Source organism: Struthio camelus, chromosome 2 (assembly GCF_040807025.1).
Source record: "Struthio camelus isolate bStrCam1 chromosome 2, bStrCam1.hap1, whole genome shotgun sequence".
In the NCBI taxonomy this organism is placed as follows: domain Eukaryota; kingdom Metazoa; phylum Chordata; class Aves; order Struthioniformes; family Struthionidae; genus Struthio; species Struthio camelus.
In genome coordinates this window covers 105,951,462-106,239,819 of record NC_090943.1, presented here as the reverse complement: position 1 = coordinate 106,239,819, position 288,358 = coordinate 105,951,462, and the positions used below count along the sequence as shown (strand labels likewise).

The following is a 288,358-nucleotide window of genomic DNA, read 5'->3' as shown; positions in this document are numbered from 1 at the left end:
GATGAACCAGGCCGAGGTCTATCCAGGGACCCCAGTCAGTAGGAACAGGAGATAGGGCCAGACAGGACTGGCAATAAGGCTACAGCATGGGTCCAAGGTCTATGCCAGAGACAGGGCTGGAACAGGACTGGAGACAGGCACACCTACAGTGTAGCTCAGGCAGTGACTGGGTGCACAGGGATGAGCTGAAATGTAGGGTGTGGATGTGGGTCCCAGGTGAGACTAGTCAGGACCATTAAGGCCTATTGGTGCTGTCACAGAATCACAGAATCACAGAATCACAGAATGGTTGAGGTTGGAAGGGACCTCTGGAGATCATCTAGTCCGACTTCCCTGCTCAAGCAGGGTCCTCTAGAGCATATTTCCCAGGATCACATCCAGACAGGTTTTGAATATCTCCAGGGAAGGAGACTCCACTACCTCTCTGGGCAACCTGTTCCAATGCTCAGTCACCCTCACAGGAAAGAAGTTTTTTCTCAGGTTTAGGTGGAACTTCCTGTGGTTGAGTTTCTGCCCGTTGCCTCTTGTCCTGTTGCTGGGCACCACGGAGAAGAGGCTGGCCTCATCCTCTTGACACCCCCCCCTTCAGATACTTATACACGTTGATGAGATCGCCTCTCAATCTTCTCTTCTCCAGGCTGAACAGGCCCAGCTCTTGCAGTCTTTCTTCAGAGGAGAGATGCCCCAGTCCCCTAATCATCTTTGTAGCCCTGTCAGGGCACTGACACTAACTAATTTCCGTTCTGGGGCTTCCATAGCTGGTTGCATTTTTTGTATATTTATTACCTATCCTGTAATGCACTGATACAACTGTTTGTTATGGATCCAGGTAAGAAAGGCACTCAAACTCTGTAAGGTATTGATTAAAATGTCATTTATTGGAGATAACTAGAAAAGGAGAAAGGGAACAGCATAGGTAGTTTTAAGGTCCTTCAGATGCTGGGAACCTCAAGTTGTGCAGCATCAGACATACCTCTGGTCAGGGCATGGCACACTATGTAGATCACATCGGTGGAGAGGTTTGCTGGCATTGTGGTCTTTAGAGCTTTTATAGAATGCCTTTAGAAGTAAACTAACATTTCTACTGTCAAGAAAAGGATGTTTAACTGAAGACATGCTGTTTCACTTCAAGATAAAGACAAGGATATGCTTGTGGTGTAATCACCAGCTGCCAAGTGGAGACCAAATCCATTACGATTATCAGACTAAGTTTATCCTGTGGCCAAGTGACACGTGCAGCATAGGACATCATAATATAGTCCTGCACCTGCTCAGGTCAACTGTTACATGGATCACTAACTCCTCAATGTACAATAATCTTCCAGTTAGGACTACTATAAACCCTAACCCATGAACTTGACTTCCTGGCATGATCTTGGATCTGCCTCACCACTGCAGACTTGTTTGGCAGTCACTGCATTATGGCTGCCATCACTGAACCTGTCCTGACCTTGACTTGAAGCCTTGACTTTCTGCCTTAACCTCAGACCTGCACTCATCAGGTATGGCCAGTGACCACTGAACTCTTGATTGAGCCCAGTTATAATCATTGGTCCTGCTCTGCTTGCTTTGCCTGGGAACTGTAGTATTGCACCCTTTGTCGGTGAGGCCACTGTCCTGCCGAGCTGGCTGTAACCCAAGGTCCCAGGGCCCCTTCCTTTGTAGAGCAGACTTACCACTACTGTTCCCTGAAAATCCCCTCTGGTGCTCTCTTTTGAGTCACAGTAAACAGAAAACTGAAGCACTGACAAACCACTGTTCTGTGTTGAATACTTCTGGTGCTGATATGCAGCTTTCAGACTGGTTCAGCATGCTGTGCTTTTTCAAACATTTGGGAGCCCAAAACAGCTTTCCTCTAACAGTCCAAGAGGTGCTCTGGATGCTGTTTCTCTGACAACTATAAGTATAGCATACTATGTGCAAAGTCCTGTGACTTCAGCCATGGATTTGGTTTGGTTAAAAGAAGGTAGGCCTTTTGAGGAAGTCAGATATGCAAAGAAATGTGGAATGATCGCAGACAGACCAATTATGTTCCCAAAGGGTAGATTTGTTGGCTCCAACCCTGCTCCAAGTGGCATAGGAAGGAAGGACATGTTTAGGCCACAGAGCACCCTTGTCCTATGCATCACTGAAAAGAGTGATCATGTGTGTTAACACTGTTTTCATCCCACAGACCTCTAGTAATAATGAGTATCCAAAGCAGCACAGTAGGTAGAGAAAATGGAGCGTAGCAGATGGACAGACGACAATATCTTGACATACCAGTTTTGCTCATGCTGAAAGTGAACAAAAAAGACTATTGGACAATACCTGAACTCCATCCTTACTTTAAACTTTCACTGGATCTCAGAAAGCTCAGAAACAGCAGGTAGTTTTTGTTCCCTTTTGGCTTCCCTCATCCCTTTGTAACACCCTCCCTGCTGCTCTTTACAGTATTGCTTCCTACGTGGGGCACAGTCACTGCAGCAGATCCCTTATAGTAAGTCTTGCTGGCCCAGACCAGCAATGCACGGGCACAGTTCTGGGCCCAGCTATAGATACTGGGTTACAGATGTTATTAAACTTTGTTGAATCTGCACTTTTACCTGTCATTTTAACTTCTGGAGCAAGAGGAAATTTTCTCATCATTTCCTTCATAAACCATATAGCTCCATCCCTTCTACAATATTCTTCTATTCTGAGATTATTTTTTTATACAAAGTAGAGACTTGTCATTTAAAATGCCACTGGACTTTCACCCAAAAATATTTCTGTCTTCTCCCAAAATATTCCTAGATACAGTTTCCAAGTACAGTGCCACTAGTCTAGATTTTCAGCACATAGAACAGAACCATTTGCTAGCACAAAAATTAAAAAAAAAACAAAATTGATACCTATATTAAGCTACAAAACCTAATTTTCAACAGCTATCTATCTTTTGGAAAACTGATAAACACCATTTTGTATACCTAGTGACACCTAATGGGTTATTGTAAAACAGAAGTCAAATACATCTGTTTCACAGCAAGGACACTAGGTGGACCCTCTGCCTTGAAAACTTCTCTCATGTTTTAGGAAGCCATTTCTGCCTTTTTTTTTTCTCCATTTCCTTGCTTTAAAAAAAATTATCTAATGGAAGAAAGATTTAAAAATAGAATAGCAATTTTTTTCCTGTTATAATAAATACTCCCGTAATTAATGTTGATAGTTTTATTGTCATTGTACCTTGAAAGTGCAGAATGACAGGAAGGCTTATTTCTGTTTAATAGCAGTTTTAGGATTGCTTAATAACCTTACCCTCTTGCTCCTCAGGACAATATTTGACTAGTCTTGTCATTTTTCTGAGTTGTAGCAAAACTTTATTGACTGCTTTGGGCTATACGGGAAACACAAATATAACGTATGCAACAAGCCTTGAAATTTTATATTTCTTGAAATATATTTTTGCGTAAATATTTGTATTTACAATAGCTACTCCTTTATGACTGTTCTGAGATTTACAGTATTCACATAAGATATTTTAGTGGGTATGAAAACATGCCCCTTGGCTGTCAGCATCACCATCTTAAGTTATATTTAACGCTGATGTTGCAAATGTTTCAGGCAGCTCCAAAAACCTGCTTTCTTTAAAACTTCTGAAATTAAATATGGTAATATGTGGTTTTGCATGTGTATCCTAGCAGGAGGGACATATCTAATTCTGTTATTAACACTAATAAACTTTTTATTTGGACAAAATGTAACCTACTTTCCCTCTAAAGACTGTGAAATAACAAATAATGTCTCTAGAGGATTATCACTTCAATGGGCAATAAGAAAGATTTCTTCATATGAAAAGTTCACAGAATCACAGAATCACGGAACGGTTGAGGTTGGAAGGGACCTCTGGAGATTGTTGAGTCCAAGCCCCCTGCTCAAGCAGGGTCACCTAGAGCACATCATTGCCCAGGATCAAGTCCACATGGCTTTTGAATATCTCCAAGGAAGAAGACTCCACAACCTCCCTGGGCAACCTGTGCCAGTGCTCAGTCACCCTCACAGGAAAGAAGTTTTCCCTTACGTTCGGACAGAACTGCCTGTGTTTCAGCTTGCACCTGTTGCCTCTTGTCCTATCGCTGGGCACCACAAAGAAGAGTCTGGCCCCATCCTCTTGACACCCTCCCTTCAGATACTTGTACGCATTGATAAGATGCCCTGTGAGCCTTCTCCTCTCCAGGCTGAACAGGCCCAACTCTCTCAGCCTGTCCACATAGGAGAGATGCTCCAGTCCCTTCATCATCTTAGCAGCCCTTCGCTGGAGTCACTCCAGTAGCTCCATGCCTCTCTTGCATTGGGGAGCCCACAAGTGGACACTGCGCTCCAGAGGTGGCCTCACCAGGACGGAGTAGAGGGGGAGGAACACCTGCCTCCACCTACTGGCAATGTTCTCTGCCCATCTCTCCAGCCTGTTGAGGTCCCTCTGAATGGCAGCGTGGCCCTCTGGCATATCAGTCACTCCTCCCAGTGTTGTATCATCAGCAAACTTGCTGAGGGTGTACTCTGTCCCGTCATCCAGGTCACTGATGAACAAGGTGAACAGGACTGGGCCCAGTCTTGACGCCTGGGGGACGCTGCTAGCTACCAGCCTCCAACTAGACTCTGCACCACTGATCACAACCCTCTGAGCTCTGCCATTCAGCCAGTCCTCAATCCACCTCACTGTCTGCTCCTGCACTTCCTGACCTTGCCTATGAGGATGTGATAGGAGACAGCGTCAAAAGGCTTGCTGAAGTCCAGGTAGACAACATCCACTGCTCAGTTATGGGTATGAGTGAGCTGAAGCAGTTCAGCTTTTAAGACAAACATTTTTTTCTTGTTTTTAAAGTTATATGTCGTTTATGTATGACCTTGATACATTTACTGAAGACATCTGGAGGAAATTTTTGATACAAGGTATTGAGAGGAGGTGATGGTAAGAGCAAGATCTGTAGACTTTACCATGCTTAAATGCAAAAGTAAAAAAAAATCTTAAGATATTTCGTGACTTCATATATGGGTACATTACCATTTTGAAAATAGGATGTAGTCTAAATCACTTCTGTCCATAATCATTACTCACTATGTAGTATTCTTCAGGTTTTGTGATACGGTAAGCCAGAATAGGTAATGACATGTTTAGTTTGCAAAGCTTTTATTAGATAAATACAAGGACCACCAATTAACATTCAGGAAATCAATGATATGTCACTAGAATGAAGACAGGAATAATATCAGTTGGGAAGACATTGTATTTGAAAATGATTTATAAAGAAATGCTAGACTTCCTGTATGCACCCCCAGAATAAGAGACGCAGCCTTATAGTATGGGCAGCACAAAAAAGACCAACTGCCTTCCTTCCAGAAGAATGGTGTTCATAAGTTTAAAATGTAATCTGAAAGTTGTCCAGGTATCAATTCAAGGATGATTATTCAATGAGTTCATCAGAAAGATACCAGGATTATTCTGAAAGCTGTTTTTGTTTCACAGAACTCCCTTGGAGAAATCAGATTTCTCAGTACTGGGTTTTTTAGTAGCATTGGTGGAATTTCTCACAAAAATCAAAATGCAGTCCCTGTCTCCCAAGGTACTAAATAACAGTGGGAAATCTTGCTAAGCTGCCTCCTGAAATCCTCATTCAATACTGAATATAAGTACGGAATCCATTTTGTGTGAGCAGGTATGTACCTCTACCTAAAGATCTGAAAAGCTGTATGCTTCTTCAAGAGTATCTCCTCACTTCAGAACTTAAATGAAGACAACTTATATTAGAAGACAACTTAAAGGTGTGGGCTGCATAGTAGATAAGTTAAGGCTCAGGGTGACATTATGATGACAGAACACCCAGAAGCTACTCCTGAGCAGCTAGCAAGAAAGTAAGTAGAAAACATTGACATAGGAGCCGGTTAATAACCTGCACAGCAGAGTCTTACCCACAAGTATCCCCTCCAGGCTGGTGGTCTCCAAGCCCTTGGTTAAGGCACTGGCCATATGCATTAGTCAGCAAGATCCCACTGGGGAATGGGACATGCACAGACCGTGGCTTGCTATGTGAGGGACTCCCAAGGACTTGGGGTCCTGCCTGTACCTTGTTCCTGGAGTGAAAATCAGTTGGCTCCCTCCTGGCTAGTGGCGGGGGGCCACCATTCTCACCTCCTTGTTCACTCAGCCTTGGCTCAGCTCAAACCATCCTGAAAGCAGTATGGGAGAAGAAGGAGCAGACATGTTTGGTGCTGTCTCCTCATCTTTGGATGTGGCTTTGCTAGGGAGGCTTCTCAAATGGGCATTGTTTAGATCAGGCTTTCCACATGGAGAACACGTGGAGGGGATGAGGTCATGCTACCATACTACAGTAATGGGAGTCTCTTTCTGAGGGGAAGGAAATCATTATTTCCAGCTGTCTCTGTTTTTAAGGGGAAAAATATCTGCCGAAGAAGAGGATGCTGTTGGTTGGGTTGTGTCTGATCAAGAGGAGGAACGGGTGGTCGGCCCTAAACTCCGCAGACACAGGGGAGTGTTTGATCTCTCCCATAGCTCCTGCTGAGCCTGCCACCTCAGTGCCTGCTTCACTGACTTCCATGGATGCCTCGTGGACAGCCTCGGACATCTTCAGAGTCTCTGCTGCAGAGATGCCAGACAGATTGGCTGCTGGGCTGAACAGGTCGGTCATGCCCAAAGCCGTTAAGACCGATGTGAGATTATATTTTTCCTCGAGCTTCATGCGGGGGAGGTACACTTTCACTGTCTTCTTTTCCATCATATTGGGACTGGTCCATTTAGCCAGTTTTTCAAAGCTGATTGTGCTCTCCAGCTGCAGAGAGAGGCAGGGGAATGAAATCCCTCAGACAAGAATATGACTTCCTCCCACTGTTCATTTTTAACAAGGCTACTCATAAAAAAAAAGAAAGAACGGAGCAGTCCCCAATGTGCATTCCGTTGGCATCCTTCTTGCAGTTTACTGTTTACTTCTCCATTGCTGCCTATGTCACTGTCCCTTTATTTGCTTCCTCGCCCACCTGACACATCCCCTCCTGTCCAGCTAAACTAGTGTCTCATGTGGCACAGCACAGCAGTTTGAGTGGCTTGTTGACCATTGGTCAGATGGTGAAAGAGACTGCCAGCAAAGCAATGCAAATTTATCGGCAGTGGAGTACCAAGCAAATGCAAACACTTCCACGTCCGTAATAATGGTTTTAAACACAGTCCCAGTAACTTGCTGAAAGAGGAATAATGCATTATATAAAGTAGGCTGCATCATTTTTTCCTCTTTCTTGATTATAGTTATGTAATTTGACATCACCTTGGTGACTTCACTTCAAATCATTGGTATTGGAATTCTGATTCTGTTTGCTAGCTCCTTCAGAATCCCTGCATTCGCCCAAGAGTTTTGCACCGTTTTCCTCATTAAAAACTGAGGCAAAAGGTTCATTCAATTTTGCATGCGTCAATTTTTGCACACACTGCATGCATATGACTTTGCACTCTTGTCTCACAGCGGCCCCACTTTGCTCTTTTTTTCTTTACGGGGCAAAAACATTTTTGCTCTCAGCTTTCACTTACTTGGCAAAAAATAACTCCACCTGACTCAAAGCAGTTTTGATATTTCCTTTTACTGTCTTTACGGTTCTCACTGTCAGTCCTTGTATATTCATGGGCTCTTGCCAGCATTCCTTCTGTAATTGACATTCACCCCATTAGCCTCAAAGTTCTTTCTCTTTGTTTGACATGGGACTTACAAGTATCTTCTATGCATTTCATTTACATCTGGTGTTATCACTGAATTTTAGACCCTCTTAACTGATAGTGCTGCAGATCAGTTACTTTAGCTTGTTGAGTTTCATCGTTTCAAAGTGGAGAATCTTCTGTTGAAAACAGGATTTGGCTAACTTTCCATTTTATTCCTTAGCAAAGTAATCACAGAAGTATTTTGAAAGAAGTTCATTTATTGTATTTTATGTGGGGAAAAAAATCTATTAGCGATTCTTGCAAAGAACACCTGGTTCTCACCGGTATTAGTAACATTAGCTCCACAGTTAATAAGGGGGAAGGGTATGAAATTCCCTCTCAATGAAAAAAAAAATTCCACCCGTACCTCCATGCTCTTCTGCAGGGCTACAGCAGCGCTGCCCTGTGAAACCCACCTTTACGAGGTTGAGGCAAGGGGCTCCTCTAAGCAGCCCTTCTCTGCCTGAGCCCTGGTAACCCCTGGGAGGCTGTTGTGTATCCCAGCCCAGCCAGCACAGCCCTCTCGTGGGGAGCCTGGCTGAGAGCAGACCGCAAAAGGCCCAACGGCAACCAAGTCCCACTGAAGAGGTGCCTCCGCTGCTTCCCCTGCAAGGCCCTTACCTGCTCCAGGCTGGAGGCGTCCTCAGGCAACAGCACCAACATGCTCAGCTCTCCGCTGGCGTAAGGAAGCTCCAGAACTTTTATTTTCTCAGCAGCCACCTCTGCCATTTTGAACGTACCGTTCTGACACATCATTTGCACAGGTTTGCTTTCTTGCTGCAGAAACAGAAACGGGAGAAGTTGTGACCGGGGAGCAATGCTTTCTTTAGCCAGGCAAATGTACAAGCCCTTTAAACGGGGCTGGGCTTGTTTCTCAAGCAAGGCGCCTTTGAAGAAGAGATGCACCTCTGTGTTCCTCTCTTGCCTGCCGCTGTGGTCAGGAAGCCTGGACACAGCTGTTACAAACACTCCTTGGGCTAAACCCCAGGTGCTGACAGCAAGGGGCCCAGCTAATGCACCGGGGTGATGACCATGGCGAGACGTGTGTGTAACACCCAGCCTGCTGGCTGTGAGCATGGAGAACCTTGCCTCCTGGCTAGATGCTGTGTCCCATGTCCCCCTACCTCCATCACTCTGAAGAGCACTTCCTGAGTGTCTTCTTCCCTGAAGGCTTTCTTCCACATCCCTTTGAAGTAAACGGCATTTACAAGCAGCAGTACAGTACTGAGGTCAACAGAGCCTGGTTCAAGGAAGTCTTGGATCTGTCCTTTAAGAAAAAGCACCAGAGTAGTGTGTTGCAAGGTCTCCTTTGGCATGCACAAATGCTTGCAATGAATGGCGCGGGGGTGGAGGTTGAGGGCTGGGAGTTGTATTTGCTTTGTGAGTTTCCATAGGTTTACTCTTGCATTTTAGAGATCTATCGACATGCTATTGCATTAGTTGAATTCCTGCACTTCAAAGGACTGTACGTAGAAATCAGGTTCATAAGAATGATTTAATACAGAATGATTAAATCTGGGCATCTGACCAGACATTTCTGAAGGAAGACAGGCCAGTTCAAGGGAATAGTATATTTCAAGCTAGTGGCTAGAAGAAGATGTAGACAGTGAAGAAGGAACTGGAAATGGAAACAGGGATATAGATTTGCTATCTCCCACTATCCGTCTTTTTCACACTACACTCTTGTTTTTCCTCCCATCTTAGTGCGGATAAACTACCACAAGCTCCTGAATCATTCCTTTCCCCACATCAGCCTAGTTTATGCAGTACTTCCTGTCCTGGAAACCTATTTCTCACACATGCAGCACAAGCATGTAAAGTGATTCCAGTGTTTTAGAGCTGGGGGTAAGCCAGCATGAGTTATGCTCTCCAGTCACAAAGAACGTGTGCTGTGCATATCCTGTCACCTCTGCCTTTGCCAGATATATTCAAAAACCCAGTGTTACTGCCACATAGGTGCAAAAAACTCATGCATTTCCACAGGAAATATCCACTTATGGAGATGAGAGGAAGAAATTTATCCTTTAATTTTTAGTCATTTTAGAAGTTGTTCAAATACAGTGGCAAGAGAGAAATATATTCCAAAATCTTGTCTGACCTTACCGTTTGTCTGATTTGCCACCCAGGAATTAATGAGTTGTCTGGCTTGATCTGATGCTGTTTTGAAGTTGACCATTTCCAGACCTGCTCTGTACAGTTTCTTCACACATTTTAAGTATATCTGTAAAGATAGCAATTGTAGCCAGCAAAACAACTAGTCTTTAAAAACAACATGAAGGTGAAACAAAATGTTTATAAAAGGACTCTTAATTTGTGCAGTAATGCCAAGTTCACCCTGTTCTGTGTTGCTTACTTACTAGAGCAAACTGTTAAAGCTGGGCTAGAAAAATTATTCTGACTCCTGACATTTTCATATCTGACATTTTTATTACTTGACCCATTAAAAACGTATGTTCAAGATGTCAAAATATTTTCTTGAACAAAACCTGATCCAAAAACATTGTTTCAGGTCCATTAAAGAATGTTTTCTTATCATTATGTCTGCTCTTTCTTTTGAAATATTTTTCCTGATTAAATGTCAAGATAAGAAGTTGCTTTGTTTCAGAATATTTGTATGTTTTGTTTTGAAAATGTCAAATGAAAGATTTTGACACTTTCAAAAGCTGTGGTTGAGGGTAGGTTCTGAAGCCAAGAAATGAGCTGAAATCGAATTATTGCCTACAAAAAGAAAAAAAACTATTATGATGAAAAGGCTTTTCTTGGGGAGTGGGTGGGGAAAATACTATATTCCCAGATAATTTCATTGATTAACCCATTCATTTTTTGAATATCTTCATCTTTTTGCCTGGAATGGCTTTCCATTCAAGCTATTTTCAGGTGTGTGCTGAAAAAGCCTTGGAATTCTACCCCAGTGAGGAGTGTTTGGTTAACGCATCGCCTTCCTTAGGCAGTGCTCCTTGATTACAGGTTTCTACCAGGCTTAGCAAGAAATTACTGTGATGTACAACTCACCGGTAGGATTGGACGTGTCTTTTCAGCATAGAGTCTGTTGGCAATGTGGAGCGAATAATTGGCTGTTGGTGCAGTGATATCAGAGAGGAGTTCTTTAAACAGTATGTGGATGTTCACAGACTTGCCACACTGAGTTGTTGATGAGAAGATAAGAAAGTACACTGTGTTAGCTTATTTTACTAGGAAGAGAGCTACTTATAAGATACAAGTGAAGTGGGAAAACACACCCTGTTCAGAGATTTGCAAAACAACTATAGCCTTAAAGCTTCATAGAACAGATGATAAATATAAGCAACTAGCATGTGGTGACACTCTTTCTAGGTGATAACAAACAGAAAATCTCGCTGATGAATCAGAAGCTACATGGCTCAGGAGCAAGGTGTTAACTGAAGAAAAATTCAGATGTAAATGATTTAAATTGGTGAGTGTTTCTAGTCACAGAGTCTCTAGCTTCTTGCTTCTGTTTGCATTTTCATGGAAACTTTGTTCGGATGTTGCAGATGCGAAAAGAGTGCTAGGCAATAGGAGAGTTGATGAGCTTCTCACAAAATAATGGAAATTGGATGAATTGTCTAATACCCTAAGAATGTTATTCTAGGTGACACAGGCTAAGAGTAGCTAAGAAAAAGTCACACTGCCAATCATAGGCAGGGGCTGCGTTTTTTGAAAAGGAGAACTGTGTTGAACTGCTCCTTTCTAAATGATTATCAGCCACTAAAACTTCTAACTGTTGTTACCTTTAGCTTTCTCAAAAAAAAAAAAAACAAGTCTGTTTTCAGTTCAAGACCCACTTTACACTTGAGGATACCAAGGTGATGGAGACATGCCAGGGAGTGTGGTTTGTGCTGTCTTCACTGGGAGAGCAGGTGAACGTGGAGTGGAGCACATGCACGTGGAGTGGCTTTTTGATGAGTGCAGTTGCTGACCATCCCCTGAATTTTCTGGGGCCTTTTCTGCACAGCATCTTCCTGCCCCAATTTAGAGTCTCTTAGCTGCAGTCTGGCTGCTGCACCCTGGCTCCAGAGTCCCTTTCGTTAGCTGTTCCCCCAGCAACGCGCACAGATGTGCAAATGCATGTTTACCCAGGTAGGTATCGAGGTGCACAAAGCATCTGTCCCTGTCTTGCCACTTGTTCTGGTGCAGCAGGTGTAACCTGCCTTCTTTCTCCAGTTTTGGAACTAATTTGAGTTTTCCTCTTAAAGCTCTTTAACTGAGAATATTAGCAAAAGTGTGGGAAGGGGTTAGGCCTGCCTGAAGCACAGTCCAAACAACTCTGGTTTGTACTTTCAGGAAAAAAATTTGAAAGAGAAATAAATGTACCTTAGATTTCGGTGCCTTGAAGTGAATAGTTCCTCCAAGTCCTGCAATTTCATCGAAGTGAAGAACCTACAATTGAAAGCAGGAGTAGAATAACTTAAGTATGTGAAGACAACTGAGAATTAATGATGTTTGAATTGAAAATATTGTCTCAGCATAACCAGGTCTGATTAACACACAGATGAACTGAGAAATGGTATGTGAGCTTGAAATCACTTTTACTGCATGTGCTACTGAGAATTTAGGAATGCTTAGATCCCTGCTTACCAGTTACTTTTATTCAGTCTAGAAAGGTGTTACACCCACCCTGTATTCTGTTTATAACTGTGACTCTTGTTTTCTGAATGTTTCATTGCATATTACAAGTTGTCCATTGTATCTGGAAAGGATTGGGTCTGGGAAAGAACATAAGCTGAAGTAAGACACCTGCCTTAAACACATTCTTCAAGATTTCTTTTTATTAATGTAAACCAAAGGCTATTCTTTTCCTTCATGGTGAAAAGCAATGGTGAAATGTTCCGGATGCAAACCCCCTGGCTGTATTTCATTCTTCTTCTAGGCAAGTTTGAATTCAGTGACAAATGTGACTCTAGTTGACCTCTCAGGTGAAGAAAGTCCTGAAAACATTGGTGGATAATCGGTTGCTGTGGTACATAGGATCAAAAGGAGCTTGTATCATTTTATGTAAGTCACTTACCTTCTCCATCTGAGATTCGGTGTTGCCTCTTGCTCCCAGATAGACCATGGACAGGGCTGAAATGATGCTCAGGGGGGAGTAGAAGATGTTTTCATTGACGTGGTGGATTTTCAGCTCTTTGAACATATCAAAGCAAAATTCTGCATTTGCTGCACTGATGGAGCCCATTGTGAAATCAGTCTCGTCTAGAGTAAACAGAAATACGATTGTGTAGCGGTGATATGTAGCACTTACTGTACAAAATAATCTTAACAGCCAGAAACTGTTATCTGTGATGCTGAACCAAAGATGTCAAGCCTACAAATTCTGTGATCATAAGAAATATTACAACCTCTGACCCATTTCTCTGCAAATATGCCTGTTTTCCTTCAGCAAGATACTAGCTCATCATCAGAATATTATCTTGTATTTGCCTTTTAGGAAGTAGATAATTTCAGCCATGCTTCAGTATGATAAAAAACAGCACTGGATGGATGAGATTCCCTATGATATCCAGAGGATGTTTGAGACAATATAAACTTCATATTTCATTTCTCCTGTGGCTGCTATGGACCATGCTCTGGATCTTTCAAACATAGGTGATTTCATATATTCTTAGTGTGCTTGTTGCTGCTTTTTAGTATAAACAACCATGAATGTGGAGGTTACTTTCCTGTAATTTATAGGAATAATTGGAGTAAATTTCTCTGTAAATCTGGCTAGTTGCTTAGATGCTGAAATGTAGATTTGGCAATGTTGTTTGTTTGTTTGTTTGTTTGTTTGTTTCCCCTGTGTTCCTGTTTTGGTCATTTAATCTCTATTGAGGCTTTTTTTGCAAAGAAAAAATAAACAAGTGTTTATATCATAAATACAGGTTCTGGCAGTACAGCTTGTTGCAGTATAGAACCGAAACAGTTCAGTCAGGTGAATGTCCCACATATGCAAATGAATGTAGCACCTTGTGGGTATTCACTGAATCCTGCAGTCATGCACTCTCTTGAATCTGAGTCCAAATAAGCTTCATGCTGTTCTTTTATCTCTAAAATGACAGTTAAAAACAGAGTAATAGCATAGCCACGGTTTGGAGCAGATGTGTTCCTTTATGTGACCTGAGACGTGTCTGGCATTAATGACTGTGAAACTAGTCATTTATAGTGAACTGTGATATTGTTCCTCTCCTGTATTTTCTGGGGAGTTAGCTCAGAGAGATAGAAGCATTCTTTCTTTCCAAAAGAATTGTTAAAATGATGAAAGAACGATTTTAATATGACACCAGATTTTCAGTGCGGAAGAGGTAGGAAACTCAAAGCTATGGTAAGCAAAGACTCAAATTTTGCACATCTAAAGACATTTGACAGTCAAGTAGTATAAGATACATTGATAAAATGAGATAAAATTACTGTATATGCTGGGATTTCTACATATCTTTCTTAAATTTACCTTAACATTCTTAAAAATAATAATTCTTTTTTTCCATACTAAAGAATACAATGAATAAATAATTATAAATTGTATTTTACTTGTAGGAAGACTTACCCCACAAATTTCAAAGAGACAGGTAATAATCCAGCTTGCAAGCTGACCCTAAACAGGTTTTCTCAGCTCCTGTTGATATATATTGTACCATTTGGGACACTCCCTCTGTAAACCTTCAGGGAGTCATCCTTTTGAGTTACTACCCTTTGTTGTCGCCTTTTGATTTATTGCCCTTTGAACCATTGAGCAGAACAGCATTAGACTGGTACTTTATTTCCAGCAACTCAATCTTTATTTATTGAGATAACACCTAATGAAAAATTGAATGATTCAAGGTTTTACTCTGTCTTATAAGACTGTATCAAGACAAGTCTAGAGTTATGTTTAGAGCTGTTCTTTTGGATTCAAATAGTAATATGATTGAGCCTACAGGCAACTAGAACCAAGTGAATAATGAATGCAAAAGAGTGTGAGGAAAAAAAAAGTATTACAAAGATATTTAGTAAAATGTAATACTTTTTTTAATAGTATGCTTATTATAAACTGTAACCTAGCTGTAGCATCATGTCAAGTGATTTTCACAGTCATTCTATAAATCTTTAAATGTGAGGGTAGAATAAGATCATGTCATAGTACAGTGGTCTGAGAGTGAGCAAACATTTCTCACCACAGCCTGTCATTAATAAGCATCCACAACTATAGCTGAGGAAAGGGTAATCTTACATTACAGAGCAGCTGCAAGAAGACACATTAGACCTTGGCATTCAGATTATTAAGATTTTATTCTCTTCTTAGCTACTTCTCCTGTTCTCCCCTAAGAGGTACTATGAGTGAGAAGCACGCAAAACGTACTTTCACACAGTACTCCCACCAAGGCTGATGGGAAAAGTGGACATTGGGGTAATTGCTGAAAACTGATACGAATGCAACTCACTACAGTGTCTGTACAGTGAAAGAGGGGGAAGTGCCTCACAGACAGCAACAATTTGATATTGGAAAAATTATGCAGATCCAAGTAGAACTAGCTGCAGGACGGCCATTCTATTCAAAGGTTTTTGGAATGGGTTTTGTTTCACATAAAAACAAACCCAAAACTTTCTGTTTATTTTTGAAAAGCGAAATAGGACTGAAATGTATTTTGCCCAGTCAAAATGCAGAGCTATATTCCTGGAGTCTGAGGACTGAGGTGGCTTGTGGCCTGTACTTAACTGAAAGCACAGCCACAGGAACATCTATTTCTGCACCTAGGTAATACCAAAGGTTTTTACCTGAGATAGCACTCTATTAGGTATGAGCCAGAGGCTCTACAAACCTGGGGTGGGGGAGGAAATCTGAGGAGAAAACGTATTTTGCTAAAGCTTCATTTTGAAGAAAACATTCAAAGCATCAATGTTGAGATGAATTAGAGCGTGGAGGATGGGCATGTCAAAGGAAGAGATTTGAGGAATAGAGTCAGAGAGTATTTGCCACTTTGTAAACTCAGACTCTAGAGTTCAAAAATGGAATTTAACAAGCCAATAGAATTTAAAGAATGACTGAATGATTGAAAGCGAGCTTTTAATTTGCATTCTCCACAGGTCACAGCAACAAGGCTTGTCGTATATGCACAGGCCATTCTCATATATCTTCTATATCTAACTTTTTATTATGGCAGGTGAATAAACTGCAGAATCTGCCTGAAGCAGCATTCATGGTCTGTTAGACAATCATAATGTACAATATCAAATATAATTCAATTTTAAAAAGCTATTACTTTCTACTGAGCAATAAATAAACAAATCTGCCATCTGTAAAGGCCACAAAGATGAATAATAGAAATTGCAAGTCTGTACATATAAAGTCACAGAACATACAGCAGCGGTTACACTCTCTTGTAAAGGGGAAAGGGGCTACCTTATCCTTTGCAATGTGTTTTGTTCTGCTGAAATGCCTGAGTATATGTGCAAAGTCTGATGACCGGGGTGGCTTGCCGCTTGCCTGCTCAGAATGTGCTTTCTGCCTGAGGATGTTACAGCAGTCATGAGGACGAGGATGTTACAGCAGTCATGAGGACATGTACATCTAAAGACAATAAGTACCTTTCCTCACAGCTTGTCTAGTGTTCCTTATTCTGTGAGCTGGGCTGCTGTAGGTATTGACTTCTCTGTCCTATCAAGGCTTTCCTGTGGAAAGGCACAGATTTTGTGTGGAAAGAGCTTTACTGTGTCTTCTGTTACTCTCCTGTTTTCACATATTCTTATTAGAATTAGAGCTGCTGGTCAGGGTGCTACTTGACTTTGGGGCTTCCTTAAAAAGCTTCCCTGGTCACACATGCTATCTCTTCATGCGCTCTGGTTCAATGTGTTTTTTCCATGTGAGTATCTGTAGAGCAAGTACCTGAAGAACTCAACTGGCCCTTCACAGATGTTTTCACTTCTTTGACCAATATCCAAGATTTTCACAAGAAACATTGTGTTGCATCCTCTCATCTAGAGGAAGGCATGTAGGGGCTTCTGCTTTGTTGTCCCAGATGATATATTTGTCTTCTCTATACATTCCACGTTTCATGCCTCTGCAACAGCATGATCACCACAACAGTGGTCTAGGCAAATTAAATGCTTCTCCTGCAATTCATCAGCTGAGAGTGTAGTGCTGTAAAGCAAGACAAACAGGATAAGCTATGTCCCGTATCCTTGTTTGCACCAAGAAAGAGGTCAGTGAGGGCTCTGCTGCCCTCTTCTCTGCCAGGTATTTCATTGTGGAGCTGTTCCCAAACCAATTCATGATGTTTGCCATTCTTCCTCAATGTTGGCATAATCAAGGAGATGTTAAGCAGCAGAAAAAACAGCTCTTTCCACCAACATTCTTCAGTTACAGTTTTTACATTTCATTTCCTATGGTTGTTTAGCAATTGTCGTGCAGTGTTTGGGGGTAATGGCAGCTTATACTTTGGACCCGTTCGTGCCATGGCCTTTCTATCTGCATTATGCTTAGCAGAGGCTATTCTGACATGTCTCAAGGACCTTAAACAAACCAAGATGTGGCCAGAGATGTCAGATTTACAGGATGCCAGATGCTTTTTCCTCACTGATGGGATCTGTTGTGTTGGGGATGATCAGCTTTCCATGGTACATGCACATTCTGAGGAAGCTTGACATCGGTACTGGCGCTACCACTTCAAAGTCAACTAGCACCTTGCATTAAACCTCTCAGAGAGTCAGGGTGTCAGACTTGGGGCAGAATTAAGGTTAAGAGTGTCCCTTTCCCCTTGAGGGCTCCTAGTAGCTCATATGTCAATGTGTATTGTGTTTGCACAGCAACCTGAAGTAAGAGGAGGGTAAGCACATCAGCTGGTCACCTATGCCCCGATAGCTGGTTGGCTCTAGCAACACCTCAAACTAAAATCATAAAAACAACATTAAGTTGATATTTTTCTGCTGCACACCCTTGCCAAAAGAAAGTGAGAGGCTTGCACAGTTACCATTCCCCGAGTAGATGCAACTCACTCGCTGCAACTGTCATACTCATGATGCTCTCTTGCGAGCAGTACAGTTATTTGCCCAGGGTGAGTAGCTGTCTCACTGGCCATCGGTGCCAGCGGATTCTTAACAGCGGTAGCGATTCATCCCTTTAAAGTCTGCTTTTAACAAAAGTAGAGTGCTGCATTGTGTGAGACTCTGTCCGACTTTGTCTTGTGCTCACTGTGACAGTAACTCCTGATGTCAGTATACCTGTCAGATTGCCTGCACCAATAAGACAAGACACACTACTCACACTAACATGTTTCTAGGAAAAATTGTTTTCTTGTAGCAATTATAGTTTGAAGAAAATAAGCAGTGTTCTTCATATGAGGAAAAGGGTATTATTCTCAAAACTATTCTCCTGGCTTTTTTCAGTGAAGACCAAAAACTTTTCTTCCGCCCTTCTTGTCCAACAACTGCAAATGTTTTAAAGATATAATAGCAATTATGTTATTGATACATGATAAAACGGAGTTTGGAAGAGTTTAAAGGAGAGCAAAATATCAGAAAAAATGTGGAGAACTATCATCACCATAGAGGTTAGAGTACAGTCAAAAGGGGAATATTTAGACTGAGTGTTACTTGGTAATGAGACTGTGGAAAGTCACAGATAGGAAAATCTACACAGTGTGGAAATATTGGACAAATAATATTTGTCTTCTTTTGCTTTGTTTTTTGGCAGTGTACAAATATGTTTTGTTACTTGAAGGAAGGATAACTTCAAGAAGCTTGAGTGTCTTTGAAAACTCTGGTATAAGACAACCCTTCCCCAATGGTTACCTTCTCCCTAGCAGAAACTAATAGGAAAAGCAGGGTAAGTCATTGAAGGGATGGAATATTTTTCCTCCAAAAACAAATGTTTCATGTGTCTGTGGGTTTCAAACATCACCTGCTGACAGCTGGGTGGGCTCTCAACTGTGCTTTCCCCCACTTCCCCCACACCATCCAGCCCTAAAAGGAGCTGATTTAGGGAACTATGTCATCAGCAAATTAACGTTACCAAAAGGTTTCCTCTTGATTTAGGTCCGAGAGAACTGGTTCATCACCAAGTCAGGCAAGTGATAACACTGGCATAAGGGAGGCAGCAGAAATACATGGCCAAGAAGAAAGAGGGAGGCTATGGAGCAGCACCCTCTGCTTCAGTGGCATCAGATGGGCTCAGTCATGTTCTAAAACTCCATCCTTAATTCCCTGGTAGAATCAAGCACAAGAGAGAAGCGGGAGTTGAGGCTTGTGGTTTACCTATCCTAATGCTGAATTGTCCAGTATTTAAACTTTGCATGACGAATATTTAAAAATGGGAGGTAGGCTTCTGTGTCACTTAGATTCTTTTGAAAGGTTTACCACTATTTTTATTTATTATATTAGACTATTTCCCTGTCTGCTTAACTCTGCAGACTACTACATTTAACATTTAGTTTGCAATGGTTTTGTTACGATTATGAATAAATACAGGATTCCCATCCAAACAGCATTACCATCGATTTTTTTGAATTGTTTTTATGCTGATAAGAAGAAAAAAGTGTATATAAATTGCAGGACCAGGTAAGTTCCTTTGGAACAAGAAAATTACGGTTTATGGGGTACAAAGACAGGCACGGTTGTTTATTAGAAGAGAGAATGGCTGATCACAGCTTAAACTTTTACGTGGAAATTAAGTCTCTAATTTAGAGCCATCACACTGCGGGTCTTGTCATAAAAGAGCCTTCATTATTTTGAAATCCTGTTTTTGTTACATGGAAATTTATGTAAAAATTGGATAACTTTCTAGCACATATAACATTTCTCTCTCTCTCTCAGACACAGACACAGACACAGACACACAGACACACACACACACACACACACACAAAGGCAAATTAACTGACAATCTACTCTGCTTGAGAATGAGGGAAATTTCACCAGAAAAGTATTCTGCTTTCTCCAGTCTCTGAGAACAAAGTGAGAACACAGGCTCTTGAGAGCCTCATTTGAACTCCAACCGTAACTCCCAATCAATGGCTAAAGGAGTAAGATATTGCTACTCCTATACAAAGTGGCATTCCTTGAGACCAGTACTGCGGTTGGATAGATAAAGCTAAAAGAAACTTAATACCTAACTACTTATAGATATCCTTTTAATGCAGATCCCTCTCCTCGTATGTCCTCCACATGTGAGACTCTATCACCCACCTTTAGGGCACTGAAATCATAATTTGGTTGGAAAGTTTCTACATTGGAAAAGGGGAAAGCCAAGCACAAGATTTCTGTGCAGATGTCTCCAGAGACCCACAACTCTCTGACGAAGATCACATAGCGCTTTTTAAGGTAGAATCATTTTAGCCTGGCCTTCTGATTTATTGAGTTCCTCATCAGAGTGAAACACCCTAAAGTTTGTTAGAAAGGAAATAGTTACAGCTGTTTAGGTTTTGGTCTCCAATTTGGCCCTCATCATCTTTTCTTACAGGAAATTAACACATAAGGATAAACTAGCAAAAATGTGCTCCTCTTTTGCCCTCAGTACTGTGCCACTGGGGTTGTCAGCAGAAAGATCTAATTTCCAAAATAACCTCCAATTAAGGGGAGGAATATCTGCCAAAGAGGAGAATATTTTTGGTTGAATTGTGTCTAATGAAGAAGAGGAACAGGTGGTCAGCTTTGAACTCATAAGAAACTGGGTAACATAGAGGCATTGCAACAATCACTGTGACACCTGCTGCTTCAGTGCCCTTTTCATTAACTTCTACATATGATTTGTGGATGGCTTTTGACACAATTAGGACATCCTCTCTAGATATTCCTAATAAATCAGCTTCTCCCCAGTCAAAAACATTAATCATTCCCATTTCCTGGAGAGTTTTGTTGAGAATGTAACTTTCCTCTATCTTGAACTGGGGCAGGTACACACCTTCACCGAGCTGCTCCATTCTGCTAGTTTTTCATATGTGAAGGTGCTTTCAAGCTGTAAGAGGGTATCGGGCAGGGGTGAACAGGTCAATCAGAAAAAGATAAAAAGGTCACAAAGGTCCAGCTCTGAAGTATACAGGGATAGTGCAGCCCAGGTTCCATTTACACCAGAGCAGTTACAGTAGTTATCTGCAAGAGTCATTCCCATCTTGATGAAAGTAAAACACACTGGATTGATGACTTCTAGTTTAATTCAGGTGTCTTGAGCTCCATTTAATTCAGAGCAGCTTGAAAAAAAAGATGGGGAATTCACACAAATTATCTTTTATGTCATTCTTTTTCAGAAGGGATATTTTATCAAAAAAACCAAAATTTTGATAGCTTCAAATCAAAAGAGACTTCCATCATAATTCTGTATTTAGACTGATAAGTGACAAAATCATTGAGTCCTATCTGGCAATGATTAACAGGCTGCATTTTTTAATACTCTGATTTCTTTTTGTACGTAGTCCATTGCTGTCTATTTGCTGTATGACATAATCCACTCAAAGTGGACTTCACCATAAGAAGTGTCTTTTGGAAGTTGTTTCTACAGTTTGTGTGTGTATCTTTGTATACTTGCTTTAGGTTTTGTAATTACTGGGATTTTTTTTAATCATTTCAGAAACAAACAGAAAAAGATATATATGTAACTACTCTGAGAAAGTAGTACTCTTAGAGCTAATAAACGATACCATGATAATGGGAAGGAAAAGATGAAAGGTATAGTTTTTCCCAATTGTTTTCTGACCATGCTGGAGCAATGCTAACATATTGCTCTGTTTGCATTCCTTTACGTATGCAATTAGAGAAAAGAAAGGGTATTATCTGTTCTAGGCCGGTAAAGTCCTCACAGACAACTTCAGGAAGGAGAATGAACATGCTTAGTTCATTATTAAAGTATAGGAGCTCTAGCACTTTAATTTACAATTCCTCTATGACAGCCAATTTAAAATAACTTTCCTGAAACATCATCTGCACTGTCTTTCTCTCATTCTGCAACATATGAAAGAAGAAAATATGGAAATGATCACTGTAGTTCAGTTGGTTTCAATACAGGGATTAGATTTCAGTCCAGAAACCATTATTTATTCTAGCCATCAGTTTAATGTACTTGTAGCTCTTGTTTAATGTACTTGTAGCTCTTAGGCCTTCCTCTCTTTCAGTTGTAGTCCAAAAGAAGCTATCCAATTTAGAGTCATAAAACCTACTTTCGTATTTTCACTGGTGTCAGGTAACTTTACTTACAATTTCTTCACTACTTGCTTCTTTTTTTTGACATCTCCATTCAGGAAGGAAACTTATGAATGAATAGGTGTGAGAAAGTCCCTTGGGAAAAAAGATTAATTAAATATATTAAATGTGAAACAAATGATGTGAATGATGTATATGTTCTCCTGAGAAACTTTGTCTCTACCCCATATTCTTCTTTAGCACAAACATTGTCCTAGCGACAAATAGTAGCAAAAGATTAGATTCCTCTCAGGCCCAAAAGCAGAATATTTTTGCAACAGCTTTTTAGTTGCGAAATGTCTAATAAAATCAGTACATACACTCAGTGACTCTGATACAATCAGGATTTCAGCCACATAGGAGCCACATCTGATGTGAAGTGCTAGAGACAATTAAATATTTGGTTATTAAACTGGACAGCTGTTGCACCCTAATGTTCCGGTTAACGGATAGTGTTTTGACTTGCTGTTACAGAGGGGAGAGAAGCTCCCATCTGCTTTTAAAAGGAGAGAGACATCTAATTTTCATCCCACCAACTATTGCCCCTGCTGTACCTTGCTCAGTCTGAAATATGTTTCCTTGGTGTCTTCTTTCCTAAGTTCTACTGCCCACTTGCCTTTAAAGTATACAGCATTGATGAGCACAAGTACAGTGGAGGGATTAACAGACCCAGCAAGACACAGGCCTTTGATTTTACCTTTAAAAGTAATGAATTAAGATGAATTATTAATTTATTCAGACAATTAGCTGCATTTGACTGTTAATAATTTTCTATAAAGAAGTTTACACAGAGCTGTGAAAGCCAGGAGTTCAAAGCATTTTTGTACTTCTCTCTGCATTAACTTCCCATTGAGGAAAAAAATCACAGAATCACAGAATGGTTGAGGTTGGAAGGGACCTCTGGAGATCATCTAGTCCGACCTCCCTGCTCAGGCAGGGTCCTCTAGAGCATATTTCCCAGGATCGCATCCAGACGGGTTTTGAATATCCCCAGCGAAGGAGACTCCACAACCTCCCTGGGCAACCTGTTCCAGTGCTCTGTCACCCTCACAGGAAAGAAGTTTTTCCTCAGGTTCAGATGGAACTTCCCATGTAAGGAAGTACCCTTACAGTAAGTATTCAATATATAAATATCTTTCCACCTTTGGAAGAAAAAAAGCTGAGAACTAAAATTCAGGTGTAATATTCCTAAGTGACTCTGGTGCAAACCAAACAACCTGCATGCTTCTTACCTTTTGTCTCATTTTCCGTGCAGAATAATCTTGTCTCTGGTTTCTTCTTTAGCATTTTTAAAATCAACTGCCTCCAGTTCTGTTCCATAGAATTTCTTTATGGAATCCAAGTACTACTGGAGAGGAGAAAAAAGAAAAAGTTATCACAACAGGATAATTTTTATAGGATTGATAATTGCATAGCTTCAAGATAATTCCATATACTACATCAAAAACAATGAGTAAAAAAGGCATATGTAAAGAATCTTTTGCATTAACTCAAGTGAGCAGTTTTTAGAGAGAGATCATTTGAACAAAACATATTTGGAAGTATATTTTTCTGTATTTTCAAGCTGTATCGAACAGTAGAAATGTCTCATCACACTCGTCACAGGAAAAAATATCTAAGACTAAAAACTGGTGAATTTCTTTAAGCTTACATATCATTGCAACATTGCCTGTTCACCACTCACTCCTAAAATAAAAAAGGTTATCTTATTTTGGAAGAAATAACCAGAATGGGTAATATCATTATGACAGATAGATAGACAGATGTGTAGATTTATACAGTGTGAAACTTGTATTAAGTATAGAACTTTTCCAGGATGCTGGGCACATGGTTTTGCCTTTGAAAAACTCTCTTTACCTTGGAAGCAAAGTTTGGGAAGCAAAATAAAATCCTGACTTGAAAACAGAAAGATGGTTAAAACAGTGCTGCTACTAACAGTGCACTTATATATACTCTAAGTTTGATTTCCTGAGGAAGTGATTTGTATGCAATCACATTACCAGGACTGTCAGTGTTCCACAAAATAATTTTTGAGGTGATTAATTACATTTAAATTAGACTAAGTGATAAAGGTCTCAAAGATGCTACTTTCATCTAAGCCTTGTTTAAAAAGGCAAGCAGAAAGCAGAGAGAGACTAGGCTGTGACGGAAAGGTGGCAGAATGTTCAATCGTTTTATTGGAAACAAAGAATTAATTGAGGGTGAAAGAAGGCTTCTGCCAGTCACAGGGCCACCCCACTTTGTTCCTTAAACAGAAACCACACAGCAAGTGCCAGTTCTGTTAGACGCAGGGTACACGTGGCAAGGATATATTGACAATAATTAATGCTATAATAGTTTCTAGAATGCCCACGGCAAGCTGTTATTGTACATCAGTTTCTTTAATAAAAAGCTTTTAAGTCCTGGCTTCTCACTGCTCTGCTATTTCTGATGTCTATTTGCAAGACAATTGAAACGAAAGGCTCCCTGACCACAAGAACTGCGGTATTTAGTCCTTAGATAGCACATCCTGACTTTGCCTTCATATTTTCTGATGAAAGAAATTTTACTGATCTTAAAACTCCCAGCAGCTGTTAAAATACACACTATAGCTGCTTACCTGGAGGAACTGATAAGTAATTTCTCCAAATAGCCTATTGGCAATGCTGAGAGAACAACCTGTGCTGAGTTCACTGATTGCTGCTAACAATGCCTGGAACTGGGAGTGGATGCCTCCAGCTTCTTCACACTTCCAACAGGAAAACAGAAGTTTCTTAATAGGCTTGCTCTTTGCTATGCAAAGCTGGATCCAAGCGTGAATAGCAACCTCCCCATATATGAGAAGCCTGACTCCACCCAGTTGATACTAGCATTTCAGAGCACCATCTCTAACTCCCCCCTGTACTCGGTGTATAAGACTCCTCTTCAGATCCACAGTGGTGCACTCCCAAATGACATAGCATCCTACAGCGGTCGCTCTGCATGTGCTCTGGGTAAAAGTCTGCTGGCTTAGGGCCTGGGAGAAGCAAGCTCCAATACGCCTTTGGCACGCCCTGTAGATCTTTGCAGATGGCAATTTACACGCTTACCACCTTTGAGATCAATGCTGCTGTTTTGGTAGCAAACTGGTAATGAGAAGGCTTAGATTTGAAATGTGTGATTTCACAAGACTCCTTAAATAAATAATGAAAGAACAGTAATAAGCAGGTCTGAGAGTCTAGATAGAGAGGCTGCTCAGCCTCGCTGTGCTTTCCGATTAAGTGATGGTTTGCAGGGAAAAAGACTGACAAATCAGCAACTGTTGCTTCATCTCAGAGCTGCAACTGTCTTACCTTTTCAGAAGGATATCTGGTTCCTTGGCTTGTACTGTTCAAAATTTCACTGAAATGAAATACCTGCAATGTAAAAGTTGGGTGAATGCAACTGAGCATGGCAGTATCTTAAAGCTAAAACGAAGTATTGCAATCCTATCCCAGAACTCAGTGAAACACAGTAAGTAGGGAAACTATGGTTCTTTCTTTAGTCTGAGATCCCTTCAAATGGACATGAAGCTTTCACAGAGGTTGGACATGAATCTTTGAAATGTTTCTTCTTGAGAAAGAACACTTTGAGTATTCAGGGAAGGCAGAAGATCACATCAAACGGAACCACCACTTCTGAGCCTTGGACTGTTGAGTGATATATCCAAAACACTCTCCTCATTGAACAAGCAGACACTGTAATAGTTTAGTTTGAAATAGTTTGATATTGGGAATAGTGCAAGAGAGGGCATTTTTTTAAAAAAGGTTACATATAGGTACATACAGACCTTTGGGTGCCTAGGAACTATATTAGACTGTACTATGAGCCAAGAGAGCACCGTTCCCTTTATGGAGCAAAGAAAACCCATCTTCTCAATCTGTTTGAGTGTGTTGCCTCTGGCACCAAGGAGGACCATCCTAAAGGCAGCTGAGAGACTTAATGGGGAGAAGAAGATATTTTCATTTCTTTTTGTTTTACTCAGCTCTTTGAAAAAGTCCAGACATAACCTGGTATTGGCCGCTCTGAGAGAGCCCATTGAGATGCTGGTAAAGCCTAGATCAAGGGAAACAAAGACTTAGTCTCTAATCGGTACTTCCCCTGAGCCTAGGTGTCTTGACAGAGCTTAGTAAGGTCTCCTTGAGTTGTTTATCTGGATAGCTCAGCACATCACCTGGCTTGCTAGGTCTGAGATTTCACAGTGAACTTCAAATTGAAACAGTTCATCTGAAAATCATCTTCCTGAACGGCAAGAGAAATATATTGTCAGAAACAGCATTCTGAGTTTAGCTATTTCTTCAGAGCAAGCAGTAGTCATAGCTTTGTTACTTACTCCTAATCTGATCCTATCCCTGCCTGCTACTGCACAGTCCCGGCTCACTTTATGGCCTGAGCTTTCTTGTCTCAAGTCCTCTAGGCATAATGTTTAATTACACTCCTATACCATACCTCGCTCCATATATCTCTCTGTAAAAACTATATACATGTTAATCACTTTGCCTCAGATATTATATCAGATATTATATTAAGCATAGCTTCATGACACAGACTAAACATCTTAATGTAATCCAAACCATTGCACAGTATCTTGGAAAAAATCCTCCATTCTTCAAGATATGTTGTATACAGTAGCTCTGTGCTAAGCAGATGAGTACATCTCTAATGTACATATCAATCTTTAGGTGTTTCTTGATCATATCAAAAGTAATATAGAAGTTATAATTAAAGCTCAGGGAGATATCTACCATTCTCTTCAGGACTGATGATGTTGACTTGCCTGCTGAGCTTCACGTCAGGGCTCATGGAGCACTGGAATATAAAGCCATTGCCACTCCCAGTGGTAGCATTAACTTTCATTCATGATGATTCACAGTCCTGTCTGTTGCAAGCAGTTAGTATAATTAGGGGACCTTTTCTGGAATCTTGAATTTTTCCTTATCCCCAGGAATTGAGAAAGAAGTCATAATTTTAAAAGCCTACCCAGATATAAAATAATTCTACTTATTTATAAATCATCTAAAATTGCGAGAAATGAAGGCGTTCCCAGGCTTTTTTACCTTTAAGAAGAAATTCTGCAATCCTTGATCAATGTCACTATTAGAAATAACATCAGTGAATGCAAGGACATATGTTTTTCTAATAGAAATTAATTATTCTCCCTCCGCAGGTGGCTTTACACGGTAGCAAGGGAAAGAAAAAAATAAAATACAAAACATGAAAGTACCTATTTGACCAATAGCAACATGAGATAGTGGTTCCAGAGCAGAGTTGTGGTTGTTCCCTTTGTCTGTTACATTTCTGTGCTTCTGAAGACTGCTTTCATAAAGCTCTCTTCCAGGGAAGATACACGTTCACCTTTTCAACCGGAAATTGTGCACTTAAAGGAAAAGAACAATTTAGCTTTTTGTTGGATGTCCATCAACCTGGATATTTAGTGTCTTGCTTTGGTTTGCATGACATCCGGAAGTCCTGGAAGAATGGGCATAGACTGGCTGTGCCAGGTGTGTGCATTAGGTCTGCTGCAACTGAGCACTTTGCAGTGATGCCGTAGAGATTGAATTCATTCATACCAATCACACAGCGCATGCATATTAACTGTCATACACTGGGAATGCTATGCTACCCACAGAGGCACTACAGAGTTAGGGGCTCCCCATGCATCAGTTGCACTTCCTCAGGTTTTCCAAATGGAAATATGAGTGTTCTGTTCCTCTGTGGGAATTCCTGTTCTTTCCACTGTAAATGGGAAAGGCTTTTGTGTGGCATAAGGGGGCAACATACAGAGAAACTGTCCCTGTCCACATAATCTTCTTTCAAAGCCTAAGCCTTGCCTTCTACAAATGTGTTTACAGGAAACCTGGTTGTTTTGTCTGGGCAGGTTTTCCACAATACACTGCTGTATCAGCTAAGGTTAGCCCAGGACTTCTCACTCCTCCTTACTTTTATCAGTGATTCCGGAGAGATCTGGTCCTTACCTCATGCTGCTTCAGCAAGGCATAGGCAGCAATGACAGAGCAACCTAACTATAAGAAGCAGTGTGTTTCTTGGGTTATTCTCCAGAAAAAAAGGTCTTCCTTCATGTTTAAGTTGATATGGTGTGTGGGTGGGCAAATTTTTGTGTATGTGTGTGCATGCACAAGCACTTATAACATTATTTTGTAAGTACTTAGTTGTTACTACTAACATATACTTACATATCAACCCAATCAGATATAGGCTTCTCTGGTGTTTGGGAAGCTCTGGAGGCAGTTATACATCAGTTATAAAATATTCATTAATTCATTTTCTTTATGATTTGTATTTTCTCATCTCTTTTTCCTGGAGGAAATAGAAGCTAAGAACTCACTGTTTGTTCAAATCCTGAGGAGAAAAGCATTAGACCAGCACAGACTTTCCTAAATGTAGGTGGACATGGAGTCTTTTTTTACTTGCTTAAAATTGGGGCAAGAAAAGTTCCCAAAGAAGCCTTCTTAATTTCAGTTCAGAAAGTGGCTGCTCTCCACACAATCGCTTGAAAACTCAGTTCCAGAGCCTTCTCATCATGTTATAGCCTAAAGGAAACCTCAGAGCAGAATAGAGTAGATTCTGTTCCTTTTCTTGCAGTAATGGGTTTTCCCCTTCATTAGTATTTTTGGCACTAATCATAGCACAGTCAGAGAAGAAAAAGCTGTAGAATATAAGAATGGAAGGTATGCAAATAGGAGCAGCAAGGTATAACAGCACTAAGCCAAAATAATGTTTAGTCAGCTCCCAGAACAGAAGAAAGGAAATGTTTTTCAGGCAGTACATCACTACAATTATAGCTATCTTTCAAAAATGCCAGCAATTTTGTAGTGAATGGGAAATGACAGTCCTAGAGCACAATGAATTATGTGCTTTAGGGACAGATGTGTGTGCTAGAGCTGTAATTCCTCTGAAATTTCATTCTTCTGTTTATGAATTTGTCATGGCGAGGTCCAGGCTACCTAACGTACTAAAAGAGTGAAACACTCTATTGTTAGAGTTGCAAGAGGCTTCTGAAAATTCTCAATCCTTGTCTTTGTTAGTTTATAAAAACACGCTTGTTTGTTGTTGTTTATTATTTCTCTAGGTACTTCCATTTTTTTTTACCCTTTGAGTTACTCTCATCTTCAGATAGAACTTCCTGTGCTTCAGTTTGTGCCCGTTGTCTCTCAACCTACCTCTAGACACCACAGAGAAGAATCTGGCCCTATTCTCCCTATACGCTCCCTTCAGATACTCTTCTCAGTCTTCTCTTCTCCAGGCTGAACAGGCCCAGCTCTCTCAGCCTCTCTTCATAGGAGAGATGCTCCAGTCTCCTCATCATCTTCGTAGCCCTCTGCTGGACTCACTGCAGTAACTCCACGTCCCTCTTGTATTGGGGACCCCACAACTGGACACAGTACTCCAGAGGTGGCCTCACCAGGGCTGAGTAGAGGGGGAGGATCACCTCCCTCCACCTGCTGGCAACACTCTTCTTAATGCAGCCCAGGATCCCATTGGCCTTCTTGGCTACAAGGGCACACTGCTGGGTCATGCTCAACTTGTTATCTACTAGGACTCCTAGGTCCTTCTCCAGCAGAAGTAAAACAAAGAAGCACCTAATTAAATGACCTGATTTTTTCAGAGCAGCAAGGTGTCTAGGCTGCGATCTCCTACTATTAAAGTTACTAGAAGTTTTACAAGAGACTTCAGTGAAGACTAACTTTCACTCCACCACTCCATTTAGTGGAGATTTGTTTTACATGGACCATTTTCTGTCGGTGGTTATATTATAATTAATGAAATAGTTGGACTACCATTAATTCCCAGAAAGGAATACTTCTTGGTGTTCTTCAAGGCTCTTCCTTTGATACTTCCTGCTCTTCTAGGTTAGTAAAACGCAGCTTAGAGATAAGAAATTTGACAAAGATGAGAAGATAGAATCTAGACATGAGAGAACTATACAGAGGCACAGACAGTCTTTAAGTAAAGGACAAGAAATAAGGAGCTCAGATCTCTAACGAAAATCTGTTTTACACAAACAAAGCCTTCTAATAAGAAGGTTTGGGAAAGATCTCCTGCACTGTAAGGTTTGAGGGTGCAATACACATATACCTGCTGGGAAAGACAAAAATATAGTTCATCCTGCCTTTGGATAGAGCGATGGACTAGGACTTGCAGCATCCATGTCAGCCCTAATTTTCTGTGATTCTCTTTTTTTTTGCTCTTGGAATAATGCAAGGACTCACCACTGGGCAGAGGAAAATGAATAGGATTGAGGATGACCATAGTAGTCTCAGGAGACTATGTTTATTCCTTTCCAAGGATGAGCATCATAACAGTGGAGGATAAGTAAGAGGAGGCTTTTTCTGAAAGGTTACAAAGAACTGGTTGCTGAGATGAATTGTGTGGAAAGGCAGATAAAGATGAAAAAGCTCTGCAAGTAGAAAAGAAGTGGCAGACTTTGTTTCAGATGCTTAGAATACTCTTGAGAACATGCAGATTTCAATGATGGTCCTTTTAGCTCTGCTGATCAAATGTTTATCATGGTAAAGTTGTTTTCAGGCACTGAGGAGTGAGTCACCCACCAAGCTTCTTCTTACCCCTATGACTGCAAAGTTCCTCACATTTGTACATGACGGTAAATAGTTTCACGTCATTATGGGTCAAGAGCCTTCCTTCACCTGCAATTTTTGTTCAGCATTGTTTACTTGTTTGCAGTCATTTTGGCTTAAAGCGTCAGCTGTTTCCTTCACTCACAGGGACATTTCAGTTAGTGTTTCTGATGAGAATGAAGACTCTTGTATATGGTCTCTAAAGGGCAAGAAGCTGTTGGTGGGGTTGGGATGAGCACAAAAAGCCAGAATAAGGAACGAGATCCATTCAGTGATGTAAATTAGTAAGTACCGTCTCACAGCATAAAACAATCACTCATTCTGTACAGAACAGGCTATGAGTAGGTTCCTTGTGATTATTCTTTCCTGCAAGTGGAGCAACTGCATTAAGCCAAGACGGCTATAGTTGTCCCTTGGCTTTTTCCTCAGTTTTCAGCCATAGGCTTCCCTTTCTTTCACAGTGTCTTCAGGACACACCAGGTGAGCATAATCATGTTGTGCAATCAGGCGTCAATCTCAAGCCTGACAGAGAGTGCTTGTCACATTGCTTTCATCTTAAAAAATGTACATTCTGCTACCATCTGGAACTGCTAATTAAAAAGTATCTGATGAGTCTGAGGACTGCAGTGGATGAAGTGGCTCATATGAACACCATATGAGCAAAGTCTACTATTATGTACTGTGATTTGCAGGCCATATGGGCCAAGAACCTAGTGAATACCAGATATCACTTTCTGCATTGCAGTAATGTCTACTGACTTCCCAATACTGAACTTACTGGCAATGCAGTGTGAGAACTGATGGTTGTCAACTTTGCAAAGTTGTGGAGTTCTCCAGATTCAGTGGTTGCCTCATATTGGCCATTTAACTTGCAAAGGCAGAGGTGAGCTCAGTATTTCTTTTGTCCACCTGAAGTTCTTCCTGCACTAGAATTTTTTCCATGCTTTACTCTCTTTCCATGCTTTACTCTCCAGGGAGAGTTAGAGTCTATGCAAAGCAGGAGCCAGAAATTTTTCGCTTTGATTCACTCATCTTTGTCAACATCTGAAAAAAGCTCTAGCAATGTAGCCCATTCTGCCTGTTTTCACCTTCTCCGTTCACACCCTCTCTCACTTGCATGTGAGCTATGACAACACAAGAAATTTCAATTGTGAGGAAGGGTGCCTGCACGTGCCTTCTTAATTGGCATCACCAGGGAAAGGGATTATGGCCAGACACAGATCAATATCACTGGATGGTGATGCCTACTTTTACTGCCAACTGATCCAAACTTAGCGATTGATCTCATTTACAGTGTCACTGGATATCATTCCTCTGTGGCAATTTACATCATTTTATAGGCCAGGTCTTTTTACCTCAACAACAAATTCAACATATTAGAAAATTCCATGAGACAGAGAAAATGACAACTATTCTTCTCCTACCTGTAGCTCATTTATTTAAACTTCTATTCATCTCAGTGGATAGCTTTTCATATCAGATAACATTTTAGGGGGTGCAGTGATGAAGATATTACTAAAAGACTTTATATTTTTAAAAAGGGGGCTGGCTTTTCATATGAGTTAGTCACCAAAAAAAGAGAATAGAGTTTTTTGTTCGATGGAGCTGTTGTTAAAGGTCTTTCAAAATGCAGAAGACATTGATTTTCATTTTGAAATTTATTTCTACAAATGTAGTGACTGGTTACATGTTTTTTATGATTAAATTTATGCATGAATGAAAATGTTGCTGAGATAAAATACCACGTCTGACTTTCTGCTCTGGGGAATGCCTACACTGGCACTGCAGATGCCAGGAGAATAGGCTGTGGTACCCAACCACTGCTTCTCTAGAGCAGTGACAGGATTTTGGCATTCCAAACCAGGCAACAGTCAATAGTTGTCCTTTCAGTTGTCACAGTATATCAGCTTTTGTTACTTTCCTTACTGAAACCCAGATAATCCTTTGGCAACCCAGAAAATGATGAAATCCCAGAGCAAAAGTTTCATCTGAAACAAGTGTCATAATCTCAGTGTACTTAGGGTTCTTCAAGTGGCAGAAATGGAAATTATACATGTTTATTCACTTGAAACTTCTTATCACTTAAATATTTCTCCTTAGAATCCTCAAGCTTTTTTACTACCAAAGATGTTGCAGAACAATGGACATTCTCATCAAAAGCACTTATTGTTTCATCACTAATAGAGGTATAAGTAATGTCTTAGAGCAAGATGTATCTTCAAAGAATTTGGGAATACCACAACAATTTATACAATGCTCGTTAAAATGAAATTTGTTGATGATTTTCCTAACATTCTGTGAAACACAACACATTTGATACAGATTTATGCTCATTTTCACATTGTTCTTGGGTTTGAGTTGTAAAGGACAAAGGGCTACTTGGAAAGATTTTATATCCGAGACTTATGGCAAATTTTACATTCAGCCATCAGATATGTTCTACATGGTGTGCAATCCCCTTGTTCTGTGGCTCTGGTACCCAATCATAGAGACTACAATGGATGGGAAATGGTTTCAGAACAGAAGGAGCTGATAACAAAATCAGTTGTCCATATGGTGAATGAAGATTCCAAGAGTGACATGGATGGTGAAGGGATGAAAAATCTATTCCCACTAACAAATCTTGTAATAACTCTGAACAGATATAGTGAGCAAATCTCTGTTGTTCTTCTGCAACTTCGTGTAGCCATCACTTAGTTTTGGAAATCACAAAAATGTGTAACTGAAAGGGACCTTGAGATTGTCTAGGGCATCTGCTGCCTTAAGGCAGGATTAATGATACCTAGATCGTAGTTAATGGATGTTCCTTCAACCTATTTTAGAAGCTTCTAGACAAGGAGTTTCCAAACCTCTGTTATGTTTCAATGTTTTATCATCCCCAGACTTTTAGCTCATCCCTGTCCTAAATCATCCTGGCTGCAAATTAGAACAGTTACACCCACCTATCTTTAAACTTTGAGATATGCTGCTGGGCAAATCATGCAGATACCAATTAGGCAATTTATTCCTTACACAAAATGTGGTGTTTGGGAGTGTCTCACCAGCTGTAAAATGTAATTGCTGTAGATGTACTCATAATTAAGAACTTATCACTACACTAATCACACTACTCTTCTCAGTATGGGTATGTTAGCTCCTTCAACAAATTACGGACTTGGAAACTTGAAACAGCACTGCCCAGCCCTGTAGAGCATTGAATAGTTTTCTCAGTCCTGGGTGCTGAAGCTAATTGCTCTTCCTCATTCTCTTGACCATCTTCAAAGCATAATTTCCATAGCTGCCACACTATGCACTTGCTTGGTAGTCAATATATTAGTTGCATAGTAATTAGTTTGGGGAGACTCTTGCCAATCCTTACAGCTAGTAAAACCAGATGTATTGTGATCCAAAACGAAGTGTAAATGCTAGTCAATGTTGAGCTGATATCGTTAGCAACCAAATTGCTGACACCAAAATAAAACTTGAAAACAGCCTTTCCAAGCTGCCCAGCCCTGTGAGGAACTGACAGGTGCATGATTTGAAAATATGGGACCAAATTTTCGTTTAATGTAAATGAATGTAAATGCAAATGTAAAAGTAAAGTCATGCCGCTCCACGGGAGATATGAAATGAGAATTTGTTCCAGTGAAAGAAGACTCTTCTTCAGGCCACAGAATGATGTGGGTGTCCAAATGATATATTTTCCTTATCCTACCATGGAATCTGTGTAATATATCATTTAATCACTATGTGATTCAAATTCCCTGTCTTCTCGTGGGGTAATCAAGTACTACTGACTTTCCCTGAAAATATAGTTATTACTTCTCTCCACATTTCTGGTTTCTGAGTTGAACCTTTTTTTTGTAATTGATTAAGTTATTGCTTTCCTGTGAACCCAGATAAAAACTGCCAGTCTTTTCTTTTCTGGCCTATAAGCCACATACCTCACCTTGTGAATACCAAATACTTGTATCCCAGGTGGTTGCAAACATCCAAATATAATCTAATATGGAACATATGGCCAGTATCACTTACCAGGAGTCTTTCACAAAACAAGATATTTTTACTAAACAGAACAAGATAGCAGCGAAAAGATGACTTTAAAACAGTATGCTTCCATGAACCGTTATTTCATGATGAATAAACAAAGTAGGGGGAAGGCTCCATCTAGCCCTGCAGTTTTGGTCTTGCATCATTTTTGGAGGTGAACAGGAATGCCACTGATTGATAGTGCATAACGTCCAACAGCTATCGTATTTGGCCTTGGACATCCATGTGAAAACAATTCATATGTCTGGATTATTACTTTTAGTGAATATGCATGCTTGTCAAGCTTTAGAATATGTATGTTTTTAGGTCAGGAAGATGAAGTTTCATTTTGTTTCCTTACTTTTTCTACGCACACAGAAGTGTCTCATAGTGTTCCAGGCAACTCTTCTTCAAAGGCAGATATCTAACTACAGAATGCTGTCGAGGAGACATTAAGGACATCTGGGAAATCCTAACACACTACTTCCCCACAGCTATCTCTAGTTGTGGGCCAGTGGAACAATGTTCCCATGGCACAGCAGCACATGCAACCACTGCTGGTGTTGGTGGAAAGCAGGAAAGTGCCATTTGACTCTTTCGTACAAAGTAAACTTTACCACTAAGCCACAGTAGGTAGACAGGGGTTGGAATGTCTTTACATGCTTATGGGGTGACTTCAAAGCTCTCCAGAGGCTCTGTTACTGCCAGCACGCACTTTCGTTTGAGAAAGATGAAGGCTTACCGTTATGTATCTTTCTTTGCAGAGCTGCAGTTTCCTATATATTTAAGCAACTGGTTTTGGGATTTTTTTTTTCTTTGCTGTTTGGAATCCAGTTTCAGGATGTACTCATAACATTTTCTCTTTGTCTGCCTTTTTCCCACATGGAGAGGCATGCCTCTAAACTGAAACTTCACAGTGGCCCTCTTTTCTTCTTGACTTGCACAGGTGTCTGAGCAACTCAGCTGTAGACTCCAGGCTGACATTGATGTAATCTATTGTAACTCCCCTGGCACCAGTTTGCTGATACTAGCATAGTTTATAAATGCATAGTGTGTAAGTGCAGAAAAGTGCGTAGGTAGAAGAGATCAGAACTAGACCGCAGGAATTTAATTTTGCTGTACAGCTCCATTCGCTCTGTCCTGACTGTGACACTCAAGAATCAAGACCACGGGTTTCAAAACGTTGATGTTACTAATATTCACTTAAAGTTACATGTATTACAATACTTCATTCACCCCTCTTCAGATAGCAAATGAGCTTCTGCATGCAGAAGCAGACTAAGCAAACTGCACAAATCTACCTAGATAACAATTCTAATCACTGAAAATCAGTAAAGGCAGATTCAATGATTAAAGACCATTCCTGAAGTAGATTTTGACACGAAAAATATTCAACTCACTGTTCAGGTTGTATTTAAAAATATTCAACTCACTGTTCAGGTTGTATTATGAACTGCGAATACCAAGCAAGAAAACTAACTCAAACAGATTGCCACGTATTTGCTATTTTAAAATACTTCCTTTTAAATTTGCACATTTGTCACATTGTAGCTAATCCTTGGTACATATATTAGAGGACAATTGCATTAATATATTATGAAAATATTATTCATGAAATATGGTACTTTGAGGAGAGTTTCCATTACGAAAAAGCATTCCCCTTCGATGTCTCTGTGTCACTGAGTAAGGTAATTTCACACTCAAGTGAGAGCTGCAAAGGAGAGCTTATGTGAAAAGCAAGGGGCAAACGTAGTGACAGATCTCAGTGCCCAACAGCTGCGTGGCGAAAAAAAATATCAAAACATGAATACGGCCTGTGGGTTTTCACAGACACCTCTGCAGCAAAGAGAATCCCTTGTGGGTGGCTGTTAAGGCACTGGAGACGGGGTTGCTGGAGATATATGGGAGGGAAATTAGGAGTTTCAGCACAGAGCTTTCTCTGCGGTGAGACTAGATGGTTGGGGAGCAAGGCTGCAAATTCTGGAGACTGACCCTACGAATAGCATTTTCTGTATAGCCGAAGAGGGGAGATGTCATTTTGGACCTCTCATTTACAAAGTGCTTCATCAAACTAAGCGTTGCTTAAGAGTAGGTTTTTCTCAAAGATTTTATTTTCTGAAGGAATTTATGTCACTGTGGGTCTAATTTTTACAGAGGCAACAACATCCAGCCCGTGGAAAGTAAAAAAAAAGACATAACATTAAAAGATAGGAGCTTGGACTGCATGGCCAAGGAAGCATTTTATTTAAGAGGAGAAACAATATGGTGGCAGAATGCCTACTTTGTATTTCAGAGACACAAATATATATGTATCTGATGTGAGTTTCCACTTCAGTCTTTGACCATTCAAAGAAGAAGTTTATAAAAAAGGTTGTACCAAATCTTACCTTAACATGACCTCTGCTGCATGGAAGGAAAGATGCTGTATTTCAACTCTGTCACAGAGCGAAGGAACTTGGCTTGAACAAACTGGGTCCCCGCCCTGGCCAGACCTGTGCAGTGACTTCCCCTCCTGTCATGCTGTCAGGACCTCCCCTGCTCCCTGCAACCCTTGTCCAAACTTTATGTTGTTTAGCCTAAGAAGCGTTTCCTTTTTTTTTTTTTCTCTCCTCAAATTTTACAGCCGATTTCCCTTTGAAGTATTTAGCACTGATCAGGACTAGCACCATACTACCATCAACAGACCGAGGAGGAAACAGATCCTTTATTTTTCCCTTTAAAATAATAAGCAAAGGTAAATTATGGTTTTGTTTTGACCATTCATTGTAGATGATGCACTAATTCCATTACTTCCTCGCTTTGAAGAATCTGCTGTTCACAGCAAGAATTCATACTAAGCTTTTCCAGAAGAAAAGATCCCAGGAACTCAGCGTCATCTTCTGCCTCAAACTGATTTAACAGTATCAACAAGCAAAATAAATCAACCCATAACACTTTCAGTGTTGCTGGAATTAGGAAGAGAAAGAAATTCGGACACTAGCTTCTGAATTTTCGTAAATTCTGATACACATTCCCCCAAGCAGCCAGGCATAGGCTTTGTCTTTACCTTTGGTTTGCTTTTCCACCCAGAAATTCAATCTTTTTGCTGGATTCTTCAGCAGCATTACCAAAGTCAACTGCTTCCAGCTCTGCGTAGTATAGGGCCCTTTTGGAGGTAACACAGATGGGTACCACTACAGTCATCAAGCTGTCTTCTTACAGTTTCTTGTAGGGCAACAGCAGAGTGGATTAAGTGCAAGTCAGGAATTAAAGAGGAGGATACTCACATTCTATGGAGATCGTCTGCAGAGAAGTATTATATTTTGAAAGTGTCTCCTGTATCACTCAGCTCTTCCTTTCTCTGCCCATAACTGTACTGTTGGTGACTAAAAGTTCAAGAACGGAAATTAGAGATAATCTACCAAGGGGAAAAATACGGATCCAAATGCTGGAACCCACCTTTCAGGTCACAGTTCTGTGTTTGGATACTTGTTTCATTTTTATAGTGCTACATATGCACTGTGACTCTTTAGGAGAGATTTTCAGGGCATAGACAGGAGGCAAGCAACCAATTCCCAGGGTATCCAGGTATTCTGTGCCTTAAAGACCTTCCCTTTCGTTCAATTTTCAGGAATTTTCATTTTTCTGTCACTTCCCAGGTATTACTAAGAGCAAAATGTGCACGATGATTTAACAGGTTTCTCCAGTTCTGTTGACAGCTGCCCCCATGCATTTCAGTTCTCTTTACATTTTTAGAGGAAAAGCACTTCTGCTCTTCAGCAAAGAAAAGACAAAGCATTATAACCTCCCATAGTTCGCAGAAGCCATTTGTTTTTGCTGGTTGTCCTTTGAAGATAAATGCCTAATTGTAGTTCAACTTTCAAAATGATTGCTTTAAAAATTTCTGAAAATTCAAATGAATGATAGAAAAATACTACATGAAATGTAAAAAGTCACATTTTTCCTAGTCAGAATATTCTCATAGTGACTGGAAAACAACCACATAGATAATCAAATTATAACAGCCACGATTGCATTTTAATCATATGCTATATGTATATCATAGGTTTAAATGCTTGTGAGGAATTACACATACCTTTCTTTGAGCCTACCTTTGACTTTTGCTCCATTATTCTGTACTATTTTGCTAAACAAGTCCCTTGGATGAACATAATCATTCATATAATTAGATTTTTATGGGATATTTTCTTGTCGTTTCCAATTAACTTTTCTCCCTCTGCTGCATGGGCAAATATTATTTACACATGAGCTTGACCTCTGAAGTTTAGAAAAATTAGTCTAGCTTGGGAAGCTCTGCATAAGGTCATTATCATCAAGGTTAAATTCAGCTGGTCCTTGTTAGCTCTTCATAGATTGTCCTCTACCTCTTCTCCCTGCCCATCTCCCCAACCAGAGATAAAAGGAAAAAGGAAAAGTAGGTACTGGTTTGGGAGTAAATAACTACCTTGTGGAAAGCTAGCTTTTTCTGGAGAGCAGCTTTCTTCTCTTTGCTAGGAAAAGCATCTAAAGATCAGTTAATATGTGGAGAAAGGAGGGTGTTGAAAATCATGTTACTGATAGGGTTACCTAGGTTAACAGAAAAAGGGCTTAGGATTACATCTAGATTTTTAACACGTCTCCAATAGGAATATAGGATAATTCAGGGCAGTAGGGACACCTCGAAGTCACCCAGTCCAACCTCCTGTTCCTCCTGTTCAAAGCATGATTACATGTTATATATTTTGAATTAAGTTACTGGAGATGCCTTTGAAAAACTGCTGAGCAAGTAGGGTGCTACAGAGATTTCCCATAGCCACCACCAGTTTTATGATAGCTAGAGCTAAGAGATGCTGCTTGTCCTTTTTGGTGTCTAGTAGCTCAGAAGGCTACATTCACTTTCAGTTTTTTGAGCATACCAACCATCCTAAAAAAGTATATGCTCAGTTTTCTAGGTTGCTGAAGGCAAGTAGAATGATATCGGCTACCTGCATTCCAGAACAATGATACAAATTTCTGGAAATTTTGATTTGCTAATCCTATCTCCTTGTCTCTAGTATGTTGATAAAGCTCTATAAGTGGCCCTGGGCTAGACTTAGATCTGTAGCAGAGGCAATGTGACACTTGCTTTAAGCGTATTATAATTGGATCACTTCTAGCCAGTGGTTTTTTTCTACATTATTTCATCCATTTATCCATTAATTCTTTACTCTAGAACAGTTTCTAGTAATATTCCTGGTACAGCTGTCAGGCTTACTTATCTCTGCTTCCTCGGAGTTTTACCTTATGCATCTCAAATTAGGCTTCGCATTATCCCCGTCAGTTCTCTGGTGCTGAGGCAATCTGAAGACAGCTGACAGTTTACCAGTTTTGCCTTTCAGTTTCCTTCCAATCCTTGGACATATACAGTCTCCTCCTAGAGCCTTTGTATTTTTAATTTGTCTGTTTGTTCCGTGAACTCTTTTCACGATAACTCAGTTTAACGACTCAGATCCTCTGTTGACTGCCCCACACGCAGAAACTTCCCTCAGCTTTTCCACAAATAGTAGATGCAAAATACAGTAAAACTCATTTTCTGCTTTTAAATGCTCCTTCTGCCTCGATCTATTGATCTTTTGGGGGCTTCTTGTTCCTTTTGTGGTTGAAAAGAGGATTTTTTCTTAACTTTTATCTAGGTATTTATGACCTGCCACACTGGATTTTATATTTTGCTTGATACTCAGATTCATACTGTCTTCCTAACTGGGACATATGCTTAAGTGATTTCTGAAGAATGTCTCTATTTCCAACAATGCTCCTTATCTCTCTATTCAGTCAGGTAGACTTCCTTTAAGACTTTCTCAAGTCTTTTTTGAAAGTCTGTGTACTTTTGCTCCTAATGTCTAATATAGTGTCTTGAAAGAAACTCCATGGCAACTGTAAATATTTAGCAACCTCTTTTATACACTTCTTACACTTCATCATTGTTACAGGCCTAAATTTGAAATGGGAAGCTACAACTGTGGTACATCTTTTGTTCCCATAAATTGTCAAACTCCTACAGAATCTAAATCTGCGGTCACAGTTACGGGGTAACTCCTCAGCAATAACATTATGAATGCACATCTCCTCTGGAAGGTGTCCTGACTAGCTGCTCCATAATCTAGCATGGGACAGTCGAACAAGGAAGGTCTATTTGCAGCGCTCAGAAAGCTGTGAAGGGCCCAGACAGCTGCGTCCAGCTTTTAAAACCTCATAATCTTCACATCCAACTACCTCTTCTGCAAGTCGCATATGAACAGAGTCTTAAAATTTAACTTGGGCATCACCCTTCTAGTATGACATTTACACAGTTTATATGGGTCTAATTTAATCCTCTCACTACTGTGGTGTTCTCTGCCCTTTGAAGCCTCATTAATCTCCTTGTTTAGCTTCTTTAGCACCTTTTCACTGTCTCCCTTCCTTTTAGGTAATTTCACTTGTTAGAAATGAGCACACGCATGAGGGGTGTTTTAGCTTTTGTTTCTCTGACCGGGATGTCAGATCTGAGCTCTGTGATAGCCAGAACCACAGTGAACTTTTTATCTATAAGGTTTTATGGCATCTCGTATGCTACTTAGGACTAAATCAGAAATTGCACCTCTTCCTATGGGCTTCTTAACCTCGAAACAGTCAGTCTTCATTTCTAAGCACTTCAGTCTGCATATCACATCCTTCTGTGACATTGCCCTGTCCACGGGGTAGTTGAATTCTCCTCCTAGTGATGCAGCCTCTGCTCTTGCAGTCTGTCTGACCTTTCTCATCACACCACCATCAGTGTCTCCAAACTAGCTGGCTGGCTGGTTGCATAGGCCCATGTGGAGGCCATCTGTTTGTGGGATCCCACAGCTCTGCATTTTGAGTACGGTTCTGACCAGGGGCAGGGAAGGGGCCTTGAATGGGAAGCAGCTGGATTCTACCTGCCAGGTACCACAGTGGGCTGGGGGGTCCCCAGGGCCAGTGTCAGCAGGGGATCCTAGTGGTTGCAGGATAAGTCTTCACTGCCAGGGCCCCTCCTACCGTCTCATGAGGGAACAGAGCAGCCAGGGGCAGTTGGGGCAGCCCTAGCCCCAGGCATTGGGCACCACCATGGCAATGGGCCAAGGCCAGGCCAGGGGTTTGCCCATGGATTGGGGTCAGGTGGGGAATGGGGTGGGAGGGAGTTACAATGCAGCCAGGCAGGGGCAAGGTGCAGGTGTATGAGTTCACTCCTTTCCTCAAAAGAACCTAGCTGGAGGAAGAAGCACAGCGGTAACCGTGTCATTAAGCCTTTCTTGACAGTTATTTGACCAGTGAAGCCTTACTTTGTTGATGATGGTTTGGCCAAGCAGCAAAAACAAGTAATAGATGGTCTCACTGTCTGGTAACACTCTTTTAATTGAACTGCTGTTTTTGGCCACCTCAGCCCCTCCCATGTGATTTTGGTCAGTTGAGGTTTTAAATGAATATGTAAATGAATGTACATGTATACAAATGCATATTTTGACTTCAGGTACTAGGCTCAAGCCCATGGGGGTGAAAGACAGGACCACAGCGGGGGGTTTGGAGTTGCTGGGGCAGGTCAGTGAATGTATCTGAGCCTTGCTATTCACAAATAGGACACCCGTTCCTCTGGTTAGTTCCCTGCTGTAGAGAGAGAATAGGCTTGCAAAGGTATGGGACCTTGTTTGTGTAGATGGGGGCTGGCAAAGAGAGTCACTCCCTTCTGTAGAATAAACAAATCAGATCTGATTTTGAATTTGTCCAGCTAAAGCCAGAGTCATGGCTGAAATACAGTTCTGATGCAGTTTTCAGCTGCTGTCCATCCAGGCCTAAGCCCATTTCTACAGTCAGAGACACAGTTTTATCTGCTGTGTTAGGACCGGGATCTCCTTGTGGTGGCCAGGCCAGGCGTGCAGGAGGGTTAGATTCTGCTGCACATATTCCAGGGGGACTTTCTCATCGCAAACAAATGTTTCTAAAATGTCAAAAATCTATGTTGTATTGCCTTTTTTTTTCCCCCTTCACAGAATTAGTCGTCTTCCCATAGTTCAGGAGATGGTGGCTGAAGTAAAAACGCTGCTACTGTGTGTACTAGATATGGCCCAGCCATGGCCCTTGTGCTGCGCAGGGCACACCATACCGCTTTATGCCCCTGTGCTCTGACGGCACAGAAATGGCCCAGCCTACTCGGAGCTAGACACAGCATTTTATGACAAAAGTTCCTCATCTCTTTCACTTCTGGAACTGATTTGTTGCATAGTAAGTGCAGATTCATTCCCCTTCCTAACTTACAAAGTCTTCAGAAACTTTTAACTCCTGAAAATCAAAAGTGCTGAAAAACAGTATGCTGGGGACTTGAACTGTGCTCATTTCTGAAAAATGAGCCATATGAAGGGAAATTTTTCTCCTTGCGGTACTTGCCACTTCATCGTAGATATCCCTTCCTCTGTCTTTTCAGAAACTTTGTTGATATTTGAGGCTGCAGTGCTCAGAGCTTCACCAGGGAATGTAAATACTGCATGACTGCAGCTTTAAGTGGTAAAAGCATAGTTTAATAGGGAATCTGTGCTGTCGGCCTCCAGAATGGAAGCATGGACGCAGACTGCTTAAGTTTTACTGCGCCTTTAGATTAGTCAGCAAGAGTAGTTTGCTCATCTGACTCCTTTATAGTCCTACTCCTGTCTGTTCTTGCTCAGTCATCATTCGCCCTTATTTCCTAGACTTTCTTGCACAAAGGCTTTAAGGTACTCTATGATGCACCAACTATGGTAATCAAGAATGCAAGACGTTAGATTGCATTACATTCAATTATATGATTAGTGGCTAATACATATTTTCCTTTTCATGATTAACCAGCAAATTAACAGTTATGTTTCCTTGTCAGGCAGCGGCAAATTTATGTTTCTCTAGTTGTCCCACAAATGAAAAATCTTCCCAGGTTGCATTAAACTGTGATTACCATGATCTACACTGCCCTTTATAAAGGCCCTCTTCATTCTCCAGAGCCTGCAGAAAGTCTTGTCTTTATGAATGCATCTCAGCTCATTAAAATTCACCCAAACTGCTGCATACAAGGACAGTTTCTCATTTCAGGGCTATATTTTTCCACATCATTAACCAGATGCTTTAGACTGTTTACTACTTCCTGCGAATGAAATCAGTTGATTTATTCCTATATAAAAGGTGGTCTTATTTACTATGTGAATAAATATGCCTCTTCAGGAATGTGTGTTTTTCTGTCCTGTTCCTCCAGGCATGGTGCATATAAAATTCTCTTTGGAATATCTGAGAACACGGCAAGGTTGGTGGAGGATGGGTTTTAAAAAAAAAATGCAGAAAAACGCCTATAAAAAGAGGGCCCGCATCCTGCCCTTCTGCATACGTAATTAATGTTGTAATCAACTGCCTCTCTGGAGGTGTCTGTGAGGGCAGAATCCTGCCCTGTAGGTGATCAGTGGTTCCAGATCTGCAACACTCTTTGTTGTCCTGTGCTACAAAGCAATGAGTCTTCCACAGTCACCAGTAGTAGCTGTTTTTTCAAAATCCTGTTCCCAATTTGTTTCAGGGAAAATTCTAAATAAAAGAAAATTCTCAACATGACCATTTCAGTGAACAGCTTAGAAATATTGCCCTGGGGAAATACTCTCTCATAAGAAGCGCTGTCTCTGGTGATACCATCACTGAAAGAAGAATATCCTCTTTCTCTTGAACATTATACTAATGCTGGTGAGTTTGGTGACACTTAGGAACACACACGGAGAAATCTTATTGCAGAGTGGAAGAATGTGGTGCTGCTAGCACCTTGAGTGTTTGAATAAAATGCATTACCATAAGCTTCCTACACATCTTCCTGCATATTACTAGAGCTTTCTCTCTTCTTGGGCCCTCCAAGAGATAAAAGTAATGACAATTCTTTCTTCCATTTTTTTTAACTTCAAGGAGCTATTCTCTGCAGCATCTATAGTATTGTGTGTCTGAGGCATCTGGTACAACATGGCCTTTCCCGTAGAGAATATTCCTGCTTCTATTCTATTATCATACAAAACAATGCTACTAATAAAGACCTATCCTAAAAAAAAAAAAAAACAGGACTCATAAAAGGAATACATGACACTTTCCATCACACTTCCAATTTGTAAGATGACATTTACCTAGGTTTACATCTAAATAAATAAATAAAGCCAAAGCTGCTGCTAGCATAAAGTTTTTGTATAGCACAGAATAACACAAAGGCAGATCCCATATACATCACTGGAGGGAAAGTGGTACGGTTCTCAGTTCATATGTATATGAATATATTTGTATATTCATCTGTAAATAAGTATGTCTTGCTTGGCTGCAACTGTTGCTGTAGGAAAGGGAATTATCAAGGGCAGATCTTCACTGTGCAAAGGATTTGCCACAGCTGCAGAATGTAGATAAGCAAAAAGTGTCTCTTAAGCACCTTTCTGTCAACCAGGACCCAGCTGGCTATGAATCAAAAAATACAGGGCAGGGCTACTCTGTTTTTACTGGCAGTTACTGAAAACTGTCACAGATAGTTCTCCTCAGACAGCAGAGTACCAACCCCATCTTTTCAAGGCCAGCCAGGTGCTGTTCTGCGCCGCATGGCTGGGCTGGAAAACTGTAAGAGATACAGGAGCATATGTGGGACTTAAGGAAACAGAACGTTCTGGAAACTCAGCAAGGTTTAGGCAAAATTTACTCCTAGTGTCAATCCCAATCAAAATCTGCCTTTCAAGGAGCATTCAACTCATGGTTCTAGGCTAAAGTGTCTGCAGTGAATTACTCTGAAATACAGCTGGCTGTCAAAGGATTAAGAATGCATTGAAGAAAAAAAATGCTATTCCTGATTTTTATCCAAGTGTTTCTCACAATGCTACAAAATAGCCCTGATTTTAAGGTGAGCAGAGCTTGCCAGAGAAAAGAATAGTATTGGTGGGATTGTGCCTAATAAAGAATAAGAAAGGGTGGTCGGCCATAAACACCTCTGTGAGAGGAAGAGATCTCCTTACAATGACAGCTCCTGTAGCACCTGCTGCTATGGTGCCTTCCTCACTGACTTCCACATAGGTCTTGTGGAAAACTTTTGACAGAAAGAGAGTTTTTGAAAATGACATTGCAGAGAGATCAGCTTTTGATTCAAGGAAAACATCAGTCATCCCCATCTCTTGTAAGAATAATCTGAGGTCAAAGCTGCCTTCAAGCTTGAATCGAGGTAGGTACACATCCACTGCTTCCTCAGACATGCATTCAGAAGAGGTCCACAGCACTAACTTTTCATAGGTCATTGCCCTTTCAATCTAAAAGATGAAAAAAGAGCTTAAAATAGGTGGAGAGCTTTGAAAAGTTACAATCTTTATCCAGCTCTAATTGATTGGTTGTCTAACCAGCTTTCACGTTAGTTAAACCATTGTGCAAGATATACCGCCTTACCTGTTCCAGCCCACTGGTAGATCCACCAGCCATGTCATCTGGCAGCAGGAGAATCATACTCAGTGACTTCTGAGCATAAGGGAGTTCAAGGATCTGAGCACCAATCTCCTCAATGTAGCCAAATTTAAACTTGCCTTTCTGATACATCATCTGTACAGGTTTGCTCTCATTCTGTTTAAAAGAAAGCGACATATTCAGCTAAGCAATACAGCTCTTATATTTAAACTTCAGATATAATGCTGGCAGTCAGGGTTTGCAGTGGTTATTATTGTTAGACTTAACTTTTTTTTTATTTTGTTGTTTTTATTTATTTTGTTATCTGTAGTGACACAAAACATCAGCTTTGCCATGCAGAAATAAAGGGGATAATACTTTATCTGCCTAAGCAGCCACACACCTCTTCCCCCAGCCACGCAAACTGAAGTATGCAACACCTCAAATCAAGCAAAGGATGAAGATTATGACCTCTTAGCTTCTCCTCTCCCCCTCTTCTACTCTAGTCAATAAATTCTCCATTGACATGCAAAGGTATAAGCAGCAATAACCAGAAAATCAGTTTAAAATGGTGTAAGGGATCACCTACATTTATTGTAATACAAAGCCAGTGTGAAGCATTCAAAGTAAACATAATAACAAGAAAATTAAAGCTATTTGGTCTAGCTCCTGTTGCCTTTCTTTTTCAAGCGATCTCCATCACTGAAGCTACTGGATATGAACACTACCACTGAAAAGGAGATGAGTCTGGGACGTTGCACAGGCCAGCCTATATTAAGGATGAAGCAAAATGTTCACGCTATTCAGGAGAATGTAAACTTTTGGTAAAAGGGGAAGCAGGGCTATTTCTTTTTCAGTTCCATCAGTTTTATGGAGAGCTGTTACAGGTGTTCTGCAATAGCTCATTTGGAAACAGAGCTTCTGACTTATTTAAGTGCTGCTTTCCTGTTTTCTCACACCTTTCACTGAGTCCATGGCCTGTCTTCAGATTAGGTCATGAGCTCCTCAGCCTCCTATGTTTGGCAGTAAGCATGTTTTAAAAGTCAGCTGTCATATATTTCTCTTTAAGCTTCCTCTTTCTTCACAGAAGAGAAAGTATTGTTGCCATTGGTGAGTGCCTCTTCTTACAAGATCCCAGCCTATAACAATAATTACTCAACAGATGGCATTTCAACATACCATCTTACTGTAGTTTCAAGAAAGTATGTGAAGTATATTCCCTCTCAGTTTTTCTTCTTGCTATCATATATCAGACAGACTGTTACGACTAGAAGCAATATACAGGTGAAGAGTATAATCGTAGTCAGGTTTTTTTAGGTATGCTCTTCTCATTCTTCTTACCCTGTCTTTTTTTGTGATGAGGTTGTTTAAAGGCTGTTTAAAGGCTCCAGTTTCATTACAGACTTAATTGACTTCTAAATCCATGAAAGAAGAACTTTTGTAGACGACACATTTTCAGAGAAATTCCTCCTAGTACTGGTTAGCACCTGAAGAAAAATACATGCAGCTTCTCTCTGTCTCCTAGTTTCTCCTACTGCAGCAGTGCATTGAATGTTCTCAGCTATAGAGCATTTTCAACTTCCATATTATGACAAAGATATATTAAAAGCCATAAATATAATTAACAAACGTGACCATTTCTTACTAGTCAATTTAACAACAATTTAACTTTCGTGGCCTTTTTCTTCCTTTGATAAATGAAGAACACCTTTTCCCATACAAAACTCTGCAACTTAAGATCAGACCTAAATTTGTATCTTTTTTTCTTTTGCTATGGAAGAGAGCTAATAGAATATTGGCACAACATATAGAAAGAAGACAAAACTGAATGAAATGAAAGCAAATGTTCTTGACTCCCTTTTTTGATAACATCTGTTAGACTTAAATGACACACAGAACACTTGGGAGAATGTGCTTGTTAAAGATTTAACTTTGTAACCACATTGACAACACCTTAGTGAAACAATGAAGGTGATAGCCTTATGGCAGCAAAAAAGGGCTAAAAATTAAATATATTTAAAACAAACTTTCAATCTTTCATATACTGTAAATAAACCAAAATGTCCTGAGGCTATACTCCAACACCAATACGTTTTCAGTCATCAACGCAAAATTCTGAGTGGTTGCAACTTACGAGTCCTGTGCATTTTTTCAGTAAAGACTACGCTTTTCTGTGAAAACCTTCTATCTTTATCCAGTAGGAGAGACAGGTTAACTTCCCAGTGCACCCACGTCTTGTTCACAGGGCAGGTGAAATCCCTGGACGTTGTGCCTCTGTGTTATGCTTGCTGCAATGCTCACAGTATGTACAATAAATAATGTTAAGATTTATAGAATGGAGATGTACCTGATTCAGTCTAAAATCTCTCTCTACTGTATTTTTTTCCTCAAACTTGTGTTCCCAAGATGCTTTGAAGTAGATTACATTCACCAGCACTAGCACTGCACGTGAATCGATCACACCAGGAGCAAAGAGTTCCTTGATTTTACCTGAAGGAAAATTTCAGAAAACACAAGTATATGTAAGCTGTTCTTAAGATTCAGGATTGAATCTCAATTACCTGTCTTTAAGCCTAGTTGGGGGAAACTTAGAAATCCAATTCTTTGTTTACTCAAAGGACAGGGACAACATAGGCAACCAAATGGCAAATTCCTCTACCCTGCTACCAGTCTGGCAACAGCCTGTTTTAGATGTGAAGGTGGCATTGCTGAACTAGCCAGCTCTGGCTATCAGTGATGATACATACGTGCTGAGTTACATTCACCACTGGGGATGGAGCCAGCACCGTTAATCACATCCTTCTGTTTACATGAGGGCAGCTTTCAGTTCACACTGAGCACAGTGGTTAACAGGCTGTGAAGGTTTTGACTTTTATCACAGAGACTGAAGCAGGAGTTAACAGGTCCACAGGCCTTGTGCAGGTGCTCAGAGCAACAATAGCTCCTAGCACTGTGAGAGATAGCTCTTGAATCCTGAGCCCTCTTGCTGGGAGCCAGCTGGGTCTAGCAGCTCTTTCCCACACCAGTCACAGGCTGCTCTGTTAGCACAAGCATAAATTTGGTCAGGAGATTAAAGTCTTTAAAGTATACAAGAATGAATGCTCAGAAAGGGGAACAAATGGTTGCTTTTTACATCCTGGAATTTTTTTTGTTGAAGCAGTGGGAGAAGGCAAAGATAGTCTGGCTATGGTTTTCTTTTGTTTTGTTTTACCTTGTGTCTCACTTCCAACCCAAGAGTTAATTTTTTCTCTGGCTGTTTCAACAGCATTTTGAAAGTCAGCTATTTGCAGCATTGCTCCATATAGTTCCTTAGCGCACATTAAATATTGCTGAAAATTAAAGTAAAGATTATGAATTAGTCTGTTCTGCAAAACAGTTATTCCCTTTCAGAGAAATCAGTCACTCAGAACTATTTTGGAAATGATGAGGGTCTTATTGGCTGCTTAAGGTAGAATTTGGCATTGGAAATATCAGCTATCAGAAGTTTGTTCAGAGTCTTTGAAGAAGAGCTAATTACTCTATTGCATAAGGAAAAAAGTAAATAAAAAGAAAGCTACGAGAAAGTCTTTCCATGGAGAGCGGCATACTTGAGGCGCAGATAAAAATAAAAAAATAGAGAAGATGCAAGATGTGTTGTTAAGTACCCAAATCATTCAACAGAAATAACTGACAGCAAAGTGAAGGTGTGACTGGGAAGATATACATGCTAGGTAGTTTAGAGACAGTTCTGGTATTCAATAAGAAAGGAGTAAGAAGTTCAGCTCCGAAGTCCTACACAGGAAACCATGTAATAGCTCATATGCTAAGCACGCTCTAAGCGTCCTACTGCCCCAGCCATACCATTTGCAAGCCCATAAGTAGCTTACAGGCAGCTTGAGTAGGTCAGTTTTGGTTGCAGTCGCACCTCTTGCTGAGTGTAGGCATATGCCAAAAGAGGAAAGTCTCCTGCTCTGTCTTTGCTCTATAACCATTGCTATCCACAGTGGTTTGTTTTTAAACAAATGAATTGAAAGCTGACAGCCCTGTCAGGGAGACAGAGCTACAGGAAGAATCCCGAATGCTCCAAAACATACATAAGGGGGCAACAGCGAGGCTTGCAGTTACAAGGGAGCTGGAGGTCACAGCCACAGCAGTTACCAGATATGACTGACTTACCCGCCGGAATTCGAATTGCTGTTGCACAAACAGACTGTTGGCCAAGCTTAAAATATATCTTTTGTCAAGGTTTTGTAGTTGTAGAAGCAGCTCATGGAACGCTTCATGGTGAGCTCCCCCATCCATGCAGCACTATGAATGTTACAAGCACAAAAATTATAAAGTTTCCTCCATATAGCTTTGATTGTTGGTTTGCATCCTAGTTCAATTACATTTACTGATTTTTATATCCAGCTAGTCTAAGCTTCGTAGCCTGATCCTCCTTCAGGCAAGGGCCAAGTCCCCCCCAAAGTTGCCACCAAAGCTTCTCATGCTTTTTACCAGGCATTTCCCAATGGATTACAGATGGACTCTGCGTGTGTGAGCATGACTCCCTCCAGTGGCAGGCTCCAGTGGTGTACAACTCTGGTTACCGATCTTGCAGGAGAGAAAAGGTTCCTCTACCACTCATTACAAGGACATACCAATGAGAAGGAAGGCTGTCTTGCCTGGCTTTGTTCCAGCTCAGTTTCTGAGGCTGTGCTCTCAGCAGCAGATCCAAGGCTCGTTCTTTCTGTAGCTTTTCTCAAGTGAAGCACCTGCAGTTGAAGATGTCAGAGTATAGCGACTGTAAATGGGATAAAAGACTTTTTCTTATTTAAAAAATTTGATACACTGTCCTGGAAAAATAGCCAAGATCTTTAAAAGGCATTTTCTCAGCTTCAGTCAGACTAAAAAGTCAAACTTGAAAATATTCATATATTCATGCCCAAGTATACATTTATACGTTAGGGAAACAAGAATTTAGGTTTAATCTGCCAAAACACTACTCTCCACTAACTCAAGATGCTTACATTTGATTTGTATTTTTATTGCTATTTGATTTGTATTTTTATTGCTACAGTTCATTTAAATTTCAAAATGAAAAGTTGCCTCAGGCAAAGAGAAATAAATGTTTTGCTTTGAAAACATGAAAGTTGGCCTTCGGCAATAATTCTTAATCTTTGATTCAGATCAGTAAATGGATCAAAACCACAGCGCTTTTAATGAAAATCAGTCCTTGTTTCTAATGTGCAAAAGCTGTGCTGAATAATTTCCAACAGCTTCTCCATAACAATAACTTTGCAGCACACAGAGTATTAATCTCTTCGTTGGCAAGACTGGATGCCCATCACTTTCCTAAACTACACAAGAGTGTCTGGGAATCTCCTAAGGAAGTCGAGGCTGAGAGTAACCCAGTAGTCAGACTGTGCATGTGGCAATGTTACGATATCATGAATGAAGAGCTACCAGCACTTAGCCAGACTCACTGTGAGTGAATCTTATATTTTTTATTTCCCTAATAGAAAAATTGTTTCTCATCTTTTTTTTCTGGAGAGCTCTAGGACAACATATAGTGCAGAAATTTAAAAAGGTTACGGACAGGAAGAATAAGGCTGAGAGGACAGAGTATGGGACTGCAATGACCATTTCATGTGTGAACACTCTCGATCTGCAATGACTGCGAAGGTTTCCCAGCTACTGACAAGAACCTATACCTTAGGATTATTGGTCTTTCACCATTCATGAGAACATTAAAAAAATCATAGAAAGAAGAACTTGGACTAGTGTGCAACACAGGCCTTCTTTTCAGAGAGGTGGCTTTCTGTACCCCTCCCTGTCCCTGGGGTCTCCAGGAGCTCCGCTTGAGGCATTTTGACACCGGAATGTCATAAGGTGATAAATGAGCTAACACTTCCTGCTATCCAGATGCAAGGATTTCAGGTTTCTGCAACTCTACCCACTACCTACCCATACTTACAGGATTCTCATACCAATCATAAGAGAAAAACCTAATTTTCATTTTGAAATAAAATCTGACAGTTTGGTAGCAAGCTGGGGGAATGCCAGAATGCCCTGCGTATCACCTGCCATCACTCAGCTCTTGCTTCACATTCTTGTGTCTGAATGGAGGCATGAGGCAACTCATGCAAGCAGATGGCAAGGATCATAATGCAGCAAGATAAGCTTTAAAGGCAGCACCTGTTTATGTATTCACGCCTGTTTCCTACGACACTCTTGCACGCATGTTGTGCTGTGTTGCTCATCACTTGCCTTTAAGGGAACAGCAAGCTATATGGAGACTTTTCCACATGTTTCATTGATACTTACTTTTTCTATCTGAGCAGCACTGTTGTGCCTTGCACCCAACTGGATGAGAGCCAGGGCAATAGAGATGCTCGTCGGAGAGAAGACGATATTCGTGCCTTCTGTGTTTTTGTTGCACTCTTTATAAAGGTCAAGGCAAAACTCAGTAATTGGTCTAGAAATGGAGGCCATTGTAAAGCTGGCAGCTGGCTGGGAGCAAAAGAGAAAGAATAAGAGATGTAATGCAGCTCTTTGCCTAGCGAAGTCACACTCAGATTGTCCCACAATTGGTTGCTAAATTACATAAATTTGATAAATTCTGAGAGTTTAAAGAAGCCAGCCTTGTGCACATATCCGTAGTGCCATGCTCCATGGCGGGAGCAAGGATGCAGTGGGGTGTGGAAAAGGGATCCACACTCACACCATATGTTGACTTCCTCAGAAAGGACTATTCTTTTGTCTTACCCTATAGTGTTTCTTAGTTCTTCTGTATGACAGCAGTCATGGTATTGAAATCGGACAACTGTGGATTAACATTTTCCTTCTCCAGACTGCATCAGGACATGGTGGTTTGACATTTACAATTATAACAAATCTCTCCTCTTACAACAATGTATAATTAGTCACAGGATAACAGAAACTATGCAGGCATATAACCATGTCTGGTAACCAGAGCCCTGGTTTGAGGGATTCAAACGATGGATTTATAAATTAAAATCACATTCAATTAAATGTTTTTATATATGAAAAAGGGTCCTTAACAGCTGTGGAAACGGTACTACAAATAGAAACACGAGCAGTTTGCAATATCCTTTTTCTCTCCCCCTGAGTCTTCCAGGAGCCACAGATTCAGGCAAGATAAACAACTCTATTTCCTAGCAAAGCAGTATCTCAATAGCCCTGGAAAGAAGGCTATAGGTTCCTATTTGGTGATATGACAGCAAGATCTGTGTTACTGTTTTTTTACCATACTAGACATATCGCAGTTTGATACCTTTTCCATGGGTCATTTAAGTTAAATCCACTCTGTTAAAGACTGGTGTGAGACCAAGTTCCAGTTTAGTTCCTGCAAGTAGGAAGCCATCTAAAGGAAAGTTTTTAGAAAGTCCTTACCTGTCCTTTAGGGGAGGGATTACAAAGCTGTTATGTGGATACCACTGGGAGCACATGAGCTTTTCGGAGTTGTTATACCAGGAAAAAAAAAAAAAAATCACTTTCTTTGTCAAAAAAATGGTATCTTGAACAGCACTCCAAAAAAATGCCAGAGAAGCAAAGCGCACACTTTTGCCTGCTTGCTGACATTGAGAAAAACAGCTCTGGCCTGCGTGCTGAAATGATAATTTATTTAGGGGTAAATACATAGCCACAGCATGGAGAGAAAGCCCCTATGTCTCCCGCAGCACAGATCTGGCTGGATCTCGCTTTCAGCCCTCATGATGATAAGCTTCAGCCAGTTCCACAGCAGACTCCAAGAGCTGCTGTCAGCTGAAAGGATGAGTGAGCGCACAGCCAGGTCCCCATTCACACCGACCGCAGAAAGCTGTGGCACAACGGGCAACCTTTCTCAGCCCCTGTGCAGCCCTGTAGCTACAGCCCACCAGGCAATGTTATGTGAGGAGTCTGTGTCACCAGAAGGCAATGAGTGGGGAGAGGCTGGTGGGATCCAGTGGATCAAAGCCATATCCCAGGACTTTACATCAGCACAGCCCTTGTATGGCTGGCCGGTGTCCAGCAGCCCTTTTGAGGGGTTTAGAGCCAGTGAGGAGCTGATGGCCTTCCTGGGAAGGAGGCTGCCTGGCGTTGGGGACCCCCATCCCCTCCCAGCCAACGTTTCCTGCTGCCCCTACTCTTGCGCTGAGGCCCTGGATCTTCTACCACAGTCATGGAGCCCTCCCCTCACAGAGAGCCTGCCCTTCACAGTGTTAGAAAAGGGAGCTAATTTAGCTCTAGCCCAGCTTAGCACTAGTGCCTAAAGTAGATGAAGCCTGCAGGCCGCAGGACTGAATTGTAAATGAGCTTGAGAGACATTGCTGAGGATGTGACTGCAAAACCAGCTAGAACCAGCCCTCAAAGATACAGCACACAATAGACAGTGGTAACGGTTAACCTTCGGATAAGATAAAGCACTATGAAGCAAGAACATAGCAACCGTCCCGGGACGTAGACGTGAACCAATCAAAAGGAAAGAGATCATCGACTCAGTAAAGAAGATTGAAAGAGACTGTCGCTAGCAGGCAGGGAAATTTGACTATAAAGAGTATAATTACTGCAAAATTTCTTTGTTTGGGGTCCCTCCCTGGAGGCACCCAGCTCGAGCTCTTACTTTGCTGTACTGTCATTTGAATAATAATAACAACCTAGGGTCAAATTATTTCCATAACACACAGATTTTTCTTTACTCCAAGAGCTACTCACAATGGCCTATGTTTTCCTCAAAGATGCAGAGCACACGCTGCCTCTCGCTCAGCCATGAGCCAGACGTGAACTTTGTGTTTGCAACTGAGAGCAGGCACCAGGAGACATTACTGTGGCATAGCCAGTTGCTGTGGCTCAGCTGAGATACAGCAATTGTCTGTGCGAACCGTCTTAGCCTGCAGCAAGTGTCTGATAATTAATGGAAATGAACTCAGCACATAAGAAAGGAGACTTAGGCTAAGTCAGATTACCCCAACGGCTTAGAAGAGATGAAGAGTCAAGTTGGCGAATTATAAAGTGCCACATGTGGTGAATGCAGATGTTTCCTGTCATTTGACTGGCTTGAAGGGCACAGCAATAATTGCTGCTTGATCATCTTTCTAGCTGGTGATCTGTGGAAAGAACTTGTGATGCTGAAAGAAAAAGTTGGCATTTGTTTCATACTGAAGCATTTGTTTTACCCTGAAGTTCAGAAATACTTCATAGGAAGACCTAACATAAATGAGCAAAACAAAGGAGAAATACTCAAAAGGTACTTTGAACAAGTGAATTAAAGATGAGTTATGTCTCATTAAATCTGAAAACAGCTGTTCTAGAATAATAGCTCTGTTGCTCATGTCCCTGTATGAAACACTATTTTCATTTTCCTTTTATTAATGCAATCATATTACCACAATAAAAAGACATTGCATTAAATAATCATTTTTCTTTTCTTCCACCTTCATTAAGATTTACAATTTTCCATAATCTTCTGAAAACAAAACTCAGCACCACTTTAGTGCTGAAGTTTCTATTGCTCCACTTTCACAGCTTTTGAAAAATCTAAAAGGGATCTACGAAGATTGTTTACTGTGAATGTAGGTCATGAGGCATATTGTAGGTGTGTCCAGATCTCAGAATGAGTCAAGGAGAAAAAAAGAGTTAAGAAACTTCCTCAGCAAGGAGCAGGCACCTCCACCTCACCCTGCAGGGATAGACCTGACTGCCAGGGATTGAGGGAGTGCCTAGGACCTGAAACAGGTTTTAAAAGGGAGTGTCTGGAGCACAGAGGTGCCATGCCTTTAGAAAAAGTAGCAGACTGTCCCGAGTGACATCCAGGTGCAAACGTTGCAGCTGCAGCATTGCAGCCGACTCTACGCCTTTGTGAGTGTGAGTGTGAGTGTGAACTAGTTAGAGGGCTGCCTTAGAAATCCAAAGCTACAGTGGAAGGAAGGGAGGTGTGTGCTGGAGGAGGAACCTTCTTACTGGAGAGAGAAAGAATTAGTAAACTTTCTTAATCTAACTTTGGAGGCCACAAATTTATAAACAATTCTGTATCATAAAGGTGTGTGCATAGTCTGTGTAAGCATTCATCAGGGAGAATTTTGCTGTTCCTTTGCAGGCAGTGGAGTTTGGAGAACACCTAGATGCTAGAGAACAAATTGAAATATTAGTTTTAAAAGATCTTGGAGTGGAAACAACAGCAAATAAGATCAAAAGAAGTGTTTATGAAATGTCATAGGGGCCATTCTGCACGAGCCAAAATATTTGCATAGAACATTAGCAATAGTGCTGAGCCAGTAAGAAGGGCTATGGCATTATAGCTGTTGAAGTGAGATGCATCATAGTTCCATAGCTTTTAACGCAGTCTGGTGGGTGGAAATTGCTGGTGCTGGTATATGTGCAAAGAGGAAGAATGTACCCAGGAAAAGAGCTTCCTTCAGAAGAAACCACATACCAGAAACCTTGTAAAGGTGGCAAACTTATTCCATGGCTCAGTGAAACAGGGAACATTCCTCTTCTATAACTCCTCAAGTTCAGTTGTCTCTTTACAGTTTGTTTTAGGCTAGAGGTAGACGAAATTAAGGCAAAAACTGTGCTCAAAGCTATCATAAACAATAGGAGTAATAGATTATATTAGACAGTCAACAGAAGGAGGTAGTAAATAATATGCAGATCCTAGGAGAGCTGTAGCCTTGTTTTTGAATGTGATTTTGTATTTAATAAAAGGTAACACAAGAAGAAACCTGTTTTCTCTGGTGCCTCATGATAATTCACATCATTGCATAAGTTTTATGTATTCAGTCTGCCTCCTATCAAGGTGCTTGAATACACCCTTATTCTCATAAGCAAAGGAAGAGGGAACTGACGACGACATATGCTATCCTAGAAAATGAGCACGTGAAAATACAGTTTCCTCACATGAAAAATCTATGATGGATTGAAGTGACTTTTTTATTTTTCATGGCTATTCATACAAAAAGACATTTTCAAATGTGTCTATGCTCATTTAGAATAAAAAGGGAAAATGGCACAAAGGCAAAACATAATTTCCCACAACACAGAAGTTCTCATCATTTCCATGTGATATAAAACATTTCCAAAGTAACATATTTTAAATTAAAATTAAAATAAGTTAAAAAGTAATATATTTTGGTACAAAATAATTTGTCAAGGGAAATGTTTTCAAATTTATTTTCCAAAAACCTTAGCCTCTCAGGATGCCACTTTTACGACGGAAAGGGCTTTTCTGGCTGCTTTTTACTTTCTGCAACAATGCCTTCATGATGTATCTTTTCCACTTCTTTCTTGGACAGTTATTCCTGCATAAATAGCCAGGGTTGCACGTTGGCCTGTTCTGGGCTGTACAGTGGCAAGTTACTTGTTATGCCTCTGTGTAGTTGTATAGGCTTCTTAGCAGGCTTTAAGCATTGCTGTCAAATCCAAGAGCTGACATGTTGATAGCAAAGACTAGCTTCCCCTTTAGCACAACAAAATCTGAAGTATGCTCCACCTTCTCTATTTCATATAGTCAGTGCTTATGAGCATAAACAATCCCAGCAGCAGGGATTGGGATACAGGGGAAAATCCCAAGTATCCAGTCAAAAAATTGCAAGCCCTCTCTCCGGTCTAGTGAACATTTCAAGGGTTTTTTTTTTTTTTTCCTCCACTGTGAAAACCCGTTAAAGGCAAATTAACCTGTTATTTCCCACTTTTTAGGTGACTTTGCCTGTGGCATCGCACCATCACTTAATGTGAAGCCCACTTCTACCAGAGTGGGTAGGGATGCTCTGAAACAGCCTACCCTTCAGCCCTTCTGGAGGCACAGGCAGAAAAGCATCGGCTTTCTGGTATAAGCCACAGAGCTGATCTGTCCTGTGACAAATAGAGCTTTTGATACGGGCAGAGAGGCCCTGGGGAAATTTCAGATTCAAAAGTCTGTGAAGTTTAGGCATGTATCTTTAGATTCATAGCTGTGGGCATGTGTTCCTAAATTCCCATCCAAGTCCCACTGAAGACCAGCTCGCTTTGTGGTAGTTCTTAAGTCATCTAATTTTTAAACGTGGTTTTTGCTGCCTGCAGCCCATAAAATATCTCTGGCCCATCTGTAAACATGATGTTTCCTCTACCAACATGGGGACTCCTTTAGATCTGTCCAAAAAAATTACGAGTTATTTTTGAAAAAAGAATTGTTTACCTTTTCGCCTGAAGAGGTTAAATGAGGAGTACGACAGCTGAACTCCGGAGCACGTTCTCAGGAATACCGTATTATAAAAACCTCCCACTCTCTTGTGGGACTGTTCAGCCTCTAAGAAACTGTTGATGATAGCATTACGTTGTAATTTAATGCAAATGCCATCAACATGTAGTTTCCTGCAGAAGACAGGGGGAAACCTATACCCAGCAATAAGCTAAGAGCATTGCTCCCAAAGCTGCCCAACAAGTTTGGCAGGCTAAGTCTACTGACAACATCTCCTGCTTGTAATGCCAAGTTACCCTTACTCGGAAAACTGGGCTTTAATCCTGAAGATCCATGCCTGTGCTGCTGTATGTCGTGCCATTTGCGCTTCGTGGAGTTTGGCCTGGACACACAGGTGTGCAGGGTTCATCCCAAGATTCAGAGAGGCCTTGTTTGAAACTGAGCTTACTTGCAGTGGTACAGGAAATAAATCGGAGCACTTGAGTTTTTACGTTGCCTATAGCCATTTCTTTCTCTTGAGTAAGGAGTCAGCTTTATTTGTACAGAAGGATTTTAACTACAGAGGGAAAAAATATTTCCTTGAACTATAACAGGAATCCCCAGCCAGGGGGTATTCTTTTATACCTTTGGAATTAACAATAAAAGGAGACCAAGGTAGCTGATGACATAGGCTAGGCCCCCAACATGCAGTGTGATAGAGGTAAAGAGTTGAGAAGCATGGAGATGCACCCACACAGTATTTCAAGTCCCTAATCAGCACTACTGAGCTCACGTGCAACCATGGGTTATTGTAGCTGAACTCAGTGGTCGAGACCTCTTGGACTGTATTTGGCTTTGCAGCCTTGAAAAATTTCTTTCTTTTCTTACCTTCTTCTTTCTTCCTGTTAAGCATAAAACTGGCTTTGGAGTCACGGGATGCTTGTGGTACTGTTCATGGTGAAGAGAGAAAGGAGGAAAAAGAAAAAAGGTCTCCCAGCACCATCTTGCCCTTCCCACACTTCCCTTCCTGGTGCAATGCTGCAGCTGGCCCCACTCTGTCCTTTCGGCCCAACCCTCAGCAGCTTTGTTGTTCCCCTGCTTCCCTGCCAGCATCTCAGTCCAGTTGCCAAGGTTCCAGTGCCCGTCGAAAAAGAGAGATTCATAAGCAATGAAAAATACAATAATAAAATTAGCATTCTTGTTACCCCTTTTCCTTTCCTCACCTTTTGGCTCCCATTTTCCATTCATTTCTCTAGTGCTCTTTTTCTGTTTTTCCTTTCTGTGTATTTACATTGTGTTCCTCAATCTTCTTCATTCTGTCTTTTTATCTTGAATTTCTCCTGACTTGGTTTGCATTTTCTTTCTGCATTCCCATCTCTTTAGCTTCCATTTTTCATCCAGCGCTTTCTTTCTTTCTTCACACTGCCTTACCCCTTCCTCCTCCATGTATCTCCTCTTTTCCTGCCTTTATGAGTCCTAGCCTTTTTTTTCAGTGACAACCTAAATATTTTTGAGTAGCTCTTTCGGAACTTTCCTCCTTCTCCCAATCTCCATATTTTGTCTCTTTCAATGAGACAAAACAATGATCCTCCATTAATTTCTCTTATTCGATCTGTAAATATATTCTCTCAGAACTCCCTTTCCATCTGTATAAACACTTTATCTCAGGAAATGCCAATGTGTGTGCAAATTTTGTCTTTTCTAGGCCCTTAGGATGGTATGTGCAGAGTTCAAAACTACGCCGCTTTCCTAATGGGGCCAATTGGCTGTACAAAGCATTTTGCAAGTTTCAGAACCAACCTGGCTGTTCTCCATACACAATTCTTGCTGTTACAACACACTAAGATGTATCACTTCTGTTCTACAAAATGTTGGAAGCAGGAAATGGGCAATGACTGTGCGGTGAACAAATGATTACTTCACCAGACACATAAATCTGTAGTTTGCAATTGTCTACAAAAAACATATATAATTTTCTCCATCAGGCCAGGTGGAAGGCGAGGTGGAGCAGCTTGGCAATCTGAGCAGGCCATCAGCTGTGCTTGCCTTTTTCCATTGCAGGCACCACCTTTCAGCGTGTAAGGGTTCCTACTCACAAGCTCCCACATACTTTTTCCCATGTCCTCCCATGACAGTTCTTGCTCAAGGCCCAGAGGCTAGAATGGGTGGAACTGCAACAGTAGACTATAACAGCATTTCTCATACCATCAGGAAACTTACGGATACTTTTCCATCACATGCTTCAAGATTAATGGGTTTCATATTAGGACTTCTAAATTTCCACAGGACCGGAAGAGACTGAGCAGTGGAACTGGTACACCTGAGACCAATTTCTGAACAAAATGAGGATTACAGGACAGACTCCCTTTTTGGCTATGTGAAAGCAGATGAGTGTGATAAGCTGCTTCCAGGGACTCATGTGATGGATTATATTACAGCTCCACCTGCAGCTGCACCTTCTGGTCCACCATATTTGGCCCCCAGTTTATGTATTAGCTCATCTGGTTCCTTCCACACTTTTCTCCTTCAGAGCAGGTTGTAACATAAGCCTAACATCTTATCTGAACTCATTTACTAGGCCGTAGAGTATTAGACAGTGTAAGATAGCATTAGAATTATCTTTTACTCATTATAGTTAGTAGCTTAATAAAGCATGGTTAAATGTTAGACGGTCTAGGCCAGTCTGGGCTTCCCAATCAGAAATAAGAAATATTGGCAAAGTATACTGGCAGAGAGAAGAGGCAGAAGTGAAAGGTGAACCAGAACTTTCCAGGGCAAGCTGTTATGTTTATAAATGACCAACAAATAGGTTTGTTTGCCTTCTATAGGCTAAGATAGCCTCGTATCTGTAATTCTGCTTGCCTTGCGTTGGCTAGAATATCTTAAGTCAGGAGGCGAAAAAGATATGAGCCCCACCCTGAGGCAGTGTTAGTCTGCTTTCACGGAATAACCTTTCTTGGCAAAGGTATTGACAGGGAAGCCTCCTTGCTCACATGAAATTGTGTGGTTGTACTAAGTTCAGCATTTAAAAAGAGTATGAGCCTCATTGAATGGAGACTCACTTGTGAACTGGAATATTTTCAGACTCAGAAAAAATGAAGGGAGTGATGTCTCGGCTCTTCTCCTTCAGGAAATCTCATCCAGGTGGGAAAAAGAGCAATGGGGCCACCTGCCAGAGATTTCCAGAAGTCTAGCTTAATCTAGAATATTAGAAATAGGCCTGACATGGCCTGCTGTGTATCTGCAACTACTGGAACAAGAGTCTGTGCCCAAACACAAACAAAACTGTACAAGAGTACAAGAAACCAGTCCCCCCTGCCTAGAGAGTTACTGTTCAGCCATCAACCCCTTGTGTGATAGCCTGGCCCACCTGCTATAGGAGAACCACACTTGAAACCACAGTGATAACAGCTCCGACAGCTCTGACTCCAGCCTCCAAAACAGATTATCTAAGATGGGAGGATTTAAAACACTATCCAGTCACCTGTGTTCCACTGTGTTGAGTGAAGTTATATAGCTGTCACTTAAATTATTGAGCTGATAGAGATCTTCACAGGCAAATTCCTTGTTGGACAGGAAGGACTGCAAAATAATTGTTGTTTTTTGGATTCTTTTCATGCCCTGTATTCATGTAACAGAACAGCTGATGAATATCAGCTCAGATCCCTGGAGATCTGTAGGGACCCACCTCCCACTGGTTTTGGTGGTTAGCCCCCTCAGTACCTTCAAAGACATGGGCCAGTGCCTCCAGATAACCCTCTGATATTAAAACGTGTTAGAGCTCATTAAAGGCCCACACAGGGAAGAAAACTGGTAAGTCCACTTAATCATTGTGACTAAAGGCTACTTATGGTCTGGCAAGACCAAGAATAAAATCAGAATTCCTGCCTCCAAATTCATGCTAACCAGCATGCTGTGCTCCCTTCAGCACAGCAAAAATACCAGTGTTAAAAGAGAGGTATACGTGTTACAAACGGCACGTTCCCATTAAGAAATCTTTTTCCATTTTTTTTTTTCAGATCTGAAGCACTAAGAGCAATTCTCAAATAAAATCCCCCCCTTTTTTCTTGAGGATACTTAATTGAATTAACTTTATATTTTGCTAGTAGCATGGTCCTTACTGTGAACTACTATCATGTGACCCATAAGCTCAATCCAGACCGTGATTTAGTCTTATGTTTTGACTCTGTGGCCTAAGTGAGCCTGTTCAGTTCCATATAATCTACTGGAGGTCAAGAGTGAACGATATCAGACTGACACTGGTGGTATTGCAGACATTTGACACAGATTTTTATAGTGCTTTATTCTGAATAGTAATTAGGTAAACCAGTACTGAACATATGCAGCAGGCAGTCTTTAGATAGAAATGAAATCCAATTACTGTGATGTAAAATTTGGAGACTGGTAATTGCAATGTTAATCCCATCCAAATTGAGGCCGTGATTTCTTTCTCATACCTCAGACCTTAAGTAATTTTAGGAAACCTCCTTAATGCCCAATCCAAAATTAGAAATGACAGTCAACCCGTGCCTGAAAAGTGTTGCACTTCTAGTATTATGCCAAAGGCTTTCTACCCTAGAACTGCATAACTTTCTTTTTCTCAGGACAGATACAACAGGACTCTTCTCAGCTGCAGTGAACTGGTCCCCTCTTCCATGTTTGAAAGGGAATGAATGAAAAAATCCCACACAGAGAAATCAGACCCCCCCCACCCCAACCTATGAACTGATGTAGCTCACGCAGAAGAGCAATATGGCTGTACATTATGACAATAGTTGCTCTTGCCTCTTGCATCCACAGGTCTCAATGGTTCTGGTTCTACCCTGAATTGCTTAGCGGCACTGCAAAACTTAAGCGCTGTTTCATTGTGCATTAATAGGGGTCCATTGAGCACCCTGGACTGCCAGATTGTAGCCAGGTACACGGGAGGGCTGTAACACCACACGTCCACATTTTCCCCTTTTAGGCAACAGGAATCCGAGGGACAGTGGTTTGGCTATGGAACGTGGATGTCGCTCTCCCTACGGCTCTTCCTCCCAGAGTCCTTACCAGTTCCCAGTCTATCAAAAATGGGCTCTCAGTTCACTCTGCTTTGGGGGAAGAAGCGTCATAGAGGTACAAAATATACTTGCTGCTGAGGCTGCCATAATTCCTGGTAAAACATGATGTGTTCTGCATAGTGGGAATCCTTCAGCTTAAGAGAGTGAAACAAAAGGAGACAAACTAGTTCTGCTGCATATGTAGAGTACATTATATTACACAGCTGATACATGAACATGTCAGATTTCCTTTCAAAGGTGATAGTCAGGATGTCAAGCTTTACAGGAACATGCATCATCATAAATGTAATTGTGCTTTTTCATGATTATGTCCCACTTAAGGGGAACAGAATCTGCCTGAAAGAATCACGTTGCGAGTTTTGTTGTGCCTAAATAAGAAGATAAATGGATGGTCAGCTTTAAATTCATCTTTGTGTTGCAGAATCCTATATCCTGGTACCTCTAGGGACTCACCACCTTGTTCATTTACTTCCAGAGAGACTTTATGGATGATCTTGGACAAAACCACTCCTTTAGTCTCACACATTTCAGAAAAATCCGATGCACTCTCATTAAAGACGTTTGTCATCCCCAAGCTTTCCAGAAGTGGCTTTAGGTCATAATCGCCTTCTATGTTAAACTTTGGAAGGAACACATTCACTTTGGTGTTGGCCATCCTGCTGGGATTGGTCCACTCTAATAACGTCTCAGGGGTGAGTGCTTTTTCCAGCTGAAGTCACAAAGTATGGAAGGAAATTAATGGTCAGTTCAAGGAAAGAGGAAAACAAACAAACAAGCAAGCAAACTCCATTCCTGCAGTTTCCACTCCTGTCAACACCTCAAAAACAAAATCAAAAAGGCAACCTTTACTTTTTGAATTCACAGCTGCAGCATTCAAGTTTGAATTATGCTCTCAGTTACACGGATGTATGAATGATTAATTCATAGGATACAACCTCCTGGAGCAACCACATTGAATGTACATGCTTGGGCTAGTACCTTACAAGTTTATGTTGTGCAATCACCTCAACCACCACATGAAGGAATCTGAGAAAGACAGCCTTGACCCAGGTTACATATAGCTGAATGGTAGCTTCCAAAGTCTTGATTCCTGACCCTACTGAGTAACGAACCTACGGTTTTTGGAACAGAAGGACTCCAAATCCAGAGCCTGATCTTGATCAATCATGCAGCTGTTTAGACAAGTTTTAAAAACTGAGGAATGGGGCTATAGTACTTGGGGCCACGACAAACTGGTATGAAGGAAAGGCCAGTCCTGCATTTTAAAATCTGCATGGTCTGTTTGTGATGACATCACAAATATGACATCAGGAACAGAGAAGCAGAATGAGAAGGTAAATTCACTGGAAATTTACTTTTTGTTTCCTTCTAAATAACTTTCAAATAACAAAGATCTTCCATAAGTATTTTAAGTGAGCTGCTTCCAGAGGAAGCATCGTATCAAGTCTATTTTTTTTGCTCTCACCTGTTCCAAGCCAGTGGTTTCATCTTCGATCTCTTTGGGCAGCAGAATAAGCATGCTTATATGTTTATTAAGGCATGGAAGCTCAAGAATTGCAACTTTTAATTCCTTTACATAGCCCAGGCAAAAAGTAGCTTCAAGATTCATCATTTGCACCGGTTTAGTTTCAGTCTGCAAAACAGAGAAGAAATGATCTAGCGTCCCTTTTAATTCACAGCTAAAAGAGTAAGAGAGATAAGTTTGTAAGCTTGGGTGGGAATGGTATGTTGTGCTACTATCAGGAAATTTGTTGGCTTTTGTATGTAGTGAAACCAGCGTTAAGAGACCTTTCTAGAGTGACAGCTGTTGGCTCCTTACAAGAGTTGGTCTTCCAAGGAAGACTGGAACAGAATTCTACTTAATACAATAGCAACATGTCATGCCTTAGAAGAGAAATTTACCTAATATTGGTAGCCCTTCATATCTGTTTCACTGAGGGCCACAATCTATACTGTCTAAAGGGCATCATAATGTTAGTAAGTGTCAAGAACTGAGCTTATCTCAGCAGAGAAGGCCAAGCCGTTCAATATGAACAATTGACATTTTGGTTCAGGAGCCGAAACAGAACAGGAAAAAAATTCAAGCTTACCCAAAGCCAAATGTTTTTGTTTTTCATTAATGAAACAAAACAAAATAAAAACTCTTTATTTGATGGGGAGGATCAACAAATTGCTCTGTTCATCTGGAAAGTCCTTTTAAACCTCAAATTCGGTAGGAAAATGTGACTTCAGAAAAAAAATCTTGCAAAGTTTTCACTTAAAAATCACAGCGTTGACTTTATCGTTTTAACATGATAACATAACACCTTTTTAGCCGAAGTTGTTTGCTGCTTTGGTAATTTACTAGTTTTTTCAGTCAACCTGAGACTCCAACTTTTTTCATATGGATGTGTATGCATACATATATATATATAAATATATATATTCTTGGAGTGCAAATTCTTTATCTCAGAAATATTGCCCAGCTGTATATTTGGTTTAAAGCTGATTCTCTGGTCACTGTATTCATCGCTGGTCACAGTTTTGACAGAGTCCAAGAATGCCAGGGTAATAATAAACATCTCTCATTTTCTCTTGTTGGAATTTGTTTAGTTCAAAGTTAGATAACATTTATTTAAGTAGGAACAGTACTCTATTTTTCTCAAAACTTACCTTGTTGACTTTAAAAGGACATTCTTTGATTTCTGCCTCTGGGAACTTCTTCATCCAGTTTGTGACAAAATAAGCTGCATTAACTAGGAGGATTTGAGTCTGGTCATTTACATTTTCCTCATTCAAAATATTCTCCATTTTACCTGTGAAGAAATTTAACCCGGTTGTCAATACAGCAATACATTACCAATATATCATTTGCTTCAACTGAATACGGAACCACTATGCTGAATTAAAGCGTGTCCTGCACTTCACAGGTGGAAGATTTTCATGCTAAGGAAAAAAAAAAAAAAAAAAAATCAAAAAGAATCACTTACTCCCCTAATTGTAGTTTAATATTTGAAGTGGAAGTTGGGATCCAGATTGATCTGAATGACATTTTTTTTCCTTGATCTATGTAGCATCGAATCAAAAATGTGTCTACTGCTTTTGTTTAGTACCTTAAAGAAGTCACTGGATTTTCAGTGAAATTCAACAGGTGTGAGAAAGACATTTGTCATATGGAGAGCAAAACTTGAAGGGCAGTTCCAGATTAGCTGCTGCTCTCTTCTAGAATGATACATGAGAATAAAATAACCAGAATAACAGGTAATGTTGTTCTGAGTACAGTTCATAACCAAACAGTGTTATAGCATTCAAAGAGAGTATGGAATCAGTCTCCCTCCCCCACCCTGCTTTAGACCTATTCAAGCAAAGCCATTAAAAGAATTAAGAACACTGGGGAAGGAAGTTCTCCCTTCATGCATGGATGTGGCACAGACTGTATAGACAATGCAAGGTACTTCCACAAGGCCACCTGCACCAGCTTAGGAAGGACCAGACGTGACTCATGCACCTATATTTTCATATCTGTATCACGAGGGCAACAGACAGCAACCGACCCCAGAGCTACCTGTAAGCAGGCTGTAAATAAGCTCTCTTATGGGCACTGCATGTGCACATCAGCTGGGGTCAGACTTCTGTCCCCCACAGACTGGGCAAGCTGTGCCTGGGGACCGTCATGGTCACCGATGTGCATCTCTTGTGGCTCAACCTAGTAGTTAGTGGCTCAGCAGTAGTTTGAGGTAAACGTTCTCAGCCCAATTGGCATAGGAAGGCGTATCCAAAAAAGAAACACATGTCCACATGTGGCACCTCTGCTGGCAAAAACAGCAAAGCAGCTGAGGAATTAATAGCCCCAAATTCAGAATCTAGCAAATACCTGCCATTAGAATAAAATTTCTAAAGGAAATAGGACCTTAGCTCAATGTGCCAGTGTCAGATGTTTCTGAAGCTCCACAGCCAGGAGCTGTTGTTCTCCCACACTGGCCTGCTGAAGTAAAATGTAAACAACTTTCCACAAGGCTTATGCAAGCTCTCCCATTTCTGTCTTCAGCAAAGCTGCAGTAGTAAATTTAATGATTGCAAAACATGCTAACATTGCTAATCCTCATTAATCCAAATAACAGGTCTAGTCCCATTACTTTCATTAATATTTATTTATGAAAGCATTACCAAAGAGATGTTGTGAGGACAAAGATCTCCTTCTACAAAGGAGTAAAAAGTGTCTCCTATGTTAAACTGTTCTCACCATCAGTTAGCTCTGAAAGAGATTTGTTGATCTTCTGCCGGGTCTCCTCAGTTTTTTCTTTGAACTCCACTAATTCCAGTTCAGATGGGAAAGGCCTCTTTGTGGAATTGACAAAGTCCTGAAAGATAAAAGGAACCAAAGACATCCTTCACCACATGGTAGCTAGAGAGTTTGTTATTGTGGATGGCTATTAAATAACAGAAGGTGACAACCAGGCTGCATTCAGCAGATTGCTCACAAGACGATCTTCAGTCCAGTGGCTTCACATTGCTAGCTAAAGTAACATTGATATTGCAAGAGTGAGCATGTTACCACAGTTTGAAGGGATAAAGCAACCCTCAGTCGAAATCTGGTAAGAGAAAGGACTGTGAAACAGACTTTTTACATCATGTCTAGCCTCCCCATCCACTCTTTACAGCAGTGCAGCTGAGGAGTTTATTGCTGTAGATGGGTATTGACATTTGTTATAACAGATGCTGAACAGCAGGCAGTCTGATTACAGAAGTTTTTAAGCATGTTGTAAGTTTTCTGAAACACCACTTTTAGGCTGAAATTGTCCTTACTTGGGGCCCTAGAGAAAAAAATAAATAGTGTTCTTCAGTTATTTACCAGCTCTATAAGTTATAAGGCCAAGATTGTGCCTCCTTGCAGATGTTTACTGCACAAGCTGAATTTTTTTTTTTAATTACTTGGGTGTGTGAACTGGACACACACTCGCACCACCTTTTTTTCCACTCCTTTTCATTCATACTTACAATGCAAACACCTTGATGTGGCATAGAAGTAATATTGCACAGCCTGGGGACAAGCAGCAAGCTCATCCTTCTACAAACATTTATGGCAGCAGAGAAGACTGTTTTTTCATCATCTGAGTCTAGCCAAGTAATAGCCAAACTGAGATGCTTCATTTCAAAATAACGTTGAGATCTCACACCATAACCTGTCAACATGCTGACCAAGCAATTCATAGCACAAGACTTTTCTGCAGTACTTACTGTGGTAGGATTAAGAGACTTTTCTACAAAGAGCCGTTTGACCATTTTCAGTGCAAAGAAAGAGCTGAGTTTGGAAACATCTGCAGTTACTGTTTGGAACCCAAAAGAAACATCTTTGACATCTTGTAAATGGAGTACCTGTTAAGGAACACAGTAAAACGCTCAGCATCTTTTTTTTTTTTTTTTAAAAACATCTCTAACAACTTAACAATAAATAGTGCTTGTTTGTGACCAAAGCTGTGCTTTCTTGTATTTAAGGTAGCTCTTGCTCTTATCTATTACTCAAAAAGCATTTCTTTATTGACAGCCTCACATAAATCTAAAGATCCGATCCTACCAGGACTTTAACAAAATGTGTTTCCTTCCTGTGAGGAATCCACAGAAATCAATAGAGTTGTTCATGCTGGTAATGTAACTTAGTTGACTGAATCTCTGCAGTATGGAGTTATAATATTTTCAGCAATTTCACATTCCGAATCAAAAATGTGGAGTTTATGCCTGATAAATGTGGGTCCCAGTTAGTCTCCTCTTATAATTGAGCTGAAGCTTTAAAAATGCTTAACTGAGCATCATCATTACATGACATCATATGAAATTTCAGCAAAAACTTATCTGATAACTGTTTGCATGGACAGTCAAATTATGAGCTGGGAGCAGAGCTGCTGACCCACACATACCACATCCCAGCTGTCAGGAATTACCAGGCCAGTACTAGGAAGTTCTGGGATGACCTAAAACTTGCTGCATCAGAGAGGAAAAGTTCCTGCTGCTTTTGTTCACAAATAACCTTGTAAATAGGAATCAAATATCTATATATCAGGCACTAGCAACCTTCTTTTGCCTTCGTCCCCCAGTCCTGCTCTTTCTCCCTGAACACTTCATACCTTTGTAGACCCATTAAATTGCTGCGCTGCCTCAGCCTCCCCTCAGTGTCTTCCCCTCACCTTGCTCAGTAGGATCACAATGAAATCACCTCCCAAGTACACAGCAACAGCATATTCGTCACAGCCAAACTCCACAATCATTTTTTCCTCAGAAATAATTTTCTCAACTCATCTCCTCCTCCAGCTCTTTTATTTCTTACCACATTAAGGGCAGAAAGCTTTTCTGTCTGTAAATTACAGCTGGGGACAAAGTAGCTCCTCTACCTGGGAGAGCTTTTAGCACAACTTTGTTCAATGATATTCCACAGTAAGTGCCAGTCTCATTTCCTTTCTATCTAGAATTTAAAATGCAAACATACCAAGGAAAAGCTCAGAGAGAGGCAGAAACTAGAACACACATGGAAAACTGGAGAAAGAACATTTAAAACATAGCAAGTTCCTCCTTAGTATCTGTGGTCAGCACATTTTGTATACCATTTGAAAAATGTGAGCCATAAATGCATTTGTGTAACAGAACTCTATTTGTGGATTTGTATGTTAACTTATTATGGGAAGGTTCAAAGCAAATTGCAGACACAAGTGAAAATGAAATTAAGCACAGATTAACATTTTGAACTCTCCCACTAGAAGGCCAGTGCTTGAATTTTCAGAAAGCGAGGAGAGTGTAGGGTATCATTTAAATTAAGAAAAGGTTTAGATTTCTTTTTTTTTTTTTTTTTGAAAAAAACTATCCTGTTTGGAAAAATCTGTGATGCCTAGATCTTCTTGGATGTGTTTCTGCATAGCACTGTGAATAGCACAAGACTCGGTGTAATCTGTGGTACGAGTAGGGGCGTAGAAGGACGTGCTCTGGCATACCTTCACTGAATGAGGATGCAGAGGGAAGAACTCCTAAAGGAGGAAAAGTAAATTTGAATATATAGAATGTCCCTCAGATCCAGGTGATAATTAACATATATATACTGAATTTGATCCTCATTTCCCCTTTAGATAACTGCAAAAAAATGAGGGCACCCTCAGTGAGATTTAAAAAAACTATGTAAATTTTTTGCTCATACAGAGTCAGCAAAAGAGACAGCAAGGCAGCCTCTCTGCCCCACAGTGTAAACTTGCCGAAAAGATCACATTGTGACAGAGTGATGCCACACCATGGTGCTGTAAACCCCTCTAACACCACAAGCTGCTTGTAGGGAGGAACATGGCTCAAGTTGGGCACTCTTCTACTGCATTAGTCTTTTCTTCATTGCATCACAGGAGAAAGGAGAAACCTTAACAATAAGGCTGCCAAGAACACTTACTGCTGACAGATAATGGCAAAGTTACTTCTAATTCTATAAAGTTTAGGTCTTCTTGAACGTGAAAAACCATTATCCAACCCTGGTTGCTCAAAGGAGACAAGGCTTTCATGCAACTGTTGAGAACTTGGCCTAGCCCATGTCCCCTACCACCTTACACATGTTTTAGAAAGCTTTTTCTTTATGCCAGTGATTTTAAGCCTATTTTGGTATGTGGGGCCCTGAATCACAGAATGGTTGAGCTTGCAAGAGGGCCTCTGGAGATCTAGTGCAACACCCCTGCTCAAGCAGGGTCGCCTAGAGCACATTGCACAGGATCCCATCTACATGGCTTTTGAATACCTCCAAGGAAGAAGACTCCACAACCTCCCTGGGCAACCTGTGCCAGTGCTCAGTCACCCTCACAGGAAAGAAGTTTTTCCTCATGTTCAGATGGAACTGCCTATGTTTCAGTTTGTGCCCGTTGCCTCTCGTCCTATCGCCGGGCACCACAAAAGAGAGTCTGGCCCCATCCTCTTGACACCCTCCCTTCAGATACTTGTACGCATTGATAAGATGCCCTGGGAGCCTTCTCTTCTCCAGGCTGAACAGGCCCATCTCTCCCAGCCTGTCCTCATAAGAAATGCTCCAGTCCCTTCATCATCTTTGTAGTCCTTCGCTGGATACACTCCAGGAGCTCCATGCCTCTCTGAAGTGTGTTCTCTTGGGTCTTTCAGATATACGGTTTACAGTCCGGCATATAAGGAAACCACTGTTATACTGCTAGTTGCACCCAGTAGGGTACTAAAAAGAACAGATAATAAGACAGACACCTACAACAGCCATATGATTTTGCACACACAGAGCAGGATGCTGACAGCCCACCTGTTTCATTTGGTCTGCAGTGTCACCTTTTGTTGCTTTATATGCCAGAGCCAGAGAAGTTGAGGTACACAGCGGAGCAAAAATGATATTGGCTGTTTTGTCCTTTTCACACAGTTTTTTGAACATATCAACTGCAAAGGCAGTGTTTGCTAGTTGCAGAGCATCCATCGTCATCCTGAAACAGAATAGGAAAGAGGGATATGACTGACAGCATAATTCTAGCTCCTGCTGCAGTGGTGCCTGGGCAGAGCACTGATTTACTTACTGAAGAGGAAGGCTGGACACCAGTATGAGAACTGGGCAGCTTGAACCTACTGGGAGAGAAGACAAGACCCCAGCTGAGCCTGCTCAGGTTCAGAGCACACCAGCAGCTTCTGAGGACCAGGGAAGGTCTCATCCACATCCGAGCAAGGTAAGTGTGAGTGATTCAGTAAGATTCATCATCTTCAGTGACAGCTGGCAATGTCACATGTTACGTGGAGACAATATTACCAGAAGCATTTGAGGAAATCTGAACAGGTCAGGGTGACCCATGCATGTTGGGTCAAACTTGATCAAATGGGAATTTAATGTTTTGAATTGATACTCTTAATATATGCCAGACTATAAGGTTTTTTTGCTTATGCTCTGGGCTCCCCTGACACTCAGACGTCCCTTTAATATTCTCATATCTCTTGCTTCATGACTAATTGAGCGTGAAATTTTTAGCTTTGGCACATGTCCTTCCTTTAAGGCAGGATTCCCTATTCTCTTTAGTCTTGCTAGAATTCTGCATAAAGCTGTCTGATCCTGTTGAGACTGCTGTAGAAACTTAAGGTCTCCTAAGTAAATACTGCTGTATACCCACTCATTGCTTCCAATGTTTTAGCTGCAAATATTTTCCTAGCAGTTCCTAGTAACTGCAGTTGCCACAGGGCTGTTAGATTATCTATGAAGTTAGGAATGGAAAGGGTGGTGCCCAAGGGATCATTGTTGCAGTCCATGTTTTGGGAAAGCCAGGGAATATTTTCATCTTCCATATCACTTTCCTATGGGTCAAACTGCATTTTGGTTTAAGCACATTTGTGTAGATCCAAGCTAATGACAGAACAACAGAATTCAAGTCAATAGCATAAGTCTGATGTTAGACCAGCAAGCACACAGATGGTGATCTTTTTAGTATAGTGAATTTAATACTAATTTGCTCCCAACACCACGTGTTCCTAAAAGGGGACAATGTGTTAACATTTGCCTTAAACAGCTCCTTCAAAGCTAACAATAAACCAAAAATGAAATGGAAAAGACGAATACTGGGAAAAGCTTCAAAAGAGCCAAGATTTTTCACAGACCTTTAACGGTGTCTTCAGTATTTGCTCTCTCCAGGAAAATTAGCAAAACATTGGAATAATGTTTTTTGGAGGGGGTGATTTAAAGATGTGGGGTTTTTTTAATCTAAACACATGCCTATTTACACTTACATTTCAGGCTCTCGTACTGAAGATCTAGAGGTTTTTATTTTACTTTTCTTTTCATAGTAGAAGGAAAAGTTATTTCTCTAAAGCATTACACTGCTAAGAGATTTACTGAGCCTTTGAAAAACACCTTAAGAACAGGTGTTTCTCTCAAACGACTCACTATTTAAAACTGCAGTTGCAAAAATTTACTTACTCAGTTCATATCATTTGCATCCTAGCCAGAAGGAAACCTTTCTGGGTGGGAGGAGCAAAATATAGAAGACAGAAGAGGGAACCGTCTTCAGCAGGGTATCTTTCTTGACCATTTACTCTCACCCCTGTTTGGAAAAGGCATTTTTAATGGGAAAATTCTCCCATTTGAGTGCATGTGCCCTACTGCCTAGCTTAGCTGAACATGCAATATGAAGGTACAGAGAAGCTGTGGAGCAGTCCCTTTGAAGCTGTGGTACTGGACAGTAGTGACTTCCAAAATAATTATGGTATTTATACATTTTTATGGGAGAAACAGAATGGGTGCATATTTTGCCTCCAACAAAGGATAAAGAACTCCTATTTTGTAAAAAGTCCTCTCTAATCAAACAAGCCTTATGAGTAAATCAATGTCCTTAGTTTTATTGTAATTCACTTCTCTATATATTCTTAGATAAGCAGCTGGTTTATTTTAGTCTAAAAGATACTGCATAAGAGGTTACTGAAATGCACTGCACAATTAAATTAAGTAAAAACTATGTCCTGGCATAAAAATCAAGGCTTTTCAGATCCATGTTTGAAAAGGACACCTAACAGGCACTGCATTCTTGCAAAGCACTCTTTCATGGTATTAGCAACAAGCTATTTGCTAACAAACCCCCTCCCACTGCAAAAAAGTAACTCAGTTTGAGGAGGGAAAACATAAAATACGTATCACTGAAAAAAGTTATCACCATTTAAAAATATGAAGGAGGATGCTTCACAACATCTGGAGGTTTAACAAGAACCCTTGTATGTGTATTTTTTTTAAAAGTCAGAATGGCTGGACACGTCCATGTTCCAGTAATTTGAGAGCAGCTGCTTTGCAGAGAGATTATCCACAGGAGACTCCATTTTACAGTGTCAGTACACATCAGGCTGGTGCCAGACTGAGATTCAGAGAATTCCAGATATCTCGTGGAGTATAAAGCAGAGAACTAGATGCCACCGCAACACTGCGGCTATCTGTATCATTCCCACAGTCATACTTTTTCACACACAAGAGCAATTAACTGTTAAATACTCTATATAAACCACACTGCATAGGCTACCACCTTATTTTTCCCCATTAGCTCGGTGTCTGAAGAGTCATTGACATATGAACGCACAATATACGTGCATACTTCGTCTCCTCCCTCTCTTGCTCTCTCCGCTCACCTCAGCCAAAATTGGAACTTACAAATCTGGGGCAAGTACCAGCTTCCCAGGCACTTCGTACTAAGGAGTTGTTGGAAAAAAGGCCAAGGAATCAAGAAGAATTTGTCATTAGACATCTACAATCGTCACAAAGACTAAAACACGCAGAATCTCACAATGCAGAATGACAGAAAACCTTACTAGTGGTGTATATCATCATATTCTAGTGCTGGCTCGTCTAATATTATTCCCTCTAAGCTATCCATGCAATCATAATCTCTTGAAAACATTTCTTGTTCCACTCTGACTCTGAACTACATATACTAGGTTGCCATTCTACTAGTAATATTTTCAGTTACACTGGCAAATGGATCTACCATGATTTTAAGATGTGTATGTGTAAACTGTGTTTTGCTCTCTTGGGCTGCAAAAGATTGAGATGGAAATCAAATAGGAAATTCTGCAAAATCAAATAAAACTCCTCCTCCTTACGCCAGTGAAAAAGCTGAAACATGACTTAGAAACTCTTCCCTTCTGTCCTCACTAGTAACTCTGATATTGTTTATCTTGGCTTATATTCTCCAAAGTTTTAAAATTATTTTTCAGAAAGGAGTTTCCTTTACTTCAGCTGAAAATCCAAGGTGTCTTGTGGTGAACCTTTCATTCACTGTTTGTTCATCCAGTAACTGCTGATATTGTTGTAGCTTCTTTTGTGCTGACTGAAACTGGTTCTGGTAGTGGTAAAGCTCTCCATCCTTATAATGTCTTTCTTTCAGTACTACAATTGAAATAATGCAGATTCAGGGCATTTTGTTGGAGGAAAAAAAGCTCAGCTTCATCCTTATTCTTTAACACTGGTCTGGACAGCAAAGAATAATCTCTCTTCCACCATCTGGTCAGTCAGAGTTTTTAGGCCCCATTTATTAACGATGTATGATATTCAAAGGCTCATGACATTCATATTCTTGAAAAAAATTTACTGTATTAAATATTACAAAACCTTAAACCTCGTTAAAGCATTGAGAGTCTCAAGCCCTCAGAAACCATTAAAGCAAACCCCCATTAAGGGAGAGGGATTGAGACTCTCATTAAGTGGAAAGACCATTAGCTACCAATTAGCAGCTTTAGAAACCAGACAGGGCTCCTGAGTCAATAATCACAGGGAACCCTCAAGCAGGGAGGAGTCAGAAAGTTGAAAAAGAAATCTGAAAAAGGCCTGCTGCATGGATTCTTGCTGAGTCCCTCCTTTCCCAGGAAAGTAGTACGTCAGCATTTTGACAGTGCCCTGAGGCACTGTGGCATCTTGCAAGCACAGGTAGCCTGTGATCCACCCAGCTTTGCTTGAACCTGTGACTGGGCCAAGGCGTTATAGAAACACCTTCACATAATAGAGAGGCTAAAGAATTGGTTTAGGAAAACCAGATTTAAACTTGTTTATTGGTATAAGACACCATTTTTCCTTAGTCATTCTTGAATGCAATTAAAAAAAAAAACAAAAAGAAAAACAAAGGCTTTGTTTGTGTGTTTGTTCACTAAGAGAAGGGCTAAACATAGCTCATCCATTAAAACAGTAATTAGGAAAATCCAAGTGGAAATCTGAAAAATCAGGTTAGCTATATGGTAGGGAAAATCTGATGATGCAGAACAAGTTATTTATTCTATTTTTATCTAGGTTTAGCAGTCCTTCTGGGGGAACACATCGGTTGGAGGTAAAGCATGGAAAGCGTTGGCCAGCTGATGTCTAGGGTGTGCATTGGTTTTACAGCTTAGGAGCTGTGAGTGAAAGCACTGCAGTCACTTCAGATTAAACAAACTTTCCACTGAGAGGATAAATGATATGAAACCACCCATGCGCTTGTTTGACAAATGAGGCATTAATGTTCCATACTGACTCAAGCACAAGCACTTAACCTGCCCTCAGTTCTGTTCTTACTGGAAATATAAAAGAAAATAAAAAGGACACAACATATAAAGGAAATATGAAAATATAGGAAAATATAAATACAAGTAGGAAAAATAAATAAAACATAAAATAACTAAAAAATATAGATAGGAAATAGGGGGAAAAAAAGGAAGATATGAAGGACACAAAATATAAAGAAGATGGAAGAATTTTGTGATCTTTTTCTTCTACTTCTAAACAAATGGCAACTCTGAAAGGCAAAGTATCTGGTTACCTAACAAGGACACAATCTCCTCTGAATAGACATTTGTCTAAGGAACAGAAAACACCAGACTAGTATTTTACTTCTGTGGGATCAGTGAGTCTTATATGGTTGTGGAAAAAGCACTGTCAGCAATATAGCAGGGAAAGTCACTCCAGAAAGAAAAGAGAGAAACTAACTACCAGAACATGCTTTGTTGTACCTGAATAGCCAGTGATTTCTTCAAGTAAATGGTCACAATGAAAATAAATTGACAACTGGTAGACCTAAGTTCCTGCCCTTCACTTTTAAGCAGGTGACGATTAGTCTCTCCATTAAAGTCAAAGCAAGCAGAGCAGAGCATACACACCCGTACAGAAAATGAGAGGAGTAGTCCTCCATAACAAAGACTTCTAGAACAGCCTAAATCCTACTCAGACACATGGAGCACGTTCACAACATCATACACAGCCTGCTTTTTGTCATACAGGGCAAGCAATTTACAATAGACAACAGGAACTATAGAGATTTTTAATAATTCCTAATGTATTTACAATCTCAACTGCCAAAACCTATCCGACATTTGCAAATAATCTTTTTGGGGAAAGGAATGTAGCATGATAGACACAGCAATTCTACGATGGAACGAAAACGTTGTGTAAAACCATTTGGGAGGGCTTTTGTATGCCCTTCCATATGTAGAGAGGGCATACAAAACATATCTTTGCATACAAGTTTCTTTATCCCACTCCCTTTACACAAGTATGTTTCATAATGGAGCTTTGCTAACTATTTGTTAGGTAATAATTAAAGTATCAAGGGGAGAAAAAGAAGCTATACTTACTTTGAAGGCTACAATCCTGGCAAACGAATCAATGGAATCGGCACAGCACGAAGAACTAGCCACCTGTGGTGAAACTTTGCCCAGCAGAAGAATCTGTATGCTCGCCTGCTGCCTGACACCACTCCCACTTTCCCAATCTTAATTTGGGCACACACACACTCTCTCTCACTTTCTTCTTCTTCTTTTTTTTTTTTTTCCCTTCTCTTTTTTATTTTTGGCTTACTTGTTCTTCACAGCAGCTCCTACTTTGGAGGAGCAAAATGATTCACACCGGAGTTGTCCCTGCAAGCCCAGCTGCTGAACACAACATGCTCCAGCAAGAAATAGCAGCCTTTGTGTGTTGCCTTCAGCAAATGCGCTACAAAAGGCACCAGACAAAAAAGAATGAACACTCCAGAAGAGAAAGTCTAGGAGCAAATGGGCAATTAAAAGATCTTCTGAGCAAAACCAGTGCTCCAGGTTACATTAGAATCACGGCTGCTTGTAGAAAATCATAATTGTGAAAAAGGCAACCAGGAAGACAACTAACACGTGTAGGAGTGCATGGCTAGGCACTTTGCATTTGTATATGCATTAAGGCAGTGTATTACTTTGTAAGGAGTGTATGTACCCATTTGGTTGCCTTAGAAGCCCAAGGCCAGACTGGAGCTAAGGCTCAAGGAAAAGTATCTGCCCTTCTCGTTCCTCTAAAGAGAGCTTCCTCCAGCAGGAAGCCAGACTCTTCTACATGGGAGCAGACTTTCCCACTCAGTTTTCTGGCCCTCTGCTAGCTGTCCCCAGAAGTGTGAGGGGAACAAAAAACTATGGCTCCTCTCTTTAACCTCCAGAATGAGGAGCATGGGATCCCACAGGCCAGGACAAGCCATGGCTTCATGTCCTACTATCCACATTTCTACTGAGGAACATAAGGGGAGGAAGAAAAAGAGAGGAAGATGTGAAGATGCAGCCTGCCAGGCCTTTTTTTCATTTGAAAGACGTACACAGCCCTTAGCAAGGAAAAGGTGGCCTACCTCTGCTCCAAACCATTTCTCTTGTCAGCAAGTCTAGGTGCCTGCAGCAGGGATTAGCAACTACTTCCCGGGAGGCTAATGTACTTGTCTTATCCCCATGAGGAAATGGTGTGCTACACCACAGGTGCAGATTGGGTTCACACCTTAATAACCCCAGGTGGCCCTGGGTACTTCAAAACTACTAGAGTACTACAAAAAAGGTAAATACAAGATAACTGAGTTTGCTTTCAGGTTTGCAGTGCTGGCATGCTCAGCTGCCTAAAGGAAAGGGCTAGAAAACTGAAGAATGCCTTTCCACTGACATGGTGCATCCTTGGTGACAGTAGGAATTGCAGAGTTGTTATCCCCTTCTGGAACAGCATGCTCTTTTCTTATTTTGAATATAAATCAGTCCACAACATAGCTTCCTGATTTGATCCTACAAATGTTTCCTTCCAAAAGGCTCATCATAAAGTCAAAGCTATTTTAACTCCCCTGTGAGTTGGAGATCTCCTGTTCTGACATTATCTCAAAAGATAAGTTAGAGAATAAAAGGTAAAAACAGTGGGAATGTGATGTGGAATAGTTTGGTTATTAAAATCTGAAGCCTCATAATACAGACAAGTTACGAACAAAGCAATAGCTGAGCTTTTGTCCCCCTTTTCCAGCTCTCAAACATTTTCTGCTCTTCTATAGCCCAATGAAAAAATACAAACTAATACCTTCGTGGATATTAGGAGCCGGCAGTTACATATAAAATATATGTGTCTTCATCTATGAATCAGCAAGCTGGACATGCTTCATTGCGGAAGAGATGTGACCAGCCAGATGACTTTCCTGTTACTCAGCCAGCTTTCTGCCCTAGATCCCCTGGCTCTCCCTGCCACTCCCTCTGAACACCACCCAGGAACTTTGTTCCTGCACGTTGCCTGAAAGAAAACAGACTTCCTCCACTCAAGCTCAATTTGGAAAAAAAAGGGAAAAAAAAGGAATATTCCTGCTGCTTTATAGAGTGTCGTGAACTATTTCAGAGACTCAAAGTGTCTACTGCAGTCTTTTATATTTTTAATTCATTGATGCTCAGGGCATGTCTGATTGCAATTCATGCTATCATGCTTTGGAGAACACATTGGAAATCACCTAGAAATTGGACTAAATAATGAATAGAACAAACTGATGCATATATTTTATCCCACCCGCTCATAAAAGGTACAGTGTCTTTTAACCCGGTTGGAGCTTTCATAGAGAGCTCTGGGTCTTGTGAGGACGTCAATAATAGGAAGTCATTTGTACGCCTTTAGTTTGATTTAACAACCTTCCTTTTTAAAACAACTAGAAAAACTGAGAGTAAAATTGCAGCATCTTTAAATATGTAGACACAGCAGAAATTCTTGTATGCCTCATGTAACATGGGCCTAAGTTACTATTTAGCAATAGGAATAAACACAGTCAAAAATACTTTCCATTTTATTAACAGTAATAAAGATTATACTGACAGTTATAAACCACAAAATTCAATTTACAATTAAAATAACACCTACAATAAAAAAGTGTTATGGTTCCATTGAAACAGACACAAACTGAACAGTAACCAGCTATCCCTCTCTTTTTTCCCTTTCTTCCCGCAGCATTTGCATTGATATGCATAAAGGATGGTGTGACACAGCACCACAACAATTCAAAATGTATGTTGGCAGTTCAGTTTTCTTCAGATGCATCTACAGACGTAGAAGTACTGCTCACCAGTAATTACTTCTAACAACAGACAGGAAATTACTTTTTCATACTTACATGTGCTCACATTATTGTTTGGTTTTCCTGGTAAGACTGTTTGGGATTGGGGTATATGTTTTTTTGAAAAAAAATTGAAACAGACAGCCAAACCAACTTGCAACCAGAACAAAGCCTTTAACGGAGCAAACAGGAAGTGAATGATCCCTTGTGCTGGAATCAACTCGTTTACCATCTGACCATTTTCCCTAGACACTGCTCCCAAAGCTTAACACCTGGCATAATGCTTGGTGAAATATAAATAAATCAGCTTAATAAAAGACATAGACATGACAGACCATTTGGAAGAACCTGTGGAAATATCCTCCTAATATGACTAGGCAGCCAAAACACGAAGGAAAATCCATATATGCAAAAAATACAAAAAAACGCAACACATTAATCTGAAAGTTTATCTTTTTCTCCACTGTACAAATGACTAAGATCAACTTCAATACAACAAAAACAGAGAGACAGTGCTTTGAATTAATTACTTCCTGCTGAAGCGTCTGTGACCCACTGCTGTCAGGAAGAAGAAAGTTTGAACCCATTCCTGTGGACACAGATTTTTCAAGGTGCTGTCTCAGGGGGATACTGATAACATTCTTTTTCCTTTGTCAGTGGTGCGGGCATTACTGCAACAATCTCCTTTCGCCAGGCTGTAACTGCAAGTCAAAACAACCCACCGCTTGACCCAGAAAAAATGCAAGCAAACTCAGGTTTGTCACGTGTCCTCAGTCATTTTTCTTCCATTTAGTGAACTTTCAGATCTTTGCTTATCTTGAAGTTTTGGCAGCTTTAATGGACCAAAGCGCCTCTCTCTAGTATTACTTAGGTGACTGCAGTCACCTTCTTGAGACCATTTTACCACTGGAATATGGTTATTATTTGGGAATGCTTTCTCTACATATCCATAATTTACTGTTCTGATGATCTGGGGAGGACCTTGAATAGTGAGTTATTGGCAGGATAATAACCAATCAGTAAGTTCTGAACTGAGCATAGGAGTATTTTTTAGAATTATCAAGGACTCCATTGCCTAGCAAAAGAAAGCCTGCATGCTGAAAGGATTGCACCTGTAAATAGTTCGACATGGAAACTTTCAAGAGAGAGAAGATCACATTGGCACAAGGTAAATTAGCCAGAGTAACTTTCCTAAGAGGAGTAAAGGGACAAAGCAGTGCCTCAGAGACCAAACTAGTCTTAACACAGAGCTTGAGCAGTTTCTGGAAGGGATTACGATATGACTGTCCCAACATAGCAGACCTGGACTATGACACACAGCTTGCCTTCCAGGTCTGTGTTTGCATTATTCCCTTAAGTGTTTCCCTGTTATGTACAGAAGAAGGGGATGTGAGAATTGCAATTTTTTCCCCCTTTTTCTTTTATCCAGTGTCATCATCAGATGAGTCATTTTCTTCCATGATCCAAGCAGTTATGATGTGTCTGAGTGATTAATGTGGGTAAAGGTACACACCTTCCCTGAGTTATTTAGTGCAGTTTCACAGAACATCTGCATTTTAAAGAACAGAGCAGCTTGGAATCAATATTCACTGCAGATTTCACTAGAAATAGGCCTACCTCCACAGTGTGAATTTTTTTCAGTTGTGTATTTTGGGTGGAGAATGGAGAAAAGGCCTTTGTTTATCCTTTAAGGCAGCTAACAAGAGTTGTGAACATGTTGATTCTTGCTTCTGCAGTCGGCATTTGGCAGATCTGGTAAAGGCAACAAAATCACCATATGCTTTTTACGCTTTACTTGAAGGAACACACCCTGTGCATTCATCTCTGTATGATCAGTCAGTTTTAGAAGTTATATCTTGAACCAGTCTTGACTTCCAGATGTAAAATTTACAAATAATGAGCCAAATCCTCAGCTAATGTAAACTGACCAGCTCCCATGAAAGCAAGGGAGCTATTTCTATACTCAGCCGTTGGTATCACAACATTTCATAACATCAATGACCTGGGACCTTTAGACTTGCATCACAAAACATACACAAAATAAAATTATATTAGCCCATAATAGGAAACTATTATTGTGTATTTTACAAAACAAAGTGCTAGGAATTGATAATAGAATGTTTTCTTTTCTCTTTCCTAGTAAAATTTATGCAGGAGATAAGTAACCTACTGAGAAATAACCTTCTTCAATCCTTCTGACATCCAATGGTCCCATTAGAAGTTCTACTAGGAAACTTCAGAGGATACTAAATATATATTCCAGTAGGCTAATAAACTTCAGAATAACATTAACATTTATGTATCAGGAATAAGTGATCTGGAAAGTTGTAATTAGGTCTATAGGAACTTGTGGCATTGAAAATATCTATCCATCTATCTATTTAAGGTCAAGAGCCAAAGCCCCCTGGGAAGGTGGCTGCTGATTTCAGTGGGTTTTGGGTAAAATAGGGCAACAGAGTTGTCAGTGAGAAATGTATTAAATAATGTAGAGAAGGTGGTGTACATATAGTAGGCGTATAGGCAGCTGTGGTAAAATAATAGCCTGGTTCAAACAGCTTCCTGCTTAAGATGAAAATTATTCTCCTAAGAGCGGCTTGGATGAAGAGAAAGATAAATGATTTCTCTCTCCAGTTTCTGCTACTTTCCATGCAAGGTCTAATTAAAGGGCTTTGTGATTAATAAAGAGGGATCTAGGGGGGAAATGCTAGCCCAGAAATCTAGTGCAGACTAGATTGCAGTAAGTGCACAGACAGTCTACTACTCCTGGTACAGGAGAAGACACCTTGAATGGCCCTGTTTCCACCCACTCTCCCATAAGCTCAAGAACTGTGAGAGTTCTCCTGTATTTAAGGTCTTCTGCACTTCTGAAGTGGAAGACATGTTTAGACCCTTATTGTTTAAAATAATCAATTTAAAGGAAATGACAAGACAAAGTACCATTCAGAAGAAAAATGATTTGAAGGATTTGCAGTGTGGCCTAGTCCCATACCATTTCTCCTTCCCCCTTCAGCTCCTTATTCATTCAGAGTGCATGTCAGTAATATTGTGAACACTTCTCCCTACAATCACATAGGCAAAAAACACTTTGGATTTAACATCCAAAGTCTTCTGGAAGTGTGAGAGGTAGTGAGTCAGTTTTAGAACTTACCTGCATGGTGCAACACTTCATTTTGCAGCTCACTTCGGTTATTCTGTTCTATACTGCAATGGCAAGTTATTCCCCGTAATCTGTCTAGAGATATCTGGGCTTTTTTGTTTTGTTTTTTAATCTAATTGAATATGTTTGCTTCTTTGCTTCTTGCTGTCTAATGCCACAATTTAAATTTCTGATACTCTGACAACAGTAAAAACTACAGGCTTTCTTTTCCACAGGAGAGCAGATTCCCAGAAAGAAGATTTGGGTCAATTCACTGATTTGTGTCTTTTTAAGATCATGAGGCACAAGCCATAATAGTCAGCTAGTTTGAACCCTTACATGAGACAGACTGAAGAACACGATCTACCATTCCATAACTTCTGTTCGGATTGCAGCACATATTTTTGGAAAATTCAACAGTTGGTTAAGAAGACCCTCAGGTGATGAGAGCATCTACCATATCCTTAGTCGTTCCAAAATCTTACATGAAGGCAATGTGAAACAACCTAAAGTGCATTGTCCAAATCTGCATCTTTTTAAACTTGAAGAAATAGTGACTGCTGGACATTGTTTTCCTTTTTTTCATAATCAAATCAATCACTGAAGTGGATAGGGCTGTAAAACTGTTAAGTGTTGCAACTGTAAAGACATTTCAAAAAAAAAAAATGCTGCTACATCAAACTCAATGAAGCATAGCAAAAAACACCCTCCCTGAACTCATACCTGGATGAAGGAGTTGGCAGTTCTGACTGGCAAAGTTGGATATCTTAAATGAACATGAATCAACCAATATAGCCCTGAAGCCACATTTGCTCAGTCATGCACGCAACAGTGAAATCATCATTGAAGATGCTTTATTCCATTCAATGTCAATGAGTTAGTAAGATCTAATGTATGAAATGGTATGCAGAGAAGACGGACATGAAATTTTTATCCTTGGTAAAGGGACGGACTGGCAAAGTGAGCGTCCTTTTCTGGTTAGTTCATGGTGAGGAAAGGCTCAGGAATCCCCAAACATATGCTGCATAGGGCAAAAAATAGCCTTGAAGGCAATACAGGCAACGCTAAGGAAAATACTGTTTCAGATTTCATTTTTGTACCTGACAATTTCCACTTATATAACAGTAGAAAAAAAGCTTGAAATCCACTGTGCTAAATGCCCTTCAAAAACACACAGAAGTAGTGCACTATGTATTTTATTATTAAAAAAAAAAAAGAAGCTACACTGTTATTGCTGTGATTTTTTAAAAAAATGAAAAATGTCAAAAGGTCCCCTCACTAATATCTGCTATCATTTTTTCAGCTATTCTCCTGATGTGCTGAACTAATCTCACTGTGAAATGCAGGTACATAAATCTGGAGTCATTCCACTTCCTAGAATGAAGTCCCTTAGTCCTGAAGAGAACACATTTCATACACAAACACACACACACACATTAATACCCCTGAAGGCCAAATCTGTATTTCCCAAATCAAAATCATAACTCTGAAAGTTCCTGATTCCTGCATTTTGAAGAATTTTCATATTCTAAGTTTTCCGAAGTTAAAAATAAAACCATTCATGTATTAGTAGAATGTCAGTTACCATAACAGTTAAGAAATCCAGATAAGCTGTTTAGCTCAAAAGGTACAATTTTAAATTTCCCTTTCCAGAGAGGCACGACGAGATCCATTACTGTACTGCGCCGGAAATTATACTGCCATCATGCACCATAGACTTTGAATGCCTTCCCAGTGAAATAGACTAGCAAGAATAAAGTCTCTAAGCAGATTTCATCTTATCTTAAGCTAGAGTGTAAAAGTAGGAGGAGTAAGAGGAAATACTAATTTTTCAATGTCAATTTTGCAGAAATAGATGTTTCATCAAACGTTGATTTTTTGGCAGCATTTCCTCTTATAGACGGATTTGAATTATTCTTCTCTAAAGTTTATTTTATAACTGAATTCTTCTGAACAAACTGCATTCCTCTGACTCCTTTGTTCCCTGCTTGGATAAGCTTTGTCCCAGCTTCAAAGATCTTTATTATGTAACAGACAACTGTACTGGGGTGGTCATCAGCTGAAATGTGACTGTGGGGTAGCTGGTGCTTTGCCCAGGAAGGAACCACAGAAAATGGGACGGAGGCCAAAACCAGGAGGAATCCTGACCAGAGACAAGGCAGTGCCAGGACACCCAGAGCCCCAGGGTTTTCAGGCAGTGATATTGCCCTGCAGCCCTGACCCTGAGGCCACTCGGGTGCTCCAGGAGTGGTTTCAGAGGATGAGGCTGTCACAGGAAGGGAGCTCCCCATCTCTCCTGATGGCCCCTCCAAAACAGCCCCGGTTGCAGTGACCTCTGAGCTTCTTGAGCAGGTCAAGGAGCTCCCTGGAATGGCCCAGAAGTGCGAGACTTTGCCTTCCAGGGCAACACTGAAAGAAAAGAGCTTTCTCCCGGCAAAAGTTCCTCATAAATGCAAACTCTGCCACTCCATTATTTGGAAAGATAGGGAGAAAATTCCTGGAACAAAAAGAGCTTTCTTCAAATTACTCACTCTCCTGCTGCCATCACTCTCCACTACCTTCTCAGCCATTAACAAGGAAAAGTATGGGGAGGAAGCATAGTAGGAAGTGTTGATTTTAATGGGATATTTCAACTTAGCTCTTAGGATACAGAGAAGGAAAATGATCATACTAAGTGGACAAGCCTCAGAACAGAAATGCTGGACCAAGTCTTCTGACCATACACTTTGCTCCCACATCTTCAGTCCGGATACACCAGAGAACTGATCATGGAGCCTGGTATGTGCAAATACTCCTGCCACAGCACTAGACTTGTCTATCTTTCACAGCTATGAAAGTGTAAGCTACTACACTTTAGAAAATAGAAATGGAGATGTTGCCAGGGCTTTGGAGGGTGATTGAGGAGAAGCTCAGAAAAAGCCAGGAAGATGTATTATAGGGTTTAGACTGGGTTTAGACTAGATCTTGCAGATGTTGTTTTAATATCAATAATATATAAGTGAAATATATAATAAGTTTAATGCCTAGTTTTGAAAGGGTTATCTTAGATTCCCAGGGCTGCCCCTCTCTTGAATCCCATGGCCACTGCTGTCTATCCTGCTCCTAATTAAAGTGTCAACAGCACTCAGCACAGCTGTGTTGAGAGGCCCTGTCCAAAAGTCTCCATGCCTTTTAACACTCCTGGGTCATCAGAAAGGTGCCAAACCTATGTTGAACTGACTGACCTGGCCAAGGATGCCACAAATGGCATTCCGGCTACAGCACAAAATTCCTACAGACAGCATAGACACTACATAAGTTCCCTATATTGGCAGCACAGAGCTGGCATGTCCCCTCTGTCAAGAAATACTTGAAAGGAGCAAAAGGAAGGCAGAATGGCTGGGCAACAGAGTAAAGGAGCATCATCCCAGAAGCTGAAATTGTTTTCAAAGAAGAAAATAAAAAGGATCTAAAATGCTAGCAGGCTACATATAAAAACAATCAACAGTGACCAAGTAAGACCTTGTGGGACAATGAGCAAGAGGAATTTAAATCAAGAAGAAATCCTTCGGAGAAGTTAAAGAAATGCTGTTCATCTCTGCTCATTCTGAGAGGTTTCAGAGATGTTCCCATACCAAGACCATTCTCTGTTGGCAAATCTGTAGAGAATTTGTCTGAGGATAAAGAGGGGTTATGGAGCAACTATAGACCCAATGATAGTCAGCCAAGAGCAGTATGGGAACTCACAGGTGAAATACCTGAATTGCTAACTGTGGTGCGGAAAGGGTCTTCATACCTCAACCTCTGTCTCAGGTCAAAGCATCTACAGCGAGGTTATGTAGGGAGACAGACACAGGAGATAAGGCCAAAGGACTGACATGCCACTGTTGCTCTAATCCAAAGGGCCTAGAGGAGACAATGCTGATAACCTGGCCATAAGCAGGGAGAGGCCAGCACCCTTGTGTTTCTATGACTGGAAGAGTTACTGTGAGCCTGGTCCCCCCTTTCTGCCATGAACATCAAGAGAGATAGCATTGGTGATCTAACAGGCCCCACTCAGCCCCAGTGTCCCTGTGTCAGGGCCCCACGGGACCCCCAGCCCTGCCAGTCCCTGCCCACTCTCAGGCCTCCCTGACTCCCAGCCCTAGGCCCTAATTCAGCCCACCTCGGGGCTGTCAGTCCCAGCCTCATGATGCTGCAGTGGTGCCTGTTCCAGCCCCACCACAGCTCTGCCCCTACCCGGACGTGGGCCCCCCCGGCCTCCACCCCGACGAGCAGGTGACCACCCATCCTGGCCTGTCCCTGTCCTGGTCCCCACATCAGTGCTCAGCGACCAGGGCTGGGGCTCTCCTGACTGTCCCCAGCTGTCCTGCTCCCTTGCAGGCAGTGGGATGGGCCCTGGTGGTGAGGCCCGGACCTGCTGTCACTCAGAGCCTCCAGCCCACATGGTGCCCTGACATCCTGCTGCCAGAACTTCCGTGGTCTGTCCTGAACAAATTTCTGCCTCTCTTCCTCAGTGTTTAAACTGGAGATAATCCAAAAGTCGTGTCTACCACCTCTAAAAGCAAAAGTAGCTCCAAGTAGCTATAACTGTTTTCTAGAAACAGCTATTTTCTGAGCATTGTTCCCAGAGCTACAAATTCCCACAATCCCATCATCTGATCTTCGAGTTAAGGACGTAAATGTAGATCTATGATTGCCATGCCCTGGCCATGACCAAACTCTTACCTCACACCTGACAAAAGAGGAGTCATCCTATCCTGCTACGTGCTCCTGCCCCTTCCTCAGCTTCACCCCAGTACCCATGCAACTACAGGCTCTACTAACGCTAGAGGAGCAGAAGGTCGGCCCTATCAGCTGCCTCATCTTCAGCAAAGATGCACTGTTCTCCATGCTCTGTGCTCACACTTTGTCACTTGACACACTTCCCTCTGCTCTTTTTTTTCCTTCAGTTTTACTTCGAAAATGAAAAAAAAAAAAAGAATTTGAGAAAGGTGGGAATGGGCTGTTCCCCAGAAAACTACATGCCATCTCAGGCACCCTCCCCTGTCTCTGAACAGAGGCAGCTGCTGGTCATGCTCAGAGCACAGCCATCGAAGCAGGGAGATGGAGACAGAAGCAGTGCAAGCTGCAGGAAACCCAAGAAAACCAGCAGGGGCTCCTCTAGTGGAGGTATGGGCTGCCCCAAGGTAAGGAAAAGGCCAGAGGAGGCTCCGCGGGGCCCTTTGCCAAGCCCATCTTAGTTTCCCTGAAGCGCAGCATGAGCTGCTGCAGTTACGGTACTCAGGAAAAGGAACTTCTTGCAGAGCTTCAGCAGATTTCATGCCAAATCAAGGGGAAACGAGATTTCAAGTTTAGCCATAAACTCATGGTTCCCACCAGAAAAGAATGCAACGCTTGTGGCAACAGAAATAGGTTGTCCCAGCTTTATCCTTCCCAAATTGATGTGCAATTAAACAAACTGTGATGACATTTGACCACAAGGCGGCACTAATGACATTCAAGCAAGGTAAGAGTAGGGCATGAAATAAGGAGACTTGATAAACCATGATATAGCCACACTAGGTATAATAAAACAAGAAGCTCAACCCTGACATCCTTGTTTGGTTCTTATTTTAATGCAGAAAGGAGCGTACCTATGTAATGAGGAAGTATTTAAAAACAGAATGTTAGCCTATGTTTCAAGACTTTCAAAGACTATGCCAGAACAACCCAGAGACACACCTACTATACTATAACTGTAGTAGTTATAACTACTGCCATTTTTGTCACTAGAAGCTATACTATAACACAGCCTCATGTATGTGATCGCGGTAAATATTCCAACATTATTATTTTGATTCTGCTCCTAATTTTAAGCTGTAAGTGATTTCAGCGGAAAAGCAACATACTGGCTTTAAGAAAATGTGCCCTAAGGGCCAACTTTTGCATGCAGCCTCCTTGCTGTAAGCCAGTGATATTTTTTCTCTTCGGATGGGAAATAGATGTGAAAATGAAAGACAGTGGCACCCAAAACTGCAGAATCCTATTTGCATGCACTCTGCATGACTGCCCTGATGAAGTTTAGGTGCCTTTGAAATGATGCTTACCAAATACTGCCTAAATTACTGCCTAAAAGCCACAACTGCCTCTAGAGCATGTGTCCTATGTCCATAGGCTCTTCTTAAAGTGCTGGGAGTGGCCCAGAAAGTCTCTGCTTCTGCCACCCACTGCTGTCACTGCCACAGCTAGAACAGAAGGCAGCAAGTCAAAGCTGAAATGTTCTTGCTTTCAGAATAGGGTCATATTTTCTCTTGGTTGCTGCCACTGCTGCTGCTGCTGCTGCTGCTGCTGCTGAAGAAAGACATTTGAAGACCAAGGGCATGAAGAAAATGACCCCTAAGCTGTGCTGGAAAAACGGACACTAACATCCCAGGTCTTAGTATAAGATACATCAGGATTTTGGCACACTTCAAATGTTCTCTATAGTCTTATGTTCAATTCAGCATGTTAGTAAGAGAAAAAGAACATGCACTAATAACATACACTTTTCTGTTCTTGTTTACTAATATATTTCACAGGAAATTCTCTGATTTACTTTTCATTGTTCTATATGTGCATACTTACTAACCAGAAGGTAAGTTGAGACTTAGGACTACTTATGAAAGTGTGCATATAATAGAAGGAAGACTCCAGTTATTGTCCCTATGAGGCAAAAGGCCACAGCGTAATCTTTAGTTACCTCTTTAGCTTGGTCTGCTGCCTGGTGTTTTGGCCGCTGTGTGTTGCTCTGTACTAGGGCTTTGGTTTCCCATCGGTCAGCTCAAAGCTTGCAGGAGAAATGCGTGGAGAGGGTGGGTTAGGATCCACAGGAGGAACGTGGGAGAGGCATCTGTTGGAAACCAGATTCCATTCTTTCCTCAAAGTGGTGCTTCCATTTGTTCGTTAGTCTGAGACAACTGCCTCTGTTATCGTAGGTCAGCATTTTATTACTTGTGTCCAAATCAGGAATGACAGTAATGGGGAAGGAGAGTCAAAGGATCCTGAAGAAAAAGAAGCCACAGAATCAGCTTCAAGGTGGCTTTGAAGCTTCTCTTTCTTTAAAGAGAGGCAACTTGATCAAGTAGCTTGCCACATTTGGCCATCTAAATGTTATCAGTTTTTGTTGACTTGTCATGGTCCTTATTTGAAATGGCTCGATGAGTGTACGTTCTTCATGTTCAAAAACATAACTTTTAGGGATGTAGGGGTTTGTGTCCTATGAAATTGTTTACTGAGTTTGTTGAAGCCTGCCTGCACTCCAACATGATTCATGTTAAACTTGTAAAAGTTACCAGGAGAGGATTTCTCAAAGGCAAGATCCCTGTAACTGTAGCAATATCTGTACCCTTCCATGCGTTATAGTATTGCCAGGAGACCAGGGAAACAGGCATCCTACAAGCACTTAGTAGTAAACCTAGTAAAAGTGGGTTTCACAGTGCAGTGTTGCGATAGCCCAGCAGAACAGCATGTAGGTATGCAGGGATCTTCTTCAGGTACCAGAGACAGACCTGCTAGCAGGCATTTCTTCCTCTTGAGAGATTTTGCTTCCCAGAGATAAAGTATTTATGCTCAAAGAGCATAAATAACCAGAGGGACTGGTTCTTCTGTTTGAAGATCATCAATTGATTTGTTTTGCAAAACAGTCATTCTCCCAAAAGAGCTCGTGCTTTTTTAGAATCTGAATAGTTATTGTGCCAAAACTGACTTTGCCCCAGGCCTTAAAAAGGAAGAGGCTTACTGTGATGGAAAAAGAGTTAATGGCCCAAAGAGCAACAGAAATGCCTACTTCTGAGAGGGGGAAAAAATGTTAACATTCTCCATGTGCTTCAATCAGGGGACAGGATCGTCTCCCTCCTGAAATTCTAATAGCTTGAGCAAATTAAATCCTTGGTGTAATAGTAAGCTTTAGACCTACACTACTAAGAGAGGAATGGTACCACAGAACTGAAGAACAAAGGTGGCATACCGTATTTCAGAAAAGGGAGAAACCTCATCCAGAGGCTTCAGACCATTCCTCTGATGATCTCCAGAATCAGAATCCAGCTTCAGAACAGTTTCAAAAAAGAAAGAAAGACTCCTTGAAGACAGGAAGGTGAATGTGACCAAACAAAAGCTGATGTTAGCAAATATAAATTGTACTAAAGAAACCCAATAGCTCTCATCTGTAAACTGTCTTGCAAGATAAAGAAGCTGCTACACATGAAATCTTTGAGAAGAGCACTGAATGCTCTGCTAAGCAAGACAAGTTTATCTGGGGGATGAGGAGGAAAGGATGTGATGAGGAAAGCATTGAAAGAGATGACTATGAAGAAGATGGGAAAAGTACCCAGTGCTCAGAGTAAATGTTTTTACAGTACTTCTCTCCTGCATTCAAATCTTGTTGCCTTAGATAATGTTCTCTGACATGTGGTTGTTGAGTACCACAGTGGCTACAAGACTTTGTGCTATTCCTCATGGGCACAGGAGAGCACCACTGCTGTCCTCCCAAGTCACAGAAGCACAGAATGGCTGAGATTGGACAGGACCTCTGGAGATAATCTAGTCCAACATCCCTGCTCAGGCAGGGTCCTCTAGAGCACATTGCACAGGATCACGTCCAGGCGGGTTTTGAGTAACTCCAGGGAAGGAGACTCCACTACCTCTCTGGGCAACCTGTGCCAGTGCTCTGTCGCCCTCACAGGAAAGAAGTTTTTCCTCATGTTCAGACGGAACTGCCTGTGTTTCAGTTTGTGCCCGTTGCCTCTTGTCCTGTCCCTGGGCACCACGGAGAAGAGTCTGGCCTCATCCTCTGGACACCCTCCCTTCAGATACTTGTAGACATTAATCAGATCACCTCTCAGTCTTCTCTTCTCCAGGCTGAACAGGCCCAGCTCTCTCAGCCTCTCCACATATGAGAGATGCTCCAGTCCCCTCATCATCTTTGTAGCCCTCCGCTGGACTCTCTCCAGTAGTGCCATGTCTCTCTTGTACTGGGGAGCCCACAACTGGACACAGTACTCCAGGTGAGGCCTCACCAGGGCTGAGTAGAGGGGCAGGATCACCTCCCTCCACCTGCTGGCAACACTCTGCCTCATGCACCCCAGGATCCCCTTGGCCTTCTTGGCCACAAGGGCACACTGCTGCCTCATGCTTAACTTGTTGTCCGCCAGCACTCCCAGGTCCTTCTCTGCAGAGCTGCTTTCCAGCAGGTCAACCCCCAGCCTGTACTGGTGCATGGGGTTATTCTTCCCTAGGTGAAAGACCCTGCACTTGCCTTTGTTGAACTTCAGGAGGTTCCCCTCTACCCATCTCTCCAGCCTGTCCAGGTCCCTCTGAATGGCAACAGAGCCTTCTGGTGTGTCAGCCACTCCCCCCAGTTTAGTATCATCAGCAGACTTGCTGAGGGTGCGTTCTGTGCCTTCATCCAGGCCATTGATGAATACATTGCACAAGACTGGACCCAGTTCTAACCCCTGGGGGACACCACTAGCTACAGGCCTCCAACTAGACTCCATGCCACTGACCACAACCCTCTGAGCTCGGCCATCCAGCCAGTTCTCAATCCACCTCACCGTCTACTCATCCAACCCACACTTCCTGAGTTCCCCTATGAGGATGTGATGGGAGACAGTGTCAAAAGGCTTGCTGAAGTCCAGGTAGACAACATCCACTGTTCTCCTCTCATCTACCCAGCCAGTCATTCCATCAGAGAAGGCCATCAGCTTGGTCAAGCATGATTTCCCTTTGGTGACTACTCCTGATAACCTTCTTATCCTTCACATGCATGGAGATGGTATCCAGGATGAACTGTTCCATCACCTTTCCAGGGATGGAGGTGAGGCTGACAGGCCTGTATTTTCCTGGCTCCTCCTTCTTGCCCTCTTTGAAGACTGGGGTGACACTGGCTTTCTTCCAGTCCTCAGGCACCTCTCCTCTTCTCGATGGTCTTTCAAAGATGATAGAGAGTGGCCTAGCAATAGTATGCACCAGCTCCCTCAGCACTCATGGGTGTATCCCATCAGGCCCCATGGATTTGTGGAAATCACGTTTGCACAAAAGATCTCTAACCTGATCCTCCTCCACCAAGGGAGAGTCTTCCTTTCTCCAGCCTTCCTCTCTTGTCCCCAGGGTCTGGAATTCCTGAGGGCTGGCCGTAGCAGCAAAGACTGAAGCAAAGAAGGCATTCAGCAACTCTGCCTTCTCTGTATCCTTCGTTACCAGGGCACCCGTCCCATTCAGCAGCGGGCCCACATTTTCCCTAGTCTTCCTTTTGCTACTGATATATTTGAAGAAACCCTTCTTGTTGTCCTTGACATCCCTTGCCAGATTTAATTCCAAACGGGCCTTAGTCTTCCTTCTGACATCCCTGCATACTCTGACAACAAATCTGCATGCATTTTGCAAAATGCAAAATGCAAAATCTGATGAAAACCTTGTCATTCCACAAGACAAGAATATTTGACGTTAAGCAGTATGAAGAAATTTGATGTTAAGCCGTACGAAGAAATAGCAAATGTTTAAACTGGTTTCTTAAAAAAAGCCCTTCTTCCATACCCTGTTCGCACAGATCAGCACATGGCTTCTCTTTAGGATGCCCGCTTGTTTAGAAAACTGTTTTGAAGGTGCATTGACGTGATATGCACATTCTTCATTCCACAACATATTTCGTCTTGCGCTGCAGCTCTGCAGCTTAGGAAACTGTCCCATTAACATAAAACAGGAATCACCTCTCTGATTCAGCCGTTGGGCAGCTGACGTACAGCTACGCCCTTTCAAAGATTTGGAAAAATGACAGGTTTCGGCTTCAGTCTATACAATCCACATACACGTCATTCATTACTTATAGTGTAGTACTTTGTATTGTGATTGAGAAATTCAGGCTACTCTTCATATTTTTGACATTAACTGCTACCTGGGATACTTCAAACATGCTCACCAGCTGATTCATTCATGGGAAAACTGCACCCTTGTTTATGTGAAGAATGTGCATATTCATTAGCAGATAAACTATCTCTTTGCAGATATTGAGATCAGCCCTTCCTCAAGAAGTACTGCACTTGTTCACAAAGCTGAATTCCTCAGGACAAACAGTGCCTTTATTAATTACAGTGTCTAAAACAAAGCACATAGAAGTGATAGTGAACTATGATGAATTGTGCTAATAATATCCAATTGCACCACACTTTTGCTTTTTGCAGGTATGGAGCAAAATGTAATATTTATACAGGAACCTCACCACACCCTCTAGCAACTCAAAACATTTTAGGTACTGTTAGATTGTGTCAGCCAGAGTTGCTTGGCAAGGGAAGGCTTGCAAACGTCGTAGGAGAATGTACACAATAGACGGCTACCAGTCTTTTCTCAAAATAAAAGACACGTGTGTTCTCAACTAAACCTCTAAAGAGAAAAAAAATCTGAAGAACTAATCTCTTATGAACTTAAAAACTATTTCGTGGTGCAATATTTCAGGATAGTGCAAACTTACCCTACATAAAAATCTGTTATAACATAAAATAAAATCTGTTGTAAGCATTCTAGGTGAAGCATATAAAATACTGTTTTCTATTAGTTGCCAAGGAAGGTTAGGAAAAGCTCACAAGGTGATCTCAATTACAGTATGACAGAAGCATCAGGCAGAATAGAGTTCTCCGCACCACAGCATATTTTCTGTAATTACTCACTCAGCACTCTCTGTTCCTTCTGTGCCCCTGCCCCCCATTCAGTTTTGGTCGCTGTCAAGCGGACTGTTAAGAAATAATATTAAAATTTTAATCTTAAGTCACATAGAGGTTAAAAAAGAAGCTATGTCAGACCTCCAAAGAGATTCCAGTATCCTCAGATTGTAAAACTCTTCGCTCCACCCCTTTTTTTTCTTCTGAAGCCTTTATAAAGGTTTGGGGATATTTAAAATCCTTGCTTGTTTAAAATCTGCTGGCCTGTTCTGACTGAGCCAAAAGCATGAATAGAGTGCTGTACTGGCTGAACTAGAAATCCTTCTCTCTCAAGTAAATAAATAATGATTACACTGGTAAAAAAATATTTGAGATGCCAGGGAAACTGAACAGTTCTTTCTTTCAAACATCCTTTTTCTTTTGATCTACCTAGAATCTAGAATGTTTTTGAATTAAATCAGATTTCCAGGAAGGAATAAGTGTGTTTTGTTTTTATAAAGTCAAGAACTATCCAGAGTTGATAGCTAAAATAAGTTACTGATTAACATGAAAATCAGTCATGGAAAGTTGTATGCTAAAATAGTGTATGAAAGCAGAAGCTACTGTTTTTCTATGAGAGAAAGCCTTTCTCTCGAGATCCTCAAGAGTCTTTGAAGAGCACTTTGTAAATGTTCTGTATAGAAAGCAAGCACTTCACCTGCTCCTCAGTCTTGGTTCTAATAAACAGATCAATCAACAGTGTAAAAAAGCCACAACGACTTATACTGATTCTCACTGAAACTAGAGGAAAACAAAATGCATTTATATATAGCTGGGGTTTGGCCAGGACACTGTTATCCTTACTATTTGTCCTGCCCAAATGGAAACATGAATGACTACGGTGAACAAGACCACAAGTTTACCTCCCACAGGAAGGATACTACTAATACAAATACAAGTCCTCTAGTGTGCTTGCGTGTTAACTTAGTATAGAGTGGGAATGACTGCTACTGCGTCAGCAGTAGTGCCTCCTATGGAACTGTCTCCCCTCTGGGGGTGGTAACCTAACAGGATACTGAAAAAGGTTATCATTCCATCACATTGATTTAGCTCATTTGGGGCAAGTATAACTTTAGTTACCTTGTATGCTTTTCTAGCTAATGCCATGCCATGCTGTGCGGTGCCATGCCATGCCATGCCATGCCAGAGAAGTTAAAAAAGGCAACCTTAAAACCTTGTCCAAACACACAAGCCTCTTATTCAGTCTAATCCAGCACTTCTGTATGTACAGAACAGCCCAGACATTTCTTATGTAGCAACAAGCAGTATTACAAGTTAGCGGATTAAATGTGTCCCTGCTTTAAAACCAGCAAATTCACAGTAATTGCTCAAAGCGATGAAGTCAACCTGGTCTATCTCTCAGTTGTTCAACAAGAGGGCTAAATTTGCAAAGATGACGCAAACCATCATATAGGCTTTGGAAATCATTTACAGGCCAACATAAACAGATTATAACTTTCCAGGCTTAATGCAAGCAGTGAACACCTCTCCTACACTATGCTTCTCTGTGGAAAACTTAACAGATGCATCTAATCACAGCTCTCACTGAAACACGCTTTTTTGTGTAGCTACAATTTCAAAAGACCCGGGAGGCAGGAAAACACCATCCTATTAAATATGCATGGTTCTTCACAAGTAGGAAAGCAACTTCAGGAAAGCTTTTGGTCTCCAAGCTATATTGCTGCAGAAGGTATATCACTGGCAAGGGGTCCCATGCAGCTTCCCCCACCATGCGTTACACCAAATTTTGAGAATACCCCCAGGGTTCCTTCCTCAGCATAGGAGCTTCTGTGCCAGACACGGCCCTACAACATCACCCTTGTTAAAGAGATGTTCATAGACAGCAGAGCAGAAGAAACATCTCAGGAGGCAGTTCATATGGGGGACATAGAGACCTTGGAAGGAGTCTTGCTCAGCATCCAGGAGGCAGCACAGGAGAAATAAGCAGCTGCTATCCAGGTGTTCAAGATTATATTAACAACACAGCAGGGAGGTAAAGAATGAAATCAAGGGTAAGGATAAGATTACACAGGATTTGTAGTCAGAGGTGAGTAGAGACAGACAACAACAAGATGGACAATAGAGGAAGGGGGAGCATGGCCATGAGGAGGATCCAGGAAGAGGATGTTTCCTTAGCCAAGGCAAGAAGAAAAAGAGGATTTCTGATAGTATCATTTTCTGGAATGGCAAATAAGGAATATACCTGTGAGGTGTTACATAGGTCAAACAGCATCTCTCAGATCAGGGAGGGGAAAAAGAGGCAAGAGAAAAAAGAAGTCTAATTTAAAACTTATATCAGGTTTTAGTGAGGTTGCCAATGATGATAATGCAAAAGTCTGATGCCTGTTTCTCAGTTTTCACCATCTTCTAATGACAACATCTCCTTTGTTGTAAATTTTCTTAGAGTCATCCAAGATTAATAAAATCCATTTTGCTGAAACAGAAACCCACCTGGAGTGAAACATACTTTCTAAGTAGAAACCAAACAACAGAAGAAACACAAATAAGAAGTCACTATCCTGTCTCTCATTGTCTGGTCCTCAGAAATCATTTCTATTACAGCAATCATAAAATAAATAGATCAACCACTGCATCTTATTTTTAAATCCTCCAAATACCAAGACAAGTGTTATTTCAAGTAGTGTTGGTTCAAGTTGTTATTAGCCTGTTGCCACAAAAATGTTTACAGAAATATTTCTGCAGTCAGTTTTGTAAGGTTCTTGTATGGTATCATTCTCACCATCACTTCACATCCTACTCCTCTAAGATGATTCAGTTCTTCCATAGGGATGTGGCCTTTAGGGTAAAATAAATTGCACAGTCGTGAGTCATAAGAACCTCTGTAGAACTGGTCAGACACGCTATAAATTCAGCCTACCCTTCACGTAATCTGCAGAATCCTTGGAGACACAGAGCAGCAGTGTTACTCCCTGCACAAAACAAGGTACTGTAACTATTTCTAGAGATTATTTATTTCATATACTCTTGGATTACGTTGGTTCATTGATAAACGATAGAAAAAAAGGCAGCAGGGATTTGAACTGGCAACAACAAATGGTTGGAAACATATATTACTAAGATAGCACAGGATGATCTAGAAGTGAGAGGTCTTAAAAATATATACAAAAATCAATTTATTGTACAGAGTTCTGTAATTTCTAGAACTCACTAGCCAGCATGTATATCACAGCAGAGTAAGAAACACTCTGTTTTACTAAGTTAAGTAATTTCTTCCTATGTTCTTTAGTTCTTGTGTAAATCAGGTCAGTTCCTGCTTAGCAAGTTACTCAGGGCAAGAACAGTCTTTATTCTGTGGTCACCCTATACCAACCATAAGAGCTCTTGGTCCATGCCTAGGGCTCTCAGCTACCCCTGCAATGTGAAGGACAAATAGCAGCACTTGTAGTCTACTGAATATGGAAACCTTATCCTGCAGACAAACTGGGAAGCTACAGTCCGGGCTAGCACCATAGGACAGGGTTTCAGGAGGTTTTTGAAAGCCAAAAAGGGAATTCAGGTTACTTAGCATACAATAGCTGGGGCAGTGCTTACCCAGTGCATCAGAAGGTGTGTTTTCTCCTGTCCGAAAGGAATAGTTTGACTGTGTTTTTTCTCAGTGTATTTGCTCACTGTGATTATGAGCATCAAGAGGCTCTTGTACAAACTGGAGCATAAAAGTTGTCATAAAAGGCTATATTCGAGTATCCTCTAGTCCAGGCATCAGGGCCTAACATTATCAGCTGTCACTCCAAGATGCTGTAAAGGATGGTTGGAGGGAGCTTTTTCCCTAACCGAAATGATAGCTGGTGTCATCAGTGAATCAGGACAGGCTACCTTTTAGAAGACTTTATAATAGTCTCATATAGAATGAGGAAGATTAGCGATCTTCTTTCCAGACTTAAGTTCTTTTTGACTCTGTTACATTGTTTACATAGAATTTCACTGAATAGTTATGAATTACATGTTTTCTTTATTTAGTACAACAATGTTACCATCCTATTTCAATGAACTTTCATTTCTTCCTCCTGGTTGTCCCTTGCATGGGTATCTTCTTCCCAGGTAAACTTCTGCTCAGCCTAGACACACTCACACGCTATGAATAACAAACACAGTTGGCAAAAATGAGCAGCCTGCAGGCACAGACAAGTCAGAACACTTTCACTTAGTTCCTTGAGATCAGACAAGAAAACAGTGCAGACACAGTGCAGATTTTGCCTTTGGATTCCCTTGCATACATTACCAGCAAGTCTCAGTCATATAGGGGATTATTGTGCTGCACCGTCAACCTTCCGAAAGACAAAAGTTTTGAAAATACTTTTAGAAAGCCTATAAATCATGAAAGAAACTTCAGAAACTGAAGACAAACTTTGACACACAGAGCAATCACTATTAGTTGTCAGCTTACAATATCTATTCTTCCTTTCTGTGCAGGTTTGGAACAATGGAAGCTGTGAATACAGCAAGCACGAGATTTGCCCTCAACTTTTTCAAACACGAATGTCAGGAAAATGGTGACAAGAATATTTTGTTCTCCCCATTGAGTATTTCATCTGCCCTGGGCACTGTGTATTTGGGAGCCAAAGGTAACACTGCAGAACAGATGGCAAAGGTGAGTTTGGGCTCCAAAATGTAGTTTTCTGAAAGGGCTGATCTCTTGGAATAACATCTTCTAGGTAATAAATTTGCTATGATGGATCAAAGAAAAACTGTAAGAAGCAAAATTAATCTAATCGCAACTCTACAGTCATATATGCCAGTATCTATCTCACCCCTGATGTGCACTGCAGTGAAGTGACTAATTCCTCTTACCTATCAGAAGATATAGCCTATCATAGTTTACCTGCAGAGGCTCCCAACAAAGGGGAGACGTGGCAGTGGTGGCATTGCCTCCTTTTAAATTACACCAGAAGAAATAAGCAGTGCTTATACCAGAGCTCAGTAACTTGAGCAATCACCAGGGAGTGGGAGACCTGGATTCTCCCTCTACCCTGCCACAGAAAATTCTCATTTCCTTGGAGATGACCCCATGCAAAAACACTCCCCTCTGCAGCTCTTCTAGATGTTGCACTTTGCTAGCCTAAGTTAACATCCATGAGGTCAGAGTGGAAAAGCTGTCGGGGTGAAATTACAACTTCTTCTTCGAGGTATGTATTTTACAGGAAAAATCACCTACTGAAATGCCTAAACTAAGCCAAACCCTACTTGTGTAAATTTCATAGCTTCAACAGGTGGCAGAGAGAACAACCCCAATGCATAATGACCTAGCTCCTGTCCTAGGAGGAGAGGCTTATGAGTTTGGATCAGCTATGGCAGGAAGTTTTCCCACAACCTAAGGCAGTCATCTAACTAGTGAGCTATAGGACAAAAGAGGGCCAGTAGAGTTACAAATGGAGTAAAGATCTTCTGTTAGGAAGAAGGGAAAACAAATTAAAATAAGGCATAGGTCTTCTGGAGAATGTTCCAAGTTTTGAAGTCTGTTCTGAAAGACATACCCCTTGGTAGCCTGGGTAAGGTGCACATGCCTAGAGCAAGGGATTTAAGGCACACAGCTGTTCTCAGTGTTTTCCTGCCGGCTGATGTATAGTAGCTGTCCATTTAGATTGCTGTTTTGGTGGCTTCCACGTGGAGATAACTGGGTCTTCTCACATTTTACCTGGTCAGCCCAATGGCTAACTCAAAGCAGACTAATTCCTCTAGAAAGGCCAGGCATATAAGAGTTTTGACCTGCAATGCTCAGCTTAGTGCCCTTGAGCCATGTCGTGCACATGGGCCTAAAAGCCTAACCTAAGGTCCCAAGTTCGATCAGGAGGGGATGCAAGAATAAAATTTGAGTCTGACTTGAATCCTTTTCACCAGTTCCAAGACATCATTGCAATATTTTACTGAAAGAGCACATTTTCGATCATTGTATTTATTATTGCAATTTCCACTCTAGGTACTTCACTTTAACAAAGCTGAAGGAACCAGGAATGTCACTACAACCATGAAGGTGCAAGTCTATTCCAGAACAGAAGAGCATCTATCAAATCGATGTGCCTGTTTCCAGAAGGTATCTCACCAAGCCTAGTTACCAAGCTAAGGGAACCGTCACATTTTCTCTTGCTTTTATTTTCTTTCCACATTTGCATTTGACTAGGTTTACCTTCCTCAAAAGTAGTGTACACAATTAATTAGTACAGCATCCTGAGAGGCTTACAGTAATATCTTCACCTACTGCAATACTTGAGACATGCTTCCCCTTTTCAGGCAGAATTGCAAAATGTAACCTCAAATTTGCAGAATTTAAAATTTAATGTGACCATTCTCTGTCACTGAGTCTCTTGATCTTTTTCCTTTAGCTTTCAGGAGGGATCTCTTTTTTAATTATTACTGTTCAATAAAAAGCTATTTAACAACAAATTCTTTGTAACAGTCACCATCCCTGTCTCAAAGAGCTAATCACAAGACTAGAGCTGCCTCCCACGCATTGGATTGCAGTATCAAAAACTACAAAAAAGAGAACATTAACTTGTACAAGCTACCTATGCTTAATACATTTGAGAAATTAGTTTCCTTTCCAGTGAAAAAGTTAACAAAATAAACTGACATACTGTAATTTCCTGCGGTAGACCAGTTTCTTGCAGTAACTCAGAGAAATGAAAATTATATTCCTGAGATATTTCTTTTTTTAATTTCTTTAAAGATATCTATCTTTTATTAAAGTATACATAATTTAACTTAGCAGAAAAGTCTGGAAAAGCAAACTGCATTCCTCTGAGTAAATAAAGGCAGTTTTTTCTCGTTGACAGTCCCACTAAGATGGTGTCAAGCTCTTCTCCCTGCTCCTTACCACCGTTCTTATTCTTTATGGGAGTGAGCCATTCCCTACAATCTGCCCGCACAGCCCCAGTGGCAGGGAGTTCTGATGAACAGGAACTTGGCTTTGCATCCCACTGCCAAATCCTACAGTGAAAAAACTTTCTGGGGGGTCTATGTCAACAATCCATTTACACTGCACAAACAGAAGAGGGATTGCTCTTCATAGGTAATGCTTGTCTGAATCCTAAGAACTACAGAGCTCTGCCCAGTCGAGCAAAGGGACCATTCTAACTGTTTAGAAACTTCACATCTCTCTGTCCATTGCCTCTGATTGTGAAGTAACGACGAGATTAATACAGCACAGATCTAAATTTTTAGTTTACTAAGTGACAGCTTAATTTCCTTGAGCTGGTTTGAGAGTTTGAGTCTACATTCATTTAATCCTGTTACTTCCTCTGCAATATAAAGAATCTTCAAAATCAGAAAATAAAATTAAGAGTAAGATGTTGACATTTAGGGGCAAACTTTCAATGTAACATATTCAACTTTCATAAATGTTACAAGTCACACAGCTAAATCTTCATGTATTGTGAAACAATTACATTCTCTCACTCTCTGGATAGAGTTATTTTTGCAGTTGACCTTTAGAAACCCTGAACTGTTTTACCAAGTTCAGGCTCTTACCACTTGTGTTCTGAGGCTCATAGCGAGCCTATGCTGTGTCTACAAATTTTAATATTTTCAAATGATACTTTTAATAGCTGTCAGGTTTAGAACACCTCCTGTGCTGCAATACAAGTAATAGATCACCTGAACATCAATACTTTACAAGGAGCTGAATGAGGGAAGAAATTAGAAATTTTGAACTATTTTACACAGCAAATGAATAACATTTTTCCCCTTTTCTTCAAGACAGAAACTGACAAATTAAGTAATATCCATACTGGATTTAAAGTGCTTAACTTTGAAATCAACCAACCAACTAAGAATTACCTGCTTAGAAGTTTCAACCAGTTATACGGAGAAAAAACACTGCCTTTCAGTAAGGTAGGTAAGCCATCCGGGTAACACAATGCCATTCAAATTTTATTATCAGTCTGTGACAACATACCATAAAAGGCATGCATTTAAATATTGTCATTACACCTGCAAACTGTTTTGTTATTCTTAACATAAATATTTTCTAGGGGAGTCTTCCTGAGTCTTCAGACACTAAAATTTTACTTGTACGGGACGTGTATCTAATTTCAGTGAGATTTCTAAGTTTGCAGATATGATTGACTGAAAACACTTTAGTAGTTCCTACTGCATACTTTGTCCCTTTAACAAAATGCTGTGCTTGTAGTCCATATCATATGTATGATGGATTCTCTCTACTTGGCTATGGTTATTTATTGACATTCATATTGGCAGGCAATAAACATAAAGCAGGCATCTCTCTTACCCTGCAGGAATACTTACAGTTAGCTAAGAAATACTACAACGCAGAGCCAATATCAGTTGACTTTGTGGGAACAGCAAATGAAATTGTAAGAGAGATCAACTCCAAGGTTGAACAGGAGACTGAAGGTAAGCTTTGGGGCCCAAGGCAGGCAAATAATGCACTTCAAAAAGGTACATTAAAGCCATTTTCCTGAAGTATTCATCCACTGACAAGCCCTCATTAAAACTAGTGCCTTTCATTTGAACGTGGGAGGAATACGGCTTACTCCTCTTTATCAGTCAAGGTCACCCCAGAATCCAGCCCAATGTATTTGTGGATAATCTGAACCTAGAAGCATGCTATACCAACACTTACAATTTCCCTGGCTTATAGCCGCAGAAACTAGACCAACATTTACTCTAAAACAGTAAAGCTGCACAAATGTGTAAATGTCATTCTGTTTTCTATAGGTAAAATACAAAATCTGCTGCCTCCTGGATCCATTGATTCACTCACCAGGCTAGTCCTGGTAAACACACTCTACTTCAAAGGAAATTGGGCAACGAAGTTTCAGGCTGAAGCTACCAGGCAAAGGCCTTTCAGAGTAAATACGGTATGGGAATGTACCGCCATATATCCTACACTGGAGATGGCAAAAATAGAATAAAATGAGGGAGAGAAAGTCCTGTCAGTCTTTATATCCACACAGCATGAAAGTTATTTCCTTTAAAGCACAGGGTACATTTTCCTCACTATCTTCAGTAAAAAGACTGCACACACATACTAGCATGGGAGCCACAAGTAAAATTGTGAGCAACTGTCTCAAACAAACTTCCAGTCTCCTCTCAAGGTGAGGAAAACACAGATAGGAATGCAACTGTATGAAGTAGTTCTGTATATTTTCGTTTTTAACCATAAAACAAATCAGAGTAGAATACAGCTTCCTATAAATAGGTGTCAATTTAGACAGCACAGACATCCTAGCCTCCAACTGCCCTTCCAGAAAACCAACGGTCGTCTGTAGATCCTGTGTCCCATCTCTTGGAGCCATGAGGCTGCCTTGGACACACTGGACAATTTGTATAGTAAATAGAGTAAAGCTCCACTGTGCTATTTTAACTCAGTCCTTTACTGTTCAGTAAGAGTACAAATGGCAAACATTTCATTTTATTTTTTGCAGAGTACAACTAAATCAGTGCCAATGATGTTCCTAAGTGATAAATTTAATTGGTGCTACATTGAATCAGTCCAGGCCAACATTCTCGAACTCCCATATGTCCATAATGATTTCAGCATGTTTATTCTGCTACCAAGTGACATCACTGGCCTACAAAAGGTAAAGCAACTGAAAACTAAGTTCATGTGAAAAACAAGAATGTCATTTTTACTTATTTTTTGCACATCTGAGGTAAAAGAGCAGGCTGCAGCCTTGTTTTTAGGAAGGAGGGTACTGATCAGGCTCAAGGAAAAGGAAATCCCAAACCCAGTCTAACATTTTGTGAACTTGAACCTCTTGAAACCTGGACTAGACTTTTAGCTCTAGCAGCTGGCACTTTTACATTTCCTAACGTTGATCACTCCTGGAAACACGTATCCCAGACCCCACAAAGGCAGGTCTGCCTGGTGGGGATTGTGCGGCAAATGTGAAAGAAAGCTAGCCCTGGTGAGATTCACTGTGTCTACCCAGATATGATTTTATTCTAAAAGAAAAGTGCAAACTGGACAGCCTCCATTACTTTCCAGAGTGCCCAAAGCTAATGTATATGGATTCCACCATCTTCTGTATGAAGGGACTGATCCTGCAAACTTTAATAAATCATGTATCTCATGTACATTAATAAGTGTTCTGCAGAAAAAAGCTCTGTTCAGTCAACTCTAAGATGTAGGGAGGACAGAAGTGTCAACAGCAAAATCAGCCATAGTGTTGCTATATGCCACTGCTGTTACTGTACTGCAAATACTTAGCCCTGAAAGTACAGCTGTATTCTCTGAAAATTATTGAGAAGAGTTCAAACACTGCATTTACCTATCATAGAGCAATATACTCCTTTCTGGTAAAAATGATCTCCAAAGTTGTCTTTCACTGCTGTTTTTTGTATTTTTAGAGCAGCTTGAAAAGTTCTCTGTTTAAGAGAAGAGAAGAAATAGACCCTAGGGCTCGGGTTTTTGTATACTCTGTAATTTTCTGATTCTGTTTTTAACTAACTGCAGCTGGAAGGAGAATTGACTCTTGAAAATTTGTCTCAATGGACCAGCCCAGAATTAATGGAGAAAACAAAAATGGAGGTTTATCTGCCCAGGTTCACGTTGGAAGAGAAATACGACCTCAAATCTACTTTGAGCAGGATGGGGATAGAAGATGCCTTCATTGAAGGACGAGCTGATTTCACAGGGATGTCAGAGAACGAGGGTCTAGTTTTGTCACAAGTTTTTCACAAGTGTTATGTGGAGGTCAATGAAGAAGGCACAGAAGCGGCAGCTGCCAGTTCAGGAGTTTTGGCATCACGAAGTCTTGGTGCTACTGTTATTTTTGCAGCAGATCGCCCTTTCCTTTTCTTTATCAGGCACAACAAGACCAAGTGTATCCTCTTCTTGGGAAGGTTCTGCTCCCCCTAGCAACTCAACTATTATCAGACAGGCCCTTGCAACAGCAGCAATACACAAAATACACACCACAAAGAGTATCTAAATAGTTTGGACTCTTTTTCTGTACCTTTGATACATTTTTGTATGTTAGAAGAGAGCATGTATTAAAAATAACCTGGAATTCAAGTCTTCAGCTCCTTTTCCTGGTCAAAGAACCTGAAAATTGTAATAATAAACTGTACACACCAAACTATGCACTGAAGGACGCTGATGCCTCTTTGTAGAGCTTTCAGAATCAGAACTGCCACAATGCAGAAAGACTAGGCTTAGTTCCCAACTAAGCCTAGGAAATAGGAATAATTCCTTCCTACAGAACACTGCTATGTCTCCATTGGTTTCAACCCAGCAAACTTGTCATCTGGCCACCTCACCCACACTCTTGTTAGATTTATACCAACTTCACAGACAGACACAGCTAGTAACAAAATAACCTGCAATTTCCTCATGTTCCTGATTCTGATGTTTCTTTCTCACATACAACGGGCTAATACATGTACTCTCTAATCTCTCCATCCCACAGCAACTGGTAAACACTGAACAATAGATTAGAATTGGAGAGGGAATAAAAAAACACACGTGCATTGAAACTCCCTCCTTTGTATAATAACCTTTCATTCATTCAGTGCAGTTGCCAGCCTAGCATTGTGTTGCTTTACTTTCATTTTGCTTCCCCCCTTATTTCACTGCTTTGAAGAAAGATCAAACTGGAGAATCAGGGCTATAACACTAATTGCCCAAGTGCCTTCTAGAAGATGTCATACCAATCATCTCCTATGCATTCACCCTTGCCACAGCTCTGCCTCCAAAGGAGGAGAGCTTTTTAGTCCTGCATTTTTGTAGGGGATGCTCCTAGCTTTCTGATTTCAGAAAAAAGGCCAAAGGATTAGGTCTGCTATAGGAGTTGCATGCATCTCACTAGAAACATTCCTTCTTGGAAAGGCAGGACTCCCTTTCCCTGTCAGAGAGGAGACTGCTGACTGTCAATAAGTCCTTTCTGTTTTCTTCCATGTGACCAACTGTGTTCACAGTCCCTTCTGGCTCTCTTCCCAAATGACAAGGAGCATAGGAGAAGCGCAGTGAAGCTCTTGCTTTATTATATCCTCAGACAACCTCATCAGTACCTCCTCCCTTCTGTCTCAGCTGTGAAACAGGACACGGGATCCTTGTATACTCAGGTGTAATCCTGACATGTCCTGCTTCACCTAATGCAATGGCCTCATGTCCTTCCATGCCTCTCAAGCATTTTCTGATGTTCCTCAGAAATAAAGACACAAAAACCATGGCTGGGGGGCCAAGGAGGAAAAAAATCTTGATTACATACATCCAAACTCATTCACAGGCCTTTAAAGTCAATAGAAACGTCTGCCACCTTTCCTCTTTCCTTAAACTCTTTTAAGAGTGGTTGCAAACATGACAGAGTTAACCTCCTCTTGGTGGTGTCAGATCAGTAATGTGGAGCAATGGCCACAAAGCTTGGGGGTCAGCTGGACATTAAGGAACAATGTTCCCCCAGGGTGGGTAGCACAACACTGGAGCAGGTTGTCCAGAAAGACTGTGGAATCTCCACCCTTGGAATTTTTCAAGACTCAGCTAAACAAAGCTGTGGCTGACCTTATCTACTGAATTCAAGCAGGAGGTTGGCCCCTGGAGGTCCCTTTTAACCAACAAGTCTATGATTCTTTCTCTTGTTCCTCTGTTGTCAAATACTACACCCATTCTGCCTTTCCACCTCACCTTTTCATCCTCTCTAGCATCCTTGCATCTCAGCTAGCAAATGGAGTTAGCTTGCTTGCTCTCAACATACTTTTTTGGGACTTGGAGTCTTTTTGGCTTGTGTTTTACCACTGCTTAACTATTCAGCAGACCTTTCTCCTATCCCACTTTCTTGATGACTTCACTCATCTTACTAAAACCACTGCTTGTTCAATTTCTGCCATTTCTTCATTGCCTTACACAACACTGATTTCTGCCACTTTTCAGAAGACTTGGCCCACTCTTTTCCTGTAATCAGGTTCGCAGCAAGGTCCTTAGCACACAGCACAGCATTTACTTCCCTTCTTCCACTTCCCCTCCTCTGTCCCCAGGTTCTTACAACTTTTGCCCCTGCCTTCTTCTTCTCCTGTCACCCAACTGCAGCCCCCGTCTCTTCTGAGATAGTAGCAAGGACAAGCACTGGGCCATGCTGGAACCCTCCCAGTGAGGCTGTTTTAGTCCTTGCCCTTCCTCATTGCATGCAAGTACAGTGCAGCAGCTCAGTGTTTCGCGTTGTTTCTCTGAGTATTTCCCATCATGGCTGCAATGAGATTTCTTTACCAGCAGATTGGCTGTGCAAGCATTACCCTGAATGCTCCCTCCTGTCCCTGCTTCTGCTTCTAACAGTCTTCAATTTTAAGCTGGACTCTTAGACTCTAATTCAACCACTGGGCTCTTCCTGTTTCACACTTGTGCCTCATGTAGAACTAAGGAGTCACAGCCATGCAAAGCTGGAGAATCAATCAGGCCTACATTATTCGCTTATGTCTATAAACCAAAATCATGTGTTCTAATTCTGTGACTTTTTCATTGGATTCATTTATTTTAAACAACAAACTAGCTGTCTCCACAATACCATAAGACCTTCAGGATGGATGAACCATTTTACTATCCTAGAAGTGGACTACTGTGGTGTTACAATAAAGATGAGGTTATAATTCAAATTGTCCTTTTGAAATGTCTAAGACTAAAAAGTGACCAGCAGGTCACCAGAGAGGGTAAGCTTGCATAAGATCTTTTCAGAATTTGCTAAAGATGAGCTTTGGGTAGGCGGGAACAGCCTGGATGTAGGGGAAAAGAAAAGGGAGGTGCAAGCTGTACCATATTTCTAAATGTATTCATTGCTTAACACAGACACAGGACCTGACTAAGGACAAGTCTTCTGTCTCGTTGGATCAGAGGTAAATATTTAAATCAATTTAAGTAACTTTCCTGATGCTTGTATAAAGTGATCTGTGACTTACATGGCTGCATAGGTAAATTATAATATATCAGTGTTGTTACAGTGAAATTGCTGTTCTTGCCTCACATTTTTCTGATGTCAGCCCTTAGGGAAAATGAACCTGTGAGACTAAGTAAAACTGCTAGTTCAGGGCAGAATTATCAGAGGAAGAAACATTTTTTTGGGGTAGTAACTGCTGTACTAATTAAAATCTTAATTTGATAAAGGAGTCATACACTCCAGGTGAAGCAAGGCCCTTTTCATTCTGCAAAGGCACAGCACTGCCAATTATCAAGTCAGGGACTCAGAGGGGTATTCATTGAAGGGAATTTCCATCCTGAGGCCCTTTTGGTCATATTCTCCATGGAAAGGAATCAATGATGTGGTACAGATTTGGGTACCCATTGACAGCACACTGCCAGAAAAATTGTAATGATTTTGGCAACCAAACGTGACAAATACACACAGGCTTTCAGAGATCTCCTAGCAATTTCTGCAGCTCCATTCCATGGATATCAATCTTTGTGTACCAAAGAATAACAATAACAACAACAACAATAACAATAATAATAATAATAATAAACATTTTCTGGTCTCCGTAGCAAACAGCAGAATCATGACATGAGGCAGATCCTACTGAGCAGATATCTTAAAGAAATTCAGAATACTCACAACCTCAAGGAATCTGCCTATTTCTGAAAAAAATAAAATTGCCAGAACATAAAGAAGAGGTTGTAGTTAAATACCACTAATAAAACTCTAGCTCTCTAAAAGCAAACAGTATCTTTGCCATACACAGTACTAGATGGAACGGCCAAGGAAAACACAAGAGCCTAAGAATTATGCCTAATTACGTTTTTAGAATCAGTGCCCAATTCTATACAGATCCAAAATGAGGTAGTGGGAAATTCAGACATTCTGCCCTGCCATGTACTAAGACTGCAGAGATATTTAAATTCCCCTGGGAACATTATTTGGAGAAATCATTAGTTAAGGAAGAAATAGAAGAAAATATGTAGCTTAGGAATCTGCATATTATTGAAAACCACAGGCAGAAAGAAACTCAAAGAAAACTGCAGCCGTATGTAGGAGGACCCATCTACAGTTATAAGGAGATATCAGGTAGATAACAAAAACCTAAAGAAATTGCTGATCCTAACATGTGGCAAACAGTATCTTTGTGGAAGAGAAAACACACAGCTAGGCTATTAGCTTTAGTGGCAGTATACTGCACATGTAACATTTCTCACTGGTATGCACTGCATCCTCCATTTTAAACAGTCAAGCAGTACAACTCTGTCTGTTGCCTCTTTCCAGGCTGTAGCAATGGAGCTGCTCTCAGCACCAGTTGGCAACTTTACAGTTGATCTTTTCAACAAGTTGAATGAGACGAATAAGGGCAAAAACATTTTCTTTTCTCCTTGGAGCATCTCATCTGCTCTGGCCATGATGTACCTGGGTGCAAAAGGTAACACAGCAACGGAGATGGCAGAGGTAGGTTTCTCTGTAAAGCATGTACCCTGACACAATACCTGGCTGCAAAATCTACTGTGTTAAATAGAAAAAAACTTACAACCACAGTGACAAGAAAAAAAGGCAGACCAGAGAATGTAACAAGTGAACGGCAAATTTTATTTATTTCATACCAAGTGCCACCTTCCTTCAGTAGGAGAACATGTCCTGTGGGTATCACACACTCTTGAGTTTCTCTGAACCTGACTTTTTCAAAATGATTCTACATCTTCTAATTTATCCTATGACTCTGCCACAGATGGGATGTTCCCTTTGAGAAAGGGACTCCCAAGTAGCAAGCAGCTGATGTCAGCAGCTCCTGACTCAATTAGCAAGAAGCCTGCAGATCCCAGCACCATCTCCTGCACGCTCTCTCCCTCCCTGGCAAGGATGCATCTTTCTATCTTGATTTACACTTTCCTAAACACCTCCCTGACAATCCAGCAGGAAAATAGGAATGGTATACTTCCCAAGGGCTCTGGTCTCTCTACAGTCCTCGACCCAATCCCTCCTTTAATGTTGCACTGCCACAGACACACTGCAGGAAGATGCAAAGCGAAGGAATCAGGACTTCAGCTGGGAGATCTCAAGATCAGAAGTGCACATGACTACATAACTGACACCCAGACAGTTAACAGCTAAGAAGCAGTTTTCCCAGCTGGCTAGACTCTTGTGCTTCCCATCAGGAAAAAGTTGAGCTGGCACATTTCAACTGCCAGCAATCAACCAGTGGCCCATAATCAGCTGAAGAAGTACTTGTCAACCCAAACTTTCCTACCAGACAGCTTCAGACATTGTATCTATCTGCCTAAGAAAACCACACTACAGCAGATCAAAGCACCTGGACAAAAGTAGCTGTGGTGCTCAGTACCGCCCAGCACTCCCCTCTGCATCACCACACTCCTGTTCAGAAGCCTTTGTACATTTGCCCTGGGGAGAACCATTTCGGTTTGCATACATGCATTGCTATTACTGAGAGCAACAGCTATGGAAGGGAGTTCAGCCTTGCAGCACGCAGACAATAGTGCTGCATTTAATCAGCCGCTTAAGCAAAAACTAGCACAGTGATTTATCATAAGGAGCAAAACAAGACAGAGACAACACTAAAGGCCCCCTTGATCCCCGTTTGGCTTTAGAGCATACAAGTTCTTTTATGCCAGTTTTATGCCAGTTTCTCACCTTTACCCAAATCTGTACCACTCTGCTTGCAGGTTCTTCATTTCACGCAAGCTGCAGGAGCTGAAGACTCTTCTTCTGTGGCCAGACCTTCTCGGGGAAGACCAAAGAGAAGAAAAATGGTATCTATTAGAGTTCAAATCCCAAGAGAAACAATCTGTGGGATGAGAATGCCCAGATATAGCTTTAGGAGTCCAGTATTTCTTGTCTGCATCACTCTCTATATTTAAAGTACAAAATCCAACATCACAACAAGTTCAAGTTCAGTTCTCCTCACTCACCAAAACTCAATGAACATGTGATAATCAGGAAGGTTTGCTATATGGAAAATCCGTTAATCCAGGGATAAACAGAGCCCTGCAAACTGCAGTGATGGTAGACTTGGAAAATTAAAAAGTAAGAGAGAGGAATCCAACTCCTCCCTCATCTGCTTCACTTAGCATGTTTTGAAAATTTCATGCAAAAATACAATCGCCAAATGTATGGAATGGTTTCTCTTTCTAAGGATCCTGAGCACAAGCAAGCTGAAGACATCCATTCTAGCTTCAAAGAGCTCCTGGCTGCCATCAACAAACCTAGAAATACCTACTCACTGAAAAGTGCCAACCGAATCTACGTGGAAAAAACCTACCCATTACTGCCTGTAAGTTGAACAGTTTTATCATAGAGAGGAGCAAAAAAAGTTGCAAAAAGTATTTCTCATTTTAATTACTTGTCATTAATAGAAGCTCTCCCTGAATACAGCTTTGCCCTGCAAATGAAGAGCTCTGGATTCCAGTGATAAAGTTCACTGGAAAATACCAGGTGGACGGCCCACAGTATTTAAGGATGCATTCCTCTTTAATTGCAATGTAGGAATTCCTTTTAATGCAATTTAGCTTTATTATTGGAACCCTCAATATATACGACTGTAAATGAGACATGAAAATAAGCACATCCATTGGATGTGCACAGTCTTCTTCCCTTTTCCAAATGAATGTTGGAACAAGGGCAGGGAATTTTCTGTTATTGTGTTATTTCTTAACTGTCACCTCACAGTCCAGTGCAGAGTGAAATATTAAATCCTGCAGTTCTCCACGCCATGGGAGGCCCAGGAGCTAAGAACTTCCCTCTGGGACAGAAAAATACAGTATAGTAAAGAACTTTTTTTTGTATAACATTTTTCAGAGCTACTCACAGCTTAGTAAGAACTACTACCATGCAGAGGCACGGAAGGTTAACTTTATGACAGCATCAGAACAAGCCAGAAAGGAAATCAACACCTGGATTGAAAAACAAACTGAGGGTAAGCTGAGCTCAACCCCAGCGTCTTTTCTCTCCTATTAACTCAGCCTGCTGTTTCTTTTGGGCAGGTGGCCTTGTTTCCACAAGCGCTAATGCTGCAGCCAGGTCCTGCAGGAGCGGATGATGTAAATTGGGCAGATGGGCAGTAGGAGGAGAGAGAAAGAGCAGTGCTTGAACAGCATCACATACCTGATCCAGAACTCAGTGACTTCCCTATCAACTTTACTGAGGTCTGCATCAGCTGCCCCTCAGACAGGACTGTCACCTCGGCACTGCGCCCATGTACCACAGGCATAGCTGAAAGGGGGGAGAAACACCTCAGGCTATCAGCTTGGGTTCTCATACTCCAAGGGATATGGGAATACCTATCCAACCATACCATCCTACATTGGTGAGAGGTGCAGACCTCCTTTCATGAGGCATAAGCAGCTGGCAGACGGACTATCTACCTTTCTTCTTCCAGCTGGTTGCTATGAAGGTGTGATATTTTTTCAGAAAGGAGTCAATTCCTGTCAGCCAGCCAGAAGGACTGGACAGGAGTTGAACTGAGGGAAAGCCCAACTGAAACATGCCATGCACTGAGATATATATACATACACTGAGATAAAACCTAACTCTTCTGATTCCAAAAGGCAAAATCAAATCTTTGTTGAACCCACATGATGTGACAAGCTTCACCAAGTTGGTCCTGGTAAATGCTATTTACTTCAAGGCAGACTGGGAAGAGAAATTTCAAGCAAGAGACACAGATCTGCAACCCTTCCGACTGAGCAAGGTAAGCTCCTCTGACATCCTCCTTATAGCCTGGTGACAGCAGACACTGCTGAAATCTTTCTATTTCATAAGTCCCTTAGTTATCCCCGTGGTAACTAGACTCTCTACGAAAAGCTGGTTACTATAAAATGTGTCAGTGGTCAGCTCACCAGTAACCTTTACGCAACTACATGAAAGCATGACTTGTGACTGCTGGTCACTAAATACTCATACATTTTAGAAAATACATTAAGATGCTGCTCAGGTAAATGTTAACCAGCTCCAGATAACAGCTACAGTTTCCAAAAGCACTAGAGTGACTTCAAACCTTTTTTGTAAAATGGTGCTAGAAGGGCTAGATTGTAAAAATAAGATTTTGGGAGTCCAGGCTCCATGGACAGTCAAAGATACTTCAGGAACAACATGCGATGTCATAGTTGAGGATGATACTCAGGCTTCTGTACGGCACAGCCTGGCTAAGCATGAACATACCTTCTCAAATACAACTGTAACAGGGTATCCCTGAATGTCTGGGAGAGATTAGTAGAAATATTCATGTCACGTATTCAGCAGAGATGTAAATGAATTCACACCAAAAGAACTTTGTACCTTTTCCACCAACTGAAATTTCTGCCTTCTGAATAGCACATATACATTGGCTGCTTAAATGAATGAAGGGAAGGAGATACTAAGAGATGTTATATACTCCTGCAAAGGTGACTACTTACCAGAAAATATCCCTCATCATGAGCTCCTTTGCAGACATTAGTGTTATCTTCTACCAAGAACTGTGAGGTACAGAGCAATCAGACAGTCACTTTTTATTGCCAGAGAAAGAGGGCCACAAAAAAACTGTGCAAAAATCTCTCATCTTCTTAAACCATAGCTGGTTTTCTGCCATAGTGTTCAAAGGTTATATACAATACCCGCTCCATCCTTCTAATCCTTGCAGACTTTTCTAACTCTCTTCTTCCCTCCTCTGTGGGTTGCTGTGCACACTCTGGGAAGAAAGGAAAATCAGGCTGTTCAGGTCATAGCAAACTGGTCTGGAACAAATGCCAAAATAAGCAATATTGCTCAAGAAAAGCTTTAGAAAAAAAATGATAAACCACTATTATAAAAGCTGTTTCCAAGAGTTTCCTCTCTCTATTGCCATGAGTCATCTTCATCCTTCACTTAAATGAATGATTTCTTACTCCTTCTAAGTCAATAAATAAATACTTCACAGAACAAAACCAAGCCTGTGAAGATGATGTATATGAGACAAGCATTTCCAGTTCTCATCATGGAAGCAATGAATTTCAAAATGATTGAGTTGCCATATGAGACACACGAACTCAGTATGTTCATCCTCCTCCCCGATGACATCAAAGACAGCACTACAGGTCTTGAACAGGTAAATATATATATATAAAAAACTATCTCTTTGCTACATCCTAGACAAATTCCATATTTCTTCAGATGATGCATTACCACATATAACATTGTAAATACTTAAACTGAAAGATGCATCTTCAGCATACATATACCTTCTGGTGGGTAGGATGAGGACTAGCAAATGCAGCTGACTCATTTTCCCAGCCAAACAGTACAGTGTTATAGGGTTAGCATCAGCACCACATTTTGCTCACATATTAACAGTGTCCAAAACTGAAAGTTATTTTCCACAGCCAGGAGTAGAACTGTGTCTGAATTTTCATGAAATTTTTTGTCCGATGCCAGGTGTGTTGTAAGAACAGAGAAACAGAAAAGAAGAGGGTGAGATGAAGAAGGAAAATCCTTGCAGGAATAATATAGGTGGTTTGACTACAGATATATCCTGTTGGCTTGATGAAATTTTGTCAGTATTAAAAGAAAAAAAGAAAGAGAGACTGGAGACCATATCTCCCCTCCTCTTAGCTGTGCATTTTAATCTTCTCCACTAGCTGAATTAATTTCCTTTAAAACCTACCTAATCTTGTCCTTGACATCCCAAGAAGGTTTGCCTACATTGTATACCCTTAGTTTGGTAACGGAAGACTCTCAGGACTGTGCATAATCAGATGCTTAGCTCTTCAACAGCCCAGTGCTTGCCCAATACTACATGAACAGCAAAAGATGAATGTCCCTTCTCTGAATATTCAGGAGAGACAGTACAGCACAAGTAGTCAGAGCCTCTTCCTGAGATAATGTGTGTGGAATAGACACCTCTTCTCTCTGGCAGGGAATTCTGTTCACCACCTCTTTCTGATACTGTTTGCTTCCAAACACATACACTTGCTGTCTCAGAAACGAGGATTTTGTGAGACTGCACTTGCTACAACAGTAAGATCTGCCATTGTAGTTACCAAAATTGCAAGGTCGCTAAATTCTTGGATCTATCATGTCAAGCATACCATTCATTGCTCTCCTCCATTTGATATGAGCTGAACCCTGGTGGCACAGTGCCCAGGATGGAGAGTTGCAGTGACAGATCTTGCTGGAAGCAGCTTGTTTCAGAATTGCCAAGAAAATAAGTGGAATATTAACAGCTGGTTCTATGGAACTGGATCAAACCACCTGCCACACATCCGGGAATCTCCCAGCAACTTTGTTCACATTTGGAGAAAAGAAACGTTCTCACTCAAGACTGAATTAAAAGAGAGGGTCTGGCAGCTCAGGGGTGTAAAGTGCCTTGTCTTTCTTTTGCAATGAACACGGCAGAGGTGCTGCTCAAAACCTTGCACCAGTAAGTCTCGGGTGCTTGTTGCAAACCCCGCATGTGATCATCTGTAACGCCAATTTATATTTCATGCTTTCATTTAAGTGTTAAATTCTTCTTCTATTTTTTCTTTCTTTGCAATTATTAAATCTCTCGTTTTTCTTAAACCGTAGCTGGAAAGAGAACTGACGTATGAGAAGCTGTCTGAATGGTGTGATTCCAAGAAGATGACAAAAACTACTGTGGATCTGCACCTGCCTAAGTTCAAAGTGGAGGAGAAATATGACCTCCAAAATACTTTGATCGACTTGGGAATGAAAAGTGCCTTCAGCGGTAATGCTGATTTCAGTGGAATCACTGAGAGGCGTAATGTGCCGATCTCCAAAATTATTCACAAGTCTTTTGTTGCAGTTGATGAGAAAGGCACTGAGGCAGCAGCTGTTACGGTAAACACAGGAATGACAAGTCCAGGTCCCGTGGAGGCTCTGAAATTTAAGGCTGACCATCCTTTCCACTTCTTCATCAGACACAACAAATCCAAGACCATCCTCTTTTTTGGCAGATTCTGCTCCCCCCCATAATGAGTTATTGCTTACTCCAATATAGCATGCAAATTTCACTGTCCTATGAGAGAATCTGAACTGCAGCCTTAAAAGCTCAGCCTTAAATCTTGTAGCCATAAGTACTGAAAATATGCATCCTTATGTCTTTGCCCCCCTTGTATGGCAGTACCTAGAGATGACCCTATGCCTCAAAAGCTGTCACTGTATTGACCCTTCCCACTGTTCTAATGAGATGGTCCTTCACAGAAGCAGAGTGCAGAATTTTGCTCTCTTGCATCAGATGTGCTCTTCTGACTGGCTGTTTGAGAGTGAGGTGGAGGCATAAAGGCTCTGCACACAAGCCATTAGCTAGCCTCAGGTCTGCAACTGACTTAAGGGAGGCACAGTCCATCCTCTTAAATCTCCCAGAGAGGAGAAAATCCCAGAAAGGAAAAAAACTTACAGAAATCCATATGCTCTCTTTTCTTCAATGGGAAAGTGTATTTGCAATACAATTCTGTTTCCTTATGTTCCTTTCAAATTTAAAGTCTGTTGGAAATTACTAAAATTTAATACAAACCCAGAATCATCTCAAAATGTCATCTATCTCCCTCTGACTCCCCCATATACACAGATACATGGCATTCATTCTCTGCTGCCCTTGCAGCTTCATGCGAAATTGAGGCAGCAAGGGGAAAATGATCAGGCCATAATGTTCACGTGCTGACTTCTGATTACCTTGAAAGAGTCACTATACTGGTACGACCTCACAAGTAATGGTTCATCTCTGTCTGATGCACAGCTACTTGTCATCATGAACTGCTAAGAATGTTTTCGGGTTTTTTTTTGAGAGGTGGTACAGACCCCTCACACCCATTTTGTCCTCATTTCCCTAATCTGTATAGGTTAAGGTTGCTAAGAGTTCCAGTGAGCAACATTGCTAGGAAATCTACCAGCAAAATGCTTTCTTGCTAACCCTTACAGATATGCATTCTAAAATCCCAGTATATAAATCTGCTGCTTCCTTTCAATTTAACCTAAGTATACCCGTTTCCTGGCTAGTATCTGCACATTTCCCTTTCTACCTGTATCAGTGTTCAATGCAAGCCTTGTAATTTAGGAGTGCATCTCAGCAAAGACAGTCATAGCGTTGGCAGGAACACCAGTGGGATTTGGACCGATGCTTTATTTCATAATTTTGCTGTGATCTGCATTCAATAAAATAAATGAACTTTGAAGTTGTGTTTGTCCTATTCAAGACACCACCTTACCTGGTTCTCTTAGGGTATCCTGTAAGCTGCATGGTTGATGCAAGTTTCCATTCCTGCCTTTCCAAAGCAAGAGCCAAATCACCCCAACCGGCAAGGAGCCAAGGCACTCTAACACACCACTGCCTTGTTTCCATCAGACTCCAAACCACATTAAAAATATTGTTATTCCACATGATATCTTAGACATTTACTGAACATACCAATTAAATTATACTCTGTGATGAGCAAGTTTTTGCTCACTGAGTCAAGGCATTTGAACTTTTCTTTCCCTGTAAGCATTCAATAAGCCATTTTGAACCAGTGCTTATTGCACTACTGGCCTCCCTGGGAGCTACTCAGAAGGCTTATTTTCCTGCCATAACACATTAAAAATACAAAGTCTGACCAGAGCCTATAGTCCAGAAGAGTGCCTTGCAACAAACCCTTTTCCTCCTGTACAATAATGAACAAGAAATGCTGTATAGGCAACATCAGTCCTTTGACTCTTCCACTGACTTAAGTTCCTGATACAGGTGAGAGAGGAGCCAATGAGGAGAGGTACTCTGCTGGACCTCACACTTACAAACAAGGAAGGGCTGGTTGGAGATGTGAAGGATGGGGGCAACCTTGGCTGCAGTGACCATGAGATGGTGGAGTTCAGGAACTTGTGAGGAGGGAGCAGGGCAAAAAAGCAAGATAACAACCCTGGACTTCAGGAAACCTTCTTCAGGGACCTTCTTATAAAAATCCCATGGTATAGGGTCCTAGAAGGAAGAGAGGTCCAGGACAGCTGGTTGATGTTTAAGGATCATTTCCTTCAAGCTCCAGAACGATCCATCCCAATGAGCAAGAAGTTGAGAAAAGGGTGCAGGAGACCTGCATGGATGAACAAGGAACTCCTGGCAAAACTCCAAACAGAAGAAGGAAGTGTACAGAAGGTGGAAGTAGGGACAGGTAACCTGGGAGGAATATAAGGATGTTTTCCAAGTCTGCAGGGACGGAGTTAGGAAGGCCAAGGCCTATCTGGAGTAGGATCTGATCTGATGAGCAGGCTGAAGAGGATCCTGCCCCAGCGTGATGTACAAGTAGGTGCCAAGCAGTGATCAGCTGTGGCATTACTGCCTGCCTGGCGGCTGAGTATGTCCTGGCCTCCCATGGCCAACAGTCCTGTGGAGGGTCTATTGGCTGATCTGTCCCTTGATTTGGGAGGAGTTGCTGAGCTGGAGTGGCAAAGGCTGTGAGCCAGAGCACAGCCTCGGTGGCTGGTTCTGTGCAGCTTGGGATTATATTTGGAAATAGCAGGGTCCGCTGTGGCTATTTATGCATGTGCTCAAAGGCAAGGGTGCAGGGAAGAGGCTAAGGCCCGTTTGGAGTTTTATCTGGCAAGGGATGTCAAGGACAACAAGAAGGGTTTCTTCATATACATCAGTAGCCAAACGAAGACTAGGGAAAATGTGAGCCCGCTGCTGAATGGGATGGGTGCCCTGGTAACGAAGGATACAGAGAAGGTAGAGTTACCAAATGCCTTCTTTGCTTCAGTCTTTACTGCTACGGCCAGCCCTCAGGAATTCCAGACCCTGGAGATCAGGGAGAACATCTGCAGAAAGGAAGACTTTCCTTTACTTGAGGAGGATCGGGTTAGAGATCATTCGGGTAAAGTGGACATCTACAAGTTCATGAGCCCTGATGGGATTCACCCATGAGTGCTGAGGGAGCTGGCGGATGTCATTGCAAGCCCACTCGCCATCACCTTTGAGAAATTCATGGAGATCAGGAGAGGTGCCTGAAGACTGGAAGAAAGCCATTGTAAGTCCTACTCACTACAGAGCAGTCAGCCTCACCTCCATCCCTGGAAAGGTGATGGAACAGTTCATCCTGGATACCATCTCCATGCATGTGAAGGATAAGAAGGTTATCAGGAGTAGTCACCAAAGGGAAATCATGCTTGACCAAGCTGATGGCCTTCTCTGATGGAATGACTGGCTGGGTAGATGAGAGGAGAACAGTGGATGTTGTCTACCTGGACTTCAGCAAGCCTTTTGACACTGTCTCCCATCACATCCTCATAGGGGAACTCAGGAAGTGTGGGTTGGATGAGTGGACGGTGAGGTAGATTGAGAACTGGCTGGATGGCCGAGCTCAGAGGGTTGTGGTCAGTGGCATGGAGTCTAGTTGGAGGCCTGTAGCTAGTGGTGTCCCCCAGGGGTTAGAACTGGGTCCAGTCTTGTTCAATGTATTCATCAATGGCCTGGATGAAGGCACAGAACGCACCCTCAGCAAGTCTGCTGATGATACTAAACTGGGGGGAGTGGCTGACACACCAGAAGGCTCTGTTGCCATTCAGAGGGACCTGGACAGGCTGGAGAGATGGGTAGAGGGGAACCTCCTGAAGTTCAACAAAGGCAAGTGCAGGGTCTTTCACCTAGGGAAGAATAACCCCATGCACCAGTACAGGTTGGGGGTTGACCTGCTGGAAAGCAGCTCTGCAGAGAAGGACCTGGGAGTGCTGGTGGACAACAAGTTAAGCATGAGGCAGCAGTGTGCCCTTGTGGCCAAGAAGGCCAAGGGGATCCTGGGGTGCATGAGGCAGAGTGTTGCCAGCAGGTGGAGGGAGGTGATCCTGCCCCTCTACTCAGCCCTGGTGAGGCCTCACCTGGAGTACTGTGTCCAGTTGTGGGCTCCCCAGTACAAGAGAGACATGGCACTACTGGAGAGAGTCCAGCGGAGGGCTACAAAGATGATGAGGGGACTGGAGCATCTCTCATATGTGGAGAGGCTGAGAGAGCTGGGCCTGTTCAGCCTGGAGAAGAGAAGACTGAGAGGTGATCTGATTAATGTCTACAAGTATCTGAAGGGAGGGTGTCCAGAGGATGAGGCCAGACTCTTCTCCGTGGTGCCCAGGGACAGGACAAGAGGCAACGGGCACAAACTGAAACACAGGCAGTTCCGTCTGAACATGAGGAAAAACTTCTTTCCTGTGAGGGCGACAGAGCACTGGCACAGGTTGCCCAGAGAGGTAGTGGAGTCTCCTTCCCTGGAGTTACTCAAAACCCGCCTGGACGTGATCCTGTGCAATGTGCTCTAGAGGACCCTGCCTGAGCAGGGATGTTGGACTAGATTATCTCCAGAGGTCCTGTCCAATCTCAGCCATTCTGTGCTTCTGTGACTTGGGAGGACAGCAGTGGTGCTCTCCTGTGCCCATGAGGAATAGCACAAAGTCTTGTAGCCACTGTGGTACTCAACAACCACATGTCAGAGAACATTATCTAAGGCAACAAGATTTGAATGCAGGAGAGAAGTACTGTAAAAACATTTACTCTGAGCAAAATTTCATCTAAAGTTACAGTTCCCTGTCCATCTCAGCCAAAGGTATTCCATTTGGAAATATATCTCCACCCAACAAAGTATACCTGCCTCTTCCTCCCTATACAAAATGCTGCTTCTAAAACCAGTGCCCTACCTTGCCTGTAATTTTCAACTCAGAATTCAGCTGTCTGTTATCCAGAACCCAGATGGTGCAGTGCAGCTTGGTGTTATTGACTCAGCTTTATTAAGAAAATTGTTGTTAAGGTGTGGAAAAGCACAGAAGCTAAGGCCATGGAAAATAAGAAAAGTAAAAATAAAAACAGAAGTTTTTGTCAGGATGGAATAGTCAGAATAGCAAGGATTCAAAGGGGAAAATATGCAAGAAGATATAAACCTTAATTTAAAAAAAAAAAAAAAATCAAGACTTGGAATGCAGCAACAAGCAACATTAAGGCTCAGTCTGCTCCAGGGAGCAAAAAAGACTTTTCCACTTGAGTCATGTCTGCCTGGGCAGCAGAGACTCTTTAGGGTTGCAAGCATATTAATTCTTAGCCCTGTTACATGTTAGCCCTAGCTCTCTGCTGTGTGTATTAGCCAACAATGACAGAAAATCTGTAATGCTACAAAGGAATACCTCTCAGGCCATCTGAGAAATGACTGCATAGCATCAGCCAGCTGGTGAGGTGCAGTGGGTCAAACAGGCTGGCCTTGGTATCGAGCTGGTTCTGGTCTCATTTGTGCTTGGGAGAAGCCACAAAAGAGCACACTTTGCAGTATAACACATATTAGGGCTGTGGGGGCAAAGGGTCAGGAGGAGGAAGTGAAAAGAGCCAATCCAAGGGAATACTCTCTATAGCTCATCTACTGAGAGCACCACTGGAAGCTGCTTCATTTGTGTCTCCCTGTAGTATTTTCACAGAAACCAGGATCAGGGTCTCAACTCAGGCTAACCTTACCTCCACTTCCCACACTTGTGAAGGGCCTTTGAGATCTGGAGGGTGTATCTGCCAGTGCTGGAAGATAAGAAAAGTTATAAGCCTTTCAGTTTCCATTATTTCAGAATGGTTTAATCCTGCTGGTTTGCAATGCCACACTGGATACAGCAAGGGAGGCAGTCCTGGGGACATGAATCCCCAGTGCAGCATGTTCACTGTGCTTGCTATGGTTGTTGCAGGAGGCCTGGATGCTCCTGGAGGTGACAGGCTGGCCAGCTACAGGCTGGGATGGAAGAAGTAAAGAGGAGACAGGTCTGGGGCAGGGCAGCTCCGACAACAAGCAAGGTCCTGGTGTTCCAGTGCTTTACTCAGCAAGGCCTCTCCCAAGCGCTGTCCTTTCTCTACTGTCTGCCACAAACTCTGCATTGATACTTTTGAAAGACATCTCCATTTTATTCTTCCATACTGAGGATAACGCTATCTAATTACTTTTCTAAAATACTCCAGGGTAGCCAGCTCATAGGTTCTACATGACAGCGTTTCCAAATAGCTTCTTCCAAGAAGCCCTGGGTTTGTTCTGCAAAATCCAAACTTATAACCCTAGTTCCACAGACCCCTTCCTGAGAGGCTCCGGGACTTAAAATACTAAAGAAAGATGCACCTGACAAGCAGAAATGGCAGACACAGAACACAATAATAAAGACAAGGAACTTTACAGTGCTGTCGTATAGTCAGTATCCAAGAGAAGGACACAGAAAGAAAAAAAGAAAGAAAAAAACCTGCTTCAGAACTAAAATGAAAATTCATCAGTATTTTAAGGTCTTATTTTTCCATCAGTAACAGACACAAGAAAATGACTTAAATGTTACTTATACTCCAACCTTGTCAGGTTCTATTGCAATAGATGTGATATTTGCTCTCATTTTCTTCCTGTGGGACATACATGAATAGGATTTCTTGTAGAGTAAACAATGTAATAAGATCTAGTCTAGCACTGATCTAAACTAACATTGAGCCAACTAATTTTTCACTGTGCTGCTTTTTAACCAGGTGCAACTGAAAGAGAACTGATCTTCAAGAAAAGCTCAAATGGCCCACTCAAACTACAGAGTAAACTGAGTACTGGTGCAGGGGTAAAAGAATCAAACAGCCAGAGAGATACAACTTCATATCGATGCCAAAAAGGATGGGGATAGGGATAGCTTCAAAGAAGGCCAAAAATGACTTCATCAGGACATCAGCATAAAATGATACAGGTTTATCACATGACTTTTTATGACTGTTTGTCAAAGCTCAGTGCACCTAGAGCCAACAGGTAAGGTGTTTTTGATGCCATGAAACCTTGTTTCTATCATTCTGTTTGCAGCAAGTCACCATTTCTTCTCCTCCATCTGGCACAGGAAAACCAAGAGTATCTTTTCTTTGGCAGATTTGCTCCCTTTTGAAACCCAGCCAGTCTTACTAAACAGGATCTTGCAGCAGCTGGAATATACCACAAAGAGTATCTACACAATTTGGGTACCCTTTCTTCATTTCCTGTATTTTTGGCCAATCTTTGCAACTTGCGGTATAGTAATTTTCATCACTAACCATTTTATTCTTCTCCTATTAATTTAGCTAAAGAACAGATAACAGTAGCTTCAGATATGTAGCGGAAACATTTCTTAAGCACACTTACCCGATGCTGTTACACATTTAGTGTAACACTTGTCTAATATAATACTGAAGCAAGAAAACAAGATAGATATTCTAGGCACAGAAAATGCACCTACTTAGAAACAGAAAATGTGAAAAAGAGGTACATATAGCATTCTTGAAACCTCATGTGCTATATGTACCAGTTAGATTCAAAGTGAATATGTGCACAAAAATATAATTCCAGGTCAAAAATGCGCTTGTACTCTTGACACTGGTGCTTTTTCCTTAGATGTTGACTGCATGCCAGTGAGTGGTTTACTCTGCATGCACCCTATCAGCGGGCAGAGGCCACTCAGAAGTAATTACGTATAAGAGAAAAGATACAAAATGATTGCAGAGGATATTTATTAATGCTGTTTAATCTAAGTCCCAAGGATAAAAGCAGAAGAAAACAATAGAATTGCTAGTTACTCTGGTTTAAAGAAAAGCATTTGTTAACACACAACTGTATTGTATTACACTTTTGCTGGTCTCTAATTTTAATGCATTCTGCTGTTGCAAGTCTCTAGTCTAATAGAGTAGAAAATTCCAGTAGAATAAATTATTTCAAGCAGAATTTAAAAGCAGTTTTGCAACTTTTGGTGGATGATCCTAATTCCCTCAATTGAGAACAGAGAAACAATAAACTGGGTACAGTGTTGGGCCTAGAGGTACCTAAAACACCTTCACCTTCAGAATTTCTCCTAGGATCAGTGATTTCTTAAAACAACATCCACCAATCCAAATGAGTCAAGTGTTCATTTACATTTCATCATTTCTTTTAGATGACTGTATAAGGACCTTCTGAGCTTCAAATAAGATCTGCTTTTTGAAGAAAAGAGCATAAATGTAATATATCATTAAAAAGGGCTTTAAGTGTGTGACCTATAGGCCACAAGGATTTAAATGAACACTTCCCTCTGAATCCCACCACAGGATGAATGAGAGTAACAGCCTATTTCAATACTCCTTTTCAGCCATATCTTGGAGATTACTTCCTACCCATTTCTGAGAAAGAAAAGAAAAGAAAAGAAAAGAAAAGAAAAGAAAAGAAAAGAAAAGAAAAGAAAAGAAAAGAAAAGAAAAGAAAAGAAAAGAAAAGAAAAGAAAAGAAAAGAAAAGAAAAGAAAAGAAAAGAGGAAGAATAAAGTTTTCAAATTACTTTGACATGCCCCTTGTCAATGCAGTATGGCTGAATTTTTTTCTGCAAGTTCCACATTTTCCCAGGCCAAACATCAAGGGTTTGGAGAAGGATATACTGCCCTTTATGTTTCAGGACACACACCAGCTAACACTGGCCTTGAACTGAGGAGTGCACGCTCTCTCTCTCTCTTTATTCATCTTGTAGTTTCTGCCCTAAAAGCCATACAGCAGGTCAGCAACCTACTTATGCTCTGCAGTGTAAGTTCTGAAAACAGGCGTTGGAGAGCAGAAGTAGGAATAAGTGAGGGAGCAAGCACATTAATATGAGGAGAGGATGTAGAGGGAGGTGCAAAAAGGGAGGTGCAAATAGTTCTGTATTTCCAAAAGTATTCATTGCTTCACAGATGGCCACAGACTCTGACTGAGGAAACATCTTAATTCTTTCTTCTCTCAGGATTTCAGGTAGAGTGAATATCCACATCAAAATGACTAGCTTTATTTTGAAAGTTTTAAAAATTCATATAAGTCCTTTGGAAATGAGCAGTTTAATGATGGTATAAATAGCATGCAGGGGAAGAAAGCGTTCATTATTTATTCAGTATAAAAGCTAGTCCTTGGGAAAACAGTGTGCCAAGGCACAGTGATCAGAACGCAAGCCCAGGCTGGGCAAGATTTGAACAGCCCGAGAGGGCTCAAAGTTTCAACTCTTAACTGTAGGAAGGGTGCTTTAATCACCAGGCTACCAGTTGACTTAGGATCAGAGGACTAACTATAGATTGTAGGAGAGAGCAATTTCCACCTCCTCCTGTTGATGCTGAAACTGAATGCACAAGAGAGCATGACTCTGGAGTGCAGTGTTTTGGACAGTCAGCATCAGGTAAATTGGTTCAAGTTTCTGCTTTATTTAATATCAAATGACTACTGGATAAGGCATCTAGACTTTTCCTTTCCTGGATGAGTGATGTGGCCAGTAGACTGGAGAACCTCACGCACGTGTGCACTCAAATTCTCAACCCTGAGAAATGTTTGATTTCTGCATGCAGATTCGATTCGGGTACTCTCTGGGAATAACAGAGATGCTGGTTTGAAATTCTTCAGATAAAAACATCCAGCTCCACCCTGTTCCTTCTGGGCAGCCCCAAGGCTGCTAGGGAATTTCTAACTGATCAGGTTCTCTAGGAACAAAGGCAAGAGACAGCTGGTTTACAGATCCAAAAACTGCTTAAGTATGAGCTATGCTGCAGGTCACTCACCTCTGAAGTGTTCCTGAAAATACTTCAAAGTAGCTTTTGAGTCCCTGGAAACTCTGAAATCAAAACTTGAGACCAGAGACTCCAGGTTTCTCTAAAACTGTGGCAGCTGAGTCTTGAGAACTGCAGTTTAAGATTTAAGCATGTAAATTGAGGGTGAAGAAGGATTTAGAAGTCCAGTTGCTTTTGGTGTTCTAACACTTAAAGACCTTCACCCGATGTAACCTTGCTTTGAATTTAGTACATGTTTTAGTACTTCTTATACCAGTAGACAGAAGACAATAGAAGCTTCAGAAATTGTCCAAGTACTTTTCAACAGTACTAAATTCACCAAAAATATGCTAGCGAGAAGCACAGTTCTGTTCTGAATCCCTGTACGAAAATCATTTCAATCCTGGCGTTTGGTTTTTGATTTGTTTTATTTCGGTCCTGTAAAAATATTTAGAAAAAGAAGCAGAAAGAATATGGGAAAACTGCAGGTTTAGATAAGCCAGCAAGTAACCACTGCTGTTACTGTTTAAAAGAATTCTGAGAGGCTGCATGTAAGATACAAGAGTTTACCTGAAAAAGAATTAACAAATCCAGTTACAGCTACCAAATGTGGGTCTACTTACACAAAGAACACACAAAAAACCAAAGTAGCCTTCAAGATACATGTGATGAATTCATCATGCTTCTTTCAGCAGAAAATAGAATAGTAAGGAGAATACAATGGTTGGAGAAAAAAAAAGCTCAAGGCATCACAGTGAGAAATGATTTTGACTTAGAATCAAAGAACAATTCTATGAAACTTAAGTAAATGTTTTTTTAAAATCAGTTTGGTCTGTGAAAACTTTTCTAGCTAAAATAGTGTGTATCTGACGAAGAATAAGTAGGAAAAAAAAAAGAGCTGAAACAAGAATATAAACTTTGAGGAATGATAGGGAAGGGAGAAATAATGCAGACCGTATTCGGCCTCTGTGCAGTATTTTGCCCATTACAGAGACACCACTACATTGTATTTCAGAGGGTGCAGGTAACCTCCCAGTAGCAATTTGGGGATGGGGAACTGTTTTTTTTTTTTTTCCCCACAAGTGAAGAAGAAAAGAGTCATTATCTCTCTCTGACATCAGTTTTTCTCAGGCTGTAACAATGGAGTCCCTCTCAGCAGCAACTGGCAGCTTCACTCTGGACCTTTACAAAAAGCTGAATGAAACTTCCAAGGGCAAAAACATTTTCTTTTCGCCTTGGAGTATTGCAACTGCTCTTGCCATGGTCTATCTAGGTGCAAAAGGCAACACTGCAACCCAGATGGCTGAGGTAAGCTCTGAAATTAGCAGTATATCACCTTACAGCTAGTTCCCACATAAATTGCATTATCCTTCTGCCTGTGCCTAAACAGAAAGGAACAACATGGGAGAAGAGTCATGCCATACTGTCAGGTACAGGAAATAACCCTCTTCCTGCTGTTTACAGCCCTACAGGTCACTGTTCTTTCATGTTATTCCCAATGATCCCCCTGCTCCACTACCACCCCTATATTTAGCTTACACTTATAAACCCCAGAGCAATGCAAGCAGTCTGCCAGAGAGAAGTTACTCTTGTCAAAGCCTACAGCAGATCTTGTTGAGAACTGTACCTTCTGTTTTAATTGCCCTTTGATCAGAATAATTCACCGGATGTAGGGCTCAAAAAGTGATAAAGGGACGACTTTATTAACAGAATTAGTATGGATCTCAGATACCCTAGATAAAGGGAAGACAGATAGTATCACTGCTTGCAGACCCCAGCTGGTTCTAGAAGCAGTATATCTATTTTCTCACACTATATACCAAGATTAGAAAGTTTTCCTGGATCCAAGCTTAGTTGCACAGGCCAGTACTGATACCTCTACTTGTGTTATAGCTGGCGCACAAATAAGATAATCCTCCCATGAATAATGGAGACAGACTAGTACTGAAAATGAGAGTTCCTTTATGCCCACTTTTGCAGAACTTTCCAGTTTTGTACTCTTTCAGAACACATGCATTTACCTAAAACACATTAAAAATTGTAGTTTTATATAAATATTCCAGTAGTAAACGTTCAAACAGCATTATGCTGTTTGCTGTGCTTGGTCATGATCTGAAAAAAAATGTCCATGCACCTAAGCATGGACTGACCATACATCTAAATAATTTCACTCTGGAACCATAACACTGATCTGTTGTTAGGCTGTAAATGTGACTAGAATCTGTATAATAACCATGCAGTTATAAAGCATAAATCAAGAGTAAGGTCTTGTCTTCAATAGCTGTAACAGACTGGTGACATGACTGGTACATTATTCTAAGCACGTAACCAATATAATTACAACACCTTGGCTCACATTTATCGTCAGAAAAACAAATTGTCTTTATGAACATTTATCATCTGCACAGGTTCTTCATTTTCATCAGATTGCAAGAGAAGAAGGTTCTTCTGAGGTGACAAGGCCTTCTCGAGGGAGACCAAAGAAAAGGAAGATGGTATTTTTTTGCAACAAAAGACTCAGAGAAACAAATCTCTGAGAACAAAAGCTCAACAATTACTGCTTTACCCTTAAAACATTTGCTTGCTTTCAGTCTACTTGTACGTCTTACTTCAGTAAGAACTATATATAGAAAGAGTGAACAAGTAGATACACTACAAAACTCATGAACTCTGACCTTCAAAGGCAGAACACAGGCACTAACTGACCCTAACGTTGTGTTACTTGGTTTTAGCTGGTCTGTGTCAATAATGAAGAAGTAACATGCTTAAGACCGCTCTTTCTCTTTTATCTGCTTTATTATTTTTTTTTGCAGCAACCCTTGCATTGACACCTGCTCAGCCTGACTCCAGTCCTACCAAAAAAGTCCCTCCCACCTTTCTCATGGATGAACCAAATTCCCCCTTAAGCTAACACATCCTGATTCACCACTGTCCATCAGCTCCCCAAAGACTTGTCACCTGGAGGAACTGCCCAGACGTTTTTCTTCAGATGAACTCCCTAAGCACCCAAAGGCTTGTAAACTCAAACAAGCCAGGTTTCTTTCACACAGAAACTTCAAGAAAGCTCAAAGAAACTACATCAGACAGACTAGAAATAAAAAGGCAGATTATATCATTCTCCCCCTGGATGGAGGGGGATGAATCTTGACAAATGATTCAAGATGAATCACTACTTCCACATGAACTTAGCAAGTCACTGGCTTTTAGGCAGAAGAGTCTGCCTAATCAGGTCCTTCAGACATTTCTCTCTTTTTATCTCTGAAGTCTGTTCCTTGTTCCTCTCAGCTCACTCTTTCCAACCTCACATGAACTACAAGCTCCCAGCTATTCTTCATGCCTTCTCCTTCCTGCCATACCCTTCCATGTCTGGTACCCTTAGCCTCTTCTGAGCTCATTCTGTTGCTTCCCAGGTAAGACACAAATTCCCTCCTACTTTGAAAGAAGTCCACCTGACCGGATTAATCTTCCTAGAGGGATATAACTTACAGGCAGAATAAGCAAAATCAAGCATATCATCTATCACAATTGCTTTATTCTAAATCCCAGGTGCCCCTAGCCTCAGCTCTCTCAAATCAGGACCTCTCCCATCCACTTGCAAAACCCAGCCTCTGCAATCCTGCATCCTCTGACTACCAAATTCTTTTCTGCATGGCCTTACCAGCAGCCCACTCCTTAGTATGAGTGAGAAACGATCAGAAGAAGGAATGCTGCCTGACCAACCTTAGGACAAGTCACTGTAAGTCAGCAGCACGTTTTCTCAGTGTCTCACAGGTGCAGCACAGTACACGTCACGGAGTAGGAGACTGCACCCGCATAGCTAGTGGGGAACAGCTGACAGATGGTAGCTTATTCCTCTGTCAGTGAGGCAACAGTTGGCAACGGCTGGCAATTAAACCCCCTAAAACCATCAGCATGTTCATCCAGGACAAGTTCCCTCCAAAATCCAAACAGCAACAGCAAAATTCATGTGAGACAGAGAAAATCTGAATAGCTGGAAGTCTATGCCCTGGTATTAGTGATTTGTCAGAAATGGGCATCTCCTCAAAAGCTGCAAGACTGTCTCAGCGGATCCTTGTGAAACTGAAAATTAAGCCTGATCATGAATGAAATGACAAGTTCCAACTTTCTGGGTGCACCATCAGCTGATGTCCCCAAAGGCCTCCGCAGCACTGCAAAAACAGAACATCTCTTCACAAAGAGAAAACTGTTTTGTCCAGTTATACATAGTGCCGCAAATGTGCAACATACTAAAAAAGAGCTCCATTTTAATTACAATAACCTAAGACATTTTAAATAATTCCAAAAGTTCATTACTTTAGACAGAAAAACTATTTTCCCATATTAATTGCTGTCTCTTCAAAGGATCCTGAGCGCAAACAAGCTAAAGACATCCACTCTGGATTCAAAGAGCTCCTGGCTGCCATCAACAAACCCAGAAACACCTATTTGCTGAGAAGTGCCAACCGACTGTATGAGGAAATGACCTACCCATTACTGCCTGTGAGTTCAACATTTTTACTTAAGCATATTTTGAGATAAAGAGAGATTATCAAAAGAGCTGTCAAAATTTTCCAAATGATAGCACTGTGGTTTTAGTGAGAACATTCGGACAGCCATCCTGAGCTATCCTTACACAGACAACAGGTCCATCTGTCCCCAACAGCAGGCAATAGCAGACGTTTAGAAAGCATATGGGAATAAGGCACATTGCATAGTGACGCTTCTCCAGAATCTGCTCTGGTCACCAAGTGATTTTTAACTCAGTGACTTCCTGTGCCAGAAGAAGATCTATATTATAAATACAAATAAATAGATAGATAAATAAATAAATAAATAAATAAAATATATATAAATTATATAAATATTATATAATTATATAAATTAAATATAATTATATATAATTATGTATTATATATAATTATATAAATATTATATAAATATATATAAATATTGCTTTATTTAATAGCTCTTCATGAGCTTTTCTTCTGTGAATTTTGCTGGCTTGACTTCTAGATTTACTGCAGCCTTTAGCACCCAAGAGTTCCTGAGCTGAACAAACTGTACAAAGCTCCTGTTTCTCTTGAACCTGCCACCTGCTGGCATCATTATTGGTTCATTTTTCCTCTAATGGAAGCTTCTCCATTTTTGTGCTCATCCTTGTCCCCTTGTCCTTGATAAAGATGTCTCTTTATCTTTTATACTCTATCATTGCTGAGATGGGGAGACCAGAGCTGCACAAGAATTCAAACTATGGGAGCACAGAGCTTTGCAGAGTGGAATACTGATACTGTCTCTTGTGTTCCCTATTTCTTTACTTACAATGTCTAAAACTAGATTTGCATTTTTTTTCATGCAACTGTCTATTATAGTTTCAAGATCTCATTCCTAAACACTAATATACCCTATATACATTCACCCTTTTATGGGATCATTTATAAATGTTGTAATATTTGTATTTCATTATAAATATTTATATTTCTATTTTATAGTCTGAATATTGTAGCACAGATTCCAGCAGAGATCCTTGTGCACCTTCAGTGGTAATGTCACTTCGCTGTGAACACTATTTCCTCCTATCTGTGGTTTCCAGTCTTTTAAACAAATGAGCACTTTTTCCATAGTCCCATGGATGCTTAGCTTCTTCAAAAACCTTTGGTGAGCGGTCTTACCAAATGCCTTTTGGTAATCTAGATACACTGCATTGGCTGAACCCATATGCTTCCTGACACTTTTTAAAAAATTCCAACAGATTGGTGATGTAAGACTGCCTATTATAAAAGTGCTGCTGAACCCCCTCCAATATGCCATGTTGATCCACAGGCCCTCTAAACCTGTTCTATTCGTTTGCTCAGTAAACTTATAAGTCTGTAATTCCCTGTGTCTTTGAAATCTTTTTTAAAAATGTCATCATACAAATCACCTTCCAGTTTCCTGGAAGGTGGTTATAACCGAGACAGTACCATTCTTTCATCTTTGAGTTCATTTAGATCTCCAGAGTGATTACTAATTAGTCCTGGCAAATGCTTATGCTCATTTCCTCCATAATCTCTTGTATGCATCTCTGAGACCGATCTAGAGAATTTCCCACCGAGAACCTCTATGAACTCTTTCACAGAAGACAGTAATGCAAAATTTAATTCAACTTTTTTCCGATAACTTTATCTTACATCACATTCTTTTTATACCTGACCCTCTATTGTCCTCACAAACTCTTTGCAGCTTCATTGACTCTAATCCAATCTAAATACCTTGTTTCAACTTTATATTAGACTATTCTTTTCTCTTGTACAGGACTCTACCTCAAAAAAACAGAAAAAAGTACTCTGACATTATCAAAAGGATCATTTTGAGAAATCCAAAACAAACTTTTGAGGAATGTTTGTGTCATGAGATATTTCAAAATTACAGTTTTGCATTTTGAATTTCTAACACACAAAACTTTGAAGTATCAGTCTCCATAAGGCACAAATTCTGAATTTTGTTCAGTCCTTACTTCATATTTATACTTCATATTTAGCATAGAATATATAAGACCTTAAGTGCAGTTTAATTCCAAATGAATTTTATCTTTTTCAATTATGTATTAGTAGATTGTATAATCTGATGAAGTGATCCTTTCTACCATTTTTGTAACCTAAATTTCAATAAATAAGCACACATTTTCCAATTCTATCTTTCAGAAATTCTTACAGCTCGTTACAAGGTATTATAAAGCAAAGCCACAAGTGGTAAACTTCAAGACAGATGCAGAACAAGCCAGAAAGCAGATCAATTCCTGGGTTGAAAATGAAACTGAGAGTAAGTTAAGTAGCACTCTGATGGCTTTTTTCTTCTCTCACTTCCACATCATTTGCTTTTCTACATATATTGCTTTTGCAGCCTCGGATTCATAATAGAGGGAAACTCAGGGGACCTGATGAGCAAAGTGCAGTTAAATAGCTTGAAGAACGCCTCCTTCCAAGCCTAACTTCTGCTCCTTACAAGGTCCTTCCATCAATTCTTCATGTCATGGCCTCTACTGAATTATTTCTGTTCAGAGGGAAGTAGAAGTAGATACGGAATGGCTCCACACTGATTAACGAGGGTTTTACTTCCATGTTCACCAGCTACTTGCAATCACTTTCACAGAACTTGCAATCAATTCCAACGCACCCACTTTATCCACTTTCCAGTGCATCCTCTACTACCAAAATTGCTATAAATTAAAAAATTTAAAACCAATTCTAAAAATACCTCAAAGGCCATTTTGAGAAAAGCATACAGGAAGACAAATCTCCCAAGTGCAAACACTTTTGCTGGCTAATGAGGCACAATCAAAATTGTCCAGTTACATGTCACAAAAATCCTATTTGTCTGATTTTGAAGGAAAAATTCAGGACCTGCTGCCTACAGGATCTCTTGATTCTAACACTGTATTGGTCTTGGTAAATGCCGTTTATTTCAAAGGAAACTGGGAAAACAAATTTATGGAGGAAAATACTTCTGAAAGACTCTTCAGATTGAGCAAGGTAAATTCCTTCAAATTGTTTATCAAGGAAGAGCAAGAAGCTTCCAAATGTTTCATCCACATTTCATATGCCATTGCAACACTAGTGGTAGCTGGACACACAGCATAAACTCAACTAGAACAGCAATTGTGAAAATAAGACAGCATTATCTTATTTATGTGAATATATGACAACAGGATTTTAACTTTACCATTAACTCTTTGATACTAAAATACTTGAAAACACCCTGGTTAAGTAGCTTAAGGACAAAATTTCTGTAAAAGAACAAATTCCCATTTTCAAAAGTGACTAAGTTGCTTTTGAGAGCGCTGCTTAGGCACCTGAGTCTCTTTTATGCTTCTGAGGCACTCATTCCATAATCTGAGCTCAAGCAAACTGCACCAACTGTTCTTTCCCAACGTAGTCTTGGTGTTGTGTAAAACCTCAGATGGAATTTTCATTAGGGTTGGTCATTTTAGTCAGGTGCGTGAGGATGACGCATGCAGCGTACACTGAGGGCACATGACTGAGCTAACAGGATTTAAATCCACTGTGCACTAACAATACACAGTAGCTGACTGCATGCATTAGATTGTGTCAAAGGTAAGTAAAATGATTTCTCAACAGAAACATATATCTTGTTTGACATAGATTACAAGTACAAACACCTTTTGTATATCAGGGGACGTGAAGCACCTGGGCTGATACTGCAATTGTGCATCTGAAACCTACTGCATTACTTAGCAGTTTTAGGATCCATATGCTAAACAGTTCACAGATAGGGTTTAAATCACAGGTTTAACTGATAGCAAACCCCGTAATCAAACGAACCTTCACACTCAAATATAACAGTGAAAGGATATAGTGGACATATTAGTAAAAGCTCTGTGAACATATACAGCGTAGGAGTTTAAAAGACTATTAGGCAATCCAAGCCCATAAGAAAACCCTCAGTCACTGGAGGGAGTGGAAAAGCCAGCACAGGTCACAGAAAACATGGTTCAGAGACCAAGCAAGACAATCACTACTGCCTAGGAGTATAAATCATACAAAAGCATTGATGGCATACAGGGGAAGAAAGTCAACATTTTTCTCCTGACCAACACTCTCACTACCAAAAGAAACTTTGGGGGAAAAAATGAAACATACATAATGGTTATTTGCTTATCAAAGCTAACTCTTTTATTTTAGAATGAGAATTGTGTTACATGTGATTCAGTTAGCATGCGTATAGCCTATGTGTCTATGCTGCCTTTTTGTAAAAGATCTCAGTGACGTTGAAATCCCTGTAGACTCAATACTGCCCGAAGGAAAGGGCACTGGAATAGCCTGCAGATGATGCTGCGTCTTTTGTTTACAAATTGTTGCTGTCAGTTCAGTCAAACACGTAATCTTTGTCATTCTTTTTAAGGCATGAAGTAGTGCTATTTGTTTAATTGTTTATATTTGAACTGTTTCACAGACCAAGACTAAACCAGTACAGATGATGTTTCTGAGAGGGACATTTTTGATGCTGCATGTAACAACCTTAAAATTCAAAATCATTGAGCTGCCATATGTGAAAAATGAACTCAGCATGTTCGTTCTCCTACCAGATGACATCAGTGATAACACTACTGGTCTGGAGCTGGTAAAACTGACCTACTGTTGCATCATATACAACATTAAGAGACAGTAACAAACATAGACAGAAAGAATGAGGAAGCACAAGCTTCAAAATCATGGGTGAAGCAGTTTTGATGCGCGCATACTTTGTCAACTATACTACCACAACTTCTTAGCCTAGAATTCAGAGCATTTGGTAATGATGAAAACATAATATTCTACTTGGAGGTATACCTAAAAAAACAGTCCGAACTGCTGTCTTAGCCTAATTTGTGTCCTCTTTTCTATGGCCAGAGTAACACAACAAACAAAGCAGGGACCAAATCTGAATCCCCAGCCCCTACAGTCAATCTTCTGAGAGCTGTATTAATTCATTTCTATGTCATCTGAAATCTAGATTTGCACCTGACGTTTTGGGGCGAGGTTTCTCAAACGTTGCTAACTACCCTGACCCAGAATGTGTACAAGGTCCACTCACGACCATGCCAAGATCAGTTTCAGAAGCTAAACGTATCAGGACAAATATCCTTTTGTTTGTACCTGAGATCCATGCATTCCACTTATTTACCACCTCTCTCCCATGTACAAACACATCGGGCTCCTGCTAATGTCGGTGAGTCACATTTTAAAAAAACAATACTCTTCATGCTAGAAACTACAATAAATTGTTCTGAGGCTTCGGGCCTATACTTCACCACCTTTAAGGAAATAAACAGAACCATGAGGCACTCAGAACTCTGCAGGACCCTGTCCTATGAACATAGAGCACATCCCAGCAGTACCCACAGCTGGAAGCTGAGCTTTGGTCTGTGCATGTCTTGTCTTTGTCCTTTTCATTCCAACTGTTTTCTTTCTCAACTCATTGTAGCTGGAAAGAGAGCTGACCTATGAGAAACTGGTTGAATGGACCAGACCAGTCCATATGATAAAAGCTGAAGTGGAACTGTACCTGCCCAAGTTGAAGCTGGAAGAGAATTATGACCTTAAGTCTACTTTGAGCAGCATGGGAATACGAGATGCTTTTAACCCAGCTCAGGCTGATTTCACAGGGATATCAATGAAGAAGGATCTTTTCATCTCAGAAGTTTTTCACAAAGCTTTTGTGGAGGTCAATGAGGAAGGTACTGAGGCAGCAGCTGCCACCGCAGGCGTCCTGGTGACGAGAACAAATGCAGCGACCGCAACGTTTAAAGCCGACCACCCTTTTCTCTTCTTCATCAGACATAACAAATCCCAAACCATCCTCTTCTTTGGCAGACTCTGCTCACCCTAGGCAGAGTTACTCCCTGCCCTGCAGAGCAGGGGATGCTTGCTTGCAAGCTGAGAGAATACCAAAGCCTGAAGCTCCCCCTGCAGCTGGGAGGGACACAGATCCGCTCCCCATCACACGGCACACCGCAGGGCCTGCAGCACAGCTTTGCCTGTCCTCCTCTCCTGCCCTGAGGGGACAATCCTCCACTGCAGCACCTGAGGGACTGCAAAATGCCTTGCATTGACAGGGTAGTCCTGGCTAGTATTTGGGTCAGGCCATCATCAGGCTTCCTTCCATAGCTCTCTCCCCTATCCCCTAACCCCTATGGCCATTTCTGTCCTTTCCTTTCACAGCAATATGCTAACAGAGGCCCTTCCTCACCCTCATGACTGGAGCCCACCATTCTACTACTTACTACTTACTTACTACTTACTACTACCCCACCTCAGGCCCAACTCCTGTTTAGTGCTTTATTAGCTTCGTGCATTACACCTACTGGCACACCTTCTAAGCCAGGGTGACAACCCTACAGCTACCGTGTCCTGCTTAAAAAGCCGTGATGCAAGACTGAATCAGCTCCGCATTTCACATCAATTAGCTTCACATTTATTTTTACAGATTCCTTTTATACAGATTATATATGGATGGATGCGTGTATGTATGCATATGCACTTCTATTAGGTCTATTTACCTCCCTCGGAGCCTCAAGCACACGCGGACAGCCCAGACCCGTGAGGCTCCGCCATGGCAGAAGCCTCCAGGTGGCCCCAGCCTCCAGCTAGCAACAGCTCGTCCGTGTTCGCCACAAAACCCCTTCAAAACGAATAAATAAACAGACAGATAGATAAATACAATCCCTCGCGCCCTGCTGCTTTTTCCAGACAGCTCTGCCAGGGAGCCGGGGGGGAGGGCTGAGGTGGCTAACTACCTCCGGCGGCGAGGCCAGGCCAGGCCGGCCGAGGCAGGACGCTGGGGGCTGCGGCGCCCCGCGGCGGTTAACGGCCGTTCTGCCGCCCCAGGCCGGGGCGCGGCTGCGGCAGCCTCGCCTGACGGGCAGGCCCGGCTCCGGCTCCGGCTGCGGCACCGCTCCGCGTCGGTGGGCGGCCCCGGGCTCCGCCAGGCTTCCGGGGGAAGGAAGGGAGGGAAGGAGACAGACAGGGAGGCAGGGACGGAGGGCCCCGCCGCCCGGAGCAGGGGAGCGCGGCGCCCGGCAGGGTGAGTGTGGGCAGCGGCTCCGCCGGTCTGAAATTTTCGCCTTCCTCGGGAAGCTGCGTTTGGTTTGGAGAGAGCCGAGGCAGGGAGGGGTTTCTTTCTCTCTTTCTTTCTTTTTTTCATTTCTGTCCTGCAGTTGTTTCTTTTTCCAGCTGGCGTTGCACTGGAGGCGTAGGGAACGCTTTTCTGCGCTTCCTGCGTCACTCCTTCCTGCATTACGAATAAATCTGAATATTACCGTGTTTATTGTGCTGTCCCCTATCTAATTCCAGCATGGGGGCCGAGGAGGGCCCTTTTTCTCCAGCCTACCCCCTGAGGGGCACCTCACCCTGAGGACATGGCTGCTTGGGCTGGCCTTGCTGGGAAAGAGGCACGTCTGCCTCAAGCCTCCTGCCTTCTCCCCCAGCCCTGAAAATCGCAGGGAGCAAGAGGTAGCGATGGTGGGGAATAGCAGAGTGCCATCCTCCCCAGTTGCACACCAGCTCTTCCTGGAGAGACGCCATGTGGGACGCCGCGGCTGTCGGGTTACCTGTCGGCTGCTGGCTGCGAGGGCCGGAGGCACCTGAATCCGCAGCCTGATGCCGTTCAGCACAGGAAAGGAGTTGTAGGTGCTCAGGAAGATGGGTGAAGCCAGGGTGGTCGTCAGTGATCTAATTCTGTAAATGTTTGGTTCCTATCGCACCTAACTTCAAATTCTAAACAAAGCTCCTCTCCTTCGGAGAAGTTCGTTTAGTGCTAAGTGACTGCAGGCCGAGGAGGCCTGCACAGCAGACCCTTAGGACACTGCTTTCCCTGTGGAGTCAGATGCTACCAGCAGATCATCAGCATGTGTCTCCCCTCCGGCTGTGTTGAAATGGTGGGACCTGGGGCTCTTCTGAGGCAACGGAGTTATGGTGGGGAGACATCCATGCGTGCCAGCTGCTAATCCACATCACAGTTTCTCAGGGAGGCGTATTGGGGGGTGTGGGTCAGAGGAGAGCTGCAGGTTGTTCTGGCCTGATCCTTCCATGGCGAAACCAATAACTGGAGAGATGTCACAGCATATATCCTCTATTTAATCTAGATATAGCCTTTGGAAGGTCCTGTTTTTTCAGAACAGCCTTTCTCTCCATAAAGTCTGTTCTAAAGCATAAGTGTCCACTGCTAAGAATATATGCATCAAATTAATAGTGATATGAGCACGCAGGGTCAGGTCATCCAGAAACGTCTGCTCAAGTGCCTTGCCAGTGACCTGCAGAGCCCCCAGAGAAACGGGAGTGAGGAACAAGATGCTGCAGGCCGAATAGTTTATCTTGCCTCTTGTTCGCAGCTTTACCTCTGATCTCCAAGGGTATTGTGTCAAAAAATGTAAAATCAACTGACAAATATGGGCATATATTACAGGGGAAGTGGGTTGTTGTTCCAAAAAAATGTGGTCATTCTGCATCTTCTCCATAACCACTTTGAGGATTAAGGTGTCAATAGTTACGTTAATATTACTGAGTTGCAGAGAAAATGGGGATTCCCACTCCTATTCTTGTGTCTCAGTTGTTGAAATGTTACATACAGTTTGGTTAAATGCACTGATTGTCACGCAGACAAAAACTAAGTCGTGCCCTTTGTTCTATAAATTCTTATTTGTCATGGAGGCCCTACAAAAACTTCCTAAATAATACTTCTCAGTGCTCTCACTAATGCTGTGTTGTCAGTCAAAAGTCCTTATTGCTAGTGGCCTGACAGGGATCAGGACAGTAGGAAAATTCTGCTGTTCAGGATAGCTACAGTGAAACTGAAAACGCTAACTGCCTCCTGGTTATGCTGAACAGTACTGTGTTGTTCTAGACAGAACTGGAGGATTGTTTCCATCTAAGTTTTCTTTTTTGGAGTTCTAGGAGAAGAGAAACGTAAGTTGTTGCCTGTATAGTCTATAGCAAAGCTGTTAGCAAGAATTTTTCATAGGTGGAAAATCACGCATGCAAAAACTTGTTCTTTCCACCCATTTGTTTGAGATAATGTGTCAGTACTATGAATTAGGTGTTAGGTTTGTATTTTGTAGCACGAGGCACTGCCCTAAGGAAGAAAAAAACATAGAAACCTTCACTGTTGACTGACATCTTAAGAGTGTTTGGTGATACATGAGCATTTAAGTCAACATTTTAACGTGTATAGCTCCAGTTATAGGCGTGTGGTCTGTAACCTCGCGTTAGCCACCTACCCAGCTGATGTATGTAGAGTATGACAGTCTTTGAGTTAGGCATATTGAAGCATGCATGTACCATAACGTTCTGTCTTTTGTGGTGCATGTTTCTGTGTTGTAGGCAATAAAATGCAACTTGAAACGGACTTTGATTTCTCTCTTTTTACTGCAACAGGAAATTAGAATAATCTGGTTGCCAGGATGACTAAACAATAACCTTTTTCTTTTTTTAATCTTATAGATCGGTGCATTCTGCTGACTTCTGCCAGACACACTGTTAGATATAAAACACAGTCTGCATACTTAAAAGTAAGCTAAAGATAATACTGAAGATAAACAGACTTAGAGAAGGTAAGAATTTATAGTTCTGCCATTCTGACGCTTAACTTCTGGCTCCTGTTTTCCTCTAATGGCAAATAATCGTCCTACAGAAGTCAGAGGAAACTTTTTTTATTTAAACAGACTCTAAACAAAATATGCACTGCTATATATGATCACCTCAAAAGATGTAATAAATTTACCCACTGAAAAGCCTAATGAGACCAATGGGAACTGCTATCTCTGTTACAAGTATGGTACTGCAATACAGAAACAAAGAGAAAATCCATTAAAAAACCCCTTAAGTGCCTAATATAGTATTCAAGATGTTTGTTTCACCAAATCGGTTTTTCCCAGGGACGAGATAATTTTCCAGCCTAATCATGACATAGACTGCATAGTTTACACTGGGAAATATAAAGACAAAAATAATTTGAAGTGAAGTAAATTTGAGGCATTGTTGCTTTGTATTTTATCTCCCAGGTTCTGAACCATGGATAGCCTCAATGCAGCAAATACCACTTTTGCACTCAGCCTCTTAAGAAAGCTATGTGAAAACAACAGCACGCAGAACCTATTCTTTTCTCCTTTCAGTATTTCTTCTGCTCTGTCTATGATTTTACTGGGTTCGAAAGGTAACACTGAAGTCCAGATAGCAAAGGTATGTCTAAATCAAGTGTATCAAATTTGACATGAACATATGAACCACAAATCTGTCTTACCGAGTCTGTGACCTGCACTTATGCTAAATTGTCACCATCATTTTGGCCTCAGTGAGCGGAGGTCTTCTTTAGTACGTACTTAGGCAGTACCTTTTATTTTTTAATTACTATCTGTTTGTGTAGGAGGAGCTTTCTTCAGTATGCAATTAAGAGGTTCTTGGTGGTTGTTTTATTTTGTTTGTTTTGTATGTGAGACAGAGGTCTTCCTTTTGAATCTTAGTAAGAGATACTGGAGTGGGGCGGCAGGGGTAGGTTTTGTGTTTGTGTAGCTAGAGATGGATCTCCAGCTACAAAAAATATTTTATTCCACTGTCTTCCTTGGGAATAATATCAGACTACATTTTGAAAATATAGCCAGGCACCTTTGAAAAAATAAAAAATCACCCTGTAAATGTGTCATGTCCGACACCCCAAAATTTGAAGAAATCAAGAAAAAATCACCAGTCACTTGTTTAGTATTTGCCTCTGTTTTCACAAACCCGAATTTTAACGTGTGAGCACTTGCAACATCTGGAAGAAAGAAGTGGTATAGGGCTAAAAGCACAGCTCTGAAGTCCCAGTGGGTACCTGAACAAAGATGCAGAACAGGGCAAAGCTGGATGGTCAATGAAAAGTAAAATTTATCATATAAGTATGTAAGCAAGTTACCAAAAGTAGAGTTAGTGAGTGCAATGAACAGTGTGCCAGTGGTTTATCAGTAGGATCTGCCCACGTGCACACTCAAACCCCTCAGTAACTGCAGTACGGCTTATCCCACGTTCACTGAGGGACTACTCAGCTCCCCCTTCTTAGCATGAAGAGCTTTCCCCTAGATCGTAATTTGGAGTAGATCATTTTTACATTTACATTTGTAGCAATGGTAGCAGTGATCATGAAGAATGAGATGGGAGCTGAGACGTTGTTTTGATGGGGGTTTAACTCCTTGCCTCTGTTAACACTAGTCACAGTAGCCTATTTTTTCCTCTTATCATTTGAAGGGCTAGATCCATCCTTGTTTCCATCTAAGGTATTGAATAAAATCCTTTGATGCTACTACAAACAATATGAAATCATCTGAAGTTCTATTTGGTTTTTAAATTAAGGTTTTCTGGTTTCTGGGTATTAAAACAGTTCTGCTAGGTTTTCTAGGGTGGGGATTATAAACCCCTAGTTCTGCAGCAAAAACCGTATGCAGCATTAAGGAAAAGGCAAGATGGGTCTAAACTTAGAATTCTCAAGAGGCTGGATGGATTTCTTAGGCAGGTATTGCTTAGATTTAACTTGTCCTTTGTTCACAAAGCATCGTTCTCTGCATTGTGATCTTAAAGCATTATATGTATTAGTGGGCAGGAACATTCACTTGTTTTCTGATAGTGTCTTGTTCAAAATGTGCACTGCACAGTTCTCGAATGTTGTGGTATTCATATCATGACATTCTTTTGCAACAATTACAATTTATTTTACTTTAACCAACCATCTGAGTTGGTTAAAGTATGTCACCTTATTACGCGTCACTTTATTTGAATCTTGCATATGAATATAAGGATTCTCATTAAATATTTAGGATTGATATGCAGCTAAGAAAATCCGCTCTACTCTATTGGTGTCAATCTAGAATAACTCCTTGGACTTCTGTGGAATCATTTCGGATTTAAATCTGTATAGAAGAAGCAGCACTAGGCTAGTAAAATGTTGATGCAGAAGTTGGATCAGGATAAGCCAAATACCCCAGATACTTATCTTGGTTGCTGCAGATTTCATTTCATTGAGCTGAGTGAAATAATCCTCTGAGAATTTCAAACGCTCGTTTATGCACACCCTTCTCATAAATCAAATCTTTAGACAAATATAAGTCTAATGTTTTCTTTGACTGCTAGGGCAGTCCAGTGTCGTGTAAGCAGTGAAACACTGCCTAAATTGTAGTTTGCACTCAGAGAAGCCTTCTCAGATTGTCATCATACACTAAAGTATTTCTTTCTTTCCTTCAATTTTAATATAACTCAAGTGGAGGCTCTAATATTAATGAGCAAGAATGCTGTATCTGTTTCAACATTCATTTATTTCATAAATGTTTTCATATAATGAAAATACCGCCCTTTCACGTAAAGATTTCAAGTCAAACAATAGGCATCTGTGCTTGTGAACATTTTCCTGGTAGAACTTATGCCAAGTGTTGTATTACTAGGTTCCTTAAATCATTTTACTGCTTCAATAAAATAGGGATGGGAGAGCACAATGATTAAGGCAATACAAAAAAAGGCCACTGACAGATAGATAGAATTGAACATGCACCTCATTTAGGAACAGAAATAACAGCAGAGTTCTGTTGTCATAGCTAATTGAAGGCATTACATAAAACGTTGCTTTCAGCTCTGAGAAATGGGCTGTAAAAAGGGCTATTGTTACCACAGAAGAAAATGAAAATTGCACATTGGTTGACATTTTTTTTAACTTACCCCAATAGCAAATACCACTTGCATATTTTTCTGTTTATGCAATTGACAGCATTTAATGCATGATCAGTCATTTTTCGTCTTGTGTGTGCCGCCCCTTTCTGCAAAATGAAAGAGGTGGATAAACATACATTTTGTTTTCATTTATATCTATGAAGGTGGCTGGATTTTATCCAAAGCAAGTATGGTGAATGATATTATTAAATTTATTTTATAAATACAGTAGTTCTTTATGCTGATAGTTTCATTACAGGTTCTCCAAAATTATATTTTTAATTGTATATCCCTAATGCCTAGGTAGATTGAGGGAAGCTATATACCGCTGACCCTTCTGCACCCTAACTTATTACTCATACAACATCTGACTCTGTATGCCTCATGTGTAACTTGCATGATAAGCTCCAGATGGGCAGCCTGATGAAAAATCTGCAGTCTGCCATGGCTTGCTCTGGGTATTCAAGTCAGTTTTTGATCTCAAAACTGGTAAAAAGAATTGTGCTCAAGCAAGTGTTTCAGAGAAGGCCTGAACTCTGCTGAGGATGTTTTTCTTGCTACAGGTGCTTTCTTTGAGCAAAGCTCAGGATGCTCACAATGGGTATCAGTCACTTCTTTCTGAAATTAACAGTCCAAATACCAAGTATGTGCTCAGAACTGCTAACCGGCTGTACGGAGAAAAGACTTTTGAGTTTCTTTCAGTAAGTAATCATTACATTTGCGGGGTTTTGAAGTATAAAATACTCGCTCCCATTCCCTTTGAGAGCAGAGAAAGGCATTGGAGTTTACTTCACAGGTTCTTTCTAAACTGAGACCTACGAACCCGAAAGACTGTACTCAAAAGGACAGTACGTGAATTTGGCTGAGAAGCTCTTGTTTGATAGCCCCATGATGGTGCAAAGCACTATAAAATCTGTCAGACTAAATCTTCATGAGCGACACGTTTTTTGGCTATGGGCCAACTATTTGACATCTCTCTCTCTTCACTTGATCATGTGTTAGTATGGGGAAAAAAAAGAGAATTGTTATTGCTGTCCAGCATAAGCAGTATTTTGTAGTTTGTCTTTTCTCTGTCATCCAGAGAACATAATGAAAGGGGTACGTGATTTTTAATATTTTCCTTATCAGAAGATATAAATAAGAATAATGGTTATTGTGTCATGCCTGTTCCTTTAGCCATTTCCCTAGAAATACACCTATGGGTTTAATTTTTATTTTTTGGGGAGTGATGAAATCGTGTAGGAGTTTATGTCTAAGAAGTCTTGTAATGTATTTTTCACTCTGATGCAGTCCTGTTACTCTTCCTAATTCACAGTCTTTTTGTGAAAAAATGCTGTTAATTAGCACCACTCAAGAGTTTCATTTCTCTGCTGGATTGGAATTGCGAAGATTAAACACTAAAACTTTACATCTGTATAATGAAGATCTAAATATATGAAATTGGAGAGAAGATACGCTTTTTCTCTATATGAAAAATCACTGTTTCACCTCTGAACTAAAAGAGTTTACAGTTAGTCTCGGAGTTTTAACAACTAAGTTTATGTAGAAACAGGTTTACAACATTGAATGTTCTCTGACTGCGGCCAAAAGAACCCCAAACATATAATCTCTCAATTCAGTTCTGTTTGACTCTCTAGCGCTGCACTAGCCAAACCAGTTGTTTGGCTTAGTTACCTAAAAATGGAAGACAGGTTGTAGTTTGCTTAGTTGATTTTTTAATAAGGTAATAGGAAGGTGTCAGACAAAACTTTAAAGGCGCTACTTGAAGCTGGGGGAAGAGAGGAGGCAGATTTTCTCAGTGTATTTTAAGGATTGTCTGTGACTGAACATGAGTAAAAAAAAATATATTGCTGAAATTCTGTTCTTAATGTTCGTGGTAGTCATTTACAGAATCCAGTGAGAAATTCTATCACGCTGGACTAGAACAAACTGACTTTGTGCATTCTTCAGAGGATTCCAGAAAAAGAATAAATGATTGGGTAGAAGAAAAGACTGAAGGTAAGTGTTCTGCAGAGCTTTGTCTTGCATTTGAAGGCAGTCAAGGCTTGGATAAACTGCTGTCTGAAGATAAAATATTTTTGTGTTTTTAAAAAATCCTTAGCTCTCACTATCAGACTGATATTATCTATCGCGTATCAATTACAGAGTAGATACTATAGTTTTAATAATTAGATATATGCCTAGCTGCTAAAATTTGTTTTCCTTCAAATGTATCTTAAAGGTAAAATTCAGAACCTATTGGCCGAGGGAATTATTAATTCAATGTCCAGACTTGTGTTGGTGAATGCCATCTATTTCAAAGGCAACTGGGAGAGCCAGTTCAACAAAGAGAAGACAGTGGAAAGGCCATTTAAAATTAACAAGGTATGATATGCTGCAATGCTGACAGTACAATGTTACAATGAACTCCAAAGAAATCGTATATTCACACGGGGTTACCATAGGTAGGTTGCGTGGACTTACTTCTAATATGAACATCCTCTTTGTTTATTTTTTGTTAAATGTTTCACATACTTTCAAAAAATTTTATTTTCAGAATTACGTATTTCTTTTATTCTGCTTCTTTTTTCTTACTACCCTTATTTTCTGTGTTTGAGAGAGGTAGTCCTATACCCAGTTACAGAATTTAAAACTTCTGAAGAGAACATTGCTAAATAAAGCTGTCACACTATTTATGAGAGTCCACAAGGTGCTGGCACAAGAAATAATTACAAATCATTATAAATCATGGCCTGTAGTACAACATGTCTGCGTACAGAACTCCCTCAGACCTGAAAATATTTACAAGGTCTGATCCTTTCTCTGTGTTGTTTTACACAGCTGAAAAGTGGGCACAGCAGTCACAATGCACAACTTCATCAAGGCTTTAAGGGCTGTCAGAGTCCAGTACTCTCTGACGACGATGTTTTAGATATTCCACGCATACGGAGTGTGCAATGTTTAATGTGCAAGTTTATTTTGAGGGAGTTTGATGTTACACGGCATTTTTGATTTAGCAGAGTGATAAAGCAATATTCTGAAATCACAATACAAGTGTATCCACTTAGCAAAATATAGCAATTGCAATATACGGTTCAATCAATACCAATGTGTTTGCCGTTACCGGTCTCTATAATATGCTCACTGTCACGACGCTGGGCATCCCCATTTGCCGGGAAGGAATACATGGGTTGAAGCCAGCTTAAGCCCGTTGCTCTCTCTGAAATTCCTTTGTTAGTTGTTGAGGTTTTATACTCTCTGTTGGACTGAGCCATGTGTACACTTCCCCCTTCTTGGTCTGGCAAATCTCAGGGAAACCTTCATATTCTTGTGAACAACTCAGGAAGAAACGTTTACATCAGGTCCAACTCATGGATTTGGCTGCTTATCTAAAACAAAGGTTACCCTCCAGTCCCCTTGGTGTTGAGATAAAGTCGGTTCTCTGTGCAACAGCAAGGATTAATGAGCTGCATCCTACACTGTCCTTGAGCTTCATGGGGTACCTTGCCCTCTGAGCCTTCTCCCATTGTAGGGGTTATTGGTCGGTCACAAGGGCTTACTTTCTTGTCGAAAATCTGGGATTACTAATTCTTTTCTCACATGAGTGGCAAGTCAAGAACGACTTCACAGAAGTCAGTGAACTTGACTATTTCAGCATAGAACTATTTCAGCATAAGAACAGGATTGTTCCTGTAGGCTGTACGCAGAAAGGAACTCTCTAACATGTTCAGCATCTTCTGAATGAAACAGCCTTCTTCAGTGAAAAGGCTTTTTCACTGCATTTCTACCATGGAACTGATGCAAATTAAGTGGGGATTAACCTCTTCTTCTTCAAAGACATCAGTACTAGTCTTTCTCTCTTTTGGAAGTACATCCATGTATTCTGGAAAACTTAGCCACTATGATCAGTAGGTCAGGGCTGCTTCTTGGAGATTACCCCAAACTCTGGGTATATTGCCAGATGTCATTGAAAAGAACTAGTAATGTGACTCCTTCATGAATTCACCTGCTTTAAACAAACACTGCAAAACTGAAACCATCATACCCACCTTAAACCATCCCTCCCTCAGTTGGGAAACACATACAAGAATGCCGAAAGGTACTAATACCACTTTTCAAATAGGGAATTTTATTGCTTACCCCATACTATATACTGCAGTACTTCAGAAACTACCAGACTGACTTGGTGCCTGGCATCTTGCCCTCTCACGGTTGAGATATACTTTGAAAAAGCTAGAAGAGTTGCAAAAGCATTTCTGGGATATTTTCTGTGAGCATTGTTTCAGTGGGCCTTACGTTACTTTTTCTTTTTTTTATAACTTATTGCTTGGTAATCTCATCAAGGTTATGGAGGTAAAAAAGCAGTGGAACCCTTAAATGAACTGGAGGAAAGCAGTGAAGTAAATAATAGTAACTGATGCTCCGTGCGAAAAAGGAAGACGACAGCGGAGAACAAAATTGAGAAGAAAAATCTCTCCCTTCCCTACTGTCCTTGTGGTTTTTAAGGACTCAGAATAGTGTGCTCACTTTTTTGGCATTTTTAGTGGCATGTTAAAATATTTTAATTCCTTTATATTATAGCATATAGAGCCACATAAAAATGAAAATATCTAAATTGAAATTATTTCGTATTCATACAAAGCAAGGAAGACAGGTTGTGCTTCTCAGCAGCTCTGTTACAAGGAATGCTAGCTCTTAGCATAAAAGCATGTTCTTGCCTCTTTACAGACATTTCACAGATACTTCCACGTTAACAATTTAAATTAACAAATTTAATTAACAAATTAAATCCCAAGGATCCTTACTTCTTATCTCTTGCTTTACTAAAAGCAGTGGCAAGGCTGTACCCCACAGTGTGTTCTAGTTCTCTGTACATTCAGATTTTAAAAAGCTCTGAGTAACTGGATGCCCATCTCTTATTTTAAGACCAGCACACTAGCTCGGTATTAACTGTTGGCATCACTTTATTTTTAGAATGAGAGCAAACCTGTGCAGATGATGTTCAATAAAGATAATTTTAACATGAGCTATATCGGGGACTTCCAGACCAAAATCCTTGAGCTCCCTTATGTCGATAATGAACTCAGCATGATCATCCTGCTCCCCGATGCCATCCAGGATGGATCCACTGGCCTGGAAAGTGTAAGTCGTTAAACTAAATGCAAAGATAGTTCGTATTGTGCCAGAGAAGAGTTTGATATTGCGTATAGACCTGCAAGTTCAATTCCAGATTTGTTGTGTCACTGGTACACAGTACTGGATGCAATGTCCTATACCTCCCAGTGCCCAAAGTGATTGGCATGCCTTGTGTCACTGCTGGTCAAGCTGTGTGCTGTCCCTTACCCGGAGAGAGACTCTGGAAGAAGGCTTAACCTTCAATGGGAGTAGGGTCAGCTGCAGTTAAGGTGAAGGCGTAGTGTGGTGCCCACCAAATGAGCAGGGGTTCTGGGACACTCTTAGGAAGTCTGTATAGGAAGTCCTTGACCCATATATGTTCCTTTCTCAACAGCTGCAAGGTTGTCTCTGGCCCACCACCTGGAAACAGGCTCACAGGAAGCTCTGGGGTCTCTTGTATTTTGAAGATAGCCAACCAAGGAATTCATTAATTAGTTTCTCCAACATTGGCTGCAAAGGGTATTGGGAGCAGACCTTTTCCTCAGGCTTTTTCAACCTGAAGGAGAGTCTTTTATTTAAGAGACAGAAGAGCTAGGTTCAGTTTCTTTGGGACTTTGAAAACAAGGATTAGTTCTCCTGCTTCTTGGTTTCCCATATGTAAAATAGAGTTGTTACAATCTAACATGTTTTATAAAGTAAACTTTACAAGGAAGGGACAGATCCTTTTTGTATCTGTCACAAACAGCATATGGGCCCCCGAAACTGGGGCCACAAGCTCTAGTACCAGGTAAAACTTGTACTTTTGGCTTGAGAGCCTCTCAATTTTGGGGAAAAAAATACATGCACACACTGTTTTAAATACATACAGTAATCACCACTTTTGGCTATGTAAATCTGCAACTGTCTTCTTATTTGAATGACATAACTTTTGGTTTTTGATGTTTTGGGTTTTTTTAGCTGGAAAGAGAACTTACATATGAGAAGCTGATGGAGTGGATTAATCCTGAGATGATGGACTACACAGAGGTGAAGGTGTCTTTACCCAGATTTAAACTGGAAGAAAATTATGACCTGAAACCTATTCTGAGCAGCATGGGAATGCCTGATGCGTTTGACTTGATGAAGGCAGACTTCTCCGGAATCTCGTCTGGCAACGAGCTGGTGCTCTCTGAAGTGGTTCACAAGTCCTTTGTAGAAGTCAATGAAGAAGGCACTGAAGCAGCAGCTGCCACGGCAGGAGTGATGATGCTGCGCTGTGCAATGATTGTTCCAGAATTTACTGCTGATCATCCGTTCCTCTTCTTCATCCGGCACAATAAAACTTCTAGCATTTTGTTCTGTGGCAGATTTTGCTCTCCCTAAAAAGAAGGCGTCTTGGCAGAAGAGCCACTATTACTCCAATAAGTTTATGTTCCTTTACAATAGGATTGCTCTTTTGCACTTACTGCTTTTTTTCAACAGTGCCTGAATCCACTTCTGTGGTCTTCATCTCAGGTTTGAATAGAATAACAGAGCCACTTAGAAATCTATAGCAACTGCCATTTAAAACAACCCTTTTATCCAGTGTGCTTAAATACAGTTTTCTCTAACTCCCTGAAGGCAAAAAAAAACAACCCACTTGCTCAGTGAATACTTCTGTGTGTGCTTGTGGTTGCTACTGCACTTCACTTTTTCTGACCACCAGACAGTGAGTCAGAGGGTGACATCTCATAGAAAAGGAAGAAATTAATTTCATTTCTGATTAAGTTGGAGCTCATTTCCCACCCTCACTCCCTTTTTCTTCCAATTCCAGTCAGTCTTTCTTTTTTTTTCCCCAGACAGGTCCATTTAATGTTGAATACATTCCCTGGAGATGAAGGGAGGGTTTGGCAGCCTGTAATGCATGTTACTAGGCATCCTAATTAGACAGATTTTATGGATGATGACCAGGCAAGTGCTTAGTCAAGAGGGGGAATAAAAGTACGACCCTGTAACAAATGTCTTTATGCATTTTCATAGGGCCAGGATCAAAGTTTTATCACCAGCTGGCACCAAGGTTTATTAGCTACTGTACATCAGAGTCCTCTCATGGTGTAGAACAGATATTTCTGTCATAATATAAAAAGTATTTCATGTAATAAAAAGCATGTGGGGCCTATGCAATATTTAAATGACAAACCTTTTTTTTTGGTAGCTCTATCTTTTTTCCTATTCATATTTTGTTAAATGTGCTTAGTAAATAATACCAAAGATATGGCTGAAATAAATGAATTTCCAAATACAGTGATTTGTTTTAGCTGTTTCTTTTCCTGAAATAATAAAAGAACTATGATTCAAAAGAATCATGAGTGCAGTGGGAATCCTATTTCTTTTCCATCTATAAATTGTGCAATTTTTTTTTCAGCTGTAGTGTGAAGAAAACTATTCTGGATGGATGGCATAGCTTCCCTGTAGATGGTTAAGAATTCATTGTTTAATGTGGAATTTCCTGAATACAGTAAAATCCAGGAATTTACTTGGATTGTCTTGAAGTTTGGAGTAGGCCTTATCCTAAAGAACCTGTAGAGCAAGGAGGTCCTAAGATAAGCATTGGTTTCTGGGCAGGATTCTAAGGCTGCATGTGTTTTTGTGCACAACTCCAAACCAAATCAGGGCTCCCTATCCAAATAGTGCTACATTGCCCTACTCTTAACTCATGACAGTGCACAGTAGTTCAGCTATCTCCTAGGGAAAGAAAATTGAAGCATTATTTTGGGGGGGGGAGGGGAACCTTAGCCAGCAGGATGCATGAGGATGCATGTCACATGCTTAAGCTAAACAGTTTGTCCTGCATGCTCAAAGACAGAATGGGCGAGATTGCATTTTACTAAACAGTAGCCTTTAAAGCAGAGTGGCTTTCTGGGTGCGATGCGTTCTGACTGGCCAAATCAAGCGGAGGTGAAGGAAAAAAAATCAAGTTAAAAAGAAAAAAAAAAAGCCTCTTCCTTGTTTCTTTCTCTACCTTTTAGGTAAAAAGAAAGTAAAAACAACAGCAAGCTAAAAGTTGAGTTTAATAGGCCTGATAAGGCAGGGAGAAGTGAGCTATGCTAGGCGCCCACAGCGAGCTTCCCATTGGACCAAAAAAAAAATGCCTTTTGTCATTTGCGCGCTGGGATTTTTTATTTTATTTTTCGGTTAGTCCCACTCCCGAGGCCAGCTGCGCCCTTCGCGCCGGCGAGCGGGGATACCCAAGCCTTCCCTTCCGCGGCGAGCGCCTTCGTCGCGCCCGGGCCCGGGCCAGCGGCGGCGAAGAGCCGCCCGCGCACCGCCGCGCCCCTTCGCGCGCTCCCCGCCCGGGCCAATACCCCGGCGGTGCAGCGCGGCGGGGTGCGGCGTTGCCCTCCCCTCTCCCCGCCCCGGGGCGGCCCCGGCGGCACAGCGGGACTTTCCGCACCGCACCGGGCAGGTAGGGTGCAGGCGGCTGCGCTGGGGCTCCGCGGGGCGGGAGGGGAGCGCGCAGGGGGCCCCTTCCGGGTGATTTCTACGGGAATAGGCCGGTAGCGGGGTGAAAAGGTCCCCCTCCCCCCCCCCCCCCCGCATTGCCTCCCCGCCGCGGCCGTGTCTGCGCGGCCGCTGCTCGGGCAGCCGGAGGGCGAGGGGGTATAAAGCGCTGCATGTCAGCAAAACGCCTAGGAATTGCGTATGTGTGTGTGTAAGTGTAAAACAATGCTTTTTGTTGTAAAGCGTGTCTCTTCTAGCAGGGAGCTAGATAAAGGATAGTTGCAAAGATAGTGGCATTTTATCTGTCAGGCAGCTGACTCGGATAATGTTTTAGATGATTGCCTGTGGAAAGGCTGTACCAGCAATAACGAGGTTCCAGTATGACCTCCGTGTGGCTGAGTGGTAATGATGCTACTGGGGTGCCCCTCTGATTTCTCAAGGCAGATGCACAAGGTGCCAGTGTCTAAAATGAAACTTTGCAAAGAAACAGCCACATCTGAAAGTCACACTGCAAGCAAGCAGAGAGAAGCATCTTAGCTGGGCAGGCAGGAAGATTTTACAGTATAGACCAGTACTGGCTGAATGGCAGAGTTTAGAGGGTCATGCTCGGTGGTGCAAAGTCTAGTTGGAGGCCTGTAACTAGCAGTGTCCCCCAGGCGTCAAGACTGGGTCCAGTCCTGTTCACCTTGTTCATCAGTGACCTGGATGACGGGACAGAGTGTACCCTCAGCAAGTTTGCTGATGATACAGCAATGGGAGGAGTAGCTAATACGCCAGAGAGCCACGCTGCCATTCAGAGGGACCTGGACAGGCTGGAGAGATGGGTAGAGGGCCACCTTATGAACTTCAATAAAGGGAAGTGCAGAGGCCAGCACCTAGGGAGGAATAACCCCCTGCACCAGTACTGACCCTCCCCCTCTACTCGGCCCTGATGAGGTCACCTCTGGAGTACTGTGTCCAGTTCTGGGCTCCCCAGTGCAAGAGAGACATGGAGCTGCTTCAGTGAGTACAGTGAAGGGCTACAAAGATGGTGAAGGGACTGGAGCATCTCTCACGAGGAAAGGCTGAGAGAGCTGGGCCTGTTCAGCGTGGAGAAGAGAAGGCTCGGGGGGATCTGATCAATGCGTACAAGTATCTGAAGGGAGGGTGTCAAGAGGATGGGGCCAGACTCTTCTCCGTGGTGCCTAGTGATAGGATGAGAGGCAACGGGCAGAAACTGAAACATAGGCAGTTCCATCTGAACATGAGGAAAAACTTCTTTCCTGTGAGGGCGACTGAGCACTGGCACAGGTTGCCCAGAGAGGTAGTGGAGTCTCCTTCCCTGGAGCTGTTCCAAAGCCGTCTGGACATGATCCTAGGCAATGTGCTCTAGAGGACCCTGCCTGAGCAGGGATGTTGGACTAGATGATCTCCAGAGGCCCCTTGCAAGTTCAACCATTCTGCGCTTCTGTGATACTGTTGCCAGCCTTTGTGTAGATTTTTGCAGTGCAAACTCAGCCCTCACACCTTCTACTCCAGTTTCAAATGCCTAGTAGGGAGGCTCTCACCGACATGAATCCGTGCTCTGGTTGTGCCCTGTCAACCCCGAAGCTTCACCTGGTCTGCATTTCACTTGTGCTTTCACTAGCAGTTACGTTGGCTTCAGTTAATCCAAAACCCAGGCTCTCTGTCCATACACTTAGGATTTACACACAATCCTGTTAAGATTCACATATTTTTTGACACTGGTAAAGATAAGTGTTCACTTAAGCCTTTGGCGGGATTGGCATCTTAATGTGGCATGGTTTGTTCATTGAAGGCAGGCAACTTGCCAAAAGGTATGTACTTCTCCCTTATTAGCTAGCAGTTACTATGGATATCCTCCATATAGGATTTATGTGAAAGAATGGGAACCAAACTGCATGATTGAGCTGTCTTTGAGTATGTTGGATTTGTGGAATTGAAAGGTTAATTTACAATCCTGCCAGTACACACGCTTCCAATTTCAAGGTGGAAGGCAAGGAATTTTTTGAAATAATGTCTTTAAAGTTAGTGTGACTGGGACTGCACTACTTTTTTGAAGAAGAAGATGATGCATTGACAGCAAAATTCTTGCTATTCCTGTACTTAGATGCACATTTTATAAATCCCATCTTTACTCTGTGACTCACAAAGCGTTGGATTTTGTAGTGTTTCCTGGATTACTTACTGAATGTTTTATTTTTCAGTTGAAACCATGGAAAACTTGAGTAATGCAAACAGCAGATTTGCACTCAGTCTGTTCAGGAGAGTTAATGAGACCAACCCAACAGGAAATGTTTTCTTCTCTCCTGCCAGTATTTCTGCTGCTCTGGCAATGGTCCTTCTAGGGGCCAAAGGTAATACAGAGGCCCAGGTGCTGAAGGTTAGCAAAAAGTTTTCTCTTTCATTAAAATCGTAAGTTTTAGAAGAGGGAAAATGAAAGAATGGCAAAATATGACAAGATTTTCTCATGCTCACTGAGTCTTCCTTGATCTATTTTCTGCCACTATCTTCTGCCTGCTCTGCTTCAAAGCCCTCTTTCCATCTTTGCCATGGCCCTTGTTTCTCATTTAATTTCACTAATTAATTGGTGAAGTATTTCACTAATTAGTCAGCCTCAATTTAAACTGACCAGAGTTTCTAGCAGCAAGGCCTTATTAGTTTTCATGAGACATTTCCATAAAGAACTGTTGTTTTGTAAATGCAGGTTTAGTAATGGTACACTTCTTACAAAATACACTTTAATAAATACAAAAGCAATAATAAAATCTTATATTTAAAGTATGATAACTGTGATAATACATGATGATGTTATCTTAGTGCTAGGCCCCAGGTTTTGGTAAATGATGGGAATGCATCCTTGATATAGGAAAGCATTCATATTTAGGATACATATAAACGTGCTCTTAAGTTCTTGGAGAGGTAGCCATAATGATAACATCAGATATATGTCAAATATGTGTCTTTAATACACTCTTTATATTGCCTGTTATATGGATCTGCTTTGATGAGGTAGTTGTCATTGTCAGGACCTTTGGATATCTAAGACTGCAGTAAGAAGTAGGCGCTCAAGTATCTTTGAGGAGCTGAGCCCACATGCCTATTCTTACCATAGTCTTATGTTAGCCAGGCATAGTTTGCATAAATGGTTTAACATGTTCACTTTTGTGAATGGTTTTGCTGTGAACTCAGTTCATCAGCCCTTCCACGTTCAACAGCCTGCTTGAAATCTGGAGCAAATAGCATCTGTATTTTAAATTAGTTTTTTTTAAGAGTCGAGGATTTCACAGCACTGATTACAAAATGCAAAAATGGTGTACAGGAGTGTGCTAATTTCCTCTGAGGCCTCCTGCACAAGAGGAGCTCAGTCACTACTGCTTTTTGTTATTTTAAGCTGCTGCCCACCAGTGTGAAGGAGCATATGAGAATTCTGGTTGCAGTGATCGTGATGTATTTGTCTATGATTAATTTCACCTTTGTATTTTGGACTTTAGGAGGAACTGTTTTATACTATTACTCAGTGCTGTGCTTACTGAATAGGACAATAAAATTATTTTCTCATTACTTATACAAACAGACTTTGCACACATATTCCAAACTGACAGCCCCACCCAGGATCGACCTACTGAGAGTAGAAATAATACAAAAAGAGCTTTGAAAAGATGTGCATTTCAACACAATGATCTTCAGTAATGCATGTTCTCATACCATAATGCTTTACTTAGGAAAGCTTAGCTAATTGAGGAGGCAGTGGCTGATAGCTGTCAAGGGCTGTTTGCAGTCATACAGAAATTTGTTTCTGTGGTTATAATCCTCTTGCGGAGTGCTTCAGTGCTCAACTATTCATATGTACAACACAGCTTCAGTGTAGGCAGTAAGACCTGACCCAAAACAGTGAAATAAAATGAGGACTTTTCCTTTGTGTTCTGTGCGTGTTCGACAGCAGTCATCCATGCTGAGAAATGTGATTTAAATTTGAATGCAGATGTCCCTGCCTTGGTTTTGTCTTCTCTGTCAATGAAGTCTGATAGCTTTCATAGTCGTGTCTATAATCCTTGGCTAGCCAGCTTGCCTCTGGGAAAGACGGTACTGGTAAAGAGAAACTGCAGCAATGGATTTAATTTTAAGATTATGCAGGTGTATATGAACGCAGTTATGTTTTCATTAAATCATAAAAGACAACTGTGTTAGGCTATTTTAGGAGCACATCTTCCTTGAGTGGTCACATAATCCCTATATAAGGTTTCATTATATGTTCTAAAGAGCAAAAACAGAGGTTCTCTTGGGCCAAAGGGAGAAGCAAGAAAGCTGAGATGTCCTTATAGCATCGCTTGTCTTTTCAGTTTCCCACCTGGGAACGAATCCTAGTGCCCAATGGTCCATGGAGGGGAGGCATGCAGGCACCACTCAGATAGGACTCTTTGGAGTATAATCAATGGCTTCAGCTGTGACTAAATATAAAGCAGTAGCTTAATACAAGTGACTGACACAGGCAACCTAACACTACAAAAGAATTTATTCCTTCGCAGACTTACTGAAATCTTTAAGCAGCTTCCAGCCTCTTTTTTTCTTTTCCATTTTCAACCTAGCTACCTGACTGTCCAGATACATGCTACAGCTATACTGTACATTCTTTCAAGACTGGATTAGCAGCAGCTGATTCATTTCATTTATTTCAGACACTTCATTTTGACAAGGTCGAAGATATTCATTCAAGATTTCAGACTCTGACTACAGATATTAACCAAAGTGATGCTCCCTATCTCTTACGGCTTGCCAGTCGGCTCTTTGGAGAGAAGTCCTACAGCTTTTTGCCAGTATGTTTATGCAGAATGTAATTGTGTGGTTGAACCCTGTAGGAAGTTTTGAAACTCAGTCATCAGTTTCTTTCCTATCTCCAGAATGCACCATGGCAAAAACAACCCCACTAGAACAGGTCTAAATGTAAAACTTAACAACTTTTGGCTTTACTTTCGTAAGCAGTGCGACTCACGTGTTACTGATTTATTAAAAATGCATTTGCAACCATTTGAATATTTATAAAGTAAAAATATTTCTAGGCATATTTGTAAATGTTACCGGGCAGTTGACAAAAGTGTTACATATGTGCATAAGCATGCCCACACCTGTGGACACCTGTACATCTTACCTAAAGGATATTACTCAGCAGAATGCATTTTCTTCACTTGTTCAGTTCTGCAGCTCTTGGGCTCAAGAGAATAAGCGGTTGCCTCGGTTCTTAGCTGAAAATAATTATCATAATATCCCACTCCTTCAATGTCTGCTCAGAGTCTATTGCCAGCAGCTTTTAATGATTTCCTTTGGTAGGCTGCCACATTCCGTAGATATTTATGAAAACATCCTATTTATTAGGGAGGGAATACCGAACATGTCTAAACAGCATGTCCCTTCACGAGTGAATTATACCTTTGTGTGAAGAGCACTCCCAAGGCAAGGCTGCTGTTTATATCCCTCTTCAGCACCTTCTGGGAGCTGTGCGGTGCACAGCCTGTGCTTCAGCCTGCTTCACCACAGTGACCGACTGAAATGCCTGTAATAAGCACCGTGTTGCAGGTAAGCGTGGCAGATGCACTAGGAGGCTTGCTCTGATATGAATGAAAAACAGACAGTAGGTAGGGCCCCACCTCTGAGTAGGGGATAAACTGTTTGACCTGGACGTTACCTGCATCATAAAGAGGTGTTTTCTTATCTCCACGCAATGAAAGCTATTCCTTATCGTTCCAAAATCTAGGATTTCCTGACTAATACTCGGAAATTATATGGAGCTGATTTGGCCACAGTTGATTTTGTTCAGGCTTATGATGAAGCCCGAAAGGAAATTAACCAGTGGGTAGAGAAGAAAACCGAAGGTAAGCTGTTAAGGTTAATGAAGTAACTGACAGTGTTTCATGGCTTGGGAGCAGGAATAGGTTTTATTTTCTGCTGCCTTTAGAGCAATTTCATTTTGCCCTGGGATATTCAGTTGCTTGACTGACACAACGAGAGAGTACCTAAGCAAGGCATTTAAACAGTCACATAGGTTTAAAGATATTTCCATTTTTGTGCATTAAGGCCAATAAATGCAGAACAGCTGTCTAAACATAGGTTTATACTCTTGAGTTGGGGAATTTGTTTTAGATAGTTTGATCAATACTGTATATATAATTTCTAAATCCAATGATCCTAAATTTAAGTATTCTCTACTTCTTGCGTCGTTGCTTGCAAAAAAATTTGACCGTCAAGTGATGTGCCAGTGCTCCTGCAGCTTGGATCCCACTGGGTTGTTTTGAGCTCGATAGCAAGAACCAAATCACCAGAGACTGAGAATTACATGTGACAGTTGAAGCTGAAAATATTGCACTTTCATCAGATTACTGTATATCCAAAGTTATAGTAGTGTGTACTATTAAAAAATGTGGTAAGGTAAAAAGACTGGTCCTGGAATGTACAGTTTTTATTAGCGGGCTGGAGTTTTATATCTGTAGTATTTCTGTGGCATCAGGGATGTTTTATATGTAGCCAACAAAAAGATTTTGTTGTGACATGTTTTCCCCTCTCCCTCTCAAGGTAAAGTCCCTAATCTGCTGTCTGAAGGCTCAGTTAATAACATGACCAGGCTTGTACTGGTGAATGCTATTTATTTCAAAGGGAACTGGGTAAAGAAGTTTAAAGAAGCCAGTACCGTTGACATGCCGTTTTGGTTAAATAAGGTAAAATGGATACATCTTGGTAGTGTGTATCTAACAGAAACATCAAATAATATGGGTCTTGAAGCTTTATGAACCGATAAGATTTAAAAAACAAATATAAAAGGAAATACTTTCATGAATATTTTCAGTTCAGCTGAAAGAGTTTTTGTATGGATTTTAGTATGCTTCTGTATTCGGCAAGCTCTTAATTCTCTCGGTGTTTATTGGAATCGCATCAGGAATGCTTCTCATGCATAGGCTAGGAACCTGACTATGCCCCACAGAGTTTATCTGTCCATGGGCTTCTATAAACTGAGTCTGTTTGCGATGCCACTTTAGCAAGCGATTAGACATTTTGGTTGAGCACTGTTTTCTTGTTCTATATTCCACTTATGGCAACAGCTTTACAAGGTACTTGTCATCTACTGTGTACAAGGTACACTGTCATCTACTTTATGCTGAACAGAGTTTATCTTCATTGACTTTAACACACTCCCTGGTCATTTTTGCTGGTAGAGTAATATAAAGGCACAGCAAGTCAAAGAAATTCTGTCGCAGTTTCTGCAGTGACTGTGCTAGAGAAGCCAAAGGAGAACCAAACATAATAAATCAGCATTTATATATCATTTTGCCTTCAAAAAAGCTATTAACATGCAGTCAGAAGTCTGATGAAGAGGGTCGTATAATTGTCTGATATAATGAGGGAAGGGGGATTGCAAGATTCATTTTAATCCTAGTTATTAGCAACATACATAAAGACTTGATTTTTAACTTAGCTGTTTTCTTTCACTTCTCAAAATTATTATTTTTCTTAACTGTTATTTTTCTACCTTTTGACCACCTAGAATGAAAGAAAGACAGTGAAAATGATGTATCAGAAAGAGAAATTTCATTTTGGATACATCTCTGAAATGAAGACCCGTATTTTAGAGCTGCCCTACGATGGACAAGAACTTAGTATGATCATCTTATTACCCGATCACATTGAAGATGACTCTACTGGGCTGCAGGAGGTGACCTTTCTAAGCTAATGCAGTTATTTAATAGATAAGCTCTGCCATTCAAAATTAAAGCCTTGGTGAAACCTATGGTCTCAGAGCCCCATATCTAGCAAGCATATTTTTAGATAATGCTCCACTAACATTGCCATAAAGAATATATGCATGCAATGCATCAGGAGAGGTTGTGTTCTGGTTTTGTAGCTTGCATTCACTGGTGTTTGGCTTGCAGGACAGAGTCATGAGGGAGATAACAAAAAGGAAGTTAACTATGAGACTTAACTTGCCTCCTTTTTTAATGACAGAACTTTCCTTTCGTGAACTTTGAAAATCTTATTTTCTTAGCCTTAAAGTAGTGAGACTGTTTACCATTAAATGACCAGGAACACATCAGCTTCTTTGAGATCTCTGATAATTACTTTTGTTATTGGCTTTTAATTATGTAGTTCCATTTAGTTAGATGAAACAGTAGGAATGACTGTTTTTAGTTGCTATCAGTGCATGTTATTCCCTTCTCTACGCTGCAGGAGGAAGTAAACATCTGTGTTGGGTAAACGCCGCACTGATTTCATTAATGTTAATAGTGTTCATTTGATCTACATGGTACTAGTAATGATATGGGTATGGTCATTTTTGTATAGATGCTTTGTAGTTGAATAGCGCTCTGTAAAGCGTTTCAAATGTTACTGGAATTTAAGTATCTCTACACTAGTGATATTTGATGATCTCTGTGCTTGTTAATTCTAGCTGGAAAAGCAGCTCACCTTTGAGAAGCTCCAGGAATGGACACATCCACAGCATCTGTATTTCACTGATGTTAATGTGCATTTGCCGAAATTTAAGCTAGAAGAAAGCTATGACCTTAAATCAGATTTATCTGCTATGGGCTTGTTAGATGTATTTGACAGTGGCAAGGCTGACTTGTCGGGAATGTCAGGGGCACGTGACCTCTTTCTGTCTAAAATTGTCCACAAGGCTTTTGTAGAAGTGAATGAGGAAGGCACAGAAGCTGCAGCTGCCACTGCTGGCATTGCTATGCTCTGCATGGTTATGGAAGAGGATTTCAATGCTGATCATCCTTTCCTTTTCTTTATCCGCCACAACCCAACACAAAGCATACTTTTTCTTGGCAGATACACTTCTCCATAGAAGAGAACCTATTATCTGTAGCCCAGTTCCTGCTGCGATCAATGAAAGCTTTGCTCCTAAATAAGTTGGATTTTGATGTAGAAATTTAATGCTCCTGTCGCTGAGTTTTTAGTAACTTTCACCGAGATTCTGCAGTTCCCATTAAAACAAACCCAGAGAAATTGATGAGTATTTTTTTTTTCTTGGGATTCTGTGCCCTGTTCTTACAGAGCATCTTTAATCACTAGGAAAATCTTAACCTTAGGCAGAAGAAATCTTCTTTTGAAATTGGACTAGAAGTTGAAATACTTCTGGACATTTAAGACATGGCATCACCCCATGTCTTCTTGCACAGAACACTCTGTTTACTATTCAGGCTGACAGCCCTATGTCAGTCACCGCTGACTGATCCAGTCAATCATTGTGCATGTGTGTTAGGATGTACTTGCGAAGCTATTCCTCCCTAAAGCCTTGCTCCTGGAAGATATTTCAATAAAATACTTCTTGGCACCAAAAGGCATGCTCCTGAACAGCTGAGTTTGCCTAGTTCTCTCTTGGAATAGAAGGTCAGATAGCATTTGTTTAGAGACATCTATTATTAGAGAAAGGATTAAGCTATTTAAACAGAAGTAACCCCTTCCAGTAATGAGCTAGAAAACTTATAACATTGCTCTTGAATGAGGAGAAGGGTAGGACATGAATAGTATCTTTCGGGGACATCTTTAAAGAGAGTTTTAAAATTTATAGTTTGGTACTAGTTTAGTTGCTGAAAATGTGTGAAAATGTTGGCAAGGCTCAGAAGGTGGCAGAGGTTTTAGGTGTCTTTAGCTTCCTTTCTGCAAGTTCAGAGGTTTTAACATGGCCTAGATTGCTTGCCAGAACCAGTGTGATCCTCCTAAAACATTATGGCTTCCCGGCAGACGGCTGTATGTAATCTTCAGCAGCTACCTGATGCGTCACTGCCTGTATAAGCATGCCACGTTTACTGAGCTCCGACTTCCACTACCTCTCTATATGCTAACAGTGCCTTACACCAGGGAGCCGCTGTGACTGTGTACTGTTAATGTTCTGTGCTTATTTCTGGTCATTATATGCCCGTGTCATCTATATCCTGGCTTTCGTTCCTAATGTTTACCTGTACAGCCTCAGTTCTGAGTTGGGCACAGTCATTTATTTAATTGTGAACTGTGTAATAATCTTGTCTTTAAGCTACAAATAAAGACTTTTTTGTAAACCTGTGTTTAAAACAAGGACGTGTTTGCACACACTCGAGTATTTCGGAGTACAAAAAGAACCATTTACCTTAAAGGCTAGTGCCAAAGGAAGACATGGGCTCAGTAGGCATGATGAGCTGTATGCAGTTCAGAATAAGTGGGATTACAGAAAAACTCCTGGCTTAGGGGAACAGATTATGGGGTCTGAACAGATTTCTGCTGTGAACCATCAGCTTCCCCTGTAAATGTAGCAACTCCATCTGCTAGCATTCAAAGGGAACAGGGGGAGAATAACAGCTTATATTAAATGACTTAAGCATGTGGTCCTTACATTAGTAAATGTGTTTCAGTGCGTTACTGATACCTCAGTTTCAAAGGCTCCAGTCAATTTGTGAAGGAGCGTATTGCAGGGTGCGGGTGTGAGTATAACCTTTTCTGTGCTGAATGATTTGAAAAGCCAACGCATTGTGAATAAGTCTTTGGAGATTTGCAGGCTAGATTACCACAGAGCCTTGTGTCAAAAATTGGAACTATTTGTTCTAGGTTTCTGAGTCTTCACCTTCAGCCTTTTGGCAAAAATGTCTGTTGACAGTGACTTTTTTTGATTAAGTAAGGATTAAGAACTGTGCGGTATACATCCTTACCTTTATATACTTAAACTCAGTCAACACTTGAAAGATGTATCATGTCCCAAGTTTGTTAGGGGTGTAACCACTTTACCAGGCCATCAGAAGAAATCTAAAGCTACACTGCTGTGTACCTTTACATAACTATAACTTTCCTCCTCACTGCAAACAAAAAGTAGAGTTGCACTTTTTTAGCTGTACTAAGGTAAGTGAAGTAGTACCTCTTTCCCAGGTTTTAAGATCCAAAATACAAAACTGAACTCTATCAGATTACTGAAGTAATTTGATAAATACCACAGCTTTGAACTATTATGTGAGGTTTTATGAGGGGGCTCACGTCTTTATTACTTTCAGTTATTTGTAATTGAAAATTAAATTGAAATGAATAATTTTGCTTTCTACGGACAGAATAAGAGATAAGAATTTCAATAAAGTCAGTACTACTTTCTTCAAATTCAACCATTTTTTGAAAAGCTAGCAAACTTATTGCTGAGTTATCCTCTCCCATATTGCAGGTCTCACAGTAATGTAATAGTGAGTGTTTTTCCTTAATACTTTTTTCCTGTGCTCCTGTCAAAACAAGTGATGAGGACTGATTGTAACAGGAAACTGGAATGCCAACTATATTCACAGATAATGTTTAAAAAATAAAATACTGCTTAAAATAGCTTTTACAAAGGACATTATTTTTAGAACTACTAAATGACCACAGGTCTCACCAAGGACAAAGCTTGATAATTTTCAGTATGAGATGTTTTAATTGAGAAGCAAGGATGAAATTATAACTTTAATGAGTTAAAGATACAACATGGAAGATGAGAGGATGTCATCTCAGAAATCTGAATATAAAATTAGGAACCTAACTTTGCTCTTAGTTAGTAGCAGTCACACACCTGCATACACAATATACAAAAATACTTTACATATACAAAATATTTTATTTATATTAATTTAGATGATTGTAACATTAAAGAGAAATACAGTCAGTCTAACTGCAGTTAATTTCCTAGTAGGGAACTGGTAAGTACAGGACAATGAACTTCTCTATCCCAAACCAAGCTGCAGTGAGGGCAAGGGCTCAACATGAATTTCTTCCACTGGAAGACACAATTACTGAAGGTGGAATTCAGTCTCTGTTTTGGCCTCTCTTAAGCAGACCTTGTTTTATAATAATCAAAAATTCAGAGCAATATATGCTCACCTTGAGATGCTGAGTAAGCCAGACTTTGTATTGCTGCTTGTACATCATAACCCTTTGATGACATCATTAATATAATTTAAAAAAAAGCTCTGCCATTTGGATGCTGTCTGAATCATATAATTTAAGAAGTTGCCCTTCCTACAAAGTAAACATTGCATCCTGGATAAGGAGGACAGTTACTTTAAGTCATCCTAGAGAGAAATTTACATGGATCAGTTAACTCTCAGCATCTTTAATATTAGGATACTTACTTTCACTATTAAATGTTCCTATGTATTTATATATGACCCAAAATATGTGACAATACAGTATATTCTAGCCATTAAGTGAGCTTCAAAAGGCAAAGCCCAGGCACTTAAAAGCAGAAGAAAAGAAATATACTTTTTTTTTTTGTTTAATTTCATTTGTTTATCTTGTGAATTTTGGAGCAATCGCACCAGGAGCTTGGCTTCTGCTTTTGGAAAGCAGCATTACCAACTCTAAGCAGCGACTTTACACCTCATCCTGAGAGGAAATGGACATTTTTGCCTGCGGTCTGTTACAGAGGGACAGGAAATGGCGCAAAGTGAAATGACAATTTGTGACTGCACCTGCTCCTGAAGAACTTGTTTATAGAGCACAGAGTTCTCCGAACAGCGCAGGTGACCCTCTTTAGAGGGAATATAAGAGGTACACATCACGGGGAGAGAGAGAGAGCTGAGAGAAGCTTACAGTGTAGGACCCTTGCTAATTACCATAGGGAGGAAGGGAAAAAGATAAATAATAGTTTGCTTGGAAAAAGGCCACAAGGCATGGTGACTTTGAAATATTAACTTGCTGTTGCCAGTATTTTAGTAGTTCACTAGACAGCACGGCTGGTTTTCCTGTGCTGCGGAGCACAATGGAGCATAGCCTCTTTTCATGCAGGACTGACAGAGAAGCCCGCTGGAAGAAGGAATGAAAAAGCACCACTGTACATTTTGGCAAGCTGTGTTGCCCTCTAAAGGCGAGTACAGGCTGCTTACATCTACTGCAGCTCTGGAAAAGATGCTGTGACTAACTCTGCTCTGAAATAGGGGCATGAGAGGAGATATAGAGAATTTCCAAGGAAAAGGAGGAGTAAGGGAAGGAGACTGAATACAAGGCATCCTATCTAGCATACACGGTAATCTCATTCCACAAGGCAGAAAATAAGTGTGCATCCACCTCATTTAACAGATGAGCTATTGGCTTGACTGTTGGCAATATCCTCTGGTCTAGACCACGTGTGTGTTCTGTGTATTAGCCACCCCCCCCCCCATGAGCACTTAGTAAAAATGCTTTGGATCTTGTTCCGTCATGTAGCAGCAGCTACAGAAAACTGAAGAGAAAGAAATGGAGCATATATTTTCCTGCTTGTTTATTGCGATAGGTGCTTTCTGTCCTATTTGTCTTTCCACTGCTACACTAAACAAGGCTGCAGCTTTCTTCCTCTTCGTTGGAACCATTGGAGGACAACAGTTGCATTGCCAGGAAACCTACAGAGCACAGACCTCCTGCGTGGCCTTCTGGCAGTGGGAAGGTGAAAGACCAGGGTCCGCTGAAGAGTTCATTTACACAATGAACGAACTTGACTTAGGTTCCTCCCACTGCCCCACTGTCACCCAGACTATTTTTGCCACTGGGAAATTATTGATGAAGACTCCATAGTCAGGTCAGCAGGTGCTGGTTTTGGTTTGTGGGGAAAAAAGGGAAACAGTATAAAGCACCACGGGAAACTCACTATATATGTAGAAAAAAGTAATTCTGACGAATACAGGAAGAGTTTGATCAAACCTCCTCCTCTTCTTCCATATCAAATAAACAATATACAACTTATGGAAATCCAGGACTCAGTCTCACCCCATGCTACACCTCTTAATCCCCGCTCTCACAGGCCGAGCTCATCTCAGAGGTGTGCTAGGGGATCGGGGAGGGAAAACCCATCATGGCTATTCTGCTTCAGTCCTGAAAGGGCTACTTTGCAGAGACCTGCACCAAAGCACCCATCCCAATTCTCTGATTTCAGCCTTGTGGTGCTACTATCGCAGTGGTCCTAGCTGTTTGGATTATTCTGATTCAATGTTTCAGGGGTGTCTCCTCACCCCATTGCTCCTCAGTGTAGATTCAGCTATATTCTGCAAATGGGAGTTCTGTACCTCTAGCTCCATCCTTTCCCTGTGTTCCTTCACACAGCACTCAAAAACACCCAAGTGAGCACAAAATAAGACTTTTTGCTGAAATCTATATGCTGTGAAAACTTAGCCTAACCTGGACTTGTACAGAATCAAAGTCCATTAAACTTTCAGGATGACCTTACCATGACCGCATCTTGCCTAATTACTCCATATGCCTTTCAGAAGACTTGGAAAATAAAAATATTAATCTAATTAATTACCACACTAATTCAGGCAACAAGCAAGCTCCAAAGAAAGAACAAAAATAAGTGAATTACAGACTAAAAAGAACACCATGCAGTTTATGTAAATGAAGATGGTCAAAGGACCTGATTGTCTTTAGGAAGATGCTCAGCTCAAAGCTTTCACAAACCAGCTATATTATCAGCTTCTTGGCCTCATCAGATGCCATGGAGGGATACCAAGCCCTCTATCAGTTGTGTAACCCTTTGTTAAGACATGGCTGCTGGTGGGCAAAACCCCTGGTGACATGTGTCTGACCCAGAAGAAAATAGTTGTGACATATTTTACAGCTGGACTACCTTGGTAGTACCAAGCTCTTGTGATATTTTTAAAAGTTAACATTACCGAAAGTAAAATTTTGAAATGTCTCACTAGTAACTCTAAACCTATGTACACATTTTGCTGATATTCTTCATCCCTAAATCCCCTGCCTAGCCTTCCCCATAAGCATGTACCAGGAATGCCCTCTGCTAGCCCTCTGCTATCAAATAGCAGCACCTATTGTCCTCCAAAGATTAGCCCGTAACAGCAAAATAAATGTACGTTTTTGGTACTGTCTTCAATGACCATTAGTAAGTAAATCTTGAGTTAAATCGGTCTTGAAAAAATAATCATAACCCACTAACGAAGCCAATATATCCTCTGTTTTAGGCAATGACTTCTCATATGCACTCAACAGATGTAAATGGTAATAATTAAGCCCTCTCAGATATAGTAAGCCTTACTTCTTGCATAAGTGTTAATCATTCACCACAGTCTGACAGATGACTATCTTGCATATCATTCCAGAGCGCTATGAATAGTGATTTCCTGACTATCACTGTATCATGAAAGGTTCTGGAAAAGTTTTACAAACTGTCAGAAATTCTTCCCCTTCAAGTACAATCTTTAGTTTCATACATTTTATGATTCCCTGAAGATCCTCATTGCTTTTTTTTTTTTTTTTTTTCTCAGAATGTTTTTTCCTGTTCGGTTAATCTTTATTATGGGATAGACATCATAATTATTCACTAAAAAAAGAAAAGGACACAGGCATGTTAAGGTTTCACCCATCTCAGCTATTTTTTACTAGGTAACACACAACTCTCCTGCTACACAGCTGAAAGGCTTAACATACACCATTTACAGTTATGGTACTTCCTCTGAAATACCAGGAATGAAGATTTATCCTTCATGTGCATTTAACAGAACTGTCTCCTGCAACTTCTATTATTGCATAACTCTTTATATAGGTACAGGAAAGATAATCCCTACCCTACATCTCCAACCCCACACATCCATTTAAATCATACCTTATCTATTAATAAAGTTCACTTCGTTTATTACCTTCACTGTGTATCTGACTTGAACATTTTTTTCTGCCATTCTTAGAGTTTGCACTTTGATCTATGTATAAGCATAGCCCCACCATCAATAGGGAAATATAGAAAGCAGAGCCCTCACCCTCTTTCCTTATCATCACATCATAATAAAATTGTACTTGCGTTATCATGTCACATGTTGCAGTTGGAGGTGTGAGGCTGTAGATGGTGAAGAGACTCACGCTCTGCATAGGGCTATGGGCTGACGTTGCCTCCTTTCAAACAACAGAAAGCGAGACTGCCAGGTCAGGGAAAGCTATCAGCGTAACTCTGTATAGAGAATGCACAAATGCTCAGAGGCAAGATGGGGGAGAAAGTAGCGTGGACTGAGTATTTAAAGGAAAACCAAAGCCTACACAGACTACAGCAGAAAAAATAGCATTTGCTTGAACCACAACTCATATTATGTACTGAAAATGCTTAAGTATCATCCCCAGATTGTCTTTGACTTGAAAACCAATATATTTGTTGCACAGATTATACAGCTCTGTTGCAGTTCCTGGACACCTCCAGTTCTTGCTTCTACCGATACAGTAATTCCTAGTCTGCAATCAAGGGGCCAAGCAGCTGCAGTCAATAACTGCTTTTAATTACTTTGTTCTACCTGCAGGCTTTTTTAGCACATCATTTCTACTCTCTCCAAACAGCAGCATACCTTAGTTTTCATTTCACCCGCATGCCCAGAAATACCAACTTCCTTCCTCTGCACCCTCCCAGTAGGAAAGAGAGAGGACCATCACAGGAGCACTGAGAACACAGGAGAGACTGCTACCATTTTCAATTTTGCTACAGCCTGCAACAACTCAGGAGATAGTGCAGAGAAAGCAATCTGTGAAGAGCTAGACTGGCTATAGCCTGTACAGCCACAGACTTTCTTGGCTGACAGATACCCTATCAGCCAAATTCTAGCAAGTCTTGCCAAGCGCAAAAAAAACGGAGGAGTCTCTTCAGGTCCGCTTCCAAAACATCAAGAAGCTGCTTCAGAGCACAGGGTACTACACCTTCTGATGGAGAAGGTTCAGAGCTACATGTGGGACAAAGCACATCGAGTACTGCTCTGCAACACTTCTATGCAACTTTTACTACAACACCTGGAACACAATTTGTCATAACAAGCAGAGTTTGATCAAGTTTTAAACAACTGAATGACGACCTTAAAATAGAAGATTCCTGTCAGCTACAGGCAAGAAACTTCAGTCTGGAGTTTCAATTGGGTAAAACTTGATAATAAGTTCAGTTTGAGCCTTATCAAGTACTAGCAAAGTTAAGAAAACCCAGTGATGTTTTCTCTTTCTTAATAGAAGCAGCCAAGAATGGGAAAATACCTCAGATTGCATTAGCCAAACACTTCTAACTGCCAGTTGCATCCAAGTGAAGCACACCAACATCTCATATACCTGTAAGACAAAAATTGTCTTTAAGCTTACCAGCCAATGATTCTGATCTGGTTTGCAAGCTGGGGTCAGCTATCATGGTCCCTTTAAAGAAATACTTGCATCAATTCCCTGTGTCTAAAGAATTAAAATGAATGTTGGTTGAATGAGTAATTTTGCCAAGAATATTCTAGATGAATATAAACCATGCTTTCTCCTCTGTTTCAGTCTTTCTACAGAGCTTTAAAGGGCACAAAGTAGTACCACAGAAGTAGCTCTTACTCTGCTAAATAAACCTACTGCAACAAACAGTGGTGCTCACCTGAGGAAGGAGAACACACAGAAAGGTTTAAACAATCTGACTCAAAACCTCCAACAGCACACAGTGTCACGCAGTGGGTTTAATTTCTGAAACATTTAAAAGTTACACTGGGATTCTTGGCTTAAATCCTACATTTTTTCATGGAGGGGAACTTATTAAGCCTATCAAGCTGGGAGGACACACAAAAATCACATGCAACCAAAATGATTTGCAATACAGATGCCCTTTAGACAAGAGAAGACAATAATCAAAAAGTCTCATAACATACATACCTAAAACACTTCAAGATTTGATCTCATCACATTTTACAAACTAAGCTGTATCAGGATAGGAAACCTTGACATCTGTCAGGTAACCAGTATAGGCCTGATGCTGCAGGTATATTGGGTATTTAGCAACTAACTCCTGAGTAATTACTGAGCAAATTTAGCTGTAATTGCACTGTGCTACTGTGTAGGTAATAATTCTCAGCCAAGACAAGACACACATCCCAATTAGTTGTGGCCAGATTATTCCATAGCACTTTGACAAATGTAGACCGTTGTCCCAGTGGCTATTCACCATTTCAGTACTGACATTTTTTTAGCTAATTATCTGCTGTAATGCTAGCTGAACATGGTCTTCTGCTACCCAACTGCTAGATAGCACAGTCATATGCTGTTTTAGCAATCACTAGCTTTCCAACACTAAAACATTGCACGCTTATGAAACATTGCACCCTTATGGAAGGGTGGGAGGAGGAATTAGCGTTTAAATGAAGGAATGTTGTCGACATCAGGGCCAGTGCCATGTTTCACCTACTGAAATGTTCAGTCAACAGCAATCTTGGATGTGGATATGCTTTCAGAAGGAAGAGGAAGCCAAATTCTTTGTTATAACAGCAGGAAGTCAGTTTGTACCTCTCAGCTTTCTGATTCAAAGCTAAAAGAACTGCGGTTGCACAACTCGAAATATTGTCTCTTTTCCAAAAGCACTTCCCAAAATGTCATCATATGATAAAAATTTTAAGTGACAGAACTTCAAAAACTAACATAATTCAGCCATTTTCATGACTGCTCTACTTCCAAAATCATTTAAACTTGTTGTGTAAAGTAGGGATGATAAAATTAAAGGAACCTCAAACTTCCAAAACCACACTGCTGTCATAAGAATATTTAAACAAATGCATAGACACTGCTTTCCACAACTTATTGGTTTAATAAACATTGTTGTACAAAAGTAGTCTCTGGAACATTGTATAAGCAAGTATTACATTGTAATTACATTTTGTTTACCATATTTTAGCTGGGGGGCAATTTACCCTTTTTCTGGAAAATACACATTCTCAAAATCTCAAATAGATACCGATTTTAAAAAGCAGCAGGACAATATTCCTTGTCTCACAGAAAGAGCTAGAAATGTATATTTTTTCTCTGGTTCATCTGAACTAGAGGGTGACACTATTGTGCTGATAAAGCTTACTTCTGCATTTCTACATTGCACAGCTGTAATTATTTACGAAACACTTCAGGAACAGCAATGGTACAACCAGAAGGATAAGACAGTGTCTCAAAGGCTCAGTGGTTTAATACTTTTCAACCCCAGAGATACGCGGCTGAAACTAGAAGGCAAATTTTTGTCCCAGTACAAACATATGCGTCAAAATCAAAAAAATTCAGACCAAGGCTATCACGTTTTTCGTTCCTTGAAGAAGTTTGTTCCTTTCAAGTCTTCTGGCAGATAGTCCTGCTCTACAGGTTCCTTGTACATGGGGTTGTATTTATAGCCTTTACCATAGCCCAAGTTCTTCATGAGCTTTGTTGGGGCATTTCTCAGGTGCAGTGGAACAGGCGGGAGGGGCCCCGTGTGCATTCTCAGGCATTCTTTGACATTGCTGTATGCCCTGTATACCTCTATGGACTTTGGTGCTCTGGCAAAATAGACTACACATTGTGCAAGAATTACCTGGAAACCAGAAAAATAAAAATGTTAAATGACTTCTTTCAATTTCTTTTGGAAAAGGACTGCTGTCCAGATTGTTTGTGTAGGACAGCATGACTGGGCCCATGTTTTTAACTGACTTCCATCTGCTACTACAATAGGAATATTATAATTTAACAACAACACTGTTCTTTGTGATTTTGGCTCCTAGAGAAGAATGGCTAATTCAGAACATCAGAATATATGATTTTAATTATAACAGAAAGAAAACAAGACCAGCAGAACAAAATGAAGTTAGTTAAAATATCAACTTTAACAGTAAATATGCACTGAAGTGTATTTTAAACTACAGCATCTATCTTAAGAGCTATGATGTTCTGTTACTAGCCAGAGAAATGGTGCACTGAATGAATAATTAAGTTTGCCTTGTCTTTCCGATCTCTGTTTCTTTTTATAATTACAACTACATTTTGCAATTAACAGAGCTCTCAAACCAGTGAATGAATGGAATGGAACCTTTACCTCACATTCTGGCATTCCAATAAAGTGACAACCTTGATAAGCAGCAACTGCTTGACTTAAAGCCAAAGGATCTGCCAGCCCTACACAAAGGAATTAGATGAAAGCAAATTAAAGTCAGTTTGCTTTAGTCACCATCTAGCTTTTTTTTCTTCCTGTAAGATGGAAGGTTATCCATGCACATTTCAAAGTAGCTTTTTCAGATGGTGGAACTTCAGGTATGATATTTTTTAGTGCACAAGATGCACTCCCTCCGTCCGCAATCTTCTTCCTCTGCCCCCCTCCCCCCCAAAAAGAAGTCTAAAATTCAGGTATGATTTACAGACTGAATCTGTTGCCACATGGTGGCAGCCTGAGCAGTAGCAGGTGGTATGAAATTCATTTACTTTTTTGGAAAGGGAAATACTGTTATACAGATATAGCTTCCCCAGATCTAACAACTCTTCAGCCACCATATCCCTGCTAAAATTCTTGCTGCATCTATTAGTTTAGATAAGTCTAGTCACTCAAGATGCCTTACAATTAGGTAATCTATCAAGTTCAGACTATCAAGCCTGAAGTTTGCAAGGCAGGGTAGGTGGTGCACTTCATTATTTTGTTTCTGTTGCACCCATAGCAGATTTTTTTTCCAAACACCTGCCTCTGGAAAGCAGAAACCTGAGGCAGATCTTAATTCACCATAATATTCCAGCATAAATTACTGCAAATACCTACCAATATCTTCACTTGCAAACCTCACCAGCCTCCTTGCCACATAGAGTGGATCCTCACCACCTTCAAGCATTCGAGCAAGCCAGTAAAGGGAAGCATTTTCATCTGAACCTCTCATAGACTTATGCAAGGCAGAGATGCAATTGTAATGTTCTTCTCCTGTTTAGGAAGGAGGTGGGTAGAGATACACAGTAAACAGATTTAAAGGAACAGAATATTCTTTACTAGATCATAGTAAATAAACATAACCAGCTTTTTCAAGTTCTTCTCATGCATACATGACCATGGCATTCATGACTATCTTCAATACCGTCATATTTTGCCATGTGAATCGTTTCACTAAATACATAAGCATAACAGAGCAACATCAGATGAAAAGGAGGGTGGTTTCTTTTTAAATGCGCAAGGCAAAGAATTTGTTTTTTTGATACTATAATGACCTTTCCTTGAAGAAAAAAAATAAAAGAGACATCTTAAGCAATTAGGAAGGAGACCCTACATAAATGTATTCTAACTGACAAAGAAGAAGGTATGAGCACATATAAACCAGTCAGAAGGCAGCACTGCATAAAGAATTATCCACTTTGCTGTGGATTTACAATGATATCATATTATACATTCTGGAAGAAACAGAATCACATCATACAACCATTGCAACCTCCTATGAAATGGTGGGTTCTGTTGCGGACATTGGAATTGCTAGCAGAGTAATGAAAACTGTAAGCAGCTTAAACAAAAAAGCAGAGAAAACAAAACAAAAAAACCCCAATGACCTGAAGTGCAGGACTGCTAAATACAGCGATGAGAGGACCAAATAATTTACAAGGAAATTTTTTTAACGTTACAGTTTAATATAAGATTAAATATGGACTCCAAGGAGAAACAATATCACTCCACAGATCTTTCAGGGCTACAGCTAAAAATAGAGGGGCAAAATAAAGAATACTGACTGAGAGCCTTCCTACTTGCAAATTTTCTTCACGCAGCTGGCTGCATTTCTTTTATTCAGTCTTGTAAGAATACTTTGCTGGCATATTGTTTTTAAGCTTTTCATACAATCTGCTTTTTTATTTTTTGAAGTGCTTGGCATTCCTTGGCTCACAGCTAGCTGTGTACTATAAAGGCAACTGGCTGCATACACAACCATCTGTTAGATTTCTCTTCCTCTGACAGCCAAAAGGATTTACAGCTCTAGGGCTGTGTCAGAACACGCTATTGTCATTTGCGGGCTCTGCATAAAAAAAAGCCATGCACATGAGTTTGAAAACCAAAGCCCCCAAACGGCTGCAACTGCTCCTTTGAAAGTCAGTAAGACTTTCATCCTCCAGGTCAGAAACTGGGCCCATCTTCCTCTGTTATGGTTAACACTGCAGTGCGATTCTGCGGGAACTCCAAGTGTGGGCTTCTGGAATATGCAGCCTGAAGACAGCTATTTTTAATTGAACTCCACACAAAGAGCCCCGCAGTATGCAGTCATTATCACGCCAACATAAAGAGCATGTCTGCGCTCTGTCATAACACTTGGGTTCGCAGCAATAAACCCAAGCAGCTGAACTCACATCATCCTCTTGAAAGAGGCGTCTCTCTTGGTCTCTTAAAAGTAAAGAAGATGGCCTTTAAATATCTTGACAGGCTGCACTTGCCCAGCTTTTTTTGGCTGAAATGCTTTTATACACTGTTTGGGCTACTGGAACATGTCATTCTTGGAACCAGCTGGATAGGCAGAAGGAAGCCAGTAGATAGGCTAGGTCTAGAGATGCATATCTGAAGAGTATTTCAGATATGGCTTAGAAAAGGAAAAGACTTATCCCTTTATTCCCCTCCTCACAAAGTCAGTGTGGGTGACTGAGTCATCTATACAATAACAGTAGTTATACAATAGGCTTGGTCTTCAAGAAAAATGTGGAATTGTACTTAAAATGAGTTTCAATTACAGGAAAAGAATACAGCTACATGTATCTGACAAAAGGCTTTTGTTTCTTTTTTAAATATATAGTTTTGATATTTTATCAGTCAGGTGCCTGAAACTGTTAAAAAAAAAAAAATTTCGATAACTCTTCTATTTAGACCTTTGTTTATTAACTCTGTCTCTCAGGCGGGTTAGCCCAAGTACAGATTTTGGCCTTAAGAATTTAGTTTAGAGTAAGTGATCTATCATTGTTCTGCATCCTGGATGCCTCCTGAAATCAAAACTTTGAAGAGTTTCTGGAATCAAAATACATTTGTTCTATCAGGTTCCCACATAAGCAAATATCTTTCCTAAGAGAAACAAGATACTTCGCAAGGGGCTTGGTGGTGGCTAGGATTTTCTAAAGTGTCTAACAGATATCGATACATAAATCTTGTTGACTCTCAGTTTTGTGCCCTTAAATCTCTTAACAAAGAATTTCCCTGCTGATTTATCTAAGGAGATGGTAGTTTATCTAAAGCCTTATTTGTAATAGACAAGGAAAAGGCCTCATTCACTGACTGCAGTTTATGTCTGGACTTGTTAAGCAATGCGCAAAAGTAAAACAGCAGTCCCTATCTCCCATTATTTTCTGTCTGTCTTAGTCAAAGATAAACATCAACTGCTCCTGGATAAAGACTAGAAGAAAGCCTTGGAAGAAAGACTAGAGCAACAACAGCATGGGTAAAAAAGCATCTCTCTCAGGCTCTGCAGAACACAATGAAGGTGACATACAAACACTATGAAACGAGACATGTTTTCTCTCCTCCTCTGTGTAAGAGGAAGGAACAGCCATCTCAAGGTGTTTCCACTTTATAGAAGTAATAACTCTTTCTTCAGTTTAATATATTCACAGCCTTTAACAGCCAAAGCTACACTACCACATAAATGACAAGACAAAACCTTGCAATTATTCTGATATTTATCCTTGCTATTTGCTGCTAAAACAGCGTTAAGCCTAAGCCACAATACGTAACAGGAAGAGGAGATGACACAACTCTGTCTTAAAAATCCATTGTCCATCTGTTGCATGTCCAAAGGATTGTCCAATCCTTTGTCCATCTGTTGTTAACATTAATTGAATTCAGTCGCTACAACATTTTCTCTGGAAATCACAACAAAAAACCCCCCTGTAATTAAAAGCTAGAATATAATTTAAAAATGTATTTTCACTCACACTGTGAGGGCTGCAGGCTGCCTCTGACAGTAAAGTCTCACTAGAGCTGTTTCTCTCTCCTATCAGTTAACATGCACAGATTTTCTGTGCAAAGATCTTTCTTGGGCACATGTGCCCAAGATCAACACCACTGCCTCATGACTGGATTATGAGTAATTTTCCTCCTAGACTACTTGGTAAAAGTGCACAGAAGAACATCGCACTACTTACCTTTGTTAAATTTTGCCCAAGCTGAGTAAAAATAGATAACAAAGTAAAATCAGAACTCTGTATTTACACAGCTCTGACTGAACACTACTTATCTGGTGCTTGCTAAGCGAACACACTACACTCAAAAGTATGCTGCTGCTCTCATGGTTAGACAGCATCATATCCCTTCATCTTGTGAGGTAGAACCACTTTATTGGAGCATTGTGGATTCTATCACAAAGAACTGTTTTACAAAAAGTCTTAGTTAAAACACGCTACAAAATATTTTAATGTATACAGCAGGCTCTATCCAGAAGCACTTAATACATAAAGCACCACTAGCTATCTCTAACATGGACAGAAGCAGTCAACTAGGACACCGGTTACCCTCCAGAAGAAAGACATTTTGTAAAGTGATGTATGCAGACAACCTACTACTGTGGCCATATTTACCACCAGGCTCTTTGGCATTCATACATTCCAGAAAAACAACTCTCCCCTCTAACACTCATTTCTGAAAAAGTCTGACAAAAAAACTTACCCAAAGCTCAAACGATTTCTGTCACAGAGAAGGGGCAGAGCAAGTGCTACCTAGACTGGACGCAAGCCTCAAGAACAGGCACTCTGTGACACCTCTAACTGAGGGAACAGGCAGAGGAGATACAGAAGCAACAGCCACAAAAAGAGTCCTGCATGTCACGTACCACAAGGCGAGAGCAAACACACAAGGGAGCTGACAAAAAAATTACAAAGCACAAGCAAGTCACGCTCAGTAAACTGGTCAGGTTTTCCCCTTCCTCCTCCCTTTTCTGCCACATACCCCATACAACTTTTCTCCTCCTTCCCCTCGCCTATCCTCTGCTTCCTGACTGCCACCATATCAGTATGTGCCTAGCTGACCTTTTCTGAACAATTAGCCATCATTTTCTTTTTGTAATAAGAAGGCTGAAGAGACGCATACACATATGTTATAAATAACCTCTAGAAATCTCTCATCACAGGTTTTGAGTAGTGACAGTTAATCAAGCATATCAAATATAGTGAAAAATAAAAATGAATCCGTCCTCCAGATATTGCTTGCCATAATCATTGGACACTAAAATGCACAGTGATGCAAGCATTGCTGAAGAACTAGCACACACAATCAAGGGGACTCTCCTAATCCCTAATACTCAATTTCTACTTTTTAACCCTAACTTAAAAAGCTATAATGGCCAACTTCTGTGATGTCTAAATTGCCAAGTAACAAATTTAGTAGGAGTGGGTATCACATGAGGAATCCTTAAATGCATTTAGATGTGACCTGCCCTAAGCAAGCTACAAAATTCTTTGCCTTAAAAAGCAACTCTAAAAATAAAGCAAACCGCTCAGGTTTTCAAATAAGATATTACTGTGAATGTGAGCACTTCCAAGACTTTCAAAGGGATAGCAGTGCAATGGAAGATTTCCAACCCTCCAAAAATAAACCTCCTCCTCTCCAAACTACCTCTTCTTCTTCACCATGTAATCCCTCAGATCTTAATACTCGAACGACCTTAAAGAACAAATAGTTTCACCATGCAACCTTCTCTACATGAACCTGCACCTCTTAAGTGGTGAGCAGGAATCCTGCTCGGAAGGAGGTTTTAGGTCAGACTCCTTGGTGTCTACCCTCTTTGTTCTACCATGGAACCAACACCTTGGAAGCTACCAGGTGGACACATGGTGGTGGGAACCTTAGTGCAGAACTACAAACTATTACAGTTTAGAACCACCGCTGTACTCTAAAGGGAAAGTAATTTTTAGGTCAACATTTCAGTACAACCACTGCTTCATCACAGCAACTGGTATGAAAAAGAGAAAAGAAATATAAAGTACTTCAGAATGCTGCATCTCAAAAAGTGGTTTTATCTGGCAGAACAATATATATATATTTTTTAACAGCTACAGTCCTCAGAAGGAGCTGGCATCTTATTTTACTGTCCTCTAAACTTCAGTTTTTGATGCCTGGTAAGTGAGAGACCTTCTCTCAGACTCTTCTGTCAGTCACAGGATTCCCATTTTCCTCCAGGGATCCTTCTGATAAGGGAAGCAGGTTCCTTCAGCTGCAGGAGAGCAGGCAAACAGAAGATCACGTCTGGAAAGATGCAAGTAGAAGGCATGACAGTGGCTATGCGGGGCTCTGCTTCCATCTCTTACCTCACGTATACCTGTAGGCTCTAGACCTTACCCTGTCTTTTACCATCATGTCCCAGTGTTTCCCTGAAATGAGTGGGAAAGAGGGGAGAGAAATCCCTTCATGTACAAATATTTCCTAACTCTTCCTGAGCACCTTCAGCAGGGCTTTGTGTATCAACACTTCTTAAGAGACAAATCCTGACATATGTGTAGATGTTCTCTCGCTGAAGAGACCTACTGGCCTGCCGCTTAGAACCCCACATGGACTTCAGAACAAACAAATCAACTTTAACATACACATAGAAAATAGGAAGGCACTACTGGAGAAAATGGCACTCCTGCAGAGAGTGCAGCGGAGGGCTACAAAGGTGATTAGAGGGCTGGAGCACCTCTCCTATGAAGAAAGACTGCAAGAGCTGGGCCTGTTCAGCCTGGAGAAGAGAAGATTGAGAGGCGATCTCATCAACGTGTACAAGTATCTGAAGGGGGAGCCTCAAGAGGATGAGGCCAGCCTCTTCTCCGTGGTGCCCAGCGACAGGACAAGAGGCAACGGGCAGAAACTCAACCACAGGAAGTTCCACCTAAACCTGAGAAAAAACTTCTTCACTGTGAGGGTGACTGAGCATTGGAACAGGTTGCCCAGAGAGGTGGTGGAGTCTCCTTCGCTGGAGATATTCAAAATCCGTCTGGATGTGATCCTGGGAAATATGCTCTAGGTGACCCTGCTTGAGCAGGGAGGTTGGACTAGATGATCTCCAGAGGTCCCTTCCAACCTAAACGATTCTGTGATTCTGTGAAGCACGCTCCGTAGCACAAAACCAAGTATGTAAAAGTCACACCTTGATCTGCCCAACAAAATTAAAAAAAAAAAAAATCATACAATTCTGATTAACTGAAATCATTTGGCAAACCGGAGTACTTTTGCATGACTACTGCAAATCAGCCAACTGACTGCCAAAGCTGACCAAGCTTCTAAATCCCGTCTTCCATTCTCAATTTACATGGCTTTTGCTGGGCTACAGAGGCCGGAAGGGTTTCTTGTAGCTGATTTGGTCCTCCTTTGCCAGGTTTTCCTCCTCGGGGGCTGGAATTTATGCAAAGTATTTGGCAAGCCAAGCTTAAGTCTGATAACACTGTGCATGGAAGAAAGGTTAAACTGAGGGAACCCATCTTGACTCTCAGTTCTCAAGATAAATTTGCAGTCCTGACACTGAGGAAGAAAGGCAACAGATCCTATTTGATTCGACCTACGGAAAGGAAATTCCCCACGGACTTTTATGCATGTACATAAACTGATACAATGATAGAAAATTCTAAGCCCTCTTCCCAGTTAAAAAACATTTTTAAGACCATTGTTTAAACATTTAAACAACAACTGGAAAGGGAAAGAAAATACTTGCACAGAATTAAATCATTTCCCCAGTTCCTACTCTGTGGCACAGTATCTGTTGTCAGGCACTCACCTGCTCGGTCATAGAGTATATGAGATCGTTGTAGTCCTTCCTTTACATGCTCTTCTGTTATCAGAACTCCATCTGCAGAACAACCTTTGGTAATCCCTGCTGCTAATCTGGCCTGAACTGCTAACTGAAGTCCATTCAATCCAGTCCTTGCATCACCATCACAAAGGTAGGCCAGGGTACTCAGAGCCTTCTTCTCTATGTACACGGGGAATCTGCAATAAAATAATCCCACAGTGTTATCCCACATCACACTCCTTTCATTGTGGCCGGAGGTTACATTTCTTTGCAAAGCTTGCTGAGAGGCAGCTTGGTTTTTGTTCTTAACTCATTCTGTCATTTTTTGGTATTGCAGAGCCTTGGAGAACACTACGTGACTTAACCCCTCCTCTTCCTGCCCAATGCATGTTAAATACAATGGCATATGTAAAAGATGGGGTAAGAGCTCTCATCTATTTCCATACTTCCTTGTTTTTTCTTGAGATTGCCCGGTCTCATTAAGTTCAGTAGAAAGCGGGATTAGGCTTTTGACAAAAGCCCAATTCTGGCACAGTTAGTTGAACATCACAAGGTTTTACTCTGCCAGCATTTCATAGCTAGCACTTAAAATTCCCTGGCTAAAAGACAATGAAAAGGTAGGAAGCTATCCAAATGCACAAGACAATAGTGAGGTACAAGGCAATTAACACCAGTTCTTAAACTAACTGCTACTGCCAGAGAGAGACGTTATTAGACATCCTTTTAAAAACAACAACTAAAGTACTATTCACATTGTAAAGCACATACACATCCTACACCCTTTTCTGAAATTGTAACAGGTATTAAGATTTAGTCACTGGGATACCAAAAAACAACAACAACAAAAAAAAAAACCTGGAGCCCAAAGAAAAGGTATCCCAGGGCATGGAAGTCACGATTCTTCTCATATACTGCTTTAAGAGTGCCAAGACCACACAAATCCATCATAATAAAAAGGCCAAACTCCTGTAAGCCCACACTATAAATGAACAAGACAGGAAGAGTTGAGAGATGCAGCAAAAGGTGAGATCTCATAGCAGGTTTATGGCAAAGCTGGGAAAGCAACTCAAGTCCTCCAGCTCTTTCTCCAGGTTTTCATTCACTGGGCTGCAGTACTCACTGACAGGGTGTATGGGCAAACCGATTCTGCTCTACATACTCCATATACATACTCTTGAGGATTTGACTCTCAAACTTTAATTATGGGTAAGGTTGACGTTTGCCGTCAGAGGATACAACTGATTTGTTTTGAAAACAGAAGCTAGTGGAGCTAAAGCATGCTAAAAATAATGGCCCTAACTTCCAGTAACAAGATTTAAAATCAACAGTGACATGTATCATCTGGGGATTGCCGCACAGAGCTTGGAGAGAGAGGCAGTTTCTTATGGAGCACCAAATAACTGGGAATTCACCTACATCACTGCACTTCAGTTACTGGAAAGATTTATTACTGTTATTATCAGTGGTACACACAGAAGCAATGCCAAGGTTCCCAGATGCACAAATCCACTGATGTTCAATATTTGGCCTGGTTCTTTATGAGGTTATGAAAAATGTCTTTGTTAACTGTACAACAGCTACAAGCAGTTCTGCAACTACAGGTACATGAGCAGCCCTAAACTTCCCCTCTTATTCCATACCAGTCAGTAGTAGTGAGAAAGGCAACTTTAGCTGCTGGTAACTTTTTCTCTCTACTCCTGTAATACTAAATGCTCACTGTGCAAGCCTAAGCAGGAAGAACTCTCTGCAAAGAGGTAAACTTAATCTACTTCCCTCCTCTATGAACACCTTCCTCCCTGCAAACAGACTTTGCATTCATCACACAAAAGAAAAAGACATTGGAGGCTGCAGAAACCTCAGCCAGGCAGTATTTGAGTCCTCTCATGTCCACCTGCGAGAGGGCCACAGCTTGCAGAGCTGCAATCTTATTCTACATCACTGCAAAAGTAAAAGTAGACAAATGCCCTCTAGGGCCATAAACCATGCTGGAGAGAGTAGGCAGCAGGAACCACATATCCTGTAGGAAAACTAAGTTTCTTAATCTATCTACACACAACCCACCTTGTATTTTTTTTATTTCCATCTCTACTTCTCATGCAATCATTAAAGTTACTGGAAAAAAAAGATCACATACACGCTCAGTCACTCCAAGATAACTGCACTTTCTCCAAGATGCTTCAAATACCTTCTTGGCATTTGAATGGGGAAGCAGCAGGCTACAATAACACAGTGCCTTTATTCAGTCAAGTATCTCATACATCAATTTCCCTGAAAATCAAGGAGCAACGTTCACCCATCAGTGCTACAGATGGGCACAGGGTTTTGCTATATGCACTGAAGCAAGCCAGCAAGTGTCTCATTACCTGCAAAGAAAGGAAAGGCTATTTTTAAAAATCCACCAGGCACTACACACAGACATCCTGCTGCTAATACGTCAATCGACAAGGAATAAAAACAAACATGCTGCACACTAAGCAAACAAACACTTCGCATATACCAGCAGGGTAGATTAGAGAGAAGGTTTCACATGAGAGTCCTGCAAGGACTAAGCTCTTTGCCTGCAGTTTGCAAACAAGAATAGCAAGCACTTCAAGCTTCCCCAGGCTGATACTGAAAGGCTACAACTGCACTCAGTGCCTGAAGGTGGAGGGGAAGCACCAAGAGCACTCAAGGGCAGTAAGAGAATTTAGTACTTTTGTAAGAAGCTAAGAACAGTCTATCCCAAACACAGCTTAGGTTAGGAGGAGCCCTATTACCATTTAATTGCTACATAAAAATCAGCATAAGAAAGCTGAGTTAGAATTCTGTCTCTTCAGATTCCCTCTAAGACTGTAAGTGCTCTATCGCCCCAACACAAGCAATTTCTATTACATGAATTAAAGCAAAAACCCACAAGGAAGTACTGAAAATCTGGTTACAAGCAAAGCTGTCATCCAATTCCATGATGAAATCCAAGTTCCAACATATTGATAGCGAAAATTCCACTCCAAACAATATATTTTATATTAGGCTGATCTAGTCCACATCTAGCGTCACATACAGGACAAGAATGAATGAAAAAATTGCCACATAGGAGCAAGCTGCCTACCCTATATATTAAAGACAGTCAAAGACTTGAAATAATCTAGTGCGTCTCTATTCTAGAATCTCAGTTCCCTTTACACTTAGTATTTCAAAACAAAAATATTTTACACTCGCACTAACCAATTTCAGTTAATTTTTTTGAAGAATTAAAATTGAAAATTCAAATTGTTGATGAGTTAATTTCACTAGGCAAGAGCCTGATTTCAAATCAGTATGACAGTTATTTCAATATCGTAGCTTCCAAAAGACACTTGCTTTATTTTATATTTTTAATCCGATCCCACCCTGAGAAGCTCAGATCCCCTACACTCCTTCACTTTACCCCAACTTCCACACACCATGGAACTGCAAGACAGAATGACTCCCACGCTTTCTGACCTCTTTACAAGCTCCTCATCATCTTGCAGATGGGCAATCTCGTATTTTTTCCACTCCTCAAATTTAACACAGAGCACGCGCTGGATGCCAACGCTCAATGTTGGTACCTTGCAACTGACGATACTTAGAGACAAAAATATAAACAAGCCAATAGGGATGCCCCAGGATCTATCATTCACTGAGCTGAAGATGATATACTTACATAGTGGAAAACTACCACTACAGGATAATAAATCCTCTTCCCCGTTCCCCCTTACCTCTTTATCCTCAAGACAGTTTGTGCCAAGTACCAACGTGAAACATAGCATGAACCACCCATAAAACCTGTACATTACCACTAGGTTTGATCCAATGACAAGAGAGTGTAAGCAACACCAGACAGCAGATATAACAAAGTCCAAGTAAGCAGAACGTATATGACGAAAAGTTTAAAAATAATTGAGCATAACATAAGATAAAGTAGCCCACTGCTTCTTTCGCATATAAATCAGTACTTTCTTACATCCTCAGTGCAATTTTTCTCACTATATTCACTCCTCGACAGAATGCAACAGCTTACAGGCAAATATAAGTCTTCATTTGAAATACTGTAACAAGTAGCATTGCCTACTGCATTACCTACTGTCTTATAGCACTGCTACTGAGTATGTCCTCTCATTCCAGCAACCCTATAACCAGCAAGGAAACTGGATGAATGTTTCAATAAGAAGGAAACCATTTCCTACAATGGTATCAAACACTCAAGACCAAAAGGTCAACGGTAAACACTGTGATTTCCAAACCAGTGAATTCAAAACCCCATAGTACTTGCAACACAGACAGGAACAAGCTGACTCGTGTGGTGTCCCTGTCTTTCCAGGACTTGTGACAGGAACTTGACAGACAGGAACTTGTGTTCCTGTCTTTCCAACAGGAAACTGGGGATCCTTCATTTCACTCAGCTGTGTGCCTCCTCTGTTATCTAACTCCAAATACATTAATCCAACATCCAGTCTACTGTCTGACTTCAATTAGAGATACTATTCTGAGAGCAGCATTTACATGATAAAAAGCAAAAGGCAAAAAATTGAAAAAAAGAATTTAGTTTCTTCCATCAATGACACAGTACAAGTGTAGCACATCAGTGTATGGCAGGAACATACTGTGATGCTAGTGAGACAGCAGTTGTCTAAATAGAAGAAAACACCAGTAAAATTTCAGCAAAATAAAATGTCTTCACTCTTGACTTCTCCTTATTACTCCTCCTCTTCATGAGCATATGCTTCTTTCATATTCCCCCCTTTCAGCTTATTTTACTTTTAGCCTATCTCTGCCTAAAGAAATGCAGTAACTGCAATACAAAATGATAAAGTAGCTTTATGAATTTGATAACATGACAAAGAAGAAGATATCGAACTAGGTAATGCCTCCTGCTAGCTCTACTGCAGCTTCACAGCAAGAAAAGGCTCTGCAGCAGCCTCAGTGGGATGAGGAGGAGCCGGATGACGGATGAGGAGGAGCCGGATGATGTAACACTATTAGAAACCTGCAGCAATGGTGGAAGCGAAACAGGAAAGAGCCACCAAAAAAACTTAACAAAACAGATTCTGGTAGAGCATGCCTTCCTTTTGATTATTGCTGCATGTGCATGCAGAGTACAGAAGATGAAAAACAGTGCGCCACTCAGCAATAGCTATGGTCCTGCTCAGCACAGAACTTTCCTGTAGAAACTAAAGGGAGATTTGCACTCGCAGCAGACTCACTCCTCAGAGTAAAAGTAGGCACCAACGAGAATCATCATCATCATCATCTTCAAATTCTCATCTAGGTCAGACATCACGTCAGACAAGTTACATCATACCAAGCCTGTCTGAGGCCAAGAGGCCAAGCAGTACATGTAGAATTTCATACTGCACTTCTGTGGTTTGAAAAGGGAGGCTCATTCCTTAAAGAAATGAAATCTTAATTCAACATGCACATCTCTTTTGCCTTCTGGCTAGCTCTCTCCATCACTTCCAACGTGGGCATGTCACATCAGTGCAGACATACTGCCTTCGAGCTCCTTTTCCAACTCTGTAACAAAGGTGACCAACTACCAACAGTAATTGCTGACATACTTTTATTTAGTCCTCAGGACTGTCACCTGCCTGCATCTAACGCTAGCTCTTTTTGACAGAGGTAGGAGGTAAAGAGGGAGAAAAGAGACGCAGTAGGCAGAGAAGAAAAAGAAAAGCAGAACAGGTATGGACAGTCAAGCAAGAACAAGCAATTAACACAGAGAACAAAAATTAAACCACAGGTAAGGGGCAGGATGGCTAAAGAACCCAGCATCAACAGCAACAGTATGTATCGACTACAAACCAGGATCATACAGTGGCAGGAAACACAAGAAAGGCTAAACACACAACTGCAGTAAACAGTCTTAAACCCTGAATTCTTCTTTTTGTTTTAAAATATTTGGCTCCTGTGTTAGTCACTAGTGTGAGGCACTCTCTCTCTTCGCGGATAGACTTCTGAAACTGTGCTAGTCTGACAGTCTGCCTGCCAGGCTTCTTTCAGTTTGATTAAGCACCACACTGTGCTGTTTAAATCATCCATAGCTAACGGAAGGTTACAGATAACGATTGTCTGGTGAAACCCAAACCCAAACAACTGCAGCTGAAACTATGGCCTTGTACTTTAATCCCATACAGAAAGGAAAGTCTCAAAACCGCAGCCGGGGTGTAGCCGCAACCACAGCTGTCCCGCTACATTAATGCTGACATGCAGTACTGCCTTCTCTTCTACAACTCACATCACTGCAATATGTAAAAGCTACAAGAGGTTAAAGCAATATGAGCATGATATAAAAAAAGGGGGGAGGGGAAAGGCAAGAGCTGCTATTCCCTGCCCTGACCTCTATATCCTGGCTAGGAATTCTGAGTACTCACATTCTGTGATAAATAAAAGGTAGCCGTAGGCAGTGCACTTTAGCTTTATTTCATAAAGAGTGCCAGCCTAATTATCATCATGGCAAAAACCCAAACTACTAGTAGTATGCAGAGGCACCAACATGAAGTTATATAACTATAACTTGCATCACAGTAGCACAGTACTATGTATTATTCTCATTTGCTAGCTAGCCACTTCGTAAGTGAGACAACATTCCTTAAGGACAAATCAGGACTTCAATTTTCAATAAAACTCTATTTGGTTTGGACAACAAGAAGCGGAGAAAAACAAAATCTACCTTAAACTTAACTATTAACTTCTCACAGAAAAACATTCCCCCTTGCCAAGCATACCATAAAACATACCATAGCACTCAATTCCGGAGCTAAGGAAAAGCAGTAACCTTCTGATCTTATTAAAAAAAAAAAAAAAAAAGATTCAGTAAACAGTAACCTTTTGTCAGGCGCTTCCAAAATAATTTATAGGGGATACCCCATCCACCACTTAATTGTAATGTGATGCTTTTTACAACCAGTAAGAAAAAGTAATGCACATTAGGACATGATAAGAACCCAGTTACAGGCTTCCACAGCAAATCCGCAGCAGCAGAATGGATTTAAATATCCTGGGGGTGAGTCAGGAGCTGCAGATCCAAGTATAAAACTCGCTACTAATCCAGATGGTAAGATTATTTTTTGGATGGAGAGCCAGGGCTTTGGATTCTTTCTCTCCCCACCATCCCCTCCCCACCATATGCTGCTACTACTTTTCTTTACTATCAGAAGCGGCTAGGGTTTCTCTTCCCACCCTTAACTTCATTCTCTTCCTGGCAGGCAGTCAATTCCTCGGGTTGTGTGCATTAACATGCTGCAGCCCATAAAGTACTCACTCTGAGCTCTTGCTGTTGCTGCCAGTCTCGGGGCTGTTGTGCTGTTCATCTTGGCCCAGAACTTGGATCCCTAAGGACCTGACGGCCCGCATCAGAATTGCTTCCATTGCCTCAACTGAGAGTTTCTCCAGAACGATAACCCGGCACCGGCTCAGAAGAGCAGAATTGACTTGGAAGGAAGGGTTTTCTGTGGTTGCTCCAATCAGCGTCACAGTTCCACACTCAACGTGAGGAAGGAAAGTGTCCTGAATATGGGAGGGAAGCAGAAAAAGCTGATCTCAATCGATGACAACCTGAAACATCCTATGTGAGTAGGCTATCTGGCATTTTCCTAATACATTTTTCATGTGTTTTTTAAGTCTTTGGGCTCCCTGTTGATATGACAAATAACCTCACTGACAAGGCAGCTCATCTGCTCAGCTAAATGATTTAACTTCATGCATGCAACACATCACGGGCTGTTTACCTTGATAACCCATGCCTGCACCAAGAATAACCCTACCTGTTGAAAAGGAACATTGTTAAAAAACTGCAAATGTTTAGCTTATTTATTTGACTTTTTTGTTTGGCCAGCAAAACATACCATGAAAAACGCATTATCAAATCCACAAATAATGAAGCTAGTTTCTAACTGCTTTTTGAACCAAGCATTAGGGCTATAATTCTCTACATAATTCTATCGGATGGCTCAGAAAACTATGGGAAGATTGGAATACGGTTCCATAGAATTTAATAAAAATTGTCACCTCTGGTACAGAATTTAAGCTTTCCAGGCTATGATTAAAGAAAACAATACCTAGGAAAGAAAAAAAGGAAAAAAAAAAACCCAAGTGATCGCTGCAGTCAAAAGTACCATGTTATGCCTTATTTTTCCTTTGCCAGCAGAAACAAGAGGGTAACATTAAAACAAAAACAAAAGCCCTAAGCACCTCTACCTTCCAGACTTCTGATTAACGGGAATGCATAATGCTAACCCCAGGGTAGAGGCTGAAATGAAGATATCTATGGGAAACATGACTAAGGTGACTTTGGAGAAGTAAAATTTCAGTAAAATGTCATATAAAGCCCTGCATGTAAGTCTTCTTCAGTATAGCTCAGCCTTTTACTTAAATCTTTGATGCCCGGAAATTAGTTATGGAATTACATTTCTAAGTCTCTCCCTAATTTGGTTACTAAAAACATTAAAATTAAAAACAAAAGCCCAAAGTAGGCTATCATGTTAAGGAGAAGAGGTGAATTTTACGGGAAGTGCTGACAAAGGATTATTCAAAAAAGTGACATAGTACAACACCTGTTGAGATTTATTGAAACGATGGATCTCATCAATAAAGAGGATAGTTTTTCTCTTGAAGAGTCTTTTTTCATTCTGGGCTTGGCTGATGACATCTCGAACATCATTTGTCTTGGCACTTGTGGCTGACAGCGTCACAAACCTCGTGCCGTTCTTTTTGCTGCTGCTGGCTATGATGTGCGCCAGGGTAGTCTGAAACAGCAGTAAGAGCTGGCTTTGTAAGAATCATTTTGGACACAGAACGTACTCACATGAAGGAAATCTGTAAAGAATAAAGCTATATTCTGGACAAAGAAATAATGCTGACAGTTTAGAGAACAGGGTGTTAGGGAAATTGCTCATGCTATTCATGTGTCAATCATGCTATTCTAGCACATAGAAGACTTAAAAACTCTCTGCTAGGGGCACCTAGTAGAAATCCGGTGTTGCATTTCTAAGGACTGCCCTTGAAGTACCAGACCTACTCAGTCTTAATACTGAAAAGGCAAGCAATAATGACAGCCGTTTCCTTTACTGCTGAAGGAAAACTCTTTCCCAGATATGCTGATGCCACAGAGGACAGGCTGACTGCAATCAGGCACTGAGCAATCATTTTGTACAGTATCTTAGAGGATAAAGAGCTGGACTATTCTGAGATACCTGCAGAAGAGTTTATAGTGCAATTACATTTAAGAAACAAGAAGCTACCTAAGTGTTGTTCAACAAAGCTTTTGCTATTTCCACAGCACATAAAAATGAAATTAATCAAAAAGCAGTTGTCTACAAAAGCACGAGAATTTTAGTGCTGAAATAAAAAAGTAGCTCCTTTGCATTTGTTGACTAAGTAGCCAACAGTATTCAAAATCTCGCCAAGAGAACAAGCAAGCAGCTGACTGAACAAACTGTTAGCTGGTTTTAGTGAGCAGTTATCTTCCTCTTCTTCCCCTGTACACAATTCCTTCATATCACAATTTATTTATAGGGAATTTCACTGCACCAAGTAAAGCACAGAAGCAACGTCCACTACTGTCTCATACACAGATTCACTAAACCGGAATACACCTTACAGGCATAATTTTCACACCTTCCTTCACTCCCAACAGTAAAAGCAGGTGTATCTGCATGCCCCAAGCACAGTAAATCTCTATTCGAAAGTAGTGCAAGGAAAAAAAGGGTCACTGTTCCGTCAGCTTGACTTCTTCCATTAAAGAAGGATCCCAAGGAATCTGAAGACATGAGTGCCTCAGCAGCTGAGCGGGAGGACAGGTGCCGACAAGCTCCAAAACTAGAAGCTCCAGAAGATATTCCAAGTATTGAAGTTAATGCAGCAGGTGCTCCAAACTTGATCCTCTTGCAGGGAGACTGAGGAAACAACCACCTACTAGAACCCTATCAGTGGTGTTGGCAAGACCTTGTCCACTCCCCTAACAGCAGTGTTCTGTCTCTTGACGAATCTCCTCGTCCCTGAGATGGCAACCAGTCCAAGAGAGGAGGAAGAAGGTGAAAAGGGAGGATATATTCTTCTTTATTCTCTCTTCAGTTTCAGTAACAGCTTCCAAATTGACTTTAGAACAGGTCTCATTTCATGTCCTGACATGAGACTCACATCTCATGTCAGATCCCATCTCACCCCAGGAGCTCAAAACACCAACCATTTCCCTCCTTGGAACGCTGTAGAAGACAAGACTGGAAAGACACTCAGCAAAGTGCTCACAACGATGCCTACACAAAATAGCAAGATCTGGGACACAAACAAAAAAAAAAAGTGACAGATGTATCTCTGAAATTAAGCTAATAAAATGAAACCCAATTTGGTACTTCTCTACAAAAGCGACTTGGTACAGAACATACCTTTGGAGGATGTTGGATGCCTTAAAGCTACTGAAAGCGTGGAAACCCTCAACATACCGAGTCTGAAGGTGCAAAAAGAAAACTATACCTTTCCTTTCTTTAAAAGTAGCAGAAGAGGGAAGGAAAAAAAAAAAAAAATCAAGTGGCTCTTCTTCTAGGAGCTCCACTTAGTTCATACTGCATCCTGGCCCTCATTTGCCAGGTTCCACAGATGAAGAGACTTGTTATATTTAGTATAAGAATATGGTTAAATCAGGGCATTAGGAAGACTGCAGGGTAGATCACTGTTTTTCTGCCTTCAGGCAGAATATTTTTTTAATCAATCAGCACACCCTGTAGTGAAAACTGAGATTCAAAACTACTGGTTTTGCAAGAAATAAAAATATTATTTAAGAAAATTATCTTTGCCAAAAAGAGCTAGAATTTTTCTGTCAGTCAGCTCGGGCATTCAATCTTCAGCTAGAGAACTTTGCTGTTAAAAATGATCAGAGAGGAATTATTTTTAAACACATAGATGGGAAGCTGTGATTTGTCTACTTAGTTCAGGAAAAAAATACAAAGAAATCTGTTTGAAAATTAGAATAAGAATCTACTGGAAACCTGCTACACAGTTCTCAGGCAACATATGTGGACACCTCCTTCATCCTGCCAACCCTTGGGTCAACAAAGGTCATCATAAACCAATGCTCAAGGCACACAGGCGTGTTCTTAGCTTCTTCCTTCTATCCTGCACAATGAATCTTCCAGCAAGCCAAACTGTCCATCACATACCAGTCAAGCTTCCTCTGTAAGGTTATTATTTCCCATGAGCTCAATTTTTCATTTATGTTTTTTTTCACACAGCGTCTCTAGCAAAAGTATACATCATGTTACACTCTTTTTCCCTCTTTACTACTAACAAGCTGCAATGAAGCTACGAAACATATCTCAGTGGAGACATAGCAGAAGCATAACGGTCTAAGAAGGAAAACACTAGCCCAGACAAACTGGAAAAAGCATGCTAAACCTCTACTGTTTGTCACTAAGTTAAATGACAACGTATTTGGGGAATAAGAAGAAATTTTTAAGTCCAATATGGAATAAGGTAAAAGAAAACACATTGAATGTCCTTCATTATCTGAAATAAATTTAAGTTTGATTTTTATAGTAGAAAAACTCTTAAAAATTAGTTACACTACAGTTCCTATTTAATATGAACAAATATTTCCATATCAGAACATGCATAACATGTAGCAAGAGGAAATCTAAGCTCCTGATAGTACACAGGTGCTTCTTCTTCAGATCAATTTTTTTTCCTAAGGGGGAGGAGGGAAAGCATTCTTCCCCACAAATTAAGTGGCATTTCTTTTGGTGAGAACAGGAGTGATCCCGCAATCTGTCCTTTTGTTAAATTCACTGAAAGTTACACCTTACAAAGCTCAAAGTATAGTACCCTTGCTCGCTCCAGAAGTCATTCTGAGTTCTCTTCCATTATGCCAGCAAACTGTCTGAACTCGCACCTATCATCTCAAGTTTTATGTGGAAAATTGCAGTACCTTATCAAACTTATCTGTTTAGCCAGGCTAAAGAAGTGCCATATCCACTAAGAAACCTGTGGAGAACGCATTCACCATTAATCAGTAATGAATAATACTTTCAACTTGAGCCTGTGGTCACTTATTTACAGCTCTATTACACGTACAATAAGCACTTAACTACTGAAGCTCTTCTTCACTGTCCTGGAATTTTCTTCATGTCAACTCAAATAAAAATTCTCTTTTCCAAATACTGCAGTAAACCAAGATTTACCAACCAACCAACCACCAACCAAGCCACCCCCAACAACTACGTGACTGGTTCTTCCAAGCTTTGGTACCAGCTATGGATGAAATAAAAGTAACCCAGAGCTGAGCACAACTATCACTGTTGGAGCAGATGCACCAACCAAATCTGCTGTTTCAGTCTGTAAGATGCCATTGCCAGGAGTTAAGGATTTTCTGTATATCTACAAATTTTCTTGATTTAGCTTCTCTGTGAATGTATCCTGTTTCCCTATTCTCCCTGCTGCCACCAATCAATGCAGTCCCACGTTCAGGGCAAGAAAACAGTTAAGAAGCACGTAGAAATTAAGCCTGCTCTATCAATGCATTAGGTAGGTTAGGCAGACCTTGTTTAGGGATTCGCCTATGATTAGTTGTTCACAGCATCTTTTTCTATTCATTCCTAATTTGCTTAATTTTAGTAAAACAACTGTGTCAGTCAGAGAAGATAATTGCATTATCTTCACAGTCTCTCAGGCCACATCTATACTGTCTTCAGTAGTGCTGCAGGTGACCTCCTGCAAGGTGTGCAGAATAGCTCACCTCATTCCTTCCAGGCTCACGCTTCTCATGAAGAGCTCACGTTCATACTGTGCATTAATAGGAGCACATCATGGTGTAAGAGTTCTCTCTCACACCTTGATGAGCCCTTCCAACGTGCATGCTAATCCTAATGAGTTTGGATGGGTATAAGGCCTGCTAGGACGTCTTTGGATGACCGGAGTACATCTGGAACAGATCATCTCTGCACTAGGATATAGACTACAGCATTGATTGTACCCCAACAGGAATAATCTAGCTGACAACGAGGCTTCCCCAACAGGGTTTTTTTACTTTGTTTGTTCCAGAGCAAACCCCAGCATGAATTAACACATATGAAGCAGGGATGAGAGGAAGTCTGAGAGTCTGGTACAAAACAGGAAACGAGCTCAACAGGTTAGCCATAGCCACAGACTTGCAGGGTTTTGAATCATATTATCAGAGTTCTGAAATGCATCCTGCTTTTTTCTGCTGACCTCTACCTTGATTTCCCACGTACTTTTGCCTCGTCCTTTGTTCTGGCCATGATTTCTCTATCTTTGCTTATATGGTGTTGTCATCAGCAGCCTCTTCTCACCCTCAGTCCCCCTTTTGAGTGCAGTAGGAGACAGGCTACACTGTGGATGATGAGAAGTCAGGAACGGCTATGCTATTTCACAGCCCCGAGCGAGATACCATGAGCGCCAGTGTCCTGGGATGCCAGCCAAGGGATGCCGCTAAAAAAGCTGCGCCTATCCTAGCCAACCCATAAGCACTAGTAGCTATACTGCTGAGCTGACCCCATGTACCACAGTGTCACAGGAGACACAGGCAATGAGTCAGGCTGTGCCTAAAGGAAACTGGCAGGGTAGCAGATGAACAGGGTTCGGGGCGCTGACTATAAAGATAATGCAATCAAAAGTGGCAACAGTTGGCACTTCTATAAGGGCACATGCTATTCTTACTCATCTTGTTTGGTTCCTCAAACTGCAAATAGCCCATAGCGAGACTACTGGAGGAGTAAGATGTCATTCAGTGTGAACAACAGTAACAGCATGTGTTTTACAGCACTTCCAGAATGCAAGTCAGACCAAGCATAAACAGAGGCAAGGTCATTGTACAATGTTTACTGAAATGGAGCTGTGCCTCCTTTTGCTGGATGCAAATTTTTCCATATATTCCAAACGCTTTACAAATACAATGGGCAACGCCAGTTTTGTTTTCCCAGGGCATCCCATTGCATTATTCCTAACTGAGGATGGCGTAAGTGAAAGCACGCACATTTTGTATTTGAAGATTTCTCCCAAGTGATTGCAATGATGACCCCATTTTTTAAAAATTATTCTCAACTTTCACTCTACACTACTGTAAAAGACAATACACATTTTCATTTAAAAACCTCATAGGAAGCAATTGAAAGAACTGGTTATTTCAACTGGCTTCAAATCAGGCCCCAAGGAGCATGAACGACAGAAGATGAAATATACCCAAGTAACCAAAGAAGCATGTAGGCAATCATTTAAACTAGCAAAATGAAAAGGCTGGAGGGAAGGGACGATACACACATAAAGATAAAAATATGTGTATAACTTAAGCAATTGTAATATACTTGCCAGCTTTGTTCCAATGTCTTGCGGCAGAGCTCTGAATAAAAACAAAGAAATACAAACAAGAAACACAAAGAAATACAATAGACTCCTAAAAATTAAACATAAACTCAATGGAAGATAATGGAAACTTCAAGGACAACTTGTTGTTTGATGTTTTGCATTCATATCAACCTCGCCTACTTTATCTCAGCACTAGATTGCATACATAGATCTAAGGAAAACACAGATAAACGTTCTTTGTCCCACCTTTTACAAGGAGTGGGCTACATACACTGTCTGCACACTTTTTCTTGTTAAATGGCACATGCAAGACAGAATGTCTACCATATTTAAATACAGAATATTCAGACTGATAAAGCTTAAACTGTATCTGTGGCAGCAAGATTATTCTGTGCTCAAGTTACTCCGTGTTCTGCTGCTAACTCTTTACTAAAATTGGTGCCCCATGGCAGTCAAGCAAAAATCTAAATCCCTGTATTAAAGGGTCATAACTCACAGTACGGCTTACTCAGATTACACTGCGATTCATATAGCATAGTTAAAAATTTGCATAGTCAGGATGAATAAGCCAACCGTCCTTAAGTTGATAACCATGGCATCTCTTTGAGGCAGTGTTTCATCTTATGCCTTGTGTCTGGTCAGCTTCTTAAAAGCAGAATAGATGTCCTTGTGCTCAACACTTACTGGTGCCAATAGTAAAAACAGAAATAAAGAGTCAAAGCAAGTTCATCTAAAGTTTTTTCGGCTTTGTAAGACATTAGGATGACCAATTAATGCACAAAGATCTTTCTCTCTTAAAATAAGAAGGCTAAGTACACAAGAAAACTTAGAAGAAGAACACTCACAACAGAAGTATCCTGATTTTCTCTTTTCAGTTTGGATTACGCTTCCTTGACAATTCAAGTGCAGCTGGGGCTGAATTCAGCTTGGTCAGAATAGTACAACACACATACTTTTCTACTCAGGTATCTGGCTTTGCTACTTTCACAGCTAAGATTCCCCAAAAGTATTCTTGACCTACAATTTAAAATATTGCCTTTATAGCACACCTTAGTCGACAAGATTATTTTCTTCTTGCTCAGAAAAACTGCCTGTGGAACTGCCGCTTCTGTTAGAAGTCCGGATTGATACGCAATTCATAAATTCATTTTAAACTAGCCCTAGAAGACTTACTCAGTCTCCATTATTTTTCACTTACTCCTGCTCTATCCTTTAAAAAAGAAACATCAGTTAGTGTGTTATTTGGCTGTAGAAATCGAAGAAAGCATAGGTGGGCTGCAGTAACTAGACTCCTACAGACATGGGTAGCAGGAGCATAAAGAAGTTTAAGGAGTCTACATGACCACCTTACACAGCATTTCTGAATTTAGACCACCATATCTAATCATATTCCAACTTCAGCACCCACTCTCCCATTTAGGGCTATTTTCTTTGATGGGCGGAGCTCAGCATGCAGCCTTGTTATATTTGAAGCTAGACAATGTGCAGTTGTCTATTAATGTTTTTCCGCTGAAAAAGACTGTGCTTAATGGAAAAGGGGTTTGCTTTAGTCCAACCGATTCCTGAGGGAGCGAGCAATTTTTTTTTCTCCTTCACAAGATCTTTTTGGCTTCAAATGTTAATGTAGGTGGTTCTTCACATAAAAAGAGAAAGAGATCTCCTCTCTGCCCATTTCCCAACTGTTTCAGGTCAGCTCTCCATGAAATGTTTTCTTAGACGTGTTATGTAAGCACATCCCAAATAATAAGTGAAAGAGTCAGGCAGACCACTACAGACTTCTTTTTCCATTTCCAGTAGGAGGACTATTTTGCTTTGCATTTTAAATCTGAAAGGGCAGGAATTTAATAAAAATACACAAGGAGAGAACTTTCAGCCACTCAACTGAGATACACAGCACCTTCTATAGGGAAGAAGGCTTGAGTTGAAACTACATTCTAGCACTATCCTACAAATATTAATAAGCATAGGTAGAGGAAAAAGTTCAACTTTCTGAAGTAGGAGTTTGTGTTTCATTTCAGCATTTTCTGACTCAGCCAGACATGGATGGTTATGATACTTCGAATACATCAAGAGTTACCTGACAGAGTGTAGCCTCAACATTATTTGTTGAGATGAGCTATCCAACAGCCTAAAATGTGGAGAAAGAAAACATGATACATGGAATTTTAAACTGTTCCCAGATGGAAAGCGTGATGGGGGTGAAACGCATAGTCTTTAGGAAAGTCGGATGATCGATCAGCAACAGAACTTAAATCCAGTGAGAAGCAGGCTTACTAAATAAAATTCCACTTAAAAGTATATGGATGAGGAAGACAGGTCATGAGAAAGCAGAGTGAAAGCTGCATCGTTACAGGCATGAAATCAATCACCCAGCATTCAAAGATACCGTTAGCACCACAGACGTTTCCAAAAGACCTGAGACATAATAGTAAGCTGCCATAAGCTCACAAAAAAGCTTTTCCATAGCCTTGTTCAAAAAAGGAGAGTTCATCAGAACAAAAAGCCCACCAAATTCAGTTCTCATTTCCTGAGACTTTAGATTGGATGTGGCCTTCGCTTTGTTATTACTATGTTCGTAATAGCATTCCTTCTTGAAGACTAAAGGCCTTCAAGAGGAAGCAGACACTGTTGACACAGATAACAACAAACCGAAGACAGAATGACAGGTAACAATCCCCAGACATGTTACTTATTTAATAAATGGCCTGCCCCACTACTTAACAAGTTATTTGTTACAGAAATTAGTTTCCCCTCTCCCTGGCCATCTTATATCTACCAATCCCCCCTCCATTGACAAATTTTCAGAAATAACCTCCTTTACCTCATCTCCTCTGTTTTACTGACATTACTTTATTATTTTATAGAAAGTAGCAATTTTGTAAATTCACCGACTGTTTCTTTTCGTGTCCCGGTTACGTAGGCGAAACTATTTGTCACAGCATTGCTAACAGCATTCATCTATCCATCATTTCCCTAGCTGTTCCTTATTAATTGTGGTTAAAATAAAATAAATAAATTCAAATATCATGCATACATAGACCCCCTTCCTCCTGAAACGAATATGCTAAGAGAAAGGTGCCCCTCTGTCCTCAACTTCTCTGCTAGAATTAATTCATTAGTCATTATCTTCCCTATTCGAAATTTCCCACATATGCCCTAATGCATATACCTACATATAAGCAAAACTTAAGAGCTGTACACACCTTTGGGTTAGCAGATAATTATGTATTTTGTTTGCTTAGCTTTTAATTTAAACAAACAAAAAAATGGACTACAGGGAAAAATGACCGCAGTAAGCTGCAGTCTTTGAGCTGTCGCTTCTGAACATTTTTGGAGGCGTTCATCTGGTCCTTGAGCCTCCACAGCTCCTTCACTGCTGTGCTATAATTACAGTGCCTTTTGGGATTCACCAGATTCTGCCTCTTGTTTTGCCGCTTTTAAGATACCAGAGCCTTTTAGAAAGAACAGCAGTGAGAATGTGTAACTAGAAGGACTGATTCGTGGGGTTTAGTTTGTTTCTCTGTTAAGGTGGATGGATATTTAAGTATACCTAGGGGGAATTTTAGCTCCCTTTCACACCAAGGCCTCTTGTGCCAGGGGCTAGATATAGTGGGCTAAGGCAAACCCTGTACCCGCAAGCTACGTTCTACCGAGCTCCCACTATATCACTCCATTTTCTAGACGGTTTTACAGGTGCTATTTTGTGACTGCTTTTAAACTTCTCGGGTTTTGTGTTTACTAATGACTCTGCAGTTTACAAAAGCAGGCCTATTCCCTGAAATCAAAAGGGGCCTATGTAACCAAAGTGCAAGCTGGGGGGGGGAGTGGCAGTCACTTATATTTTATTGCAGACACGTTGCGTTTTTGTTTTCTAAAAGATGACGAGCGGACAGCCGTCAACATAAAGGCATTATTACGGAAGAAGCCAAGAAGATAGATAGGGAAGGGGGGGAAAAAAAAAAAAGAAACCTGCAAATCCAGAAAAATAAAGAGCTCATCCACCTCGAAAGCCGTGCTTTGGCTGGAGGCGGGGAAGGGACGAGCTCGCCTGCTCCTCGCCGTGCCCCAGCCCCCGGCGGCAGCCACGGGCGCCACTCACCTTGCCGCAGCCCGGTGGCCCCCAGAGGATGAGGGAGGGGATTTCGTGGGCCTCCAGCAGGGACCGCAGCAGGGTCTGCGCTCCCAGCACCCGCTCCTGCCCCACGTAGTCCCCCAGCGTGTCCGGCCGCAGCTTGTCGGCCAGCGGCTTCCCCTCCAGCTTCTGCGCGATGCTCCCGCCGCTCGGCCCGGCCCGGCGGCCCGCGGCCCGCTCGCCTCCTCCGTCCCCCGGCTCCGCCGCGGCCTCCCGCCCCGCCCCGCGCCTCCCGCCGCCGGCTCCCGGGCTCGGCCCCGCGGCGCCGGCCCCGCGGCCCTTGTGGAAGAGGGAGAAGACGGGGGCAGCGGCCGGGCAGGCCTCCTCCTCCTCCTGCTGCTCGCCCGCCGCCGCCTCCTCCTCCTCGCTGGCCTGCAGGCCGGCGGCCAGGCGCATCCTCTTGCAGGGGGGCGGCCACTCCCGCTCCGCCTCGCCCTCCCCGGCCTGCAAGCACCGGTCCAGGTGCGAGTTGATGTGCGCGCCCGGCAGCTCCCGCAGGCACACGGGGCACTGCACCAGCGGCTCCGCCGCGGCGTCCTCCATCGCCTCCCGCCGCCGCTGCGAGGGCAACGGCGCGGCCGCGGCAGGAAGCGAGGCCGCCGGCGCCCGCAGCCCTTCGGGAGCTGTAGTCCGCCCCGGCCTCCCCAACCCCCCGGCGGAGCGGGCGCCGCTCTCCCTCCTCGCTGCTGCAGGGCAGCGAGCGGTGCTGGCTTCACAGGGGGAGAGGGGGCATTGTGCCTTGTGCCGCCAAATGGAGCCCAACTCCCCGCCTGGGTGCCCTCAGCGTCCCCCCCGCCCTGCGGAGTGGGGCGGGAAGGCCGCCGTGAGCGGGGGCAAACATGGCGCCGGGAGAGCCGCCAGCGGCGTCGGCCTCGGCCTGTGCCTCTGCTGCCCGGCGGTGGGGCAGGCTCCTCGGCGGGGTAGGCCCCTCGGCGAGGGGGCAGCCCCCGGCTAGGGAGATGGCAGCCGGCCGCCCCTTGTCAAGGGATGGGAGATGCCAGGCCGGAAAGCAGGCGTGTTACTCGAGCAGGTCAAAAACTGACAGTAACACGGGAGTGGAAAAATAGTCGCTGGTTCTTCTTCTGGTGTCTCGCTCGATGTGCTGCACGCCGTTTGGAAGCGAAAGAATCCTTCGAAGCCTTCTGGCGATTCCTGTTTAAAAAGATGGCTCTTTGGAAGGGATTAATTCATGGAGGGCACACTGGGAGAGCTGCTCCAGATGCAAGAGTGGCGTCTCTCCACACAGGGCACGCTTTGTACATGCGACTGGCCCCGCTGGGACCCCGGGACTGTCCACATACGTATCTCTTTATAAGACCCCACACCTCACGTCTTTCTCTTTTCTTTTTATCTCGATTATTTTCCTGTGTCATCGTGTACATTTTTGACCCCTAGAAGATAGCCATTTTCCTTTCATCTTCTAGCTTTGTCTTCTTTCTCTATCTCAACATAAGAGGAAAAACCTTTTGCTTCTGAGTTAGGCAGTACCTCCATGGTTTCCTTTGCTGTGATTCCACAGCAACGTAGGCTTTCACAGCTGTTTTTTTTTTTTTTCCTTTTGTACGTTTTCAGCCAGCGCACTGCATGATTGCATGAGAGGCAGAGCTGACTCAGTCAGATTGTACAGCCGGGCATGGGAAACGGCTGTGAAAAGAGTAAGGCCACAGCGACCCTCTTTAGATTGTTTGAAGTGTTGCAAAGTTGCTTCCTCTTCACAACGGTTAAACCAGAATCTGTGTCTGTGGGGTTTATCTGGTCATTTATTGAAATATGTGAAAAACTCCTTTTTAATTGAAGAGATACAAATAAATTCTTTTTTTAAAAGAAAATATTTCTCTTGTGTTACACAGAATGCAGCGCAGATTTGTATTTTATAGAAAAGCATAGTCAGCAGTATAATTAGCATCCTCATTGGCCAGCTGAATCTGACCCACTGGTAATTCTTTCCACGTTACGTTTTGTTTTCTTTCTTAAATTATATATTTAGATTTAATTATATACTATTACATAACAGTTCCCAGCTTGTAAGTTTCAGGTCAGTCTAGAGTCAAGATGTGCTATGCCTGGATCTGTGACGGCAGCAAGCGTGGCCACAATGTAATAGCACCTGTCTTCGTGCTTAAATTTTGAAAATGGCTCATTTGCAAATGGCCAATTGTTGAGAAGAAATTTTTTATTTCAACTCGGGATGGAAGTTGGTGGACTTGGTTTTGAGCAACGTACTTTATGGACTGAAGAGATTATGATCCAAAAACAGAGTGTGGAAGAAAATGGTTGTTTGTGGATTTTTCTGTTTTCCTGATGCCTGTTTGTCTGCCTAGTTCTAGTTCTGAACAGTTCTAAATACGTTTACCTTGTTGTTTACATTTTTATTGTGCACATATAACTTGTGCAGACATACTGGTAGGATTGTATATGTATCCCTTTTGCATATGACTAAGCGAGTTTCTGTGTTTCCATGACATACCTGTGGTTTCGGAGTATGTAACTGTGAAGATGTGATCCATGAAGCGTGCTATTTTGATTGAAGTGAAAGGTTGGCTTTCTGAGGAAGATCCAAGATAAAGCATTTCCCAGGCGTTCAGGGGCGTAAATTAGGCAGGGAAGTTTCACTCTTCTTTTGGGGAAAGAGTGCTCACAACACAATTGAATTTGTTTTTTTCTTTTTAATGAAGTGGGAGACTATGCCTTGTATGCCTTGTGCTACTAGGCCTTGTATTACTCAGTGATGCATGACCAGGAGGGGATTGCTTTCCTGGGGCTGTAGAGGATTTCACTGTGTGCACCACAAAAACTATCTGTAGTTGAGCTTATTGTTTCAAGGAAATACTAAGGTAATAATGGGAGGGAGGGCAAAAACATTTGAACTAAATCCTAGTCTCTGCTTGGTAACTGAGCACAGTAATGCCTTCAGGCTTGCCATCCCATTAATATTTTCCCAGCTAACTCACCCATCGGTCAGCCTGACAGAACAACATGCCCTTTCAATAGGACATGTCATTCTCCTTAGATGGATGGCTACATTTGGTGATCATACCCTAGAGAACGATGTGCTCTTTGAAGAAGTATGGAGGGCCTGAATCAACTTTCCCTTGTTGAAGTCATGTCAAGCCAGAAGTGGTCTTCACAGCCAGGTAGCTCTAAAACACTTTATGGGCTTTGAGTAACTGGAGACATGGAGGCAGAGGGAGGGAATCTGGAAACCTCGACTAATTTTTCTAACAACTTTGAAATGTGTTCCATCATCCCTTCATATGGACTAGGTCAAAGGCTCTATAAAACAGCTCGAGGGTTATACTGAGTTCTTATATTATGTCTCCTGCAATTGTTTGTTTGCTTAACAAAACTGGAACCCCTTGCCATGAGGATGTGGAGAGGAAAAAACTCTAAAAAAGCCCTTTCTCCTGGAAGGCAGAGAAAGGGATGTCAGAGCCATGAGAGCTAGTAATGGAGGCTGGAAGGAGAAGACCTGCCATTTTTACATACTAAGTGTGAGACTCGTGCGCCTGATGAATGTCTCGCAGTCACACGCTGGTGTCCCTGCATCACACAGACGAGCAGGGTGGCTCTAGAATGTCTCTCACGCTCTGAGCCCTCGCATGCCCGTGGATCTGTGAGGGGCTGACACATGGTGGCAAAAAGAAGAAAGGCTGTGAATGTGTGCTCTAGTAGGCAGTGTTTGTACAGCTTCACGGGACCCTGATGCTCCAGGTGCCTGGAAAACTGGCTCATTTGTAAGCTGCAGCCTTGCACTATAGGTCCTTTGCTGTCCTGTGACTTATAAATACGACCATTAGCATGCCACCTGCTGTATCACATGCGATATCATGTGGCATGTAACATCTGGGACGAGCCTGGAGGTCTAAGTGTGGGCAGTGCAAAATCAGTTGAGGTAAGTTTAATCTGTTGCATCTGCACAGATATGGGGTTAAAATACAATGAAGAGTGTTTTCTATTAGAGGGTAATCAGGTGAAAATAACTTATTTGATTGGGTTTCTGGTTGTATGCTGAAAGCTGTTTCTCTGTGCTGCTAATGACTGTAAAGTTGTGTATGCATTCCTAGTTATACCATATAGTTTATAGTATTTATGCAAGTTAAAACAATAAACCATGAGCTGTGTAATGAGGTTGACCAGATTCAGCTTTCCTGAGCTAAAGCGGTAGCTAGCACAGTACTTTTGTAGCTCGTTTTCCAGTACGGTGAAGCAAGGGTTGCAATAATAATAGTGAAAACATTTTCCCCTTGTATTTCCTGGGCCTACGCTGAGTGTCCTCCCTTTGCTTGCTAAGCGAAATTTTAGAATAGTTTCTCCTACTCTTTCAAAATTAATTGTGCAAAAGGACATATTTTCCATATGTAACCAAGTAATATTTAGGGGAAGAAATGACTGCGCTGGAATAAAAGCTCTTCTACAGAGAATTAATTAAAACCAGTAACCAGAGACCAGCTTGACCTGCAATAGCTTTCTAGACAATATTACTTTTAGACAAGCCTTGGTGATCTTACAATATGTAAGTACTGAAAACAGCGAGGGCCTACAGCAGGAAAGAGCCTAGCTGAAGAATGTGCTCTTATACAGCATTTAGCAGAGGGGCTGAGATGATGTTCATTTTGGCAATCATCTGTTTACATGGTATAGGATAATGGAAAGAGAAGGACTGTGTTAAACCACTTTAATTACTAAAATTTCAGTGGACTTAGTAACAGGGTACTCAAATGACTCAAATGTCACTTGCTGAAATGGCAACAGAGAGAAAACACATCTGAGCAATGTGGAACCACTGAAGTGGTTAAAAAGTGGGTAATGATCCATCAGCAAGGAAGGTCTCCCAGCAACAGTGATATATTGATTTGTTAGAGCTAAATAGTTGTTACGAACAACTCAAATTACATCAGTCTTGTAGACCATTTGAATTATCTAGAGTTAAACATAGACAAATGGGTTGAGTGCCATCTGTTAACAGCTAGTGCTGTTAACTCTGTATTTGCATATTTATTCAGAATATATAAAGAGGTACTTAAAAACTGCAACAGTGACAGTTTTCTAAACTAAAATGCATGAATAACATTGATGCTTCTTATTTATCTGTCTTTTGTACAGACAAGAAAAAGGAGAAGTCAGAAGTTACGAGTGTTCGCTGGTTTACGAATCTAAGATGGAGAGGAAAAAAGACAGTAACTTAACTGAGCACAGTATGAAGCTAATTAAGATTAACAGGCTGGAAGAAATCAATGCACGATACAACAGTAACAGGCTGGAAAAAACAGCCTTTTTTCAGAGCGTGGAAAAAGTGGAGAGGACTAGAAGCTTTCAGGAAGACAAATTCAGTGAATCAAATGCTGGAACAGAAGATGAAGAGGTAACTAGCTAACTGTATAGTTAATGTTGTCTTCCCACAAGCACTCCCCTTTTCTTCTTTCAGCAAGTTAGAGAGTTTACTATGTTCATCTGCCAATGTAGTTGAACTTTGCGTTATTATCCGTGCAAATGTACTGCAGCTGTGAGAGAGGTCAACGTATTTTAATCTTTTGGATTCATAGAAGCAAGCACGTCTTTATTCTGGAGTTTATTTACAGCTGGCCTTATATTCAGAAGTTCTAAAGAAGTTGCGTGGTTCTGTATCTGTTAAAAATCAATAGTTAAATATGGATTTCACGGGTTTCATATTTTGAAAGCATTGGTCCTATCTAACAGCACTGAACTTAGTGGGGACTGCCTGAATCCAATGAATAGAGCAGATTTCCCCGAGGGACTAAGGCAGCTTTATGCTTTGCCGTCCATTAATACCGCCTGGTGCAGGGCACAGTTCCACACTATGTGCCATGCTTGCCTGGCTGAGCAGTTGTACTGTGTAGCTCTGTGCTGCATCTGTCACCAGTGGGAATGGCATTGGGTGCCATAGTATGTGGTCCCTGGCAGGAAAATGACTCTGTATTCAACCGAAGTGTGTTTAGAAATAGCAAAGCATTTCCTAATATTATGCTTTTTCAAAGGGAAAGTCTAGAGGAGCCACTATTTGTCATTTAGACAAGAACTGAAGAAAAGTGTGTGCAGCAATGCAATCAGAAATTAATCTTACAGATCAGTTTCTAAAAAGGCTTGAAGAAAAACTTGTGCTGTGGCTGTTGTCTGTGCTGATACAGTAGAGAAGATTTTCAAGTATACTGGATATTTTCGTATTCAGATGATACCCTGAAGCATTGGTGTAAAGTAAATTTCATGATGTTTTGATCTGTATTCAAAAGAGTTCAAGGAGTTGAATTTTTGATTATGTATTTCTTAATTTGTTGGGTCATTTTTGTACAAAATTCTTCCAGTCTTTGTAAACTGCCACAGTTCTTACTCTTTTGGAGAAAGAAAATGAGCTGTATATTAAAACAAACCAAAGCAAACAAGACACAGTCTCATTTAGTGCTGCAGTGAAAATGAGAGTTAAAAAATATTTGGGGTGTTCAAGGTTGTTACAGGCTCTTTTAAGTCAGGTTTCTTTCAGTGTAAAAAATAACAACTTGTCCAGGTAAGAAAATAAAAACTAGGATCACTGCTGTATATGTAGCTCTTCATATTCCTTTGAATCTTGTGTCTTTAAGGGAAGGAAAAAGGAATTAAGCCTGAATCTTCATTCATAGCTACCAGAGCTGCTTTGCCTATCTTAACTTTCTTAGTCTGATGACAAATTGCAGATAGTAGCTGGGGTGGTACAAGATTTTTTTTGCATTTTTGGTGCAAAAAATCCCTAACCCATTGCCTTGATGTTTGCTTCTTCTGTCCGGTGATTGGAATTGGCTCTTTGTTAGGAGTGCTGTACGAAAAGGCAGGAAGAGTTTGGAGGTACGCTAGAAAAGATGTAAGCGGATACAGACTTAGAATAGGAACAGCTAGTTGGTAAGCTAGAGAAGTAGATTTCTGTATTCCCATTTTAGCTGATCATTCTCCTGGAGACAAAGCTTGAAAGGTGAAAGGCAGTCTAACTGAACTCTGGTAACATACCAGAAGATCACTGGAGTGAAGTTCTAGATGCATAAGCATTAGCTATGTTTCTTTTACACTCGCAAGCTTAGAAGTTAATTGCAAAGCTTACCTTTCATACAAAATTTTCAGGCATGTCTCAGTGAGATAGAATACTGGCTAGGGCCCTAGCTGTCAGTGCTGGTGGAAAGGAAAACCGACACTGTACTGTGATAGGTCTGCTTGCCTGACAAAAAGTTTTATTATACTGATTGGGGAAGGGAGGAAAGAAAATTGTGCTGGCAGGAAATACAGTAAACTTTGCTCAGGTGTGTGTATTTACATACGTATCTTGTGGGCATTTGCACATAATTTCTGTGGATCAAGTCCTGCTAACTTTGAAAGCAATGACAAAACATCCATTCACTTCAATGGGTATGGGTTATAACTCAAAGAGACCATCCAGCACAGGGTGGTCAAAGGGTGTGCTTCGTTGAAGAAATTAATGCTCTCTGAGGCAAATTAGTTACAATTACAGAAGACAATGACTTTCCTTCCCAAAACAACTATTTTTCTAGATTTTTCTTCCTAAAATAAGCTAACACAATTTTCATCTTTCAGTGCATTGTATTCTTGCAAAACCAAAAACCTAATCTAAAAAAAAGACTCTCCAGAACCATTAAAACACAGCTATGGAAAGCAAACCCACCAACTGTTGACCATCAGTCATATATAATAACTTTAAGGTATAGTGTATGTCTAGGTATCGTCAAGAAGCTGTGGTGTTGCAGTCCTCCAGATGGTACTCTTTGCCACGCTAGCTCCCCACCAGGACCATTTACCGTTGGAGAAGATGAATCAAAATAACTCATCAGAAAACTGCTCTTTATCCCGATTTACATGTTTTTTATTTAGAATGTCCTGTTGCCTCGCATTTGCACAGTTAGTGGCATATGTGTCTATATCTCAGCTAGGTTCTGTCTTCAGGAACAAACACGAAGTTTCACTTCAGGTGATACATTCGTAAGTGAAAGGCATTTTGTTTTACAGAAACAGTTTCTATGTCTGAGAATAGATGAAAAAAAATCCAGGTCTGTTCTTGATCCGTTGCACTGCATAGCCATACCAAGTGGTTGTGCTGGTTGAAGGGACAGGAGGGCACAGAGTAGGAACAAGCAGCTGTGAGAAGGCGAGACCACATCTTTTGGCAGCAACACCAGCTTATATGAATGAAAATTGATTGTGAAACTACTGCACAATTTACCCAGCTGCATCAACTCCCTAGCTAGATGGCTCAGCCAAAGCTATGTTGTCTTTGTGAACAAACCTGCAGTTTATTCCTTCTGGCTCTTATCTGGTTAATGATGGGTGGTTAACGATGGATGTGGGAACGGAGTTCAAATTGTTCAATTTTAAATCACCATCCAAAATGAGGGCACCAATCCTCCCTCCCTAATGACAGAACAGTTTAAATGCTGTAGAATTGTTTTCTTTAGGGTTAATGCAGCTTGGGTCTTTTCTATTAATGATGTTCTACTGAAGCTGCTAGTCTTGTATTTCGAAAGTTCATAACAATAAAGCCACCCATGGTGGATAATAATTAAATAACCACTTTGTTTAGGAAAGCAGTATTAAATAAACATTTGATGAAAGCTAAACCTGGTCTTAAGCCATGCTTCAAAGCTTTCTAAACTCTGGCATACAACTCAGGGGAACTGATTTGAAAGTCAAGGCCTCTCCGCAAAGGTAATACTGCTACTCTTAAAGTGCTCGCAATCTAGAGAGCTACAACTACGACTGCAGTTCTTGTGATTGAAGCTGTTACTAGTCCACAGTCTAACTGTAGGTTTTCTTATCATTTGCATATACAAGGCTTGGCCACTGTCTTGATTTGCCATCCATCTCCCTTGCTTATTTGCTATTCGGTGCCAGTACAGTGTTCATTTGGGCAATATGCTATGACAGTAGAGGTGCCACCTATGCAGCTGCATGATTAAGCTTTCCCTTGGAGGTGTAAGTGTTGTGAAGGACCTTTAGCAAGAGATCAGATATAGCTGAATTACTCTGGGTAATGAGTTACTAGCTGTCCACTGAGCCCTGGCAACTGATTGTTTGCACACTCATAGTGTGCTGCAAAATGGAAAGAAAAGGCATTGGTAAAAGGCCTTGATTTAAATATTTTTTTACTCAGATTTTACCTATTGCCTTACATGTACAGATGTGTACAGTCAGTTACTGCAGTTCAATTTATAAGCTGGAATGTATTAAACTTGTTTAAGCACAGTGTTCTGTACCAGAAGAAAGTTTCTCCCATTATGAGTAAATATGAATGTGAATCCTAACATTTGCTAATAATGTGACTGTATCATTTGCAAATTATTACTGTATAAACAATAACTCTGCTACCCTTGCTATCCTCCTTGCAAGAATGGAAGTGGCAGGAACCAGAGCTGCTATTTCCTCACTGCCATACTTCAGGGCTGCTTAGCCCCAGGCTTCTAAGGAAATAGAACAACAAAGATTAAAGAAGATTAAAACTCCCATTAGCTAGGTTTATTTGAATAGAGAGTTAGTATGTCAGTTCCTTACAAAAAAGCTCTAGAAATATTTGGAGTGCTTTCAGGACAGGTATTTTGTTCCTTGATAATTTTTTTTGAAGTAGAAAATATACTTCTTAGCATTTTTGTGAAAAAATAGAACTGAAAAGTTTTTTTTTAATCCTTTGTTTTTTAAGAGGACTTTAACATTTCTTTAGTTGGCAATGTAATTTTCCATGGAAAAATACTCCTTTGATGAAATTTTGAAAACAGTTTAAAGCCTATTAATTATTTAGCCCAGCTGGCACTGTTGGATATACTCAGTATTTGATGTTCAGTGGTCTGTTAAGCTAGGCCTGGAGGTGGCAGGTTGTACTCTTACTCCTTGTCTCCAGTCAGAATATTATTATCGTTCTTTCAGCCTTCTTTCTCCCTGTTGACCACCACCACAGTTTCTCTAGGTTATTTTCTCTGCAGTCTCTGCAGAGTAAAGAGGAAATGGCCTTAGTGGTAATGATACCTTTACCTTCCTAAACATTCCTTCCTTCCCTACATTCCTTTCTCCAGGGGAAGCCATACTCCTGGCAATATTTCAAAAAAGGAGCAAAATGGTCGTCATTGCACAATTTAACCAAACGCAACTTTGTCCACCCACAAATGCTGTTCAAGATACTAGGTCTAAATATTTTGACAGAAAACTATTCATTATTTTACCATAATAATGACACTCTGAACAAAATCCTGCAAAGGATTCTATATATTTGCAGTGAGACTTCTTAACTAGTGAAAAAGAGATCAAAAATTGCAAGGCTTCCTTCAGCCGTGAAATCAAAGCACGTGTCAAAAGTCTGGCTTGGTGTAGATCAGAAAAAGATAAGTCGTCTTCAGCCAAGTTGAGGCCTAATTCTTTTCCCAGGCTCCTTTTCAACTTGCTTGAAGTTCTGTCATCAGGCATCACATTACCACGCTCAGCCTGGTAAAGCCTTACAAAATACCATTTCTGCAATACACTCTTCATGTCACAAGTTCATGGTAGTCTGTTGTCATGTGTCTGTGTGCGATTCCATGATTTTAGGCAGTTTTATTTTACTTGATGCCCCCAGTTCCCATACTTGTGAGGCTAACATGGGGATCTTAGAAAGACAGGACTATGAAGCTTTCCTGATTGTAAATAAACAACTCCCACCACGTAACGACTACATAATAACTCAAAATGTGACCTGAGGGTGCTTTAACTCTCAGATGCTAGCAGATGACAAAGGAAAGGATGACAGTAATTATAATTTTTAATCTCTTGATTTTTCAAATAATGCCATATTTTTTGTAGTTTGTTTTGTGAATTTGTAGTACATAAGATTTCTAGTTCTCAAGTTGTTTGCCCATAGCCAGAGGAAGAGTGTTAAATTCCTTGTGTGTTCACCTCTGATCATATAAATACTCAGTCAGAGGAGACAGTTTCTTCACACTGCTTCATCTTTCATCATGACATTGGTACTCCATAATTATGGGTACCTGCTACATAGAACCGGTATTTAATCGTTATAGACAGTCAACCATGACAACACCCTTTCTTCCTCAGATGTTTAGTTTTCTATCTCTAGAAGTAAAACTGATTTTTTGTGGCTTATTATGGAGCTCGTAACAGGATCTTTTATTAAAGTTGCTTACCATTTCCAGTTTTAAGATCCTATTTTCAGTTGTTTATAGATTTGCTAGGCTTTGACTGCTTGAGCCAGAATTTCCCACACTGAGTTTACCTCACACAGAATTGCCTGGGAAAATTTAGCAAAAGCTGTCTGTTTCTGGAAATTTTAGGGGAAGTACGTTGTCTTGAAAATCTCTCATCCATTTGGTTGAAGTGATCCAGCACGTCCATCCTTTGGATCAAGAACTTCATAGTTGGTAGGCAAGGTGATACTGAATAAGAGATGAGGAGACAGAAGAACTTCTCTGTGCATTGTGATGTTTTGCGTTTGAGGGCAATAGAGATAGACTGTAAACACAGGAAAAGAAGGGACCACAGACAGTAATGCTGCATCATTTCAAAGTTACCTTCCTGTGCATGTGCACTATGATGATTTTTAAAGGATTGCCTTGAATTTTGCTCTTTGGGTAATTTTTTTTTTTTCTTTTCTTGCCTATTAAAAGGAAGGAAAAAAAAAGAGAGATCCAGTAGATGACCTGTTGACCAGTGGCCTGAACTACTAACTGCAAGGGGATTGCGCTAATAGTTTGCTTTCATTTGAGAAGTTCTGAGATGGCAGAATAATTACCTTTCAAGCCCGTGCTGTACCCATCTCATGTAGATCCCTGCACCTGTTTCATGCTTGTCAGTAGGCCATAACTTCTTTTCCTTATAGGTTCAGGGAATGCGTTGAAGTATGAGACAGGATCCTGCTGCATATCCATGCCTTCTCTAGCTAGGTGGTACTTGTGGAGCTGGGGAGGGTTTTGAGGGTGACTGCCAAATTGCATCCACTAGACCAGGAGACCAAAGTTAATCAGTTGGTTAAAAATAAAGGGATGAATCAAGCCCTGCAAAGAAATGCTACCCGGATTGCAGGTAGCTTCTGCCTTTTGGCTTCATATTTCTGGCACAGATTATGGACTGTGTTACGCTGTGGAAGAAAGACAGCGATCCCTGCATCTGGAAATACACAGGTAGTAGACATACTTTTAATAAGATAGATATGGTTCATTGATCAGTATTGTTATTATGTAACTGGGCAAATGCTGCTTGCAGTTAGAATGTGCATTTGGATTTAGCTTTCAACCTGTGTTTTCTTTCAGGGAGTTGGGGAAAAAAAAGACATTTTTCCCTTGGACCATATTCTTCTCTTTTATGAGAGAAGTAAATCTTAGACAGTTGCTGATGTGCTTCTCGGAAAGGTGCATCTCTCTCCCATCAGAGTGCTTTGTCTTGCCATTAAAACATTATCCATCCTCTAGTGACCTCTGCTGGGTGCAGTACAAAGGTTTGCTTGAAGTCTACCCTCTTTGGCCGCTGTGGGAATGAGCTAGCCAGCCTCTCTTGCTATGCGACTCTGAGATCCCCAGTAAGGATAATGTCCATTATTTTCCTGTTGTCAAGTGAGCACAGCATCATCTTCCCTAAGAACAAGCAGTTAATTGTTTTGAGTGGTTTGTTATTGCATCATTAGGTGTTGCAGTCAAAGACAGTATGTATGTTTGCTCTGTTTGTGGTGTTCTACAGTGCAGTGATGACCATTCTTGTTTTAACTCAGGAACTTTTAGGAGAATTCCTAGCAGGAAACGTTGCTTCAACAAAAAGAAATATATGACTATAGAAAGACAAAAAGGAAGACGATTATTCTGAAGTAGCTTCGAGGATGTAGATTGCAGGAATGGTTAGATTTTTGCTTAGGGTGCTGCCCATGTTGAAATTCTTTTTGGAATAAATTCATCCACAGAATCTCAGAAATGATTTCATGTAAAGGGTTTGAGTTCTGGATTGTCTGCAACCTCACTTTTGCATATTCTTCTAGTACTGTGAGCCAAAAGAGCCATGACTGTGTGAATACAACAGGATTTTTTACATTTTGTGTGGGGAGTTCAAAGGCAGTGCTAAGGAGGATAATTTAATATTAGTATGTATATCAGCACTCAAGATTAATATATTTCGTAAAGAAATAGAAGCAAGCCAAAACATAACTTAGAAGTCTTTATAAACATTTTGTGATAACCCGAGAGGCTCTTTATGTGAGTCTTCTAAGTCATTACCAAAATTAGTCTGTCAGTCAAAGTTAATAAGAACAAAAAAGCTGGACTTCCTTAAGGTTTTTGATGATGTTTCCATTTACACTGATTCTGCTTCTATGACTTCCAGAGATGGATAGATAAACAGAAAGAAAGAAAAGAAATAAAAAATTAAGGAGATGCTGAAAAAGTAAAAATATATGTTAAAATGTCTTTATGTGGTTAATTTGGTAAAGTGCTAGTTACTGAATGATGATTTTTTTGAAACATTCACATTAGGTAATGAACTCTCACTGTGTGCATTCTTCAATCAACTCGATAAAAGAGGAAGAACTAGCTTTTCAATATCGTACTGTCAGAGAATGTTATCCATGATATATAGCTCTGCTGAATCTAAGGTTCAGTCACATTCAATTACTGCAGTCAGTAACAGTGTAGAATTGCACATTGCATGCAACACAGTCAAGCAAGAGTAGTAAAGAGAAGACAAGCTCTTAATATGCATGTCAATAACATTGTAGCACTTTGATCCGTATGGAATGTGGCTTCTGTAGATTCACTGGCAAATAAATCAAGTCTGTGGATGGTGATTTGCAGTTTGTCTCTGATGCAATCTGAAACTTTTATTTCACTTGGAGGTGAGGTTGCAAAAAGATTCACTTTTTCCTTTATACTTAACTTTAACTAAAAGTGTACATTTTGTTCTTAGGTAAATTGTAGTATTTAAGAAAAACAGCTTCATTTCAATCTACTCTCCTGTTTATTGCACTTCTATTGCTTTGCTGATGTAAATTCGTTTTCCAGTTTCTAAGACATTTCTAAGGCTAGTGTATTAATTGGTATTTGTCATCAAGAGCACTGTATCTGTTGTGCTGCAAAAGAAACTGATTTAAAAAGATCTTGTGTTAAGACCGTTTAGTCCTTATCTGAGCTAAGGTATTCTTTTCCTGAATTTTGAGATAGTCAGTGAGTGCTTGAGCTCTTCGTCAGTTTTGTTGCATACATTTTGAATCCACTTCTGAAATTCAGAGTGGTAACATCTGTCAGACATCTGTGTTTTGCTTGCTTTGCATCTTACCTTGCCTTTGTCTTTTGAGTTAAAAAAAGATCTCATATGAAGTGCAAGGTTGACAGACTATCTCCTGAGTCCTCATACCTGAGAAGTAGCATGGGCTCAGAAGTATTTCAAAAGCAGGGCAAGCTCCCTTGCCAGGAACTGGCAGTAGGACTGTGCACATTCAGGGACTCATGGATAATAGGAATCCTTGGCTTTGGGAGGAAATGAGCCAGCATCAGGCTGAGACCAAGATTGCTATGTCATCTCCGGACCCCATGGTATATCCCTTCCAGTCTCAACCGTCCTCCTCTTCTTCTAGAAAAGCATTGTTGTCATCTGCAAGTAAACCATTCCTAGAACTCCCTTGTTTCTCTGCATGCTGATATGTGTCTTGTGGCTCCCAGACCTGTGAAGGTTTTGGGCACTTGGCTGGTATGATCAGAAAGGCTGCTTATCTCTAGCAGAGTTTGTATTTGAGAATGATACTTCTGTGAACTGCCAAAGTGTGGAAGGAATGGGGATGGGATCTAAAGAGCTACGCATGTCTTGCTTACTTTTTTGTGGTTCTGGAGAAAAAGCAAGTTTAGCTTCTTAAGACAGCATGAAGGAACATTGCTACCTTTTGGTTGTGATGCTCCTTCCTCGAAGCAGTGATAACCAGGGAAGACAATTTAGAGCTGAAAGACACATTTTCTTTCTGTATGTGATGTTGCAGCAGAGGAATGGCACCAGCAGCAAATAACTGTCCTTTTGGGAAGCCTTCAGCCAGCAAAGAGATGAGCTTTGCATTGAACTCTTTTATCCTATGAATGTTATGGATCTCATGAAGGCGGTAGGATCTTACCGTACCTGCATATGTTGCTCTTAGATCTTTCTTTTTTTCGTGTGCCAGGTTACATGTAGTTTAAACACAGAGTCTATCTTTGAAAGACTTGCCTCTAAACAAGTTAAATATGCAGGCAGGAGAGTGTCACAGCCCTGACATGCCATGTGGTTGGATCGATAATAGCTATGACTGAATGCAGACATGCACCTTGTTTCTAACCTTGTGTCTGGTCTCTGAACGTTAGAGACCTCATAGTCTCATAGTTAGAGAGCCATTCCTCAGTTACCAACCAGTCAGTTTCAGCGAAGATTACAATGAAAGTACAGCACTGGAAAACATGAAATGCAGAAAGATAAATGAACCTCCAAATAGTTATAATTTCCCTCATTAGCTTTGCTTTTTCATATTTATTCAGCAGGTTGTAAAAAGGCTTTAGTACTAATTATTTGTGTTTCTATGAGCAAGCAGAAATCCTAACAGGCTGCGCAAAGGCACTGGACAAATAGGACCCACTCCAAAGAATTCATTGTCTGAACACCTAGATAAGGGAGCAATGAAATGCGAAACAGATGGAGAGATAGATGAAGAGTCTCCTTAGGTCAGATTGCCAGTCAATGGCAGAGACATCTGTAATATGGAAATGAAATCGCTGACTCTCTGTCTAGTATCCTCTTCACACAGTTAGTTATATGCCAAGATCTGGGGGGAGGCACGTCTCAGAACCCTCGGCCTACTGGAGCTTAGCCATTTCATGAAAGCTAAATATTTTGTATAGGTCCCTCACACCATTTGATCAGAAATATAAAATTTTGAAAATCTGTAGCAGCTTCCTAGATATTTTCTTTATTTTCCTGACGTTCATTTGCATGTGATTTCCCTCTTCTTCTCCCAACTCTTTATCCTTAGTTTTTACTTAGATCCTAAGAGTCCTATGACAGGAGGTTTATCATAACCTTTGGAATTAGTGACTGTTAAAACATAAGAGAGTAAGATCACTTTTTGATACAGCAGACACGTAGCTGCTTATCTCAGCGTACAAAATACTGAATCATGGCTGTTTAGAAAAATAATTCCTTCCCTTAAAAACTCCACTTTGATCATAAGAGAAGTAAAATATAGTGTTGTCCTTAGATGCATGGTTTAGCAAAGAATTTTTTTGGCCATGATCATTTGAAGGTGTCTCGTTACAGCTTACCTAACCAGCCAATTTGTAATATACACTGAGATGCTGGGAGATATATCCAGACTGCCCTTGTGACCTTTCTCTGCTGGCACCCATTCTAGCTGTGCAGTGTCTACTGGACATGTTTAGCAATAGTCACGGTGCAATAAAAATGACTTTCCAGTGCTAAGCACAGCCTAAGGATTCCAAACAAGGGCCTTTGCAATGGAGAGGTCGCATTTCTGTTACCTTGAACAGAAACCTCATGTGTAATGAGCATCTTGAAGAGTTGATCTTCATTTTTCTCCTTACATGGATAATCCAGTGTAATTCTTGTTTTTTTGTTCTTCTATGTTTACTGAAAATCCTAACTTTAATTTTTCACTCTCAAGTTAATCAAATCCCTTAATTGCTTATGCTGAAAACATGACTGTTAGGTACTCCTTGCATCATATATAAAGGAAGCTGGGTTTTTTTGTTTGATTTTTTTAAAAGTATTTTGTAGTACTTTTAAGTGCTTGATTGGCATTTACAAATGAAATTCTTGAGGAAAATGAAAATGTGGTTCCATAATATGTGCTTATGGTAAAGAAAGCACCCAGGATACTATTATAATTCACGTAAAGGAATTTGTCATTGATACTCAGAGTATTTTTGCATAGTTCTCTATCTTCCAGGCTAACTAAGCAGAAATACTGGTACACAAGATCTCTGTAACTCCAAGCCTGGACTAAGCAATGATTGAGCAGATATGTGGGCAGACAGATTTAATTTCAGCTAATGACCCAGTGCAGTTATGAGCCTGTTTAGTTGACCTCATATGTTAAATAGTGACTGTAGTTGAAGATGATGGAGGAAAATTTTGGCCTTTTATCTTAGTTAGTTAATGACAGTGAGCTAAGAAGGTGCAAGATGATTTTCTGTTAACCTTTGATGCCTTGGCCTTTAATATCATCATTAATTTTAAAGGAGGTATTTGTTCACCAAGTGTTGCTTTTGCCAAACCAAATACCTTCTCTTCTCTTTCTGAAACTCATCCAAGACCCATGTTTGGTAGGTCTGAACTAGAGAAATTGCCTGAAGCATCTGGGTCCTGCCTGTTTCAGACCATCCCAAAGGAATCATAGGTCTCCTGGTCAGACTGTGTATTCCCTCCATCTCATACATTAACAGGGCTTTATTATGGTTCACAGGGATAGAAATACACAGTATGGAGATGTAGCTTGCTGGTGAAAGCATCTTAAGAGTCGCAAGTTTTGACCGTGAAGCCATATAGCATCACTAACTCATTAGAATGATCAAAATCCAGACAATTAAGACAAACTAATCAAGCAGACAAGTTGACTATAAACTATTAATAATTTTTGTTCTCATACAGGGGTATTTTTTTCTTCAGTCACTCCAAGTTATCCTCCTTTCAGGGCAACATTCTATCCATTAAACGTCAGAACATCCGTCTCCCAGTTGCAGCTTTCCAGCACTACATCCAAGATCTGTGTCTTTAAAGTTTCCTGTCTACAAGATTCATTTTTAGTTGTAGAATAACTCACTGTCTTTTACAATAGAGACACATGCAAAGGTGTTTATGTATTTATCCAAATACTTAAATTACCCAGCATTCTGAAAGCATTTTCCCTTTGTTGTCATGCTTCAGTGTGATGAAATTGAGGTATATACAACTACTGCCTCTCCTGTCATGTTATATTAGCTAAAGACAGTATTTACAGTGCTTTCCTTGCTGTAAGGAGAGTACCTTGTGCACATAACAATGTATAATAAAATCTTTATTACAAATATTTATTATAAAGTTGTACACCAAACATAAGTCATAAATTCACCTACAAGTCACTTATTAGAAATTGTTTCCTTTTGTCAGGAGACTATACCAGAGAACAAGCATGAAAATCTTTAGCTAGGAATAATTCACAGTTGGAATTCCTAACAAGTCAAACAGATTTTATTTAAAGATCTTCTTATCAAAGTCCCTGTGAAATATTTTTTGACTGCCAAAAGTTGCCAGCACATGGATTCAAAGTGTATGTGAGGGCTAGCACGAGACTTGTAGAGAAAGCTTGTGTGATATCTCTTTGCACTATTCCTGGCTCAAGCCTATGCAGTGCTTGGTCCCTCTGCTTCATTAACAATAGTTTCTTGCATAGTTGGATAGTTCAAGGGGCCAGCTCAGGATGCACAATTGCTCCTTATGTCCTCAGGTGATACAAAGTTTCACTGCATTAGAAATTATTTATGCGCATTATAAATGAGTGGCAGCGCCTCATATCAGAGACCTGACAGTCTTAAGAAGGCAGGCCAGGATGGCATAGAGAAGCAAGGGCTCAAGAAAAGTGGAATGAAACATCCAAGGTCACACGGAAGAGCTGTGACACAAGCCTGGCTTCCAGGCCTGGGCCTGGGGCATACTGCTACCACAGCATGACTCCCCTGCAATGAAGGAAACGTCTTCCTCATCGCACCTGTTTGTTATATCTGGAACTGTATTCTCCGACACGCATTGTATGAAATCCTTTATGTTACTAGCTAGCGTTTGCCAAGTATGTGGGAGATCATTTTTTCACAAAGTCTTCAGTCATCTCCATTCACCATCATGTGACCGTGGTAGAGAAAGTTGGCTTCCTAGCTACCTCTAGGTTCCAAAATCAGTAGAACGCTTAACTGAAAAAATATGAGTTGGCAATAATGATCTAAGCTGTATTTCCAGATTGCCAGGTCTCCCATAGTTCCCAGGATCTCCTGCAACTGGAATTGTATCTTAACCTATTCAGTGGCTGGAATTATTAATAGTTTCCCAAAATCCCCAGCAGACACCAAATAAAAAATTAGACTCTTAAAAACAGGAAAACATTGTTTTTCACTTACTTTTGACTTCAGAAACTGCAGTTTACATTTCAGTTGGAAATCATACTATGGTAAGTGATAGGGACATATCAATACACGGAAGTTCAAGAAGAGGAGTGCATGTGTTACATACAAGTTTTATCAGCATGGATTTTGAATGGGGCTTTATATTTGAGTGTCAAATGAACACAGGTTTATGCCACACATTTTACAGAAAAATATTTTTAAATTGCTTTGGAGTATCTGTTCACTCATTCTTAAATATCTGTCCTGTTTTTTCTTGTCAACTTACAGAGGCAGGCATGCTTCCTTAGGTCTTTGTGGTTCCCCACTAGAGTCCAAAAGAGTCATTCATTCAGTATTAGTGGGAATTAGATGAAACTAAAGAGTGGCTTTTCGAACTACATAAAGCATTTAAAGTGCTGCTATCTGTTTGTCCTACAATTGCAAACAAGGAAGTGCTGTTTGTTCCAGTGGAAAGCTGAGATTTTCTACCTTCCAGTGCGCTAAATCCTCATAGTAGAGGATATGGCTAAAGATGCTTCAGAGTGTGTGTGGTCCTGGATTACACATTATTTACACATTACTTACAGTGATTCTGATAACGTGCTTATAGTTAAGTGTGTTCTGAAATGCTTTGTTAAGTCAGGGTTGTTAGATATTATTAACAACATATTTATTTATTAGCATTGAGGTGGTGAATATGACCCTCAGTCCAGCATATATCCAATGAAAAGACAATTACGCTTTCAAGGAGCTCATATTCTAAGTGAAGATAAAATACTACAGGTGGTTAAATCAAAAGAAGAATGAGATGATGAAGCAATCAAGCTATTGTTCAGTGAACTTCTCTTTGCAGCTAGCCTTTGCTTAACCCGTATAATCTTTACAGGCTTCACATCAGAGGGTTTTTTTAAGCTTCATTCTAAAGAGTTTAGGTTTTGTTAGCATTTTGCTATATCATGGATTGTGTGATCAGCATTCTGTTGCTGATTCCTTGGAATAGGTTAAAATGGAAAAGAATAAAGAGAAAGCTTAGAGGATAGATTAGAGGATCGAAGAAAGGCTGGCCCCTTTTTAATTTCTTCTTACTTTGCCAGGGACCCAGATTGCCTCTCTTTTACTAAAGTTCTCCAAGTAGATCAAACCAGGCCAAACTCCTTTGGAGTTATTCCAATTGACGCAAGGCAAGAATTGGTTTGCTGTGTTACAGTAAGTGGAAAATAAAGAAACCTGCATTAGGATGATTCCTTCTGCCCGCCAAAAAGTGGAATTTCAGAAAATAAAATGTATATTTCAGATAAAACTGGCCCAGCTGCCACTAATTCATTGTCAGGATGCTGGTGAAATGAGAGTTTCAGTTGTTTCCTGGAAATGTAAGTTCTTTGGTTTATGAAGCTGAATTTATTGAAAGCCAGTCTGAACTACTTGTGGTCATTTTTCTTTATTCTTTTCCAGTGCTTTCATGCTGATTTTCCCTGAAAATGACCCAGCTTCTCTCTTTTCTGAACATCATGTGTTCCTTCTGATATGCATGACAGTAAGGCTCACAGAATATGGGATATAAGAGCTTGGACTAAAAACTCTCAGCTGCCTGAACATCAGTTCAAAATCCCTGATGTATATAGTATACATGTGTTGCTATTTGACTGAGTAGGGTGGGCTAGGAATTCTTTGAAAGGCTGTTCCCAGTCACAGTCATCTGAATGCCATGAAAAGAGAAAAGAGAATTGGTTGAATTATGGATTGTACAGGATCTTGAAATCTAACCTGCTTATGTTTTTATTAGGCACTATTGCCAAACATTTGCCTTTTTAAAATTATCCTAATCCAGTTAATCCTACATTCATTTTCTGAAACACTGGATTTTATAAGCTCCTATTGCGTTGCCATCGCCTAGGTGTTAGCTTGCTGGTGTTCAGGAGGAACGTCTGCAAGACCAGTAGTAAGAGAGGCAGACTGGGAGACGCAAAACTGAGCGTTGTGTATATGCAGGCACGTGTCTAATCTCTCAGCAGTCTGCCCATTGTTTTGCTTGGAATAAGTTGGAACAGGAATAAGTTTGCCTCCAGCAAAGAGAAGCAGTCCTCACCAAATAACTAAGGGTGTTTTTCAAACACCCAGCAAATGATACTTCAGTTTTGTCTCACCTCAGAATGTGGGTCCCACAAAACTTGCGTGCACCTCATTTTCTATTGGTGAACTGATACAGAACAACTGAAGTTTATAGTGACCTCCAGTGGTGAAACACCTTTTTGGAAGAATGACATAACTAATTTCCCCATTCCATCTGAAAATTATTCATCTGAGGGTTTAGGTAAATGCAGGCTCTAGTCTTGTAAAGCATATTAGATTCAGATTTATTTATTTATCTTTTTTTCTGTCTTGTATTTGTTATTGGTTTTTTATCTTGAATTTTTCTTCTTCTTTGTTCTTTCTCCACTCAGCCTCCTCTTACTTTTTGGATTCTTAGTAAGTACAACCCAAGTGAGAGCAGTCATACTGGAGTCCTGTTCTGTATAAGGTGTGTGAGGCTTTGCTGATTGTGTGTTGCCTAGTATAACAGTATAAAATCAGTTCTGGTCATTCTCCCCTCAAAATCTTCCATTTCTTTCCTATTTTCTGGAGTCTCCTCAGTGCTCACAATTTTTTTCAGTTCCTTCCACATCTGTGTTTTCCATGTCATTCAAGATCTCCCCTGTGCTTAGAAAGTCTCTCGTATGTTGTTCATTGAGGACTTTCTCCGTTTTGCTTAAACTGGCTTCTTCCGGGAAGCCTTCATAAACTGGTCTCTGATTTTCTCCTCAGTCGTTCTATGTTAAGGGTTGATTCTGTAATGTTTTAGCCATTTGGCCAGCTGAGACCTCCACAAATACTATGAAAGAACAAATTTTTGGAATTGTTGATGTTAAGAGTATAGATTTTGAGAAGGAGGAGAAAGATATTTCTGTGTTCTACAAGGTAGCGTATACTTTTATCCTTTAGTGTCCTTTATAGGCATTTTTATTAATTACTTGTCTTTGCCAACTCTGTGGCTGCTGTAGGCAGGACAGATTAGCCTGATTGCAGTTAAATTAATGCTATTGTTTTTTTCCTTTTTTAATATTCCTGATCTTTTCCTTGCCCAAAATATAGAGCTATCTTCACAAATGAAAGTGAAGCTGGATTCTGCAAAGAGCTGTCAAGATGTCAGGTCTTTTGTGGTTTTGAAGGGAAGGGAAGGAAAATTTTGTCTGGCTATATGATATAGGCATCACTTATTTTTCTCGGACAATTTTCATTTTTCTGCACTGCATAACCTAATAAATGTGCTCTGTGGTAGGCATGCAAGGGATGAGAATTCGTCAGACTTCAGCCAGTTGATGTGAATGTAAATTCATGTGTGCATGACTCAAATTGGAAATACGCTAAGTTGCAGATGAGCTAATAAAGAGAGTCGTCTTCTCCTAGGAATATGTAGACGGAGAACCAAACAAAACATGTGAAGATCAGTCTTAGAATTTGCAAAAGAGGTCCTGCTTGCTGTCTTTTGGAACTAGGTTTTGCTGGTTATAATGGGTCTTTAATTCTCAAGGCCTTTCTTTGAGACGATGTTTGAAAGGTTATCAAAATGGAGTAACTTGTCTTGCTTGAGACAAGCTAAAGTTTGGCAACCAAACTAAGTCATTAAATAACACAAGAGAGCAGCCCGCTGAAGGATAAAGCATGAGACATTCTCCTGTAAACTCTGCTTGGGCTGACTCTGTCATGAGTCTTTCCTAAAGAGATCAGTGGGTTGCTGTTGTTTTTCCTTTAGAGAGCCTTACAAACATCTGCCATGACCACACAGCATGGGTGTGAAAGATTTTACCAACCTTGTAAAAGAAAAGGGGTGTTTCCTTTCTTGATCAGACTTGTGCCTTCCTCAGTCTGTGCTTCAAAGGGACTGCTGTGCTTGTTAAAGGTAAAAATTCAAGTTCTAACAGATACAAAACTTTGGTACTGCACTGGCAAGGAGCCTGCTTAACTTTCTGGGAATTTCTCCTTGGCTTACTCTTTGTGAACATTGCAAATTCCTGGAAATTGAATGCTGATGTCGTACATGCTGTGGAACAAACATGTATAAGAATAGCCTCTTCATTTGATTTTCATGACCGACAAAAAAACAGGACTCACATTGGAATTAGGATGATGACCTGATGATAGTCCTGGCCATGGTTGGTTCTGCAGTGACAGACATGTGCTGCTCACCCTGAAAGGTTTCACCAGTAATCTCTGGGCAGTGGAACACAGACATCAGGTTTCATGCTCCTATAAGAGCTCATGGACCCCTGAAGAGATGCTGACAGTGTCAGAGCAGCTGGAAAAGTTAGAAGACTATAGTTGTCAGCAGCACAGCAGGTGTTGGTGTGACGAAGGTTCAGACCTGTGACACAAAGTGTAGTGGTGCGATGGCTGTAACTGGCTCCTCTGTTCTGGCTTATAAACCCTTTACATCAAAGCCAGCTGGGAACTGAAGTACCTGCAGACAGCGATGACTGTTCTGGGCTTAGAAGACTTTCTAAACATGATGTACCGTGAAATGAATGTTAACTATAACAAGTCCACCCCTCTCCAATTGTTTCAGCTCCTTATATGGCTTCAGGCATGTTCTTTTATCCCTGCTAATAATAGATGGGATTTACAGATGGCTCATATACCAGGGATTTAATACCAAGCACTATCAAAATGTGTCATTGCCTCAAACCAAAGTTTTGAATGTACTTTATGAACGTAATTGTGTCAGTGCTTCCCAGGAGCGCTTTCTGAGGACTATACTGTTTCCTTTTTTGGTTCAGCAGTGGTAGAACATCCTGACAATCAGCTGTTTTCTGAGGGGTTTTGAGAATCACAAGATAATTTTCAGGAACTAATGCACACTAATTACAATATATGATCATAAATGGCTCCCACCAGCCTAAAATCTATATATCTGTGACCCTCTGTATTAACATTAAAAGGAAAATAAAACTGCTTGCATCTACCAGCCTTATTTCCCAGCTCAAACTGGAGCAGGGCAGAGACAAGCTTTGTCCCTCTAAGTGATCAGTGTAAGGAATAAACGATGTCACTTTGCTAGGCCCTTCTGATGCCTTCTTAAGAGACTTTCATCCAGCCTGCTTTGGATGAAGGAAAGCCAGGATGCAAACCCCTGAGACACTCTCCAGTTTAAAGACATTTGCTGGCTTTCACGTTTCACGTGATTATTGTATCTATTGTATCTAGATTGGGGAGGCAGGGTGGGAAGAGTGGGGAAGGTGGAAAAGCCTGACTTATTTATTTATTTTTCTCTTAACCTAGATTCTCTTTCTCCTCCTTAGTATTTTCTTGGCTCAAATTCTTCTATTGAGTGTTTTAAAAGCAAACAGCATTTTAGAACAAATAATACACTCCAGTAGTGTATTCTAAACTTGAACAGAATAACAGTGCTGTAGGGGGAACTGTAACAGTCTGGAGCACCGGTGGAGCAGACTGAAACTGAAACATTTTGCTTTGCAGTCAGAGTAGAGTTAACTCTCTATCTGCAATCCCCAAGGAGCTCTGAAAGCCTGAAGAACCTCAGAAAAGTGAATTGCATTGTTTACTCAGATCAAAACACTCCTCTAAGTCTCTATTTGGGACATGTAAATCATTTTCCCCCAAAACAGAGAAAGGGTTTTTCCATCACTTAGTAGCGGAGGAAGAAAGATAAAGACAACCTCATCTCTTTGAAAGGCTTTGTTTTAGCCTATATGATTCCATTTTAGGCCATTCTCCTTCTGGAAATGTTAACAGTCATCAAGGTTCACATAAATTGCTTTCTATGTATTATATTCTCTTGCTGTCCCTGTCTAATGAAATTTTTCCTTGGTCAGGATTGGTCTGTTCAGGTAGGTGAATGCACGCTAATGCACTGAAACGGTGTGAATTTAGACCCCACCAGCAACTCCCCACTTTGCACATATGCTGTTAGTGCAAGGATAAATTCAATAGTTATTCTTTTAAGAAACTGAAGATGCTCCTGTAAACAGCTTTCATTAAAACAGGTTTTTGCACTTTTATGGCCTGATGCCTTCATCCAGTCTCAAAGCTCTCCAAACATCTTACGTCTCCTCTGGATGATACTGCGGTATTATTATCCCTATTTGAAGAATGGAAAAACTGAATCAGAAAAGTATTATACAACTTGCTCAAGGTGACAAATAGCAAACAGCTACTGAGCATAGACCTGACCTTAATTTCCTGAGATCATATTGTCCTGTGATCACAAAAAACTGAAACTTAAAACAAATGAGGAAAAATCTGTGGGTTTTTTATTTCTTGGATTACTTTAAAAAGTTCCTATTCTTTTTCTTTTCTTCATGCTCCACTACAGTTCCTGGTTTCAGCTAAGCTTGGGACTCAAGGTGCACTGTTATGTAAGTCTGGGACTTTTCCTTGGCGCTATGTGCATTCAGTGCATGTTCTTTAAAAGTATATGTATATTTTGAGCAGCAAGTAGAATGCTCTACTAGCAGTATACAAGCTGTACTGCTTGCCCAGAAACATGCCTATGCAAAGATACTATAAGACTAAATCAGAGTTTGGCAAAGAATCTGTGCACTCACCGAAGAGAACAGTCATTTAACCACTTTGTCTTTGCACACTATGCTAATCCTCGATGCCCAGTGGTAAAGCTACCAAGATGCAGCCCCCTGCTCTGAGTTTGAGTGCAGCATCTGCTCCCCGCTCTGTGGCCCGTGACACTGGCTTCCTTGCAGTTACAGTTCTGATCCATGACACCTCATTCCAGACCGTGGCAATCCTGACACCTAATCCTTCATGCTTGATCTCTGACACTCGATCTCCATTAGGAAAATTACTGGTACCTGATCTGCCTGATCACAGCTACTCGATATATAGTGGTGTTTCCCATTGTGGCATGTTTACCGCTGAAAGTAAATTTGAAACAGCCAGTACAGCAAAACCAAAGAACTGAAGGGTTTGCCTGCACTCTGCAGATATTGTGGCCACTAAGAATCCATATCTTTTAAGGAAAATGGCAAAGAGTAAAAGAGAAGCAGTAACAGGAGGAAAGAATAAAAGGAGAAATACATAAAGAAAAGGAGCCGTGCAGAGGCAAACAGATACGTCTGTTGTCAGAGCTTCATGCTAGTATTTTGCTTGAAGTTATTCTCTGCCTTAGCTCTGTATGGTGTATTCAACATGTCCTAGCATTTCACACAGAACCGAAAGCAAAAACAGATTCTCCCAGCTTCACATAAGATCATCTTTTTGTGTCAAATTTAGTTGATTCTGCTTCATAAGTATACTGAGGTTCAGTCACCAGATTTCCAGAATCTAACAAAGCCTTTGACTAAGCAAGATGGCTAAAATTAGAGTTTCCAAATATATTTAGCACATTTCCTGATGTTTTCAGTTTCCTTGCAATCATTTTATGCTTCTGTGGAGAGGTCTGCAATCAGCAAAGGTGATCTGAACTGAAAAATAGATATGCTTTATTCCAGCAGGGTTACAAACATTGCTTGGCTTACCTTCTTTCCCAATTAATTTTATCTGAAACTAGCATATTCTCTGTGTGCATCAAAGTCTTCTGTTTTCATGTGCCATCATTTTCTAGCATATTCCAGTGTTTTGTTTTAAAACTCTTTGACTAGCTCTAGTGATAACTCCTTTAAATCTTAGCATTGAGTCATACGCTTCAGTCAGTCAGTAGAGACTTGCACTCCTGTTAGTCGCAATTAATTTTACATAGCGTCAGATGAAAAAATTAGGTAAAAAAAAATGCATAATTCACACAGCCGATTCCCTCAGGCAGAAAGATGAATGAGGTCAGTGCAAGGCTTCCAAATGGTTCCAGGTGCATGTAGGACTGCAGAGAAACCAAAGAGCCTGAAATCTTCCATTCTGTTGTTTAAGTCAGACTTAGAAGTAATTAATATTTCCAGTATATTCTAGTGGCAGCAGAAAGGTATAACAAGCAATTAAGTAAGGGCTTTCATTAGAGTATTCTAGATTTAGAGCAACATTTTGCAGAGGCCAGTATACCAGCAACAAATGGTTAGTATCAGGATCTAAAATAAAGGAACATGAGGTGAGATTCTTACCCTGTAAAACCCTCTTAGCTTCAGGCAATCAGTCAGCAGCATAGGGCCTGAAGTTATGTCTCAGCCATTGCCACTATTGAAACTAATTGGTCTAATGCTTTTTTTTTGTCCCATTTGCCCTGAAGGCTCCACAACATCCTATGGCAGTAAGTTCCACAACAAGTAATCAGAAATCTATTGTTTCTCATTTGAAACCTGTCTGCAATAATTTTGTTGAGCATTTCCTGCTTCTTGCACTAGGAGAAATAGCAGTAATCCCCCATTCATCTTGTCACAGCAATTGTGATTTTTTAGAGCTATGACACTATTTACAGGCATATATAGAATTTTTCAGTGAATACTGAGATTAGTGCAAAAGCACTAGTTAGAAAGGACATATTTCTTTAAAAACACATGAGAAGAAAAAAGGGAGCAAGAGAGAGAAAGAGAAATGAACTGTTTTATGAGACCATAAAGCCAGCTGAGCAGACTAACAAGAAACCAAATAGTGTGGCATAATTGCATAGTGAAATTGTTGTGTGAAATTGCCCTACCTTTCCAAAGAGCATAGTCTTTTGCCAGCTCATGAAAACTGCCTTTCCAAAGAGCAAAAGACTGATGTTTTGAGCAGAGTAATCCCTTTCATAATGCCAATCTCTGTTTTGTGGGCAGGGTGAGGCAATAATTTGTGATTTCTGATCTATCCTCATATATTTCACACCTGTAGGATAATGTCTAGTCCAACATGGTTCATTCATGAAAGATATATTAAAAGAAGTTATGATAAAAAATACCGTCAGCCAGATCTTCTCACAAAATCAAAGCCCCAAAACTTAGTATTTTGTGCCAAGAATAGATTGTTTTATCGTTCACTCTCATCAGAGTGTAACACAATAGCATTGAAGACTCAAGTGGAGTTGAAGAACTGGCTGTTACCCAGGACTGAGGCCAGAATCTCATTTCAGAATGTACTAGACAACTACATAGTTCCACTCAGACTGTCCTTAACAGAATTTAAACGATGCTGAAAGCCACAATTCAAGTTTCTGCAGTGATGACAGTATATTTTCTGAGTGTAGTTGAGTTTAGAAGTGGGGACGAAAGGTGAGATTAATTGTCTCTATCCATAGCCTTTGAAAAGTCATATGTTCTTCTTTAGTCGGAAGGGAGAGAAGTACAACCAGAGGCAGTTCTTCCCGTTTGTCCTGCACTCTGACGTGGGGCAAATTGCCCTTTGGAGATATCTTTCTCTCTCTCTTTTTATTGTAGGGGATGTTTAGCTTAGATGATCACCGTAGGCAAGACATGTTTTTGGTGACTAGAGTTAGACTTATGGTTTTTACAGATTCTGTAGCTTTATTTTCCTTATATTTATGTCCAGCTTTAACCAGTGTAACAGTACAAATCCCTGGTTACCCTGCTGAAGAGAAGATGAAAGCCAGATAGTGATGTCAGTATTATCATTATTAGTGATGTCACCTTTATCTACCTGTGCCTTCCCTTCAAATCGAAAAGAGAAAAATTATGTGACTTATGTCGGTGTTCCAAAAGATCTGTTGGAGTGTTTAAAAGAAAAAAAGCTTATAACATCTTCCACCAGCGGCATAAAGGGAGACGGGACCATTTTGATCCTCCATTCTGCCCTTCCACAGGGCAGAGGCTGTGGAATTCAGCCAGGCGATTTCTGTATGAAGACCAAGAACCTGTGATCAAATTAGAGTGAGTAACATTATTTGAGTTCTACAAATAGAAAAAGCGAGCAGATGAGGATAGGTCAGGGGAAGAGACAGAGGGCCTCTGAGGTAAGTGAAGAGTTTGTTTCATAACAAGACTGCTCTTCTCATGTTTCCCTGTCCCAAAAGCAGAGTCACTAGACACTCAGGAATCTAGAATTGATCTTCCATTAACGTAAATATGACAAACTTAATTCAAAGTAATGTTTAGTTATTTTCTTCATAAGAAAAAGGGTAATAATTTAGGCTGAAAACACATCTGGAAATGCAAAAGACCTGACTCCTAGAGAATCTTAATTTCCTCACATTGCATAGGTATAATGTTTCTCAATCCTGCTGATTTTTCAAATCACAGTTTCCTATTTCTGAGGGTTTATGAAATGTTATACTACTGCATAACATGGGATATTCACTGTGACCAGCTGCACAGTGCAGCAAGAGTCCTAACCTTTCTGTTCTCTGATTATTTTCGTTTTAACTGTGCAGAGTTTGCCTATGGTGCCTCCTTATGCAGAAGCACAGGGAGGTTGCAGGTGCAAGCAGACTGCACTGGATAAACATCATCACCACCTTTTAAGTTCTCAAATAAGTACATAAAACCAATTAGTGACTGGGCCAACTACATAGGGGAGGTGGGAAAGGCAAGGGTAGAGGCTTTTACCCTGTCTCCCTTTTTGCTGGATGAGCTTCTGGAGAGCCCTGAGGTGCTCTTGAAGGCAATGCTTGCTTTAACCACCTGGTTCGCTAAGAGACTAGGCCTGTTAACCAATGTATGTGGCTTTAGTCTGCAAGAGTTGTTCAGAGAATGGCCAGTTTCTCTGCAGCCTTTATACAGTTCCTCCTCCTATAACATAACAGCACAGTTGTTTTCATCTGAAAGTTCAAGCAGGCACATCAGAATTTCACAAGTAAGAGTAAGCAGCACGCAAAACTTTTCCTGAAAGACTTTTAAAGAGCTATCAGAAATGCTTCTGGATGTGTGTAATCTCAGATGGTAAAGTACACTGAGACATGACTACTCTTAGCAAGGGCTGCCTTGCACCAGTTCTGGAAGCTCTTTCCTAAATGTATCGTACTTCAATTCTTGTGTCTTTAACATAAAATCCTCTTCATAAAACTCACTCTGAATCACACAGCATGGATTTAGCAAAGGCTTACGACTTTCACTACAGTAGTCTGCAGGTGTGCAGTATAACTGAATTTTAATTCAGAGCAGGTGACAATAAACAGGAAGCACAATGTGTGCATTTTGGCAAAGAAGTGATAAAACTACTGAGCTCTGGAACAAACAGGTGGAATGTTTTGGTTTGGTTCTCCTATACTTAGCTGGAAAAAAAAATAACCTTGCTTTAGATATTTGTGACCTACTTTAAGCGATGCTTAAGCCATTCTTATATCACGAAGCTTTTATTCTGGACCCGGGTTTAAAAATGCTGACTACTAGAGTCTTTGAAAGTTTAATGAAAACCTGCCTCACATTTTCTCACAGAAAAATAGAAGAAAACTCATGGTGTAGTTACATGAAATTAGTGGTTTAAGAGGACTGCGTAAGTGATACAGTGTTGTAGAGGCAAGACTTCTACAGACAGCATAGCTGTAATAAAATATTTATTCCTAAAAAGAAAAAAAAAAGTATTTCCTCAGCTTTTACAGGTTGAAACACACTATTTCAACAGTGGAATATTAATGAATCAGTAAGGCCAGACTCTGTTTTATTTAGCTAGCTTCTGTAGAAATCGTTTACTTTATTGCTTACTCAAACCACAGACTTATCCAGCATTACATGTTGATAAAATTTCTATGAAAAGAAACTTCTGTCTGGGACAAGCTATGGTTGGCTGAAGGAAGCGCTCTTTTTTCCTCGGCAGTTGGGCTTCTCCCAAAGACCAACGAACTTAAATCTTACATGATTTTACATATCCTGCACATTAAGGTAGGGAAACAGTATTTTGGTTCTGGGGGCTGAAATCCAGCTGTGTGCCTTGCAGGTCATTGTGCTCATCAGATGCCCAAACTGACCTCTTACAACAATTTCTTCACAGCATTTCAATGAAGTAAAACCTCAGCTCATCTTCTTAACTGAATGATCAGGCTGCTATTTTATTCTTGACCTGCCTTAAGGAACACTCCTTGCCAAAAAAAAGCGCTCAGAGGTTGAAAAATGGCAAATGTGCAACCTCAGAATTTCTCCCCTAGTTCTAATGGACTGTCCTATAACCTAGTCTCGTACTATTTTATAGTGGCCCTCCTGGCTAATAAATGCAGCACGCAGCCCGGAGGGTGTTCAACAAAATCTGAATTTTCAGGATTTTGTTTCTTCCCATTGAGGGCATCCTTCTTTGCATAATTCACTTCATTCCATCTAAACTGATTCTTTACCCGTTCTAGACTGCCTGAGTAATGTCATAGGCAGAAGTGAAAGCACAGGAGAAAAAATGTCTGTGTGCAGGGGCTCATTTGTCAGTGCCGCAGCAGGCTCTTGAAGCTAAGAGGAACAACTGCAAGGAAAATTTTGCCCAGACTCTGTGCCATCCTAGAAAGCATACTACATGCAAATAGAATATTAAGAGAATGTAGCTACCAACAGAAGCTGTAAAATCTTTTGCGTAAAGAGTCTTAGAAGTTGGTGAGGTCTGAGTGATATTTTTTATTTGAATAGCAAGAGCAGGTAATTGTCATCAAGATCCCACTCCCCAGTTTTTATGTAAATGGCAATACAAAATATTTAACCAAACAATTTTTTAGGTTCTTTTTTTTTTCCCCCGGAAATGAGTGAATCATTTGATTTGGAAGTTCTAACAACAATAACCCCCTGATGTTCAGTTTTGGAAGTTTCAAGTTGAACAGGTAAAGCTTGACAAATTAAAAAATAAAGGGCTTTATCATAAAAGATATTTGGATATTTGTTTATTTGATATATTAGTCTCCTGCCAGCTACCATGTCTCTTTCTAGATCTCATCAGCTAATGGAAAACTGAAAAAATACCACAAAGAATCTTTCTAATGGTTGTTGATATCATTTATTTTCTGAGTGTCTTTGGTTGGGCACTGATTGTGGCTAATCTTTGCAGCCATGTGGGCAGGCATCTGGAATGATCATTTAGTTGGAATATGCAGGGGTTAAAGAAGATAAAAACAGGTTGTGATTGTGATGGCTTTCAAAGTTCAACTATAAAGTTAAAAACTTACCATGTTTCATCTTGTTGGGATGAAGCACTCCACAGGAAAGAAAACAGCAACAAAAGCAGGCATGTAGCTGAAAGGCATTTCTGTCCCTGAGAGTATCCACCAATGCAAAAAGGTATCAGCACATGCAGCTTGAGCTGGGCAGGGACACAGGGCGGAAGATTTCTGTGACCTGTATCTCATGTCCATTCATGCTGCTATTTAGAATTGAGAAGAATATGCTATTTATATTGTTTTTAAACAAGCGGATCAAAGGGGAGAAAAAGTGAAATACTTAATGTAATTTCCTGAATTTTAGGGCATTTTAATATGGTTCAGAAGTTAAGTTTTATGTAACACCCTTTCTTTGAATTCTCCTTCCCTAAACCATAAATGTAAGGTATGGTAAGTTGCCAGACATAAGTTATAATCTATTAAAATATCAACAAACACAGACCAAAATCAGTAGACCCTACAAATAAAATCAGCTCAAATTACCCCTTCCCTAAAAACACTGGTCTCCAGTATATGCATCTCAGGCTTCTTTCTCTTCTACTTAATCAAGGATTCTGACATTTATATTAAGTATGAATGTACCATTTATTTCACTTTTTTGATACTAGATTTTCTAGAAGAAGAAATGGGTCAAGGTATTTTCTTCACCCAGCTTTTCATGCTGATTTACTTAGTTAAGCCTGTTCAATCCCAACTCTGGTTGCAGTCATACTGCCAAAAATTGTTTGCTTTAGCAGAGCCTGTCTGGGTAAACTACCAATCCCCTGGCTCACCTGCAGAATGAGTGGATTCTTGCTTCTGGTGCAGTGCCTAGCACTAGAGCAGGAAAAAGTAATTTGTTTGTGAGTATATCATGCAGATGTAGGCAAGTAGTAGTTTGAGAAGAATTTGCTGGTATTTTAAAAAACAAACAAGCAAAAAAAACCTCAAAGCCTCCTTTCCACTTCTACACTTCCATAGGCAGTCTTCCAGTAGAAGGCAGCAGGGAACAAAGCACCACAGGTGAAAATAAATCAGTAGTAATTTATTAGAAGAACGCTACGTGCCCCTACTTATCATACGGGGGCCCTCACTAGTCTGCGCACTGAATCTTTGCAATGTTCTTACGGTAAAGGAAACGGTGGGTCAACTCATAATGGATCTGAAGGTAACCTTTGGTTACGAAAGGCTAGTTTAACAGAGATAGCTGATCACAGAGTAGCCTGAGACACGCAGGCATCCTGACTGTTTTACTGATATTGCCTGTTGGGTGGGCAGCCACCGCAGGGGATGTCCGCAGATTCTGGCCTGGGCTCTGCTGTTACAGATTGGGCTGTAGATGAATTTCACAGCTATAAGGAAGGCCTGGGTCTGAGCAATCAATGTGTTTCTTCTGGGGAAAATAATACATCCTTTGTAAAACTTCTACAGCCCAATAGGCCAGACAGTTTGGGGCTCTTCTCCACATTTCTTTTAAAGAACTTTTAATCAATACAGTTTTCTTTTCTCACTGAAATTACATTTGCTGTATTTTTAGTATGTTCTGATGGAGTGAAAGGTGTTACTTACATCCAATTTTCCATATAACCACTTCTGATGACTATCCCTTTCAAGTCTTTTCAGGCTATCCATCCTGAATTAACTTTTTTGTAAGAAAAGGCCTTTTGTGGTTTATAAATTTTAATACAGGATGTTAGCTGCCAGAAAGTTTTGGAATGCTACCAAAGACTTTAACCAGTCTACCCAGCAGATGAAATGAGGTACAGCTCCTGCTGCACCTGGAGACAGTACTTCTTTCATTGCTCTGTTTCAGAGTTATGACACCTCTGCTTTAGCCTCAGAAAGTCAGGAATTTTCCTTTAAACAGGCTTCCTGGAAATAGAGTTTTATGCTGTTAATGGGTAATTTATCACACAGTATTTTTCAGCCTTAAGAAATTCTGAGTTTTGAGGTTTATTTTGTTTTTAGTATAGTAAAATAGGGATAGCTAAGCAGGGGTGAGAATCTTGAGGTGATACTTTGACAGCCGAAGATGATAATAGCAGAGACTAACCCTTAACGTAAGAACACTGTGCACTTTGGTGGTGAAGTACTTTAGCTTCAGCTGTTAAGCATATTGACACCGATTGGGGTGGCTTCTGTGTGCGCTGTGCAGTTCTCATTCACCCAGAGCAAACCATTAACAGTAGGATGCCATGTGTGCATTAATTGTGCTTGACCTAGATAAATGTTGCACCATGCAACTTTCAGTGGAAATGCCGCTGCTGAGTAAATGATTTTTCATATGAAAGAGGTTCGCAGAGCTCCAGAGTGCAAAGAGTATCACTCCCAGAGTATGGGTAGTGTCTTCCATTATTGTTTTCATCTTCAAGGAGCTAGACATTTCCAAAAGTGAGATATACAGATCAATTAACTTTTTTTTTCCTGCAAAAAGTGATCATATGAACGTTTTTAGAGAACTTCAGATACTGAAGGTGGTAGTCTTACACTGTATGTCTAAAAGGCCTTAAGATGACTTCTTTGCATTTTATAATGAAATGCTATTATATTTCCCATTCCAAGATAATCTGAGTCTATAAAGAGTCTATAAAGGTTTGGGGAGACGAAGCGAGCATGGTAGAAAACAACTGTTAGACACTACTTCCTATTTATTAGTGTAATGCAAAATGCAGTGACTTTTCATTTAAAAAGCACTTCCAGCCAGTACATGGTACCTATAGATTGGTCACTGACCTGCAACCAGGATCACTCTGTCGTTTGTTTCAAGGACTTGCTCTCATGATTTATCACTAGGGTATCTTTAGGATACTTAGTTACCAGGGAGATTATAGTGAAGGAAGTCAGCATTCATAATTAATTAACAGGTCATAGAGTAGTTGTATGCAGAGAGCCCTGTGGAGCTATAAATTCCCTAGATCTACCTCATGATGATCAGTGCCGGTATTTTCTTGCTGTTTGCTCCCTACCCTGTATAAAGCTGTTTCCTTTTCTGACCTTAAGCAGAGTTCCAGACTAATGTTTTGGGCAGACCCTAGGGGAACTATAAATGTTTATCACTTATGACACAGTATGTCACTTAATCTTAGGCATACAGTTATTTCAGCCCCCATGGTGAAAGAGTCCAACATGACTGTCGATTGTAGAAATGACTCAGTTTGGATAAATTCCCTGGTCCATGTTGATCTATCATTTTTTGGTTGGGAGGGATGGGGAGGAAAGAAAGTAGGAAAACAGAATGAGTTTCTTGTTCTACCATCACTGACATCCGTGGACTTTCAGTAAACAGCATGACTTTCTGAATCTATTTTATAGCTTTCATGCTTGCTTTCTAATCTCTTCCAGAGCTGAGCAGCTGTAAGCTTCTATTGCTGTTGTGTACTAGAGAAGGAGCAGACATGCTTTAACTGTCACTTGTGCTCTACTGTATGCAGTGCTTTTTCTGCTCCATGACTGGCATATGTAAACCCTGACTATTTTAGGTAGTCGCTCTCCTGTGCTTCAAAGCCTAAATTTGTTTCTTATTTGAGACTGTGGAGATTTCTACAAAATTATTGTGTAAATGATATGAAGGTCTTCTTCAAAATACCTTATTTGTAAATGATTAAAGGAGGCAGCCTTCTTCCTTAGGGATATCTACAGTTTATGACCAATGTCACAAAGGGGAAAAAATATAAAGACGTGATTTATATGTAAAAAGCAAGTGATGATTCAAGGATAAAAGATACTATTAGAACTTCTCTGCTAAGTCCTATGGCCGCTCCAACAAAAAAAAAAGTGCATCTCTCATGATCAAAGCTTTCAAAAAAGATGTCTTTTTTTTTACTTATTTATAAAAGATACAGCATTAGAATGGTGAATTCATACTAGGAATTTATGAAAGTAGGATAACATATATTCCTGAGTTTTCATTAAATGAATGACTACAGATCAACTATGGGATAAAAGCTAGAGATAAGGCGGTGACTGCTGGCAAGAGTTAAGTTTTAAGGGAGGAAGAGGAACATGGCAGTTCCAGCTGTATAGAGCAGTGCACTTTGAAGGCCTTACAAGGCACAAAAGAGAGATTAAAAAGAATAAAAACAAATAAAACAATGTCAAAAGTCAGCAGAAAATAAGGAGAGAGCTGTAGACGAGGATAATCTATTAAAGGTCTTAATTTAAGTCATGAAAATATAAATCAGTAGATAATCTTATTATCTGAGCTTCTGAAAAGTTCACAGCTGCTGTATATTTCTAAAATACTTTTTTCTTTTATCAGTCCTGAGATCTAATTTTTAGATTGGAGCAATTTTTTATGGAAGAGAAAGTCAGTGTGTTCAAAGGAAAGCCAAATTTTACCTTGTTACATAGGAGACACAACAAAACATATTGAACCATTTTCACAGAGGAATTTATTATACCTTTTCCACGCACTTTTAGTACTTTTTCCTGCTTTTCATATAGGAAGGCACTTTCTTCAGAAAAATATTCCTAAAAAATTTTCCCTTTTTCTGATCACTTCTAGAAAATAGTAATATATTTATGTGCGCAATACAAATAGAGAAAGAATTGAGAAGGAGATGCCATAATAATCTTCTCATATATAAAAGGCATCTGCAAAGGATACGAGAATAAACTGTTCTTTATGTCATCCACGGTTAGGACAAGAAGAAATCAACTTCAGTTGTACCCAGGGAAATTTAGATTAGGCTTTAGTTAAACTTTCTAACAGAGAAAATTGTCAAGGAGTCTGTGGAAATTCCAGCAATGGAAGTTTTTAAGAACAGTCTCAGTGTATAAGTCAAGTTTGCATACATGTTCAAGAACTTTATTTGCTACGCATTGACTTTTAGCTGCCTAAAAGGCAGCGGACTTTTCTCCAGAACTTCCCACTATTTTAGTAATAAAAGTGTGGAATGGATCGATACGGATATAACTCAAAATATATCATGCCTTAGCTACTCTTACCTGGATTGTATACAATTTCATATAATACATCTTTGAGTGATTGAGGGAGGTTGTTTCCTGATGTCTTTTTTCTGAAGGTAGAGGTCATAGTGGCCTGGTGTAACTTAGCACTTGTAAGTCAGAAACAATTGTACACACTTTTTCTTTTTTTCCTTAATATATACCCTATCCAAATGTGATCTGTGCCAGGACGTAGGTATAGAAATGTAAGAAGGACCATGTGCTGCTTACACATATAACTGAGCAATGACTGGAATGTGGAGTGTGCTCCATACCCATGCTGCACACTCATGTGTAGCAGGTGTTCCCGTTTTATTTCTGGGAGAAGAGAGGTGGAAAAACATCCAAAGTCTCCATAATAGTACAATATCAAGCTGGACATGGGAATTTTGGAGATACCTTTTATAGAACGGTTTCAAATTGATTAACATGGCATTGCATTATCTTCCAGATAAAGTCTGGAAGAGAATGCAGTCTTCCACGAAGTGCAGCATATCCCAGTACATGGCTTACAGCCCAAGAAAATTGGAATTAGACTCTACGACTCAAACATTTCCACTTGTGCTCTTGTTTGTAATGTTTGATGCCAGCAACCATAAATTTACGAGGTGCTCTGTCTGGGCCTTTAGTGGGGAGGAAATATAAAGAACTGATCTGAACTGAACTCAACTGAACTGAAAAGGCTTAGGCAAAAAAAAAAAGTGAGGGGGAGAAGAGGAGGAGGAGAAGGGGAAACTGCTTTTAGTGTGGGTCCAATAGAAGGAAAAAATAAAATGCAGGGCAGTTAACATCTCAGCAGTATGGTCCAAGGACCAAGAAGTGATGAAAACTAAGTGAACAACTTACTTAAACAGGAAGCTGTTTTCAGGCTTTCTGTGTACCGATCAATTGTCACATGAGAAACAGAAAACAAAATTAGGTCTTTTTACTGATTTTAGACTGTGTGGATATTTTCGTCTTGTCAGGAGTTTTTAATGATGCGTGGCGCTAATAAATATGAGACTGACATCCAAATGTCATGGAACGTAAGGTTCTTCTGTCTTTCATAGACTTTGAATCAGGGCTTGTTAAAGCGTGGTCTGAGCATCTCTGATCCTGCAATTAGTCATTCAGAAGCAGATAGCTACCAGAGCTGGGCTAGCAAACTGACTTATCTTTGATAATTCTCTAATGATAGCCAGAGCTGCTTATATTCATGTGCAAAGAAAATAACACTGATGGCAGTTTGAGTTCGAGAGAGAAAGGAAAAAGAAGACTCTTTACTTCTCTAAACTGTCCATTGTCCACCTTTAATTCCTTTATCTATATCTGTACACCTAATGGCAGAATTTGAACCTAAATATGCATCTGTTCACAAATGTAAAAATAATTCTAACGATGGAGTTTATCACATCCCTTACAAACTGAGTGTATCATGACCAGAGACTGCATAGTTAAAAATGTGAAAGCCATAATAGTAGCAATTTATCCCTTGCTACTGAAATTTATTCATTGCTATTTCTTCCAACTATAGATAATGCCTGGATACTCTTAAAATTACATATGCTGCTTTAAGGCCTGTTTCAACTGAATTTGAAAACAAAGGAAGACATGTAATTTTTTTAGACAATAATTTTTTTATAATAAGAGGCATTTAAAATAATTCAGCATCAGTTGACCAGCAATTATATGTAAGAAATAAAACTCTTTTAGCAGATTATTAAATGCTATGATTTTTCACAGTTGATTAGCACTATATATTATATTAGTCTTTGGGCTGGTATCGTCACCTCCATGATATGTTGGCCTAGTGTTAATATTCTGAAGTGTAATATTAAACATATGGGAAATCATGTCATGTTCAAAACCTGTTTTCTTTTTTTCTTATTACAGTATTTCAGTTGGGTGTGTTTCTTTCCTTTCATAAAGCATAACCATTACTGCAGCTCATACCCTTAGTCTCTTTTTAGTGATTCTGGTGCTGAGCTAATCTAATAATTGACTAGGCCACTGCAGTACTGACAGTTGCGGATAGAAGCGAAGATGGGGAAAATATCACCCAGTCCAGTTGGTGACTTTTTTTTCCTCAAAAGACAAAATTCAGTAATTTCAATTTGATGCCATCAAATCAGTGTTCCTGAAATCTGACACGAGGTAGCAAGGAAGTAACAGTTCTCCTCTGCAGGCACCAGGTTAACAGCTATTGCAATTTTGCATCCGTTCTTGCTGTTCTTGCTGATGGTGACGCTCCAGGTTGTGCACTGGGGGGCAGATTTATGATGGTTTATAAGGGATGATTATAATAACAGGGTTAAAATGTGATAGGATCATTTTTAAAGGGGCTAAGTGAAAGCTTAGCTGAGTAATGAAACAGCCTATGGACACTTAAAGAATGTAGGAATAAAGGAAGAAAGCTTGTTGTAATAGACTCAGACCTATCACTAAAAGTTGTAAGATGAAAATAAGAAAGCTGTTACACAGGCTTACTTTGTGACTTAGTGAGATGTATAGTTGCTAAGAGATTATTTCAGTTATTAGGAAAAGTGCATCCACATATACGGCTACTAAAAATATCTGTACTTACTAACATATCATATTATTGAATTTCATGAAGTAGTTGTAATCACATAATCCCACAAATAAAAAAACAGAAAAGTTTATAAGTAATATTATTTTTTTACAGAAGACTTCACCTTAAGTAATTAGTTCTCGTTGAAGTCCTGAAAGGTATTGGAATAGGTGTAATTATTTCCAGTTTACAGAGCAAGAGGCAGGGACCATAAATTCCCAGCCCTGAAGAAGTTACTGGCAAGAGTTTTTCAAGACCAGAAGGAAAGCTGAAATTAGATTTCTTTCATTTGTTCTGCTTTTCTAACTACTAGCGAGCAGTTCTTTCTTCCAATTCACTTCAATCTCAGACAGAACTACTAACACATACTGATGAGTTTTTAATAAAGCATTTGCATAGTTTGCTTTCTACATTTTAAAAGCATTTATGTATGTGATGGCATAATATTAAATCAATAGGCCTTTACAGAAGGTACTTGATAATAGGATCTTACCTCACAGAGCTTAACATTTTTAGTAGTGTTTATAGTATTGGTTTGAGGTATTTCACATAATGTTTCCCTGGGCAACTGTTAGAAGAGTTTTAAATGTTTAACATGTGTGGCCTTGCACACTTAATATAACACCTGATTTTACCATTACTATCTGTATGTCCTTTTTCATCATTTCCTTGCTTTTACAAAATAATGTTCATTTTGGAGAGGAAACTCGTGGCTGAGGCTTTTGCTAAGAAACCCACCAGACCAGGAGTCCTAACTGGATGGGTGGCAGTGTGCAATAAATGTTTAATCTTTCTTTGTGCAGGAGGTGGGGGGAACTGGGGGACAGCTCCCAGTGAACTTCTGCATGGATGTTTCATCCAAAATAAATGATTCTTCAAATCTGGCCATTTCACAGACAGTGCAAACACCTCTTCTGGAATTTTGTGTCTAATAGGGGCTTCTGCAGATGTTAAACTGTCAGGAGGGCTTACTTTATGTATCTGACAGAGATGAACGGAAGAACAATAAGGGGTTTAAACATAACTGTTCTCTGCTGAAACCTCCATGATGTTCTTTGTTTCAATATAGTTTTTTTTTAACTGCTGTCCTCTATATTATTCTTTCCATGAAAGACAGATCCCTAACCTCTATCTTTTTTTTTTTTCTATCCCATTTCCTATTTTAAAATCATTTAACCTTCTCAGTCAGTTCAGAGAATATGCTATGCACAATGACACATGTTGTTCACCTCTTGGTAATGTCTGTTACGTAAAGAAGAGATTTCAATCCACGTTTTTGGGCCATGCAAGGACACAGTTTACCTTTCACTCAGTGGCAGGCTGACAGGCTGCTCTCGGAAGGCGACAAACGTACCCAGAAAATTGTTGTCCTTTATTAACATATGGTAACCTGAGAGCAAGTGGCAACTCCTGAATTAGCTTATCAACACAGACTACATATTAATTAATAAATGACTGTGCAAGAATGTCTTTAGAAACTTTTCAAAACTGCAGCTGTGTTTGATTGTAAAAGAGATCTTTATCCCCTAAAAATAAAGAGAAGATTGTTCAATCAGCTAACAGAAGTAATTTTGAAAGGATATTTGGTGCATTACATACTCAAAACTCACTATATGCTATACCTAAATATCCCTCCTGTTCCCCATTTAAAGGATGAAGAATCTGAGGTTGGGAGAATAAATTATTCCCAGGGAATCACAAAAGAAGCTCTTGATCCTTTGAATAGGGCAAGTGTCTGGCTGGTTTCCAACCAGTTGGCTGGCTTTACATGTTGATTTCTGTAAGAGATACAGCACAAGTGCAGCCTGACCTACATGTGGTCAGTTTATAACAGATATTTGTCCAAGGTGGCCTTTTCTTTGTATTTCAAAGGCGGTTTTCTTTCAACAAGGTGATCCATGCTGGCATACTTCTTGCTTATGTGGAATACGGTTGACTTGAGATGAGGAGGAGTTCAAGTGTTATTTTTTTTTAATTCTGTTTTTATTCTTCTAACTAATATGCAAAATGAAGAGCAGTTCTGACCTACACCTAAGGAGAGTATCGTTCCCAGTCATGACAATTCTTCTTTATCCAATTTGTATTTCTGAAAAAATGAAAGCCTTTGGTAAAGCAGAAAAAAAGCAAACAAACTGTTAGAGTTATGACTACTAACCATTGTTTTTCAGGGAGAAGTTTACTGGCAGGCAAAACAAAGCAAAGAACTGAGTCTGTCTATCAAACTTCGTATTTTGGAATTTGTATGACCAGATCGTAGTAAAATATATGACCATCTTCATTTGTGGAAAATTAGTCCACTCTTGATAAATGCAGAAGCAAACTCAGATATTGGCAATGAAGGAAATTTCTGTGCATCTGAATTGCTTGTGTATACAGAGCTAGAAATGTGGTAGTCAAAATACAGGGTGGAGGAAGTGGCTCTGACCTTTTTCAATATCTGCATTCCAGTGTCTCGTTCTTTCACTTTCTTTAATGTTTTTCTTGTTTATCATCAACTCTATCAACTTCCTTCCTGGTAGAAGAGGCTTTTCAAGCAATAGAGGTTTTCATCTGAAAAGTTCACCTTAAGATGTAGCAATTTCAAGCAGCCACATTTAGGGTCCCTGTAAGAGCCCTTATTCTCTTCAGAACAGGGATCACATTGCATACTAGGCTTTTGAAAGCAACACCACCACTGCCAAAGTGTCTCTACCCTTAGGGGCTTCTCACATATCGTGTGGCCTTTTTGTTGTCAAATTCCATTGGAGTGCAAACAGTTCCGTCCCTGCTAGGGCTGGTGTCATTTAAGCGAGTGCATTTAGGATGCTCATCTCTGTATTCCCTATATTTGGAAACAGATACATATATATATATGTGTGTGTGTGTGTGTGTGTATATATGCATATATATAAATAAAAAGGATCCAGGTTGCTGTTCTTCCTTAATAATTTAGGTGTCTTTTTTCCTCCATTTTGGTCAAATATATGAGAGTAGTTTTTAAATTATTTAAGCTAGAGCTGCCAAACTAGGCTATATGCCTGAGCAAACTGAATGGGAAGCCTTTGCAACTGATATTGTCCTTAAGCAGCTGATTATCAGAGCATTCCCTCTCCCTACCTATACCAGCAGAATGACGACATCCAGCAGGCAGAGCTCTTCTACATCTCTGGTCAACAACTTGGCCAAAATATTTGATCTTTACAAAACCACGGGCTTCATAATGAAATGGAACCCCCTCAAATTCTTCATGTTGCAAGTAATGATGTCAGCACATCTGAAAGTTTTAACATCATGGATATGAAGTTTGCATCCCTTGAACAGAAATTAGTTAAGCTGTTGACTCTGCAAGACCAAGTTCTTAAGAAGCTAAACAGTGTTTCTCAATAAATCTGTTGCATTGAAAAAGACATTGAGATTGTAAAGGCAGAAGCCTCTGAATCTGGATCCCGGATGGAAATGCATGCAAATCTGAGAAGTGATGAAATGAGGAGACTTTGCTTTAAAATGAAAAAATCTCTTTCTAATATGAATAGGAATGCAGAGCAGCAAGTTAAAAGACTAGACAGATTGGAACAAAGTGTTACTGGGTTACAGCAGCTTGTAGGGCCTTTGAAGGTTAAAACATCAGTAACCCGTCATTTAAGTGTAAAACACCATACTCAGAAACGTAAGCTTTGCAAGGCAGGCAATTATAGGAAGGGAGCTGGACATCTTTTTAGGATGCAGATATTCTCAGACACAACATGTGATGCCCTGCTCAAGAAGAAAAATGAAAAGGTAAGCCTAAGTTTGCTTTTCATCTTCTCAAGGATCATTGCAAGCTACAGATACGTCTTGCTGTATGCTTAGCATTTTCATTTCATTAATATTTAAGAGATGATGATTCATATTCTTTAAAAAATGAAATATATTGGAATAAACTGAGCAAGTTTCAGGGGAAGAGATACAGAAAATCACTGATAACCAGCTTCAATTTTTTCTAATGATTTCTTTATAGTTTTAAAACATAATTAGGGTTCAGTACCGTCAGTGACAAAAATTGATGCAGATTTCAGTGGAATTGGATCCTGGCCATCCATTTTACTATGATAATCCCTGGATTTATAATCATCTGGGAAAAATCAAGTGCAGCAGTCAAGTTATTTACAGTGTGGTCCAGATCTCAGTGAAACTGATAAAAAGCCTTCTAAAGAGGACACTGAACTTTGGATCAGGCCATAGATATGTGTCTGTCCTTTATTTCAAAGAACAGCTTAAGTGTGCTGTTGTGGTCTGGTATTTCTGCTGATGCCGGTGAGGAGGGAGGAGTTCTAAGCTGGGACTCCAGGTAGGATTACTGTAACTGGAGCTACAGTTTGTAAAAACTTCCTTGGGGAGAAAAAAAAATGCCCATGTCACTGTAACTGGAGTTTCATTATGTTCTTTATAGGCCAGATTAAAAGACCACAAAAATCTCCTGAAAGGCTCCATTGATTAAAATAAGCTCTTATAAGATAGTTTGACTATTCTCTGTTTGGCAAGTAAGTCCAGTTGCATTAGAAAATGAAGAATTTTTTTCTAACAAGGTATTTTGATGTTTAAGTAACACAGAATGAACCATAAGACTGCTTTTCACCTTATTTTCTGCTTTGCTTTACATTTTTGTTTAAAGGAACAAATAGGCTTCACTTTTTAATATATTTTACGAGTAATTTTTGAGTATATTTTTCTTAAGTTTTTGAGCAGAAAAAGAATTGTGTGATGGTATTAATAGGAAATGGCATTTCTTGAAAAAATAAGTGCCCAATATTACTCAGAATGTTCAGATCAGCTAACCAGATGCTTTCTAGCTTGGTTGCTGTTAGCCAGCCTCACTTCTGCGTAAGATGAAAAGTCTTGGAACCAGCACAGGAAACTTAATAGTTGTCAGTACAATCTGAATAGGAGCAGGGGAGCATCTTGTAAAGCTCTGTCATTTGAACTGGCTGATCTGCCGCTATGTAAGGATATAAAATGCTGCAGCCTTGTTTCCAGAGCGTCAATAACCGAGTGGAAAAATTGCTGCCTTGACAATGGGTAGAAACAACAAAACTGATTTTTACAGGCCTTTTTTGAAAATCATGTTGAACTGGTTTCAATAAAGGAATTTTAACAAAAGAGAAATTTTCATCTTTGTAGCATTATCTTGATTATGGTACAATTATTTTGCATTTCTGAGTGTAGGGCTTCTTTTTACTTTTTAAAACATCAGTGAAAACATCTGTTGTGAAAGTCCAGTATGCAGTGAGATGTATAGCTCATCTCTGTAATGCTTTGATCGCTGTAGTTAAGGGTGGAGCTCTGCCCATATCAGTGAAATCACATATTCATCTAAACTATTTATAAATACAAACTGAATGAAGCCTGGGATGTTAATGGATTGGTAACTTGTGGCGGCCCGAGTAGGTATGAGGCTCCATGGTAGAAAAATACAGTAAGAGAAAGGAGAGACTGTAATGGATTCAGTGATTAATTTGTGGGAGCCCAGCGTGTGTAGCAGAGGGCACAGATGAGAGCTGGCAGCAGGAAAAGGAGGACGTGTTCCTGGCAGACTGGAGGTCACCAGCATAACACAGAGGTCACAGATGCCCAGTGAAGAGTTAAGAGCTATGAAGAGCCTGGAAGTGGAGGATGAAGAGCTTGGATTTGGTAAAAAACAAAGGGAATCACTGCAGAAGACCCAAAGAGGAGAGTGGCAAGTAGAGTCTCTGTCTTTATTTCATCAGCAGCTCCACTTGTAATCCTCTCAGTGATTGATTTTTGTTTAGGCAGACTTTCACTGCTGTTGAGTGGAATTAGTAGAAATTTGTCTAGCATAAGAGCTTAGCAGAAGCGGCACAGGCACGTCTGGAATCACAATGGTGATATTACATTGTTAATATTTTGTTTGTTTTATTAGATAACATACATATGCTAACTTGTCATTGCCTTCTTCTCTGTGTGTTTGATTTATTTTAAAAGGGCCATCATAAAGTTGTCAAGCTATCCTGTGAACAACAGCTGGCTTTAGTAAACACTTAGTCATCCTGATTTTAAGTAAAAACAGACTTGAATTCAACTCTACATTAAGAATAATGGAACATGGTATGATACCCTTCAGCAGAAAGTGCTGAGCTTGGCTTCAGTTTAGCAGGAGCCAGCATTTATCGGTGCTGAGGGCCAACAGACTCTCCTCTGCCTAAGGGGGTAGAAATAGCATCTCTGAGCAAATTAGCGAAAAAGCTGGTTCATGAGACACTCTGAAGTTCGTTGCTTGTGCCCCTGCCTGCCACATGTTCAAAATGGATTTATAAATGAGGTTTTAAATGGTTCTGGCAAAAGCAAAAAGAAGAGCAAATGAATGGACAAACGGGGTTAGATTTTGTCTCATCTGTGCAGAGGCAGAGTTTTATGCCAGAAGTGTACTATTGATACGTGTGGCATAGCAGTGAGCAAACCCAGCTGGCTCTGTACACCCTTGCTTACATTAACACAATCTTTATCACTGTCTCTAGCCCCTACTTGAAGATACTTTGAACAATATTGACCTTGGAGAATTGCTGGCCCCCAGTCAATAAGGCCAACATCTCTTTCATCCCAGGTAGACTCCGTATTGCAGTACTGAGCAACCCTGCAATCACTTCAGGCATACGCTGTCCTAGTCTTTCCTTATGGCAGCAAGTGAGATAATCCATTCACTACAGTTAACACTGAAGGACGCTGCACTGCTGGAGGTGGTCAGATGTTTTGGATGAGCGCCCTTTTGTTTCCCACCCTCCTCTAGCTACCAGCAATTGGCACCTCTTAGTTCTGATGGCTGAGCTGTCTGGTAAATATCGGGCTGACCTTTGACTGGTTCTGCAAAATGATCTAATTATTCTTAGTTACTAGCAGGTTGTGTAATGGGTGGCTATGGATACATCTGGATAAGGCAGCGCACTGTGTTTACATATTGCTTAGTCGCCTGCCCTCCCATCCTTCCATCTTTAGAGAGGTGCTCTTTGCTTTATTAATTAATTGTAGGATTGTTTTTGTATTTTTTTTAACTGGATCATTTTACAGAAGTAGATTAACTGAAGAGCACTTGAAAAGGAAGAACAAAAAGGATAGTCACCTCTGTCAGGAGGCAAGAGGAGGAATGGGGGACAGGTTAAAAGGTGGCGATAAGCAGCTAGGGCATGTCACCTTTCTTCCAGTTTTAGCAGCAGCTGGAACAGTTTCCAGATCAGGCTCCGAAAGGACTTCATGTGTTCTGCCAAATAGAGGGATCACTTGCTTTTGAAGCAAAATTTCTGCTTTCCTGCCTTTTACTCCTGTCCTGAAATACTTCCACTGCCCTGTACAGGAGGTTAGTTTATTTCTATTTTGCGTTAGAGTTTCAATATTGTGCAGCCTGCAGACACTTCATGCTTCGTCAGTCCTGCCAAATGTCTCCCCGCCCTTTTCCAGCAAGTACTGCATGACTCTGTCACCACATGGCTGAGAAGAGTAGCATGCATTACTTATCATTGTAGGTCATTTTCTCACTATTGCAACCCAGGGAAATCAGCAGTTCTCTTCTAAGCGTCTTTAAAAGTCTTGAGCTTTTCCTCCAATTCTCCTTCTTAAGTAGTCTGTGAAAATCCTGTTGTGAAATGACTCTGCACAACTCCATTTTCAGTTTTATTCCTTGCACTTAAGAAAGTAGGTAAAATACTTACTTAAAGTAGGTAAAATACACTTAAGTATTTTAAGTATACACTTACCTACTTAAGAAAGTAGGTAAAATACACTTAAGAAAGGAGGTAAAATAATACTTCACTTATTTCCTCCAAATTAAACAGTTTAGTCTATACTATTCAACTGCAAATACTCACCTGGAGAGTCAGAAAGTCCTTGTTGGTGCCATCATAAAGCGGTGCTGAACTTTCTGCATTTGCCTGGAGGTTGCTGTAACTTCAGTCTCTTGCCATTTCTGCAGGCGTTGCTATACGACTAATAACTATTGGCAGTTTGAGTCTGTTTCTCATACTAAAAACACCTAAGCAGTGAGAGCTGTGCTTTCGGTTTGAACCCTCCATCCCTTCTGTGCAGGTATCGCAGTGCAATTGTAACTCACTGGTTGCTTTAGAAGCGGTCTGCAATGAAACTGCTGTTTGCCATGTGTAAGATCCGTTCAGCCTCAGTCTATAACCCTTTTTTGATTTCTTCATTTTGCGTACAAGTACTAATTGGTCCCTAATGCATTATTTAAATTGTTTCCAGGTTGGCAGTGCGCTGTTAACTTTTCATATTTCAGCCAAATAGGCAGGAATTGATTCATTATCTTTTTTGTTCTTTCTGCAGGAGTTTCTGCAATCCCCAGTGGTTTTGAGGGTAGAATCTTTATGTAGAAACTCAGCAAATGTGTTGCCTGTTCCTTGGGCAATACAGCTAGTCAGCGACTTTAGCCACTATTATATTCAGTAATGGTTTTTTTCCTCTCAAGACTGATGCTTTTACCTAAATATGTTCTCTGTAGAGGTATGCCCGTTTTTGAGTGAGCCATGAAGTATTAGAGTTATAATTCTCTCTCTTTATCTATAAAAGCAGTATTTCTTCTCCAAATAACAGATATTTTCATCTTGTTTTGCCCTGTTTTCCCCCCTCCTGACAGCCACAGGAGAGCTGTTCATGCACCTTAGATTCTGAATGCTGTTTTAGTTTTACTTTCATTTAGCCTCTGAACTTGCTTTCTGTTCTACTATGTTCCTTGGGTAGGATCCTGCAATGTGCTCCGTTTTTGTGGCTTTGCTCTCTCTACAGCACTGAGGGACAGGTGGAATCAAAGCAGGCATAGCTGACTTCTTAAATACCTGCACATAGGCCTCAGCCTACTTATAGGGGTGACATGAATGCCTGTGTGTTACACCTACCATTTTAGGAACCCATTACAATTACTTTGCAGAACTAGAGAGAACTCCTGAGATAAAGGGGTGACTGAGAAATGCGGGCAAGCAAGACAAGTCAGGTCAGCAGAGAACAGTCCAATAAAAGCAGAAGGTTCCTTGAAGAGATGAGACAGTGGTAGGAGGGACTTGCTCAGGCAAGAGGTCTTTGCCCACTCCAGTGATCAAAAATCTGCCTTCTGTCATCAGATTTTCTAGCCAGTTAGTCAACTTTTAGGCGATGACTTTTCTCAGCCCCTGTCAGGAGTCAGATACATCCATCAGTAGTAAGGATATCATGCTTGAATGCCTCCTCCAGTATGAGAGGGCCGTTGCAATTAAATGCTGTGTCTCAACTATGCTGGCTTTTGATGACAAGAGTAACTGCTCTGGAATGAAATTAATTTGGTGTCATCCTGGCAGCACCCTGGGTTTTGCACACACATGCAGCAGTGATGAACAGCGATGATGACTGGCTGGGCAACAGCCCCAGCAGAGCCTGGGATGAGTCCAAGCACATTCCACTCAGTGTGTGCTGCCTTCATGGTGAGGTGCCACGGTAAAAAGTTGTATGTATAAAGGAGAAATAAATCCTAGATCTTCTTCCTCCACCCTCCACCCCAAATCCCTTCTTGTTAAATGAAGTGCGTTATTAGGAAACCTGCGTTTTTGGAATCTGATTAAAATCAGTCATCAAAGCTGCAGGGGATGATTTTTGAAGTTTGTAATGCATTGCAAATCTCCCAGCAGTGCGATTTCCCAAAAGCAGCTTATGAAGGGCGGCTCAAGAAGTCTCAACATATTTGTGATGCATATCATTGCACGCTTAGCTCAGATAATTTAGAAAAGCTAAAAAGTATTCTCTAACAGTAAGGCTACTTAATTGATACAGTAGCAAAAAATTGCCTCAAGTTGTTTGATAGGTGAGTGGTATATGCCCACAGCTGGAAAATGTCCACCACTGGACATTTCAAGGTGGACTTTTTCTCTTATTTTTCTCGCACTGTGACAAGGGTCGAGCCCACTTTAGAGGTTGAGCCATTTATTGTCAACGTGAAAAATGTGGAGAATTGCACACAGAAAGTTTTGAGGATGTGACACAGGTGAATATGAAGCACATGTGCACCTATGAAGCACATGGGACCTTGTCAGTCACCACACATGATGGTTCACCAAGTGGTATAGAGGAGGGGCAGATGTGAAGGTGGCTAATATGTTGGTAAGATGAGCAACATGGGTCTCCAGTAGTTGCACTTACCTGATATTGCCCTTGACTTGTTCAGGTGAGAAACATGAGAGTGATAGAAACAGGTTGATTTGATTTCTCAGATGCAATCGGACGACATATGTCCAAGCCAAGGGATGCTGAATGGTCTAGTCTTAGGAGATGGGAGATTTTAGTGGTCATTATTGCAGGACTCCATGTATTCCGGAGATGTTGAAACTTTGCCAATCAACAAGTTAAAAACTTGCTTTCAAAGCTCTTCTTATGCCTGATGTTAACTCTCTTAAATGGTAGCGGCTGAACCTTAAGGTGCAAGATGTTTAAAAGCAGCCTACTGTTGTCAGTTCAGTATCCTGTGTCTTCACTGTAGCAGATAGCACGCCATAGGCCATGGGCTCAGTCATGAGTCTGGTTCCATGAATGCCTCCTCTGCTCTTGATGGTAAGACTGCCTGTTTTGACAAGAACCGTGTGGCAGGAAGAAGCATCCATTCAAAAAGGGACAACTACTACATCTCCAGGGCAGTGAGCGTCGAGTCGGCAAACTGAAATGGGAAATGGACGAAGCTTTGGCTTCAGTAATCTTCAGCTTCCCACCTGGGATGGTGTTATTCCAAGAAATTCCTCAATGTTTAGTATGTGTCTTCATGAAGAGACTATTACCTTATTACAAGGCAACAGGTCACACACAAATTCTCTGTATTTCCTAGTGAGGGAAGCGTAATACTTGATATGGCTCAGAGCTATTTTTATGTGTGATTGAATGAGAATTGTGACTTGAGTTGAGTTTATACAGAAGAATGTATGTTCTTTACCTAGTTCAAGAAGCACTATAAAGATCACAAATGAGTCAAAATTTTTGCCAGCAGGTGCCTGCGGATTGTGTGATATAGGAAAAAATAGTGACATGGAAGCAGATGTACCACCTGTCAGTAAAAGCAGAGTTCCCATGTATATATTTTTTATCATTTGTAAGTTTGTATCAGAAATGCATTCACTGATTGTTTTATGTTGCTGAATCTCTTAAGGAAAAAAAATGGAGGCTATATTGAGGATATATTGAGGAACACAAAAGTAAAAGAGAAGATGGATTCCAGCTTTTGGGGGATAGCACAGGAGGCATCAACATGCATTCTAATGCCACCAGATCTCTGTCATATACAGTACCTATTCCCACATACTAATGTGCAGATGCTGCGAGCATCTACTCTGCTGTGCTTGGATGGCAAAACCAATGGCATCTTTTTGGATGGATGTAATGGATGATGATCAGGTCTTATACAAAACCTGGATAACTTGTCATAAGAAAGCTTTGCAGAGTATCTTAAGACCCTGGGAAACAGACACTAAGAGAGTAAGAAAGAAAGGTATTATTCACAAGTGCAAGTTTCTGTGTCTTGGTATTAGCTGAGTGAAACTGAATCTTCAGAATAATGTATTGACATCAAATGAAATGTGATGGAGTGATAAAGGAGATCTAGCTAAAAGCCTGGGGCTGCTTCATGAGGCCATTCATTATAAAATTTTTTGCAGTAGGAAAAAAAATCAAAGAGTTTTATTAGGTGAATAAAAAAATCAAAAGTTAGCTAGAAAAACATTCCAAGGTTAGGCCTGGTACTGTACAAGGCCTGGTACTGTACAAAGAAGGAATTTAACTAAGTACTGCTCATTAAAAAGGAGTCAGATGTCTATAAAAAGCATTAATTTCTGACTGCATTTGAAATTACTGTTAAAATACATTCACATATATGATTACTTGTTGCTTAATTTCTGCTGGTTTCATAAAATACTTTCTAAAGTTCATTTGAATAATTTCCAAAAATGTTTTTCTCCATTGGTCTATGCTAAGCTTTTAGCCTCTTGAGTATATCACGTTATCTTGTTATCGCTGCATGGACTTTTAGTCTGTCTCTATTACTTAGAATCCAGCAGTGCTCTGTATGAAAGCATATGTTTAAGTCCAGAAAATGCCTTTTGAATACACAATACCAGCTTGTGTAGATACACACACCTTTTTGCCTCTGTCTGTTTTGCAGGCTCACAATGTAGCCTTACATATTTAATATTTTCTGGAATTAAAATGAAAACTGCAAGGTAAGTTTTGGGCTAGTATGAACAGGGAAAATAGCTGTATATATTCAAGTCTTTAAAGAAATGGAAAAAATAAAGTGGAGGCATAATTTCCACTAAGAAATATTATTTCCTATATTTTTAGAAATTACAGACCAAAGAAATATCTCATATCACCAAAGTACAGGAAGATAAATACATAAATAAATAAAATCCCATAAGGATTAAGTTAAAAGGACCCTGAAGAAAGCACTGTTAGCAGACTGAAGGAACAATAATGTTATGAAGAGTAGAGGGTGACTGGTTTTTTGGATGGTGTTAACAGACCGCCATGCTTTTCAGATGAGATTTTCAGAAAAGCGTGATGGTCTTGGATGCTCGCAAGCCATAGACTGTCAAAGTGGCTGCCCCCACTACCTTGAGGAGGAGGAGGGGGTCGAATATCACAGTGACATATGTCCTAGACAAACTAAAGGGGGCTCTGTGCGTCTCACCCAGAGTGCAGTCGGCCGACCCTGCAAAAGAAATTCCATGCATTGACTTCAGTCAGCTCCGGAAAATCTAGCACAATGCAACGCTTTGAGGGAAAGAAATAGTGAGTGAAAGTTCCTATTTGTATTGCTGGATTAAGATTTGGCAAGTTGAAGTCACATGTTGCTGCTAAAGGTAAAACCCTCCGCATGGAGAAAACTGGAACATGCATATGTAGACTGCTGCTGTGTCTACAGATACTATCAATCAAGCATCTAGTCCTTATATTAATTTTTCTTGTCCTAGTGCACTAAATGCTGGCCCCATATTTACTGCAAACAGCCATAGGTATTGATTCTGAAGGATAACAGTAAATGCTCTGATCTGTTTCATTTTGTGTTCATTTTTTGTCTCATTTAAATTAGTATGAGTTCCTCGTCGGCTGTTAAAACATAAGAGATCAGAAATGATGCCTGAATAAACACTGTAGTAATTTATGTAACACTTTAGCAGTTTCAGATGTTCAGCATCATCCAATGTTCCACTAGATGGATTTTCAAAAGCTGGCTTCTGTATTTCACACCTGCAAGCTACAGGAATATTTGGTAGGAAGCACTGTGTGTCTGCAATTAATTCTGAATGCAGAAATGAAATCTGGCCCCATGCATCAAAGAGCTTGGAGACTATTTCTCTGGTTATTTGCTCAGCTGACTCTATTTGATCAGAGTTGATGTCCACAGTGGCATGGTGAGGTTGACATACTTACAGGAATGGGAGTGCATTACTAATTGCGGTCACATTGCAGAATGAGTCAGTCCAAGGTCTTGCCCTTCTTCTTTTAGGACTTTTCATCATGAAAAACAAAATGAGCACCAATTGTTTTGTTATGATCCATCTGGAGCTACGACATGTATATTTACATTCCATGTGAGCAAGGCTGCAATGTATATTTCAAGGGTTCTTAGATATTTAGGCCTTTTTCAATTTTCACCTTGTAACTTCGTAGGACCCACTGCATCCCAGATAACTGTTGGTCTCAATTCTCATGCTCATGGCACAGTTTCTTTGTCCCTTATATATCAGGATTGTCTGGAGTAGCGCTACTGAAATCCTTTCATGCAATTTCACCCAGTTTTTCTTACTTCTCTTTGCTCCTCATGAAGTTTCCTTTCCCTTGAACTCAGTGTTTGTAGAGGATACACATGGCTTTAACTTCCTGCTTATTTTCTGTATTGTCTAATAAATTAAAATCAAAAAATAAAGCATAAGAAATACAGAGGGCTTACCAGAACATATATTTACAATGGAACCAATTCATGCCTAGAGTACAATTATGAGTAAGCAGCAGCACCGCTTGCATGATTAAGACGCTAAAAATTGGGTGCCTTAATGTGTATATTTTGGTGAAATATGCATTCTGCTGTTTTCAGTTGGTGGCTCACAGAGAGAAAGCAGTCTCTCTGGAAAATATTTGGAGGTGTCTGTGTTTTCACACCCTTTGGACTCATTACTAATGCTTGTCGTATAGTACTGTAAGAGGAGGCAGGTAGATGGAAAAGGAAAATTGAGAAAGAGCAGACATCGATTGCTGAGGTCACCGTTCTACTACAAGTCCAGGAGTCGCCAAGCAAAAAGCACACTGAGCAAATTGCATAAGAATATTAGTAAATAGTCATAAAGGTGACAGTAGTAGTGAAGATTTTATGAGGAGTCAGCTTGGTACAAAGCTCCTCTAGATGTCACTATACCATCATAAAATGTAGACAAGAGTGAACTACAAAGTTGACATGATTTATACGCTCTGATTCCTGGTAACTGTATTGGTCACCCTATAATAAATTATTGGCTCATTAAAAATGCTGTTACCAGATGTTGATTAATAGCAAAAATCTTTTTGAAATCTGTCAGTAAGACAGTTTGGGATATTTTATTAGAATATTAAATATTCATAGCTTTGATTTAACCAACCTAATTTTTAACAGCAAAAGGCTGGTGCAAGGAAACACCTCATTCCTGGATGGTTGTTTCTTTTAGTCCTTGAGGCTCAATTCTGATCTTTTCTGGTCTGTGTTTATGCTAACAGTCATGTTGACTACAACTGAAATCATTTCTCCTGCTTTACACTGGTACCAGTCAAGTCAGTTTAATAGTGATTAAGGACCGTCATTTGTAAGAAAAGGTTGAATTAGATCACATAGAGTACTTATATTTGACCAAACAAATCAGGCTGCAGTTCCATAAGTTGCTATGCAATATGAACACTGTATAAGCTGACTAATGTATCAGTTGTCTTCTCCACAGGTCATCAAAGAAAAGTCGTATTTGAGTGAAACAGGAACAAATTCTATAAAAGAACAGAAACCACCGGATTCCACAGGTTAGAATACATTTTTTTCTAATCAGTTTCTCATTCCCTGTGGGTACAGCTGCAGAGCCCATACTTCCTCAAAGAAATAGTCCCTTACTCTCTTGAGTAGCTCCAGTGAAGTTGGTTGGCTGAGGTGTGTGCTCACCAGCGTGAGAGAGAATTGTTTGAGTGGCATCAAGCTACTTTTCATGTGTATATGCACGTGGTATCAAACTGCTCAAAAAAAAACCACTTTGCAGGAGTTTTTTAACCTTGACTTAGCTGACAATAAGATTGAGTGAGAAAAATATTTCCAGTGCCGCGTCTGAAGGTGCAGAATCTCTAACCCCCAAGGTATCTTGATTTTAAAGAAGAGAGTACTCTGCTGAAACTTACAGCCCTACTGTTATTTAGAAGATGTACACTGACCTTGAAAATTGGAGAGAAAAGCAAGTACCTGCTTCAGAAAACAACAGAAAATTATGCTACGTGTGCAAGTCCTGATTTAATATGGTTATTAACTATCAGAGAACTACTGACAGATTCCTTCGTAATTTGTTTACTTACAGAGGGGGCCACCCAGAAGAGCCAGTCCTGGTCTCACAAAGAGAAAGTTTATAAGCTCAACAAGGAAAATGCTGAGAAGGCAAGTTCTGTTCTGCTTCAAATGGATTCGCCCAAATTTCATTCCGGAGGGTCAAAGGAGAAGGGAGAAAGTTTGGCTTTTGAAAGCTATTACAAATACAGGAGGAGCTCAGTTCAGCAATCCTTCACTATAGAAAAGCAACAGGAAGATGCTGTTGATGATGTTTGTCAAAGGGTAACTGGGCAGGAGATAGAGAGCAAGTCTCTAGCAGGTGGGAAGAGGAAGGAGGAATATCAGGTGTCTGAAGATGAAAGACAAGAGGAGAGAGAAGATGAAGAGGAGGGAGAAATTGGTGAGAATGAAGAAGAGGATGATGAACCACCAGCTGCTTCCCAAAATGAAGATGAGGCAGGAGAAAGCCACAGTCAGGAGGCACCACAGGAAAGGTAAGATCTGAAACCCAGGCTGCCCCTTCTTAAGGGACCCATGCTATAGAAAACCATGTAGTTCAAGTGTCAAGTCAAAGTGGCTAATTAATATAAATCTTGGTGAAAATCCAGCCCAATAGCAAAGCAAAAATGAGTTTACCAGTCTGATCTGAGCTTGAAGCTGAATTTATACCCTCAAAAACAGTCTGGCGAACAATTTACCACACATGGTACAAGCCTAGTGTGTTCGTTCTTTGCTTGAAAAGAAAGGTTAGAAACAAGAGAATTACGTTAGGCCATTCTTCTTTTCTGAGGGGAATTCTCCGTCTCCGTGTTGTGTTTATATTCCAGCACCGTGTAACCTGTGAGCAAAGTAAGGTTATATTAGACCATGTACCAATTGGGACTTAAGTTACTACAAGATTTAGTAACTTAAGTAGTAACATAACGCTTTTTCCTGAGGAATTAAACTGGTAACCTTATTTAGTGTAATTCTGTGCTGCATTTGTTCATGGGCCTTCAGGGATAAATCAGTTTAAGGTCTCAGGAACCTTTATGAACAGAGTGAAATCCCAGTGTTCTTCCATTGCTTTAAGGGGGAGAGAGATAGCTAAATATTAAAATCAGAAGAATTCAGGCAGTCATTTCAGCAGTGGACAATTATTTTGCTGCAGTGATTAACTTAGCAGTCATTTTATTGTTCAAAGTGAATGTTGAAATAGTTTATTTAACCGTATTATTTTACACCATGAAGTAAAATAACCTAATGTTATTTGAATGTAATATATGTTTAGGCATTTTTTACCTATGTTTCTAAATTTGCTCTACTTTAAATGTACCCTACTCTAATGCCATGTTTTGTCCTTGCAGGTGTAAAGGCTGCGAAAAAGGTACAGGAAATTATAGTTCAGTCACTGAGCAGACCTGCCAATTTGAGCATAGTGGTAGTAGTAAGCATCAAGTGAATGCTGAAGGCCTAAACAAAGATGACAACAAAAAGAGCAGGCTAGATGCAGAAAATGCTGATGGCATATGTAAACCTAAAAAAGCTCTTATGGGAAGTGTTCCTAAAGGCAGAAACAAAGCAGTTAATTCCACTGGTATTGACGGTGCTGATCAGACAGACATCTATAGAAGAGAATGATTTTGTGACCGTAATTGGCAGGCGGGAAAGGAGTGCATGGTAACTGCAAGGGAAAGCAGTTGTTCATGGGCCACATCCTAAGCTCGTGGGAAATAGCACAGTTCTGTTTGCTTCTAGCAAACTATACCAATGTTTATTACCTGAGGAGCTGGCTTGTATTTTCTTAAAGGCTTCCATTTGGAAGCCAGATTCTGAGAATCAGGAAATTAGTTGCAACTAATTTGCTTCTGCCACAACCACTCCACTTATACTATCTTCTTTCTCTTTTCTTTTAACAACAGAGAGCCAAAAGCTGTAGACATAGAGTGGAGGGAGAAATTATTTCATCATGTGTGGCAAAACCGGGAATGTAATTGATTGACCTATGGAAATGTTGAAAACATGTTAAACCAGAATCTGCAATGTTCTGGATGTAGCCCACAAAATCAGATTGCTCATATTAATACCGTTGCAATCTGAAGTGAGAACAACTGCAACCTATAAAATACAGAAATACAAACTTTTGTGTGGAACCCTGACTGATGAACAGTCAGATAAATGATGTTCAGACACTGAATTCTGATGCAGTGCTCACCGGGCTAAAGCAGAGATTTCTAACATTAGACCTTTTTCTTGAGAATTTCCATGGCTTATCTCTGTAAATGAAATGATGGCTCATGAAATGGTGGCCTGAAGGATCTGAAGATATATTTGTGCGTGTGTGTGTGTGTGTGTGTGTGTGTGTGTGTGTGTGTGCATGCATGTGTAAGACACAGAATGAATTTCTTTGCTTTGGGACAGTGGGGAGGGTAGAAAAGGGAAACTTTCATTAAATATCTGTGCTAGGCTCCTGGATTCTGTAATAGAAACAGGAGACAGTATACTAAAACTCTCAACTCAGTTTGCTGTCCTGGGCTCTGGCAGATATCAGGGATGACATTAGAGTGGCAGCTCACTTGAAGCATCTTTAGATCTGTAGCAGGAGGTCATTCCTGAATAAGGAGATGTCCCCTTTGGTGTGCAGGAAAGGAAAAATAGAGGGTCTATCACTGAGAAAATCTTGAGGACTAAAACTTGGGTTCTACATTGAGATATTTTTCATGTTCCTTAGGAAAAAAACTGAGATGGAGAGTCAGATTAGAAGATCATACTGATGCATTCAGGCCTCTTTAAATGAACACTTCCTTGCCCAAAGTTTGGTAGCATTTGAGAGCCAAGCAAGATTTTTTTCAAAACTGTTTTCTTCTCTAACTTACATGTTGGGGCCCTTGGAGTTTGTGTCCGTAGGGTCAAATTCTGTCTGTATGGTAGAGGTGTTCATGGCATTTTTTAAATGTTGGTAACAGGCAAAGGCCCATGCTTAAGGACATGCAGTTCAAGCTCTGCAAAATCCCAAGTAGGTGGCAAACTTCCAGGAGCCCCAGCTTTTCACAATTCCTTGACTATGAACTAACTTCCTGGCCATGTAAGTTATAACACTGTCAAAAAACTCTAGGTACACAGCTGGCGTCTTGGAAAAATGGATGTTCACTGTGAATAAGGACAATCCACTGTTACACTAATGACCAAAGTGTTCTTGCCAGCTATATGCTGTCATGGTTTTTTTGTTTGTGTTTCTAATCATTTTCACTGAAGTAATGATCAGTTTTAAAATTACTTCACAAGCTCCACACAAAAGGGAGCCGGCATTCCAAACCAGAGAGCTCATACTGAAACGCTGCGGCTCTAGCCCTCCCAACCAGTTGAAGAAGTATTTGTCACCTTGGTCAGCCAAAGGTCACTCTCGGGAATATCAATCAAATGAAAAACAACGTGGGTATGAAATTGAAATAGCAACACCCTAAAAAAATCTGAAGAGAAATTAGGCATGCAGGGCTGGTCTCCAGCAGGGATTTTAACACCAGCAGGTAGTGTGATCCAGCGTGTAGAGGTCTGGACAATTATACCAGAAGAGATCTACATTTGTGCTGAAACTTCATAGGTCCTCCTATATGATCTTGGGAACCCATTCCCCTCTTCAACCTTTATCTGCCTTCTCTTTTTAAGCACAGAAACTCTTCAGAGCTGCATGTGACACTTACTGTCACGCTACCACGCTGGACCCTGAGCCACACAGGAAATCCCAAGTGCTATCTGCCAGGATGAAGCTCTATCACAAGCCATAAATGTGATCTGTAAAGATGATGACCACACTGGGGACAATGAAAAGTTGTATCAATCAGATGACCAGCAGAGAAGGGAATTCTTCACCATGAACAGCATAAGCAGGCAAATAGCCTCTTCTAACTGGGCCTAGAAGAGAGTTCAGTCTCTCTTCCTATCCTACGAGAGAGTTATAGTACATATTCCCCTATCAGTAGTCCCAGAGGCAAAAAAAAAATATGAGCTAGAAATAAAGCGGTTCTGGCCACAACTTCCAAACAAATTGCTCAGGCCCTCTCTGGGGGTGAATCTGCACTGGCTTAGTTTGGCAGTCTTCATCTGGCTGGGGCTCAGAGGGCTTTTTGCTACCTCTTGTGCAGAAGATGTTACCCTAGTAAACTTAGCTCCCCTACAACACCCTGTTTTCTGAGCTGGAGCTCCCAAAATAAAACCCTTGCTAAATAGCAGAGAAGGACCTATCTATATAGTAGGTGAATTCAGTTCCTAAATGAGCTTATAGGCAGGAAAGAAGGATTTAAAATAAGAGACAGACAAGCCTTACATGTGATCACTCTTATGCTATCTGTCTGTTTTTTGTTTTGTTTTGTTTTGTTTTTGTAGATGATAATCCCACTCCACCAGCACCATTTGATCACAGGATTGTCTCAGCCAAAAGGGCAGGTATCAGCAGTTACTATAATGTCAGCAAGAATGAAATCCTGGGAGGGTAAGTCAAGCGAACCCAATCAACATAAAAACCAAGGCAAAAGTTTACAGCCAAGCACCCAGGGAGGTGAATGGAAGCAACATGCCTCACTAGAACTGAAGTAATGAAAGTCTAAGCTCTAGCCGTACATTAGAGAGGGATGAAAACAGGAGGCTGATTTCACTGCGTGAGTGGATTTGGATTTTGGCTGCAGGTTTGGCACCATCAGGCTTGGCTTGTATTTGGTATTATTCTAGGCCAGCCAGCTGCCCTCAGGCTTTATGATGGTGCTTGTAAGATGCTTAGTACTTTACATTGCAACCAGCAGGAGGCAGAGACATGGTGTAGCCTTTCTTCCTGCAGTGGATCCCATCCCTGGAAATACACAGATGTTTTCTACTAGATCAGTGAGCTAATTTGACAGGCCATGTAGTTCTCTGGTCTCCTGTGCTGCCATAATTTAAGAGAGAGTGATATTGTCATTTCTGATGGCAGCGTGGTCTTGGGTCAGTGTTGTTTCATCATAAAATCACAACTGTCCCTTGGAAGAGGAGGACGAGATAGAGAGAGGCAGATCGCTCACGTTAGTTATCATGCATACCGCATATAATGTTGGCTTCCCTGAGATTGCTGATAGCATGTTAAAAGCAGGCAGAGGTAATGCAGTGAGTATTAGTGAATCATATTTGTTGAATATCAGCTAGAACAGTGTGTGATTTTGGTGTGCTTAAGTGACTAGCAGCGGATCTAATTTACACAACAAAACAGCAGCACAACAATTCAAATGGAACGCAGTAGGGAGAGAGAGGATAGTTTCCTTTGTGTATAACCTAGATTACATTCAGGGCCAATACCAACACCACTGGATGAAATTTTTTCACTTTTTTCCCTAGAGGGCGATTTGGCCAAGTGCACAAATGTGAAGAGAAAGCAACAGGTCTCAAGCTGGCAGCCAAAATTATAAAAGCCAAAGGTGATAAACAAAAGGTTGGTAGAGCGTGATATGTGTCTTTTCCTCAGCTACACAGCAGACCATGACCAAGTGGCTCACAAGCTATCACACTCACAGGACCTGCTGGATTACCACTGGCTGCAGTTCTATTTACCTTCTCCTCCAGAACTGCTAGCAACTCATCAAAGTCCTCTTCAGGTTTTCTGGACTTTTTTTCTTCATTTTTCCAACTTCCTTTTAGCTCTTTGTGTTTCTTCAGCTTTTCTTTTTTCCTTTCTGCTGTCAATTCTATTAGCGCTTTCTTTAGTAGTAAAAATATGTCAGTCTGTGACATAACACATTGCCTCCCGAGCACACTCCAGGCTTTGCTGCAGTGACTTGGTGTCAATGACTTAGTGAGGGATGCTGATAGCAGGCATGGTTCGGGCTCCAGACCTCAACACAAATGCAGATGAGAAGAATTTATCATCTGGCCTGTTTTCCAAACCTCCTGGCCGTCTGGGTCTTGCTTTCACAGGAAAAGCGTGCGTAACGTTCTCTGTGTGACAGCTGTGTCATTAATGGTATTTAAGGGTAGGATTCAGCTCAGCTAACTGTGGATGTCTGAAGTATAACTGTCTGTGGCTAAGCTGGTCATCGAGACTCCCCTTGTAGTCATTGGTGAAAGACTGGCAGCTCCAGTGAGTGACTCAACCGATCCTAAACTACATGTCTAAAATAGTTGCACAAAATGGAGGTAACCATCTCTTTCCACTGATGGCAAAGGGAGGTTCTGAGGACTGTCCTAGACCTCTTTTACACAGCTTCATTTTGTATACCCAGAGCGAGGTGAAACAAATCCCATCCTGCCTTCCTCTTTTCCCCATCTCTCTGTGAACCCACCAGTTGTCTGTGTGTGCTCTCCTTCTTCCTCTCCCCTTCCTTTTCCCCCTGCCCAGCTTATTACTGAAGCAGTCCCCAGTCTGAGCTGTGAGTTCAGTCTAGTAGTGCCTGTAGCCTTGACTTCTGCCACCATAGGAGCAATCAAAGGAAAACCCTGGGGTTGCTTAGCCGGAGTGGAAACATGAAGATAATGTTGGTGTCCAGTTCAAACACTAACAATATGCTAGTTTGTGCAGCTTTCTTTGATAAAGGCTGCTGAAACAATAATACTCATTATTCTTTACAGGATGAGGTAAAGAATGAAATCAATGTTATGAACCAGCTGAACCATGTGAACCTCATCCAGCTGTATGATGCCTTTGAATCCAAAAATGACATTGTTCTGGTCATGGAATAGTAAGTATGTTGTTTTCTTTCTCTTTCTATCTTTACCACTTTTGCTGGAATTGTCCATTTCCTTTTTACTTTCTCCTGAAATTAGAAATGGAGCTGCTTACAGGTGGAAAGAGCATGTGAAAGAGGTTCCCAGGAACCAAAAATGGAATTTAAGAAAAGAAATGGAATTTAAGAAATGGCTTCCTGTGGAGCCATTTACAAATATTTTTCCAGTGATGTTGTCAGAAGATGCAAAGCCACTGCCCCATTTGAAGATAGATCTGTGTAATATAGCTTCTCTGTAGTTTCAAGCAATATACTTCATCTCCACTTAGAAACAGACCTCTCAATATCTAGTTCTGTGAGGCAAATGGAAAGGCACCTCACAATAGAGAGAAGCCATTTATACTGGGCGCCTGAATAGATCAAACTGTCTTTCATACTAGGTTATCATGCTACTTAGGCACAAAATAGCTGCCTTAAAGTTATGTCAAATAGATGTTATTTTAAGGAAGCCAAAAGATGTAATTAAAGAGGTGGCAGAAGGTACAAAGTTACACTGAGTTTCATTCTTCTGAACTTTCTCGGACGTTCCTCTGAATGTGGCCTACTTGAGTGGCGTATCACAAAAGCTACAGTTCTACCAGGAGTCATCTCCATTGTGATTTTAGACTGCTTCAGACTGAACTCTTGAATCATGTCCCTATTGAACTCTGAGGGAGGAGAGCACAGATTTAAATGCAAGTTCTCCAACATGTTGTCTTGATTTTCCATGGAACTTCATTAATTTCAATAATACAAATTTATATCCAAGTGAGCATAAGATCCAAAATTTGAGACTTTGGCATCTATCAATGAGTGGGAGACTTGACACATTGAGACTGGATCCTCTGACCTTGGAGAAGTTTAGGCCAGTACGCATCAGAACACAGTACTTAGGAGGTTCAGATCAGAGTCCAATCTCATATTGTAGATCCACCTCAGTCACCCTGGCTGTGAACGATTAAAAGTAATGGCATTTCAGACAGGTTGCTAGTACATATTCTGCGTTACTCTTAACCTCATGGGATTAAATTTGGGCTTGGTCACCACTTCATTATCTTTCTCTCAACAGTGTGGAAGGAGGAGAATTATTTGATCGAATTATTGATGAAAACTACAATTTGACAGAGATGGATACCATCTTGTTCATAAAACAGATCTGTGAGGGGATCCAGTACATGCACCAAATGTACATTCTTCATTTGGATCTCAAGGTACAGAATTGAGATGTATGTTTTGTGCAGTGACAGCTTGGATTCTACTGTGGAAATTCATTTGCCTAAGGATAGGCCATACAGCTTAGCTGATTCCCTTGGCAGAAACATCAGAGGGCCTTATTCTGATTTCCTTAAACCAGTGTGTATTTACTTTGATCACATTAATGTCAGTTAAATCATTACAGGAGTAAGGAAATTAGATGAGGATTTCAGTCGTATCATCAAGCTTCATAGCTCTGGAGTTTTCCGCTGGTTGATTTTACAGAAAACCCACAGCTGACTACAGTATTTTGCTATTTGTAATTTTGCTGTTTGCATCTCAAGATATTGTGCAAGTATTTTTAAATCAGCTGCACCAAATCTCTTCATATATGTCAACCATGGGGTAGGATTTATCCCCATTTTTACCAATCAGAAAGCAAGGCATGAGCGAAACTAAATTCAGGGTCATTCAGGGTCAGTGGAAACCTGGGATACCATTCTAAGGTCTGCATTACTCTATGATGGTCATGAAAAGGCATCAATAGTTAGCCAACTTAAGGGAAAGTACATTAAAATATGCTTGTAGAAATGAAAGTAACAAAAATAGCCAGTGGTTGATGTAACAAATACAGCCTGTCTGTGTTAGGTTAGGCAACAGCTGCCTGTGCAGCTGGAAGCCCAGAAAAGGGGCTTCCCCCCGCCTTTTTTATTTGTACCCTATTTTACAACAGGTACTTGCTTAGTTGTCTGCACTCTGCAATCATATACACAAGAAGTCCCTTCACTTTTTTTAAAAGCAAAACCAGTTGCGTGTTCTTATGCTAGCTGATTACTAAAGGTTAACTGTCACCCTTCAAAAAACATTTGTTGCAGAGATATTTTTTCGTTAGACTACACATTTGAGATGAGTCTTCCTCCCTCTCCAAGTTCTTGTCAAATAAAAGACTTGTTTCTTAACCTCTCTTTAGTGAAAAAAATAAAAAGGGATGATGTCTTTAGATTTATGGCTGGCTGTAAAGCTCCATGATGATCCCTGAGTTTTACAACAAAGCAAAAAGAAATAAAATGTGCACAGGAGGGTTTTCTCTTTGGTGAGGTTTTTATTACTGCTGCTGTTTTTGGTATGCAATAACAGAGTCAATACACTATATCTTTAATGTTGGTACTTGTTGAATATATATATATATATATATTGTTGAACTGATTAAGCAAATGAACAGATGCCTATTGGGATGTGCTTCAGTTGCTTATCAATGACCAGATTCACATTTCTCTTTCTTTATAAATATCCAATTGCCTAGAAACCTGTGAAGCAGAAGTCTCCCATCACATCCTCATAGGGGAACTCAGGAAGTGTGGGTTGGATGAGTGGACGGTGAGGTGGATTGAGAACTGGCTGGATGGCCGAGCTCAGAGGGTTGTGATCAGTGGTGCAGAGTCTAGTTGGAGGCCTGTAGCCTGTGGCGTCCCCCAGGCGTCAAGACTGGGTCCAGTCCTGTTCAATGTATTATTCATCAGTGACCTGGATGAAGGCACAGAACGCACTCCCAGCAAGTCTGCTGATGATACTAAACTGGGGGGAGTGGCTGACACACCAGAAGGCTCTGCTGCCATTCAGAGGGACCTGGACAGGCTGGAGAGATGGGTAGAGGGGAACCTCCTGAAGTTCAACAAAGGCAAGTGCAGGGTCTTTCACCTAGGGAAGAATAACCCCATGCACTAGTACAGGCTGGGGGTTGACCTGCTGGAAAGCAGCTCTGCAGAGAAGGACCTGGGAGTGCTGGCGGACAACAAGTTAAGCATGAGGCAGCAGTGTGCCCTTGTGGCCAAGAAGGCCAAGGGGATCCTGGGGTGCATGAGGCAGAGTGTTGCCAGCAGGTGGAGGGAGGTGATCCCGCCCCTCTACTCAGCCCTGGTGAGGCCTCACCTGGAGTACTGTGTCCAGTTGTGGGCTCCCCAGTACAAGAGAGACATGGCACTACTGGAGAGAGTCCAGCGGAGGGCTACAAAGATGATGAGGGGACTGGAGCATCTCTCCTATGAAGAGAGGCTGAGAGGGCTTGTTCAGCCTGGAGAAGAGAAGACTGAGAGGTGATCTGATTAATGTCTACAAGTATCTGAAGGGAGGGTGTCAAGAGGATGAGGCCAGACTCTTCTCCGTGGTGCCCAGGGACAGGACAAGAGGCAACGGGCAGAAACTGAAACACAGGCAGTTCCGTCTGAACATGAGGAAAAACTTCTTTCCTGTGAGGGTGACCGAGCACTGGCACAGGTTGCCCAGAGAGGTAGTGGAGTCTCCTTCCCTGGAGTTATTCAAAACCCGCCTGGACGTGATCCTGTGCAATGTGCTCTAGAGGACCCTGCCTGAGCAGGGATGTTGGACTAGATTACCTCCAGAGGTCCTGTCCAATCTCAGCCATTCTGTGCTTCTGTGACTTGGAGGGACGTATGTGTTTTGTTCTTGAAGATGGCACAGTTTGAGTATGAAGTCAAAATGCTGGCAAAAAAGACACATATGCATCCAAGAAATTCTTCCCAGAGACCTCTCTCTTCACATGCTAGCCCACAATGCCTTCTCCCTTCTGTTTTGCTAGTTCACAGAATGTTGTCACTAACAGATGAGTTTGGGGAAGAAAGCATGAAATAGCAAGAAATTCATCCTGGCCATAATAATCCAGGACCATAAAAATCTGTGGACATACAGAGTCCTACATGTAAAATGAATTAGTGATGGTGACAAAGGTTAACTAATGTTTTAAGTGGTGAGGGCTGTTTTATTTCAAAGAGGACTCAACGAGCAACAAGGCAGAGTGGCTATAAATCTGCTGGCAGTGAATATGAGACTCTATTTTAGGTATTTACATTTCAAAGACAATTGGCCAAAATCTGTTCTCAGTCACTTCTGTATGAATATGGAGTAATTCTATGGAAGCTACTGGATTCCTACCAGGGAAGTGAAGAGCAGCATTTGGCCTTAATGAAAGTCCACTGAGATTTAACCTGTGAATCCCACCTTTCACTAAAATATCTGAGAAAAGTGTAAAGTTGATGTGACTACCCTGGTATATCAGTGTTAAATCAGACAGTTACTGCCAGAATACTCATGAACTCAGAAACTTGAGGGTGTAAGATAAACTTCAAAGCCCAGCAAAATAATTTTTTTTCAAAAAAATTCCAATGTCAGCTCATTAAGGTCTGTAAAATCACAATGCCAGCATCCTTAAACTCTCTTTGGAAGCTTGCATTCTCTGTTCCACTTCCCCTAATGAGTTCTTTATCTAAACTGCTGCCTTTTGTCAAATTGAAAAGCTAAGAAGAAAAAGCAGTTATAAAGCACAGAATGCGCAACCCCATCTGCCATGTGACAGCAGTGGGAAGTACCCATGCAGAGAAATCTGCCCAAGGAGGAAAGCAAAAGGTGCTTATGAAATGTTTGCAATGTTTTCAGTGTTTTTTCCCCTACAGTTTACTAAAAGTCCAGTTTGTCACTCTTGTTTCTCATTGAAGTGTTTTCCGCTTTCTCTTGGCAGCCTGAGAATATCCTCTGTGTGAACCGAGCAGCAAATCAAATAAAAATTATTGATTTTGGATTGGCAAGAAGGTACGTGCATGTGATCTTGCTAATGGTAAATGGATTAGGAAACAATGAAAAAGGTATTACATCTCTGCAATGACACATTTGATACAGAACAGTCTCCTGCTGTTATTGGAACAAGTTTAATGTGGCTCTTTTAACTAGGGGTATCTTTTAGTAAGGAATGTTTCCTGTTGATTAAAAAATATTAATTTTGAAGACTTTTTTCAGCTGGAAGGTCAAAAGAGGGCTGGTTCTGATTGGGCATGTATGGGTATACTGGAACAGATAGAATGGACAAAACCAATGGTCAGTCTTGTCTGGTCTCTTGCCTTCAAAGTTATGGGATTCTTCAGGAGAAGGTTTAAGGGACCATCGGGGCTGTTAGGATATAACCTATGCTATATCATTTGCTAGCTTAGTCAGACATCATAACCTCAATGAAGGATTTACTGGTTAAAAATTCCAGGCCTGTGATATGGAGAGGGCCCAAAATGATAACAGCTGTCCTAAGGAGTCCTTGAAATCTGAGTTTTTTTTTCCTGTCTCCTATTGTGTAGCAGTTGGTATAAGTGTGAAGTATGAAAAAAATCTTGCAAACATTTTTCATTTGTATGTATGGGTATATTTATTTTTTACTTTGTACCTCTGTTTATCCTTGTTTTTCTTCTGAATGTTCTGGATGCTTCTGAAATCCTGTGAAGTGCTACATAACTTATGATACAATTTGAATTACAGCTGTAATTGTTGTCCTTTGTTAATGTTTCCATTGCCTAGATATAAACCCAGGGAAAAACTTCGAGTTAACTTTGGGACTCCAGAATTCCTTGCACCTGAAGTTGTGAATTACGAGTTTGTCTCCTTTCCTACAGACATGTGGAGTGTAGGAGTCATTGCTTATATGCTGTAAGTAGGATTTCAGTCTCTTCTGTGTACACTATTACTATGTTGAAATGTGTCAGTCATCCAAATTCACTTATATTGGAGGACAAACAGACAGACAGATAGATAGATACAAAGTTTGTACCTAAAAAAGCACCAAAGTCTCTACCTAAAATAGAAAACATAGGCCTCTTTCCAAATTCTTTGTTCAGGAATCGCTCCCCTCTTCCATTCACCATTAACTTTTCTTTACTGTTTCTTTGCACATCTCTCATGAGCATTTGGGCATCACGCTTCCAGAATAATATGGACCACTTGGAAAGTTCCCAGTAGGTATGTGCAAGAATGATCAGAGGTCTAGAACATATGACCTAACATGAAAGATAGTAATGCTTGATTTATTTAATTTAGAGGGAAGATGAGTGGTTACTTTATTTAAACATGTAAGTAGAAGAGAAAATGGGAATGGTCTGGAGATTTTCTTAGCCAGTAACATGTTGCAAGGTAGGGCCAGGAGTAGCAGAACAGTCTCAGATGGGACATCAGCGATCATGTACAGGAAGAGGAAATGACAAAAGGAGTAAACGTATTTATTTTTAATTTAGACTGAGTGGATTGTCTCCTTTTTTGGGTGATGATGACAATGAGACTCTCAACAATATCCTGGCTTGTAGATGGGATTTTGAGGATGAGGAATTTCGAGGTGTTTCTGATGAGGCCAAAGATTTTATCTCAAAGCTTCTCATCAAGGAAAAATGGTATGTAATCCTTCTCTCTTTGAAATGTACATTTCATGCCATCATGTCACACGGCTGTCACTTGTACTGCTCAATTGCAGAACTATCAGGACTTAACAAAGTTTTTGTACGTCCAGGTGGAATATTACAATGCTATCTCATTGATGTTGTTCATAATGTACATAAAATGCCCGAAAGTTACCTGATTTTGTTTTTTCTGTGAAGCAGAAAAACCTTTCTAAGCTTTCCAGTTTCATGCATGAGCTGCAATCTGATATAAAGTGTACTACAACCACAGCATTCCATGATGGCAGAACACATGACCAGTAGGAGGTAACTGTTAAATTGTAAGATTCTAGGAAAAACACTTAATAGCTTTTTGGTTTTCCTTTAGCTGGAGAATAAGTGCAACTGCTGCCTTAAAACACCCATGGTTTTCAGACCACAAGCTCCACTGCAGACTCCAGGTTCCTAAATTTGAATATCCTTGTGCGCTGTAAATCTGCTGTTTTCTTTTTGTGTTGCCACATCACTATTTGCTTTGACATTTTTCTCCTATGTTTTTGAGTGTGTGCTGCTGCTGCTGTATTTCTTGCCACTGTGAGCCATGTGTCTCTTTGCTTTTATTTAGTTGTTATAGTTTGCATGCTCACACTTGCTCATGGGTTCTTGCATGTCTGGCAAGAAATATAGGGTCATGCGATTGTTATGTGTTGCCGAGTGGATCCATGTCTTAGCAAAATGAGGCTGTTTACAAAACAAGCTTTGAACTACTATATGTTCAAAGGGGGAGTTTTCCAGTTTGGGGTGGTTCTGCTTACTACTTTGAAAATCCTTTCAGGATCTCCTGAAGTTCCATATAAGTGCTCTTAGATTTCTTCCTACTTCTTCCCAAAAGATACCTTTCCCAGTAGAGCCAGAAGCCTCAGCCAGTGCATATATTTGTACTTAAGCACCTTCTTGACCTTTGAAGATAGCCAGCGTAGTGGTCATCACAAAGGAAGTAGTTTTTTCAGGTGAAAAAAATCCATTTGGCCGAGTTGGAGGGTCAACATGTTTTTAAATAGTTTTCATTATTCCCCTTTTAAGGAGCCAGTAAGTTTGGGAGATTCAAACTGTTGATGAGCTTGCTGTTGGCTGAATCTAAGTCAGTCCAGTCTGGTTCAAGAGAGGATCAATTTAAGCAGATTCTAAAATTTTTATAGCATTTGAAGCACAATATTCCCTTCCTCCATTGCAAACAAAGCACATCTGTGTTAGATAAAATAACAGCTGCAGTGCCTAGCATGTACATGTCAAGGTGCCTTTTGAATTAGAGCCATCATTAAGAATTAGTAGACCATATTATTAATCAATAAAATAATCGTACTAAAACAAAAAGATCATGACAATAGTCCAACAGCAGTAGCTCTGTTGATGAGGTGTTGTGTTTTTTGGGCTGAGAAGTTTCCTGGAAGTTATGTTCTTGAGAGATGCTTCTGTTACACAGAGTAAGGATAACAAGTAGTATAATGGGAAATAATAAGAATCAAATAAAATATTATAATTGCAATTGAAGTATAATTTTCATGAAAATTGCCCAGAACAGTAATTCCCATGAGATTATAACAAGACTTATAAATGTGCATATAGAGTAAAAATACAAGAGTTTGTCACAGGTAGGTATCTCTTTAGAAAGATCCATAGGATACTTGTGATTCTGTTAGTAGGGCTCCAGTGAAGACCTGATGCCTGAAACCTGGGGGACAGGCTGTTTTTTTCAAATGTTACAAGAACATGAGCTGCTCACCTGGTGGGGTGCTTGTCTTCTCCAGTTCTCTGCTGTGGAAACCCTACCCTAACAGAAGCCTTACAACTCATTTCATCCTTATAGCTCCTCTCCTGTTCAGGCTTCTTCTGCTTTACATGATAGCTTTACTAAACATGCTGATGTTGCAGTGTTCTGCCGTTACCTTAATTAGAAGTAAGATGTGATTGATCCTCAATTAACGTTTCCTATAATGGCATCTTTATTTCTTTTTTCTTTCTTCCTTCCTAGAAGAAGGCTAAAGGTGACTGTGTGTCCCCAGCACTTCTGGCTCAGTAACCTCTCTGAAAGAGCTGCCAAACAGAAGGTTTGTTTCAGGCCCTGAGTGTTTCTTCAGACATAAATGCTGTAGCCCCTGTGGAAGGGATCAGTGGGAGGCGAAAAACCCTGCATAGTCCAAACTGCACAGTCCAAAATGTATTCACCACCAACATCCTCACTGTTGTTTGGAAAGCATCCAAAATATAAACTGGCCGTATCACTTATACTGAATCACAGCACTGTGCAAAACGCCTTATGTATACGAAGCCATATGTGCTGCAAACCCTGGCCATTTTAAAGGAATAGTTATGCTCCCACTGACTCTCATGAGGCAGGATTTCACCCAATAACTTTTCAGTGCTGAAAGCGTTCAGGTTTTCATGTTGTGGTTAGGAGTATGGTTTAAAAAGCGAAGAAATATGAAAAGTAATTACTTTTTAGCAAAGGCACAGGCCAGACCCTCCGGGCAGTTCCAGTAACTGTAGTGGAACGAAAGTGAGGTGTCCCTTAAAAGAAGTTGCTCGACACTTTTGAGGAGTGGCAATCAATTCCAACCAGGCACCTCTTTTAGCCTGTAGCAACCAGAGCAATTTTGACAAAGTGCATTCTGTCCTTTTTCTGGGTCCCTGTCTTTGCCCTTTCGTTAACAACCACTTCATTAGTGGTTCTCAGGCTGGGTTTGTTGCCTCCCCTAGGGGGGTCAGGGCGACATAAGTCTGCTCTCATGTTCTGTCCGTGGTCTTTGACCAAAGCATACTCACTCAGCCACTATGAAATCAGGCTGCTTCAGACAGCACAGTATCTCCATAAACCAGTACACTCATTCCCACAGCCCATTTTATGAACTACCACAGAAACTGGTGCCTCTGCTGCAGGACCATGGGAACCGTTCAGTTTCTGGAGGCATCTCAGGGCAAAATGCAGTGGAGGGTCAAGACGTGAACAAGACTGAGAACACACACATTGTAATAACCACTTCCTTTTAGCCTTGCATCACAAGTAATAACCAGGACACCAAATAAAAGGAGTCCACTTTTCACTGAGTGCAAGTTTTTAATGCTGTCATCGTTCATGGTCTGCTTGATGGTGCAAGGGATGTGCTGGGTTTTGCTTGCAACACGTTTTGTCCAGAAACATCTAAAAAAGAAAGATTATTATCAGAGGTTGAAATCTGTGTTGTTTCACTAAGTATAAGATCTGAGCAGATCTTATGCTGTGTACTGTAGTAAAACACAAGTTAATGAGCTTTAAATGAGCTATCTCAGGTACTTGAAGCTGCCTTTCCATGGCAAGCTGGAGGTCAGTGAGGGCTAAAGTACCATTATTGTCTCTCGTACTTGCTATTCGAAGCTACAGGTACAGTCATGTCCCAGCATCAAGGTGCCTAGTGGGAACCGAGCCAGGATACCTCTTTGTGATGCTCAGCGTTCATCCCCAGTTGACTGGTGCTGAACCAGGTTACATGAAGCTTTGGTCCACTCACCTGTGTGCTTCTACAAAGGAACTTTCAAAACTAGTCCTATCTTTCCCATTTCAAGCTACCAACTGCGCAGCAACGAAATGTTGAAAATTCTCTATCGCTAATTCAGGAAACGCTGTATTACACAATTTTCTATGACAACCAAGATCACCTTTGAGATAAATGGATTGTCCATCAGCAGGCAAAATAATTTTCAAATAAACCTTTTATAGCTTTGTAATGTAGTAACCTATCCATGATCTTACCTGCAGGAAAATCTGGTTTCTGGCTTTTGCAGCGTTATTTCCTCTGCATGTGTTTTTCTTTTGGGAGTTTATTTCAGTTTAATTAATGAGTGTATCTGAAGTCATAGCAGTGCTTTGTTTTTAAAGAATCCCTTTAAGTAGAGTGGTTACCACATTTAACCCAAAATAATATGCTCAAGTGCCAGCTGATTTTGAGCTGGCATCAAAAATGCTTGCAGTGGTAAGACAAACAAATGGAGAGGTTTTGCGCGCTGCCTCTCTGTGCTGTGATCTGGATGACAAGAGCGGCAAAAAAGCAAAGTAGCTGCATTTCAAGAGAGACCTCCAGAACCATTTCTTCATTTCACAGAGAGGCCTTGTCTTTTTGGTATTATATAAAACATTTCACAAATAGGCTGGCTGCAGGAACCCTTTGTAAGCAAGACGTTTCAGCACTGCTTTGTTTTGCTCATGCACAAAGAAACCACCATGTGGTTGTCCTAGAATGCGTAACCAAATGAAAAAGTGTACTGCTGAATTAACTGGATTCTTGTTTTGTTTATTTTGCAGAAAAGCTGCTGTGTGGTTACTGCTGCTAAGAGATTTGAAAATATCAGCAGTCTTGGTGCTTTAGCCCCCTGCCATGACCCAGACTTTTACTAAACGGACCAACAGCACTTTAGCTGCAGGACAAGTCCAAGCATTGCTGAGCTGCTTCCTCTCTATTCAGCTATCAAAAGAGGGAAAGTATTTCTGCAGTTTGCAGGAAGGTGTTTTTGCTTGAACACCGTGTTCTCCATGGCCGATTATGCTACTTTAATTTGGATTCACAATGATCTTTTTTTCTGTCTTGTCTTTCATCCTCATTTAGCTATCAAAGGCTCCTTAAAGTTCAAATTAGGATGTTTAATTAGCTGTTTCTCATCTCAACCCAGAAGACAACCTGTCACTGCGTTAGATTTGTAGCCAAGGTTAATTTGAGACAGAAATCAAATTGCTATACAAAAAAAAAAAAGACAGCCAAGATAAAGCTGTATTATGCAGAAGATTTGAAGTCTGATTTTCCTGTCACGTTAAAATGAGCTAAGAATTAACTTGACTGAAGTTAAAGCCATGTTAATATAATATCAATGGAAGTGAGAAATAAGGCTCTCCTTGCACATAGGTGAATTTTCTGCATCTATGATACACTTTAGGTTTTCCTAGCCTGCTACATTACTGTTGTTTTAAGTGCCATTGGGTTAATTAAACAAGTAAGAAAACCAGGTACTACTCAATCATACCCATACAGACTGTGCTCTCCAATACACAAGCGTTATTCAGAGTTATTTTAACAGATGATGATTTTACAGCAGTTACTTTGTTTAATGCTAATAGGACCAGGTAAGACTACTGGCACAGAAGAGAGTCAGTCCTCTGCTCTTACGACCTCTGGCTACAGGCCGAACTGAAAATCATCTGCTTTTCTGAACTGTTTTCTTTTCTTTTTTTGCTTCCAAGCCACTCTGATTCGTTAACTAGGAAACAAAACTAGGAGTCAAAACAGCTGAAATCTTTACCTGATATTGTCTTGAGTATGGCCCATCTTCAAGTCAATCTGAGTCTTAGTTGCCTAGGCTGTGAAGTAAAAATACTAAGTCTTATTCCCTGCTGTATATGGCTTTCTGATCGCTTGGTTTCAGTACTACATAAATGCAGAGTATAATGATTGTTTTATTTCATGATGCTGATATATTGCGGTGCCTTTAGATTTTCTTTGGTTAATTGAGTTCTGATCAAGCTACACATTAACGTAGCCATCTGAATATATTTATCTATACATTTCATAGATATTTATATTTAAATAATATATTTTGTTAAAGGGGATCAACACAAAGATAAAACTTAACAGTGTTATTCATCACCACCCAATGAATTGTTTTTCATACTTTTTTCATACGTCCTTTATGAATTGCATTAATATATGAAATAAAAGGGGCCTATTAATGGGACATCATGGCCATGACAGTCTCTATGACCAGTTTGATCTAATGTTTTAAAGCCATTGTAGTAGCTCTGTTAAGATCACTCCTGTAAATGGGCTTCTTACAGCTATGAAACCTAAGAAACCTAAGAAATACTGATGTGTTGTATTACTTGTTGCAACTATGTGAGTACCTTTACTACTAGTGCACAATGAAAGAATCATGATATAACTGTGGGATACCATATAGAGCATTATGACCTTCAGAGCTTTATTCATAGTCTTAACTAAAGTAAAATTCCACTAATACAAAAGGAAGTTTCTCTAAGAAAAGACTAAGTGGCTTCAAAGCAAGAAAATCAGGATATGACTTCTATCAATGCACTGGGCTGCTTATGTTTAGTCACCATTCATGTTTGCTGGTGCAAAATAAACAGAAAATCTACCAGGCACCTTTCTGTTAAGGTTGGAATTCCTGCTGCTATTCTGACTGCCTGCAAGTTAATGTTAGCTTCTTGTACAATGAACACGTCAACAATCAGACTGAAAAACGGTAGGCTAACTTTGGAATGGCAAGATTTCATTATGCACTTTAGTGCCAGTGTTATAGGATTGCATTTGGGATTTTGTTTTTCCTGTGAGGGGCTTTTACATAAGCATGAATAATCTGCATGTTATTTTGAATTTTGGTAACTATGCTAAAATTACAGTGGGTCTGTATTCTTATCTGCTTTATTGCTCAGTTGAATTAAGATAATTTAATACTTGTGGATATGTACATCTGAGTAGTTATTAAAAGCTTAGTGCAATAAAGATAAGGCCGATGTTAGAATGCTTTGCACTGCATCAGCCACAGTTCCTCCAGGTCTTGCCCATTAACTGCCCCACTACTTCATCCTTAGAACAGCTCCTGTAGCAGGGGATAAAGTTGAGCGGGGTCAGCTGGAAGAGGCTTTACTGAGTGCTTTTCTGAGCTGGTGCAGCTGAAGGTGCCAGCTGGTGCCCAGAGTCTAGCACAAGCAAAGGCCTTGCAGGTGTTCAGCACAGGAGGAAAAAACCCAAGCATACTTCTTGTTGTTGCCCCAGAGGCACTCCAACAGCAGCAGTGTAAGTCAAAAGGGAGGTATGTGCATAAGCAAGGTCATTATTGCTAACGAGGCTAAAATAATGACACTACTGTATAATTTTTACTGCTGTGTATAGCACTGTATCTGAGAAAGATGCCTCCAGAGATGTTCATCTGTGTCTTTTCTTGCTGTTATAATTTAGTGAAATAATACTTTAGACAGCTCTTTTTCAGTGGCTTTCTAAAGGCTCATTCTGTCTCATTGCACTTTGAGCTGCATGGTGTTTTGTGTGTGTGTGTGTGTGTGTGTGTGTGTTCAGGTTTGTTGTTGGTTCTTTTTTCCCTTAAATACATTCTATAATGACTAATAGCTAAAGACTACTATATTAAATTATTGCTTTGACATATCATTATGGATTTTCTACTAGGTAAAGGAAGTGCGTCTGTGTGAGTTTGCTTATTGATCTTTTTTGTTGCATAGTGGCTTAACAGATTTAATTTGGAAACTGTGAATTACTTGTGCCTGAGAGCAGGTTTGGGTATGAAGGGCACTTTACTAGCTGTGGTTACTCCATTTAGCTGTATACCCACAGATAGTCAGAGATGGCTGCAGGTACTACAATCATAACCAGGGAACAGAATGATATAAAAATATCAGTTATGGTGGAAGTGGTAGAGTGTCAAAATGCATATTTGGTCTGTGTATGCCACTGTATTTTTCCTGATACGTAAAAATTAAAGGCCCTATCATGGGGTTACAGTTAGCCCACGTGATGACTTGACTCTCAAGTTTGCACACAGACTCCCCGCCGGACTGCAGAAAGGAAAACAGCTTTCTGTTCACATAGGCAACTTTATCAATAAAATTATATGGTGACTATTTTATAGCGATGACCTGTAGGAATTCACTGGAAGTTGAAGGGGCTCAGTAACTGACAAATTTTCCTAGGGTCTCAGAGAAGCATGAGTTTACATTTCAGACACTGAAAGGCAGCCATCATCTGATGCCTATAAGAATTATAATGCTGTTATTCCCATTTCTATAGATACAGCAGAGAGACGAAGCTAGAGAAAATCTGAAAGAGATTTACCGAAGATATATTTGAGTAGACTAATATTAGCATCACGATTAGAACCAAACTCATTTTGGCTCAAGGTGGAACACTAGCAGCTGTTCAGCTTGTTTTACATGTTGAATATCGTGGAGGCTATGAAATGGGTAAACCTCCTTTACCACAGAAAGATATCTATATTTACCATATTCATAGTTGTGGGATCCTGCACCCCTTCGCTCCTCTGAGTACCCTCACGGTATAAGCAGTTGGCAATCTGTGATAATCCAGTTTGGAGATGACAACAGCAGCTGTTTAAAAAATTTTGTTTTTTCCAGATTCCTTCTTATGCCAGAAGCTGAATAAAGTTAAAGCCTAAGCTGAATTCTGCTATAAGTTGTCCTAACCAGTATTAACAATGCAGCTTCACAGAATTAAATGAGGGGAAGTGTTTAGTCCACCTTTTTGAAGTGAGTAGCACAAGAGCCCAGTTTAAATACCCCCTCCCCACCAAAAAACCCTACTTTGTTCCAGTATCAAGAAATAGTTAAAATAAAAGGAACGTTTATTTTTAATAGTTAAGGAAGTTCAGTCAAGATACAGTTTTCTGCAGTGGTAAAACTGCTGCAGTAAGGGTCAAGATATTTTACCATCTTCCTGTTTGCAATTTAATGGTGGCATTACAAATTGCTGACAGTGTCTTTAGTGCAAAATAGCCCCCACCAGCAGGATTTCTGAGAAACGCAACTGTTTGTCAGCTCTTCTTCACTGACAGGGATCTGAAAACATCCCATCCCCTGCCTGTGGCCCCTCCAGTGAACTTCTTAGCTTGTGAACTTTCAGTATGTGATAACGACTGCAGTTTTGCTTTAGCATCTCAACCCACAGCAGTGATGAGCGAACACTAGTGTTCCAAATTCGTTCCTGCTTTCCAGCAGGATGCTGCATCTTTACGTATTACTTTTGCCATCACCAATATATACTTGTCATGGTGTCTCGTGTGAACGAAACTAAACATTGCATGAATCCAATTAGGAACATTAGGCTGTTTCACCTTCCATGAAGGCTTAATAGCTGAACACCTAACTACCTGTTTTAAATATTAAATGAAGACTGGTAGAAATAACTCTTTGTAAATATGTTGTTTAGCTACATCAATAGAGCTAGTGATCCCATTTGGATGCAGCATAACTCATGCTTGTATACCCCACAGCAAACTTCTCTTAAAGTTAGATGACAGGCATATTGGAAGTAAATGATGAAGCAGGTGGATTTTTACATTATATCATTTTGGTTTGCACATCTAGTTTTGTAGATTAACACATGTAACTCTAGTATGTGTTCTTTTGTGAAAAACAGAGCAGTCTTGTAAACAGATGATTGAAGAATAAATGCTGATTTTGTTTACTCCAGGGTTGTTTGTTGGCTGTATTCAACGTGCCTGTCATTTACACTAGTAAGTAATTGAAAGAAACAGGGCCTTTCCCCTGACTATTAGCTTTGAAGGTCTTTTTAGATATGCAAAGATATAAGAAGAGTATTTTTCATTGAAACAGATAAAGATGCCTTAGTCGAAGGTCCGTTCAAGCTCACAGCTTGTACTCACCCCTCAACTCTTTCTGCAAATAACTAGGGCTTGAGGTACTCTCAGCTGAACTCTTGCTGCAAGTCCTTAGACCAGGTCACTAAAAGAAAGAAAAAAAAAAAGATTGCTAAAATTTCTGATACTTACTCAGTAAAAGGAGCTGGTGTCACTCTTTCCTTCCTAAATGATTACACTTTTGACAATTGGCTTCTTACTAAGTATTGCTGTCTGAAGAACATATTTTCACCTTATGCCATCAAGGAGTTTATTGACTAATAAAACAGCCAGAACAGAAGAAACGTTTTCTACAGGGTTAGACCCACCTTAAACTAGTTCGGCTAGCAAGCAAATGAAAAGTAAGACCAAAAAAAAAAAAAAAATTGAAGGAAAATTTTATGGGATGAGAAAGCAGGAACAACTTTTCACTGGCACTGGCCTATGTTCAGTAAGGCCATGTTAAGTAAGTATCACTTTTCTGCACAGTTTATATGCAACTTTAACTGCAACACTTGAGTTGATCAAATTCATTAACTGCAACTCATTTACCATGCTTGAGGATCAACTTTGGTTTCTCACTCTGGAAGGCTCCTATTCAATATCAGCCTGTATTTGATGAGTCTGAACTTTCCAGGGCTAAGATCTAAGGATGTAACAGAGAACATCCTAATTAAGCTATAAGTTAAATACACTAAAGAGTCCCACTCATTCCCTCATGAGCTCAGCACTCCTCACAAACAAGGAACAAAGCCAGCATAACTTGCCTAGTTGAACTTGGGGGCTGGGGGGCAGAGAACAGTCTATAACAGCCGGGTGTAGGGGACACAGCTGCTGCCTCTTTACACCAGCTCAACACAGTGCTGAGACCACCAATCATTTCAGCAGAGCTGTTCTGGTTAATACAAGCAAGGTCTTTTCTTGGCATGCTTCCTAAGTAAGTAGGTAAGAGATTTCTCTCCCAAATCAATGTGCTATATACCTTTGTACAAAGGCTTTGTTTTCCCTTCAGCCTGAAAACATCTTCTAGTGATCCCTAATGTTATCAGAGACTGTAAAGCTGCTGCAGTTTTGAGAATACTGCAGTACTGTGTTCACAGCTTGAATTTGAACTCAAACTCTAGCATGTGTTTCTGTGCCCATATGGGGCTCAGCTGAATTCAGAACATCTCTGAAACTTTTCCAGGGTTTATATTTGTGAGCTCCTATGCTTGACCACACCTTACGTGTTTGCTCTTCATTTGCTCTTCTGAAGCCAGTCAGTGTTTTGGTTTTCAGTACTTTTGACCGTAATGTAGGAAGGAGACTTCTGAAAATATTAGCATCTATGCTTTATAACTGATGAGGAAGACTTTGCTGTAGTACCTCAGTCCTCTCAGCAGCTCCTGCTAAATACATGCCACTGGCAAAAATAAAATAAATGCAGATAAAATAACACTCGGCTCACTGTATGAGTCTGTAAAGCAACTCCACACTTTTAAAATGTGTTCACTAAATGCATGTGGTTAAAAATATGTTGACTACAGGAAAAAAGTCCAACAAGGGACGTTCATAATTCTTCATTAATTAATAGTCAACCCTTTTTCTCCCCCAATTATTTTAAACACCTGCTCACAGTAAATTTCCTTTGCAATTTTTTAATGCTACTTTAATATTACCCAGAACTTGGAAACATACACTGGGCTTCTCTTATTTTTAATTATTTTCAAATTAATTTTAATTTTCTGAATATTTTCAGTCCTGCTCATTTGTTCAATAAAACTGAATTTTAATTTTAATTTTTTTTCTTAAAGGCCTCCTAAAGTTTCCAGAGACTGCTTTTATGGGCTGTTTTAATGAAAGGCTTTGGAAAGGGACTGGAGATTTCCAAATTCCTCTTTTGAAGCCTCCTTGTCCAAAAAAAGAAGAAAAAAAAAACAACACTTCATCAAGGGTGACTCACATCTCTTGCATACAGCAGGTATTCATTTGGGAGCTAAGTCATCTTATACTAAGAGTACAGACTGGAAACATATATAGAAACTATGGGCCAGATCCCCCTCGGGTCTCAGTGACTTCACTGAGAAGCAAGGGTGCTTGGCCATTGGCAGGACCAAACTCTCACAGCTCTAGGCTATGCCATTTCAGGGTCTACTATAAAGCCTGCTGAAAGCGAGGAGTGCCTTTCAGCATCTTTGGATCAGGCCCTAAATCAATGAAAACTTTGGCAGGGACTTCAGTGCATAAAGATCTGCCTCACTGCCAGTGATGGAACTAACTACAAAATGAGGCAGTGCTGAAGGGTTTATTCAGTGACTCACAATTTTCAGACTTTTCTGGACGCAGCAGTACTCCCACCCTCAGCAGTGCCTCTCTTCTGCTGAACTGGCAGTGTCTTCCCTCAGGCTGAGCATATGGCAAAGCTGCAGCCATGAAAAGAAAACACTTTGACCATCTAAGATCAGAAACAGGTTATTTACTGCCCTTAAATATTGTAAGCAGTTACAAGGAAATAAATGCAAGCCAAATAGCACTGGTGTGAGCCAGGTGACATGTGGATCAGCACTGTGCAAACTGTCCTGTCCTCAGTGCTGCTTCTCATTTTATTACTGCTGCGCTCTGATTTTATTCTCAGTCTTCACAAATAGCCTGAGTTTTGAGGCGCTTACAGGAACCTTAGACCATCCCAGCTCGCACCCATTACCAGTGAGTACATGATGAACATGCTCACTTCCACCAACAGATCAGAGGAGGGACTATCTCCAGGGCCCAACTTATTCTTGTTTATTGTGCACACAGGGCTCTGACCATGGGTGGAGATCAGGATGAGGAAGGGAAGGTGAATGTCTTCCTTTGGCTCCTCTCCAGCTAATTTAAATGCATCTCACTTCTTTGTTTTAGGTGACCAATCCATATTTCATGAAGTCTGTCTTTGGCTATCTCTATAACGTATTTAGGTGTGATGGCTGACCACCGAAAACAGGTCATGACAAGTGACCGTCAGGGTGATCTTGGTCCTGCAGAAACAGAACTATTTTCACAGAGGGGGAACCTCACTCTGAAGCAGAGAAAATTCCTTGAACATACCAATCCCATTTGCGACTCTGTGGACTCTGGGTGGCTTACAGACACATGACAGGTTCTTAGCCTTGTTAAAAATGTGATTGACTCAAAGTGGCAACCTAGTGCTCACTCAGCAACACAGTGTCACTTGCCACTTGGTAGCCCCCTTCAGGCTGTTTTTCATCTAGGTTGTGACTACTCATCGACAGTGCTCACTTCACAGGTAGCATTTGAGCAAGCTAAACAACTAGGCTGCTGAAAGGAGCTATTTAACTGGCACTAACATTTGCTAGGTTTTCTCATTTTGCTTTTAACTTTATTTTTTATTATGGTTTCGTTGTGCAGCTTTAAGAAAAATCTACTGAAAGGAGCTTTAAAGGAGTTGTTCAGCTGCTCTGGCCTTCAGCTCCTCAAATACCCATGTTTTAGGGACTGGGGGAAGCTTTCTGATGGTACGAAGTCTTCTCTCTTTCTCTCCCCCCCGCCCTTCTTTTTCTTTCCTTTTTGTTTTTTTTTTCTCTCCTTTTTTTTTTTCCCTCTCCTTTTTTTTTTTCCCCCTCCCCCTTCTGTGGGCATGCTGTCTAAGAGCTATTAAGAGGCCCTGAAATGTTAGGCTTAGTATCATAGGCGTTAGTAGGCAGAGAGAATATCAAAGCTCAGAAGAAAATTAAAAATGCGATTTGTCATATAAAACTACAATTTGTCATTCAGGTAGCACTGCCACATATAAATGACCCATAAAATTTTCAGTAACATATTTCACATCAACCCACGACGGAATTTTTTCTTCTTATAAGTTCTTGTCTCAAGACTTCTTTGTTATTGCTGTTGCATTGCAATTGTACGTTAAGCTTGTGCAGCGCTTGGTGCTCCGTAATTGCTGTCATCCAGACACTAATCAGCGCCTAAGCACATGGATGAATCCATTTGATTTCAGTGCAGTACCAGCAAATTGGGTTCTGACCATGGATGCCTTCCTAAATTTAGACCAAAATTAACAACCAGTAAGTACCAGCAGGGTAAAGCTGGTAGAAATGAGGTGATGCTCCCATTATTGGGGTCTCAAGAGTTGCTGAGCGCGTCTGGAGTCTGCTCCCTTCCAGAACTTCTTCCCCAGGCTCAGGCAGCCTTTTCAGTCCTGCTGGTAACAGATAGAGCGCTTTGTTTATGCTCAGCTGATGATAGGCAAAGAAGCCACTTGTGGTACGTTTCTGCAAACGGCTAGTATGGCCACGAGAGGTCAGCATTGTTGTTTCTTATGTAAAAAAGTAGTTATTTCAACCTACTTATTGAAGGGCTGCTTGAAAAGTCGAGTTGTTTGCACTCAGCCCAGGCTGAGCCAACGCCATGCAGGAGCACCCTGGACCCCAGGTAGGGGCAGTCAGGTTGCCAGCTAGCCAACATGTGCATATAGGGGGTCAGGCAATCTTCAATGCATCTCTGACTGATTATCAGGCACAAAACCCACTAAAACCAATTTTTGATCTCTCCCCACAACCAAGCCTTTTCTTTGCACCCCAGGTAGAAGGTCCCAAGGAAATGTATGAGGTATGGTTTAGAAAAAGATCAGCTAGTTTGTGCAATACTGACACTTACCAACTCCAATGTGGGGAAACGAATAATGGAGGAGCTAGGAACACTTATTTATTGTCATTTTATGTCATTCTCTCTTTAGCAAGAGCACTACTTTTGGCCCTGCACAGAGCATGAAGAAATAGGTCTGATTTAGGATTTGCATTTAAATCAGCTGACACGCGTAAAAGAGCATGAAAAAACTTGCACACTCCTGTTATAAATAGAAAGCTCCACACCACATGGTTTGTACCTTGAGAGAGAGATTCTTTAAGATGTTAAAAACATCTAGTGAGATGGCAAGTACTTTTTTTACTAGCTTGAAGAGGATATAAGGGCATTAGGCAGCTGCCAGGATTGGTTCTTTATGTATTAAAACACCTATTCTGACTTTGCTCTGTGCACAGAAGTCCTGTTGTCATCCTGGGGGAAAAGGGAAAGAATGGAAGCCTTTGCCTAAGTTCCATATATTATCTCTTACTCTATTTGTAACAGCTAAATGATCATTAGTGAAATAGAACCAGAAATGATATATGATCAGAGAAAACCTCTGTGATTACCTTGTCTGATGTTCTGTGCAACAGATGACATAAGATCTCCTTGAATTAGTTGTTGTTTGAACAAAAATCTCTTTATCAAAAACATTTCAATATAGCAACAACAGGGTACTTGGCTGACACCTCAATATTTCCAGCTGTACTGACTCTTACACCTTATTTCTTGTCTGAATTTGTCCACCATCCAGCCGTTGGCTCTTGCTGTACTTTTGCAAAGTTGAACAAATCTCTGCTAGCAGATTTCTCCTCCTCACCTAGGCACTTCTAGATTGACTGTCCAAGCCCCCTTTTTACTTTCTCTTTCAGATAAGCAGGATTGCTCATTCATATCATTCACCATAGAATGTTTTAATCACTTCCATGGGTTTGTTTTCAGTATGTATATGTTTTTCCAAGGCCATTTTTATACTGCAGATACTGTAATACAATACAGTATGTCAGTAGGTGTGACCTCAGTCAGATATAACAGGAATATTCCCTAGTTGCCTCTTAATATGCTCTTGATCACAGCTGGCTTCACTGATCATTAGGTCACTAGTTTTCAGCCACAACCTGCAAGTTCCCACTCCCCAACTTTTGCTACTTGCCAGGACAAAAGTTTCCATTCCGTGTGCAGGACTGGCATATCTTTGGCATCTGGCTAACACAGTCAATAAGTATGTAGGAGTCACTGGACTCCAGCAATAACATTCGTTCAACGTGAGCGGCCTTGCATTCTCTCTGCATACCAGCTGCAGACCCCATATGACAACACTGTTTGCAGTCATTCCAAAGGTTTTCATCCTGGTCGCTGATGGCTGGAAATTTACATCCTTTCAATCAAAGCTTAAATTCCAAGGAAATCAATGGGGTCAACAGAGGAGACTCGATATGGAAATATGGCATAAATCAAGGAAAGCTCTGTTTAGGAGGGTCAAGGAAAAGAAAACATTCACAGCTAGCATAGGAGCAAGGTAGGAAGTAACGCAGCCTTAAGAAAAGTAAGAAAACTGCCTTACTGTGAGCAAGTGATGATGATTGGCACAGGAGGGGGGAAACTTTAGCAGCATTATATTTGCCAGTGAGGAAAAAATAGACATTTAGCAGAATGATTTAAACTAAGACCTATAAGAACTGAGAACAAATTCATCTGCTATCATTACTTGGTTTTTTTACCATAAATTCTGCTACTGCCATAGTAGTATCCAGAGGTCCTACTCTAGGATGGAGGATCTTTTTGCTCATCCAACCCATATGTAAGCAAGGGTCCCTCCCCTGCAGTTCACAGTCTAAGCAGACAGGCAAGATAAAGGCAGCAAGGAGAGCAGAGATGCAAAGCGAGTTGCTCAGGGTCCACCCTAGTTCCAGGCTTGGTCCTACATCCACCCCCAGGTACTTCTGAACAAGCAACATCCCCAGCTATTGGCAATCATCCATCCATATTGCTGCAGCCCCCTTCTACCCAGGTGTGCTGCTTTACCACATGCATGAGCACTCCCCAGCCTTTCCCAGGCAAAAAGGGAACTCAAACAGTAGATCACTGCTAACCCAGCTCATGCTGACAGAGAGCAGCTAATAAACACTCACAGAAAAGGCTCTGGCAGGAGCTCTGGCAGCAGGGAGAAAACAAGCAGCCATGGATGGGGTGAAGATGCTAATGACCACAACCAGCTCAGCTACAGCCTGAAGTGGACCTCCGAGCCCAGTTTGTGGAAGAGCTTCAATTTGATTCTCTTGTGCTTATCCCAGCTGCAAGGTCTTGCTGCCTGCAAAAGTCCGCAGCAGAGACAGGAAATGTGGCTAGGTCAGTTGAAAAAAGTGAATAATTGATTGAGGACATGAATGTGAGCGCCACGAGCCCACTCAGTGACAAATCCACTAGTCAAATAGAGGATAAAAATGGGTGTGGAGGGGAAGGGCTGCAGAAAGTTTGTTACAAATATGTAAAATCAGATAGCAGAAGGTGGAGGAAACAGATAATCCCTCTCACCTTCTGCTTCCTGACAGGGTGACTGCTGTTAAAGTTATGGCAATATTTCGTGACTTTGCTGGACAGGATCTGGGCCTTTGTTTGCAACAGATTGCGGGGAAGGATCTCACCCCAGTACAGCAAGAGATCAGCCATTTGCCTGATTCTCCTGTGAATCCCAACCCTGAGTTCACGTGTTCTCATTTAAATAGGAAAACAGCTCCACGCTGTAGAGCGTGTGCTGAAACCAGCTTTCATGTCAGCAGGTGAGATTTCATGGTTGTCTAACTAGCAAAAGCACAAGGGATGGTCAATATTAAAAGGCGGTGAAGGTGAGATGAGCGGTGTCTTCTCTCTTTGCTGCCATATGAACCTAGAGAGTAAGGAACAGAATGAAAGTGCTGGCAAAGCAGGTGGATGGAGCCCCTACCCTTTCATTTTGTGAGCAATCTTGTACATGGCGGCATGCACAGCACAAAGGAAGCACTGTCAGTTTTCATCATCAAACCTGGAGCCTCCCAAAATCCTGAGGAGTAGTTTAAAGATTCTGAGACTTCTTAAAAACAACAGATGTCAATTTCCTTTTGTTTTCTTTCAGGTTTTGGAGTCTTTTGGGGAGAATTTGCTTCCTTTTTGTTGCAAAAATAAAGGTTTACCTTTTGCTCTGAATGAATGCAAAGGGTCTTATGGGCTCCCTTGATTCCAGCTGCTGAGTCTTTAAGGGAAACACCAAAAGTCATTAAGATGTGCAATTAAATCACAACCGTGGCTAACACAGCAAATATAAACCCAATCTCTGCCCTAGAGAACAAAGACCCATTCATTCTGCTCAAATTAGTTTTGAGTCTTGCTTGCTGCTTCTTTTTTTTTTTCCCCTCCTTCCTTATTTCTTCAGGACGAGGAAGAACTTTCTTGGCTTATGCCACATCCTGGCTAGTTAGAAAAGCCCAGCTCAGCTGCCTGCGTCCGTCTTGCCTTCTGTCTGCCATCTCTCTAAAAAAGTGAGGTTTCAGGCAAATATCAACAACAATTGAGCAAAAATAAAGAGCATTGATAACTGAGGTAAAATGCCTGTTATGCAAGCAGGAATGGTGGGGCAGAAAAATAGGAGCTGGAAATGGCGGAAAGCAGCTGAGGTTGCATTCCTTATTGGAAGTAAGAGGTGAAGGAAGATCGGTCGGCAGCAAGCGCTCTTACTCCATACATTGAGAAGTATTTGCCAGCAAAGGATATTAATGATCTGAGAGTGGATTGCAAGTCCATGAGGGAAATCTAACCTGAAAATGGAAAAGACAGAAAGCTAGGCAGGGGGATTTGTATCGGGTTAAAGTGTCAGCATTTAGAGATGGATGAATCAATACAGCTCAAACAAAGAGGAACAAAAAAATTCTCAACAAAGAAACCAAAGAAAACAGCAGAACATAACACCAGTGTCTCCCTTCTTCCCAAAGTTAAGGCTCTGCCTGGATTTCTTTGATAATCCCCATTTGCTTGGTCATAAGAATACCACAGGACTGGATCAGAAGTGAAAAGTGGTAGAGGGGGGCAGATTCTCTCTGATACCTTTCAAAAGCTTTTTTTTTTTTGGTGTCCCCTCTCCCTTTTTTAACTATTAAAAGGCACCTCTCTCTGGTAGTCAGGGAGATTTATCTGATCAGATCTCCATTACTAGATGAAGAGGGCTCAGAAGCTAATCCATCTAAAGTAATTGTTGGCCAGGTAAGTGGAAGGACCCATGGTGCAATGTTTGGGGACTTGGTTTTTTGGAGGCCAGAATCTGTATTGGACTACTCTGTTTTATAAGCCTATCTCTGTATCTGTCATGAATATATTACAAGATGTAGTTTGTGAGAAAATATTTATATTTTTACTCATCAGAAGGTCTCTTCTTAAACACAGAGACCACACATTTGAGATTTTAAGTGCTGTGCTAGTGCTACAATTTACAGGAGGGCTTGGGGCTATGACTTTTTTTCTTTTTTCTCTCTTAAGGATCAGTTGAAATCCAGCCGTTTCCACTACTATTTATGCCCTTCAGTCCCTAGAAACTGACTGAGAGCCTTGGATTTGTCTTCCTTTTTTCTGAAATGAAGCATGGTCCACTCCGACCCTGTAGCTTGCTAATGAAAAAGTGGCAAGGTGTGAGCCAGGAGAGAGGTGCCAGGGAAGAACTGGGAGGTCTGTGTTCTTCCCTTGACTCTTGCCACAGAACTGGGCAGGTCACGGATGCTCACCGCTTGGACATTCACAAGCCTCTCATGCCCAAGGAGGGACACTTCAGTATAGATCCAAAGAGCAACACAAAACTGGCACAAAATTCGTCTCTTCCAAACTACAGCACTTTTCAATCACAGATTTCAGCAGCAAGATGTGAATTTTGGCTGCCCCCTACACTTAATTTATTAACAGTTCAATCCAAACATTCAGGTGATTAGCCAAATTTATGTTACTTTACGTGGCCAAACTAGAAATTGGTCTCAGTCTTGCTGGAGAAAGGGACTCTTGTAAATTCCCCTGTATGTCTTGGTTTCAGATGTATGAGAAGCAGAGATCCACCAAAACCTGTTCGCCCCCGCTGGTTTCAGTCTTTCCTCTCCCAGTTGTAAGTGTATGATATGCTGAAGTGTGTGAAAAAACACTTAAATAAATTTCCCACACTTCCGCAAACCTCAGACTGTATTCCAGGAGAGCATGTGAGTTAGCTTTTATTTTCCCCAAAGCCATTCACCCATTGCTAAATAAGACGGAAAAAAAGAGTACGGCTGCTCCAGGATCTCACAGTGTGGTGTTATAATTGTTTTCCATAATAACTGCAAACTGATCAAAATTTCCCCCCTGTTTCCTTGCTGATGACATTTGTCCTTGAATCCTTCATTGTCTCTCGAAGTACCTCTCACTATTTCCTCCTGACAACTTTTGCACGGTTTTTGAGTGAACGATGGAGCTGGTCAAAAATACTCTACGGCATCCAGATTTTCAGACTGTTTAAAATAAAATTTAGACGTTTAGACAAGTAATAAAAGTGTTCTGAAAGCCTCCTATGTACTTTTTGCTATTTTAGGCAAATAGATGGATGAGCTAAAGCATTTAAACATCTAGTATCCAGCATGCTTATTCCTTAGTTCTTACAAGAAAGACTTAAGACATTAAGAAGTCAAATCATTGAGGAAGGCTCCCAACTTTCATCACTTATTTGGCTCAGTCAATTGTCAGATCTCCATGGACTGGAGAGACTGCCTGCTTTACATTTATGGCAGAAAGTTAAGAGCCATGTGTTTTCCAGGAAGTCCAGTGAGACTGGCTCATTTCTGGAGCATTTCTTCCATCAGGATGTGATAAAGAACAGAGTGTTTGAGAAGGGTGGGATTCAAGAAAAGGCGAAGACATTTATTAGCTGACAACTATGGCAGAAGGCTGGAGGAGTGAGCAGTGAAAGCAGGTGGGTGTCTGCTTTGAGGAAATCCCCTGCTCTCCATATTCCAGTGAATCTTAGTGCCACTGCTCTTTTTCCTTTTTTGTTTAATCTGACTCGGGAGGAGAACTGGGTTTTCACTAGTCTAGAAACTGCCAACCACTGGTTAAAATACACCCTCGGTCAACAGAAACCAAAGCCCAGGTGCAGAAAGGTTTTCAGGCACCTAAGCTGGAACGAAGTACCTAAAAACGCCTGTAGGCCTGGCTACAAGTCATTGCAATCCAGGCCTGTTAACAGGGGAAGAGTTGCTCATTCACACCCTGATGACTTCAAGGAGCCAGAAAGCTCCCTTCAATAAGAGGAGCCAAGCAGCTGAACTTCACAGCAAAAGAGGAGCCACAGAGCACAGACAAAGGAAGGCCAGGTGGGAAAAAAGTCTTAGAAAACACAGTTCTTCACCTGGAGGAAGAGGTTTAAAGCCGGGGTCTCTACCAAGGCAGCTGGTGTGGAAGGGCCACACAGGCTGTCACATAAGCTGTGGCCTGCTCTTGACTTTCAGAGATCCTGGCTGAGTCACTGCTTGCAAATAGTGTCCCAAGGAAGTCACCGAGACTGCCTTGTGCAACTAATTGCTCACTGGCGCAGACCTCCCAGCCTGTCTCTCCTGTGCTCTTGGCAATGGTGTTCAGAGCAAAAACAAATAAGGAAAACAAAACAGCCCCTCCCCCCAACCTCCAGCTAGTATTTTCTAATGTGTTCGAAGCCTTTAAAAAATATTTGGAACCTATTTTCAGAAAAAGTTCCAAAAGTTTCCCAAAGCCCAGATTTGTCTAGACTCTCCCATCCTCAGTGCAGGGAAACAGGGTGAATGGATAGGGTGTGATACGGATTTTTTTGAAAGTTTGTTTGGATTTCAGGAAGTGAACAAGATAAGCCAAATGGCCCTTTCCTGCTTTTGCTCTTTTAATTTTTTTTCTTGGTAAGTCCTGACAAGAGTGCTTGAAATAAAGAAAGCTAAGATGAGTTTGTCGAGTCCCCCCCTACTCCCCACCTTAAAAAAACACTCACACCTGAAAATGGGAGATAATGCAAAATCACTCTTTACAATTGGAGCCCCTGGACACACATGAAAGCTGTTGTCATGAAAGCTTTGTCATTTCTGCAACATAGAACTTTTTTTTCTTCTTTTTCCATCTCTTTCAAAAGACATGCAGAGAGAAAGTGGGAAATAAGCCATGAGGGACTTCAGAATGCAACACAGACATGGAATATCTGATTGGGAAGAAAGGAAAAAATTGTTATCACATTTAGAATCACAAGTGCTGGAGTATAAATGGGCCCTTTGACATTGCATCAACCTTGCTGCCAGAGCAAGGTGTACAGCAAAGCCTAATCAAAGACAAATGGGAGAAGCGGTTCTCTGGCCCAGCTGCCCCCGTGTCCGACAAAGGTGCAGGGGACTGCATAACGCCCGGTTACAGAATTCACTTCTCCACTGATAGAAGTTTCTTCCTAAACAGGCTCATTTGCTTGACATAAGGTCTGATGTAGGAAACTCACACTCCTTCCATTTTCACATGGTCTAAAAAAAATCCATGGATGTCCAATTTGCCCAGAAACGTGTTTGACCTGAACATAGCACTCAGGCTCCCAGTTTGGGCAGCCCTCTGAATTTTTAATCTAAGAGTTTTGGATTTCATATCCAGGTACCTCTATCCACAAGCTGGTGTCTGTGAGCGTCCCATCCTGAAATAGCACATTTCTAAGAGAGAGAGAGAAAGTCAGGTGTCCAGATACAAGTTCGTTTCTCTTTTCCCTGCCCAGCACTACCATGTCATTCTCCTTTCTCCCAGCTCTCTGGCCTTGCTCCTACGCCAAATACAAAAATCTGCCAGCACTGCCTTGTAGAAAGCAGAGTTTTAACACTTGATCAGAAAAATCTCTGGAACCCTGAATACTATTGTGAAATAAATTCTGCTCCTCTGCTAGAATATGCTGACCTTCCTCCCCTCTTGTTTATTTGTGTGATCTGAACTAATTTCTTAGTTGAAATCTATACCACCTAGAAAGCATTTCCTAGAAGTATTTTTTATAATCAGTTTGCTGAACTCTGGAATCGGCCTAGTGATTGTTGGTTATCTGAGGGTCATTTACTGTAATAGAGACTATTTCACCAGCAGATGTTACCATAGCATAACAGGAAGATCAAGAAGGACCACAGTAATGAGGACATTAACAGAACTAAAGGAATGTAAAGGGTTAATGCCTTTGAAAAGATACAAGATACATGCTCAGAACAATTTGAAATCTGTAACAGCCAAGCCAGCAGCAAGTACTAGAGGATCTGCAATGACGACAGGTTGTTCCAAAGCAATACTTCTCTTTGTAATACTGGGAAATCTGTCTCATTTCTCTAAGAGTTTCTGAAACACTTACTTTTTTGTACAAGCGCTAAGTGATTTGATTAATAAAGCATATGTAACAATATAAGCACCTGCCCACCCATTCCAGGGGGCTTCCTCTCAGCATTGGAAATCTTTGAAATGGGGGAAGAGCAGTTTGTTTTCCACACTT

General features: G+C 40.7%; 9 protein-coding genes and 1 pseudogene across 16 annotated transcripts; 5 read left to right on the top strand and 5 right to left on the bottom strand.

Annotated features, from left to right (window-relative positions):
- Positions 1 to 5,136: 5,136 nt before the first annotated feature.
- LOC104146136 (ovalbumin) lies at positions 5,137 to 12,925 on the bottom strand. Its single transcript, XM_068932010.1, has 7 exons — positions 12,747 to 12,925; positions 12,053 to 12,118; positions 10,733 to 10,861; positions 9,824 to 9,941; positions 8,845 to 8,987; positions 8,342 to 8,497; positions 5,137 to 6,806 (listed from the first exon to the last, which is right to left on the bottom strand). Exons 1-7 carry the CDS (start codon positions 12,912 to 12,914, stop codon positions 6,405 to 6,407), a joined length of 1,182 nt encoding a protein of 393 aa, XP_068788111.1. The 5' UTR covers positions 12,915 to 12,925; the 3' UTR covers positions 5,137 to 6,404.
- Positions 12,926 to 20,256: 7,331 nt separating this feature from the next.
- Positions 20,257 to 25,895, bottom strand: LOC104146154 (serpin B4-like; annotated as a pseudogene).
- An 18,732-nt stretch (positions 25,896 to 44,627) lies between these two features.
- LOC104146135 (serpin B12) lies at positions 44,628 to 58,211 on the bottom strand. 2 transcript variants are annotated; one of them, XM_068932005.1, is made up of 8 exons: positions 58,001 to 58,211; positions 52,153 to 52,338; positions 50,487 to 50,600; positions 50,023 to 50,154; positions 49,079 to 49,196; positions 48,215 to 48,357; positions 45,874 to 46,044; positions 44,628 to 45,740 (listed from the first exon to the last, which is right to left on the bottom strand). In XM_068932005.1, exons 2-8 carry the CDS (start codon positions 52,318 to 52,320, stop codon positions 45,336 to 45,338), a joined length of 1,251 nt encoding a protein of 416 aa, XP_068788106.1. In that variant the 5' UTR covers positions 52,321 to 52,338; positions 58,001 to 58,211; the 3' UTR covers positions 44,628 to 45,335. The 2 variants fall into 2 exon arrangements, with proteins under 2 accessions (XP_068788106.1, XP_009676348.1); XM_009678053.2 differs by having other exon boundaries at positions 52,153 to 52,334; positions 58,001 to 58,154.
- A 4,041-nt stretch (positions 58,212 to 62,252) lies between these two features.
- On the bottom strand, positions 62,253 to 111,277 carry SERPINB5 (serpin family B member 5). 6 transcript variants are annotated; one of them, XM_068932009.1, is made up of 8 exons: positions 78,821 to 78,967; positions 72,950 to 73,073; positions 71,303 to 71,477; positions 68,260 to 68,397; positions 67,265 to 67,382; positions 65,695 to 65,837; positions 64,508 to 64,675; positions 62,263 to 63,751 (listed from the first exon to the last, which is right to left on the bottom strand). In XM_068932009.1, exons 3-8 carry the CDS (start codon positions 71,474 to 71,476, stop codon positions 63,359 to 63,361), a joined length of 1,134 nt encoding a protein of 377 aa, XP_068788110.1. In that variant the 5' UTR covers position 71,477; positions 72,950 to 73,073; positions 78,821 to 78,967; the 3' UTR covers positions 62,263 to 63,358. The 6 variants fall into 6 exon arrangements, with proteins under 6 accessions (XP_068788107.1, XP_068788110.1, XP_009676345.2 ...); XM_068932006.1 differs by lacking the exons at positions 72,950 to 73,073; positions 78,821 to 78,967 and adding an exon at positions 111,191 to 111,277 and having other exon boundaries at positions 62,253 to 63,751; XM_009678050.2 differs by lacking the exons at positions 72,950 to 73,073; positions 78,821 to 78,967 and adding an exon at positions 94,761 to 94,842.
- LOC104146133 (serpin B10-like) lies at positions 97,488 to 106,116 on the top strand. Its single transcript, XM_009678051.2, has 8 exons — positions 97,488 to 97,602; positions 99,090 to 99,267; positions 100,594 to 100,707; positions 102,369 to 102,503; positions 102,908 to 103,025; positions 103,350 to 103,492; positions 104,060 to 104,215; positions 105,091 to 106,116. Exons 2-8 carry the CDS (start codon positions 99,100 to 99,102, stop codon positions 105,493 to 105,495), a joined length of 1,239 nt encoding a protein of 412 aa, XP_009676346.2. The 5' UTR covers positions 97,488 to 97,602; positions 99,090 to 99,099; the 3' UTR covers positions 105,496 to 106,116.
- LOC104146134 (heterochromatin-associated protein MENT) lies at positions 108,329 to 117,684 on the top strand. The gene is made up of 8 exons (XM_009678052.2): positions 108,329 to 108,458; positions 109,817 to 109,993; positions 111,223 to 111,309; positions 111,693 to 111,830; positions 112,355 to 112,472; positions 113,104 to 113,246; positions 114,453 to 114,620; positions 116,078 to 117,684. The coding sequence occupies exons 2-8, from the start codon at positions 109,826 to 109,828 to the stop codon at positions 116,483 to 116,485; spliced, it is 1,230 nt and encodes a 409-aa protein (XP_009676347.1). The 5' UTR covers positions 108,329 to 108,458; positions 109,817 to 109,825; the 3' UTR covers positions 116,486 to 117,684.
- Positions 117,685 to 125,086: 7,402 nt separating this feature from the next.
- Positions 125,087 to 150,556, top strand: LOC104146153 (uncharacterized). The gene is made up of 15 exons (XM_068933750.1): positions 125,087 to 125,219; positions 127,130 to 127,306; positions 128,407 to 128,493; positions 130,361 to 130,498; positions 132,679 to 132,796; positions 133,364 to 133,506; positions 134,948 to 135,115; positions 135,959 to 136,360; positions 137,827 to 137,985; positions 140,539 to 140,709; positions 143,760 to 143,897; positions 145,077 to 145,194; positions 145,418 to 145,560; positions 148,150 to 148,317; positions 149,248 to 150,556. The coding sequence occupies exons 2-15, from the start codon at positions 127,139 to 127,141 to the stop codon at positions 149,650 to 149,652; spliced, it is 2,526 nt and encodes an 841-aa protein (XP_068789851.1). The 5' UTR covers positions 125,087 to 125,219; positions 127,130 to 127,138; the 3' UTR covers positions 149,653 to 150,556.
- Positions 150,557 to 151,598: 1,042 nt separating this feature from the next.
- On the top strand, positions 151,599 to 161,798 carry LOC104146131 (leukocyte elastase inhibitor). Its single transcript, XM_068932004.1, has 7 exons — positions 151,599 to 151,714; positions 153,957 to 154,132; positions 156,429 to 156,566; positions 157,502 to 157,619; positions 158,317 to 158,459; positions 159,284 to 159,451; positions 160,184 to 161,798. Exons 2-7 carry the CDS (start codon positions 153,965 to 153,967, stop codon positions 160,583 to 160,585), a joined length of 1,137 nt encoding a protein of 378 aa, XP_068788105.1. The 5' UTR covers positions 151,599 to 151,714; positions 153,957 to 153,964; the 3' UTR covers positions 160,586 to 161,798.
- Positions 161,799 to 170,255: 8,457 nt separating this feature from the next.
- On the bottom strand, positions 170,256 to 199,346 carry WRNIP1 (WRN helicase interacting protein 1). Its single transcript, XM_068932003.1, has 7 exons — positions 197,587 to 199,346; positions 187,730 to 187,921; positions 186,439 to 186,683; positions 179,163 to 179,374; positions 172,232 to 172,387; positions 171,521 to 171,600; positions 170,256 to 171,022 (listed from the first exon to the last, which is right to left on the bottom strand). Exons 1-7 carry the CDS (start codon positions 198,160 to 198,162, stop codon positions 170,747 to 170,749), a joined length of 1,737 nt encoding a protein of 578 aa, XP_068788104.1. The 5' UTR covers positions 198,163 to 199,346; the 3' UTR covers positions 170,256 to 170,746.
- On the top strand, positions 186,666 to 275,029 carry MYLK4 (myosin light chain kinase family member 4). 2 transcript variants are annotated; one of them, XM_068932001.1, is made up of 15 exons: positions 186,666 to 186,745; positions 202,723 to 202,981; positions 252,145 to 252,220; positions 252,760 to 253,222; positions 254,075 to 254,094; positions 257,091 to 257,196; positions 258,069 to 258,162; positions 259,296 to 259,405; positions 260,499 to 260,640; positions 264,156 to 264,226; positions 264,977 to 265,105; positions 265,687 to 265,839; positions 266,213 to 266,285; positions 267,860 to 267,932; positions 270,161 to 275,029. In XM_068932001.1, the coding sequence occupies exons 1-14, from the start codon at positions 186,690 to 186,692 to the stop codon at positions 267,902 to 267,904; spliced, it is 1,797 nt and encodes a 598-aa protein (XP_068788102.1). In that variant the 5' UTR covers positions 186,666 to 186,689; the 3' UTR covers positions 267,905 to 267,932; positions 270,161 to 275,029. The 2 variants fall into 2 exon arrangements, with proteins under 2 accessions (XP_068788102.1, XP_068788101.1); XM_068932000.1 differs by having other exon boundaries at positions 267,857 to 267,932.
- The last annotated feature ends 13,329 nt before the right edge of the window (positions 275,030 to 288,358 follow it).

Coding starts and splice junctions, on each gene's coding strand:
- LOC104146136 (XM_068932010.1), bottom strand. CDS start 12,914: ATGGGCTCCATCAGTGCAGCAAATGCAGAATTTTGCTTTGATATGTTC. Junction 12,119..12,746: donor CCGAATCTCAGATGGAGAAG/GTAAGTGACTTA, acceptor TTTCAATTGTAG/GTTCTTCACTTCGATGAAAT. Junction 6,807..8,341: donor ACGCCTCCAGCCTGGAGCAG/GTAAGGGCCTTG, acceptor CTCTCTCTGCAG/CTGGAGAGCACAATCAGCTT.
- WRNIP1 (XM_068932003.1), bottom strand. CDS start 198,162: ATGGAGGACGCCGCGGCGGAGCCGCTGGTGCAGTGCCCCGTGTGCCTG. Junction 186,684..187,729: donor GTTTCAATAAATCTCAACAG/GTGTTGTACTAT, acceptor TCCCATATTCAG/GACACTTTCCTTCCTCACGT. Junction 172,388..179,162: donor TATACTCTATGACCGAGCAG/GTGAGTGCCTGA, acceptor CTTCCTAAACAG/GAGAAGAACATTACAATTGC.
- LOC104146134 (XM_009678052.2), top strand. CDS start 109,826: ATGGAGCTGCTCTCAGCACCAGTTGGCAACTTTACAGTTGATCTTTTC. Junction 111,831..112,354: donor AAACCTACCCATTACTGCCT/GTAAGTTGAACA, acceptor AACATTTTTCAG/AGCTACTCACAGCTTAGTAA. Junction 113,247..114,452: donor AACCCTTCCGACTGAGCAAG/GTAAGCTCCTCT, acceptor AATACTTCACAG/AACAAAACCAAGCCTGTGAA.
- LOC104146153 (XM_068933750.1), top strand. CDS start 127,139: ATGGAGTCCCTCTCAGCAGCAACTGGCAGCTTCACTCTGGACCTTTAC. Junction 135,116..135,958: donor ACACTACTGGTCTGGAGCTG/GTAAAACTGACC, acceptor AACTCATTGTAG/CTGGAAAGAGAGCTGACCTA. Junction 145,561..148,149: donor GGCCATTTAAAATTAACAAG/GTATGATATGCT, acceptor CTTTATTTTTAG/AATGAGAGCAAACCTGTGCA.
- LOC104146135 (XM_068932005.1), bottom strand. CDS start 52,320: ATGGCCTCCATTTCTAGACCAATTACTGAGTTTTGCCTTGACCTTTAT. Junction 48,358..49,078: donor GGTTGGAAGTGAGACACAAG/GTAAAACAAAAC, acceptor ATTTTCCTTCAG/GTAAAATCAAGGAACTCTTT. Junction 46,045..48,214: donor GAGATTTTAGACTGAATCAG/GTACATCTCCAT, acceptor TCTTTTAAACAG/AATGAGAGCAAACCTGTACA.
- MYLK4 (XM_068932000.1), top strand. CDS start 186,690: ATGGGAGGGAAGCAGAAAAAGCTGATCTCAATCGATGACAACCTGAAA. Junction 186,746..202,722: donor GACAACCTGAAACATCCTAT/GTGAGTAGGCTA, acceptor TCTTTTGTACAG/ACAAGAAAAAGGAGAAGTCA. Junction 259,406..260,498: donor ATTGTTCTGGTCATGGAATA/GTAAGTATGTTG, acceptor TTCTCTCAACAG/TGTGGAAGGAGGAGAATTAT.
- LOC104146133 (XM_009678051.2), top strand. CDS start 99,100: ATGGAAGCTGTGAATACAGCAAGCACGAGATTTGCCCTCAACTTTTTC. Junction 99,268..100,593: donor CTGCAGAACAGATGGCAAAG/GTGAGTTTGGGC, acceptor TTTCCACTCTAG/GTACTTCACTTTAACAAAGC. Junction 104,216..105,090: donor ACATCACTGGCCTACAAAAG/GTAAAGCAACTG, acceptor AACTAACTGCAG/CTGGAAGGAGAATTGACTCT.
- LOC104146131 (XM_068932004.1), top strand. CDS start 153,965: ATGGAAAACTTGAGTAATGCAAACAGCAGATTTGCACTCAGTCTGTTC. Junction 158,460..159,283: donor TGCCGTTTTGGTTAAATAAG/GTAAAATGGATA, acceptor TTGACCACCTAG/AATGAAAGAAAGACAGTGAA. Junction 159,452..160,183: donor ACTCTACTGGGCTGCAGGAG/GTGACCTTTCTA, acceptor TGTTAATTCTAG/CTGGAAAAGCAGCTCACCTT.
- SERPINB5 (XM_068932006.1), bottom strand. CDS start 71,476: ATGACGATGGATGCTCTGCAACTAGCAAACACTGCCTTTGCAGTTGAT. Junction 67,383..68,259: donor AGTCTCTTAATCCTACCACA/GTAAGTACTGCA, acceptor TTTATCTTTCAG/GACTTTGTCAATTCCACAAA. Junction 64,676..65,694: donor GTCCTTTTAAAGTCAACAAG/GTAAGTTTTGAG, acceptor TCTGTTTTGCAG/ACTGAAACTAAACCGGTGCA.